This window comes from Dermacentor variabilis, unplaced genomic scaffold (assembly GCF_050947875.1).
Source record: "Dermacentor variabilis isolate Ectoservices unplaced genomic scaffold, ASM5094787v1 scaffold_38, whole genome shotgun sequence".
NCBI classification, from domain to species: domain Eukaryota; kingdom Metazoa; phylum Arthropoda; class Arachnida; order Ixodida; family Ixodidae; genus Dermacentor; species Dermacentor variabilis.
The window spans coordinates 203,998-465,308 of NW_027460566.1; the positions used below are offsets into that span (position 1 = coordinate 203,998).

At 46.1% G+C, this 261,311-nt stretch overlaps 2 protein-coding genes and 1 long non-coding RNA gene across 4 annotated transcripts; all 3 read left to right on the plus strand.

The window, feature by feature from the left end:
* The first annotated feature begins 30,478 nt into the window (after positions 1-30,478).
* LOC142569034 (enolase-phosphatase E1-like) lies at positions 30,479-240,615 on the plus strand. 2 transcript variants are annotated; one of them, XM_075678560.1, is made up of 6 exons: positions 30,480-30,692; positions 56,701-56,802; positions 100,530-100,726; positions 183,386-183,521; positions 192,807-192,933; positions 239,203-240,615. In XM_075678560.1, the coding sequence occupies exons 1-6, from the start codon at positions 30,627-30,629 to the stop codon at positions 239,328-239,330; spliced, it is 756 nt and encodes a 251-aa protein (XP_075534675.1). In that variant the 5' UTR covers positions 30,480-30,626; the 3' UTR covers positions 239,331-240,615. The 2 variants fall into 2 exon arrangements, with proteins under 2 accessions (XP_075534676.1, XP_075534675.1); XM_075678561.1 differs by lacking the exon at positions 56,701-56,802 and having other exon boundaries at positions 30,479-30,692.
* On the plus strand, positions 152,671-154,823 carry LOC142569037 (uncharacterized). Its single transcript, XM_075678563.1, has one exon. It carries the CDS (start codon positions 153,732-153,734, stop codon positions 154,821-154,823), a length of 1,092 nt encoding a protein of 363 aa, XP_075534678.1. The 5' UTR covers positions 152,671-153,731.
* Positions 240,616-250,369: 9,754 nt separating the features above from the next.
* On the plus strand, positions 250,370-256,665 carry LOC142569038 (uncharacterized). Its single transcript, XR_012825621.1, has 2 exons — positions 250,370-254,980; positions 255,060-256,665. It is a non-coding gene; the product is annotated as an uncharacterized LOC142569038 (long non-coding RNA).
* Positions 256,666-261,311: the final 4,646 nt, after the last annotated feature.

A 261,311-nucleotide genomic window follows, 5' to 3' on the forward strand; every position in this document is an offset into this window, starting at 1 on the left:
AGTCATCCGAGAGATTGTGCGAGAGGAGATACGGCAGCTCGGTATCTCTCCCATGGCACCAGTGGTGGCTTCTGTCGCTGATATCGTTCGGGAGGAAGTTTGAGAGGCCTTTTCGTCGCCCGACTGGCGGGCTGTGCCGCGATGATTGACCTACGCGGAAGCTGTGTGCCGTCCAACTCCCGCCACTTCGATGCTGCTGATACCGTCGACCACTACGACGCAGCCATCACCGCCACCCCCGACGCCCTATTTTCGACAGTCACAGCCGCCGCCAACTATGCCGTATCGCCGCCAGTCGATCGCTGAGCCTCGTTTCTACAGTGAATCCCCTGCCGGCTACCCACTACGAAAGACCGATTTGTGGCGCACCGCTGACCGCCGGCCGCTATGCTTTCATTGCGGCGAAGCAGGGCATGTTTACCGCGCGTGCCACTACTGCGGGTATCCAAGATTTCCCAGCTGCAATTACCCTGTGTCTGATGCTGCACGTAGCTGCGACGGAAATTCTACAAACTTTCGGCCAGAAGGTTCAACGACGCCTCGATCGCGTTCCCCCTCTCCGGCTCGTTACACCCCACCGATCCGTCGCGATTTTTCTGACGCCTCTCGGGGCAGGTCCCCTAGCCCGCGCCCGGGAAACTAGACGCAGCGACCTCCGGGGGTGAGGTTGCAAACCGGCTAGCCACCCAAGAGCCCCCATCTCCGACGATCAACGACTCTACAACTCCGACGACTCCAACCACACCTCCTGTAACCGACGCCGTCAGCGCCAATCTTGTCGTTTGCATTGACGGCCATCAAGTGGCCGCTCTCGTCAATACTGGTTCGCATTTTTTGATAATCAGTCAAAACCTGGCCGACAGGCTGCGAAAAGTGAAGACGCCATGGACTGGGCCCAACATCAGAACTACCGGTGGCCAGTTGATGACGCCGATTGGAAAATGCACAGAGAGAATAGTAATCGACGGTGCAACCTTTGTCGCTACCCTCGCCATTCTCTTTGAGTGTTGTAAGGAACTTATATTGGGGATGGATTTCTTGAGAGTATGGTGCAGTGATTAATGTCCGTGACCTCGTCGTCACATTTTCTACGAGATCAGGCGGCGTCGACCCCGCGGTACACCGGCGACCCCGCTTACGTATCGCCGACGACGACGTCCCGCTTCCGCCGCGAAGCTGTTCCCTCGTGCCTGTAATCTGCGGCAACTTGAACACTGGGACTGGCGTCGCTGAACACATCGACGCACTGGTACTGAGTCAAGGCGTTTCCATCGCCAGGGCCGTAATTAACGTAGACGATGGACGTGCTGAACTCCTGCTGACGAATTTTACCAGGGAACGTCGACACATTGTTAAAGGCACGGCTGTTGCTTACTTCGACGAATTTACCTCATTACAGGACTGCGTCTCAGTGGAGCACGCGACGTTCACCGGGGCTATGCCTGCCTCTGTGGTTGATATCAGTCCCACCTTATCGCCCGTCGAACGCAGCAGCCTTCTTGAGCTCATCGATGAGTTTAAGAGCTGCTTCTCATCCACGTCACGAGTTAGCCAGACACCGCTCACTAAGCACCGTATTGTCACCGAAGCCGACGCCAGACTATTTCGGCAGAATCCTTATCGTGTAGCACCGAAAGAGCGCGAGGCAATCCAAACAGAAGTGAAGACAATGCTTGAGAACGGCGTTATTCGGCCATCTAAGAGTCCTTGGGCATCGCCTGTCGTATTGGTGAAAAAGAAGGATGGTAGCCTGCGCTTCTGCGTAAACTACCGAAAACTCAACCTGATCACAAAGAAAGACGTTTATCCGCTACCGCGTATCGACGATTCACTGGACAGGTTACGAAACGCACGTTACTTTTCGTCGATGGACTTGAAAAGCGGCTACTGGCAAATAGAAGTTGATGAGAGAGACCGTGAGAAGACCGCTTTTGTGACGCCCGACGGACTTTATGAATTTCAGGTGCTCCCCTTCGGTTTGTGTTCTGCGCCGGCAACGTTTCAACGACTAATGGACACTGTACTCTCAGGCCTCAAACGGCAAGCTTGTGTGGTCTACCTCGACGATGTGATTGTTTTCTCCGTAACGTTCGAGGAACACTTACGGAGTCTAAAGACGGTCTTTGAAGCAATACGCTCGGCTGGTCTAACTTTAAAACCTGAAAAGTGCCATTTTGGCTTTGAAGAACTCCAATTTCTCGGTCACGTTGTTAGTCGTGAAGGTGTCCGACCTGACCCTGGTAAAATCCCTACCGTTGCTAATTTCCCAACGCCATCAGATAAAAAGGCCATGCGACGTTTTCTGGGCCTTTGCGCCTACTAACGACGGTGTATTGCGGAATTTTCGCGCATCGCATGGAAGTTAACACATCTCACCAGAGATGTCCCCTTCGTGTGGGGTGAAGACCAGCAACGGGCATTTCACGACCTACGGGAACGGCTGCAGGCGCCTGCCGTCCTCGCACACTTTGATGAAGACGCTCCTACGATTCTTCATACCAACGCTAGTAATGTCGGCTTTGGTGCAGTGCTTGTACAGCGGCAGGACGGCACTGAAAGAGTGATTGCTTACACCACCAGGACGCTATCAAGGATGGAGGCTAACTATTTCACTACGGAAAAAAATGTCTCGCACTGGTGTGGGCCGTCCTGAAATTTCGGCCATATTTGTATGGTCGGAGTTTCACCGTTGTCAGTGATCATGATGCACTTTGCTGGTTGACTAATTTAAAAGATCTAGCTGGTCGGCTTGCGCGCTGGAGTCTTCGGCTCCAAGAGTTCGACTTCACGGTTGTGTACAAATCGGGGAAACGACACACCGACGCCGACTGCCTCTCTCGGTCTCCTGTGGAGACTGCAGTCCACGACGCTGATGACGCGGGTTTTCTAGGCGTGCTAGATACTGTCGACGTTTCACGCCACCAACGCGAGGAAGCAGAACTGGTTCCTCTTTTCGATTACTTAGAGGGAAAAACAAGCAGCGTGCCGAGGTTATTCGCGAGAGGGCTGCCTTCGTTTTCCTTACGCCACGATGTTCTCTAAAAAAAAAGAAATTTTCACCTAATGGCAGCAGCTACCTACTCGTCATTCCCGCATCTCTTCGCGACGAAGTCCTACATGCCTGTCACAACAAGCCGACCGCTGGTCACTTTGGATACGCCCACACATTGGCAAGAATTAGGCTAAAGTACTATTGGCCAAGACTTGCGTCGATCGTGAAACGTTACACACAGACATGCCTGGATTGCCAGCGCCGCAAAGCCCTACCCGGCAAGCCAGCTGGACTGCTGCATCCTGTTCAGATACCGCAAGCGCCATTCGAACAAATTGGCATGGGCCTTTTAGGTCCGTTACCACTGTCTACGGCCGGAAATAGATGGATAATCGTCGTCACGGATTTTCTTACTCGATGCGCCGAAACAGGTGCTATCCAACGTGGAACCGCAGCCGAAGCAGCGCGATTTTTCGTCGAAGCTGTCGTCCTAAGGCGTGGTGCACCCGCAGTGGTCATAACAGACAGAGGATCTGCGTTCACGGCTGCGCTTCTGGACACCGTGCTGCGACTCAGTGGTACCACTCACCGAAAGACCATGGCTTATCATCCCCAAACCAATGGGCTGACAGAACGTATGAATAAGACTCTGGCAGACATGATGAGTATGTACATCGACGTCGGCCACAAGAACTGGGACGAGATTTTACCATATCTTACATTTGCGTATAACACGGCTCGCTAAGAGACAACACGCGTGACGCCTTTCAACCTCGTTTACGGACGCGAAGTGACAACTATGTTGGAAGCAATGCTGCCACACGAGTGCGGTGACGACGAGACTGGTGCCGAGGAGTTTACGCAACGCGCAGAGGAAGCCAGGCAGCTTGCGCGTTTGCGAATACAAGAACAACAGGAATACGATGCCCGACACTGCAATCTTCGGCACAGACCCGTCACATACAACATCGGTGACCAGGTGTGGGTCTGGACTCCGATTCGTCGGCGGGGGCTGTCTGAGAAGCTCCTGCGAAGATACTTCTGCCCGTACACAGCTCTGCGCCGCATCAGCGATGTGAATTATGAAGTTGTCCCCGACAGCCATAACTGCTCCAAAGGCCGGCGGCATCTGCCCGAGGTTGTGCACGTGCTTCGTATGAAGCCATACATTTCCTCATGACCTCAACTTTGCACCGTCTGTGTACAGCCGTGGGCGGTCGGTGCATCGGGACGATGCCTTTTTCTTTCAAAGGGGGGCAAATTCCACATCCTATATGGTCGCCGCGGGTATGTGCCAGGCGATGAGAACGACGCTGAAGTAGCGCGCGAGTGGAGAAACAGACGACAACGACGTCGCGTTGACTGCTCTCATAAAAGTGCTTTTACACGTCCTCTACGCCAGCTTTCCCGTCTCCTACTAGGCTGCGACAATATATGAATGTGGTCATGCTACGTCTGGTGCAGTAATAGGAACGTAAGTTGCTTCAGAGCCGGAAATGGATGATTGGACTTTTTTGTAATTCCAGGAATAGTAAAATTCACTTGAGGCTGTCGTAGGCGCCACAGGGGACATGAAGGCTTCGCCGCCGGTGTAAAAGATGTCGGTATGCACTCTTGATGAGCGCTAATCACTTGTGAAAGGCCGCTTGAGGTCTCTCGGTTGGTAGGGAGGCCAAGTGATGGTCGGGGATCCTTGACAGATGGCGAATGTGCGCTCTGAGAGAGTTGACAGCTACATGTGTCGGGACTATACAGTCTCAGTGGTAATTGTTGCTGCTGTTGAGGTGAACCGAGGCAGCCCTAAACACGTGCGTAGGGCTTGACCTCGTATGCTCTCCAAAGCGCGAAAGGTCGTCTGCATGCATTTGAGGACACTGGTAGACTGTAAGGTAGGAATCAGAGGAACAATACCCTGTACAGCTGCATCATAGAATGGTCTGGTGTACCCCAGTTCTTCCCGCAGGGAAATTTGAAAACCTGAGCAATGGCAACTAACTTCTTCAGATAGACGCAGTGAGGGCTCCACGAGAGGTTGCGGTCAATTATGACGCCCAGAAAGCGATGCGTCTTAACATAGGATAGAGCTTCACCATTGATTGAAACAGGATACAATGACATTTGCTTGCACGTAAAACCAACCAATGCGCAATTTCAAAGACGCACTGAGGCCTTGTTCTCGGAGATAAGACGCCGTCATATTTGCCGCCCGCTGAAGTCTGGCTCTTACCTGAGGGCGAGCCACCGCAGAGGCCCAGATGCAAATGTCTTCGGCGTATATTGAGACACGAACTGTCTGCGGTAGGTACTCCGCTAGTCCTACCAGGACGAGGTTGAACAATGTAGGTCTCAACACTCCACCTTGTGGTACACCACGGTAGATGTATTGGTCTGAAGTTCGGCCCTCTTCGGTCTGTAAGAAAAAGCGCCTCTCAGTCAAATAGTCCCGAATCCAAAGATACATCCCGTCACCAACTTCAAGAGCCTCAAGTGAGTTCAGTATGGTACAGTGTGCCACAGATAGACGCTTGAAGCTTTTTTGATTTTGGATCCAGGTTGCGATGTCAATGACGTTGTCAATGGACGAGCGACCTCGACGAAAGACTGTCATGGCGTCCGGATAGATGTTGAATTGTTGAAATAGATGTGAAATATTTATACTAGTAAAAGTGCAGGACCAGATAACATTCCAAACACGTTTTTTAAAGAGATATTCAGAATACTGTGCGCGGTATCTGACTATCAACTTTCAAAAATCTGTCGAATCTCAAGCTTTCCCAGTGTCTGGAAGATTGATCAAGCTGTACCAATACGCAAATCTGGCATTAGGAAAACAATTTCCAATTATAGACCAATCTCGTTATTATCTACTTGTTGTAAACTACTAGAACACATAATTCATAAGCATATTATAGAGTACTTCAACGATAACATTATTTCACATCATCAGCATGGTTTTAGATGGGGTGTCTCCACGGTTACGCAACTAATTGAATTCACTCACGACGTTGCTACTACACTTAACAATCGTGGCCAGATTGACGCCATTTATGTTGACTACTCTACAGCGTTTGACAAGGTATGTCAGGCTGAGTTGTTTATGAAGCTTGACATTTTATTCAAAGGCATACACGGCAATCACTTGCTTGGCTGGATAAGAGACTACTTGCATCTGCGGTCCCAGTTTGTATCATTTAATCAGGCGCACTCATCTTCAGTCGGTATTTCTTCCGGCGTCCCACAGGGCTCCGTATTGGGACCAGTTTTATTCATTATTTACGTTAATGATGTCGGGAGCGTTGTTACTAGCATTGCTGTTAAGCTCCGTTTGTATGCAGACGACTGGGTCTTGTACTCTAACATCGGCAGCGTCAATGCCCAGGAAATGCTGAATAACACGTTCAATGCCTTGTGCAACTGGAGCAAGACCTGGCAAATGGAAATGAACTTCGATAAAACGGTATCAATGACCTTTTCGAACAAAAAGGAACCCCTGAAATTCACCTACAGTAATGATCAGAAGATTTTGACTTATGTCACCGAGTTCAAATATCTTGGTGTAATTTTTCTTCCAACTTAAAATGGCACAAACACGTCTTCATTTGTTCCAGAGCTCTAAAACGACTTGGATATTTAAAAAGACACTAAAACCAGCAAACAAGGAATGCAAACTAGCAGCTTACAAATCCCTCGTGAGGCCCACTCTATAATATGCATCTGTTGTCTGGTCACCTCACTGCATATCTGATGTATCAAAGCTTGAGGCTGTGCAGAATAAAGCTATTAGATTTATTTATAATCGATAGGATCACAATTTCTCCCCTTCTCTGCATGCTGGCCTGCTATCGCTTGAGCCGTTGGCACATAGGCGCACGTGTGAAAGGATTATAATGTTGCACAAAATTGTACATGCTTCTGTCATTGTCGACGTACCTGTGACATGTTGATTGTATGTTATCTTGACGTACTTACCCACTCCTGCTATGTCTCAAATTTGAGACAGCAGTATTTGTAAATAAATAAATAAATAAATAAATAAATAAATAAATAAATAAATAAATAAATAAATAAGTGTACCATTCCAAGCGAGCAAGACTCATTCTTTCCATCACTTTGCCGACGCAGCTCGAAAGCGCAATCAGACGATATGATGAGTGCTCAAGCGGATACTTTCCAGGTTTCAGAATGGGGATTAAGCGGCTCGATTTACCATTGTTTCGGAACGGCGCCGTTCTGCCAAAACTCATTGTAGTAGTTGAGCAGCTCATCACGCGCATCATGTCCAAGGAGGCATAAGGCAGCATACGTGATGCGATCAGGTCCTGGTGACAAAGAACGCTTGCAGGTCGCGAACGCAGCATCGAGTTCTTCGAGTGAAAAATAGCACGTTTAATTCTGGTATACGTGCCCCAGGGATTTCATTCAGTGCTGCGTCAGTAAGGATGGTCCCGCAACCAACAACCCGTGCACAGAACTGTTCAGCCACTTGAAGTTCCGAGCGGAGTTGGTAGAGGGCCAGAGCAGCAAAGGGCTTCCTTTGATGCGGAGATGAGCGAATATCCTTAACCGTTCTCTATATGTGCGAGAGCGATTTTCGGGGATCAAGCGACTGACAGAAAGTTTTCCATCGCTTGTCTTCCAATTTATACATGCGACGTTAGACTTTCTTTTGTATACGTCGTGAAACCCTCAGATCCAAGATGGACTTCGTGCGCCGATACCTCCTCTCCGCCTGTCGGCGTGCCGCGTGCAGCCTCTCCAGTTCCATGTCCAAGTCTGTTCGCCTTGCTGACCGCGTAAGTGAGCAGATGGATGTTTTCAATGCCTCTGCGATTGCTTCATCAATAGTGTGTGAAAGGCGTTCCCGACATGTGTCATCCATTTCCTTCTTAAACTTTGACCGATAAACTGTACGCAAGAATGTAGAGGAGCGTTGCTCAACTCCTCTAATCTTTATGTATGTTCGAATATTGTCGCTTCCATGTGTTTCTATGTCCGTAAACCATTGGACGCTCGAGGCAAAGCACCGTGACACCAAAGTTAAGTCCAAGCAGCTAATATAGGTCGTGCCTCGCAGAAATGTAGGGCTGCCGTCATTCACGCAGCACAAATCATGGTCGGCAGCAAAGGAGGCAAGACTCCCGCCTTTGGAGCCAAGTTTAGTGCTTCACCATAGCTGGCGATCCGCGTTGAAGTCACCTGTGATAACCCAGGGGCCATTGTTCATTAGTAATATTTTCTTAAGTCGTTCGCCGTCAAAGTGACCCGCTGGGGATATGTGGGCTCCAATTAGTGTAAATGACACATCCTTCTTTTGGACATTAGGCCAGACATATTGGTTGTCGTCAAGAGGCTCTGCCGCGTTAGCGACATATTTTAAGTCCATGCGCATGTAGATGATTACTTTCATGCTCGCACCGCACGTAGACGAGAAGAAACATTCGTAACCGGACAGTCTGAGTGGAGTTGATGTATTTCGTTCGCAAATGAGCAGTATGGGGAAGCGATTTGCAAAAATTAATTGGCGGAAGTCTGCTGTGGTCCTTAGACCCTTGGCATTCCACTGAAAGATCGACGAATTTTCAACTTCAGTGCGGATGGGACTATTTGTCGGGCCATGATAATTAAACGGTGCTAGCAAGCACTGGATTTAGTGCATCCAGTATTTGCAGAGCACTGCGAGCTGCTTGTGTTTACAGCTTGTTCAGTATAATGCGCATTGTATTAATTAGCGGTTGTGGTATATCAGCCACCTTCCAGTCTTGGTCGCACAAATCGCCGACGGTAGACGTCGGGGGTTGTCCAGCGAAAGTTTGCGGTGAGTCTGTTGGTGAATGCTGTCGTTTCGGTAGAGCCAGCCAAGATTCGGCAGAAGTGGTCTTCTCAGTGGATTTGCTCTTCGCGGTCCTTTCCACAGTGTCTGACCTGGGCACTAGAGGAGGAGGTGGTATTGTAGGAAGTGGCACGCTCGTCGAATAGGCAACAGCCTTCCTTGAGGAGCGCCGGCGACGTGAACATCGCTTTCTGGTTTTCACAGAGGCTTCGCGATGAGATGAATGATCTCTCACGATCTCTTTCAAGATGGCCATGTCCTTCTTAATATGTGGGAATTTCTTCGATGAAGCTTCATGTGATCCTCCGCAGTTTGAACACTTCATTACAGTCGCGCCACATTTATCTGCAGCATATGGGGCTCGCCTCAGCGGAGGCATGCTGCATGATTTTCGCAGATGCTGCTCACGTGTCCCATTTTCTTGCATTTGCGGCACTGAAGAGGTTTTGCAATGAAAGGCCGCACTGCACGTCTGAAATGTCCCACCTTAACATGCGAGGGTATATATTTACCCTTGAACGCTATCGTTACGCAGCGTGAACTGCCTAGCCGCTTAACATCAACAATGACCTCATCATTGACTGGCTTGATAAGAATCGGCAAGTCGTTATTAAGGATGGCGACGTCTACGTCGTAGATAACGCCAGCGACTACGTCAGATCCCAGAGGGATGTAAGAGCACACCTGAATGCCATCGAGGTCCGTTACGCTGCGTAGAGTGGTCATAGCAGCCGCATGCTGGACATCAACCGCCGGTAGACTTTTTCGGGTGTTCACACGAATGTCCGATATTTTGTTTGGTAGCAGGGCTTCCAGTGATATCGACACAGATTGTCTGTTAAGTAGCTTCATGTTGACCGTGGGAAGCAGCGGCAAAAATATGATGGTACTGGCGTCCGGCCTCTGCCTGTGTCTTACTGTTTCCGTGCTTGACGAAGAGGAGGTCCTGGTGTTCCTTCTCTTCCCTCTGTGGCTTCGCACAAGCTGGAAATCGTCATCGGAAGTGTCCTTACTGCTGAGAGAGTATACATGGGTGTCCATGCTGTCGCTGTCGCTCTGCTCACCAATCCGCTTCCTGGAGGCGGCCGTCGCTAACGCCGCCGTCGCCGGAAGACGTGCGGGGTCGTCCACTTCCATCATGACCGAGCAGGGAGCGAGGACCAGCGGATGAACTTATGCCCCAACCACTGACACGCGTCGGCAAGCTTCGGCGCGCGCCGACAAGTTCGCTTCGCGTTGGTGGGAGGAAGAGGGCATGCAACCACTGGACAGAAGCTCTGACGCGCGCCGAAGCTCGCTCTTCGGTTGCGGCGCACTGTTGCTGGACTATTTTGTCTTCATCCGCCAAAGTGCGGCCTAAAACAGCCTGCTGTAAACTAAGCTTGAAACAATAAGTTAGTGATCTGGATGCGCTTTTGGATATAAAAAACACGTTTGAATAATTAATATGCGCCTGCTGCAACAGTTCGTTTTCATTTCTGATGCAACAATAGTGCACAAAATATTGAAGACAGCGCTCACGCATGTCTGTCTGCAAGAAGGCTTTGCAAACACCTGCACGACGATGCCATATCATATCAAAAAACTGTTGTACCATTTCATTTTTTGGTAGCTCATTGCACAGCCATCTATGTAAGCATTAGGCGTGCAAGGTATCACTGAAAAAATCTGTGTTGGAAATATTGTCACGTAGTAGTGAGGGTAAAAAATAGTGCAGACTCAATCGCAACGATAGCCGCGAGCAATGTCGGCAATCGTCGAAAATCTCATCTGCGGGTCAAGCGCGGTCGGTTGGCATGCATCAGTCGCCGAAAGTTACAGCGTATTCGCTGGCGCCCGCGCGCGTTCCAGAAACTACTACACAATTCATGTCGCGTATGCAATCAGATTAACAAGGTTCGTCGACAATAGACAGAACCATTGATAACATTCGCGAAACTTCCCATACAGTCGCGCATCCTGCACCGAGCGATGACGTTTAACATTTTTTAGCCGGTGAAATACGGTCACCGGATGCAGATAAAGCATCCTTGTCAATACAATTATGCTTGTTGGTGCATGAAAGAAACGTGAAAAAGTGGGTTCTGAGAAAATCAGCAAAAAAAAAAAAGAAAAAGAGTTGAAACACCTGTAGCACTCACAAAACAAACAAACAAACTAGAATAGCTAAAATTTATGTAATTCGTAGCTTGTCTCCCCCCGATTCTTGATTCTGTCAAATCTAGCCCATGGATAAAGAAGAGAATTGCGCTAAAAAAGACATGGACGAGTAAGGACATGGACAGGCGCAATGTCCTTACTCGTCCGTGCCTTCTTTAGCGCAATTCCCTTCTTTAAGTATGTACGACCGACTCGCCCAACAACGTGCTAGCCCATGGAGCACCTGTATTATTATAGGTTGTTTTGCTGCATCAACACCGCATCTGGAGGCCTTCACATTGAGTGCATTGCTACAAAATATTTTCAGAGTGTAAGGGCCATGTTCTATTGTAAGTGGTTTCCACATGTCAAGTTTGTCTTTCTTTACATTAATGATATGACATACCGTCAGATAATACAAGCTTGAGAATTGGAGGGTTTTAATAGGGGTATTTAGTTGCCCTTTGCCAAGTCGTGCTATAGAAGTGCTTAATCGAATGCATGGGAGCAGCTAATTTTCATAATAGAAGAAATATATAAACGGGTTATTTTCACAATTTATACACTTCATCAAAACAAAAAATGCAGTTTATTGTTTTCAGCCTGCTATGATGTTTCGACAGAGAAAGATATATTCAATTTGTTCTGCGAGGCACGCAATAATTGCTGCGGCATATTATTTTATTGCACAACAGTGGATACGGTAGCCAGCCATTATTAAAACTCAGAAGAAATTAATAGCACAATGCATATGATCCGGCACATAGCATATTATTATTGCCCTTTCTTTAATTGCACAAAAGCTACTGAACTCAAATAGTATACTAGTACATACTTAAAAAGCACGATTTTATACTATTATAATAATCAATAATTCTAATGTTTATTGTAATGCCCAGGAACAGCTAGAGAGCCTTTGTACTGGTGCACTTTACGAGCGCTGTGTGAGACAAAATGTACAGAAAACATGAATGTGGTAGACGAAAAAATGCAACATAGAAAAACAAATAGGGAAAAAAACGAAACGAAAAGTACAAGGGAGTTAATCCTACGTGATTATCTACAGATACACAAAACACAGGAAATGAACTCTGAAGTATGTTTTGGAGTCGAGTCTTATATAGCACAATCTTGCAACAAGGCCAGGCAACGAATGTGGAATGCTACCTGGTATACTGTTGCGGCACGAACAAATGCATATGATCAAGAAGCTCTAGGGAATGTATAATGTCATGGACCACCTTATACAGGAACAAAAAGTGTGATTATAATTAAGTCTTGAATCTAGATGTGCGAGTTCAAGTATACTTGAGAAGGCTCAACTGTGGTCGCCATAATGGTAAAAGTGGTGCTTTAAGTAGATATCAATTTATTCTGGCTGCGTTCAGTGAGGTCAGAATTAGATTTGCTCATTGCACCACCTCTTACAGCGGCATACTCTAGTAGTTGGAGGCACACAGCGGAATTTCAGAAAGAAACGCAACAGGTGAGTGGAAATCATGCAATATATGGCATGCAATTCCAAGAGCGTGAAGGGCATGTTGTGTAATTATCTATGTGAAGAGAAGCTTAGCATTTTGTCGAAGTACACACCAAGATCTTTCATTTCATCGACCCTAAGGAGTGGAGCATCACGTGGGGTGTACCAAATTTAAGATGGTGCGTTTTCTGCTTATTACTTAATGCCATAGTATTGGAAGCATTTAAGCGTACTTATTGTTTCTGCACAAGTTTGAGAGTGAAAAAAATGTCTTTTTGGAAGTCGATGCAGTGGTGACACTGTTGACAGTCTCAAATAGTTTTAAGTCGTCGGCACACAAAGTCATGCTGTTCATTTATTAAAATGCTCTTAGCACTATCAGAAAGCAAGGAATCCAGTATCGATTCAAACGCTTTTGACACACTGCAGAGGATAGATATAGGTCGGCAGTTAGTAACTACACATGTAGCACCTGATTTGTGCATGGGCAATGTCTATGCTACCTTCCGAGTGCTAGGAAACGTACTAGACTTTAGGGAACTATTGCAGATGCTTGTGCGAACAGGGAACAAGTATGCTTCCATACGTCTTAAGCTCTGCGGAAGAAATACCATCAACACCACAAAAAAGGGATGGTTTAAGGCACTTCATACACTTGAAAACAGTCTTCATTGACTGATAGCGTACACACTGTGTCAGACTGAGAAGGAAGGTTACTTGAAGCATATTTCACACAATATAGCAAACAAATGTTCTACAAAAGCATCAGCAGTGTTCGAGACAACACCACTATTTTCATGAAGACGACGTACATCTTTGGCACTCTTTTTAGAAGAGTGAGAGCGCACAAAGCTCCAAAAATATTTTGAATCATGTGTCACGCTGGCTTCAACACAATCAATGTGGTCGTACTGATGATGATGATGATGATGATGATGACGACGACGACGACAACAACAACAACAACAACAACAACAACAACAACAACAACAACAACAATAATAATAATAATAATAATAATAATAATAATAATAATAATAATAATAATAATCTTAGTGATAACTCTGGCACTCTAGAATAAAAAAAGAGGCTGATGCCTGTATGTTAGAGCATCTGATAGCCAGCCATCTAGAGCAGGAATTTGCAGGATGCAGAAGACACCTCCTTCCCCTCCACGTGCACACACACACACTTGCTCAATAACACAGTACGGCACACACGCACACATTCGACGGGTGCACAACACACCGGAGTGCCGATTCAATCTGGTTCCAAGGAAGGAGAATCCGAATGGCCTATGGGGGTGGAGAGAAAGCTCTGTATGCCAGATATAATCATGGAGTTATGGTGTCGAGCCATAGAGGCGCCATGAGGGCTCAGGCTGTGCTGACCATGTTGAGACGAACTGAAGAAAGATTAGTGCTGTTTAGAGAGCTGTCAAGCCCCCTGCCATATAGACTAGTGCAATGTTGCGCTGGTATTGCAGGGTGTGCAACTTGAGGGGTTTGAGGCAATCCTCGTAGGCTGGCATGAGCTTGCGACAACCGAAAAGACGGGAGTAGAGGGTGCGTGTTGTCCGGCGCTGAACAAGCTTAGCTTTGTTAGCGTCGCGAGTTTGGTACGGGAACTATATTGATGAGCAGTACTCAAGTCGTGACAGAATGATAGAAGCATAGAGTGCTCGGAAAACCTCACGTCATCAGGGAAGGGAGACACGGGACACAAACACAAGAATGGGCTGATGCTTAGATACAGTGCTGGTGACATACGCGGAAAAGTTGAGAGAAGAGCTAAATGTTACACCCAGAATGGGAAGGGCCCGAACCGTCTTTATAGAGGTGCCTCCAAGGAAGTAGGTTGGACGTGCAGCAGTTTTGTTGTGGCTGATGCGGATGGCAGCACTTTTTGCAGTGCTACTACAAAGTTTGTTATTGTAGACCCAGTCGTTCACCTTTACAGAATGTATTCATTGCAAGCACATATGCTGTGCATCGGCATATTGTTGTTGTGGAAGTGTTAACTTACTAATGAAACACATTCTGCGCAGATGCATTAGCAACTTGGTTTTAAGTAGATCTTTGTCCTGATTATGATTTATAGTGTCGCAGCAGGAAACATTTTAGTAGAAGCTGAAGGGATTCCAGCAGTTTAAGCATACCGACTGCAGAAAACACTGATGACACCTTTTCACCTTCCCCACAATGCACTCACACCATCTACACTTTCCATAAACAAAAAGTGAGACAAGAAGTCAATTACAGTTTCATTGACTCAGTGCTTGCTGCTTCTGAAGCAGCCATCGAAGCAATCATGGCATGCGCTGCTACATGCAAGGTCTTGCATGAGGCAAGTCCTGCTATGCACTGCACACGGGGCACACGTTGCAAACAGATAATTTCTTTTTGCAGTGCTCAAGTATAAGGACACACTGACTCGAACATGACTGCGTTGTCACGTATGCTTCAGTGCGTCAGTGTTCTTGATTGCTACACGAGCGATTTATCCCAAACTAGACCAAAAGACGGATGCACCTAAAAGAAGTGAGTGAAGGAGTACAGTGAACTTGTACTGAACTGGATTCACATGCCGAATAAAAGAGCGCAGCGTCAGCTGAAACGGGCGACACGGCTGATTATGTAAGTACTTCCCATAGTTCGGCTACCAGTGCCTATCGCTTTCGGAAGTTATCTTTGCCACTGGAAACAGCGCAGAGCTTGCCCGTTAAACCTGAGTCACCCGACACCACACGAAACACGCCGCGGTTGACCACCCTAAGTTCCACACGGTTCATTCACCACATCACACATCACACGAAGTCAGGAGTGCCATATTTTAAATCACTGCAGCGCCAAACGGACCTGAAAATTCATTTCCTTCGACAGAGTTTCTCAGCTGGGTTCGTTCACTCGCCAGTTACGAACTCGATGAACGCGCTAGGCCTACGCGTAACGTAAACAACATCGACGATAGGCGAGTGCTGATTATCCAGACTTCGGAGCTCGTAAACATGTTTCCATTCGTTTTGAGCACAACAAAATACACATACAACAAGATCAGACGTTGGGGCAATCGTGATTCGGTTGGCTGTTTTAGCAGACGATCGCACTGAGCCCGGCGGAGCCCAGTGGGCAGGTTCGATTAGCGGCGTCGTTCGAAGTCGCTTCGGATCCACGTCGCACTGCCACAACCCACGGTCGTCGGTCGGTCGTGTCGGCCTACTATTACAACACTGTCTTTCAGGAACACTGTCGCGCGCGCCGTGCGTCCAAAGGACTCGGACGATCGTTAGTGCCGGCGCCTTCGCATGGGCGGCCATTATAAGGCGCGTTTACATGAATGCAACAGTGTCGCATGACATTTTTAGCGCATCACATTCATGTAAACAGCAGTAATGTGCTAGGAAGGCGCATCGCATTAATGCGCCAGGCGAGGGTAGATTTACGGGCGCGAGTCGACTCTCGCGGAGCATGTAAACACAGGATCGTCGCATTAGGGATTATGGGAAGGAATTCGCCACCAACATGGCGGCGGTCCCGGCTGCCCGCTTCGAATTGAATTTGGCGTTGCTTTTGTAATATGCACTTCGTTCACAGCAAATGATTGTGTAAACGGCTTTCGCTTAGTCTCAGGCCACTTCGACGACAGAATATTATGGATAACCTTGTGGTGTTTTCGAGATCGTTTCTCCTTTCGGACAAGTCGAAGCCTGACGAAAGAAATGGATGGATAGATCTTATGAGCGTCCCCTTTGGAACGGGGCAGTGGGTTGCGCCATCAAGCTCTTGCTAATATACTGCCTAATATCCTACCTATTTTAAACAATGAAAAAAGAAGAAGAAAAAACCCATGAACTACCACGCCTAAATTTTCGTATCCCCTATTGCGAACTGTGCTTTTGTACGTCTCCGTCTTTCGTCGTTTCCCTACTTTTCTTCCACCAATCCTTCCATCGCCTCTTACTAATGTCTATTGCGGATATGTTTGCTTTACCGCTGCTCCCGCTGAACCCAAGGGCTTCAAAGAGGCCAGTGGTGCCTAATACGACCGCTGGGCCGAAATGGATGGATGTTATGAGCGTCGCCTTTGGAACGGGGTGGTGGGTTGCGCCACCAAGTTGCCTTGATTGGCTAGGCAAAAAGAAAACTTACCCGTTTATTTCACATTTTCTCAATTGAAACATGTTTTTATTACCTCCTTGTAGCTCATTGATATATATGTGTGTGTGCGCGCGTGTGTGTGTGCGTTCCGAGGCCGCCTTTGACAGGAATAGTAAGCATTGGTTTGGCAAGTTGGCACCTGTACCTTGAGGTTGTGGTTCATTCTCAATGAGATACAAGGAGGTAATAACATGTGTTTCAATTGAGAATTTGTGAAATAAATGGGTAAGTTTTTTTGTTGACAAGCCTGGCCAATCAAGGCAAGCTTTAATTGTTCATATGCTTGCGGTATGGGAATAAACAGCTACAATAAAATTTACAGGTTGGTTTTGCATGGCTTTAACTAAATATGAGAGTTGTGTTTTTTGTAGGCGTATCCCGGATTGATGAAGCCTACTCCAGTTTTGATCTTGCAAGCATATTATACAGTATAAGTTTAAGGGAAGCAGGAGTCCAAGAAAACTTGCAGCACAAGAAGCCATGTGTTCAGTTATTAGCATTAGTCAAAAGTTTGATACGCATTTGCACTGAAAGATCCCTAGCAAAAAATCTAATAGGGCAACCTAATAAAAATTCTATCAGTTTTTTTCTATTGCATTATGAAACATACAACTGATACACTGATAAAATTCTTTTTAGTTCTATTCTGGACGTATCTGTGCTATTCTGCTTGTACATGTCTACTAGTATATTCTTTTTATTAGTGTAATAGTGTATTCATATTAGTTTGCCAGATCTATAGTCTATCAGTATCTATGTGTGTTGTATAGGTGTAATGTGCTTCCAGGAGAAGCAAGCTTCCTCATTTGCCCAAAAAATTAGCCAGAAATAATGCATTTATATTATCGCAAAAGACAATATATATAAATCAAATATGAAGCCCAGGATTCGGAAAGGAAAGATTGCTGGAACAAATATACACCATAGAACAATAAACAGTTTAAAAAGAATAAAAATGTGATCCCATTTAAAAGAGAAAAGATGTTTACATTGGTTCACAACAAAGTTTAGCCTCTTTAAACAGGAGGTTATTGGCAATCAAGCCACCAAATTCGTTCACACGTACACCACGAGGATTATCAGACCTCACAATCTGGAAAGCTAGTGAATGGAAGTGGTGGGTTCTTCATTATTCATTACGATGCCTTCATGGCTTTTTGCCGGATAAGTATGTCAGACATTCCAGTTTGCTTGTGGAGGGTGTTAGATACTTCTACTGGACACCGTCACTTCAGATGACCATAATGAGATCATTCGTTCTTCTCTCGCAGTTTGTTGTGAGAACACAGTCTTTGTATGGATTGGGTGCAATGACATACAATGTACACCAAATTCTGCATCTTCCTAAAAGTGCGGCTAAACTAGGACCTCCTTGGTCGCATTCTTCATTTGTATTTGAAGGCGGAAATGGACTTCTTGTGAAATTGGTCAGCGGTGCTAATGATGTTCCTTTACAAATATTGGAACGTTATGTACTTGCTCGAAAGTTAAGGCAGCTAAAGCTAGTTTAAATCTTTCACCAGAAGCAGTGAGTTTTTTTGGTGTACAGGAGAGGAAACCTGGTCAGCAGACAGTTTTGTTAGGCACTGGAAATCTGTGCCTGAACTTGGATGAAAGTGAAAAACAGGCTGTAGTCCACAACCGTGACTGTGACTTAGCAAGTGTCACTGAATATTACGGAATGGTCATCAACCAACGAACATTCCACTCTCTCGAGTACACTTGAACTATAAAGACTATAAACAGTGCATTTGTCAGCTTCTCAGGTGCCTTTTTTCTCATTTGTAGAATTCTTACTGGAGCGAATTCTTGTATAATTCTGCAATGCCAGAAAATATTTCCTGTTGAACTTCTCCATGCAAAGCACCTTTCAGTCTGCGTCAGAAGAGAGGAGCCACTAGTTTATGTAACACCCAGTGAAGTTATGAACCTTTGTGTGTTTATGGAAATATACCACAATATTTTTGTAGCGACAATACCAAACCTTTATGAAAGAGACTAATTCCCGTGCTCAAGACATGGCAATGATGAACAGTATGTCTTCAGCCATGGTTAAGCCATCATAAGTTAAAGACCGCGCACAGAGTAACTTTATGAGACAGAAAGAGAGCAGTTTGGATAAGAGAGCAAACGGGTATAGATGATATTATAATAGACATTAAGAGAAAAAAATGGCGCTGGGCAGGTCATGTATGGCACAGATTAGATAACCGTTGGACCATTAGGGTGACAGAATGGGTACCAAGAGAAGGGAAGTGCAGTAGAGGATGGCAGAAGACTAGGTGGTGCGCCAAAATTAGGAAATTTGCGGGTGCTAGTTGGAATCGGTTGGCGCAGGACAGGGCTAAATAGAGATCGCAGGGAGAGGCCTTCGTCCTGCAGTGGACGTAAATATAATGATGATGATGATGACGACAGTAATCATGTTTTGGATATGCATTAAGTGCTGCACATCCGTCTCGCAAAATTTGTAAATGTAATTTTGTATTAAAAGAACTAGAGCACACCTGCTACAAAAATGGCCTGATACTTTTCTCAGGCAACTTCCTCACTATAGTTTCACAGACTAAGTAACGCTGCAGTGCTTTGAAAACGTGTGGTTTAATTTATGTTGAAACATGTTAAGGATAATATATCTGCATACAAGCTGTAAAAAGTTTTGATGATTGCACAGTTTACACACTTCATTTTAATTTGATACTCTAATATCCCAACTGTGTTTGTTAATCTGTTCACGTGGCAGGCAATGCATTCAGGGTTGTATATTCAGTTCATTTTAAAAACGTCTCTGCAGGAGTGTGGGCACCAGCGTGTGTGCTATTTCTAACATGCTTGATCAGTGCCTCAATTAGATTTCTGTATGTCGTATGATGATTTCTGTCTGGGTTTAAAAGACTGATACATCATGCTATTTGGTCTCGTAGGCGGCACAGTGAGATCTGTCTGCTGCCTACCAGTCTGGTAAAGAGTGTTATGGGTTAGTTAGGAATATATATCACTCTTAGAAGGACCCGTACAACGTATACATATTCCTAAGAGACTTAATTGTAGAAATTTCTATCAGTTTTTTTTGTTAGGGTACTGATGTTAGGTTTTTAAATAGTGATGGCACTCCGAAGAGACATTAGTGGAGACATTGCCCCACTGGGCACGTGCAGCAGCTAATCCCAGTGAGGGGGGGGGCAGATATGGACTGGGCGCCGGCTTGGTAAAGCAAGGATGACGTTGCATTGCGGCGGCGCCCTCTCCCCTCACGCAACACCTGGCGCGCTACAGCGACGGCAGATGTACCCTTTCACCCGCTCTGCTCCGTAGAGGCACGCTCGCAACGTGGTCACAACCAATGGGATTTGAGGTTCCATTTCGCTGAGGCGAAAGACGCTGGCTTTTTTGCTCAGTGGGCGATTTGTTTAGTCTCTTTGAACAGAAATGGACCTGTCAGGGTTTGGTTGTTTCACGACAAGACACACAGTAATCAACAGAAAGTTTAGTTTTGTAAAATCTAAAATGAGAAAAATCAAGAGCCTAAACATTCAGCATTGTGGCATGCCAGAAGTGACAAAAGAGAAATTTGTGAATTGGAGTTGTTAACATAAAATTATGTTTGGTCATGAAGGAGATCCCCAGGGGGCGCCGAGAAGTGCGGACGCGCAAACATCGGCTCCCGTTTCTTCAAATGTTTTCGGTGGTACAGTCCGCGAAAACGCTTGAACACTGTACATCATTCGACGCAGTTTGTTGCGGGGATCAAGCCGATACCGGATTTATATCGGTAGGTGCTTTTGTGGAACCTTTATACGACCTTGAACTTTTCGCCACGCCGGGCGGAGCTAACCCTAACTGGTCAACGCCGGTGAGGAGTACGGGCTAGGCCTTGGCCTAACTCCGGAGTGGTGGGGTATCATGCCCGAAGTCGAGATGGTGGAGGGGGTGGAAATCACCCCCGAAGAAGCAAGGTGCCCCGGCTGGACCACGGCAACGGGCAAGACTAAGAAGGCAAGGCAAGAAACTTCCAAGTCGACGCCGAGCCCGGTAAAGCAGGGAGGCCGCAGGAGCGGCCGCCGCACGGCAGCCCAGCGGAACGCGCTGAAGAAGCTAGCCGCAGCCTCAAGGCTCCCGAGACTGCCACGGGACCATATTCGAGTCATCGTTAGGCCAAGGGGTGGCCTCGACGTGAAAAAGATCAGCACTATTAGAGTGGCACAGGCGCTGGCTATGGCGGCGGCGCTTTCACTCGACGAGGTTGGCGAAGACATCGTCTGCCCAAATAACGTGCAAAACATCTACGTCGTCTCAACACCAGAAGAAAGGAACGCGCGTGCTTACGCGATGGTTCAACAGATACACCTGCGCGAAGGGGTCTTTGAAGTGGCCGCGTACATGGCCGCCTCGGACAATACATGCAAGGGTGTTGTGAGGGGCGTCGACGTCGAGTTCAACGACGCTCAGCTCCGCGCAATGATCGTACACCGGCGGAACCCCACCGCGTTGGAGGTGCGTCCCATCAAGACCACCACTACGGTTATCGTCCTGTTCGACGGACTGAGGGTGTCGAATTTTGTCATGTGTGGAGCAGGCATGCTTCCCTGCTCTCTATACAGAAGGCAAGTTGATGTGTGCTACGGTTGTGGGGAACTGGGCCACAGGGCCGATGTATGTCCGACCCCGAGTGTGAAGAAGTGTAGGGGATGCGGAGCCGTGTCCCCCACTGAAGGCCACCAGTGTGAGGTGAAATGCGGCATATGCGGAGGCCCTCACCCAACAGCTGATCGTAAGTGCGAGCAACGCTTCCAAACGCCGTATGTCGTCAGGCAGAGACGCCGAAGGCGCCGGCGGAAGAAAACTGGCGACGCCAAGAAGGGCGGCAACGCGGCAAGCGAGATGAGCCAGGCACTGACGTCAGCGCTACGGAAGAGGAGCTCTTCGAGGGGACGCTCCCGCTCGCGCAGTCTTTCTCGCTCTAGAACGCGCTCCCGCTCACATGAGCGCTCCGTGCAACGAGGGCGCTCTCAATCTAGGGGCCGCTCCAAGTCCAACGTGCGCATCGCAGGAGGTCCCACCTGGGCCGACAAAGTGAAACAGACGAAGCAGACGGGCCGGACGCAACACGCCGCCGCACAGGAGAGCGAGCGGGCGCATGATCCCAGGATCGCGCAGTTGATGAATGAAAACGCCAGCCTCAAGGAGGAAATCCGGAGAATGAAGGCCGACTTTGAGGCCTTCCGAAACGCCAGCGCCGTTCAAGCGGCCGCGCCAAGGCAAACGTCTACGGAAGAAGGGGCCACAGCAAGAGCGGTCAAGCGCAGAGCCACCTCCTCCCAGGGTACTGTTGAGGACGTGAACACGGCGGAGGCTGCCATGCAGAGGTCCTTGGACCGCATGCAAAAATCCTTTGCCGAGCTGGTACAGAGTAACCAGGCTCTTCTACTCAGAGTGCAACTGCTTGAGAACGAGCTTGCCAAGCGATGTGACGTACACTACGGCGACGCCGCCAGGCCGGAGGCGGTGTCCAGTGAAATGCTACAAGACAACCAGCAGTCGTGGTCTGACGAGCAAGATGGCATCTCAGCCCAGCTCCGGTCCAACATGCCCAACCATGGCCAGACCGGATAGCAAGCTCATCGTGTGGCAGTGGAACTGCGCCAGCTTTCGGAGGCGCAGGCCTCAATTGGTGCAGTTCATCAAGGCCCGGGAGCCGCAAGAGAGGCCCCACGTCATTTTGCTACAGGAAACGGGAATGGAAACGATTTCTCTCAAGGGGTACCGAGCTGTCTCCTCGTTGGCGGAGAACGGGCTCGGCATCGCGATACTTAATGCAAATAAGTGCGCCTTCCAGGAGCACGATCTCCGTCTTGGCAACACCAAGCTGGAAGCGTTGCTCGTCGAGATCATACCAAACAGTTGGCTCAAGAACAGCGTCTTCGTTATCAATGTGTACTGCTCGCCTAGGGACAACCGGCAGACCTTCTACAGCCTAACAACCAAGGCATCGTCCAAGGCGCGGGAGACGCCGCTCGTTATGGCTGGAGATTTCAACGCGCCGCACGAAGCCTGGGGCTACGTGAGGCTGCAGACTCCTGCAGGCAGCGACTGACAGCTCCCTAGAACTGATAACCGACCCCCATTACCCCACACGCATGGGAAACTCGGTCTCGAGGGACACCACCCCGGATCTGGCCTTCGTCAAGAACGCGCCGGGAGCGGAGTGGCACAACTTGCAAGAGAACCTGGGAAGTGACCACTACATCGTGGAAATCTCCCTACCGGTCAGCGCGGCCCCGCAGAGGGCGTTCGAAATAGTCGACTGGGACGCCTTCCGAAAGAGAAGGAAGGACGACCACGAAAAATACGAGTCGTTTGCGGACCTCGCAGCGCAGCTCAAGAAGGATGTAGCTGCGGTCACCAGGACCGTCGAAACGGACCTCAAGCTCGATCGCATGGACGCTCGATTGGCGCACCTGCTCGAAGCCAAGAATTCCCTCACGGCCAGATGGAAGACGCAGAAGCTGAATCGCAACCTCCGGAGGAGGATTGCGGCCCTCAACCACGAGATCGAATCGCACTGCAAGGAGCTCAGCCAGCAGCAATGGAACGAAGTATGCGCGTCCGTCGACGGCCAGATGCGTGCGGGAGGCAAGTGGAACCTCCTCAAGCAGTTATTGGACGACACCCAGTCTATGAGAAACCACACTCTGGCTATCGATAGGCTGGTCCACAAGCTTAATAGCGAAGGCGCATCTATGAACGAAGTGATGGACGAAGTCGCGCGTCGCTACCTCCCCATCGGGCAGACCGGGCCAGAAGATTACCCGGCCTATGGCGGCAAGGCGGACGAGGAGCTCGACGCCCCCTTCTCCGTCTCGGAAGTCAGAGCGGCCCTTCAAGGCCTCAACGGAAGATCGGCGCCCGGGCCGGATGGAATCTCGAACAGACTCCTTCGAAATTTAGACGAAGGCTCGATCGAACTGCTCACCAAAGAAATAAACGATGTCTGGGAGGCCGGCATCGTACCGGATGCCTGGAAGGAAGCCGCGGTGATCCTAATTCCGAAGGCGGGCAAGACACCAGCCATAGACAGCCTGCGACCCATTTCGCTCACGTCTTGCGTGGGCAAGGTGGCGGAGCATGTCATCCACAACAGAATATCGAGGCATGTCGAGGAACGACACCTGCTCCCGCCGAATATGGTCGGCTTCAGACCCTCGCTGTCCACTCAAGAGGTCATGCTGCTGATCAAGAGGCAGATAGTCGACGTGGTCACGAGAGACGTCCGAGGCAACATGTGTACAAACCTTACTCTTGTTGTAAATGAATTTAACACTACTTTTCATCAAGCGTTTACAAGACCAAATGTTCAATATTTACGAACGCAATACTCTGACCCACCGCCCATTGCAGACTCAATGCCTGACCTAGTTCTTGGTCGCGAAGGAATCCTTTCTCTTCTTTTAAATATAAAAGTGAAAAAGTCAAGTGGTGCTGACGGCATACCGAATGCCTTCCTTGTACGGTACTCAGAGATTGTGTCCCATTACCTTTTTGTTCTGTTTAACGCATCACTCAACCAATGCTCCTTACCCGCAGATTGGCTCACGGCAAGAGTAGTTCCCATATTTAAATCGGGAGACAGGCTAGAAGCTCGTAACTAAAGACCAATTTCTCTAATAAGCACATGCTGTAAATTGCTGGAGCATGTAATAGCTCACCATATATCTCAGTACCTTGAATCAAAAAGATTCTTCGTTGAGTATCAGCATGGTTTCCGGAGGACTGTCTCAACAACTACACAATTAATTTCGGTTATACATGATTTTGCTTCAGCTCTAGATAATTGTTGGCAGATAGATGCGGTTTTTCTTGACATGTCAAAAGCTTTTGATCGTGTGCCACACACTTTACTCATTGACAGATTAAGGGATGCCGGGCTTCCTGAGAGATTGATATTATGGTTGCAGGCTTATCTGAGTAATCGCTCACAGTTTGTGGAGTGTGCGGGTGTTAGGTCTGCTGATCTGCCGGTATTGTCTGGAGTTCCACAAGGTTCAGTGCTTGGTCCTCTGTTGTTTTTAATTTATATAAACGGCATTGCTTCTAACATCGATAACTCTGTTACAATAAAATTGTTCGCTGATGACTGCGTGATGTATAGTGTTGTCAAGAGCTCCTCTTGCCAAACACTACTGAACAATAGCCTCTGTACACTCGCGGACTGGTGCGAACGAAACGGTATGCAAATAAATTTTGATAAAACAGTTGCCATGACAATAACCACAAGGAAAAAGCCACTGTCTCATACGTACCACATTGCTAATAAAGCTATTCAATCAGTAACGTCTGCGAAATATTTAGGACTAACTATCACAAGCAACTTAAAATGGGACAAACATTTGAAGAACGTTTGTACAACAGCGTTCAATAAACTTTGCTTTTTGCGCAGGAAACTAAAAGACTCGCCGTCAAGCGTTAAACTCGAGGCATACCGCACTTTGGTTCGACCAGTCCTTGAGTACGCTTCCGCAGTATGGGACCCATACTACGTTAAAGATATCGCACAAGTAGAACGAATTCAGCGCCTGGCTGCCCGATTTATTGTGTCTGACTATCGGTCTACATCATCTGTTACTGACATGTTGCAGCGACTGAATCTGGAACCCCTCTGTGTACGCCGAAAGATTGCGAGACTAAAAATGCTTTATTTGATATATCAGAACAAAATCGGTCTCCCGCGCGAAACTTATCTTTCCCGCTCACAACACAGGTTTTCTAGAATTAATCACTCGAATGTTATCCGCCCGTACTTTGCGAGGACGAAAATGTTCCAGAAGTCTTTTTTTCCGCTCACAATTGAAGAGTGGAATTGTCTGCCAGCGTCTGTTGTTGATTGTGCAAATGTAGATTACTTTGTGAAATCTTTGTCACTGCACTTGATGTAACCCTCTCCTGCTAGGGCAGCATTGCTGCCTGCAGTATTTTGAAATAATAATAATAATAATAATAACACGTGTTGTCCACTTCTCTACTCTTGTGTCCTGTCTGCATGCCTCACTTCTTTTACTGCGTAACTACCACACAGCGTCCAGGCGGCAGCATCCGACGGCGTGATATTACAACTAATTTGAAATGACAATGCAATGATGACAACAGATTAAAGACTGTGAATGGTGAACAATGATGCGTCCACTTGGCAACTAAAGAAGAACATATGAGGACAGCTAAGCATGTCTTATCTGAGTTGTGATTGCGAAAGCATTAATGCCCAATTGAACGCCGCTGAGCAGTCCTTCGAGTTTTGCGCTGCGAGTGATGTACCCTAGAGCTACATTGGACCCAAGCTAGCAAGCAGCAGCAGCCTACGGTGCCAACACCGCATGCCACCGACGTGCTGCACGACCAGAGACCAGGAAGCAGCAGTGGCCACCAAGGCCGGCAGGCACGCGCAGCAGCTAAGCCCAGTGGAGGGGGGAGATACGGACCGGGCGGCGGCTTACGAGAGCAAGGATGACGTGGCGTCGCGGTGACATCCTCTCCCCTCACGCAACACCTGGTGCACTATAGCGAAAGCAGGTGTACCCTTTTACCCGCTCTGTTCCGTCGAGGCGCGCTCGTGACGTGGTCGCAGCCAATGGGATTCGAGGTGCTGTTTCGCTGAGATGACAGTCGCGGGCTTTCTTGCTCAATAGGCCATTTGACGCTTTCGCATAAATAATCGCTACAGAATAATAAACACGTGGTTATGTTGAGCTCGCGTTCACTCTTCGTCTGCACGGAACCCCCTACCTGTGTAATTTTGGTACTGGGGCCAATGATGTACTATGCAATACACTCAGCCATGGAGCACCCGCAGCGATCACGCGATAGGCAAAAAACGCTGTGCTTTAAACATGCCCCCATAGAGTGCCTCAATATTGCAACCAGCCGATCCGCGCTTACTGAAGCGTCCGCACGGCCTCGTTTGCCACGTGGCCGTGCTATGCGTGTGTGTGGCTGATATATTAATTCAGTAATCGAAAGACTGGTTCCGAATGCATTTATAACCAATTTGAGTCCGCGGCACTTTTATGTGCTACTTTGAATAACTGCGTGTGGTACCGCGGTTCCCGTAGATTTTTTCTTGCCCATTGCATGTGGCGAGTACTTTAGCAGCAGCGCTCGGCGTGTTTCGACTAAAGCAATTTCATTTCAATTCTGCTCGCCACTCATGGCGGCTGTAGCTGCTTATAGCTATACAGTACTGTGGTTATAAAGTACAGTAAGTCTAGCTAATAAATTTTATTGGGATGTGAGGTTTTATTTTGTTAAATCGATAACTTCGTCACATTGAAACCACTTGATTAGATCACGCAACATGCCATAAAATTGGTGCAAGAGCCAAAAATGTCGTTTTTGCTTACGTTCACACTTATTGTAGCCCTTGAGCATGTACTCTGCCTTAACGGAAGAAACGATTAAACATTCTTAAAAGCTATATGTCAGTGATACTCAAATCACCAGAACTCAATTAGACCTACTATAACCACATTTTTCTTTTTAATTATGGCAAATCAGGCAAGATATTAGTTGATTCTAGGTTTTCAGTGCTCATGAATGTGACAGTGAACGTATTGAATGGCATGTAGTGTAATGCAACGAAAACAAGGACACAAGAAGAAACAAAACACTGATATAATTAGGCGCTTGTGTCTGTGTTTCATTTCTTCTTGTGTTCTTGTTTTTGCTCTGCTACACTACATACCGTTCCATGATGATCAACGAACAAGCCCACATTGCCACCCCCGTGTAGAGAACAGGAAATTTCGTTATACACTTGAACCTTCATATAACAAAGTAGGTAAAATCGGCAAGTCGCTTCGTTACATAGAAATTTCGTTGTATTGAAATTCGATCTGTTATGCAAATGAGAACAGTCGCCGATCGATTTTTGTGGCACGGAAAGGGCCATGCAATTTTCGAAATTATTGGGCAATAAAAAAAACAACTTTGAATGAGAAAACATTGTATTTTGACGAATATAGGAGTCAGCGATGAATAATATGGTTTCATGCCGCGTTGATATATCTTCACATCAGTGGTACGAATTAAGTGACGCTATCGCTATTGGACTTAATTTATACGGAACATGATGCGGCTCCAAGCTGTTGTTCTTGTCGCGCTGCACGCAGTTTGAGAGGTGCGTTCGCAAGCAGCCGCTTGCTATTCAATCATTTGACTATCTGCGTCCGGGGAAGTTGCCATTGATTGTCTTGGTACTCCTCTGCGGCAGAAGCGAAATTTCGTTATGTTGAAATTGCACACAAACACTTCGTTATATTGAAGCTCTAAATGCATTGTGTTGTATGGAGAAGAGGTTATGAAAAGTTAATTACTTTGTTATATCCAGAATTTCGTTATACTGAGGTTTAACTGTATAGATATTTGAAATTATATACATTATTGTGCAGTTCCTTGTGTCATGGTTTGTATGACTATGATTCATATTACTATGACTCGTATGACTCTGTATCTGTTGCGTAGAAAATCTATGTCACCTCATTTCCCTCCCGTTCTCCTATTGGAGGAGGCACCCTCTTGGTGCTATCCTTGTTCCACTCTTGGCCCACATCATTTCATAATTGAGGCATATAAGGCCATAGTTCCTTATGCGATGCAGCTCCGACATCATGCGTACCATACAGAATTGTATATGAGCCTGAGCCCAAGCTTAACCATTCTACTGATCAAATGTTAATTTTTAGACTGACGTCCTTTCCTCTTGCATGACAGTTATCTCTGCTGTATTGTTGCTGCTCTCTCATGTACGTAAACCAATAAATTATCTTAGTCAATTTCTTCTTGAACATTGAGTCCAATATTTTCCAACCTGAGTGTGTGTTGAATGTTAATTTTTTAAGACCTGTCTTCACAATCTGCCTCCACCTCATCCGTTTTAGCATCCTCAATTCAGTCACTTTTCCATCCTCACTTCTAGGTGAATTTATTAAAGTTGTTTAGGTTCCATACAGTATTGCTGGTCATGTATTGTCTTATAAGTTTATTAGACAGTGAAAATCTTCAACTTGACTGGAACCTGTGTAACATAAATATCATAATGCATCTTTTCAGTTTTGCCAAACTATGTCAATTCTGCTGATTCTGTGGGCTGTCCAATTTTTCCATGTTTGCGTTTTCAGTTATCGTTGAACCAAGGTATCTGTCTTCTCTATGGTTTACCCTCAAGGCTTGCCTTTCATCTACTCTGAGAAATTGGCATGTGGCTACCAGATGTGGGCAGCTTGCCTCACAACACATGCACATGCTCAACTACTTTTGCCAACCTTTGTGCTAGATGTCAATCAGCATGAGCAAAGCAGCGAGAATGGGGAATTATGAAATTATGGCAGAGGTTCGCGCATTAAGGGAAGCCATACTTATGAGGTGAGTGCATGTGAAGAAAAGTATGAAGAAATTTTGGGAATTTCCAGTTTCCTGTTTATTTGTCTATTAAACTCCTCCTAGCTATTTCAGTTATTTCATCATGTGTTGCAATTTTTAGTTGCAATATGTTTTTCTTAAGTGCTGCCACACTTACTACTAGAAGTTTGAGAACCTATATTTCTTATTCACTTGGTTCATTCATACCTACAAGCAGCAGTCTTTTCACTTTACATCAGCTATTGAATGCAATGCCCAGATATGTTCTCAGTCTACTTCAGTGGGAGTCACTAACACAGTGAATGATCATGAAGCATGTGTGTTCTTAGAAAGTGCCTTCATGTGATGCAGCTGTAAGTTAAGGTAGGGGATGCTTTGGAAAGCATGTTACGTGGCTTACATGAGAATTATTTTATGCCAGAAAGCACGCAAATATTTGCGTTTATTTCTGGTGTTCTTCTTCCTTAATTACTTTATTGATTCAGTGCATATATAAGAAGCAAGAGATCCTGGCTTGTTCTTTCTTTACATTAGCAAATTACATTAATCATATAATAGCGAACTTTACATAATTGAGCACACTAAAAGTCACTTTGTGAGTAAAACATGTACTTGTCTTTTTTAATATCCAAGCTTAATGTTTTAGTGCGTGCAGTTTGGACGTGATTCTTGAGAAGCACTACATCTGCTACAGGTATATGAGGTACAATTACTTTTGTTTAAAAATAATCCTAATCTTCCTTGATAGCTGTCTTTTTTACTAGACAATACAAGCATGGTGCTTAATTCCAAGATAAATATGCCTGCTGTAACTGTATGCATTAGTGTTTGACTATTATTTCCTACTATTCCTATTAGAAAAATGTATTTGCCAACCTCCAATTATTTGCATTGAAGTAGTGAAGAGTTTGACGGCAGCCTGTCTGGTTTGGTCAAAAGAGGCACAGTAAGTAGTTTAAAATTAGGTGCCAACCATAAAAATGAAAAATAAGAGCTGGTTCAACTGGAGCTTCGTTCACAATCTTTGTGAGCAAGGCTTTCATGTGGGAGCCGAAACATCTATCTTTTATGCCCGATCTTCAATTGCTTATTATTATTATTTGAGTTCATCTAGCCCTAAAGAGGTGGCAATATATTTCGAGTACTACTCTTTGCATTTTGTTTCCATTGCTGAGTTTTTTTTAAAAGTAACTTCATGCACATAGTACTCGTAATGGCAAGCATACGAACACAGCAGCGACGCACTCACTCTTTGACAACACCAAGAACAAACACGCAACGCTGTAATAACACTGAAAACGCCAACATAGAAAGCGACGCAACAGCTGCGAAACTGATATGCGAAGCAGACGACACGCGCAGTCTGCACCCACCCGTGTGGCAGCGACCTCTGTCGGCCACCGTGGGCATTCATTGCAGGCGGCGCCACGCTCCTCCATTGAAAAGAGCGGGTGCACGGCACACTAGCCAGTATATTCTAGGCACTATCGTGTTATCCACTGTAGTTGCAATGTGGAAGCTACAGTATCCCTTATTTGTATAGGTGTTCTGTGGTGGAACATTTTCAGCTGTTTTTCAGTGATTGTGAAATCAAAGCGAAGCTGGCGGCAGTGCGCAAATATGCTCGGCATCGAGGCGGTTGTGCTCGACATCGAGGGTACTGTAATATCTATAAGCTTCGTGAAGGTGAGAAAGCATATAAAGCGCGGGATGACAGAATGCCATTTTTGATTGACGTCTTAGGTTGAAACAGAAGCCTGCTGGCAGACGCCTGCACAATCGTGGCGACGTTCGCTCGTGTGCGGCCCTTTGTCGCTGGTAACACCCGCCTTCGTGTACTGCCTGCCTACTTGGATTATTCACAGACGCTGCTAGAAATTCAAGACCGCTAGTAGAAGTGCGCGTCTGTGAACGAAATTTTTCGTGGCTGAAGATCGACTTGGACAACTTATGCGATCTAAAAAAAAAAAACAAGCTTTATCGTTTGTGAAAGCTAACTTGCAGATATCTTACGCTTTGGCAGGCGGTACATTTGGTGAAGGAAGCGAAGTGTCGTCACTGTTTCTGCTTCACTTGGCAACCATTCCTTGGTTCACGTACACTGGGCTTCAAGCTCGTGCATGACAATAGAAACAAGTCACGGGGAATCTTATGCAAAGCGAGACAGTGCGTGGTTGATCGCTTTGGAAAGCACCCCCACCCCTTAAAAAAACGCATATAAATACAACGTGTTAACGTGCACCGGATCCTCCCTTTGACAGAATCACTACTAAGCGCAAGAGCCTGTCGGGCCTGACACTAGAACCTTATGGGATGAAGAAAAGGTACCTGTTTTAATGTTAAAATAGCACTCCGACATTTAAAAGTGTAACACCTACTGCAGGTCTAGTACAGCCACCTATCATAGCTTTGACCTCTTCTCCGGAGTTTTTGCATTTTTCTCTCCTCTACCCCTCTATTGCAAGTGTGTGTCCTTTCGTCCTTTGCGCATAAACAGCTCCTCTCTTTCCTTTTCACCATTCCAGCAGTACTGTTAACTGATTAGGACATTCATCACATTCTGTTTGGATGTGGACAAGTGAAAAGGAAGGATTAGGACAGGTTGAGGATAAGATGCATGGTTTGCTTTACATAGAGCAATGGCACACTGGGAAAATGGCACAAAATGGACAATACTCGAATACAACTTGGTGACAGCCAAAGAGCAAGCGAAACAAGAGTCCTATGGCTTAATAACAATGTCCCTGTGCATCTGAGGCCTTCTCACATGATTGATGCTGTAGCTGTCACAAAACGAAAGGTGAACGAGTTTCTCACAGTTCATCGACAGACGGAGTTCATCGATGCGGAGGTGGATTATAATGGAAGTGAGGTCCTGTTGAAGGACGAATTGGGTGCGAGCCGAGCACTTGTCACGAGTTGCCTCCAGTAAGCGGTGGCTTTGACACCGCAGTCGCCACAGTTTGGCAACAGGAGCTGGATCACAAGCCTGCAAGGCTCCCAAGTGGCCTTCTACCTTTGGGTGGTCCCAGTAGTGGAAGTCGGGCAAGAAGGGAGAGTGGGTGAATTGTGGCAGACACCCTGGTTGCAGGCATTGTGTCAGTGACTGCACGGCCAGTGTGCACTGGTAGTGTGTCTTTCGAGCCTGCCTGCCTGGTCACAGCCTGCTGACAACACGACCTGTAGCCGACCTTGCTCGTCTGCATTGCTGTTCTTCTGTGCATGCGCCACCTGAGCTTGGCCCACACCTCGGGCACTCTACTGTTGCCGTCATCTTTCATTTGTGGCAGAGTCACCACACGACTGCGAAATTTGCACTTCAATGTTTGTGTCAAAGTACGCTAACTACAGCATGTCTTTTTCTTTTGTTTATGATGTACTCTTGTTCCAAACAGAGGCCCATTAACATCAAGTAGAGCAGAAGCATCTTCAATACGCGATGAAATAACGTTTAGAATGCGAGCACATGCTTTCTCATGGACGTGAAGTAGAGGGAGCCAGAATAGAATATGTTGCTGAGCTAGTTGGTTCATTCTTGCATGGAATGAGCGCAAACTTTAGACACATTGTGAGACACATAGTGCCTGTCTCTCCCATCTAAAGTTTGTGCTGATTATTCCATGCAAGCAAGCCATAGTTTTGTACCAAAATTGCTACAGGGAGACACTAGTGTGGCGCTAGTGTCTACGGGAGCTGCAAACATGGCGATTTAGCAAACGGGAGAGTGATGGTTTGCCTGAACTTCCTTATTTCTGGCTTCAAAGGGCCTTGTGGCTTAGCAAATTGATAATTTCATATGAAATATTGCATGCAATGATTCACAGTGGTGGTGCATATATGTAGAGTCCATTTGCCTTCTGCATTTAGAAAAGTAGGATTGCTTTGAAATTTGTGTCAATAAAGGCAGATAAATCATAGTAAACAGTCGCAACAACATCTGAAGCAACAAGCGCAAAGACCAGACAAATCCATGTGTGGTAACCACCATGATGGCTGAATGATTGCAGCATCGGAGTTGTTTCCAGTAATTCTTGTAGTAGACTTTACGGACGCAGCAACATTCAATGGCAGTGATAAGCACCAGGTAGCACGCATATTTTTCTTAAGAATGCAAAGTGGAGTAACATTGAAGTGAATGGATTGGAACTAGGGCTGTGCGAATAGCCATTTTCGAGATCGAATCGAAGAGTTTTCAAATAATGAACAGCCATTATCACTATTAATATACATTGATGTTCAAACCATAGTATTCTTAATGTTAGCAAGTTTCTATCATTACATAGGCTGTTATGAAGCGTTCTTTATTAAAAGCACAAATCAGGAGCAAACAAGTAGTGTCTTTACATACTCAGGACTCTCCAGAGAATGAGAATGATCACTGTATAAACCTGTAAAGTATGGCTACCTGAGCGATGTAGCCAGCTTTACTGCACAAGTTCTCATGTTTTCTGTCTATGCTATGCCCGTTGGGGTGAAGGTTTAGTGTAATTTTGCTTCAACTTTATGTTGAGTGCAGCTGATTTGAAATATTAGAAAAATATTCGCATTTACAAGTACCGACTATTTGATTCGAAGACCGAATCAAACAGGACAATACTCGATTCATTATGCAAAGGTTTTGAATATTAGCACATCCCTACTTGAAACATATGTGCACAGTTGCTTGTAAGCACGAGCTGGGCACCATTTAGTATATACAGCGATGAGGTGGCAGCAGAATTGGACTGTATTGCTAAATAAAACAAGCAGTGCTTCAGGACCATTTCAAACGAGTGTATTAAATTGTCTTGAACTGTATCCCAACCCAAGGAAGCATATTCTAGTCTTGCCTCAAGTAAGTTTACATATTAGCTTTACGGATTAAGGCCACCTGGAAAAGTTGCAGCAAATGTATCCTAGCATGCAGTTAACATTCTTAATAACGTATTTAATGGGAGTAGTCCAAGATGGGTTAGACGTTATCACAACACCAAGATTTCATTTCATTTCATTTTTATTTCCTTAAAGGGGGTTTTACATAAGCGGTGGGGTTAAAATGAGAAAGTAAAACATTTTTTTTCATGATGACAGGTGGCATGTAACTTTTTCTAGGAAGGTTGATGGACAGGTGATGGCTGCAATTTCATGGGGAAGGTCGTTCCAGTCGCTTGCTGTTCGGAGGAAAAATGACTTGCAAAATGTAGTTGTACGGGCACGTTGGCGTGAAACTTTCAGCGGATGACCAATTCGGCGAGACGTGCGTGATGGCAGTGCGCAGATGTATGGTTGCTGTTTGAGCTAGGAATAATAAAATTTGTGAAATAGGCACAGGCTAGAAATACGGCGACGGAGGGAAAGACTGCATAATGGAGACTGTAGCTTGAGAGATGAAACACTAATATAAGATGAGTATGAGCCATGAATGAAACGTGCGGCTCTGTTTTGCACAGCTTCTAATGAGTCAATGAGGTAAGCTTGCTGTGGATTCCAGATGGCGGATGCATACTCAAGTTTTGGCCTGATTAATGATTTATAAGGAAGTAGCTTTACATTTTGAGGGGCGTCGTGAAGATGACGTTTAAGAAAGCCTAGTTTTTTATTCGCAGATACTATTAGCTTTGTTACGTGCTCGCGCCATGATAAGTCATTGCTGATAGTGATGCCGAGGTAAGTATAGGACAGGACAAGTTCGACAGGAGAATCAGAAATCTTATAAATAAATGCGGGTTGTGACGATGATGAAAAGACATGAGCTTGCACTTATTAGGATTAAGTGTCATCAACCAGTGATTGCATCATGATTGAATGCGGTTAAGATTGTCCAGAAGGTATTCTTGATCAGCGGTATTAGTAATTGGGGCATAAATAATGCAATCGTCGGCAAACAGACTGACATGATATGATAAATTTTGTGGTAGATCATTAATATAAATTAAGCATAGGAGGGGGCCAAGGACAGTTCCCTGAGGAACACCCGATGTTACCGGTAGGCGGTTAGAGGAGTAGTTGTTAATAGTAACGGACTGCGAACAATGTGTGAGGAATTCTTTTAACCATGCAATAATTTCTCGATGCAAGTTTAGTCTGGAAAGTTTGAAGCGTAGACGTTGATGAGGTACCTTATAGAATGCTTTGGCAAAGTCTAAAAAGATGGCGTCAGTTTGTAAGTTAGCATCAAGGTTGGAATGAAGATAGTGAAGAAAGATGGCAAGCTGTGTCTCACATGATAAGCCTTTCCTATATCCATGTTGGGATGGAGTGAAAAAATTTATAGTCTAGATGCTGCATTATCTGGGAGTAGATGACTTGTTCCATTAGTTTATAGGGGATGCTAGTCAGGGAAATGGGGCAATAGTTGAGTGGAGAGTCTCTTACCTGATTTGAAAACAGGAACGACCTTCCTCATCTTCCAGTCTTCTGGGATGATACCTGTGGCGAGTGACTGAGAAAACAAGCTTAAAAGCTTGGATGAAATGTCCTCAGTGTTTTTGAGAAACTTTGTGTTGCTTTTATGCTTTTTTTAGATGCTTTTATGAGAACACATGGTCTAATGAAACATTAAGTGGCAAACAGGAACAGTAAGCAGGCTGCTTGCTTTGAAAACTTGCATAAATTTGAATTTATATACTCTTACACAAACTGAGAGTGGTTGATAAGGAAGCACTCAGTGCACATCAAAGGTTTCTAGTCTAGGTTAAGATCAAGCGTTTACGGCTGCAGTTTGTGGCACACTTTTTCAAAAGCTTTCAAAAAGTCTCAAAAGAAGGCAGTCATCTAGTGAAGATTGATCAAGGATTATGTTTGTAAGTGATCAATATTAGCTGCATTTCACATAAGTATGACATGTGGAAGAAGCTAATGAGATGCAGAAATATGTGCTCAAGGATTTTATACGAGATGCTAGGAAGTGATGTTGATCGGTAATTAAAGGAGAACGCTTGTCGCCCAATTTATGAAGTTGGATCACCTTCCCAATATACCATTTAAATGGTGGTGAACCTGCATGAAGTGACTATTAAAATAATAATGGTTAGAATGACAGAAGAATGGGAAGCGGTTCTTTTGAGAATTCGACTGATAAAGTCATATCCTGAAGCAGATGGAAGGATAATTAGAAGCACCTAAGGAGGGGGTGATGCATCTAACGCACTAAACGAATTTTGCACAATTGCTTCATTAAAGGGAAGCTGAAACATTTTTCGAAAAAAATTAGTTCCCTGCAGCATTCTACAGTTTTTAGTCCATTGAACACGAAAATCTAGTTTAAAAAAGGCGGAAACAAACGCAAGCGGCTGTTTTTTTTTTGCAAGAAAACGCGCACCAGCGCCTCAGGGCATCGCGCGAACGCCGCTCTTGCCCGTGATTCGTCGGGACCGCTGTGACGTCATTCACGGGGAACACCGATCGGTGCCGCCGTTTCAGACCGTAGCACGCTGTTCTCGTCTGGCTTCACGGATGAGTTGTAAGCATTATGGAACGTCCTTGCTGTCTGGGACAGCTTGTTCGAACAAGCTGTCCATGTTCGAACCGACAGCCGATACAGAAAACAATGGCGGCAACGACGATGTTGAGTGTGCCAACAGCGAGAACTATGTGTGCAGATTCTCGCGCATTGGAAATATTAGCTGGTACGTATGTTTTTTTCATGTAGCTGCACGTTGTAATGACAGGAGAAAAAACGCGCTAAAGTGTCACTGGGAACTTGCTGCTGGAAGAATGTCGAAGCACTAACTTCTCATTAGATTGTAAACACGAGTGCAATTCCGCGATGTCGAGCACCTTGCCGCTGCTTGTCTGAAGTTCGGTGGTTTTTTGCGTGTTGGTACACGACCGCGAACATAAGTACCGGGTTTCAATGCGCATATACAGTGCTGCGAGGTACAGTCATGGAAGTTGCTTATCATACGCATCCAGATCGAGATGGCCAAGATGATTATATGTGCAATATTCAGACTATGGTTGGACGAGTTTGCAATGGTGGCTCGATCAAGAATCGGTATGCGTGCTGCATGCTAGTGTTGACATACATATATTAGGCAGTTTTAGCACCGCCGTGTGGTAAACACGGTAACTTTACGGTAACTGCAACTGTACGTCGAATGTCGCTAGGCAAGCCTAGCAACGCTAGCCACAACGCGTTTCCGCATTGGTCGTAAGGCTATCCGGCTACGCTAAAGCTGTGTTAGCAGACGTTCATGACTGCAAATGTTCGCATTTCTCGAGTGCATCAATGTGGGCACCGGAATTGGAATACCGATTGCCCGCATCGTTGTCAAGCTCCGATGATAATCACTGTCACGGAAATGGTCCGAGCACAGCAAAGTTGATTTCGTCTGCACGAAATTCTCTCTCCTCAAGGCACGGACCCACTGCGCTACTGCGCTGCAAGCTTGTCCTTCGGGAACATGTGAAACACCACATCGTCTTGCCCGCCTGTGTTCGCACAGCTGAATGCTGCACAGAAAGAGGGCATGTTGGGCGCCCTTGGCTCTAGGCACTCACGCAGCACAACAAGGAAGTGTAGTATAGTGTCGCCCCCTGTCAGATCTCTGTGTCATCGTACATGTGTGTTTTGTAGTTGTTTAGCTAGATGGCGCACCCCCCCTTCTGTCATGTGACGAGCTTGGGCCAATCTGGAGGTGTCATCTAGCGTGTGCAGCCTTTATAAGATATAAACGGCCGTGGGTCGGCCGAGTCTTCGTCCAGTTTTCATCGGGAGCAGTTTGCTCCGTGTCGCCTTCCTGCGCCGGCGCTTGCCGCGCGTTCGCCCGGTCGGGGCCCCCCGCTTGCCTGCCGCTGCCGACACAACAGGAAGCACAGTTCACGAAAATCGCAAAAGAAAGCAAACGTCAGCGGCGGTAGATCTCTCGTAGCGTCGTTTAGTAAAGCGCAGGACGGAAAGAAACACGGCAGCGCATGTCAGCACGCCGGTCTGCCGGCACGCTCCCCGGGAATGACGTTACTCTAGCCGGTTCTCTCCTCCGGCTGCCTCCTCACCCGGCACTCCGGGAAGCGACGGGGGCGCGTCCGCGGGGGGGGGGGGGGCGAGGGGGGGATTTAGAAAGCGATTTCCGCCCTTTATATTAACAAAACGAAGAAAAAAATTTCAGAACCATAAATTAATAGGTCTGTTCTTCCCAACCCCAGCAATTCATGGAATTTGAAAACCGTTTCAGCTTCCCTTTAAGGACAGGGCAAAACTTGTTTTTTGGGATGGCATTACAAGCACTATCAGTAAGTTGCTATTAATTGCAGTGCGCCAGGTCAGAGGCCAACGGTGTGCAATGTAGCATGGAACGCCAGCTAGCCCAGCTTCAAACCTTGTTGCAGACTAGCAGTGTCAGGGCAGCATTGTTTAGAATATACAGCCTACCAGAGTGTTTTAGGATTTGTCATGAGAATAATTACTAATTGGTAAGCAGGCAGTTGTCTAGCTGTTTTGAGAGTGTAGATCATTGTTGGCACGGTTGTGAGAAATCCCACAATAATTTTTAGAATGTTTAGCAGGTCCACATAATTGCTTCTTTCTTTTGGAAAGTCTTTAAAGGTTATGGTCATACCATAGTGCATTTGGATTACGGATAGTGGTATGAGCAAGGATAGATTTGCCATTAAAGGGCCCCGAAATGGTTTGGACAAATTGGGCAGACGCGTAGGGTACAGCTAAAGTTTATAATTCGCACAAAATCATTCGCACCACAATTTGTGTGAAGCATTTCATATTAATATAGCTACGGACAATTACAAGTTACCCTCCTCCATAGTGATGCATTTTCTCCTCAACTCGTTCGCCGAGTGATTGGGGCTAAGCTCCGCCTTCACTGGCTCTGCGTCATGATGGCACGTCGTGTCGTCTACTTCCAGTTCTCTAGGAGCGAGTGCGCGGGGCCTCTCCAACCTCTCCGGCAGCTGCTTAGCAGTCGACCCCAAGCGAGAGCTATCGAAGCAGCGTGCATTGTGAGCATTTTGTTGCAGCGCCGAACGTGTCTCGTATTCCTGTAACCACAGGCGGGCTGGACCTTATACGGATGGGTGGAGGCATAAACTCAAGCTGATGAAGCAACTTTAGCGTAGATGTACGTGAGCGACCTGATCGGTCTGCACGGTCCATCCACCTGTTCACGCAGAGCTTAACGAACCAAGCAAAGAGTTAATATTGCTCTAATAAGGGCAAAACATTTTAAACATTTAAAAAAGCAGCATGTTAACAACTACGCTCCTGCGAAAAATTGACACCAGCAGCAAAGAAGAACACATTTTGTTATTGCTACTATGTTTGGTTGAGCACTGTGCCACCAGGTGGCTGCACCATGCAGACCATTCACATTTGCACTCCTGCTCATCCCGTGAAACGACACGGTCAAATGGCCATGCCCTGTCCCCTTGTTTACCCTAATACCGGACTTGCAAAACACTTTTGCGTTAGTAATCTTCCGGTGTAAAGCGACTGCCGCAAACACGCAAATCCTGGTGCCGATCGGATAGCGACAGTCCAATGCACTGCAGCCAGTCCGCTCGTCTGCTACCTTGCAGAGGGACACAATGTCCCAGCTTGACATTGCTAGTCACTACGTTTGCCGTCCACAATGCAACAAAGGTGATTCATGGTGCTCACGAAGAACACACCGACACTGACCGCGGAGCTCTCATCAAGACGGAGCACGTTGTAACACAAGCAGCCGACGCTTGCTGTGTGTCGGAAATGCTTGAGTGTAGTGAGAAATTGTTCTTGCGCATTCTCTATTTGTTACTTTCTTTTTATAGAAACAAATTAAAGGGACACTAAAGGTTACCAGAAAGTCAAGTTAAAGTGGTAGAGCAATGTTCTAGAACGTCTAAGGCGTCAGTATAATCGCGAACAGAGATTTAGTAACCGAGAAATTGAGGTAAATGCATGACACGATTTGAGACTACCCAGCGACATTCCGGTACTAGCCCGATGACGAAAGCACTCCTCATAATTTGTGTTACTAATACTCAACTACTCGTATTGAAAATATCATTTCATTCAATTATAAGACGGAAGAAAATACTACTTGTCTACGTCTATTCGATTCTAAGAAAGAATAACATTTTGACGTTACCCTTCTGTAGTATGGGTGGTCGAAAGGTTTCGTTTTCGCTTGACTCTGCACCGTGCACGCTTTGGAGTTTCAGTAGTTTCGTTATCGCATCGTGCTGTGCGGGTTCTGCTGGCTCACGAAACTTTCATTTCGAACAAGCAGTGAGAATGCCACGTCCTTGTGATGTCGTGGGAAGCCCTCGTTGCTTTCCTGCTCCGGAGAGCCGGTGTCGAGGCCGCCGTCGTAGTACGCAACGACGCCGGCAGCGCGAGCCGTTCAGCAGCAGGACGCGCTCGTCAGTGCTCAAATCGCTGAAGTTGAGCCCAGCATCGCGAGCCAATCTGTTGTTGTCAGGGTCCATTGCGACGAGCGTCGAAGTTTGCATCATAAAATAAAGTACCAGCTTATGGTCGCGCGTTTCTCCTTCCGCTAGCCACCATACTCCCGCTTTCGCTCTGCTGTCAGCTCTGTCTTGGCTCTGTTTCTGGCCGCGCGTTTGCGTTTTGCGCAGAAAAGCCGTAGCGCCGTCTGCGGATGCTGTTCTACTCACCGATGGCGCAACGTCACTATGAGACGATGATGTCAGTACCCCTCGATCGGAGGGCGGGCGATTTGAACTGCGCTAGAGGTACGCAGACGCTTCAGAACGCATTTTCTCTTAAAATAAGTCTCTCCTTGGCACGAAACAAGCGTTTCTAGGTTTCTGGGATGGTATTTCAACAGTCCACGTTCACTTAATAGTAACCTTTAGTGTCCCTTTAACTAACATTCCAACTCTTATGAACATGATTTGTTCACCATAAAGGTGGCAAAATTATCGAGGACGTGCCCTGGGCAGCCAATCGGATAGCTCGCACTACTGGTGTCAATTGGGTGATTTACGTTGTGTGGGTAGGGGCGGCTGAAAATTCCGCCGAGCAGTGTGCTGTGATCGACAGTGATGTACATTTTTAAAACCTTCTTATAAATTACACGCTTTACGCCAACCACTAAGATGCGTCAATTAATGATCAGAAGGACCTACTCTAACGACTCAGTACGTTTGTACAATATCATCGAAATCGTTGCAGGGTCCCTTTAAATTACCGGCCATGGTGTCTTAGCGGCTATGGCTTTAAGTCATGGGATCAAATCCTGGCCACGGTGGCTGCATTTCGATGGGGGAGAAATGCAAAAATGCCTGTGTCTTGTGCATTGGGGGAACATTAAAGATTCCCTGGTGGTCAAATTTAATCCAGGGTCCACCGCTACAGCATGCCTCATAATCAAATCGTGGTTTTGTCATGCGAAATCTTAGAATTCGTTAATTCATTTACCATTAAATTCAGTTACCTTGCTGATAAATATTGTCACGGTAATATTGCTCATAAGGAGCATCGATGAAGAAGACGCTTTTGATCTGGCACCATGTGGTTCAGTGCTTGCTCTCTTTGTAAATATATTGTAAATACGTTTCCCTGTTGTGTCTGCCTCCACGTAACATCTTGGTGGAGCTGCTGGGGGTCTGACACAAGACGGAGCTCCACAGCGGTTGCCAAGTGGCCACTATAGGCATGTCATCCGGCGGTGAAACTGCGTCAGCGGTGACCACCATGCCAGCCATCACCCTGGCTCCACCCCGTGATTCTGGGGCAATTTCCTGCGCTGATGGCAACACCTTTGACTACTGGATTCGACTCTGTGAGTGCATAAGTGCACATTACAGGTGGGACCTGACCTTGATGCTGGCGCACATAATATTTTATCTAAAGGGAACTGTGAAGGCCTGTTTCGATAACGGTGAAGAGGATCTCAAAAGCTAGAGTATATGTAAGATAAAACCTCGCAAGTTGTTTGGCCAACCTGCAGGCTGCCAGCGTGCGGCCAAAAAGGAACTTGCCTCGCGTGTGCAGACATTTACCGAGTCTTACCTGATGCACATTCAGGATGTGCTGGCCCTTGACGAGAAATTGATGCTGACAGAAGCCAATAAGTTTCACACGTACTGAAAGGAATCGGGGACGGTGCATTTAACCTGATCGTGTTTAAGGGTCTCTGACAGTCAGTTATATTATTGCTGAATTGCTTTGAAGATGCTAAAAGCTGACACATTGCCCACAACTTCATCCGCCTTCCAAACGTGGCAGCGACATCAATGTGTCAGGACATTTCTATAGCGACTCAGCCCTCAACGTCAGAGGCTATCACCCGAATCATTTGACTCGAAATTGAAGCCGCATTGCCCGTACATTTCATGCGATGGAAGCCCAGTGTTTGCCAACCGACCATATGACACAATCCGTGGTTCCTCAAGAACGGGCAAACTTGGGCATTCAAACCATGTGTTCGGTGAACCGTCCGGACATTTACCTTACGGCCACCTTCAGACCTCTCCAACGCCATTGTCCTACTCTATCGTGATCCGAATGGGTGGAGGACGCCTGATGACAAGCCAATTTGCTTCCGATATGGATGTGCTGGACACTTTTGATGGTATTGCCAAAGTCCTTGGCCCGTGCCTTCTTAAACAAGCTTCTCCAGCTGCTGCTATTCACCCCGAAGCCAGCACCAGGTACCAATCCAAGTTTAACGAGAAACATCTGCTAAAACACTACGACCGCTGCTCAGTACAACCGCGCAGCCTCACCATGATGCCGACCTTGTCGTTCATCTCCCCACACCGTTCCCCATCCTACTCCTGGCGTTTTCCTTCGGGAAACTTATGGCTGCAGCTAGTGGAAGTGGTGCTGCTATTTCGACCTGCCCTCGAACCCGTTCGTTAACGCTCCCTACCAATCAGAACCTGATTGATGTTGAAGTAGATGGCCTACTTGTTACAGCTTTGATCAACACCGGTGCCCATATTTCTGTTATGAGCTCTTGTCACCGCCAAGAGTTGAAAGTTATGACCCCTGCCCCCATCATGTGTGGCCGACGGTGATAGGTCTCCCTTATCCGGCCTCTGTACTGCACGTGTAAGTGTTGCCTGTCGCCAAACTTCTGTTTTGTTCACTGTCGTCATCCGCAGTTCCAATGACATCATCCTCGGCCTTGACTTTGTATCTGCCCACTCTGCCCCACTTGTTCCACTGGTACTGTAGACAGGGTGTCTACCAACTGGGAAAACCGGGAATTCTAAGGGATTTTGAATAGTCTGGAAATACTCAGGGAATTTGTGCTTCTATCAGGGAAAATTGGCTGTAATTTTACTGAAAGGGAACGAAATTCGTGGTAATGCTGGCTCGAGTAACAAAGAGGAATCGTAATGAATCTACTTTGACGCCGTGTCGTCGGCTGGAGGAGGTGTCGGTGTAGTCATCGACCGACTTTCCGAAAGGCCTGATGATTCTGACAGCTTCCCGGCACCAGCATGTGCCCCGTAGAGACGTCTGACATTTTGGATGCAAGAACCCTTCGCCGTCCGATTTTCTGGACATTTTGCCGTTACCAAGGTCCGAAATGGCATTAATCAAACAAAGCCACCACCGCCGCCATTTTTATTACCTCGCCGCCTCGAACGGCGCTCTCGCATGTAGATCCGCTTGCAGCTGTAGCCACCACCGTGGCAGCGCTAGGCCCAGTTGCTTCAACGTTCGCTGTTAAGCGTCTTGCGGTGCGGTGCCGTGTTTTTCATTGAATGAATTCGCCACTCTCAGCAATGCGACTCTGCGTCCGTGGTCCTCGCTATTAGCTTCGAAGCTCGGAAAGCACAAAGCGTTGCATAAGGCAGGTTTCTGAAATTGATCTTCGCCTTAGTACAGTAGTGTTACGTAGTGAAGCATACGCAAAAGTAGTGCAGTGAAGCATAAGCGTCGGAAGGGGCAATTGTCACGGGACGCTGCATGTATTCCTTACTTATACACTTGTACACTCGCCATCTCCTGTCACAGTACGAGCACCGATATGCCTAATAAATGTACTAGCACATATTCAGAGGTTTTTCGTATGTGCTTGTGGCGATTTGAGCCCTCAAAGGAATTCTGAGACGATTTTGACGATTTTGTACAAACTTATGGAGTCAATACAGTAGGTCCTTCTTATCATTAATTGACGCATCTAAGTGCTCCGCGTAAAGCATGTACTTTATTATAAGGTTTCAAAAATGCACGTTGCTGCCGATCGCAGCACACTGCTCAGTGGAATTTTCAGCCGCCCCTACCCATGTGACGTAAATCACCCACTTGACGTCAGTAAAGCGAGCTATTCGATTGGCTGCCCAGGGCGCGTTATTGATAATTTTTTCATCTTTATGGTGAACAAATGATGTTTGAAATAGTTGAAATCTAAGTTGTTTCTCTAAAAAGAAAGTAACAGAAAGAGAATGCACAAGAACAATTTCTCACTACACTTAAGCACTTCCGACACACAGCAAGCGTCGTCTGCTTGTTACAACGTGCTCCATTTTGACGAGAGCTCCGTGGTCAGAGTCAATCTGTCTTTTCGCGAGCGCTATGATTTGACTTCGTTGCGTTGTGGACGGCAAACGTAGTGACTGGCAATATGTCAAGCTGGGACATGGTGTCCCTGTGCAAGGCAGCAGACGAGCGGACTGGCTGCAGCGCATTGGACTGCCGCTATCTGATCGGCACCATGATTTGCTTGTTTGCGGTCATCACATTACACCGGAAGATTACTAACACAATAGCGTTTTGCGAGTCTGGTATTAGGGTAAACACAAGCGCAAGGGGACAGGGCCTGGCCGTTTGACCATGTCGTTTCACGGGATGAGCAGGAGTGCAAATGTGAATGGTCTGCATGGTGTTTATGCTTCCATCCATCCGTCGAAACATCCAGCTCTCCTGTGGTTACCGGAATACCAGACACGTTTGGCGCTGCGACAGAATGCTTGCAACGCATGCTGCTTCGATAGCTCTTGCTTGGGGTCGACTGCCAAGCAGCTGGCGGGGAGTTTGGAGAGGCTTCGTGCGCTCGCTCCTAGAGAACCGCGAGTCAATGACACGACGTGCCATCACGACGCAGAGCCAGTGAAGGTGGAGCTTAGCCCCGATCACTTGGCGAACGAGTTGAGGAGAAAATGCATGACTATGGAGGAGGGTAACTTGTAATCTTCTGTAGCGCTCTTAATATGAGACGTTTCGCACATATTGTGGTGCAAATGATTAACTTTAGCTGTACCCTACGCGTCTACAAAATTTGTCTGAACCATTTCAGAGGCCCTTTAAGGGCAGTAAAAGACATGCATTTATTTTGTCGAACCGCCCGATCTTTCGGATGTTTTTGTAGCCCCTAGGGTGTACTGAAAATTGTACGTTCACTGTACAACTGACCGAGAGGATGGTTCAAATGGTTCGTGAAGCAAACGTGAGTCGGAAGGAGGACGAGAACAGAAAGCACTGACGCATTGACGAATGAACGGGAAAAGAGGCGTGCCGTTGCTTCTTTGAAGAAACTTGAGATCCAAAAACAAAGTGTATTGGCTGACGCTGAGATGTAGGTGTCCCTCATTCAAGCCAAAATAAACTCTTTCAAGCAACGAAATGCAACACTGAGGCATTGTGCGCTGGCTGAGAGTATGTCTGGACAGCTGAGGGTGTCTTAACAGTTGTTGAGAATCTCACTTGTGACAAAGTTCGGACATCATACCAATAGCTTGTAATCAATAGGTAGAAATAGCTCATATTTGAAAATATTTGCTTCTGTATGCATCTCCTTTTTATTCGTATTTGAGAATGGTCAACTCGATTCGCAATTGGTTTTACTATTTTTTCCAAAGGTATTTTATTTGCGGAGCATTTCACTGCTTTTGTTACCCTTGACGGCCTTTATCAGGTTAAAGTCATGCTCTTCGCCATATACAACACAACGCCCCAGTCACCTTCAAATGCATGATGGACACCCTCTTGCACAGTTTTAAATGGTCCATTTGCCTGTGTTATCATGATGATGTTATTGTATTTTCACCAAAATTTGAAATGCATTTCGACGAACTTTGCTCTATTCTTGCTGTGTTTCACAACACTGGCCTGCAACTTAATTCATCAAAGTGCCACTTTGGCCATCACCAACTTACAATGCTCGGTCATCTTGTCTACTCGACCGGTGTTTGCCCGACCCTGACAAAGTTTGAGCCGTGCAGAAGTTCCCTGTTCCGACTTGCACAAAGGAAGTTCGCAGTTTTCTGAGACTGTGCTCCTGCTTGCATCGTTTTATCAACAGTTTCGCGGAAATTGCATGTCCTCTCAAAAACTTACTGCAGAAAGGTGTCTCGTCTTTTTGGGGTGCCGCAAAGGTTGCCACTTTCTCTACCCTTGTAATGTTATCGGTTATCTCTGATCTGACCAAGCACTCATGTGCACAGCCTCTGTGACGTCATGAGGAAAAGAGATAAAAAGCGGCTGTCTAATAAACACTGGCCTTTTTGGGTACGTGGCTACATCAGAGTGGCGTCAGTCTTTTGCTCGCATCACCGCTCCTGCAGCTGGCTCGACAACCCTCATCACATAGCTCACTACACTACGTGCCTTGGCTCATTCCGATGGCTTCGCTCCAACAGAACTCTGCACCGATGCCAGCCGCTATGGATTCGGCGTTGTTTTGGCCAGCATCAGAATGGGCATGCCTATGTTATCGCCTATGCCAGCCATCTCCTTTCCCCAGCCAAACAGAACTACACCACGGAACGGGAATGTCTCTCTTATGTGGGTGGTGGGCAAATTCCGTGCCTTCTTTCATGGCCTGCATTTCACCGTCACTACTGATCACCATGCACTTTGATGGCTTTCGTCCCTTAAGGACCCCACTGACTGGGCATCTTGGTTGCTGGGCACTGCGGCTTTGAAAATACACCTGCTTTGTTTCTCTCAAGTCGGGCTGACTGCACCGGGACATTGACTGTTTGTCTCATAATCCCATGGATCTGCCTGATGCCTCTGACAATGTGCCTTCATGTGTACTCTCGCTCTCCACTTAGGCCACATCTGTGATGAGCAGTGCCGGGATCCCATCTTACGTGCGCTTATTCAGAAGCTGGATTCCGCAGTACCCAGTCTGTCCCTTTGCCTCTTCATGCTTAATAATGGCACATTATATCGCCACAACGTCCACCCGGACAGACGCGAACTGCTGCTTGTTGTTCCTACACATCTGCGTTTCAGGGTTCTCGGCCAGCTCCATGATGCCCCCTACCGCTGGTCGACGCCCCCGACCGCTGGTTTCCTGGATTTACGATCGCGTTCAACGTCGCTTCTTTTGGCCCAGTTTTTACTGCTCTGTTTGTTGCTACGTCGCTGCATGCGAACCGTGCTAGCGCCGGAAGAAGCCACCTATGCTGGCCTCCTTCAGCCCCTTGACATCCCATCTGACCCCCCCTTCTTAGTTGGTCTGGACCTCCTTGGTTTTTTCTCTGCCTCTGTTGCTGGCAACAAATGGGTTGCCATAGCTACAGACCACACCACCCAATACACAATTACATGCGCTCTATCAGTTGTGCTACCGACGTTGCTGATTTTCTGAGGCGCTATAACGTAAAACTATTCCAATTCTGCAATCAGCCCTCCGTGATTGGTCAAAAACTTTTTTGGACCACTCCCACTTCACCTGTCTGTCACGTGACGTCATGAAAACTGCGATAGCTCCCCATCTGATATGACGTATACGCACTGATGAATGATTTGACCGAACAAAAGGAAAATTATTTCTGATTCGACGCCTTTTCGTGATCAGCCCACGGCTATTGGTCAAAAGATTTCGTGCTGCACCCACTTCACCTGCCTCTCACGCGACGTCACAAAACCGCAAGAACTCACCGTGTCAAAGTGATGTGTATGCATTAAAGATGCATTAATATGCCAAACAAAACTGGATTTTTTCCTGAATAGCCACAGGCTGCCCCGTTCTGAAAGGAATAAAAGATAGCTGCCGCTGATCGCTCAGGCATCGGCTCTTGCACCTGCCGGAGAGCATGGGTTTACTTGCGTCTAATAAAACTTTTTGCGTGGCTGTGTAATGTTTTCGAACACTTTCGGCACTTTTACGACCTTGTTCTGCCAACTCTCCTTTGCTGAGGATTCATTTTAGCGTCATTCTTAAGGTTCCGTTGCATGTCACTGCAATTGTGGACAAGCCACTGCAAGCTAAGTAAGGGAAAGCGGACCAATCGCAGGCTCCGGCACCACCCTCTTCATCGGGCTATCGATTTTCACTGCAGCGGCTCGGCCCCATCTAATCCCTCTCCACTTGAGTGTGCTCCTTGCCTCTTGTGAGCCAATTAGATAAAACAAGCCACTCACTGTAGGCAATGTTATTCGTTTTTCAAGCAAACAAAAGTGACCTCCTATGAACGAGGACAGCGTTTGATTGGTCTGTTCAGGCAACCCTGCGGTTGACCGCCCGATCCTTGCGGCAGTGGTTACGCAAATTTGACGTCAGTACATTGGAATAAAAACCTATTGGAATAGTTTTATATTATACGGCCCCTGGTCACTGATCATGGAGCCCCTTGTCAGCTCCTCACCAACTGTGGCCGCTACTTTCTCTACAGTGTTACTGATGACCTGCTTCGCTCCTGCACCACGAAACACAAATTTACAACGGCTTACCACCCGCAAACCAAAGGCTTGACTGAACGCTTCAACCAGACACTAACTTGCCATTTCCAAAGCTGACGAGGCACACCACTTCACTCGCCATTGCCTTACAATATCGCCAGACCACCAGAGGCACCATTATGACTCCTGTCGTCACGACATTATCTATATCCTGGGTGCCCTTGTGCTTACATGGTCTCTAATTCGGTGTGTTGGACTCCTCGAAAAATTGCTTTTCCGGTGCCCCGGACCCTACTATGTCTTAAAACATGTAATAGGCGTTACTTACAAGATTTGCGTGCTCGAATCTTCCTCTCCTTCCATTTCACCGCCTACAGACGTTGTTCACATACCTCGCCTTAAACTTCACCACTCCCCTATACCATAGCAAGCACCGTGACGGTGCTTCAGCAGTCAAGGGGTCGTGTTTGGTAACATTCCTCTAGAGGAGAGTCGAGGAAGAACACACTTTTTATGTGACACGTGCATCGGTTCATATGGTTCACTGCCTGCTCTCCTTGCAAATATTGTGACGGAGGCGAGATGTAGACGAAGGATATATTTACAAAATATAAAGAAAGCTAGGGCAAGAGAAGATGTCTGATCTGGCCCACATGCAAGCGACCTCGTGGTCTTCATCGTTCTGCCAAACCTCACGTTCATCCGTGTATCACTCGCTTTAACATTACCCTCCGGTAGCGCAAGTGCCATCCTGGCACTTGCTACGAAGGGGAGGATCTAGAAGGACAATAAGGCTTCAGCTCGTAAGTGTGAACATCAGGTGGTAGCGAGGAGGTCGGAAAAGCAGGGCCCAGGGTATAATCTCAAAATTGACATTGAGTTGGCGCAGCACCTTGTAGGGCCCAGTGTAACGTGGAAGGAGCTTCTTTGTTAAGCCATTCGGTGGCATGGTGACCATAGGAGGACCAGAGAACCAGGCATGAAGGGCACACTTCTGTGTTGGCTGTCGTAGTGGGACTTTTGGGAGTCCTGTGAAGCACAGAGGCAGTTGTGGGCAAGTTGACGACCTGCACGGGCTTGACCAACGGTGTCACTGGCGCATTGAGTAGGCAAGTGAGGAACCGACGGAAGGAGAGTCTTAAATGGCAAAGCAGAATGCCAGCCAAACAGTAAATAAAACAGGGAATATCCAGTGGTGTCATGCCGTGATGAATTGTATGCGAAGGTAATGAATGGTAACATGTTGTTCCAGTCATGGTGATCAGGTGAGACATACATGGCCAGCATCTCAGTTAGTATTTGGCTCAGGTGCTTGGTCAGTCCATTCGTCTGTGGATGATAAGCGGTGGTGAGCTTATGTTCATTGGAGCAGGCACGAAGGAGGTTATCTACCACTTGTGAAAGGAAGTACCTCCCATGATCGGTGAGGAGCTGCCGAGGGGCGCCATGACGTAGAATTATGTCGTGGAGGAGAAAGTCAGCGACGTTTGTGGAACAGCTTGTCAGCAGTGCCTGGGTGATTGTGAAGCATGTGGCAATATCTGTCGCGACCGCAACCCATTTTTTTCTTGAGATGAACATAAGGAAAGGGCCAAGAAGGTCAAGGCCGATGCGGAAGAATGGCTCTGCAGGCAGCGCTGAAGGACACTTGCGACATTGGCAGCATTCATAAGCAGCAACGTAGCGGCACACAGAATGGCACATACCAGGCTAAAAAAACTGACGCAGGATGCAGGCGTATGTATGTGAGACACCTAAGTGACCGGCAGTTGGTACGTTGTGAAGCAGGTGAAGAATGCTGGAGCATAGATAGAGAAGTAGGACAAGCAGAAGCTCTGGACCATCTGAGCTGAGATTACGATGATATAGAATGTTGTGTAGTTCAAACAGGCGAACAGAATGGTCTGGTGATGGAGCAGTTAGACGGTCATTGATTAGCCGTAAAGATGCGTCTCGTCACTGTTTGGTGGGGATATCATCATCCGAAGCAAGGATGGACAGTACGCAGATGTCTGAGTCGGGGTTAGTGAGGTCGGGAGCATCGGCGGTGTTGTGGACGAGCAATCTGCATCATGGTGCAATCGTCCAGATTTGTAGTGCACAACAAACAAGTATTCTTGAAGCCATAGGGCCCAATGGCCAAGACGTCCAGACGGATCCTTGAGCGACGAGGGCTAGTGGAGGGCATAATGGTCTGTAATCACAGAAAAAGTTTGGCCAAACAAGTAAAGTCTAAATTTGGTGACAGCCCACACTAAAGCCAGGCACTCACATTCAGGGAAGGAAAAATTCCATTTGGACAATGAAAGAAGGCGACTGGCATAGGCGATGACATGTTCCTTGCCATGCTGTTTTTGGCCAAGGACAGCCACAATTTTTATTGGTGCGAAGTTCTGTAGGCAATGAGGGGTCGAAATGGGCCAGTATTGGTGGTGTAGTCAGTAGACAGATAAGGGCATAAAACGAAGCAGCTTATTCGGGTCCCCACACTCAAGGAACGTCCTTTTTCAAGAGTTCAATGAGAGGGTGGGCGATGTCCGCAAAATTCTGGGCAAAGTGACGAAAGTAGGAACATAATCTTTTGAAACTCTGGACGTCTTTTGCTTAGCATGGCATGGGAAATTGTTGCACTGCTCGCACCTTGTCAGGGTCTGGTTGAACACTGGCAGCACTGACAAGGTAAAGCTTAGAACGACAAAAAGCTGAGCTATTTGGTAAGGATTCATTATGCAAAAAAGAGGTGAGGCGTGCAGACAGGACTCAAGAGTAGAGAAGTGGACACCACGAACGCCGACTATCAACTGAAGGGAGCACTGAGGTGAAAAAAGGAAGAAGACACAAAACTCATCTGCGCAAGCTCAGGAATGGTATCACCATGTGTCAGTCAGGTACATGTGCCGGTCTACGTGAGAGATAACTGTTAAGGCACTTAATCTCTTCCTTATGTAAAGTAATCAAAGGCTGACTCACGCACGCGCTTCCACCATTATAGATATGCCATGCCTCTACCATAAGACGCATATCTTCATTCTTATGCCTGTACAATATCGTGCATTCATCTAACTCTGGCGTGCAGTTACAATCTTGGCAATATAGGGAAAGATTAGAAGGTGATCCACCGGTTATTGTCCTTTTATGTTCCATTAGCCTCTGATTGATAGACCATCCTGTTTGCCCTACGTCCCACCATCCTGTTTGCCCTACGTCCCACCATCCCGTTTGCCCAACTGAAGGGGCAGCACATGTAGCCGACTGACATGTGGTGATATCAATCCTCAGCTTGTACAGATGAGTCTTGTGCCTTCTTTCTTTTTTCACCTCAGTGCTCCCTTCAGTTGATAGTCGGCATTCGTGGTGTTCACTTCTCTACTCTTGTGTCCTGTCTGCACGCCTCACCTCTTTTTTGCTTACTGACAAGGTGACCGAGCATAGCTATTTGGCATCGCCTGAAACGGCACTTGGCAGAGTTCAGCTGAAGATTGGCCCAGTGAAAGATGGCAAGAACGGCCAATAAATGGGTGAGGTGGCTGCCAAACCTAGGCGAGTAGACAATGACATCGTCTAATTAGCATAGACAGATAGACCACTTATATCCCCGCAGCACAGAGTCCGTCGTAAGTTCGAAAGTTACTGTGGCATTACACAGTCCGAACGGCATAACATTGAATTGGTACACGCCATTTGGCATAATAAATGCAGTGTTTTTGCTGTTCATAGGGTCCACTGAAATCGGCAAATAGCCAGACTGAATGATGATTGACGAAAAATATTGGGCTCCATGAAGGCAGTCAAGGGTGTCATCGATGCGAGGCAAAGGGTAGAGTCTTTATGGATTACGTTGTTCGAACTCCGATAATCAATGCAGAAACGCCAGCTGCCGTCCTTCTTTTTCACTAGAATGACAGGGGAGGCCCATGAGCTAAACGAAAGTTTGATGATGCCTTTTGTAATTATTTTGTGAACCTTGTTCTGGATGACTTGACGTTCATGATGGGATATGCGATATGGGTGCTGGCATATAGGGTTGGCGTCACTAGTGTTGATTCGATGAGTCACAACAAACGTTTGGCCTAGAGGGCAACTGTCAAAATCAAAGATGTCACGATAGGATGCCAGAACGTGGTAGAGATCTTGAGCTTGCACCTGGGTCAGATCAAGAGCGATCATCTTGTTAATGTCGCCGAGAGACGAAGGAGTGAAGTTCGCGGAGCAAGAAGGCAGCAAAACATCTGCATCCAAAGTGGCAATCTTGCAGGGATCAAGCACGGGAATGGTGGCCAGCGACATGCCTTGTGGAATAACCTTAGTATACAGGCTGACGTTGAGAAGGGGAACGACCACTGTATTGTCAGCAATGGAAACAATTGTGTGAGCTAGGGCTAACAGTCTAACAGGACACCAATAATTGGAGACAAGACAAAGTCGCCATCGGGAATATCATTTGAAGACTTCAAGGTAACATATGTAACAGCTTGAGGTGGCAAGCAAATGTGATGGCGAGAGCATAAGCGTGGTGGTATGTCGGCTGGAATATCGGGAAAATGGGGAAGCTAAAGCTGAAGAGCACCGGTTGCACAGTCAATTCGGGCAGAATGACTGTACAAAAAAATCTAAGCCGAGGATTACGTCATGGGGGCACTTCTCAATGACTGCAAATTGTACTGAAGTGGGACGACCAGCAATGCACACATGGGTGGTGCACACCCCAAGAATGGCAGGAGTCTCTCCATCAGCGACACGAAGGATGCGGGAGGCAGCTAGTGTGAGCACTTTATGAAGTCGACTACGAAGATCTGCCCTCATCATGGAGATGTACGCCCCAGTGTCGAGGAGCACAGAAAACAGTGACGTCATCAACGTCTAACAAGCTTCGTTTCGCCGGCAGCGTCAGAAGAAGATTTGTGGTGGGAGTCGTCAATGCAGCTTCATCTCCAGGCGCTGCACTGCTTAGTTTTACTGATAGGCACTTGCAGGGCTAAAGGGGAATGACAGGTGACGAGTCTGCAGTGAGCGAGATGACAGGCGACTGTTTGGAGGCGAGCATGACTTGTGACCATGCAGCGATGGGGAGTGACTATTTATCCTTGCGGGAGCATCTGTGTTGGGCAAATACGACGGGGTTGAAGGTGGGAAGTGGTTGCTGTTCAAACGGTGGTAAGGGGCTGATGCCGTTTGAGGTGGCAAAGACCAGTGGGTGGCGCAGTAATGGGCGGCGTGACTGATACAGTGACAAGTAACGCATATCAATAGATTGTCAGGGGTTCTCCACACAGCAGGGTCGGGAGATCACGTAGTGAATAGCCGCTCTTGATAGTATGAGAGCGGATGCCATGAAGTTTGTATTGGGCTGGCCATGGTGCACATAGAGTGAATGTTGATGTTGGCGAGCTCCTGCCAGACAATTGCTTAGACGAATGTCGTAATCTAGCCTGAGTCACTAGCATAAATTGAGGCAGAGGTCATGGCCTCAAGTTCGCGGCGTGCCATTCATGTCACCTGATCTGGTGGAACTGACTGATGTGCTGTAGTGTAGTCGTCACAAAAGGATGTTGCCGCCATTTGGGAAGATGGGCAAATGCATGGCCAAAGCATCGGCTTTTAGCCTCCTCAAAGCGCCGGCACTTCTTTGTAATAGCGTCGACTGTACAGAAATGTTTGCACACTAAAAAGTTGAAGCCGTCGTTGGTGATCCCTTTCAAGATATGCCCAACCTTGTCATTCTCCGGCATCTTGGCTTTGGCCTTTTGACGTAGCAATAACACATATTCAATGTATGAGATGCAAGATTCTGTAGACGTCTGTGCATGTGACTCGAGCATCTTTATCACGGCGATCTTCTGGCCAACGGGCTTCCCAAACAAGTCTCATAGTTTTTCATTGCAGGTGTCCCAGCTCCAGATCTCAGCTTCGTGGTTATCGAACCATAGTTTTGCAGTGCCTTTGAGGTAGAAAATTATATTTGCCAACATCAGGGTAGGGCTCAGTTGCTAGCACTCGTGCATTCGTACTCTGCCACCCACTCTTCCAGAATCGCAGAATGTGCCAGGATCCCGAGGTTGCACCAGCACAACTGTAAAGTGGCAGGTGCTGATGTGGGCACTGCATCTTCCACCATTGCAGACAGATATCCAACATGATGGCCGCTGCGAAGTTTCATTGCGAGGCGAAACGTACCCAGCACTTCCACCAAAGTGTGACAGAGGCGAAATGTAGGCAAAGGATATATTTACAAAATGTTTACAAAAAAGCTAGGGCAAGAGAAGATGTCTTATCTGGCCCACGTGCAAGCGACCTCATCGTCATTTTCATCACTCTGCCAAACCTCGCGTTCATCCATGTATCAATCGTTCCGTAACAGTATATTGTAAATACGTTTCTCTGTTGTGTCTGCCTCCTCATTACAATATGTTCCAGTTTGTACACTACAGGTGATAAACCCATCTAGAAAAACAAAGAAAACACTATGTTCAGAGTTAATATAATTGAACTCTGCTTTTATAATGTTCTTCTTGTCTTTGTTTTTAGTACGTTTAGCCCATGTAATGTCAATGTAGAATGTAAATAATAAATGATTGCGTAAACTGAATGAATGTTATTTCCAAAAATAGGTCAGGATGATTTGTGAACGTGATGTCAAGGGTGTTGGAAACAAATGCATGATTCTCGTTGCCGGCTTTACAAGATGTGTCATTGAAAAAAGTGCGCACACATTCAAGAAATCTGAAGCAAGCGAGAATGCAGAGTGATGTGGCTCTTCATTCTCTGAAGTCAGGAAAATTAAAGTCGCCAAGCAAAAAGTTGGTTATGATGTAACAGCTCATCATTAAAATCATTTACAAATTTTGATGAATTTAGAGGGTAGTAAAAAGAACTCTAGACTAATTTTTGATGACCGATTTGAACAGTGGTCCACACACTTGTTATGCTGTTGTTAGTATAAATGCTCTGCAATTGCAAATCTTTGCATATGGCTGGCATTACACCGCATCCTGTCTTGATACGTGATCACATTAACGAATATCAAAACACAAACTTTGTCGCCTGAAAGATGTCCTGATTGTGTATTTTGGGGTGCAATCACATTTCTGTTGGAACAATGATGTCTGCATTACAACTATCAAAGGCTGGCACTTTTAAGAATATTTATTTAGAAGACTATCAATGTTACAGAAAATTAATTAAGAAAGACGTGCTGGTCCTCGCACATTCCCATGTTCTGCCATGTGCATAGGCAACGGCTGGCAGGTGCTCTGTGTGCCTTGTTTGCATTGGCACTATTAGACATGGGACTTGCTTTCTCTTTTATGTTTTCATTTCGCTGAATTGTAGAAATAATATTTTTTGTTGTCTTTTAGTTTCTTATAGTGCAGCCAGAAAGGTTTTGTTCCTGGCACACATAACATAGCTGGTTAATTTTTTAGCATTAAATGCTATTAGCTCCCATTATCGGTGACCTTCAAGTGACCTTGAGCCAAAAGCCAGAGCCGTTATCGGGGCACCAAAACAAGATCATCTGGGCAACTTGCGAGAATGAATGGAGATCCTTCTCGCCCTTTGTACAGAACCTCATTACATACGCTACTTACTCCCAAAGCAGTTACAAAAAATATTGCTTCCGAGTTCTCCCTAATGTTTGCTCTAAATATCACTCAAGCTGTGACTTCTAGTACACTGAAGTTTTATTTGTCATTTCCAATAGCGATGTTCAAAAGGCAGATACAGGGCAACGTACACTTCAGTTCTGGGAAATGGAATTTCCTTCGGATCTACTGCGCTCCCTGAGCTGCAGCGTGGTGTAACGCTGGAAGCGTCTAATGTGCTGCTTTGCCCAAGGAGGCTTAAAAACATTTCTTCTCACAGACAAAACATTGTACTTCAACTTGGAGCTGAAAACTTAATAATTATTTGGCAGCATCTGTTAGGTGAAAACGAGCTTAGCTGATGAGTACATTTAATTGCTTAGTCAGGAAGTGGGTGACAGCGTCTAATCAGCATCTTGGACAGTTTTTGGGAAAAACACAGTGAAACATCTAACCAATCACCATATTTTTTTCCTGAAAAATGTACCAGCCCACCCAGCTCTTGATTTTTCTGCTATAAACTTAATGAACCACATGTTTGGATGGCGATTTGTGACTAACTACTAAAATATCTCATTAAAAACAGGATGTGCTGTTCCCATTTGCACGGAAAAACATCCGGGCCTACCTGGATTCTCACTGGGATGAACCCGAGCTGAAAGCCATTGTTGCTGAACTCCACATACAGGTTTGCCCCAGCATTGCTACATATAAGTGCAGTAGCCGAAAAGTATTATGAGGTCATGGCATGAACGCCGTTAAAGGCAATAAAGTGTGGTAGGATAATTGCATATCTAGCGGAAGGAGGCACAAATGCAGTAGCTGACCACCAACTGAATTGTATGGGTCCATGAACATATATATAAACATAGAAAGTGAGAGGGTTATCGAACACACTGCTCTGTACTAAACTGAACTTAGACCAACTCACTCAAATCACTCTGGTGAGGTAATATTAAAGTGTATCACTTTGATGGTGTCGTATCTTAAAAGGAAGCTTAAACTCGGGAGCTCTATGCAAGTACGCGGTAATGCTGAAATAATTTTTCTTGACAGTCACTGCACTGAATTTGGTGAAGTTTGTTGCACTTAATAGAAAAAGTTATATTTAGTGACTACTAGAAACAGATCTTTTATTTTTGCTGTTGATTGTTTATTAAACACTATTGAGAATTGGGAAAGTAAAAAAAGAAAGTCACAAGGTACAAATATACAGCTCTTTAACGTGGTAATAAAGAATGCTATCATAATGTATAAACTATAACAATGTTGATAAATCTGGAGTGGTCAAAATTTATGTATTATGCATGCCTCAGAAATGTGCCACTAATCTGTGAGTAGGCCTTTTGCACCTAAACATTGTAACAATTCCTTGTAAGCTATAAAACCTGCTTTGGTGGCTTAGCAGCTGGAATGTTGCACTGCTAAGTATGAGGTTGCTGGATCAAATCTCAGCCACAGCGGTGGTATTACAATGGGGGCAAAATGCAGAAATGCCTACAAACAGTGCATTTTGTGCACGTTAAAAATGCCAGGCTGTCAAAATTAATCCAGAGTACTCCACTACGGTGTGCCTCATAATCAGATTGAAGTTTCGGCATGTAAAACCCCAGAATTCAGTTTAATGTGAGCTATAACTTGAAACACCAAATTTGTGCACTTTAAGTGCTCTAAGGGATGCTGTTTACAGAACTGTAATATCTGTTATCTATTTATTGTACCGTACAGGTCCGGCGTAGGGGGTGTACAATATAAAAGGTTACAAAGAGAGGAAATTTAACAATTTGTGTTACATTATCAGACCTGCCATGCTTGCTTAGTGGCCATGGTGTTGTGCAGCTGAGCACGAGGTCGCGGGATCAAATCCCATCCACTGTAGCTGCATTTCGTTTACTTAGATTTAAGTGCATGTTAAAGAACCCCAGGTTGTCCATATTATTCTGCAATCCCTCACTGTGGTGTGTTCCGCAATCAAAGCTTGGTTTTGGCATGTAAAACCCAATAACTTAATTTTAAGTTTAACATTATCAGACAAAGCAGACATATATTCAGGAGAGGAACGATTCCGGTGCTTACATGTAAAAGTAAAAAATGCAAGAATTCAGCACAACAGATGAACATAGAAAATAACTTGCGGATGTCATACCGCGTCACGATTAAATAAAAAGACAAGGTTAACAGGAGGACTATCCCAGATTTTTTGGGGCTGAGGCAATGCTGAGGAGTTAAATGTCTGTTACCGAAGATAAGCAAGACACTATGGGTATTGCCAAGGTGACTTGACATGTGCATGGGAGCTTTGAAGGGTCATAAATTGGGCTGATTTTCATGGACATATTTATGCAGGAGGTAAAGAAGATTTATTGTGCTTCTAATTTCTAACAGCTGTAGGGAAATTTGCTGTTTTATCTGTGTTACACTAAAAGCTCTATCATAATTCTGGGCTATAAAACATGCTGCTCTAATTTGGATGGATTCCAGGATAGGAATTAAGTCATTTTGATGTGGAGACCAAATAGAAGATACTAATGCTGATTGTGGGAGAACAAATGTTTGGTTTGCCAATTTGCGAAATGTAACCAGGGCATTTTGCAAGTTTCGTCGCAAATAGCCTAAAGATTTTGGTGTTGAGATATGAATTTGTAGACTTAGTGCTTTTATTTATCTTAAACTTGCCAATTTTCAGGAATTTTCGTGAGAACTTCCATGCCATAAATAAATATTTTACTTTCTAGGTCCACTATAATTTAGCTTAAGAGCTATCACATACAAGTTTCATTTAAGTTGGTCTGGGGTGGTTTAATAAAAGCATTTCTTTGTTTTACATGTGGTATTTGAATAGGCGGCATTAGCGTTGGCCCCAAGTTAAAGCTTCCTTATAGTATGACCTCCCCTTTGGAATAGCAGTGGTCCAACCAGGGATGTTGCTAAAGCCATTGTTCCAACAAGTCTTCATCAGCACAGAGTTGACCAATACTCATCTCTTGTTAAAATATTTCCAGGGACATTCTTTGTTCAACTACTGTTAATTATGTCAATTAAGCCTTCATCATCCGGTGAAATTATGTCCAGTTTAGCAGCCTTAGAAAATGTATCTTTCTTTGTTTTCTTTCTTTATTTTTCAAAATATTTATTTGTGTTTATTAGCATCTTAAGCACTCATAGACATCTGAAAATGTGCTGTAAAAAATTACGTCTATAGGTTGTCTTATTCGAAAGTTGCCGGCAATCATCATCAGTAATCAGTCAATTTTTTGTTTTGTCTAAAACCGAATTCTCTGCATTTTTTTTTTGTTGTGTTAACACTGCTGACTTTTTTCAATTGATTAAATTTTTGCTGTGAAAGCTGTATATGACTAAACTTCCGTAGTTTTTTTTTTTTTTTTGCCGTCCGGTAACAGAAATGGACATAGCGATTTCTAACAAACCTGTATGGGTGCAGTGCAGTAGTGCAGATGTCAAAATGCAGAACAGGTTGATTGCTTGCCATGAAAAATAGCGTGATGTCAAGGTTATCCACAGTATACAAGCAGGAGAGGTATCGGCGCTAAAAACAGCTGCATTATCGATGGGGCAGACATGTATAGTTCGTACACCTGAAGAACAACATGCCTGCGAGGAGCGCCGGAAGGAACAGTAATGAGAATATAAATGGTGCCAGCATGAAACGACTACCGACAAAGAACGTTCCTATGATGCTGAAAAAAAAAAATGACAATCACGAGTCCGGGCAGCTCCGAGCGAGCAACGACGCCAGACTTGCAACACAGAAAATGACAACCATTTCATTCTGTGAAGATGGAATGGCAGTGAAAGCACTTTGCTTTTCAGTTGAGAGCGTTGACTGTCAGCTTTTGCTGCCGTTCCATCTTCACATAGTGGAATAGTAATTTTTTCTAACTGAAGCATTGCATGCGCTTTTATGTAGTCATTTAAGTAGTGAGGATGTAGTCATTTACTGGAAGCATGCAGGGGACTGTGATAGATGAGTACGACTCAGATTCAACTGTATTGTTTCATTATTGATACATATATACAGCAGATAATATGAAAGAGGTTCATTATGCAAAAAAGAAGTGAGGCGTGCAGACAGGCCATAAGAGTAGAGAAGTGGACAACACGAATGCCGTGTGTTCGTGTTGTCCTCTTCTCTACTCTTGTGTCTTGTGTCTCTACTCTTGTGTCTTGTGTCTCTACTCTTGTGCACAGGGACACAACAATGTAATATGACGCAATTCGTTTTGGGTATAATATACTTACAAGGGATGTACGAGGGTATGACAAAACTTCTACAGAATAAACATGCCGCACTGCAAGTGCGCTTGGTTTCAGAAGCATAGACATGTGACATGTTTTCAAACATAACCATTTCTGAGCAAGTGACACCTTTTGCTTTAGATACTAACTGATGACGCAGTGAGCCTCGCAATGACCTCTCTGCATGCAATTGTCGGTAATATGAGCGTTATAAGGAACCAATGTACTGATATGGACAGCATTATTTTGGTTGTGCTGTAGTGGAGCTATATGACAGCAATATGTAATATCCCAAGAACTGATACAATAATGTAAACGAATAAAAGGAACATGAGACATCCACCCAATCGTAGCAATTGCTACAATGGAAACCCACATGGGTTCCTCGAAAGAAAAGCCTCGAAGTTGAAGAAAAATTCATCCTGGTCCGGGACTCAAACCCGGGACCAAGGCCTTTCCGGGGCAGCCGCTCTAACATCCGAGCTAACCAGGTGGCTAGCAGATGGCAGGGCGAAGTCGAATTTATCGACAACTCGAAGCAAAGGCAAGACTTTGACGTAATAGTTCTGCAGAAACCTGCAAGGTGGAGGAAGTAATTAATAAAGGAAACGTGAGACATCCGCCCAATTGTAGCAATTGCTACAAAGGAAACCCATATGGCTTCCTCGAAAGAAAAGCTTTGAAGTTGAAGGTTGCTCTTTCGAGGAACCCGTATGGGTTTCCTTTGTAGCAATTGCTACGATTGGGCGGATGTCTCACGTTTCCTTTATTAATTACTTCCTCCACCTTGCAGGTTTCTGCAGAACTATAACGTCAAAGTCTTGCCTTTGCTTCGAGTTGTCAATAAATTCGACTTCGCCCTGCCATCTCCTAGCTACCTGGTTAGCTCGGATGGTAGAGCGGCTGCCCTGGAAAGGCGGTGGTTCCGGGTTCGAGTCCCGGACCAGGACGAATTTTTCTTCAACTTGGAGGCTTTTCTTTCGAGGAACCCATATAGGTCTCCTTTGTAGCAATTGCTACGATTGGGTATGGATGTCTCATGCTCCCTTTATTAATTAGTTCCCTCCGCCTTGCAGGTTTCCGCAAAACTATTACGTCAATAATGTAAATGGCTATAAATAAAGGCATAATGTCAGAAGAGTGTGCTTTTGAACGTAGTGTCTGGCTTTTAAAAGAACCCTGATACCATAAGTGGTTTCCTTCTTTAAGAAGCTGACTGCAAATTAATTTTAGAAAGAAGTCTAATTGAATACCTAAAAATGAACCGACACTGTTTATATGCCGACACTGGTGGGAGGCACACGACATGTGCGGTCGTAGCTTGTTGGTCAAGGCAATGTTCCTGTGATTCATTTTTTCCCAAAGTGTTAAACCATCTCTACAATAATAGCTACATGCTTTTGTGGTTTTCTGTCCAGCTGCTTTTGCCATAAAAGGTCGAGGGTTTTTTTTAGTCAAGCCAAGTTAAGTTCTTCAATGTGAAATGGCGCCTTTACATGTCATATGCAGTTCAGCATGTTGCCGTAGCCATGCATAAGCTTTTGGTTTCTGAAGCATGTCTCTCGAAGACCTGACCGAGCTAGAAGAAAAAATTTTAGCTCGCGTGCACGCTTGGAATTTCATGTGCGTACAACAGCAATCATGTGCGTCACCATGCATTGAGTGTTGCGAGCGAGTGCCACTTGTTAGTATAGACTTATTCTACTTTGTAACATGCATAGAATACAGTGCACAAGCCTACGCACTGCAATTTCAAGCAATAAGTCCGCAGTACTTAATAGAGCCGTCCTGTGTACATTGATCTCGTATACTACATCCACAGTACCACTGCCCGATTGCGTCACTTGCTGGTTTTTGTGCCACTTACTGGCAACTCAAGCAGGCTGGGTGACCATTTGTCACCGCCCAGGTTCAAAGAGGATGCCAATAAATAATCATCATCATTGTGAGACTTACATTGCCAATTTAAAGTTATCATTCTTCTTTAAATCGCAAACAGCATGCTGGATTCTATCACTACAAATCATAGTTGTTTCATTGGCATGCACATCTTACACTTCTTATATCTTACTTGTGCTGCACAAAAGATAAAAATTTTGACTTCTTTATTGTTTAGCCCACTTTGAAGGCCTTTAAGACTACCCTTAGAAGTCGGGCATAAAATAGCAATAGACCAAGATATATTAGGGAATTCTGAAAGGCGGCGACATGGTCTGAACTTGCTTCTCTAGTGCATTCTCTAGCTGATGTTCATGTGTTGTCCATGCGATGTCCTTGAAGAACAAATAGGAGACATGCATAAAGCTGACAACACTGTGCTGTAACCATGCAATGCTGGTTTTTGGCTGTCATTGTAAGGGCAAGCAAGAACAAGATCTTGCAAGGAGTGGCCCATCGCACCACACGTGATTGTATGTTTTGTGCCGTTTTATGAGCAGAAATGCTCACTGAAATTCGGCATGCGAATCTACTGCTTTGTTCTGCTATGTGAGAAGTGTGTCTATGTGGGCAGTTGCGGCTGTAGGGTACATAAGTTCGCATTATGCAATACAGCAGTTGTTGCATCAATTTTACATGTGAACTGTGGTGATGCTTGGCACTGATCACCGTTTGTTTGTATTTAATGCTATAATTGTAACAGTGCAACAGCTTTGAGAGCAAAACAAGCTTTAATGATATGCTCGAGACGTTAGCCTGGTTGTTTGCCTGACATGTTACTGCACGTGCTGATTATGATATATACAGTTTGACATATAGTTCTGTGGAAACCCGCGAGGTGGAGAGAAGTAATTAATAAATTAATTTATTAATAATGATATATACAGTGATAAACACTTTACAGTCACACACACACGCATAGATACACTATAGAGATATTTACAAAGTTTTGTTAAGGATCGTGGGTTGCAAGAACATCAGCAGCACCTTCATGGTGCATGACGCACTGGTGGTGCTTTGCCATGGGCCAAGAATGTGCTGTAGTGCCAAGCTCGAGTCATGTTGAAGGTACAGCGACACCTTCAGAGACTCTCTTTCTGACGCGTAGCGATAGCAGTTGCACAGAACATGTTGCAGGTCTTCAGGGACAATACATTCAGAGCACATTGGTGAGTCCGGGAGTTGAATCTTACACCTGAAGTAGTTTGCGTATGTTACAAATACGGGCGGCTAGGCCACACTGCAATGAACGGACAGGCGTCGACGAGCAAAGGATGTCTGTTTATTCCAAATACGTTAACTTATCTACAAACGGGGGGGGGGGGGGGCGAAGTAACGAAGCATGTGAACCGCAACTGCTGCCTTGCAGATTCCCACATTTCTCTTCCCTTAGAATCTGTAACGCTCCACGGGCTTTCTTTCATGGGTGGAGCGATGCAAGTGGGTTTGAACATCTATTACGCCTGCTGGCGCTTCCTGAAGGGGTGCGTTTTCCGTCACTCGACTGCATACCGGTCTCCTCCATGTCATTGCTTGGGACTGCAGCGGATGTTACGTCAGGCATTCATTTACAAACCTGGTCTGCGTCAGGGTGAACAACACTGCTGACCATTTCTACAGACCCCTCTGCAGAACCTGCTGTTGACTTGACCTTGCCGGGTCCACTTGTCTCTGGTTCCGTAATTTCACACATACACAGCATCACCTGGTGAGAACGTCCACTGCGCACCATCCATCAAATTTGTTGGGGGGCTGACAGGTTCCTAGAGGGAAAACACATATCAAGTCTTTTCCGTAGTTTGTAACCCAGAAGCATTTCAGAGGATCAAAACCCATACTCTTGGAGCGCGTTGTGATAATGGCATAGAAGTCTCGCTGATGATGCGTGCAGCACCATTGTGCCTGCCTTCTTAAGCTGTCCTTTACAGTGTGTACAGCATGTTCTGTCCTTCTGTTACTTTAAAGGTGATAGGGTGGGCTAAGAATATGACCGATGCCATTTTTCTGCATAAACTGAACAAATTCCCAGCCGATGAATTGCTGCGAGATTATCTGAGACAACAGTGCGAGGTAATCCGAAACAGCTGAACAGAGTATGCAGGGCTCCCGACTTTACTCCGGGATGTTGCCTGGGACATGGGAATGGCTTGTATCCATTTACTCCGCAAGTTGACGACTATCAGCAACATTTTGCTTTGAATTGGTCCAGTGAAGTCGATGTGTAGCCTAGACCACCTGTCATGCGTTTCAGGCCAGCTGGTTCTTGCGCGGGTGGCATTGGCAGCGCTTGGACGCAGTTTATACAACTCGATATGATGCAACGAATATCTTCATCTCACCTAGGCCACTGAAACTTCGACGGAAAATAAGCGCACTAGAAGACAATCACAACAGCTGAGAACGACAAAGGACAGGCGCTAACTCGCATCTATTTTATTTGCAGCCATGCCGGCTAATATATGCTGAAAGGATGACATGCACAGTGCATAACAGTGGAATAAATGTAACGATGTAACAACAACACACGTTCAAGAAACACGATTTCTTCCCTGAAGAGCTTCATAGACGTATCGCTCACACATTTATCTCCCCTTTTCCTGATATAAAAGGCTTCCAATAATTCACGCACAGTCTTATCGCAACCTTTGCCCAGGATTCTTATGTCACTCAATCGCAGTTCACACGCTGTGCAGTTGGTGCATTGATAGGCCAAATTTGTCCTACCTCTCCTAATAGCCCTCAAATGATCCCGTTGATTAATGCAGCGCCCAGTCTGACCTGTGTAAGCCATCCCACAGGTCAATGGGATCTCATACACGACCCCCGTGCAGCAGTTAACAAACTGCTTGCCATGCTTTTTCCTCCATCCACTTGGATTTCCCTCTCGCGAAATGCGTGAGCACAGCTGGGCGAGCTTCTTCGGAGCAGAGAACAGCACAGGCACACCATGTCGGTTCGCCACTTTCTTCCCGTGGTGGGCCACCTTGTGAAAATATGGAACCACAACAGGTTTAACCGGGTTCTTCACCCATACGGTCTCCTTCCCAAACATGGCTTGCTTGGTTTTTCGCAAAAGGGCTTCCGTCACAGACACAATGACCGTGCAGAGGTAACCAGCAGACACTAGCCGGAATATTTGCTTATTAAATCTATACTGCACTGCATGCGGGCACGACTTCGTCAGGGCAGAGCCTAGGCATTGGTATGCGATGGCTCTCTTCACTGTTTTCGAATGTGCCGACAGGTTTTGAATGAGTTTTTATTATTAATAGACAAGATATTGTACAAGGCAGTATTATACAGGAGGAGGTCCCGAGGTCAAAGACTGTAATGGGACCTCCTGCACAGCGTATATGTAAAAATATAAATAACAACAGTTGCAACAAATAGCTTAAAATATTCAAGATAACAAATTTAGTATTGTTTTAGGTTTGGCAGTACTAAACAAATCAGCAGCAGACATGCTAGTAAAAAGTATAATAATTATTATTACATTCGACTAATTACAGAACTATAACACCATTTTGAAAGTAAATGGATAATGAGACCTAACCAAATAAACTTTAAATTGTGTTGTGGAGCCAAATGTACATTTGGAGTGGAAAATATACTTATCTAAGTGGTTGCAGATGATAAAATGTGGTATTTTAGTTGTCGTTTAAATTGAAATGATTTGCATGACTTGATAGTAGGAGGTAGTGTGTTCCAGAAGGAAACGGACGAAAAATGGACACTCTGCTTACCATAATTTGTGCGAACCATGGGAAGAATAAAGTTATTGTTTAGTGCAAATCGCATAAGATTAGTATTCATTAGACAAGACTGAGGTATCAGACTGTTGCGGTAAGCGTTATTTAGTTGTCGATATAAAAACGTACCAAAACTAAAGTTAATAAGCTCATCCACAGTAAGAATATTATAGTTATGTAATAAGTATTTGGAATTGAAATGGTTAGGACTAAATGTAATTATTCTAACAGCCTGGTTTTGTAGTACTTGTAATGATTGTAAGTGGGTACGATACATATTGCCCCAGCATGCAATGCAATATTTTATATGTGAATGGATAAATGAGTAGTATAAAGAGAGTAGTGTTTCCTGGTTAAACACATACCGAGCTTTTAAAAGTGTCCTTATTCCATATGTTGCCCTCCGCCTAACGTTGGCTATGTGTTGATAAAATTTAAGGTTAGAATCAAGTTCTACACCCAAGTAGTTACAGGAAGTACTATGCGGGATAAGATTAATACCAAGGTAGAGTGAAGAAATGAATGCGGATGAGCGTTGGTGGGACGTGAATAAAAAAATTTAGTTTTAGACGAGTTTATATTGAGCTGGTTAATATTGCACCAATTTAACACATTGTTTAAGTCGGTATTCAGTTTAGAAACTACGTTCCGTACACAAATGTCAGAGTTAATGGTAGTTGTGTCGCCTGCATAAAGAATGCAGTTAGAAGAAAGCAGACAATTAGGCAGGTCGTTAACATATATTAAAAACAAGAGTGGGCCAAGTATGGATCCCTGAGGTACACCCATGTTTGTTGTCATTGATTTAGAAAGAACACCATTAACTCTAACTTTTTGTGTTCTATCTTTTAAGTAATCTTGTATCAAAGTTAATGCAGGACCTGTTATTCCGATAGATTCAAGTTTAAAGGATAAAATGTGGTGGTTAATTTTATCAAATGCTTTAGTTAGATCCACGAACACTGATCCAGCATACATGCCCTTGTCGAATGCCATCTTTAATTGTTCAGTTAGGGCGATCAGAGCAAGTTCGGTTGAATACCCCTTGCGGAAGCCGAATTGGAGTGGTGAAACAATACTAAATTTAGATATGTAATTAGTTAGGCGCCTTTCTACCAGCCGTTCGATAACTTTGCTAAAGAAGGGTAGAATGGAAGTGGGTCTATAATTAGTAATCAAGGCACGGTCACCCTTTTTAAATACAGGAGTAATTCTACCTTGTTTTAGTTCTCGTGGGAAGGTTCCAGTCTTAAATAATAGGTTAATAATACTTGCGAGAACATCTGAGATTAGGTGGGCAATTAGCTTGATGTGATTTGAATGCATATTATCAAGACCTGCACTTGTTGTTTTTAGATTTCTTGTAGTGTTTTCTATTTCCTGTGGTGTGGTTGGAAAAAGAAAGAACGAGTGAGGTAGGCGTCGCAATAAATTGTTATATTGCGTTGGTGTATGCGAATCGCTGCTAAAGAAAAATTCTGCAAAAGCATCAGCAATATCTTGTGAGGAGGTGTAAGCTGTGTCGTTATGAATAATTTCCTTGAAATTATCGCGATTGTTTCGCCTATTTAAAAAATCATTTACTATCTTCTATTTCTTACTCCTGTCGCTTCCGCATTCTAATAATTTTTTCTGGTAATAAAGTTTTTTAGCTTTTTTTAGTTCGATAGCAAGAAAGTTGGAAAATTTTTTGTACCTCTTGGTGAAATTGCTGTTAAATGGCTGTAATTTTGTTTTCTTGTACAGATTGTCTTTTTTCCGCATCAAGGCTAGAAGCTTATCTGACAGCCAAGGATTCTGTGGTGACACAAACTTCTTTTTGCATTTCACTTTGTGGGTGTGGCAGTCAAAATAGGATTTTAGTACCGATATAAAGAATGAGAAGGCCGTTTGTGGATCTTTCATATCTGTTATAGAAGACCAATCAGCTTGGTTTAGTGAATCAATGAAATCTTCTTTGTTAAGTATCATCTTTGTGTAAGTGGCTTTGACAGAGTCTTCATTATTCTGAAAGCGTAAAAATATCGCATAGTGATCAGTTAGATTTTGTAACAGGACGCCTGCATTTGGTGGAGACAGCAAATTGGAAAGCGCATGATAGATTATTTACCATCTGTATAGTTAGTGCACTGCGTAGGTACTTTTATTAAGCATTCGTAACTGAAGCTATTGAAACAATTTGAATATTGTAAGGCGTATGCAGACGAACTGTCTGCGAGGTTAATGTTAATATCGCCTATAATTATAACGTTTTTATTCTCGTCTGTAAGGATATTTAGCACGTCATGAAGCACGGCGCAGAAATCATTCATAGACGATGAAGGCGAGCGATATACACAACCTATTATTAGATTCTTGTTGTCCGCATTAATAAAGTCACTTTTAAGTTCGACCCACACTGATTCACAGTCACGTACGCGGAGAAAAAGGTCGTGCCTTCTTTTGTACGTAACAGTACTTAAAATATAGAGAGCGGCACAGCCATAACAGCTATACGGACGATTTGAGTATTCTGCTTCATAGTTGGGAAAGCAAAACAGGTTCTTGTCGTGGTCACTTAGCCAAGTTTCCGAGATTCCAATTATTGAGCATGAGAATTGAAGTGTCGCAATCAGATTTGAAAAGTCATCATAGTGTCTGCGTATGCTTCGTGCGTTAAAATGAATTATGGATTTTTGATTATTGGACGTATAATTATTTAGCTCGTTAGTTGTAAAATATGATGACATTGTGAATTTGTGTGGTGATGCGATTTGTCAAAGGCGAAGGTAGATAAGTGATCACAGAAAGGTCTGCCTCCATGACGATCCGAAAAACGTGGCTGCCAGTTGTTTTGCGAGCCTTTATTTGGCTGTTGTCAGTCCATAAGAATTGCCATTTCTTAGATCTCTTTAGGGTTAAGGCCTTAGAAAAGAGGGCCTTATTTTCAGGTGTTAGGTGGTCATTTACATACAGCGGCGTTTCTTTGCTTTTGTCACAAAGTCTGACTTTTTCATTCGCGAGATAAAACGGGCAATGATGTTTTTGTTGTTGTTAGATTTGATAGGCACACGGTGAACCATGTCGAGATCATCTGGTGATACTGGGCAACCAATTTTGTCGCCAGTGCTTTGCATTACCACAAGGCAGTCTTCTCCTGGTCTACAAGGAACACCTTTCACCTCGAAGTTGTTTAGTCTCAAGTGCTGTTCTAGATCGCTTACTCTTTTGTGAGCATACTGTTGCTAGCTTTTAGAGCGTTATTTTCAGCTACCAGAGTAGCCTTTTCATCCTTCATTTCCTCTACCAGATTGTTGAGGAATTCCACACTGCCACCAAATTATCCATTTGTTTTTTCATTTTAACAACGTCCAATCCCGAAGTGCTCATATTTAGTAAGAATTTTCCATACACGTCATCAAGAAACTCGGAACTCAAATTTTCAAGCTTGGATTCAAGTTGCTCCACTCGTTTTGCGAGTTCTGCGTTTGAGGGCATTGCGTTTGGGACAACAGACCAAGGTTTAGGCGGCACAAGGAAAAAGTTGCAGTAAATAATAAAACTAAACTGAATGGGTTCTTGCGCAGATAAATACGCTCCGCAGAATTCTGGCAGCAGCCGCGGTTACAGAGGCAATAGTACAAAGAGATAATGAGCTTATGACAAACCTGCAGATGCAAAGTAGCTTGGTTATTGCGCGTGCTTGCTGTCGCAACCGCTGCCAGAATGAGCACCCGCTGTTGCGTGGTTCCTTATGTACTCCTGGTGTATGCTAGGCGCAGGCGCAGCAGTATCTCCGGCGGGCCAGGTAAGATGACTTGGCCTAAGTGCAGGCCCGGGTATGCTGACTTGTGTCTTAGTACGTCCTCCAGGAAAGGGTCAAGACACGTGGTACTTGATTGCACGAAACCGGGAGTGCAGGAAACCAGAGGGGTGGCCGATGCTGCTATCCTGCAGATGCAAAGTAGCTTGGTTATTGCGCGTGCTTGCTGTCGCAACCACTGCCAGAAATGGGTAAAAGTTCCTTCTGTGTGCACGGAGTGTACTCCCAACACACATACGCATTCTCTAATGTAATAATAATATCTAAAAACTGTAATGAATGCTGAGAAGGCAGTTCATGCATAAATACTAAACCTCTCCCATTCTTTTAGAAGGTGTCTATAATGCTACCCACCGAGTTAGTGTACGTCAAAACTTGTAATTTCTTAAGAATAATCAGGTAATCGTCCACATACCTGAACACCTTTAACACACCCATCCCACAAAAACTGTGTTCAAGGGTGCGGTCTAAAGAATATAAAAGAACACTTCACAAAGAATCGGCGCTACGCAGGATCCAATACAGATCTATTGTCTCTGACGATAAGTATGTGACGATGAAGTAGAAGGTGCACATATAAAAGAGCCCTCAAAAGGTCTTGTGCCGCCGAATGTGAGGGCCGTTTTGGGGGTTTTTAAGCCGCTTTCTGGTTTTTTGAAGCGCTTCTGCAAGCTGTTGAGGGCTGAGCTGTGGCATCAAGTACCAAGATGTGAAGACCATTTGTAGATGCCGTGTTATGCGCTGGATCCCGGATGGCTGGCTGAGATCAAGCTACGGGGCATTAATCGCCTTGCGGCTAATTTGACAGAATCCCTCTGGGCCCATACTCTAAGCCAGGCTTTTGCACTCAGCTGAGATAAGGCAAAGCAAGTTTCAACATAACAAAGATTTGACTCTGATTGGAGATGTGGTTCTGCCGGGGGATGTCTCCAGTATTTTGAACAAGGGTCCACAGTGCTGTCAAGAACCAAGGGTTGCGGGACATGAGATGCTGCACTGAACCGTCAAATTGCTAGAAAGGCATCAGGAGCAAACCAAGAAAGATGAGAGCAGCATTCAGGGCAAGTTGGTTTTGCATTCGTTTGAACTGTGTGGGAACTGTGCACTTCTGCACAGTTCAGAAAAAAAAAAGAACACCGCACTATTTTTATTCTTTATTCATAAATTACCCCGCAGCTCCCAAAGGCGTTACACCAAGGGTGTTACAACATGGAATAAAATACATCTTCATTCACACAATGCACTTGCTTTTCAGTCAGCCTATTCCACTGTTTAATTGTTTGAACAAAAAATGAGTTGGCATACATGTTCATCTTGGCAGGGTACTCGAGGATTTTGCAGCTACGATCAGTTTGTTCTGAATTGTAATGAGGTTTCCTTAGGTAAATTTCCCTATTAATTCCAGTTTTATTATAGTAAATCGAATATAAGAATTTAAATCTCTGTTTATTGCGGCGGGTGGAAAGAGATTCCCATCTTAGCTCAGCCTTCATTGCAGTGCAGCTCTCCCTCCTTCCGTACCGCCCCAAGACGAACCTGGCAGCACAGTTTTGTATTTGTTCTGGAGCGGCAATGAAGGTTACCTTGGGGGGGGGGGGGGCAGTACTTATATGTACTGCCTCGATTAGTACATTGTTCAGGTGATACCATGACTGAATTGGTTTCTTCTTTTTAGTAAATGAGGGATGTACACACTTTGATATGTTCAAATTTATTTTCCATTTAGTACACCAATCATGAATCAGTGATAAGTTGTTCTGAAGTTCAATTGTAGCACTGTGATGGGCAATATATTTGTACACAACACAGTCATCTGCAAACAACTGTATAGATGATGAAATTCCTACAGAAATAATAGTATAGATTAAAAATAATGGTGGACCCAGAATGGAGCCCTGTGGGACTCCTGACGTAACATCAGCATATTCAGAGCATTTTCCATTCAGTATTACACATTGCGTTCTTTGGAAAAGGCAACATTCAATCCATTTAAAAACAGTTGCATCAATGCTTAGGGTACTAAGGTTAAACAATAAGAGTGAATGTGATACTGTGTCAAAGGCTTTCCGAAAATCCAGGAACACACCGTCTACTTGCCCTCCTGCATCTATGCTCAATATTATGTCATGATAAAACTCAACTAGTTGTGTTGTGCAAGATAGTCTCCTGCAAAGTCCATGCTGCTTGTTAATTAGTACCTTATGCTCATTTAAATTATATATTATTTCTTTATATAAGTTCAAGTATTTTACACGGGATAGACGTAAGTGATGTTGGCCTATAGTTACCTGCATCTTTTTTTTGGACCCACCTTTATGTATCGGAACAACATGCGCAATTTTCCAGTCATGTGGTAAAATATCCATCGATAAAGATTTTTCACAAATTAAATAAAGGTACATAGAAATTAATTGTTGTGTTCATATAGGTCAGGCCGCCATTCAAATATGAACCTGGCAATGTTTAACGCTAGAATGTTATCTAGTGAGGCGAGTCTAGCAGTGCTATTGGAGGAATTAGAGGGCAGTAAACGGGATATAATAGGGCTCAGTGAAGTTAGGAGGCCAAAATAAGCATATACAGTGCTAAAAAGCGGGCACCTCCTGTGCTACCGGGGCTTAGCGGAGAGACGAGAACTAGGAGTCGGATTCCTGATTAATAAGAATATAGCTGGTAACATACAGGAATTCTATAGTATTAACGAGAGGGTGGCAGGTCTTGTTGTGAAACTTAATAAGAGCTACAAAATGAAGGTTGTACAGGTCTGCGCCCCTACATCCAGTCATGATGACCAGGAGGTCGAAAGCTTCTATGAAGACGTGGAATCTCGGCAATGGGTAGAGTGAAAACAAAATACACTATACTGATGAGCGACTTCAATGCCAAGGTAGGCAAGAAGCAGGCTAGAGACAAGGCAGTGGGGGAATATGGCATAGGCATTAGGAATAGCCGGGGAGAGTTATTAGTAGAGTTTGTGGAACAGAATAATATGCGGATAATGAATACCTTCTTCCGCAAGCGGGATAGCCGAAAGTGGACGTGGAGGAGCCCGAACGGGGAGACTAGAAATGAAATAGACCTCATACTCTGCGCTAACCTTGGCATCATACAAGATGTGGACGTGCTCAGCAAGGTACGCTGGAGTGACCATAGGGTGGTAAGAACTCGAATTAGCCTTGACCTGAGGAGGGAACGGAAGAAACTGGTACATAAGAAGCCGATCAATGAGTTAGCGGTAAGAGGCAAACTAGAGGAATTCCGGATCAAGCTACAGAACAGTTATTCGGCTTTAACTCAGGAAGAGGACCTTAGTGTTGAAGCAATGAACGACAATCTTGTAGGCATCATTAAGGAGCGTGCAATAGAAGTTGGTGGTAACTCCGTTAGGCAGGATACCAGCAAACTATCGCAGGAGACGAAAGATCTGATCAAGAAACGCCAATGTATGAAAGCAGCTAACCCTACAGCTAGAATAGAACTGGCAGAACTTTCGAAGTTAATCAACAAGCGTAAGACAGCTGACATAAGGAAGTATAATATGGATAGAATTGAACATGCTCTCAGGAACAGAGAAAGCCTAAAAACAGTGAAGAAGAAACTAGGAATTGGCAAGAATAAGATGTATGCCTTAAGAGACAAAGCTGGCAATATCATTACTAATATGGATGAGATAGTTCAAGTGGCTGAGGAATTCTATAGTGATTTATACAGTACCAGTGGCACCCATGACGATAATGGAAGAGAGAATTGTCTAGAGGAATTTGAAATCCCACAGGTAACGCCCGAAGAAGTAAACAAAGCCTTGGGATCTACGCAAAGGGGGAGGGCAGCTGGGGAGGATCAGGTAACAGCAGATTTGTTGAAGGATGGTGGGCAGATTGTTCTAGAGAAACTGGCCACCCTGTATACGCAATGCCTCATGACCTCGAGCGTACCGGAATCTTGGAAGAACGCTAACATAATCCTAATCCATAAGAAAGGGGGCGCCAAAGACTCGAAAAATTATAGACCAATCAGCTTACTGTCCGTTGCCTACAAACTATTTACTAAGGTAATCGCAAATAGAATCAGGAACACCTTAGACTTCTGTCAAGCAAAGGACCAGGCAGGATTCCATAAAGGCTACTCAACAATAGACCATATTCACACTATCAATCAGGTGATAGAGAAATGTGCCGAATATAACCAGCCCTTATATATAGCTTTCATTGATTATGAGAAAGCGTTTGATTCTGTCGAAACCTCAGCAGTCATAGAGGCATTACGGAATCAGGGTGTAGAAGAGCCATATGTAAAAATACTGAAAGATGTCTGTTGCGGCTCCGCAGCCACCGTAGTCCTCCATAAAGAAAGCAACAAAATCCCAATAAAGAAAGGTGTCAGGCAGGGAGATACGATCTCTCCAATGCTATTCACAGCGTGTTTACAGGAGGTATTCAGAGACCTGGATTGGGAAGAATTGGGGATAAAAGTTAATGGACAATACCTTTGTAACTTACGATTCGCTGATCATATTGCCTTGCTTAGTAACTCAGGGGACCAATTGCAATCCATGCTCACTGACCTGGAGAGGCAAAGGAGAAGAGTGGGTCTAAAAATTAATCTGCAGGAAACTAAAGTAATCTTTAACTGTCTCGGAAGAGAACAGCAATTTACAATAGGTAGCGAGGCACTGGAAGTGGTAAGGGAATACATCTACTTTGGGCAGGTAGTGACGGCGGATCCGGATCATGAGACGGAAATAATCAGAAGAGTAAGAATGGGCTGGGGTGCGTTTGGCAGGCATTCTCAGATCATGAACAGCAGGTTGCCATTATCCCTAAAGGGAAAAGTGTATAACAGCTGTGTCTTACCAGTGCTCACCTACGGGCCAGAAACCTGGAGGCTTAAGAAGAGGGTTCTACTTAAATTGAGGACGACGCAACAAGCTATGGAAAGAAGAATGATGAATGTAATGTTAAGGGTTAAAAAAAGAGCAGATTGGGTGAGGGAACAAGTGCGAGTTAATGACATCTTAGTTGAAATCAAGAAAAAGAAATGGGGGCATGGGCAGGACATGTAATGAGGAGGGAAGATAACCGATGGTCATTAAGGGTTACGGACTGGATTCCAAGGGAATGGAAGTGTAGCAGGGGGCGGCAGAAAGTTAGGTGGGCGGATGAGATTAAGAAGTTGGTCGGGACGACATGGCCACAATTAGTGCATGACCGGGGTTGTTGGAGAAGTATGGGAGAGGCCTTTGCCCTGCAGTGGGCGTAACCAGGCTGATGATGATGATGATGATGACATAGGAATTGGCCCCGCGGAACGTTTGAGCACACATGGGGAAATTCCATCCGGACCACTAGATTTACTCTCATCAACATCTTTCAATAGTTTTTCAATTCCATTAACACTAAGCTCAACAGGAAGCACAGGCAAAATATTCATTGTAGGTGGATGAATATGACAGGTGTGTTTAAGTAAGAATACCGAATGAAAAAAGTTGTTTAGGCATGCACCTTTATCCCTTTCTTCTGTAATTATCTTACCATTATAACTTAACTCCTGTATTCCGAAGGAATCTGAACCACACTGTTTTAAGTACTTCCAAAACATTTTGAGGTTTCATTCCATTTTGTTGCTCAGCTCGGTGAAGTAGTTATCTTTAGCTTTTCCTGTCTTTAGCTTATATTCGCATGTAATCGTATGTAGTTTTGCAAAATGAGCAGCTGATTTGCTTTGCTTGAATGCGTTAAGTGCCCTCATCCTTTATTATATGTGTTGTTACCCATGGCTGTTTGTGCTTTTTAAGCCGTGAAAATCAAAATTGGGGATATGTGCACTTACCAGCTCGAGTAACGTATAAGATTGTCCCACATATCATGCACATTATGCTCCCCAGATAAGCACTCGAAAACAGAAAAGAAATTACAAACATAACATAATTTCGAAATTAACATAGATAACTTCGCACGGTTTTTTTCTTTTCGGATACTGGCAACAACAGCAAGATGGTCGCTAATTCCCGGAATGACAGTCACATTTCTTACGAAATCTGGTGAGTTAGAAAACAGTAAGTCTAACACAGCATCATTGCGAGTAGGGTCGGTAACGTATTGCATCAGACCAAACATGTCCACAATATTTTTCATTGCAAGGTTCATGTGCCCGCCAGGACTTATAAACATATCATTGCACCAAGATAACCTAGGCAGATTAAAATCGTCCCCAAGAAGCATCATCTGAGCCGACACCTCGGTGAGAATTTGATATTATGTTTGCACTGTGCTAATATCTGAGCCAGGCGAGCGATAAACCACTCCAACAGTGAAAGTGAAATTATCAGATAGGACTACTATCTTGCACCATACAGACTCCAGTGCATTGCACTCGTTATCAATTGCTGAAGACTGTAATGATGAATGAACAAGCAAGAAGTCCCCCACCTGCAGTGGGCCTATCTTAGCGATAGACGACATAGTTTTCTGGAAACACCTGACTATCAGCAATTGAAGGCTTTAACCAAGATTCGGTGCCAAGGACTATGTCAGCGTCAACACTTTCTATCAACCCAGAAAGCTCGGCTGTTTTGTTAACTATGTTTCGGCAGTTCACGATGACAGCAATGAGTTCTCGACATTGCTACTTCTGCTTTTTTTTCTAGTCTGTCACAGCCTACGTAATGGGACGACCTCTTCTTTGTCTTAATTCCACCTGAAAGCCCTGCCATTGATAATCAGTTTGTCAAAATTCAGATTCAGTTTATTGTTCTTATCCTCTTATTGCCTTGGCATATTCGCATAACTTCTTCCTACTACTTCTTGTTTTAGGTGAGTAATCTTCGCCTACACTGTACTGCGAATCCTTAAATTTTTTAGCATTAAGAAGCACTGCCTGGAACTCTTTGTACAAGAAAAATTAAACAATAATCGGTCTTTTTCTATTTTTGTTATAGCGTCCGAAGTGGTGTGCCCTTTCCAGAGACCCGAGTTCGATTCCAAGGCTCGTTTTGAAAATATTCTTTACCATAGCTTTCAATTCATCCCATAATTTTGAGAGTTTATTTTCAACACCATGGAAAACAAGATTTCTTTCTAGACAACAAACTTCTGTTGTCTAGGTCATTTGTTTTCTTCTGCAAATCTTTTACCTGTTCAGCACAATGCGTTGGCGGGCTAGTTGGTGCGGATTCATAAATACTTTGTTTAGCGCAATACAACGGACACAAGAAAGGCGACAGACTGTTTATAAAGGAGTGACACAATAAAATGATGTCAGTTGAGAGTAGTGCCTTGTCCTGGTCACCTTTCTTGTGTCCGTTGTATTGCGCTAAACAAAGTATTTATTTTGTCTGTTGCATGAGATGCCGTATTGTAGCTGCCTGTTCTGTAACAATCATACTGATATCCTTTATCTGGTTCTGAGTTCAGCTAAGATTATTTTTCACTTTCATCAGCATGTTCTCATTCCTTTCGAACCTTGCTTCGATGCCGTTTAACTTTGAAATTAAAGTTTCCTGCCTACTCTGCAAACATTGCAGCAGTTCAATCTCCAGTGTGTTAGTAGGCCCGGGATTTAGTTCAACGTCCCCCGCGAGTATTAACAACAAAATCAAGTAGAGCACTCTGTTGGAAAATAACCTGAACCCCTTCAGACGCAATCTGTGCATGCTGCATCCGCGATTCTTGTTACAAACACTTGGCATCATGGGAGCAGCTGGCAACACACACACTAGCTTCTGCAATTCAGATGGATAGTAATGACTAACCTGCACCAGCAACAGTGGCATTAGCGTCATATCGGCAAGTGTGCCTGCTCCAAATCCCATGAAGCCATCATGCCGAGTGTCTATATAGGCTTGATTGGCATCATGTGGGTCCTGTTGGTCGAAGTTCATTGGTTGGTCCTCGCTGATCCATCTGCCGTTCGCACAACGCATGCTGCCAATGTTGTGGCTCCAGAAATTTTCATTTGTTGTCAACTATAAGTCTGGACTCCTGCACAAGGACGCTGCCTCTCACATCACCCTGTACATCTTCCCGATCCTGTTGTGCATGATCCGGTGACCTGTATGATGGCTTTGACTGACATGAGCGACATAGGAGCTGAACAACAGCGTGATGCATCCTTACAGTCCATCATCGCCGGAGTGGAATCTGGCAGCACCGACGGAACGTGCCGCATGTTCGTGCTGCATGATGGCATCCTCTACCTCCGCAATATCAACCCTGATGGCCCTGAGTTGCACCTTGTCCTTCCTCGTCATCTGCGATCCGTCATTCTTGAACAACTTCACGATGCACCGACGGCGGGACACCTTGGAGTTTTGCGTACATACGACCATGTACAATGCCACTTCTTCTGACCGGGTCTCTACCGCTCTGTGCGTCGTTATGTCGCAACTTGTGAATTGTGTCAGCGCCTGACGAAATCTCCCCTGCCACCTGTCGGCTGACTCCATCCAATTGAAGTTCCTGCTGAACCAATCTTTCGCGTAGGCCTCGACCTGCTTGGCTTTTTTCCAATGACGAATAGAGGGAATAAGTGGGTCACTGTCACTACTGATTATGCCACACGCTACGCGATAACAAAGGCATTGCCGACTAGTTGCGCAACTGACGTCGCTGATTTTTTTCTTCACGTCATTCTCCAGCACGGTGCACCTCGACAGTTACTTACAGACCGTGGCCGCTCGTTCTTGCCTCGAGTTGTGGACGACCTCCTCCGCTCTTGTGCCACTGAGCACAAGCTGTCCACTGCCTACCACCCACAAACGAACGGTCTTACAGAACGTCGGAATTGAACACTCGCAGAGATGCTCTCACGGTAGGTTTCCAATGGTCACCGCGACTGGGACGCCATGCTGGCCTACGTGACATTCGCGTATAACTCGTCCCGATGTGACATCGTAGGATATTCATCCTTTCATCTTTTGTATGGTTGCGACCCCACTTTGCCCTTTGACACCATCCTACCTTCTGTGCCCCGTGTTGCCACTGAGTACGCTTTGAAGTCATTGATCGCACTCACATGGCGTGTCAAGTTGCCTGATCTCGCTTATTAGCCTTGCAGCATCTGCAAAAAGAGCGCTACAACCGGTGCCATCGCAATGTTCAGTTCGCCCCAGATGCTTGGGTGCTGCTTTGGTCACCATGTCGTCGGGTCACCCTCTCCCAGAAGCTCCTCTCTCGCTATACAGGGCCTTATGAAGTCCTACGTCAAGTTAACGACGTCAATTATAAGATCACGCGGTTACAGTTTCATCCATCCTCAAGTCCACCACCCGTTGATGTCATGCACATTTTGTGGCTGAAGCCATACTTTGCTCGCAGTTCTTCGCCTACCATGCACCGAGACGGCGCTTCACCACCTGGGAGTCCTGTTACAGAAGGATGAAAGAAGAGAGAGAGGAAGATTGCGAGGTGCTGGCTGCTGCGCGTTGTTACTGGTCAGCCATCTTGACCACATTGACTTTGCTTGTATATATACTGTATATATATTCAGTCTGTATCCCAACATCCCCAAAACAATGTGAATATTTCATGTTTTGTAATTTGCCATATTGTGTTTGTATTTATATTTATATACTATCATTTTTGTCAATGAAAAATTTTCCTTACATTTATGGTGACATTGATGCCTTGTAAAGCTGATCCAGTTATGCTATTTCTTTGTTACTGTTATGTACTACGCACATGTCTTGCACGCTATCGCAATGTCCTGTACTGTGTGCATGTCTTCATTATCTACTTGCATCATCATCATCATCATCAGCCTGGTTACGCCCACTGCAGGGCAAAGGCCTCTCCCATACTTCTCCAACTACCCCTGTCATGTACTAATTGTGGCCATGTTGTCCCTGCAAACTTCTTAATCTCATCAGCCCACCTAACTTTCTGCCGCCCCCTGCTACGGTTCCCTTCCCTTGGAATCAGTCCGTAACCCTTAATGACCACCGGTTATCTTCCCTCCTCATTACATGTCCTGCCCATGCCCATTTCTTTTTCTTGATTTCAACTAAGATGTCATTAACTAGCGTTTGTTCCCTCACCCAATCTGCTATTTTCTTATCCCTTAATGTTACACCCATCATTCTTCTTTCCATAGATCATTGCATCGTCCTCAATTTAAGTAGAACCCTTTTCGTAAGCCTCCAGGTTTCTGCACCTGGAGGCTTATGAAAAGGGTTCTACTTACCATGTTATACCATGTCATACCATGTTAACTTTTGAATAGTTATCATCGAATTCCATTTCTGTACATCCTCCCCCCTACAGTAAGGCTCGAGAAGAGGGATGTAAGTATTCGAATGACTAAATAGATAAATGGCAGCCAGTGGGCAGCAGCACGGGACACGTGCTGACACTGCGACTGTGTCAAGACTGTGCGTGAATTATTGGAAGCCTTTTATATCAGGAAAAGGGGAGATAAATGTGTGAGCGATACGTCTGTGAAGTTCTTCAGGGATGAAATCGTGTTTCTTGAACGTGTGTTGTTGTTACATCGTTACGTTTTTTCCATTGTTATGCACTGTGCATGTCATGCTTTCCGCATATATTAGCCGGCATGGCTGCAAATAAAATAGATGTGAGTTGGCGCCCGTCCTTTGTCTTTCTCAGCTGTTGAGATTGTCTTCCAGTGCGCTTAGTTTCCATCGATCTGCAATGCAGCATCTAGCCCGTATACAGGTATTTTTAAACACCAGAGCTTCGACCTCGCAACTGCCTTCATGGTAGAAACCCCCTGATGAGCAGTATGCAACAACTTCAAGAGCCTCGTATGGACCACTGCTGGCACTGCAACCCGATGTCCCCTGTACAGCAACCCCCGACGAACCAAGAGCTCATGCCACTTTTTGTGGTATTCTGCGAGGTCTGGTTCATAGCTGCTTGATTCTCTTGGCCAGCCATCGACGACATACCTGTACACCGCAGAAAGCGTGGTGTCAGTTGATGTTAATGCTTGTAGTTTCCTTGACAGGCATAGCTGGCTCGTTCCACTGGTGCAGCATGAGCACGCGCTTCATCGAATCTTCCTCAGTGCCACCTTTGTCCTGCAAAGGTTGAAGCAAACAACTCAAGTGCGTCAGCAGTTACTAGCTGTGTGCCGGGCTTGTAATGTAGATGATACTTGTAAGCACCAAGCAGAAGCACCCATCTTTGAGTTCTTACAGCAGCCATCACAGGTGTTTGATGGTCTGGTCTTAGCAAGTCCAGCAGAGTCCAGCAGGGTGATCTGTAACCAGACTAAATTGTTGCCCAAGTAGGCAATCTCGAAACCTTGTGACACCAAATACAAGTGCGAGTGCCTCTTGCTCATTTTGAGAATAGTTTCTTTTGGCAACTGTCAACCTTCAAGATGTGATTCTGATAGGTCGCTGCTCACCGTCGATGCAATGGAAGAACCACCCCAATGCCATATGGTGACGCATCCTATTCCAACAGGAATTCACGGTCCGGATTGAAATGGGCGAACACAGGTGCTGAACAAAGCGAGTCTTTAGCACTCTTAAAAGCAGTTTGTTCTTTCGTGCCCCACGCCCATCTGACGTGTTGAGATAAATTAAGCAGGAACTTATAAGACATAATCATGCCTAGGAATGAACGCAATTTACTGACTTTCCACAGCTCCTGGGCTAGTCGGATAGCCTCAACGTTTCTCGCGGTCGAATGCAAATCCTTGCCATCGATGCAATGTCCAAGATATGCTACTGATGGCTCCTGGAAATGGCACTTGTCTGAATGAAGCTTTATACAATTTTCGTGGAAGCATTGCAAGACCGCTTTCAAGTTCTTGTGCTCCCCCTTTTTTTCTGATACCAGAACATCATCCAGGTATGCCTGCACTCCCGATAGCCCTTGCAATATTGTTTCAATTTTTTTCTGAAATATTGCCGCCACTGAAGAGATACCAAAAGGCAGCATGTTGTATTGGAAAATTCCCTTGTGTGTGTTCATAACTGTCAATTTCTGTGCATCTTCTTCTAAAGGGATTTGACTATAAGCATCAAATCTTAAGTCTTAAGCATCTCTTAAGTCTAGGATGCTGAACTGCTCGCCACCGCGCAAATTAGCAAACATATCGTCGATCACAGGCAGGGTGACGTTGTTCTACATCACATACTGGGTTGAATGTGACCTTGAAGTCACCACAAATTTGTGGGATGTCGTGTCTGCCGAAGGGCAAATCCCAACATAACAACGTAACGACCCTTTATTCGAATAACGATGGCAGCGGACGGGCATACCAACGCTACGTTCGCTCCAGTAGCAGAAGGTAGAAAGCGCTCCTTTTCAGCCAGGCAGCCTGTTCTTATAGCCACCGTCGGTGACGCATACCTCCGGTGACGTGGCGGTGGCACTATGTGTTATTGGCCACGCAGTCCAGCGTGCTGCTGTGTTCTGCTGGGCTGGATGATAAGAAGACGGAGGGTGCGCAGAAATATGCGCGGACTGTGTCGCCACATCACCCCCCCCATGGAGTGGTGAGCCCTCAGGGCTTGTAAAAATCTGGGCAGCGTACCCGACGCCCACTGCATGTAGTGACAGAAGTAGGCTGCGATGTCGGCGGTTGTGGATGGACGTCTGTGGGTGCACTCGTATTTCCTGGTTCGACGGTATCGGTGTAGGCCGGCTTCAGCCGGTCGATAGAGACGCGGACAACGTTCCTGTTAATGCGCAGGGTGAAGGTTTTGTCGTCGCAACAAAGAACTGGGTAGGGTCCGCTGTAAGGTGGCTGTAAAGGCCGGCGGACGGTGTCGTCGCGGAGAAAAGTGTGCGAGCACGTTGCCAGATCCTTGAAGACGAAGGGGGCGGTCTTACAGTGGTGAGCTGCAGGTGACGGGCGGAGGGCAGCGATGATGCGTCGGAGCCGGGCGATGAAATCGGTGGGATCTGACGTCGCGGTGGTGGATGGCGGTGCAGCAAGAAATTCGCCTGGGAGACGGAGGGGTTCCCCGTAGATGAGCTCTGCGGGTGTAGCCTGAATGTCGGGCTTGAAGGTGGCGCGAAGACCTAGGGGGACGGCTGGGATGGCTTCAGGTCAGGTTGAGTCCGGGTGGCACATGATGGCTGCTTTGAACTGTCGGTGGAAACGCTCGATCATCCCGTTGGCGCATGGGTGGTAGCTGGTGGTCCGTGAGCGTTCGAACCCGATGGTCAGCCCGAGCAGCCGGAAAAGGTGCGATTCGAACTGTCGACCTTGGTCGGTGGTGACGCGGCGAGGGGGCCCGAAGCGGGCAATCCAGCCGGCGAAGAAGGCCGAGGCGACGTCTTCCGCAGTGATTCCCTCGAGGGGCCATGCCTCAGGCCATTGAGTGTACCGATCGATGGCGGTGAGGCAGTAGCGATAGCGTCCAGCTGGAGGCAAGGATCCTATGATATCAACGTGGACGTGTTGAAACCGACCAGAGGTCTGGGGGAATGCGCCGAGTGGTGAAGTGACATGCTTGTTGACTTTAGCGCGCTGGCATTGAATGCAGGAGTGCGCCCAGGTGCGGCAATCCCGCTGCATGGAGGACCAGGCATAGCGGTCGGCCACAAGGCGTGTAGAGGCGCGTATGCCGGGATGGCTGAGATTATGTAGCTGGTTGAAGAGGCCACGGCGATGGGAAAGGGGCACGTAAGGCCTGCTTCGTGCTGTTGATATGTCGCAGTAGATAGTCGTTGTCGATTCAGGTATGGGGACTTGCTGCAGCTGTAGTGAGGACCTGCCCTTAAGAAGCTCCTGCAGTTCGGCGTCCGTAGTCTGAGCCTCAGCGAGGACATCAGCTGTTATCTGCGAAGGGCTAATAGCTGCCACACGTGAAAGCGCGTCGGCGACCATGTTGTCCTTCCCGCTGACATGTTGGATGTCGGTGGTAAACTGGGCAATGAACGAGAGCTGGTTCTGCTGGACCGGCGGGAGTTTGTCGCGACGTTGAGAGAAGGCATAGGTCAGAGGTTTATGGTCGGTGTAGATGGTGCAGTGCTGTGCTTCGAGAATGTGGCGAAAGTGCTGAACTGCTTCGTATATCGCCAGAAGTTCTCTGTAGTAAGCTCGCGAACTCGACGGGATGGGGGTCGTGGTTTCGTCGGTGGGACTGGCCGCAGAAGGGGTCGTTTTGCGAGCTGAGAGTTTCTTGGAGAAGAACGCCAAGGGATGCCAGGTGTTGTCTGCACGCTGCATAAGGGCCGTGCCAACGGCGATGCTAGAGGCGTTCGTGAGGAGCCCCAAGGGAGCATCTGGCACAGGATGGGAGAGAAGTGTGGCGGTGCAGAGAGCAGCTTTGCATTTTTTTAAAGGTTGCGTTAAAGCCAGTGTCCACGTGACGGGTTGGTTTCCTCTTAGACCAGCCAAGGCATCATGGAGGGGAGCCTGGTAGTCGGCTGCGTGTTGCAAGAAAAGTTCAGCATGCCGAGGAAACGATGAAGGTCTTTAGCGGTGGTTGGTTGAGTGTAATTTTGCATGTCTGAGATGCGTTGAGGTAAGGGTCGAGTTCCCTCTGATGAAACTTCATGGCCGTGGAATTTGACAAGTGAAGCGCCGAGCGTGCTCTTTGGTACATTGACGAGTAGGCCATTGTCATCGAGGCGTTGGAAAAGCAGACGAAGGTGCCTGTTGTGTTCGTCGGTGTTGCGGGAAAAGACCAATATGTCGTCAAGATTAGACGAAGCAGAAGTCGAGGCCGCGGACGACTTCGTCGATGAAGTGTTGAAAGGTTTGTCCAGCGTTCCTCAGGCCAAAGCTCAGGAAGAGAAATTCGAACAAGCCGAAAGGAGTAATGATTGCAGTTTTCGGGACGTCATCCGAATTGACGGGTATCTGCGTGTAGGCCTTGACCAAGTCTAGCACGGAGAAAACTTGGCAGCCAGAAATGCAATGGGCGAAGTCCTGTATATGATGAACGGGGTACCTGTCCGGAATTGTGCGGGCGTTGAGGGCACGGTAGTCCCCACAGGGCCGCCAGCCTTCGGTCTTCTTAGGGACGAGGTGAAGTGGCGAGGCCCATGGGCCATCGGAGGGGCGGGCGATTCCCTCCCGGAGCATGGCTTCGAACTCTGCTTTGGCTGTACGCATGCTGTCCGGGGCAAGGCGACGGGCACGACAGAAAACAGGGGGCGTGGGGTGGTCCGGATGTAGTGCACAGTGGTGTTCTGCACATCACGTGGCAACCCGCTGGGGCGCGTCAAACCGGGAAATTCGGAGAGTATGGCGTGGTACGGTGAATTATGTTTGACGCTGAGTACTTTGATGCTTGGCTGGTGGGTAGCCGTTCGCTGTCCTGGCGCAGAATGTCCTGTTGTCGCGCCGATGAGACGGTCGTGGCGGCAGTCCGGAAGGAGGTTGTAATATGCCAAAAAGTCTGAGCCGATTATTGGCTCGGTGACGTCGGCGATGACAAAATTCCAATGAAGGTCACGGCGTAGGTTTTTAAGCTGGACGTGCAGGTGGAGCGAGCCGTAAGTTTTGATTGTGGACCGGTTTGCCGCGCTGAGCTCGAAAGACGTAGAAGGACGGGGACCTTGAAGATGGGCTCACAGGTAGCAGCAAATGTTGGAACCGCTGTCGACAAGGAACCGCTGCTTTGCAATTTGGTCGGTGACGAAGATGCGACGGCCTCCAGGTTGGCAGCTCGCAGCCGTGGCCACGAGCTGCCATTGGCATTTCCCTGATTTCTAGCGGCGCAGGGTGGTCGACATTGTTGTGCTCTGTCCCTAAAGTGTCGATGGTAGTAGCAACGGTCGACGTCACCAGGCTGCTGCGACAGGGTAGTGTTCTGGCCACGGCTTTGCGAGTGGCGCGTCGGCAAGTGTTGATCCAATCGTCGTTGAATGGAGCTGAGCTGTTGGTTGATATCGTTGATACGGAGCCCAAGCTCCATGGTGTTCAGCGGTGCAGCGACAGCCTGGACGGTGGGTGACAACGGCGGCACGGAGACCTCGTTGACACTCATTAAAACTTCTTTCTGGGCGAGTTGGTGCATACTTGACATGAAAACTGTTTACAGCGCAAACACATGCAACCACAAAGATATAAGGGACAGGACACAGCGCTTGTGTCCTGTCCCTTATATCTTTGTGGTTGCATGTGTTTGCGCTGTAAACAGTTTTCATGTCTCGATGACACGATCAGCGATCCCGGCAAGTTGGTCGAGAGGTAGCGTAAGCTGGGCCTGCAGAATTCCCTGGACATGCAGTGGAAGTCATTGAAGCCAAAGAGTTCGCAGTAACGAATCCTGGACTTCCATGTTGCCCGCGAGAGCACGCATGTGGCGGAGGAGCTGCGAAGGCTTGCGCTCGGCAAGTTCTGCGGACTGAAGTTGTCGCACCTTTTGGTCTTCCGAGAGTGACAGGCAGCGAATGAGTTTGGTCTTTAGGTGTTCGTAAAGGTTGGCCGTTGGTGGCTTGGCAAGGATATCCCGGACCTCGTTGGCGTAGCAGGCATCGAGGTGGGCGACGCCACAGTCGTAGCGGGTCCGGTCTTGCGTGATGTGCGCGAGGGAGAACTGAGCCTCGACTTGGGCAAACCATACCTCAGATGAGTCGGCCCAAAACGGTGGAAGCTTTACAGCAAAAGGATAGACAGTTGGGCGAGTTGGTACGGTAACATGGTCTTGGCTTGTAGCGCGAAGTGAACACGGACACAGAAAGGAGCAGACAGGACGAGCGCTAACTCTCAACTAAATTTTTATTAAAACGAAGAACATATATATAGGTGATTGCAAAAACCGCAGCATAAGAACATGACAAGGTAAAAAACATCAGTTACACATATCAGGAGGTATGGAAGTCAAAGAAGGAAACAAAAAAAGATTACTTCAGATTAGTACACGTATTGCGAAGGTACTGAAATTCGCAATCTAACAAAGACAACGATGCATGGCTAACGCAAGTGTCTCCTAATCTTTTGATGTGGAATGCCTGGATAATTTCCTGTGTGGTTTGGCATTTGTGTCTGGAAAGAATTTTTGTGTCTTCAAAGAAAGGTTTACAACTACAATTGAAACTGTGACGCTAAATGTGATGCATTAGGGTTGTTTAGTGAATGTTTGTGTTCTTTTAGTCTAATGTTAATGCACCTGCCGCTCCTTTTCGGGCCATTATTTCTGAAAAAGGAACGTGGCAGTACACTGTCTCAATTTTTTTGCATAACGTACTGTCTTCAGTTCGTGTTAATGACCCCTTCCTGATAAGACATTCGCAATAAATTGTAGCCTTCCTAACAGAAAATAATCCAGGTAAATGCTCGGCTATCAGTGTTGATGTACAAGATCTTTTTTATTTGCTTCCGCAAGCGGAACTGCTGTGTAGTGTTAAAGAAGCAGTTACGCTCAACAATGATGAGTTCCGGTTTACTCAGGACTGTGGGATGCCCGTAGAATCTTTTCTAGAACTTTTGTTGTTTTACATAGGGAATACCGTTGTAAAATAGAGTTGTTCTATGCATGTACAAAAATCGGGAGGTTGCATTGGTTCAAAAGTTGCGCCAGTTTTGAGTGATATTTATCTAAGTCGCGTCAGTAGAAAACTACAAAACAATCTTAAGGAATAGGCGGTGCATGCGCTCAGACACGTAGATGACTACCTGGTGTTTTGTTCTCATGATAACTACACCAAGAAAGCTATGGATATTTTAAAAGTTTTTAGGGAATGTGGTGGGGGCCTAGGTTTCATGCTCGAGCTTATCCAGGGCAACAAATTACAGTTTTTAGATCTGTGCTTAACGTTCCGGGATGGGCATGTCTGTTGGCATTATTCGCCTAGGGCTAAGAAGCCACTGCTTGAATTTTCTTCTTGTCATTCTAAACTTGTTAAACAGGGGATAGCTTATTCAACTCTTAGGTCTGCCATTACTAAATCATGTCCGCACAATATGCAACAAAGTTTTTCACAACAGATAGAAAGGCTTGGAAAGGCTAGCTACCCCGTGCATTTATTATCACTAACCTGCGAAAAACTTTTAAAATGAGTAAAAAGCCCCGGTAAGAAACAAGAAAAACAGAAAAAAGAAACTAAGTTTGCTGTGGTACCCTATATACATAGATTATCCCATGGTTTAAGGAATGTGGCCAATAGGTATGACGTCAATACAGTTTTCTTGGCCCCTCGCAAGTTGTCTAACATGTGCCCTATGATAAATAGGAAACTTGAACAGGGTGGCAAAAAAAGAAAAGATGACTGCGGCGTTAAACATGTGTCCCCTTTAGTGCCTTGCAACACCGGTATAGTTTATCAGATTCCACTCGAGTGCGGGAAAGCTTACATTGGACAGAGCGGCAGGTGCATTAACGTTAGACTAAAAGAACACAAACATTCACTAAACAACCCTAATGCATCACATTTAGCGTCACACAGTTTCAATTTTGGTTGTAAACCTTTCTTTGAAGACACAAAAATTATTTCCAGACACAAATGCCAAACCACACAGGAAATTATCGAGGCATTCCACTTCAAAAGATTAGGAGACACTTGCATTAGCCATGCATCGTTGTCTTTGTTAGATTGCGAATTTCAGTACCTTCGCAATACGTGTATTAATCTGAAGTAATCTTTTTTTGTTTCCTTCTTTGACTTCCATACCTCCTGATATGTGTAACTGATGTTTTTTACCTTGTCGTGTTCTTATGCTGCGGTTTTTGCAATCACCTATAGATATGTTCTTGGTCTTAATAAAAATTTAGTTGAGAGTTAGTGCTCGTCCTGTCTGCTCCTTTCTGTGTCCGTGTTCACTTCGCGCTACAAGCCAAGACCAAGCTTTACAGCGACACGCCAGACGCCGTGCGGGGCAGCGTGCGGGATGCCATCTGCCGGGGTTCTGATGTCCTCGGCGGAGCCGGCAGGATGCTGCTGCACGGAACCATAGAGCTGGTCGTTCCGTGCCTGAAGCTGTTGCTCTTGCTTCTGGATCACCTCTTGCTGCGTGTGAAGCTGTCTGTTGAGAAGTTCCAGCTGTCGTTGAAGGGCGTCTTGTTCGTTCATGGCGATGCGTTCTTGTTTGTTGCCCGGGTCACCAGATGTGGGATGTTGTGTCTGCCGAAGGACGAATCCCAACATAAAAACGGGACGACTGGTGGACAAATGGGTGGTACGTAACGACATACCACCCATTCTTTCTTTAGCACCAGAACTATTGGTGGGGCCCATTTGGAGTGTGTGACTGGTGACAAGATTCCCGTGGCCACCAGCCTGTCTAGCTCATTAGCAACTTTATCTTGCAATGCAAATGTAACTTTTCTTGCCTTGTAAAATTTGGGCTTTGCTCCATCCCGGATCAGCAGGCGCACTGGCGGCCCCTTGACGAGTCCATGCTCTTCTGTGAACGAGTCCGCGAACTCTTCTGCGAGGGTAGTGTCCGTACTCTTCAGACCGGTCAATGAGAGGGGTGTCCTTCAGCATCCAGCTTCTGCAGCAGTTCACGACCGGAGAGGCTAGGGCCATTGCAGCCTACCACCACCAAACTGCATGGAACTGTTGCTGACTTGTACAAAACGTACAATGGTAGTATGCTGAGAACTGGAAATTTCCAAAGACAACAAGATAGTGTGATATGTGATACCTGTAGTGGCGGCCACTGCCAACGGTGGGCTTCACAGACGTCCTTCGGTGTAACACAAACTGGAGAGCCAGTGTCAATGTCCATATTTACTTTCACGCTATTCCACTTGAAATTTTCTCGTAAAGGTGGAACCAGTGTGCGAGTGGTGATTATGGACCAAATTTGTGACGCCTCACTGTCGTTTTCGGCACTCGCGCCCTGTACCATCATGGCCATCGTTCTGTTCACAGTTTTGTGCTGCCGCACATCCGGGCTAAATGTCCTTGTTGGCCGCACTTGAAACACCTACACTTGCGTACCGGGCAAGCCGTGCCGCGGTGACTCGGAATTACCACAGCACTTGCACTGCTTTTTGTTGCCACGTTGTTCAACCTTTTCATAGGTAGACTGGTCCTGTTGCTTCATCCTTAGAACATTTCCTTGCTCTGACGACGTTGTGCCCGTACATTTTGCATCTATTTCTGCATTTTCTGCTGCTAATGCAAGTAGCTCCGCATCTTTCAGAGTCAATTCTTTCTTCACAAGTAGCTGCATTTGTAGATTCTTTAATTTCACTCTGCATACAATCCGATCCCTTAGCATCCTATCCCTCATAGAACCAAAGCTACAGTTTTGGGCAAGCCTCCGAATTTCTACCAGGAACGTGTGCACTGATTCACCTTCCTGCTGACATTGGCTGAAAAAGTTAAAGCTCTCTGCATTTTCATTTGGTTCAGGATCATAGTATTTGTTAAATACCTTCACAACTTCATCATACTTTGCGGAGCTTGGCTTGTCTGGTGCAAGTCTTCCACGTAAGGTATCGTTGTCTTCGATCCAAGTGCGGCTACCAACAATGCTCGCTTCTTAGCATCATTACCGATTTCGTTTGCTTCATAATAGGCTTCAGCTTTGATAAGGTAAGACGATCACTTATCTCTGTCTTCGTCGAACTCTGGCAGTGCATGGCTCATGGTGGTGCGTGAGTGAAGTCTTAGTCGCCACTGTTACAAATACAGGCGGCTAGGCCGCACCGCAGTGAATGGGCAGGCGTCGACCAGCAAAAGATATGTGTTTATTCCAAACATGTTAACTCATGGAAAACGTGGTGGGGGAGAATGAAGGAACAAAGTAACGAAGCATGCGCAGTGTTCCACTGCGCAACCACAACTGCTGCCTTGCAGATTGCCACAGTGTATGCCACATTAAGACTTATGCAGTGAAAGCATGCTTGGTCTTGTCTGTTGAGGCCTCGCGGCATGTTGCTCGTATACCTCAAGAAATATGTGCAGTGCAGAGCTGGCTGTTTATCTCTCACTCTTGAGCCGCAGCGCCATCGTAATGAGCTGTGTTAGTCCTCTGAAGCCATGCGGGGGTGACAGCAGTCACATTTCTTTCAGCCAAGGTGTCGGGCACTGGTAGCTCTGACCAGGTGACACAATTGTGTGCCCAAATACTTTTTGAAAGGCTGCACTTCAGTCATTCTAGATAAACGCTCAGCACTGTTACTACAGTGCATAAGATACCGCAGCATGCAGTGCTTCTTGGTTTGCTTGCCTCTTTTTGTCAAGTTTGCTCAGATAGAATCTGGAATGACATAAGGCACGACTAAGGAGTTGTAGCTCCTGCAATTAAAGCCTTTACTCGTTGCCGCTATCGCTTTGTGGTAGTCAACGAGGTGTTCATGGTGCAGCTGCAGAGACGATGTCAAGATATTCTGCCCATTTCGTTTCCAACACCGAGCGTGCATTTGCAGGGCTGTGCTGTCAGTGAACATGCTGTCTACATCAGAGCACCATAATGAGACTGATAGTGAGACTGAACACTTGATGAGGCTGATAGAAAAGCACACGCAGCCCCCAAACTATGTCTTTGTGCGTCATGCACTCATATGCCTGTCTGTACTTTATGCCAGTGGCGGGAACACAGTGTTACCTTGTGTGCATACATTTCTCTTTTTACTTGTGGCTTTATTTTATGCTGTATGCTCTTCGATTTGCCTGTTTGTATATATATATATATATGCATATTCACATGCTAAATGACCTCATAGGACGATATCGCATGATCAAGGTATATGCATGTGCACTAGCGGGAAAATAACACTAAGTATGGACAGATGGGCTAGTTACTGTGTACATAAGCCCTGTTTTTCATGAATAAACCAGCGTTCATGTTGTCTTTCTCTTCTCGTCCATGTTCAATTGTGCGCTGGAACGATGTTTCATAAGGAAAATAACAGCACAGGCAATGCGCGAGATCACTGATGTTCCCATGGGAAAAACAGAGATTTCGGCCTTTATTTGCTTATACACTGCAGCTGATAGACCCTGAGTAGGTAAGGCTGAAACTTACAGTACAGTCTGCAAGTAAAAAAAGATATATCTGCCCAGGCTGTGCCCAGGCTTGGTATCGGGGGCTCGGGCTGGGCCTGTGCCAAAAAATCTGGCCTGTGCAGTGCTCTGCTGTAGATGCAGGACTGTGTAGGTGCCACTGTTCGAAGAAACTCTTTGACGCCAACTTGGAGCACGGGGTAGGTGCCACTCAGTCTGTGCTGGTCTTCAGTGGATCTCTTTGATGCCAGCTTTAGTCACTGTGTGCCACTCTTCAATCAACGTCTTTGATGCCAACTTGGGTAGCTAGGTATGTGCTTTAAAGTTGGAATAACAGCGCAAGGACAGCGGAGGGGACAGAATATAGAAAAGAGCGCCTAGTTCAAACAGTTTATTTTCTTTTCAGAAAGCATAACAAGTTTTTCTTTTTTCCCAAAAGCATAGCAAATTTTATATCCACATATTAGCACACCAACCACGCGCAGAACACTGCGACAAAGCCATGCAAAATTCAATGTGGCATTGACATCCAGAGGTATCTGACCTCCTTGTCAGTTAGCGTGACAGAGGGAGTGCTGACACACCCATCTTTTAAACATGAAATTTTTCCTGCTTCGATTATTTCATCCATGACACGATCACTGTGTTTTGCAATGATGCTACATTTTTGTATCTTGGCTTACATCCACACATGCAGCAGTGGGCAGAAAGCCAACCCTGTTTAGCGCGATCAACATTGTACATCTGCTCTTTCAGTCTTTCATTAACACATCGGCCCATCTGTCCGATGTAATATTTACCACAGGAAATAGAGATCCGATACACCACGTTGTTTGTGCAATCAATCAATTTATTCTTCTGTGTGATAAGGCAACCTCATTTGGTATGAGATGCTGGGACGGTTATGTTGCACAGGTTGCCTAATTTTTCAGGGGCATGAAGACAACTTTGACGTTAACACGTTGAATGAACTTTTTTAGATTGTGCGCGATTCTATGCATGTATGGGATTATTGCAATTTTTTGTCTATTCCAAGTTGCTCCATCTTGATTTCCATTCACCACGGATAAATAGTTGTGCAGCAGGCCTTCAGCAACAGAGACTTGTACAAGAGATGAATAGCCTGCCAAAGTTAATATGATTGACAGCTTTTGTGAGATGTCTGTACGGTTATGTTCTCTGTCGTGCTAACTGACAAGGAGGTCAGATACCTTGGGCTATCGATGCCACATTGAATTTTGTATGGCTTTGTCATGGTGTTCTGCGCATGGTTGGTGTGCTAATGTGTGGCTATAAAACTTGCTATGCTGTCTGAAAAGAAAGTAAACTGTTGAAAGTAAGCGCTCTGTTCTCTCTTCTGTCCTTGAGCTGTTATTCAAACTTTAAAGCATGTTTTACCAACAAGCGCAGTACACCCTTCTTAGGTATGTGCCACTTGGAATGTGCCGTTCTACAATGAACAAAAAGATCACTTAAATTTATCTGGTACTGAGTGGAATCAAATGCACGTCACAAGGGTTCCTCAAGAACAACAAGCCAACCCTTTAGCAGGCTGCGCCACAAATGCACTCGGCATATACCGCCTTGCAATGAACGTCTCTATAACTTGGGTCACTGTGTCTTTGCCGCTGAGTGTGCAGCAAGCAAGACAATTCCTAGCATTCGCAGGTACCGGTGCACTATGCTAGTGACACTAGATAGTGCAGCATGTTCATAAAGAAGTCCAAGAGCCTGCTTGCCTCATGACACGTTTCTCGCCATTCACATGCAGGATCGCTCCATGCGATCGTGCGTGGCCATGTGCAGGCTCTGCAGTGGCAGTGCTAGATGGCGCCGAGTGTTCTTAGGGAAGCACGAAAGAGGAATCCCACTGCATTGAATGCCTCATACATACAGTTGAACCCACTTATAACGATACCAGTTTTAACAATACATTGGTTATAACTATGAGAACCTGCTGTGCCATCAACTTTTGTATGTTTTGCATGGTGAAATAACCAGTTTACTACAATGCCCTGATGCCGCATTATGGTTTATAACAATGAAGTCTGGCTGCTGGATGTCCGAGCCAAAAGGTAGTGAAATGCGAAATCCTTGAAAATAAAAAAGAAAACGAGAAATTCGAGCTGCTGCATGATGGGTTGCTGCTTCAACAGCCGCCGTGCGCTCATTTTCCAGCCATCTCCATGTGCCTCTCTCCCATCGTTCTTCCACCCCTCCGAACACAAATGGGCTGCAGTCATAGCTCTAAGCCGCCCCACCCTCTGAAACACGAATGGACCGCACTAACTGTGCTGCTCGCAGATTGCTCGCATGTTGTTCGCAGGCTCCTCATTCAGCGCAGTTCTGCAAACAGCTTAATCACTTGTGTTCATCTTTGTTGGTTGCATCGAAATTGTTTCTGGCCACGCGGTTTCTCAGCCTCGTTTGACCAACAGTTGGTTTTACTCGCCGCCGAAACGGAAGATGGCTGACGCGCCCGCTGATCATCGGCAATGCACAACTTGCCCGGTGAAAAGAAAGCACATGGCTATAGGCTTGGAAACTAAGTGTTTCTAACTAATGAGGCTATCATTGCGAACATGCTTGCATCAGATAGGCACGGTGACGATGCCAGCGATGTCGTGGTAGGGCAGGCTGCTTTAACGTTGCCCTCACAGGAGGCCTGGTAGATGATTCAGTCCCACCGGGGCTTTGGTTTTGCGAGGAACCCTCCGCTGCACTACGTGGAGCACCTGGATGCCTTGGAGAAGGATGTCGGCAAGCTTCGCGTAAAGTAGGCAAGGCTGACGGACATAGGGTTTTTTTGTGCAAGCCAGTGAAAAGTGGCGAGATGCTTGGGGTGATCTCACCTAAGCATTTCTTCTGGAATTCTCAAGCTCACAGGCTGCCATGGCAGCCTTCTTGAATTTTTTAAAAGGCACCTTTTTGGGCCACAAAAGCAATGCCTTGGCTCTGCTCGCATGTCGCTTGCCACCCTCTTCGCAGTTGCTGTGTCGTGCCATCTCTTAACCCTTTGAGGGTCGATTTTGTTCGCCATATGCGACCGCCCAGGGTCGATTTTTTTTATTGTAGATTCCAATTCTTCTTATGGACTTATTTCGAAAAAAATTTACCGTAATTTTTCTAGGGTGACCGTAAAGTAAGAAAAAAATCTTTTGCGTTGGTATATATGCACTCTTCATTCATGAAAAACAACAATAAAAAAGAAAATAAGCTTATCAGAATTAAAAATTTTATGCATTTTTATGCACATAGTTAGGCTTTGAAAATCCGCACAAGAGAATATTTCGCAAGTCTCAAATGTTCCTGATCTCACACTAATATGTAGGTCCATAGCGTAATAGAACTGCGTAGGTGTGCACACTCAACAAAACTGTTTGGTGCCCATCGACAAAAGAAAAAGCAACACATGTGACAAACTTCCGCTAATCTTCATCTTATCGCCAACCAGCTAGGGCAATTAGTTTTCGCGAGTCTTAAAAAAAAAATAGAAAGGAAACGGAAATGCATGCATGGCGACATCCTTCCTCCTTGTGAGCACTAAATGAGTGAGAAACAGGCGGTCGTCCTTTGAACGATTAGTAACGAGATAGCCATCACCTTTGGAAGCGCAAAAAGCCAAAACCGCCCGCGAAACAAGATCCAAACGGCCGCCCCCCCCGCGTGTGCGCCAATGCGCGATCGGTAGTATATAGACGCGTGGGAGCAAAGTAGTGCTAAAACAAACCATGCAACGAAAACCGAGAGAGGGAGACGTGCGCAAAAAATTCCCTGTATCCCCGCATAGTGGCAGCACATGACTGAAAACAAAAAGTTAGAAAATTGGCGCGCTTTTTAAACGTGCAGACAGCGCCGTAAATATACAGCGTCGACCATTTTCAGACTGGTTCGTGGCGCTGTATATTTACGTCATTGACTGTCAAAGGATTAATGCCAACAGCCGTGGCTTGTTGCACGCGATCAGAGCACCGAGAAAGCAGTTAAATGAGTGAATACAGTCAGCAGCCAGATGGAGGAAGGAGGTGGCGAGGGGCACTGGCCTCCCCACCATTTAGTTTTCTCACATCAGCTCTGCCAACCCCCTATTTTGATTTTTTTTCATGCAACCCGGTTATAACAATTATCGGTTATAGCAATGGAATTTTCGTGGCACTTGAATATTGTTATAAGTGGGCTCGACTGTACCTTGTTTTGACGGTGGCAATACATTGTGTCACTATAATGATTCGATACTTAACGCATTACCATCCATAGTCTTTGCGAGATGTGTTCCACCGCTTTTTGTTGTTCGTTTATTTTTTTAATAGCACTAGGCTTGCATGGCACTGGTCATGGCATTAGGTTATATGAATAAATTCTGCAGTTGTGAGTCGGCAATCATCCTGTTTTCTTGTCTCCATCTATGACTATTTGACTATGACTATGACCATCTACAACTTACCCTGTAACCTTTCTTCTCTTGTACATCTTTTTCCCGATGACTGCATTCTTTTTCGGGAAATAACAAATGATGGTGACAAGCACATGATTCAGTCTGACCTTAACGCTATCTCAATATGGTGCAAAACTTGGAATATGACTTTAAATGCTGAAAAGTGCAAACTTATACACATTTCTTGTGTTAATAGTGAATTGCCCGTATATACTCTCAATGGCGTGTTACGTGATCCCCTTACAAGATATAAGTACCTTGGAATTCATATTACGTCTAACCTCAGCTGGCATGTGCACACTGAGCACATCACTAACAAAGCTAATCGCATGCTCAGATACCCGAGACGTAACTTTCACGCAGCCCCAACTAGCATAAAACTTCTACTCTATATCACACTTGTATGTTCGCTACTAGAATATTCTTCATCAATCTGGGACCATGGTGTTAAGAGTTTGATCGACCTACTGGAGATCGTACAACACAAATCAGCGCTGTTTATTCTCTGATTTTCGGCGTACATCAAGCGTAACCACTATGAAGACTACCCTGGGTCTAACTTCACTTGCATCACAACGCAAAATTGGACGCCTGTGCCTTTTTCACAAAATATTTCATCGTGAGTCTATTTGCCACGAGTTACTTCTTCCCCCTTCATATATTTCATGCCGCACAGATCACATACATAAGGTAGGCATTTGTACATGCAAAACTAAAACATTCTTGGATTCTTTTATTCCTCGCAGGTCATATGACTGGAACCACCTTCCTTCCTCAATTGCCACAATTCCTGATCCTGTACTGTTTTGCACTGCTGTTACCGCTTCTATTGAATGATACATTGTGTTGATCACTTATTCTAACTTATCTATGTTTCGGTAATTTATTGTTCTCTGCTGTTGTTTGTATTTTCAGCATTATTATGTATTACCCACTCCCCTCTGTAATGCTTTGCCCTGAGGGTAAAATAAATAAATAAAAATAAATAAATAAATAAATATTTGAGCTGCAACTAGGTATGTTATCATACCAACTTGCCTTGGTACGCGTCCTGCTGTGATGATGATGATGATGAAGTGAACTTGTACTCGCAAGTTGTGTCATCTCTGGCTGACTGCAGTACTGTCCTGCTCTCACTTGGAGCATGGGCATTAGGAAACAGCCACAAGAACGTTTCTCCAGCCATTTAATGACGACCTCTTAACCCTTTGTGGAACACTACTTTTTAGTCTAAATTTAGTTCATAAATACTGCAGAAGACCATTCTGGACGACATAAAAATATTGTTTACACTACTTTTGGGAGATTCGGTACAGCAGTATTGGGCAAAAAAGTGCTACATTTATGTACCATTTACTTTATAAGAAGAAATGAAATGTGGTACACATATTTACTGCTGTCCACTGAAAGTGTCAAACGAAAATATGTCTTAACATAAACGCTATTTGTAGAGCCATTGGTGCTGTTTACTTGTTGAATCGCTTGAAACAGTGAACACACAGCAGAAGTTGTCATTTGCTGCACGGAGAGCTCATTCAGATCTGCCGTAGAGAAGTGCCTACACCTCCTTTGACTGGCCGATTGCTCTGATGTGGTCAGGCACTCCTACCATCTGTCCACCACTTGCGGTCCCCGTTCTGTTCTTATGTGCTATAATTCCTTGCAGTGCCCTGTACGTTTGACAGTTTATCAGCTTGCGCCCAAGAAAAAGTCGAAAGAACAAGTGCGTAGTCTCGTGGTACGCGGAGAACTCCTCGTCACTTGTACTGTCATCTTTACCAAAATCTGGGGTGTAAGGCAATTAAAGCAAGCGGGCAACAGCCTCCCCCTTTGTGAGGCTGCAACCTGTAAGTTGTTTAGTCCAGAGCTGTTGGATAGCGTTACTCTGTGTTTGCATGAGTAACGCCGCACAGATGCGACGAGGGACCTGCAATAACACCGGACAGCGCGACATCGTGACTACCGTTGCTAAGCAAGTAAATGAGTCTGAGAATGCCTTCCAAGCGATGTAGCTTTCATTTATTTATTTATTTTATTTACAATACCCCTAAAGGCTCTCAAAGGAGGGTACTACATAGGGGGGGGGGGGGGTGCTACAAGAAAAGCAAGTGTACATTCAGGTACAGCATACATAAAAAGAAAAACATTTACAAGACATTTTTTTTTTCTTTTCTTTCCGCTCAACAAGGCAGTGTAGGTATCATAATGAACCAAGAAACCAAAAAAACAAAAAAAGAAGAAAAGAAAGAGAAAGCAACATACATAAAAACATCAGGAGCGAGCAACAACTCACACAGCATCAAAAATATCAGGGAAACACACTTAATAAGAAAACACAATATTTCTAACAGCGCGTCACAGTAGTGCAAATTGTTTCCTTAAATTTGGCTATGTCAGTTTCCATGGCTATGTATGAGGGTAAATCGTTCCAATCGATGATAGTGTGTGGTACGAAGGATTGAGCGAAAGTTGATGACTGACACAAAATGCATTTCACTTTGTTAGGGTGATCGCGGCGAGAAAAGATAATCGGCTGTGACTGAAAAAAATCATCACGAAGTGAAGTATGGTGGAAAATTTTATGAAATACTGATAAGCGAGAATGTTTTTGACGAAGGCTCAAGGATTGCAAACCGGCACGTTTCATTAAAGATGTAACGCTGGTGAATGTTGAATAATCTGAAAAAATAAATCGAACAGCGCGGTTCTGCAGGGCTTCAAGGTTAGAGGCTAGATATACCTGATGGGGATCCCAAATTGCCGCAGCATATTCAATTTTCGGACGAATGATTGTGATATATGCCTGTTTTCGTACGAGTGGTGGCGCTTGCTTGAGGGTTCGTTTAAGTATTCCAAGAGTACGGTTAGCAGCTGCCAGGGTTAAATTTATGTGGTGATGCCACGTTAGGTCAGACTGGAAATGAAGGCCAAGATATTTGTAGGAAGTGGAAGACTCAATCGTGCTGTTATTAATGAAGTAAGTGTTGTCAATTCGAGACCTTCGGCCGTTAAATGTCATTAAATTGGTTTTAGAGATATTAAGCGACATTAGCCATTTGGAACACCATAAGGTAATTGCATTGAGGTCGGATTGCAAGCATTGACGATCTATATCAGAGGAAATTGTGCGGTAAACTACATCATCGGCAAAGAGACGAACCCGGGACGTTACGCAAGAAGGAAGATCGTTAATATATATTAAGAAAAGTAAAGGGGGACACCCTGGGGGACACCGGAAGTAACGTGGGCAAAATAAGAATTGTAGTTGTTAGCGGAGGTAAACTGGGAGCCTGGAGGAAAGAAAAGCTTTAACCCATGCGAGGATGTTAGAATGAATGTTTAGGCATGCAAGTTTGAGAAGTAATCTATGGTGCGGAACGCGATCAAAAGCTTTGGAGAAATCAAGGAAAACTGCATCTACTCATAAACCAGTGTCAACAGATGAGTGTAAGTCATGAGCAAACCCTGCAAGTTGTGTTTCACAAGAGTAGCCCTTGCGGAAACCGTGCTGATATTGGTATATTATGCTGTGGCTATATTATGTTCATGAAAGAAACCTATGCTTTGCGATGGAAGGCAAATGTGCGACCTGTGCAGCATCATCTGTGTGACTGCTGTACACTAAGCCCTAGAACTGCCGACCTAAAGCAAGCCCGAGAGCAGTTCATTGAAAACACTGCACGATTGGGGCGCCAAACATATGTGGCTATAACTTGAAATGAATCACTAGGTTCCCAAACTGATAAAAGAAGGCACCTATCAGTCATGTTGAAGTAGCACTTTTGCAATGTGTTTTTATGCCACATCAGCAGATCGCAAACTGTGCATAAGGTGTTTGCAAAAACGAATTGTGCTGTTTGTGCTAAATATTGGAGTAACATAAAACACAATGTATACGCCTCTTGAAGACTTGGGTTGATGGCAGCACCAGTAAAAGTGATACAAATATGAACCGTTGTCTCGTCGCAGCTGTTTTAAACACAGCCATGAAGTGGTTCATATTTGTACCAACCTTCTACAAAGGGCTTTAATATTTCCCGTTTTCTGTTATTGACTAAGTTCTTCAATAAATTATAAAATTGAAATAGCAAAAAAGTACAAATTCGCAATAACAATAATACTACTCAAAATTTAAGTTATTCATCACGTCGACCATTTCTTTTAGTTTTAAGTATAATTATTATTTTAAAGCGTTTTTACTTCCACCTGTTTGTGCAAGGCTGGCTACATCATTGTGCACTATTTTACTTGGTTTATCGTGTATTTCTTTCTCATATCTTCGTTTACACCCGTTTCGTCCATTTATCATATTACCACTCTGCTTGTGGCTCATCTCCCACATTGGGTGTGTGCCATTGTGCAGGGCAACGTCATCATCAGCTTCTTTGTGTGCACTCCGTGCAGGCCAAGCAGGATGCAGACAGAAAGGCCTCGGCACCCCCCGTGGGGGAACCGGCGGAGATGTCCAAGGAGTCGCTCATAGCTCAGCTGGAGGCCAACGTACTGTGGCAGATGGATGCCGACCGCAAGGCGGCACCCCTCAAGGCACTGCAGGGTCTTGTCTGGAAGGAAGGCTATGCCACCGGTCAGCTGCGTGCACCGTGGGTGGCTTCACTCTTACCACGTTATTGTAGAGATTGTGTACATATATTGGGCTAGTTGCATACTATAGCCATACTAGGATTTTAGCTGTGTTATTGTATAAACTGAAATGTGAGTTGGCCTGGAATATAGATTGACCCTTAACATTTGGCCAGACAACTCACAATGTGCTGAAGACCGATACGATGAGGGGCAACTACAGCTGTTTTTTCTTGGGAAAAAATCTTGACCTGTATTGCAGTTTATATAGTAGTAGCCATACAGTAAACTCTCAGTTGTACAAACGTTGGTCTAACAAATATTTCAGAGTAATGAACTTATAGAAAATTCCCGGCAGTTTTCACATGCATTTAATGCAAAAATCTTTCAGTTAAACGAATTTCTGAATAGCGAATATTTCACATGAGCAAACCTGATTAGTGGACCCAAGCTCATTTTCGAAATCAGTTCAACGAAGTTTTGCGCTCCGCAGCGCAGGCGTAGCCGATGCCCGCCGCCCCCAAATCCAGCAGCGGCTGTGCGACAGTGAGCTGCTTGCCTGTGCTGAACTACTAGATGTGGAAATTGTTTCCAGTGTTCGTCCCAAGGAATAAAAGTGCGACGAGGAAGATGCAAAGACAGAGGCATTCTCAAATTCAGTAATTCTAGCTGAGGCTGTAGGATACCTTGAAAAGTTGTGAGACTTTGTGTCTCGGCAGCAAGCTGTGCCAGAGGAAGTGCACAAAAACATAGACTGTCTGGACAGCTTTGTTACTTCTTGTGCTTTAAGAGCACCAGTGCAAATGAAAATTAATTTTTTTTTTCAGAATGAGGCTAGGGAGCAACGTGTTATGCACTTCGTATATATTGATATACGTAATTCTATAAATTGCATTTCACACTTTTGACTCCATGTCTGCTGTGCTTTATGCTATTCCATATTCTAGTGAATATTCAGTTTAGTGAACTTACAGTTAAGTGAACTATTTCCTTGGGTCCCTTGAAGTTTATTCAAGTAAGAGTTCACTGTATTAAGAATTTTAGGTTGGTTGTACTTTGCAGACTTCTCAGTTACCTGATTAAAGACATGGATGTGATCCATTGTCACTACCCTTTGTGAAGCCGGCCTGTTCTCTGGGTTGACTGAAGTCAAGAGTTGCCCTGATTCTATGGAAAATTACTTTGGTGAATATTTTATACAACACTAAAAGCAAGCTAATGGGCCTATGATTTTTCAATTCTTTCAAGTCTACCTTCTTATTCGTTGGTATAATATTGGCGTTACTCCAACTCTTTGGTGCACTTAGTCATTTGGTACACTTGAAGTCTGCTACACTTGAAGTAGGTTTTAGGGCAGGATTTCAGGATAACAGTTAAATTGTCAAAACAACAGGCACAAATGCTAACTTCCAAATAAGGTATATGCCAAACACTTTGAATAATAACAAAAGAATACAAGTAAAAAAAAGAAAGAAAAGCTCAGTATTTGTCAAAAATGTGTACGTGCTAGTTCTACCCTGCGATTGACTGGTTTCTTTTCATTTTTTTGTTTGCTTATGCTTTTCTCCGTATTTATTAGAGTGTTCTGGCATTAAACTTTGGTTGCAAGTTAGCCCTTGTGCCTCTCATTTTGTGCGTGTCGTCCATTTAATGCTACACCATAAAATAAGGAGTTACGAATTGCCATCTAGCCCCAATCAACCCTGTTACATTGTGTAGCCACAGTGTGGCATGTTGGAGAAAGTATGTAGCACTAATGCTGCAAACTGGAAAGATAATTCAGTGCGTCTGGACTGCTCTGTTCAACCACAGCCTGATCACTACCGAGATTGAAGAGCACATTTAGTGAGTGGTGTTTAGTTAGCTGTGACAAACTGTCAGATTAGTACCAGATTTGAAAAGTCTCGGAACACAAATTGGAGAATGCTATGCACACAAACAGCACTACCAACCTTTTTTGATAGAGAAAAAGCCTTAGACTCGACATGATGACACAGTATTTGTTTGCTGTCCCACGATTGCCGTAGCTGCCACAATTGAGCGCAGCCTGAAGGAATGCATGCAGCCCTGTAGTTAATTTTTGTTACGAGAAACACCATCACACCAAGACTTATTTGCTACATGACATCAACAAATATTGCTTTCCGTCTTAACATCACAATAATGTTGATTCCAGGTCTTGCGTCGTGATTAAACTGTAGTTAGTATCAAAGGTATCTTACTGGGGTTCTGCTTTTTGGGAACTGAATATGGGGCACAATCATAGAGTGCTTTTCAGAGCTTATTCCTTCTGCAGAGTTTATTGAAACTTCCTTTTACTGAAATATGTGGGAGCTTTCTTTCGTGTCCTGGCCTTTTTAATGTTATCCATCTGTTAGTTCCACTCATGCTCCAAAAACAGCCTCTATTTTTGGCAGCAGCAGCATAGTATTACTTACATAGTACCCCTTACTTGGCATGCTATTACCCGAATTCTTACCAAAAATCCCAATTATTCTTTAAAGATTGCAGCAGTGGCAAACATGTTTTATTTACTCTGCCAGAATAAACTGATGATTGATCACGTATTGGCATCCCCTTTGAAACAGGGTGGTGACAAATAGTCACCTAGCCTGCTTGAGTTACTCAGGTACGGTATACATGCTTTTGATACTAGCATTTTTGTAGACGTCTCTTTAATATTTTTTCTCTTCCTCAATACTTTTATATCTACCTTGTACCGCTACCTATGCTTGATCCAGTCGTACCAAACTCTTCCCTACTTTCTTAGAGCGCAGCTCGCAGGCGCCCATTCCTGTATTGAGCGTCGGCGTAACCGAGCAAATATGGAGCGGGGAATGAAAGAAGGTGATGGCAAAAAGAGCGTGAGGAGAAAAGCAGGCGACTGCAGTGGAGAGGAGGAAGCCACCTTGAAGCACCACCAGGTGGCGCTCATGTCCGCACAGAGTCCACAGCAGGGGTTCAGATTCAAGGGTAAAACGGACGCCAAGTGGGGGCCAAACAACGCCCCCGTATGGGAGCCGAAACATCTTGGTTTCTTTTCTTTTCATGTTTTTGGTCGGCGTCCGTTCTACGCTTGACTCTGAGCAATCCGGACCAGCTGAGTTCTCGTCAAACTCTTCATTGCAGGGGTTCAGAAACTTCGGTTATGGGAATTCATTGCGTCTTTTCCCTTTTTTTTTCTTTTTAACATAGGCAAGACATTAGGCAATAAAAGAGCTTGGTGGCATAAGCCACCGCCTCATTTCAAAGGGGACGCTCATAACATCCATCCACCCATCCGCGGCGCCGGCTGTGCCTGCCATCCGGGGGAAAGTAAAAAAAAAAGAACGAGAAAGCTCGCCTTCGCACACAGCATTCACTGCAATCGTTTTCCAGTAAAGGTTACAGTTCGATAAGCTGCAGTTGCCAGGAAGTGGCAACTGTGTGGCCAATCTATATATAGCGCTGCACACAGCGGCTTTTCAAACAGTGCCCAAACCATGTCACCCTGTACTGCGTCATTTGTGGTCTTGTCGTGGGCTCCCAAAACCAACCAGCCTAGCAGTCTTTGGTTAACTTACAGCCCCGACAAGATATCCAATTTGATGAACAGAATAGCATTTGCGAATGTTAATGCTGGCACCATTACTACTTTCCAGATTCCACGCACCACCTCATATTTATTGTGGGCCCAAAGTGCTCTATGTTTCATTATTGCTTAATTTCGCTTCCCCTTTATTCTCAGGTTATCTTGGTGGGTGCTTGAGTATGTCTTTCCTTCGTTTATGTATACGCCGAAGTATATATATTGGTTGAGTATGGGTATGACTTGATGTTGAATTGACACCACGTAAAATTACTCGTCTCTTCATTGAAGATCATAATTCCAAATTTCTCTATGCTAAACTTAAGGCCTAGATGTGTTGCTGCATTGCCACATATATTCGCAAGTGTCTGTAAATTTCTTTCATTGTCCGCTAATAGCACTATGTCGTCTGCATGCATCAGTGCCAGAATCTTCTGTTCCACCATTTGCCCATTACACGCATGTAGGATAAATAAGATCTTAATTGATTGTTTTCCAGTCATCTTTCTAGGCCATTAACATGAGGTGTGAATAAAAATATAGGCAGATGACATATTTGCTTCAGTCCTTGGTGAATTTCCACAACTTCATTGCATTTTCTGCCTTACAATACAATTTTCATCCTGTTGTCTCTATATATCTCCCTCAGTAGCCCCACGAAATATTCATTGATGCCTTTGTGCTTGAGAATGGTATGATATGGTATGTGAGTCTTCATGATTGTGAGTCTTCACGAAGCGGGTCACTCCCACGTGGGAACCGGAAGGCCGAACCTCTTGACCGCATCATGGGCCTGCTGGACAGCGCAGAGTTGGTCAGCCAGAAGAGGGCTGCGGAGAACCGCCTCCCATCTGGCCAAGCTGTTATCGATGATAGAGCATGACCGAGCACATGTGCTTGAGAATATCCCATAACAATTCCCTGTCTATGTTGTCATAGATGCCCGTAATATCCAGAAATCCTATTCATAGAGGTCTGTTCTGAGCTACTGAGGTCTCTGTGCACTGAGTTAGCACAAAAATATTACCCTCTTAGCATCTGTAGGGTGTGAACCCGTTCTGTAGTTCCCCCAGTAAATCATCTTTTTCCACCCACTTGAACAGTTCTAATTTTATGGCTTGCATTGCCAGTCTATGTATCACCGTCGTTACTGTAACTGGCCTGTAGGAGCTCGTCCTGTTGTTATCGCTTTTGCCTTTGTAGATGAGGTTCATCTTGCTTTCATGCCATCCAATCGGAATTTCCTTCGTTCTAATCACTTGCTCCATGGCATTAGTCAGCAGTGCCTTGCTGTTTGAACTGAGGTTTTTGAATAGCTGTAATGGGATTTCACTTCCTGCTGCGGCAGTGTTATTAGAGACATTTTCTTCTGCCTTTTTCGAGTAAAAATTTGCTATACTAAAATTTGATCTCTCAGGCTTCTCTGTTGTTTCTGGATCTGTTTGGGTGTGAGCTACACTTTATCTTGTGCCGAAGTTATCCCAGATAACATCTCTCATGCACTGCAGTGCACCATCTCCTTCAAAGATGTTACCATCTTCATCCCTTATAGCTGTCTGTGAATTTTCAGTAGGAGATCCAAGTGCTCTTCCACGGTTCCAGATTCTTTTTGGGGCACCTCTGTCTCTTTTGTGAATGTTATGCATCCAACATTCACTTGTGCATTTAATTTTCTCTTACACGAGCTCACTCGCCACCTGTTGCTTTTCTCGATATTTATTCCATCTAAGGAGCACCTCTTCTTTGTGTAATCCTAACTTTTTGGCTTTTCAATGATCCTTAAACGCTTGCTTATGCTCTTCTATTGCTTGCTTTGTTTCCTTGTTCCACCACTTACATGGTTTTCTCTTTCCAATCCACCAATTATTTTGCCATGTATGTTTTATCTCTTGCTGCATAACAGCTACCAGTTCTTTCTATTCCCAGACTGTTGTAGGAAACCCCTCTATTTTCTTCACTATGTTTTTTGCTATCTGTTATTTGCTTTTCATTCATTTTTAGAAATTCTGATGCTCTTGGTCTGTGTTTTGCATTAGTATCTCTCCCAAATTTTTAAGGGAAAATGTTTATGATTGCTTCACAGGCTATCTTTTCCATGTTCATGTGTTATAATTTGGCCTTGTAGCTTGTAGACCGTTTCTGAAACTAAGATGCAGTCGACACATGACTTCCCATTTCCGCATTGCCACGTTACCTGGCCACGACACTTATTCTCCCTGTTAACTACTATAAGGTTCTGTTCATCGCACAGATCCAGCACTAGAGAACCATTGTAATCAGTATATCCATCTAAATCTTCCATGTGCGCATTCATATCTCCCGCTAATATCACCTGGCCCAATTTCGTTATCTCTGATATCACGTCTAATGCACTCAATCGTTTATTTTTAGTGTTGCTATTGCTACTTGTCCATAGGTAAGCTACTCCCAGCCAGGTCTTTTTGCCTTCCCATGTACCACTAATCCATAAATGCTCCTTACATGCCTCTTTTAATCGTTGCCACATTATACCGTGCCTTTCTTTGACCCAGTCATCCTGTTGCACCCCTCCAATGCAAAATTGTAAATAACAGGCGGCTGCTGCAAATCTCGTAGATGTGTTTCGGTCAAGGCATGTGCGCTCATCGCTTCGTCATTCACTTGTCCACTCACTCGCTGCTTGCGCTGCCACGTATCAGAAGTATGACAAACTACCGAGACAAAACCAGCTATTCCATTGCTTTGCTAAAATGTTAAAAGCACCGTAATCAGGCTGAGCTCATCCTAGGCCATTTTTACCCGAAACATATGCACAAACTCAGTATGTCCGTGGCACGGAAGGGCTTAATGTCTTCATAGCACTTTTCATCTAAGATACCATGCAGACAGTCCATGCTCGTGCCTAAGGTTATTGCAGAATTGATGAAGCCATTGCAGCAGAAATAAAATGAACACAAAGAGCACAAGACTGGACCTCACTGATGCTACACCTGCAACTAATTTATTGGTCCCCTAGGACACCAGAAGAAACATACAATAAAATGTCCATGCACACAGGTCTGTTACAGCAATGAAAAAGAATGAAAAAGAAAAACATAGACACAAAAATATGGCTGATGCAATCCATGTCTCTTTTCCTAATATGAAAGGCTTCCAAAAGTTTGCGTGCAGTGGTTTCCTTGCTTGCAATTGTGAACCTCGTGTTTTGCAAGATTCAGATTTGGAGCAGCGATAATTGTGCACTAAAGGGAAGTGCAATTTTTTAAAATTCTTTTTTAATTTTTAATTTTAACTTGTGCACATGCGCATTTTAGTGCATACTTCTTTTCGTCTTCTAGAGGCCAGTTGTGTGGTTGTGCTAGTTTTTATTTGTGCTGGGATGGGGCTTCATCGAGTATCAACCAAGAACAAGTTATCTTAAGTTGTCGCAGAAGTCCTGTTCCTGACTTAGCTGTGCCTGCAGCAAAGAATGTGCCACACATCATACAAAAGGCTTGACTGTTCTAGTTCCTTAATTATTGAGAGCAGTTCATCGAGTGTGCTGTGCAATGAGTTTGTTGTCATGACGAACGCCTTCTGCTTCTCAGATTTTTTTTGTTGATGTACCGTGTTCAGCAACAGTGGGGACGAGTTAGAACAAATGATTGAGGACCTTAACGGAAAGGGTATAAGAGTGGGGTTGAAGATTAATATGTGGAAGACAAAGATAATGATCTGTTAGCCAGGCAAGGGAACATGAGTTCAGAATCTCCAGTGAGCCTCTAGGGTCTGTGAAGGAGTACGTCTACCTAGGTCAATTACTCAAAGGGGGCTGGTCATGAGAAGGAAATTTACAGTGACTGTCAATGCAAACAGGTGAGACACTGTCTAATCTGCTTGCGTTGCTGGTTTTCACTCATTACTAGGCCACCATGTGCGACGAAGGCAAGCACTGTACGTGAAGTCGGATAGCTGAATGTGCTGTAAGCAACCCGTAGTGCGTGAATGCTCACTGTAGTCATGTGGATCTTAGCCAGTGTACAGTGTATTGTCTGAACCTTATGCAATGATTGAATGCCGAGTCTCATTTGATCATGGTCACCGTGTTGTTTCTTGGATGTGGCGACCTAGTCAGCTGCATTGGGCAACAGTCTCACAAGGTAACCATCTGCTCCTGCAGTCCACACAGTGACAATGACTCCCAATTTACACACACCGTAATTGGTGCTCCCTGTTCCAACCTTTCCTGCTGCAGCCGTGGGCAAATTATGCTTGTGGGCCTTTATCGGCCTTGAACAGAGACCAGCATATGGGATTACATGAACCGAAATGTATGAAGTTGATAGCCGCATTGGTGGGCAGGCCTGCAAAAGTGGCTGCAAAATGGTGACGCCCACAAAACTGACCATGCCCATATTGAGAATGTGGGGCACCAAGTGTGAGTTACACATTAGCGGCACGCGAAAGAACAAAAAGAAACATGCAGCTTTGAAACGAGGTAAAGCTAAAATGCTGGGTAGTCCATGTCACTCTGTTGGCTGTGGCAGCGGATGCCTTCATCACCCGATTGCTTCGCAAGGCAAGTTACGGCGACTGTCGATGCAAACAGGCGAGGCACTGTCCAATTTGCTTGCGCTGCGGATTGTTGCTTGTTACCAGACAGCCATGTGCGACGACGAAAGTGGGCTTCTCAGCGCATCTCAAAATGCAAATTTTATTTCTGCTCTTGCACGAGTAGGTGCACTGCTTTTCTTCTGCCAATAAAGTCGCACATCCTGTTCACTCGCTTGTGGCTTGTTTGTATGGGCATCAGTAGAGGCTCTTTGTTCTCCTGGCAATTAGAACGCACCAGCTACATGGCAGCCTAGGCAATGAGGCATGCCGCATAGCCAGCAGGGCGAGCACGGCGCGTACCAGCACACACTACTGGCAAAACGTGGCCATATTGTATTTTGCTCTTAAAAAAACACTTTTTGCTGGATGGATGCATAGAGTTTCATACAACAATTACTAGAGGGAACTCTGGCACTAGCGTCTATGGGAGCTGCGATGAAAGCGGTTGTACCAGCATGGGAATTATGGATGTACATGGATTTGCCTAAACTACGTCCTTTTGGCTTCAAATAGCTTTGTGACTTTGTAAACTCGTCATTTTCAACAATGTACTATGTTATAAATAATTAAATAAACATCATTAAAACTGCCCGACGGCAGGATTCGAACACGGAAACTCTAGCACAGAAGCCTGATATTGAAACCATTAAGCCACGGACACATGTATCGACAAACGAAAAAAACGCCCTTGTGAATTTATTGTGGGTATGCCAGTGCCATGAGACGCTTGGCCCGTTTCGATTTGGCCACCTGGACAAGCTCAATCGTTGCAATTAAATGCAGTTGTGCATGTTTGCGGTGCCTTCTGCACTTCGAAGAGTATAGATTGTGCTGAAATTTACGACAATAAGATTTATATAGCGTAATTACAAAGTCACAAGAACATCTGAATCCACACGCACGAAGATCGGACAAATCCGTGTACTTCTCATCATTCCCACGGTGGTGCAATCAAAAAACCTTCAAACCTTCAAAAAAACATAACTGATTTTTCCAGGGGAGCAGTGGGCCATAGTAGAGGCCCAGCGGTCGCCAAATCAGGTGTCTGTGCCCACTGCTTCACCTATTTTACTGCACCGGCAGCGAGCGCCCAAGCATAAAAAAACTCGACCCCACTCCGCGATGCTGGCATGCCTAGGGACAAACGCTTATAACATGAGCTAAGAAACCTCCTTCGAAGTGCCTAGGCAGTGCCTCGAGGAGCAAAAGCCCCCAGATTTTCTCTCTTGCACCCGCTCTTGCTTGTGCATGTGCACAAACGGCTGGCGATCGCTCAAATGAACGTCTCGTTCTGCTTCTACGCATAGAGTTTCTCACTGTAACACCTAGAGGGAAATCTTGCACCACCGTCGATGGGAGTGTCCTAAGGCGCGCTGTGCCGTCATGGGAATGACGGTATATGTGTCTGCGAGGCTTGTGTTTGCTAGTGTTGTAAGAGTCTTCGTCTAAAATGTGGATATGGCTACACAGATAAAGCGCTCTTAAAGCAAAATCTTCATAAAATGTTTCCATTCACACATATTGCATCTTTACTCACCTTCAATGCATGACCAAGTGAAGAAAAGCAAGAACAGACGACAACCTATTTCAAAGCGAGCGCGAATCTTCTCATCTGTCCTCCAACTTTAGCGGCCCACTGATACTTTTTATGTAATATATAATTGTACATGCAATAACAAGTTATCAGTTAAATGAAACATGTCTTTGTGTAATAATAAAGCTAAAACAGCTTTTTACGTGCTGTTTTAATAGAAAATGAATCATTGTGACAGACAGAACAGTGCTTGCCACGCACGTCTTCAAGGCATCCTTGCTCTTTAAGAACGATGCCAATCCAAAGTCACAATATACCGGCATTCCCATGCATACCACAACGCAGCAGCGCAAGATTTCCCTCTAGGTAATATTGTGAGAAACTCTATGCTTCTGCGATCTGTTCAGCACTCGTGTTGCCATTTTGGCAGGCGCAAAGTGCTTGTATTGGTGGTAGATGAATAAATTCACAAATATAAAAAGAAAAAAATTTGCCAGGGATAGGGGTAACTTTAATAAAGTGCCGGCAAATGACGGTTTAACGCGTCGTGATACTGGCCAAGCGTCCACCCGGGGTTATACTCTACTCTGCACTAGCCCCGTAGGGCCCGCTTGTAGTGGGTCATGAGGCTTGTGCTTTTCCAGCGCACCCTGGGCCTGCTGGACGGCCCATAGTTGTGAGTCCTTGTCTGCAGACTGCCGTGCACTTTGAAGTTCTGGCGGGTAAGATCTGGAGGTAGCTGCCATCGGGAACCTGGCACAGTCCCACATGATGTGCCATTGGTCTGCTGGACCCGCTGCACAAACACCGCACAGCCCACTCAGATAGAGCTCTGGGTGAAGCACGTGCAGCATTGCGGGGGCGAGGAGTGACGTGGTCTGTATTTGCCTTAGGATTACGGCCTCCTCCTGACTGAGTGCCGGGTGGGGAGGCAGCATTGTCCGTCAAGCTAAGTGGTAACACTTGGTTACTTCGGCATAACTAGTCAATCTGTCCTTGGTTTCGAACCACCACACGGAACGGTCACTCTCGGGCGCGGAAAGTAAGCGCTTGCACCGCCGAATGGGCCGTCACTTTGTGGTTCGGGGAGGATGCACACTTGCCGGCGTGTGCCAGGAAGCACTTTATACGGACGGTGCTGCCGCGGTCTTGAAGTTGGAGCTTGCTTATGATGGCAGCCGCCGGCGCGCATGTTCACCCGTTGGCAAAGTTGCGCACGGGATTCCTCGAGTCGCTGAGCACGGTGCGACACTCGGCCTCGGTGATTGCCAGAGCGATGGCAACCTCTTCAGCGTCTGTGGCGTTTGTGCACCGCACGCTCGCTGCCGTTGTCTTGGTGCCGGTAGCCGCCGCAACGACCACTGCCGCAAAGCCTTCCCGCTTGTATTCCGCGGCGTCCACGTACCGGGCGTGCGGGTCTTGGGCATGTTGTTCGGTGAGGGCCTTGGCCCGCGCCTGCCGCCGCTCTTAGTTGTACTCTGGGTGCATGTTCTTCGGGATGGGGTCCACGTAAATGTGGGCCCGCGCCTCATCTGTGATCTCGCATGGTTGCCGGCTGGGAGCTTGGGGGTTGTAACTCAGGGACGTCAGTATACTGCAGCCCATCTTATGCTTCGTGTTTGATAGTGAGGTTAGAGGAGGGTAAGGAGGAGCGGTGCAAGAAAGGCAAACAACGAATATAGGTGGCGGCTGCAATGCTAGATGGCATAAATTTCCCTTTTCAAGTCTCTGTAAGAGACTAGAAAAAGTGTTTTAAAAGATTCATAGGATAATCTAGCTTTTTTGAGTTGATTACAGATAGCATAATGTCATAGATGACATCAGGATTTACTGCTGTGTGCAGTAGTGAAAGGCTGATAATCTGGTAAACGTATTCACAAGTAAGACCTGTGCCCGACATGTGCTCGATATGTGGTTGGTCGAGTCTCTTTCAAGGAAAGGTGAGCGTAGCTTGTTTTTAATGTAGTTGGATGTCCAGCTCAGTAGAAAGCTTGCAAAAGATTCATCCCAGTACTTTAAAACCTGCTGCACCGCAGGCGTTGTGTCACGAAACTCTTTTTCCATTTTAACTGCTAAGCCATCTTTTCTGCTTGGTACGGCCGGTGGTGCGAAAGATACATATGTAGTGGAGCTATATGCGCTATTCTCTTTTTGAACTCGCGACGCATTCACGGACAACTTTTAAGAGGTAAAATGAGTGTAATAGTTATGTCGCCGAACGCTACGGTGGTTTCCACTTTCAAAAGAATGCAGAAGTGAACTTTACAACGTACACAATGAAATTTTGTGTACTTTACGAACTCTATAAACAATGTGACTTATTATAATCTGCAAGATCTGTGATGTTTGCTACTGCCTGAAAAAGGCAACAGGAGCGGCTATTTAACGTTATTTTAGGATGCAGCCGACATCACGCACCAACATTTTTCAAGCTCGTGTAGTCAACTTTTGGAGCCAAGGGACCTATCAAAGCTTTGTGAGGTCACTGTCACTGTGGTCACATTAATCGTCAAATAGACAAGCAATTCGCCATAACACAGCAGTTTCCGTACTAATTACAACGCCGCACCACTAAACCGCAGAGTAGCAGACAAACAGGTTATAAAAGCGACCCCAACAGTTGAACAAGAGTGGGCTCAAGTGGTGCCCATCAAGACCTGGTGCCTGTCAAGACGTCTGAATGGGCCGCTCCCATCGTACCAGTACTCAAGCAAGACGGCAGTGTCAGGATCTGCGGGGATTTCAAGGCTACCATAAACCCCGTCGCTACTGTCAAGAAGTATCCGTTGCCCCGGATTGAAGATCGCTGGTCAGCGTTGTCCCGTGGACAGAAGTTTACCAAGCTCGACCTCAGAGATGCTTACCAGCAGCTGGTGCTCTAGGATGCTTCCTGGAAGTATGTCACAATATCGACAACTTTGGGGCTTTTTCAATACACACGCTTACCGTTTGGTGTGGCCTCAGCCCCAGCCATATTTCAGAGGGAGATGGACAACCTCTTCAGGGGCATGCGGCACGTGGCGGTGTACTTGGATGACATCCTGGTTACTGGCAGCAATGATGGGGACCACCTGCAAAACCTGCACAACGTACCGGCACGAATGCACAATGCCAGCCTCAAGCTCATGGAATACCAACTAGCCAGTACCCAAACCTTGCTCAAGCTCAAGCTGGAAAAGTGCATTTTCCTGGCCCCCAGTGTTGAGTACTCAGGATATGTCATTTCCTAGGCTGGCTTAGCCCCGGCTCCCCGCAAAGTTGATGCTGTGCTCAAGGCACCCAAGTTACAGAACAAGAAGGAGCTTCAGAGCTACCTCGGCCTCATTAACTTCTACATAAGTTTCCTGACGAACCTGTCGGAGCATCTACAGCTGCTCCATCTTCTGCTTCAAGATGGTCAGAAATGGGTCTGAAAGAAGGAGCAGGACCGGGCCTTCCAGCGCAGCAAGGAGCTAACCACCAAGTCTCCAGTGCTAGTACACTTCGATCCTGCGAAGCCTGTCGTACTTACCGTATGTGCGTCTCCGTACGACGTGGGAGCCGTCCTGGCACACGGCAGGAATGCCCTGTGTCGTTAACTTTTTGTTGGCTTCATGCTGCAGAGCAATGCTACAGCCAGCTGGACAACGAAAGCCTGGCCCTCATGTTCAGTGTCGAACGCTTCCACCAGTATCTGTGGGGCCAGAAGTTCGAGGCGGTCACGGACCACAAGCCACTGTTCGGGCTGCTGGGGCCTGACAAGGCAGTTCCTATGCAGGAGTCACCTCGAGTGGTACACTGGGCACTGAGGCTGGCAGCTTACAGTTACCAACTGGTTTCATCATCATCATCAGCCTGGTTACACCCACTGCAGGGCAAAGGCCTCTCCCATACTTCTCCAACTACCCCAGTCATGTACTAATTGTGGCCATGTTGTCCCTGCAAACTTCCTAATCTCATCCGCCCACCTAACTTTCTGCTGCCTCGTGCTACGCTTCCCTTGGAATCCAGTCCGTAACCGTTAATGACCATCGGTTATCTTCCCTCCTCATTACATATCCTGCCCATGCCCCATTCCTTTTTCTTGATTTCAACTAAAATGTCATTAACTCTCGTTTGTTCCCTTACCTAATCTGCTCTTTTCTTATCCCTTAACGCTACACCCATCATTCTTCTTTCCATAGCTCGTTGTGTCGTCCTCAATTTAAGTAGAACCCTTTTCGTAAGCCTCCATGTTTCTGCCCCATATGTGAGTACTGGTAAGACACAGCTGTTATACACTTTTCTTGAGGGATAATGGCAACCTGCTGTTCATGATCTGAGAATGCCTGACAAACACACCCCAGCCCATTCTTATTCTGATTATTTGAGTCTCATGATCTGGATCTGTGGTCACTACCTGTCCTAAGTAGACCTATTCCCTTACCAGTTCCAGTCCCTCGCTACTTATCGTAAACTGCTGTTCTCTTCCGAGACTGTTAAACATTACTTTAGTTTCCTGCAGATTAATTTTTAGACCCACCCTTCTGCTTTTCCTATCCAGATCAGTGAGCATGCATTGCTGTTGGTCCCCTGAGTTACTAAGCAAGGCAATATCATCGGTGAATCGCAAGTTACTAAGGTATCCTTCATTAACTCTTATCCCTAAATCTTCCCAATCCAGGTCTCTGAATACCCCCTGTGAACACGCTGTGAATACCATTGGAGAGATCGTGTCTCCCTGCCTGACGCCTTTCTTTATTGGGATTTTGTTGCTTTCTTTACGGAGGACTATGGTGGCTGTGGATCCGCTATAGGTACCTTTCAGTATTTTTACATATGGCTATTTATAAAGCATAATTTTAAAAGCCACAAGAACGTCTGAATCCACAAGCATGAAGATTAGGCAAATACATGTACTTCCCATCATTCCTATGGTGGTACAACGACTGCAGCGCCAAAGTTCCCTCTAGTAATTATTGTATTGAACTCTATGGTGGCATTTCAACAAGACGTTCATTTGAGGGATTGCCAGCCATTTCTGCTCAGGCGCGAGTAAGGGCTGGCATGAGAGAAAAATCTGGGGCTTTTGCTCCTGAAATATACGACTCTGGCTAGGCACTACGGAGGAGGTTTCTTGGCGTTCCGGCATAGCAGAGTGGGGTCGAGTTTATACTCGAATGCTGGCTGCCGGTGCGGTAAAATAGGTGAAGCAGCGGGCACTAGAGAGATTTAGCAGTGCCAAGTTACCGTAAGTGCGGTAATACCGTACAGGTTGAGGACTGTGCATGCGAGCAGTTTACTGTATGGAATTACTTTCCATATGGCATACTAGACGGCAAGGAGTCGGTAAGGCTCGGCTGGCACCGTGTTTCACCAGCCGAGCAGCACCAAGCCAAAACAGTGAGGAGCTGCTGTTAGCCACAGAGTCCACACCATGCATGTATAAGTCTCACATGCGTTTTCACCATGATGGGACCAAGGCACGAGCTAACATTAATTCATCTGCTGCGACACGACGAAGTAGCAGCCAGTAAAACAGCCCTTCTAGCCGGGAGGAAACTTCAGCTGAACTGAACTTGTGGCCGTACCCTTCTGACAGGCGATGAATATACTCTGACGGGATTGGAAAAAAAGAATACTAATAAAAGTGAAAATCATCTAAAAGAAAAACAGAAAGTAAAAAGTGGCATAAAAAAGAGCACTTCAGGTTGGTGGCGTCATCTAGTGACGCAGAGTTTTTATTGCAGTAACTAACTATATTCTGCTTGTCTGTTGGTGTAAAGTGCTGGCAGCGGTACAACTGACAACGAGCACTCATATTTTTATATTCTGCATAGACAAAAACACCTATGTAACAAAAATATCTTTTACCTGTTGCAGGAATAAGCGTCACAAGAGGTCGCTACCGACCTGTGAATGGCGTCTAAGTTTGCCATAACCTGGCACTTCCGTAAAGAATAATGTGTATGTGGACAAGCTAAACCTTTCTGGTATTCACCAAAATGAATATTTCGCTCTCAGTACGTCGTTATTGTATTCTGCATTTCCCCCATGTTAGCCACTATCATCATTATCACATTACGGTATGTATAGAGTGGCACATGCAGCTAAAACGTCTTCGGTCATCGCGGTAGGTTAGTACAGAACGGTAATACCGTACCACATACTTCACTTACCGTACCGCAATACGGCGCTGCTAAAGCTGACGATCTAATACTGACGACCGATTTGGCGACCTCTATGTTGGACAGGCCCTCTCACACCTGCGGTGCTCGTTCTAAGTCAGTCGAGGTGGATCATAGCTTGCAACCGTAGTAGAGCCCGGGCCGCATATATTGAAAATCTAGAAGGCAGAGCGCCTTAGCAAGTCTGTCCAACGTGCCTTCAGAGGCAGGGCTCTGACTGGTGTTGCAGAAGTCGTGGGGCACGGTAGTGCTGAATTTAGTGTCACAAGTTGGCGGCTGCATGGATGTACAGTGCTCACGGAATGAAATGGGACACGGAGGATTTAGTAGAATCCTACATATGTGCAAAGTACGCGAGAGCACCATGTCATGTCACTGGGAATATGGTTACCAAAGGTGACAAGGACTCCGATGTAAGTGTACGCACTAGAATTACGTCGATGTTACACAAACTGCAGCCGGTTGAAACAAAAGTATGCGCATTACTTAGCCCTAAATTGACGCGTTTCATTCCGTGGGCACTGTACACATATTTATTCAATCGTGTTTTTTCTACCGCGCTCGGGCTCACTGAGACCCCAACCCCCAGGCCACCCTACTTCTAGCTTTGATCCCTCCGCGACCCCTTGGGTGCTCTGGATATCCTGCGCCGCCTGCTTTATTATAACCTCAGGTACTCTCCTAAGGTCTCCGTTCGGCGGTTACATGCACCCTCATGGATCAGTGCTTGTAAAAAATCCAATCTTTCGTCGCAATGAAAAAAGCGACCCGCGACTTATGCAACACCAGTCAGAACCTTGTCCCTTCAGACACAGAGATCACCAAGTGGTGTCCGCGCCCACTGCCTCGCCTTACGGGCAGCCAGCGGTGGAGCATAAACAAACTCGACCGCACTCCGCAATGCCGGCATGTCTAGGGGACAAACGCATACAACACACGCTAAGAAACCTCCTACGTAGTGCCTAGCCAGAGTCATATATTCAAGGAGCAAAAGCCCCCAGATTTTCTCTCACACCTGCTCTTATTCGCGTCTGCGCACAAATGGCTGGCGATCCCTCAAATGAATGTCTCATTTGCATTTCATGCATACCTTCCTCCATAGTGCATCTTGTTGCTGCTGCTTGTGTGTATGATTAGTGTTGGCAAGGCCGTGTGTATTTGTGTGTGGTGCACTGTGTAAAGTTACAATCCTCGTGTGCTTGATGCCATCGCGCAATCAAAGCCCAAGGAAAGGTATTTGCAGAAGTTTTTTAATCTTATACTTCTGAATTTTCATACTTTTTGACATCAAGAAAAGGAGAACATTTTGCATTTTGTACAATGAGTGGATGCGACGTCAGTGTGTCTCATGGTGGCAAAGATGACTTGAAACGGCACGTTTCCATGGTGAACCATCAAAACTATGTTCGCACCACTGAGCAGCAAGACAACATAGTGAACTTTCTTCGGCACAACTGCAACAACAGTGTCATACGTGTGTAGTGCCTCTTTACGGGATTCCTTGTAGTACACATTTACCCCTTAGTGTCAGCAACCATGTTGGGCCTCTTCTATGGAAAATGTTTCCGAAATGAGACGAGGCAAAGCGTTTTGGATGTGGACGCAACTCTGAAACGCAACTCTGAGGAATGCGGAGATGGCCAACCTGGAATTTATTTCACAGGCATCGCTCTCGGGTCTTTGTTTCTTTATTCAGTGTTTCCCTCAGCTGCTGCCATGAGATTCCAAGGAATCTGCTGAAGACGGTTTAGATGCTCTCGAAGCTGAGTTTGCCACACTACAAGCATACGGTATTCAAGAGGACATTCTGAATGAAGAAAGGTGGGACGTGCAGTGGTGTAGAGTTGGAAAAATGAAAAACACTGATGGAAAACGTGTTTCACCGAGTTGCTAAGGTGATGCTCAATTTACTCGTGATATCGCATAGCAAGGCAGAGTGTGAGAGGGTTTTCAGCAGGTGCGAAAAACTAGGTCTTAATTCCACTCATCAATGTGCAACACAACCCTCCAACACCTGCTGCTAGTGAAGCGGCGTCACTCTGAACCATGCTTTGAGCAAAACTACTCCGACAAATTTTTGAAGTGAGCAAAGTCTGCTACTGCAAGGTCCCGGCAAAAAGACTCATCGAACACTGTCTGAAAGTTTGAATGAAACATCCCCTCTCCCCCCCCGTTGGTGCAAATAAAAAGTATCCTGATTTTTAGCTCGCCAAGTTGGCAGTGAATGACAGTTAATGGCAATTGGCAGGTATGCAGCCACGTGAGATGTGACTCCAGCAGTGGCGCAGTTATCCTGTAGATGGCGGAGAGGAGGTGGCGCTTCACTTTCTGCAAATAAATTTCAATTTTTTGTGTGTGAATGCCCATGATCGGGCCCACAAAGTTCACGCTGTGGTTTTCTGTTTCCCATTTTACATTGAGGCTCACTTCGTTAGCATCCACTAAGTTTGGGATGCAGTTGTATGCGGCCCATTCATCACTGTGGGTGGTAGTCCCCGGTTGAACATTGGCTGCAATAATGGAGCCTAGCATTGCTGTGTCTTGTCGGTCGACCTTGAAAAGTCGGAGCTCCCCGGTGGTCACGCAGATCATGCCGAATACCCGTGGTTCACGATCTGCAATGCCGCTGTAATTTTGGTGGCTCGGCGGAACGTTGTTGCTCATCATCAGGCGGCCTCGATTGTACTTTCGCTTGCCACGAAGGACACATTCATCAATTTACACAATCTTTCCGAGGCTACAGAGTCGGGGTCGCGCCAGCAGCTCGTCCTGCACGACCTCATGAGCGTAGTTCCTCCAGTCGGCGATGACGTGGTCCGACAGATTAAGCAAGTCGCCGATCATCTTCTTCAAAAGCCTATGTTCTTGCTCACGCAGTACGTGAGCCAAATCGCCGCCTGGAGGCGTCGACATCCGGACGGCCATGGAGCGAGCCTCACCGTGCTTACATACACGGTATGCCTGTTGTTCAGCACTTGCGCGCTAACCGACGTTCACTTTGTCTTTATATATAAACACGTACAGTGAGCGATCTGTTGAAAGCCCAGTGCGAAAAGCAGGCGCACACCTAGGCAGCTGCGCCGATTCAATCCAGAGGAAATGGAAGGAGCGACAAGCGATGTTATAAAAGCCCAGTGTCAAAACCAGGCGCACACCTATCTTAACTCAGAAAAGCATGCGCAAGCACGTAGCGAGCTGCGCCAATCCAATCCAGAAGGCAGAGGAGGAGTAATAGGCACGACCTACTTGAACTCCAGACTTGCACAGATATCTGCTTCTATGGGAGCCACTTGTACCCACTCTTGTTCAACTGTTGGGGTCGCTTTTATAACCTGTTTGTCTGCTACTCTGCGGTTCAGTGGTGCGGCGTTGTAATTAGTACGGAAACTGCTGTGTTATGACGAACTGCTTGTCTATTTGATGATTAATGTGACCACAGTGACAGTGACCTCACAAAGCTTTGATAGGTACCTTGGCTCCAAAAGTTGACCACACGAGCTTGAAAAATGTTGGTGCGTGATGTCAGCTGCATCCTAAAATAACGTTAAATAGCCGCTCCTGTTGCCTTTTTCAGGCAGTAGCAAACATCACAGATCTTGCAGATTATAATAAGTCACATTGTTTATAGAGTTCGTAAAGTACACAACAGTTTCATTGTGTACGTTGTAAAGTTCACTTCTGCACTCTTTTGAAAGTGGAAACCACCCCAGCATTCGGCGACATTACTATTACACTCATTTTACCTCTTAAAAGTTGTCCGTGAATGCGTCGCGAGTTCAAAAAGAGAATAGCGCATATAGCTCCAATGCGTACGTATCTTTAGCACCACCGTTATGCTGCCACCGTACCACACAGAAAAGCTAGCTTAGCGGTTAATTGGAATGTAGTCGTGACACAAGGCCTGCAGTGCAGCAGGTTTTAAAGCACTGGGATGAATCTTGTGCAAGCTTTCTACTGAGCTGGACGTCCAACAACATTAAAAACAAGCTATGCTCACCTCTCCTTGAAACAGACTCGATCAACCGCGTATCGGGCGCAGGTCTTACTTGCGAATACGTTTACCAGATCATCTACCTTTCACTACAGCACACAGCAGTAAATCCTAATGTCATCTACAACATTACGCTGTCTGTAATCAACTGAAAAAAGCTAGATTATCCTATGAATATTTCAACACTTTTTCTAGTCTCTTACGGAGACTAGGAAAGGGAAATTTATGCCATCTAGCATTGCAGCCGGCACCTATGTTCGTTGTTTACCTTTCTTGCACTGCTTCTCCTTCCCCCCTCTAATTTCACTATTCAGATTGAAAGCATTGGCAAATTTTTGTTTTCTTTTTATATTTGTGAATTTATTCATTTACCACCGATGCAAGCGCGTTGCGCACACAAGCATTCTTCCATCGTGGTTGCGCCTGCCGAAATGGCAGCAGGAGCGCTGAACAGATAGCATACTCTAAGTGCCCCTTCTGCCACACAACGATAATCGTCATCTGCCTTGATGCGTTTCCTTTCTTTAACGCTGTGAGCCCGATACTGTCCAGTAACGAACGGCACGCACATTATCAGCATTACATCATTAAAGAAAGGAAACACATCAAGGCAGATGACGATTATGCTATCACGCTGATAATGCGCGTGCCGTTCGTTAGTGGAAAGTACCGGGCTCGCAGTGTTAAAGAAAGGAAATGCATCAAGGCAGATGACGATTATCACTGTGTGGCAGAAGGGGCACTTAGAGTGCAGAAGCAGACTACAGCGAACAGGTTATAACTAGCGCCACTCCTGCTCGAACACTCAGTCCCTAGCGGCAAAAGAGGCGAACTAGACCAGGCGTGCTGGAGAAGGGAGATCTGTGCAGGTCTGGAGTTCAGTGGGTCGTGGTAATAGGTGACACTGTTACGGTCGGCCTGCAGGGCTACTGAACCGCAAACCTTTCACCACCCACTGCAGTTGTTTCAATCGACCTGTGGGAGTAGCGATCTTTAGAGAAGCGACCTTCGAACCCTTCCTGGCCCGCTGTGACGATTTGCTTTGTAAAGACAACAATGCGCCTCCTCGACAGCTAAATCGCGCCGGCATGTCTAGCCACGTTCGGCGGACCGAGTATTGTTAGTTGATTCGCTGTCGCCTTCATGGTTTGCTTGGAGCAAGGGAACTCCTGGAAAAGGATGTTTTGTGGTGCTTTGTCACGGACCCCAGAAATCGTCAGAGTCAATGGAGAGATGCGGCGTCTAACTGCGTGGTCTGCTCTGAAATCAAGAGGTGCCTGTTTGGGTCAAGCGTATCGGCCCGTCTACGAGAACCCTCTCACCTCAGTGTGTTCAGTGAAACCAAAGTGCGGAAATGAGCGTGTGAACGCTCCCCCTCATAGGCGGGTCGACTACGATGACTTTGGACACTCCCATTGGTCGAAGGTTAAAGGCAGTTTTCCCTCACCTAGGGATCTAGGGAGGACAGAGGGCTTTTAAGCAACATTTTCTGGCTGTTCGGTGTGCTTTCTTTTTCAGTCATGCTAGACTGATAAAATTTAACATTCTCCACCCTTCATGTAGATATAGTAAATGAATCCCATACTCCTCGTTCTCTCTGAGCACAAGTCCCTCCCTTCAACAACGTCCTTAGCGTGAATGAGTCGGACGACGGCATGGGCCAGCTACCACTTATTTCATGCCTGACCGCAACTCTTACAACTGGCTGGCAGCGGTGAGACAGATTTTGCGACATGGTACTGTGTCTGCGGTCAGTGCTTGGTTCTTGCTTTGACTCTCTAGGCTTCATTTTGTGGTTGTTCTGTTTAGAACAGTAGGGAAGCTGGATTGTTGATTGTTAGCTAGGTTGTGTATACCTCGGTATGTGTAGCGAGCAGGACCAAGGCAGTAAAGCAGCAATCATGGAGTTAAGGACACTGCTGAGAGACGAATTGTTGATTGTTGATGAGGAACTGGGCCTAGAGGTACGCAAGGAAATGCTAAAATTAGAAACATTGGAGCTGATTTCCGAACAAGCCAGTGAGGAGGACATTGAAACTGGGTTAGAACTTTTTAGGAAAGAGAGAAAGGAGACAGAGAGAGAGAAGAATTGGACAGAGAGGAACGCGAGAAAAATCGTGAGTTAAGAAAAATTCAACTTGAGCTGGAAAGAAAACGTTTGGAGGAAGGAAGTGAGGCGGCTCTGGGACGATCAAGTGAGGCAGAATCATACCGCATGGACAGACAGTTAAAGCCATTTGAGGTCGGGAACGACATAGGATTGTTCCTAGGAAATTTTGAAAGAACTTGCGAGAAGATGAATTTTGGTCCGAGTACATTGCCACAGCGATTGCTGCCTATGTGGCTGTGTGAGGCTGCGGAAGTAATCGCCAGACTCTGTGCACAAGATGCATATGATTATGCCATGGTCAAAGCTAGCCTTTCGGATAAGTACCGCCTTTCAGCCGAAGCTTTCCTCCAAAGGTTTAGAAGCAGAGGCAAGAAGAATAGCGAGGGATATCCAGAGTTTGCATATAGCTTAAAGGCCAACCTAGACGAATGGTTGAAAAGCGCGGAAGCGTACGAGGGCAGAGACACGATTATTGAATGCATGTGTCTAGAGCTTGGAGCGTAGATGTGGAGGAAAAAAACCTCAGAAAATAGTGAGGAGAAGTCAAACGGGGAAACCGTACAAAAAGAGCAGAAAAGAAAATTCGAATCTTTTAGACAGATCTGCTGCTATAAGTGCCACAAACTCGGACATATCGCTGTAAACTGCGGGAAGCCTAGTGTTGTTCTCTCCTACGTGGATGAAAAAGACGAGAATATGGAACTTTTATGCCCATATCTTCACGACGTGCAAGTTAATGGCAAACCATGCCAGGTGCTGCGAGACAGTGTCGCCATTATGGACATTGTCCATCTGTGTTACGTGGCGGTAAATGACTTTACGGGAGAAGTAGCATGGATCAAACAGGTTGTAGAGGAACGCAGCGTGTGTCTGCCCATGGCCAAAGTCAAAATCAGTGGACCGTTCACGGAGCTCGTGACCGAGGCTGCGGTTTCCAAATTCTTGTCGCTGCAGTGCCCTTACATTTTTTTTAATCCGTCAGATTAGTTACTGCGGGACAAGGGGCTTAAACTGGGAGAGTGCGTAGTACAGGCGTTGATGCGAGGCCAAGCTCGTAAAATCGCGTCACTTTCGGCTGAAAATGCAAAAGCTGCTCCAGCGAAAGTAGCAAAAGAGGAAACTTCAGTAACTGAATCCGAGCTAGGCCCAAGGGATGACAAAACAGTTGAGGAAACCCTGCCAGCTGACCAGCCTAATGAGAGCGTATCACTAAGTTGTCAAAGTTCACGCCTGCAGGAAGAGCCAGCTGGCGCACTCGCAAGTGAGACAGGGTCGTTACTTGTGTTAATCACTGCCCTCAAAGAACTTTGATCAGCTCTTACGTGTGGACTGACAACCGAGTCACTGGCAGCTGAGCAAAATAATGATGACAGCTTACAAAGTTGCATCACACAGCTAAATAAGGCATTGCTAGGTGCAACATGACGATACAAGAGAGAGGAGGATTGTTGTATCGGCACTACACAGACCGAAAGGGCAGGATTCTAGATCAGTTAGTCATGCCTACTAAGAACAGGGAGGACTTTTTGAGTCTCTGTCTTGGAAATGGTTGGTCTGGCCACCTAGGTATAAACAAATAGAAGGAATTTCCTAGGTATACCTTATCGCGCAAAATACATTTCTTGAAAAGGGACAGAAGTAAAGAAGACAGTGAAGTGCCAAGCGCCAGTGAAGTGCCTTCTTCTGTCCCTTTTCAAGAAATGTATTTTGCGCCACGAGGTATACCTAGGAAATCTAAGCGCCAACTTGCCCAAGAAGAAGTCCTTTTGGAAATTGAAGGAAAGCTTGCTTGTGGAATACTACTGGCCTGGCTATTTCAAAGACGTAGAAAACTTTGTAAGATCATGCGACGCCTGCCAGGGCTCGGGTAAACTAGGAGAAACCTGCAAAGTTCCTCTAAAGGTAGTGCACTTAATTTCAGAACCTTTCAGACGACTTGTGATAGACATGGTAGGGCCTCTACCAAAGACGAAGTCGGGTTACAGGTACTTGTTTACCATGCTGTGTCCGGCAACAAAGTTTTCCGAAGCAATCTCTGAAAGAGCTCAGCTCAACCGAAGTAGTAGACGCGCTTTTCTCGGTATTCGCACAAGTTGGGTTTCCAGCCGAAATTCAGGCCGATCAAGGGTCACTATTCACCAGCTCACTGACTTCCACATTCCTACAAAAGTGCAGGGTAAAGTTGATACACAGTTCCGTCTATCACCCGCAGTCAAATAGTGTAGAGAGGTGGCATTCAGTGCTTAAGCGAGTTTTGCGGGCGCTCTGTGATGAGCACAAGGAGGACTGGGAGAATTGTCTTCCGGCCACTTTGTTTGCTTTGCGAATGGTTCCTCAGGAGGCTACAGGGTTCTCGTCCGCAAACTAGTGTATAAGAGGACACTCCATTCTCCTCCGAGAATGTTAAGAGAGATGTGGGAGGAAAGAGGAGTCCAACAGTGGTAGAATACGTGTTAAATATGCTGGAACGGCTAAGTGCAACCCAAGAACTAGTCGAAAAGAATGTGGGAGTAGCTCAAAAGAACGCCAAGTTATGCTATGACAAAAATGCAAGGCTTCGTACGTTTAATGCCGGAGATGAGGTAATGATCCTCAAACCTTCAAGAAAGAACAAGCTTGACGTTCACTGGGACGGACCCGTTAAAGTGTTGCACAAACTTTCAGATACTAACTATGCTCTGAAAATGCCCGGTCACAGGAAGGAGGTGAGGATATACCACTGAAATTTGATGAAGCCGTACGTAGAGCGGAGCGGAGTTGTTAACTTTACCATCAAGGAGCAGGATGACACTAGTACAGAGTTTAATGAGTATAAGTATATATGAAATCAGCCGGGAAGAAGTGGTAAACCATTCGGTAAGCTTGCATGCTCTTAGACCTGAGCAGCTAGATGAGCTAAGAGGGCTGTTAAGAGAATATTTCTATAGATTCAGCGATTGGCCAGGTAGAAACGAACTAATAACGCATGAAACAGAACTGACATCAACCGAACACGTAAGATCAAAGCCTTACAGGGTGTCTTCATGGCAGGGAGAAATTATGGAGGCAGAGATACAGCGCATGCTAGAGTTGGGAGTTATTGAGCCCGCTGAGAGTGATACACGTCACCACTAATACTTGTAGAAACCCTTGATAAGGACCCTCGTCCGTGTGTTGATTACAGGAAATTGAATGCCATCACTAGGAATCAGCTGTACCCGATACCCAACATTGTGGAACGAATCAAAAGAGTTAGCACTGCTAAATACATTTCAACTATATTTCTCGTGCGGGGATACTGGCAAGTTCCCCTTTCAGAAAGTGCCAGCTGCTATGCCGCATTTATCTCACTTGTCGGCACTTTTTCCCCTCAGCCTCGGGCTGAAGAACGCGCTGTTAAGCTTCTCTAAGTTAATGGATATTGTCCTAAAAGACTTGCAGGAGTTTGCCTTGCCATATCTTGATGATGTAGCAATTTTTTCTGACAGCTGGAAACAGCACGTATCACCTCAAACAGGTGTTCTCACATTTGAGGGAAGAGTGTAGGTTTGGCTGCTCGCAGGTTACTTATCTGGGCCATGTTGTCGACCAGGGCACGAGACAGCCGGCCGAGCTGACAATAGCTACGATTGGAGATTTTTCACAGCCGCGCACGAAAGCAGACATTCGTTCATTTTTGGGACTTGTGGGGTACTATAACTGGTACATTCCGAATTACTCGTAAATAGCAAGTCATTTAACGGACGCCCTCCAAAAGGGAGCACCGAGTAACGTGCACTGGGATAAGGACAAAGAGAATGCTTTCCAAAGTTTGAAAACGCTATTGGTTTCTCGTCCTGTGCTTCGTGCACCAGACTACACAAAGAAATTCATAGTTCAATGCGACACAAGCGACAGGGGTATGGGCGTGGTACGTAGTCAGGTCGGCGACTATAATGAGGAACATCCTATCCTCTATGCCAGCCGTAAACTAACTGTAAGAGAGGAAGCCTACAGTGCTTCAGAGAATTATTGTGCTTGTTTAGTTTGGGCAGCCCCTCCCCCCCCCAAAAAAAAAATTAAATTATGGGGTTTAATGTGCCAAAACCACTTTCTGATTATGAGGCACGCCGTAGTGGAGGACTCTGGAAATTTCGACCACCTGGGGTTCTTTAACGTGCACCTAAATCTAAGTACACAGGTGTTTTCGCATTTCGCCCCCATCGAAATGCGGCCGCCGCGGCCGGGATTCGATCCCGCGACCTCGTGCTCAGCAGCCCAACACCATAGCCATTGGGCAGCCCAGAAGTTCTGTTACTTGTACAGAGTGAGGTTCATCTTCGAGACCATCCACTGTCCTCTGACGTGGCTCAATCAAATGTCACACAAAAATGGCTGCTTGCTCCGATGGAGCCTCACTCTCCAAGAGTACATCTCCAGTAGATATAAGAAGGGAAAGTTGCATAGCAATGCGGATGGTTTGAGCAGGCTAATTTGAATGCTGCGTTTAGGGATCCCGCCTAAATTTTGGGGTTGTTATCGTTAATATTGTTAAGCCAAAAAGATCCCCTCTCATTTAGCAGGACTCCATCCATGATTGCTGAATTTGTCAGCACGTAATTTCTTCGAAAATTGGTGTAGCCAAATGCAACGTGTGCTGTTTCTGCACTTTTTTTTAAAGTGCAGCGGGTCTAAAGTAAGATCCAAGATACGTCATTTCGGCGCAGAGCCATGTTGTGGGGTTCGCTTTGCAGTTGCCTGTCCTTGTTCGATGTTTTGGGGCGGTGTCATCATTTCACAGCTGGTCGCTGCAAGCCAAGGCATCCCACCCTTGCCACCAGCCATTCTCTTCCTGCCCAGGCCAGTGACGACTTTCCGGGCCATGGAGGAGCTGTTACGATCGGCCTGCAGGGCTACTGAACTGCAAACTTTTTACCGCCCGCTGCAGTTGTTTCGATCGAACTGTGGGAGTAGCGATCTTCAGAGAAGATCGAACCTCTTTGAACCTTTCCCGGCCTGGCGCGCCGACTCGCTTTGTAACACAACAATGCGCCTCCTCGACAGCCCAACGGCGCCGGCATGTCTAGCCACGTTCGGCGGACTGAGTATTGTTAGTTAATCCGCCGTCGCCTTCACGGTTTGCTTGGAGCAAGGGAACTCCTGGAAAAGGGCGTTTTGTGGTGCTTTCTCACGGGCCCCAGAAATCGTCACAGTCAATGGACAGACACGGTGTCTAACTGCGGGGTCCGCTCTGAAATCAAGAGGCACCTGCCTGGGTCAAGCGTATCAACCCCTGTCTACGAGAACCCTCTCACCTCGGTGTGTTCAGGAAAACCAAAGTGCAGAAGTGAGTGTGTGAACCCTCTCCCTGAAAGGCGGGTCGACTATGATGACTCTCCCATTTGGACGAAGGTTGAACGGCAGTTTTCCCGCACCTAGGGATCTAGGGAGGACAGAGGGTTTTTAAGCAGCCGTTTCCGGCTGCTCGATGTGCTTCCCTTTTCACTCATGCTAGACTGATGAGATGTAACGTTCTCCGCCCTTAATGTAGGTCTTGTAAATAAATCCCATAATCCTCGTTCTCAATGAGAACAAGTCCCTACCTTTAACAACGTGCTTAGCGTGGATGAGTCGGACGGCGGCATGGGCCAGCTACCACTTATTTCATGCCTGACCTCAACCCTTGCAACACTAAGCTCAGCGTTACGTGCGATGTGGGGGGAGCCGACTTACAATCGTGTAAATATGGTAGGTGTGTGCAGGGAGTAACTAAAGATATCTAACAAGTTGTAATCGAGGGAAAACAAGTGCTGTGATGACAATCAACAGTCTTTACAATGTGGCAACACTTCCGTTAGTAAAGTCGCGATGTTGACTTAGACTTTGGCACATTTTACATAGAACTGTCAAAAAGAACTTTCTTCTCACATCTTAGGTATCCAGTTCCTTGCTTTATTAACTAAACCTCTACTACAATAAACGCCCGCCGTGGTTGCTCAGTGGCTATGGTGCTGGGCTGCTGAGCACGAGGTCGTGGAATCGAATCCGGGCCAAAGCGGCCGCATTTCTATGGGGGCGAAATGCGAAAGCACCTGTGTACTTAGATTTAGGTGCACGTTAAAGAACCCCAGGTGGTCGAAATTTCCGTAGTCCACTACGGCGTGCCTCATAATCAGAAAGTGGTTTTGGCACGTAAAACCCTATAATTAAAGTACTACAATAAACGTTTACTCTCACTCTCTCTCAAGAAACAATCTGTAATACATCATATGATTTTTTATGTTATTAGGACTTCCTTCATTATCTAGAAGCTGCAGGATTGACAGACATACCGAGCCACATTGCTCGATGAGATCTGTCTTTTGAGAAGAGGCAGCTCAAGTGTGTAGTCTGGTTGCAACCTTTGATCCCTTAGAGGATTTCTCATCTGGACACTTGTCCTTGTTTGCCCAATTTTTGAAATTTTGTTGGACTGTATGGCATGTGTTCATTTCCTTTGTTTTTTTTTCTTTTTGTATGTCTAAATCTAATATAAATAATGTTTGCATGACATTACTCATATTTCAGTGCAATAAAGGAAGAAAGACTGGCATAGTGGTGCCGTCTTTTCCTTCTACGCAGAAAGTGTGGGTTTGATTCCTGATGTTTATGTACTTTCTTTTTTCTCATGTAATTTTTTTCGGAGGTTTTAGAGCAGCGAAAACTATAAGTAGCTCATTTCACCACATTTGCTAGTTAGCGGCAGTGCTTCCTTCTTCTGCTGATGGTTACAAAGAAATCTTACAAATAGAATAAATAGAAAATCATAAATGTACATGTTAGTATTTCTGTTTTATCAAGTGCTTGCAAAAACCCCAAATAATGCCGAAACAGCTACCTTGTAGCTTCTACATTGCGTATGCCCTCATAACAATGCGGCGAACGCCAGTGGCGGCATTCATCTTTTTTTGCTTCATGTAGCATTAAAAAGAAAAAGAAGGCAGCAAATATTGTGCATAGCGCTACCATGTCTCCATTGGCCGCGTGCTGTTCAGTGTTAAATTTGTAGGCAGGAAACGCGAGAATACAATAGGTCAAGAATCGGGCTGATATAGACAACACTTGCGTCACTGCTTAAATGAGGCGGGACATAGCGATGGCCGCACAATTTATAAGTTAAGGGGGAACGCCGCAGCTTGAGGGGAGGGTAACATGTAAAGGGCCCCTCACCAGGTCCCATAGCAAGCTTGGTTATACGCTGGATGTTGTTACGTGTCCTCTAGCGAGCGTTCCGCCGCAAAAATTTGGAAATCGGCTCATGAATAGCCAAGATAGAAATTTTCACTGCCGCGAACCTATGCCTTCAGGAGGCGAGCTTCACCGCAAATGTACACACTCTCTCGACTTGCCCCGTCTGGTCTCCGCAAGCAAAATTCCTTCTCTGTGTTCTCCCATACCGGAGCTCGAGGATTGCGTGATGCATACGTCATGGGCCCCGCCTTCATTTTTTTTTTCCTCGCTGTTTTGCAGCATGGCGTACTTCCGCTGACAACATCATGCTGAAGCTGTTGCGATTGTCTCGTTTCGCACAGCGCATGGTTTTGCGCACTGTGCACGAGGACACCTTACTAGCGATATATGTCAGTGCTACATGAATACTGAGGCAGACACAAGCAGACCACAGAGCATGATTGCGCGCTGGAACACGGTAGAAAATGACACAGTTTCAGTGTCTGCGTGCGTGACTGCACGATGGTCTGGACAAGCAGACAAAATAGAAGTACATCTCTCTTATTTTATTATAGCGCAAGCTTGATACGGACAACAGAAGGCACATCTGACACACACAGTGCTACTTTCAACAACAGATTTATTTCTCGTTCTCGTCGCTATATATACACCCTCGACCCATCGTACAGCACGTGTAAAATATTTGGAAAAAAAAATTTTAACTGGGAACCACACGTAGGCAGTTTCTTGACTCACATATTCACAGACATGTACACGTTCAACGCGAACAAAGATAATTCAGCTCTTTTGAAGATAATGAAATGGAAGGTTTACTGATGCATGCGTCGCCGAATGTTGATATGTGTCTGGCTTATATTATCAAGCGCTTCATTTCACATCTGCTTCTACTCATGATGACTGTTTCTTTAAATCTTGGTTTGCACTTGCGTCTCTGGCAATGGATGGCAAGAAAGCCGTCAGCGGCCACGTTGTTAACTTTGTTACTGTGTTCTCGTAGCCTGTCATTTATGCATCTGCCTGTTTGACCGACGTAGGCTGTATGTGTTACTATAGCATGCTGACATGAAATTCTTGCAAGAAAGCATTCCTTGAGAGGTACCCTCTGTGTCTAGATATACGACAAAGACTGTTTCAGGCACTCTTTAAAGAGTGATGCAGTAAGGCTGGGTGAGTTGGCACATGGGGAACAGGAATTAAATCAGCAAACTAACTGCACACACAGAGACAAGGTCCAGACAAGACAGGAACCAGCATCGTCCTGTGCGCTTGTCTCTGTGTATGCATCTAGTTCACTGGTTGAATTCCTTGTTCACCCTTTAAAGAACCCCAAGTGGTCAAACTGAACCTGGAGCCCATCACTACAGCGTGCTTCATAATCAGATCGTGGTTTTGGTTCACGAAACCCCAGAATTTAATTTTTTTAATCTACTACGTGTCTTGCAAGTCAGACTGCGAACCAAGTAGTTGATGTAAATGCTAGAGCCCGTCATAGGTTCACTGTCTCAGAAGTAGCCCATTTCTGAAACAAATAATCGTTGCAGTAATGTATACTCTTTTACTATGAAATATGTCGGTGTATGTTAGAAATTAACATGAATAAGATCAACTGTATGGGGACAAATGTTAAAAAAACACATGTTGAATGCATAAAGGCTCAAGTCTTGCACCTACAGTCGAACTCACTTGTAATTATACCGCTTTTAACAATATATTTGCTATAACAGTGAACAGCCGATGCACCGTCAATATTTCTATGTGTTCTGTAGTAAAATAAACCATGTACTACTATGCTTCCATGCTACGTTATTGGTTATAGCTAGAAGTGTGCGAATACTGAATAGTAGGTTTCAAATCGAATTGAGAAAAGAATAGCCAAATATCGAATGAAATATTAGAGAGAGAGAGAGTAAAACATCTTTATTAATAATATTTGAATGGCGAGAGCAGTGTGGGAGGAACCCTCAGTCCAAGGTCCCTAAGATGATTCTGGCGATGTTTCGAGCCCGTTGTATCGCAGCTTGGAGGACCTTGGGAGGTCCATCCCGGAGGGCATCGTCCCACAGCTCTTTGTTGCATAGGGGGTAAAGGAGAGTTGGCAAGGAAGGAAAGAGGTTTACAGTGCACTCAATCGTGACGTGGAAGATTGTGGGCGAGCTGCCACAGCCAGAGAAATGATCTGCATAACAGTGTGGGTAGAATTTATTGAGAGAGGTAAGATTTGGAAAAGTTGCAGTTTGTAACTAGCGTAATGCCACTGCTTCCTCCCATGAGAAAGACGGCAGTGGTGCGGCGTGGGTGCGACGAATGCGTGTATAATGACGGAGTATGTCTTTGTAATGGAGCAAGGGATCCCCCCACTCTGAATTAGTCGCCTCACCACGCCGAGTCGCCCGGAGGGAAATTTCTCGGGCAACCGCATGTGCGCGTTTGTTACCCGGCAGCGAGGTATGACCAGGGGTCCAGAGTAAGTGGATGCGGGGAGATGTGGTTGGTGTATTTTGCGGGATCTGTTTGAGAATTTGGTGCGCCGCTCTCGGGATGCCATGTCCTGATAGGAACGCCCGACATGCCTGTTGCGAGTCCGTCAATATATACACTTCCTCAGGAACATGGATGGCGTATTGAATTGCAAGAGCAACACCAAGAATTTCTCCGTAAGCGGCATTTGTTTCGCGCATTGCAGCAGAGTCTCTCAGGGATTCGGTGCCATCCAAAACTACCGAGGTATAGCCCTCTTGAGTGCGTGATGTGTCCGTGTATAAAGTATGTGTTTTCGGGATGTTTGCAAGCATGCGGCCAATGTATCGTACACTGGCTTTGCGCCGCCCTTTGTCATGCTCGGGGTGCATATTACGTGGCAATGGATGAATACTTAGTGCTTGGCGTATCGCTGATGACAAGATCGTTGGACGGGTTTCAGGCTCAAGGGGTGGGACAGAATATCCTAGCCGTGTGAAAAGATGGCGGCCAGTAGGAGTGAGTAGGAGGCGATGGCTGACCCAATGTGCCTCTAGCAGCTCGCCTAGTGTGTTATGTGTCCCTAAGTTAAGGAGACGGCGTGTGGAAGTATAATTTGGGAGTCCATGGGCCAGCTTCGTCGCTTTGCGAATCATTGCGTCTATGCCAAGTTGTTGCGCTTGGGTCAACCGCTGAAATGGGAGATGGTATGTAAGGCGGCTGATCACGCATGCCTCCACCAAGCGCAGCAGGTCCTCTTCTCGAAGGCCCGAGCGCCTGTTGGAGACCCTCCGGATCATGGTCAGAATTTGCTCAATCTGTCTGGATAGTAGGGAAACAGTGTAGTTTGACCTGCCATCTGCTTGGACATGTAGGCAGACGATACGAGCACAATTAACCTATGGTATCGGTGTGCCATCCATGCGCGCAGTAATAGGGGGAGTAGAGGAACGGCTCTGGGGGTGAATGATTATAAGCTTCGACGTATCCGGAGCACATCTTAAGGCGCATTTGCGTACTCAGAAACTGTATCGACTGCTTCCTGCAGTCGGTCCTGGATGGCTCCGTCGGAACCCCGTGTTGACCAGATAGTAATGTCGTCCGTATAAATAGCGTGGGCGACATCAGGGATCTGGTCGAGTAGCCGGGGAGCCCTGCGAGTGCGATATTGAGTAGAGTAGGGAATAGAACTGGGCCCTGGGGTGTCCCACATCCTACAAGGCGAATCGTACCGGATCGATGCGGACCCATTCCTGTGCTGTGCGATCTCGAAGAAATGCGCGGATATAGTTGTACATATGAATTCCACAGTGTGAATGTGCAACATTGCGAAGGATGAGGTCATGTTCAACATTATCGAATGCCCCTTTTAGGTCTAAGGCGATGAGTGCTCTTGGCTGGGTGGACGACGGAGGTCCTATGACCTCCTCCTGCAATTGTAAAAGCACATCTTTGGCAGACAGATGAGCCCGATATCCGAAATGAGAGTTAGAAAAGAATAATTTTTCTTCGAGGAAGGGCTGCAGACGCCGCAAGAGTACATGCTCCATGAGCTTACCAATGCAGGATGTTAGGGAGATGGGTCGTAAGTTTTCAACCTTAACAGGCTTGCCCAGTTTGGGGATCAGTGTGATGTCGGCGTGTTGCCATGCTTGGGGAAGCATGCCCTTGCACCAGCAATCATTGAAGGTATGGGTGAGGTGGTTAATATCTGCGTCACTGAGGTTACGAAGGGTGGCGAAGCGGATGTGGTCGGCTCCCGGTGCCGTGTTGTGGCGTAGGTCTTGTAGGACCACCCGCACCTCGTCAGATGTGATGTCTGCATCGAGCAATTCGTTCGCCTCGCCTACATAAGGGTAGGGTACTGCGGCGGCGAGCCTGTGGGTATGAAATGCTTCTCTAGCTCTCTGAGGAGTGTCGAGACATCGTCCCTGTACTCGTGCATTAGGACGTGCAGCTGTTGAAATGTTTTTCCCTTTGTTGTGGTGGGATCTGTGAGTGAGCGAAGAATTGACCACATTTTTGCTGTGCTCAATGTGCCTGAGAGGCAATCGCAAAATCCTCGCCAGTTATTCCTTGTAAGGATCTCTGCATACTCCTGAGGTTTTCGTGTAATTTGATCTATACATTTCCTAAGTTTGCGGTTGAGGCGTTGTCATTTCAATCGTCGCGGCAACCCTCTGCGGGCGTTCCAAAGATGAATTAAATGCGGGTCTATGTCTGGTGTCTCCGTTGTGGTGCGCAGTGTGCTCGTGGTGGCCTCTAGATCTTGTGCGAGAGAGTCAAGCCAGCATTCATACCCTTGGCGCTCAGGTAGGTCCTGGCGACGTTCCCTGAATTTCGCCCAATCCGTTATACGCACATTTCGCTCGGGCCTGCACGCACCCCATAATGACAAGGTGGTTGCCACAATGTAGTGGTCACTACCAAGGTGCTCCTCTAAAGGCCCGTGCACAACGACTGGGCCAGTATTGCGCACGAAGGTAAGGTCAGGGCAGGTGTCACAAGATATGCTTTTGCCTATCCAAGTGGGGTGCTCTGGGTCGGTAAGCAGCGTGTATCTCATGTTACAGATGGCATTCCATAAGCGGGTCCCTTTAGCCTGCGATTTAACATAGCCCCATGCAGTATGCGAAGCGTTAAAGTCGCCAACCACCACACAAACCCGTCCAAACCTACCAAATTCTGTTATTAGATGCTGAAAACAGTGCGTTCGCGAACGGGGGGAACTGTATGCATTGAGTATAAAGAGACTCTCGCTGGGTTTACCTTGCGTAATTATTTCCAATATTTGGTGAGGAATGTCAATGTTAGTGGTATGCATGCGACATGTAACATGTTTCGAAACTAAGGCTCCTACAAGAGGAGAGACACCCGAGAGCGTGCTGTAGCCGGATAAAGAAGGGGTGCAATTGACTTCCTGTAAGAGGATGACATCGGGAGGGTTCGTGGGTGTGGCGATATACTGCTGTAGGGAACCTCGTTTTCAGCGGAATCCCCTACAATTCCACTGCCACACCACTAGTTGCTCTGCGTTATGCGGCACCATCATCATCGCGAGAGGAAGCAGGCGGTCATCCATAGGAATGCGGGCGCTGGGTGCCCACATTTGAAGGTTGTGCCCGAGAGCCTTGGTCGGAAAGTGCGCTTTCGTTGTTAGCGCTATGCTCAGGAACTTGCTTGCGTGCGAAAGTGCACTCTATACATGATTTCACTTGCTCCTTAATCCCTATTTGAAGGGCCTCCATTTGGCGTTCTATCCTGTCCAGAGCTGCCTTCATACTAGTGCTCATGTCTGCCACCAGCACGTCTATTTGTTTTTGCAGGCGCTCACAGCGCGCCTCCATGTCACGACGTAGATGGGCTATTTCTATTAAAGGATCGGGATTTGATAACGAATTGGTAATAGGGAAAGGGGTAGGGAGATATTTACGGGGCGCAGTGAGCTGTGGGGGACCCTCCGCTCGACCGACCTCCCGAGGCGCCTCCATTGCTGTTTTCTTCTCCGGGGTCCACTGCACCCTTGAAGGGACCAGGGTCTCCTTGGCTGGGGCGTTGGTCTGCAGGGCCTTCTTGTAGGGTTGTTGGGAAGATGGGGAAGGAGGGCGCTTCTCTGGGAGGCGCACCGATGCCTCGCGGGAACGGGACCGAGACTTGGAGCGGGTCCGGAACTTGCGATGGGATCTCGAACGGGTCTCCGACCGGTCTTGTCTGGTCTCCTTCGTTGGGGCGCGCGACGTTCGGGTCTCCGCCGTATCTGTGGTAGTGGTCGGGTCGCTGGAGGGTTGGAGTTCACGCTGCTCTTTCTCGAGAGCTCTCCACACCCAAGCTTTGTTCAATGTCTGCCTAGCACGCCGCGGGCAGTTTGGATCCGCTATAGGGTGGGTCCCGTCACAGGATCTGCAGTGTGGGGTGCACGGATGTGACGGGGTGGGGTTGTCAGTCCCACATGTCGCGCAAATGACCACGTGCGGCTTAGGACAGTAATCAGCCCAATGGCCGAGCTTGTGACATATCTTGCAGACCAGTTGGCGGGGTCGATGCGGGTAGCAGCGGAGTTCTGCACCATAGAAACGCACATAGCGAGGCACTTTAAGTCCTTCAAATGTTACCAACGCAACGTTGGTTTCACCCATCATCCGTGCTTGAAGTATTTGAGTTCCAGGAGCCAAAAGCTCATCCACTAGCTTTGAAGATGGTGTACCGGGCAAAAGACCAGGAACAATTCCCTTGCATGAGTTGTCTGGGGCCGCAAAATATGTTGTGATGGGATAGGCCCGCTGACCAAGGTTCAGCTCCCTCACCTTGTACAGTGCGTCGGCTACGTGTGACTGGGGTGTGCTGATGATTGCCAAGTTCTGATGAGGTCGCAGTCGGGATATGATGTCCTGACGATCGTCGGTGGTCAAGCCGGCTGCACTCCATAGAGTACTGGCGAGTTCTGGGCGCGTCCACTTTTCGAGGCAAAGTCCTCCGTGAGGCCGCAGAATTATCTTTTCGTCGTGCAAAGGAAGTTGAGGCAGGTTCTGATTCTGACTGCGCTTGCGTATGATAGGCTGGGAGGTGTCCGGAATGCCCAAGATGTTCTCAGAGGGTTGCATCTTAGCGTGCGTTTGACAGATGCCTTGCTTATGTATGACTGTCTTCCAACAGTCAGTTTTGTCGTCGTAAATGTTCGGGGTAGCATCCTCCTCCATCCTTTCCCCAGTTGGGGTGTCTACCTCTCATTGTTGGGAGGGAAAATTGGCGACGATGGGGTCGACGGCCACTCACGCGGTATCCACCTCGGGCATCTTCGTTGTTGTCGAGGAACGCGTGGCGGCGTTCTCCATCGCCGATTGCGTCTTCTGTTCGTTGGAAAATGACGTTGCGGTAGATAAATGCTCCATCGAAACATAGCGGTGCATTGGCCGAAGGCCCTTTGCACGCCCGTTTAGAACATGGGCCCCGGAAGAGCTGGTCGCTTGGCGCTCTTGGTTCATCGTGTAGAAAACACGGCAAGGCAGCTATGGCCCCAGCAGGGGCAGCCGCGTTGGAATTGCTTCAGAGCTGTAGAGGCGCGGGGAGCGGCAAAAAATCCCGAGAAGAAAAGGCGGTCGGTGGGAAACGGCGAGAAGGCCGCTTCCCATATGACTCCCGGCGAAAGTGGCCCGGGCAACGGGGGTCAAGGGCGGTCGGTGAAGGTCGCGTAGTCTCCGTGCTTGTGGAGCGCGCCGACGACATGTCCGTTCACTTCGGCCGACTCCGCGAACTCCTGAAATATTAGAGAATTTTGTGCAAGAAACACAGTACTGCACGTGTTCAGGAGGCTAATCATATTACTGAACGAGAACCTTGCTAGCTATTAGTGATTTGGGTACCTATGAATAGAGATGCATAGTATGCTCTACTCTTATTACAGCAAACACGAAATTTAAAAAATTGTGGTGGTTTTACTTGCCAAATCATCACGCCGCAGGTGGGAACAGAACCCACAAACCCGCGAAATGCGAAAGTTGTGGGTTCGGTTCCCAACTGCGGCAAGTGTTTTTTCATCCACTTTAATTTCCATTAATTTATCATTTTTTTTCATATATTAAGCACAAGTAATTTCCCTTATATTGTCCTTGGTGTCAGTGTTTGTTGGCTTCTCATGATACGACTAATAAAACACCTTCGATTTCTTTCTTCTCGTTCCTTTCTTCTCGTTCTTTCTTCTCGTTCCTTCCTTTCTTCTCGTTGATTACATAACAAGGGTCTCGAATCCGGCAGCATTGATGCCTTCAGGTAGCATATGTGGGTTTATTGACCAGTTGCCTTCGCTCAAGAACATCATGTTCTCGTGACGCCTGTGGCAAAAGGGACGTCCCACGTCCGCCGCCAAGGTCTCTGAGTGGTGGCGCTGGCTAACAATCCTAGGGTTCTACCAGAACACGTAAATACCCAAGGAAGTGGATGGGGAAACGACGCCGTGGTAGCTCAATTGGTAGAGCATCGCATGCGAAATGCGAAGGTTGTGGGTTCGGTTCCCACCTGCGGCAAGTTGTTTTTTCATCCACTTTAAATTCCTATTATTTATAATTTCTTTATTTCATTTAATAAGCACAAGTAATTTCCCCTATGTTGTCCTTGGTGTCAGTGTTTGTTGGCTTCTCATGATACGAGTATATATATATATATATATATTGTCACAAGCTGTCATGAACCACGCCTGCCGCGCAGACAACCAGATGAAAGAAGGAAGAGAACGACGTTAGCCAAGCTGCCGCGAGACCGCTCTTCAACAACCGCGCCTATCAACCAGATTCATCTGGTTCTGAATTTAAACACCTCGTGTGTAACATTTGGTGGAGCTGTGAGGGGTAACTCCCACGACCTACAACGGAGCCACCAGCACAAGAGCTACGCCGAAGCCGTCGCCTCGCCGGACTTTCGCCGTCGCGCTCAGTCATGGCCACAGCAAAATAGCCTCACCAGCAGTGCCTCGGTGAGCCCAGTCCCTATCCAGCACTACCGAGAGCCACGCACATTCTCGGCGAAGGCAGAGGAAGATGTGGATGAGTGGCTAACCCACTTCAGGAAGCCACTTTCGAGAGGACCGATGCACCGCCCAGGAGACCTACTTTGGAGAAGAAAGAACCCGGAACCGCTACCACTCCCCTGCCTCCGACCATACTCTGACGCCACCACCAGCCTTCCGAGCCTCCCGATCACCATCCCCTCTGCCGCGATTCACGTCACCATCGCCTTGGCGCCGTTTCGTGTCGCCCCCGCCGGGAAACTAGCCAGCGCGGCCGATGGAGGTGAGGTCGCTGGAAAATGTGTGCTGCCGACTCAACTGCCTCCAACTATTTTCATGCTAAAGAATAAGGTTCATGTACTGATTGATGGGGTCTCTACAATGGCTTTAGTCGACACGGGAGCAACTGTCTCGGTCATGAGTGTGGGGTTTAAAGGCCTCCTGGGATGCAAGGTTATGTTTCGTTGGGACCAGTGCACAAGTTTCCGTGGAGTCAATGGTGAAGCATTATACCCGGTTGGTGTGTGTAACGTGGATGTGTCTTTGGGTGGGAAAGTTTTTAATGCAGAGTTTACTGTTCTTCCTCGCTCCTCGCATGACGTGATTCTGGGGATTGACTTTTTGCAATTGTGTGGTGCGAATGTTGACTGCCGGACGGGAGAACTCAGTGTCGACACCAGTGTTTTACCTGTGCTCTTTGAAGGTGAAGCTTGCCCGGAGAGTGTGTTGTGCGTGTCTGAGGATACAGTTGTGCCCGCCTTATCCGCGATGCGTGTTGCCGTCGCCTGTTCATCTCCGACTCCTATCTCGTTCGATGCTGCAGTGGAACCTGTACATCGGAACTGCCTCAAGAAAAACGTCTTAGTTCCGCACTGCGTGGTCTCAGTGACCAATGGATGCGCGGGGCTGTGGGCGCTAAATTGTTCCACTGAAGTGGCAGTGCTACCTCAAGGCCTAAAGATTGCCACGTTTCAGGAAGACTCGCCCGTATCGGTAGCAGTACTTGCAGAGCTCCCCGATGGAGGAGCAACCAGTGTCTCGAGCCCCGGGAGCTCGAAGATACTTTCCATGATTGATAAGTCACTCAGCGATAACGAGTGTCAAGTTTTGATGGCCCTGCTTACGAAACATACCTCGGTATTCGACTTTGCGCAGCACGATGGACCGCCATCAATTCCTGCGTCCAGAACTCGTCACCGCATCAATACAGGAGCCGCCCAGCCAATCTGACAAAAGCCCTATTGTGTATCCCCATCAGAACGCAAGATAATCAGCGATCAGGTCCAAGAAATGCTATGCAAAGGCGTCATTCGAGAATCATCTAGTCCTTGGGCAGCCCCCGTGATATTGGTGAAGAAGAAAGACGGTACGTGGCGGTTCTGTGTTGATTACCGTCGCCTAAACGCCGTTACTAGGAAAGATGTATATCCGCTCCCACGAATTGACGACGCCATCGACTGTCTCTTTGCGGCATCTTACTTTTCCTCAATCGATTTACGGTCAGGTTACTGGCAAATTCCTATACACAAGGACGACATAGAAAAGACAGCATTTGTAACACCTGACGGACTATTCGAGTTTAACGTGATGCCTTTCGGGTTGTGTAATGCGCCCGCAACGTTCGAAAGGTTCATGGACACAATATTACGCATTAATATGGGAAGTTTGCATGTGCTACTTAGACGACGTTGTGATCTTCGGGCGAACGTTTAGTGAGCACAACAAACGTTTGGATTTGGTTTTGAACTGTTCGGAGAAAGCGGGTCTTGTGCTCAATTAAAAAAATGCCGTTTTGGGGAACGACAAACTCTTGTGCTAGGCCATCTGGTCGCTAAAGAAGGCATCCAACCAGATCCACAAAAGACTGCGGCCGTGGAAGCATTTAGAGTACCCAACTCTGTCAAGCAGCTAAGTTTCTTGGGCTTGTGCTCCTATTTTCGCCGATTCATTCCCCGGTTTGCTGACATGGCTCATCCCCTTACACGCCTTCTCCAAAAAGGCGTTCCCTTTGAGTGGACTGCAGATTGCGACTCATCGTTTTGCCAGCTCAAGTTCCTGTTGACATCCCAACCAATTCTTCGCCACTTTGATCCTTCATCACCAACTGAGATTCACACCGATGCCAGCGGCGTAGGCATTGGTGCTGTGCTAGTTTAGCGTGTTGGCGACAGTGAGCACGTGATCTCTTATGCTAGCCGGTCCTTGAGCCGCTCCGAGCGCAACTACACAGTCACCGAACAAGAGTGTCTGGCGGTCATCTTCGCCGTGCAAGGGTTTCGTTCATATCTCTATGGGCACCCCTTCACTGTGACAACAGATCATCATTCGCTATGCTGGCTTGTGAATCTGCGGGATCCCTCAGGACGACTAGCGCACTGGGCCCTCCGTCTACAGGAATACGATCTCGTTATTTGCTACAAAAGTGGCCGGCGGCATGCTGATGCTGATTGTCTCTCTCGGATGCCACTTCAAACAACTGAATGTGATGCGGACAATTTTGATGACTACATCGCTTTTGTGTCCCCGGAATTTCCGGATATGGGTACCGTCATATTCGAGCAGCACAAGGACGAGAGCTTACAACTGCTCTTCGCGGCAGCACAGGAGTCACCTGCAGGCAGTCGCTTTCGTCTACGGGATGGTGGCACGCTGTATAAGAAGAGCTACTCGACCACCGGTGCATGCTACCTTTTAGTTATCCCCAAGAACCTTCGCCACCAAGTATTACACGCCATGCACGATGACCCAACTTCCGGTCATCTTGGTTCCACACGTACACTCTGCCGGGCTCAAGAACGTTTTTACTGGCCTAAGATGCGGAAAGACATCGAACGGTACGTCACCAGCTGCTCTCAGTGCCAGCGCTACAAGCGTGCGCCACAAGCACCACATGGCCTGCTTCAACCAGTTCCCCCTTCTAGCGTCCCCTTTGAGCAAGTTGGTATAGATCTTCTGGGCCCTTTCCCACGATCCTCCAAGGTAATTGTTGGGTTATCGTTTGCGTAGATCACCTTACCCGCTATTGTGAGACCGCCGCATTGCCATCGGCCACAGCTACAGAAGTTTCTATCTTCTTGCTGGCTAACGTTATACTCCGACATGGACCTCCTCGCATAGTAATCAGCGATCGTGGGCGACAGTTTACCGCGGACGTGGTTGGTGAAACCCTTCATCTGTGTTCATGTAGCTCCCGCCATTCTACGCCCTACCATCCACAAACAGCGCACAAACAGAACGCTTGCCAACATGCTGTCCATGTACGTTGATTCAGCACACAAGAATTGGGACAGTATCTTGCCTTTCATTACCTATGCCTTCAATACCGCGAGACACGAGACCACTGGTTACTCACCATATTTCCTTCTGTATGCTCGTCCGCCGCGCTACACCCTCGACACCATATTTCCCTACTTCGCTCATGACAACGAATCAATTGATGAGATCCTATGTCGAGCAGAAGAAGCGCGACGCCTCGCTAGGCTACGCACCATAGCATCGCAGGACCAGTCCAAGATACGCTATGACGGGCGTCACCGCCACGTTTACTTCGATCCTGGTGACCTTGTGTGGCTCTGGACACCGTTGCGGAAGCGTGGCTTGTGCCAGAAGTTTCTCGCCCACTACATCGGCCCTAACGTTATTCTGGAGCACCTCAGTGAAGTAAACTACCGCATTTCGCGTCTCACAAGCAGTGGACGACGCTCGGCCAAGGCTGAAGTGACACACGTCGCGCGTCTGAGGCGTTACAACCCACGAGATGACTGACTCGCCCGGCGGGCTTCGTCTGCTAGTGGGGAAATGTCACAAGCTGTCATGAACCATGCCTGCCGCGCAGACAACCAGATGAAAGAAAAAAGAGAACGATGTAAGCCAAGCTGCCGCGAGACCGCTCTTCAACAACCGCGCCTATCAACCAGATTCATCTGGTTCTGCATTTAAACACCTCGTGTGTAACAATATATATATATTGTAGTGAAGAAGACAGGTGCGTGCTTCAGGCACATCATCAGTGCCTCGCTCAAGAATAGAGCTCACGCGCTCGGTGCCCAATGCTTGATCAACAGACCTGCCTGTGTATCATGCAACGTTCTGGCTTGTTAATTTTAAAAGCCTTACATATTTGGTGGAGGTTGGTAGGTTTTCCCCAACCCTGGAGCTCCGCAGTTGAAAGTTGCCGCCCGTCATGCCTGAAGATGCAAGCCAAACACCACCACCAGTCTTGCCCACCCTTCTCTGTTCTGGCTAGCTCCATCAATGGTATCCAGCCATCTTCAGTGGCTCTGATGAAAGCGATGTCGGAAGACTGGCTCTCATCCTGTGAACGTGTGAGTGCCCACAACAAATCGAACAATGCTCACAATTGAATAACGCGGTCTTCTACCTCACGGGCGTCGCGACCAGGTCCCCTGTTATGTGAGATCAAAGAGTTAATTTGTGCCGAAGTTGCTCCGCAGCTGTCTCTGCTCACTGCCATTCCAAGGTCTATGCCATCTTTGACTCCAAGCCTGCGACAAATGATACAGGAGCAAGTATCTGAGGCTATTCTGGCCCCGCATGCACCGACGCCGGCGCCTGCACCTCATACGCTGAAGTTGTAGCGCAGACTGTGCCACCGACATTCTCGCCACCACAGCCTGCTGTACTATCATGTCTGCCCACGTTTCTCACCAGGACACCAGCCAACACTGGACCATGGCGCACGCCCGACATCCACCCAATATGCTTCTATTGCGGCATCCCTGGTCATGTTGCACCGTTCTGTCGCCATCGCTCATGGCTTCCTCGAGCTGACTAACCTGCGCCATCATATGCCCCTCCAATTCCGTTCTTCTCGTCACCTTGTGAATCACATCCGACTTCTCTACGCACACCCAACCCTGCCCATGAGCGCCGTTCGCCATCTCCCTGATGCCATTCGCTTTCGCCAATGTGTCGTCGTCCGACTCCTGCTGAATGGGAAAACTAGTCGCCGCAGTTCCAGAGGCAAGAACTGCGTCTATGTTGAACAGCACAAGGCCTCACTATTCTCCGACGAATGTTATTGAAGTATCTGTAGATGGGATTGTTGCACTTGCACTAGTTGACACTGGAGCCACCGTTTCTGTATTTACCAAAGAACTTTGTCACTTGCTCAGAAAAGTAAGGGCACCCTTTTCTGCCATGTTCTCCGTACAGCAAGTCCACAGCATGTTACCCCTGTTGCTGCATGCACTACCCGCATCACCATTCAAGGACTTGGGTACATAGTCGGATTTGTTGTTCTGTCTTCATGCTCATACGACATCATCTTGGGGTGGGACTTCCTTTCTGATCACAAGGCCATCATTGACTGTTCTCGTACCAAAGTTGAATTTTAGCCACTTCCCGACGCTCAACTTAATGATGCTGATGATTCTGGCACCAAGCTGCTCGTTGCTGACAACACTACAACACCTCCGCAATCATCTGTGATTGCAACTGCCTGCTCCAATGGTGGGACAGATACCACTGCTCTTCTTACACTGTCACATATTTTTCTTCATCGACAACGTTCTTTTCCCTTCGCTGTCCTCTCTGTCAACGGGAGCTTCACTCATATGCTTGTCTGCAACAATTTGCCTCGCCCCTCACTTCACGTCGCGGTGAGTGCCTTGGATGTCTTGAGTGCTTCGACTCTACGACCACCTGCGATGCCCCTCTTGACGGCTCCTGCTCCGAGATCAGTACATTGGCTTGTTGCCCTGCTTGTACAATGTTCACAATGTTCCCAGCTTCTCAACCTGCCTCGCAAGTGCTTCTCTATGTTCTATTGTCAACAAGCGACTTTGGGCTGCACATCTACGGTGTATCACGACATCGATACAAGCACCCATGCTCTGCTGCGCCAGTGACCTTATCACGTATCACCCACAGAGCATGGTGCTATTGAAGACCAAGTCAGTGATCTGCTGCAGCGGGGAGTTGTTCAACCTTCTAACAGTACCTCGGCGTCCCCTGTAGTCCTTGTGAAGAAAAAGGATGGTCCATCCGGCTTTGCGTGGATTATTGCTGTGTTAACAGGATAACGCGCAGAGACATATATTCTTTGCTGCGCATTGACGATGCCTTCGATTCTTTGCACGGCGTGGAGTACTTTTCCTCACTCAACTTACATTTCGGTTATTGGCAAGTGCCCATGGCACCAGCTGATCACCCAAAGACAGCTTTTGTAACACCAGACAGCCTGTATGAATTTAAAGTTATACCATTTGGTCCTTGCAATACTCCCGCTACTTTTGAACGTATGATGGACAATCTCCTCTGGGATCTAAAATGGAAGACTTGCTTATGTTACCTTGGTGATGTGGTCGTCGTCTTTTCTGACTTTGCCTCTCATCTATGCCATCATGAGCAGGCCTTGCAGTGCTTAACACAGGCCTCTAACTCAATATGGAGAAATGTTGCTTTGGAGCCAAGCAACTAACGATACTTGGACATGTGGTTTCCAAAGATGGCATTTTACCCGATGATTCGTGCAGTCACCGATTTCCACAAACCAGCAACCCTCTTAAAACTTCGAAGCTTCATCAGGCTCTGCTCATACTTTCGTCATTCTATCAGGAATTTAGCTTCTATCATTGGTCCATTAACCCAACTTCTGCGAGGCGACACCGGCCTTTCTACCTGGTCCCCAGCTTGTGACGACACGATTCTAACATTGCGCCGTTTGCTCACATTGCCGCCTGTACTGCGCCATTTCGACCTCATGGCTCCCACAGAAGTTAACACAAATGCCAGCGGCATAGGACTTGGTGCTCTCCTTGCTCAGCGTAAAAGTGGCTACGGCAAATACATGGTAGCCTGTGCCAGCAGGACACTAACCAAGTCTGAATCTAATTACTCAGTAACTGAAAAGGAGCACATAGCTATCATTTTGGCCCTTGGAAAAGTTCATCCATACCTGCACAGTTGTCCCTTTGATGTCGTTACCGACCATCACGCCCTATGTTGGCTGTCGACATTAAAAGACCCATTAAACCGCCTCGCCCGCTGGGCCCTCCGGTTACAGAACTTCGACATGCGCATTGTCTATTTGTCTGGCCGCAAACACGCCGACGTGGACACCCGCTCTCTCTCCCTTATGTCAAGTAACACGACTTGCCTTTCTGTCATTGACTCGGTGTTTTTGTCACCAGCGCTCATCAATATGGCTGCGAAGATTCCCACAGGTCCACGCTTTGCGGCTCTTTTGAACTGCCTAACTCCCCGGCGACTTGCCCTTCCCATGCTCTCCTCCATCAAGCTTCTCACTTTACGGTACGGGATGGACTGCTCTATCACCGCAACTATGCTTCAAATGGTCACAAGCGGTTGTTCGTCGTCCCTCGCGACCTCCGCGCATATATGTGCTCCGTTTTCCATGCAAACCCACAATGCGCCCACGCTGGCCTCTTCAAAATGTACACCAGGCTCTGCTTGTGCTTTTATTAGCGTGGGATGTAGTTTTCTGCAGAAGTACATCCACTCATGTTCAGAGTGCTAACACCGCAAGTCTCCTGCTTGCCGTCCTTGTGGCCCCTTGCAGCCAATCCCATGCCTCTCTAGACCATTAGAACACATCGGCATCGATCTCTACAGCCCTCTACCCTTCACACCTGCTGGGAATCGCTGGATTGTTGTTGCCGAAGACCACCTTATGTGTTATGCAGAAACAGCTGCCTTCCCAACCGCCACAGCCCGCGACGTTGCGTCCTTCCTCTTGCAACACTTCATACTTTGCCATGGTGCGTCCCGGGAATTTCTCAGTGACAGAGGACGTGTCTTCCTTTCCGAGGTAGTTAACGCTCTCCTTCCTAAATGCCGTACCGTCATGCAGTACCGTCATGCAGTACCGTCATGCTGGTCATCCCGCCGCTTCCCAAGAATATGCACCCGATGCACCACGCTGGGAGATACGACAGAAATGCAACAACAAGAATCACAATGGGCCTGGGGCGATCGCCTGACCACGTTCAGGGACCTCGCCCATCACTACAGATTTGAGAGACACACATTCCCACTACTGCACACCTACCCTAGCCCCGCCGTCTTACATCACTGCTACCCGGATTTATACCCGACTAATGCGTGCAAAGTGTGCGGACAGGGAGCACTGCTGCGACACATGCTCTAGGAATGTGCGGGCAACAACGGTACTGAAATCACCTCCGTTCCCGACGCGTCCATAACCGCGGCTGTTACCAGAGTACAGGAAGCCTCGAGCTCACATCTTCCCAATGCCTCCCAGCTGCGGGGGCCGCCGGGGACCTTCTCCATTGGCATTGCCGCTGCTGGGAGGCTGCTTTCAAAAGTTCGGAGTTGGAAGACCAGCTCTGGGCCGTCCGTCAAGCCAAAGATGCTGCCCGAATCCAACGACTTCGAGCTGCCACCTGAGGCCACCACAACAAAAACTGCCTGATCATTCTTTTTAATAAAGTTTCTTCTTCTTGGGCGGTATGCTATCCATGTACCTTGCGTCTGACCACACCAACTGGGACCTCGTTTTACCATATGTGACCAACGCATACAACACCGCCTCACAGACTGCGACAGGCTTTACCCCATTCTTCCTCGTATATGGCCGTGAACCTTCCTACACTTTGGACACGATTCTCCCCTACCGACCTGACCCATCGGAGTGCATGCCACTGTCTGAAGCTTCCAGATATGCTGAGGAATGCTGCCAGATAGCCCGCCCTTTCATGACTGAAGACCAATGGCAGCAAAAGTTCTATCGCGATGATGACTCACCCATTAGCCCATATCAGCTGGGCTCTTTAGTCTGGCTCTGGATACCTTCCACCACCCCCAGTCTTTCCTCTATTAAACTCCTAAGTACCACGGTTCCTACTGTGCTGTGCAACAGACGTCTCCTGTCAATTACCTTGTCGGGCATCTCACACTGTCTGCTTGCTTAAGGCGCCGTGGAAGTGAGACGGTGCACATGCAGGGACACAAACCGTATTACGAACCGGTCGTCCTCTCCTCCCCTTGAGTCGCCAGGATGGCGCCCCCTTCTCCGGGGGGAAGTTGTAGCGAAGAAGACAAGCGTATGCTTCAGGCGCATTGTCAGCGTCTCGCTCGAGAACGGAGCTTGTGCGCGGTACCCAACGCTTGATCAACAGACCTGCCTTTGTATCATCTAATGTTCTGGCTTGTTAATTAAACCGCCTTACAATTTATATATTTTGTCACGTGGTAGTGACGGTGAAGAAATTCAGCCCAACTGGCAAAGACGAAACTAGCATATTATTGGGCGAACTTGTGCCCTCAAGAACAGGCTACACTCAAAGAATGGCGACAGCGGTGAACACAGTCGGCGATCAATGAAAATCTGATCTGCGGGTCAAGCGTGTTGGCTTGTATACATCCGTCATCGAATGTTCCAGAGTAATCACTGGGACCCGCGTGCCTTCCACAAAGTTCTACATTATTTGTGTCACGCACACATGCGATCAGATTACACAAGGGTCGGTCACAGACAGCGGATGGAAGCATCGATAACATTCCAGAAACTTCCTATACATGCAGGCGCGTCCTACGCTGTGCGATAACATTTGCTAGGCGGTAAAACGTGTCGCCCAATAAAAAGAAACAAGTACACGTACGTGGCAATACCCCCTCTTAAAAAGCATCGACCCGATGCTGCAAACGAAATAAAGAAAAACACCCGTAGCAAAGAGAACAACAAAATAAGGAAGTTCATCAGCGTCCATAAAACGGTTTAAGACGCACCACATGGACCACTTCAGATCGTGCTTGGCGCCGCTGTCAATGCGAAAAGCCGTTTGGCACGACCTCGTAGTCCAGTGCACCAATACGTCGACTGACCTTGTAGGGTCCGAAATAGCATCGCAATAGTTTCTCACTCAGTCCTCGTCAGCGTATCGGGGTCCGAACCCAAACATGGTCGCCAGGCTGGTACTCGACGAAACGTCGTCGGAGGTTGTAGCGTCGGCTGTCAGTACGCTGCTGGTTCTTGATCCGTAGGCGGGCGAGCTGTCGGGCTTCTTCGGCGCACTGGAGATAGGTAGCGACGTCAAGATTCTCTTCTTCAGTGACGTTTCTCTTCTTCAGTGACGTGCGGCAGCATGGCGTCGAGCGTCATCGTCGGGTTTCTGCCGTAAACCAGCTTAAACGGCGTGATCTGTGTTGTTTCTTGCACCGCCGTGTTGTAAGCGAAGGTTACATATGGTTGGACCGCGTCCCACGTCTTGTGCTCGACGTCGACGTATATTGCTAGCACGTCGGCGAGGGTCTTGTTCAGGCGCTCCGTGAGACCATTCGTCTGCGGATGGTAGGCAGTTGTCATCCTGTGGCTTGTCTGGCTGTATTGCAGAATGGCTTGGGTGAGCTCTGCTGTAAACGCCGTTCCTCTGTTGGTGATGAAGACTTCTGGGGCACCATGTCGCAGCAAGATGTTCTCGACAAAAAATTTCGCCACTTCGGCTGCACTGCCCTTTGGTAAAGCTTTAGTTTCAGCGAAGCGGGTGAGATAGTCCGTTGCCACGACGATCCACTTATTCCCGGATGTTGACATCGGAAACGGCCCCAACAAATCCATCCCAGTCTGCTGGAATGGTCGGGGAGGAGGTTCGATCGGCTGTATTAATCCTGCTGGCCTTGTCGGTGGTGTCTTGCGTCGCTGACAGTCTCGGCATGTCTTGACGTAACGGGCGACGTCGGCGGTAAGACGTGGCCAGTAATACCTTTCCTGTGTCCTCTACAGCGTCCGGGAGATTCCGAGGTGCCCAGCGGTTGGATCGTTGTGTAGGGCGTGCAGTACTTCTGGATGCAGCGTGACGGTACAACAAGAAGGTAGCTGGCGCGGACTGGTGAGAAGTTCTTCACGAGCAGGTTGTTTTGTAGCGAGAACGAAGACAACCCGCGCTTAAATGCTCTAGGGACAACGTCGGTGTTCCCTTCCAAATACTTGACGACGCCTTTTAGCTCCGGGTCTGTTCGTTGCTGTTTAGTGAAGTCTCTGCGCTTACTATTTCAAGGAAGGCGTCGTCGTGTTCGTCTCCTTGCCATGGAGGATCGATGGGGGTGCGTGTAGGCAGTCGGCGTTAGAGTGTTTACTTCCGGACTTGTATATTACCGTGACGTCATATTATTGCAGTCTGAGGCTCCACTGCGCCAGCCGTCCTGAAGGGTCCTTTAAGTTGGCTAGCCAACACAATGCGTGATGATCGCTGACGACTTTGAATGGCCTGCCATAGAGGTAAGGGCGGAATTTTGCTGTATCCCAAATGATGGCAAGGCATTCCTTTTCAGTCGTAGAATAATTGCCTTCCGCTTTTGACAGCGACCGGCTAGCATAAGATATCACCCGTTCAAGTCCGTCTTTCCTCTGGACTTGGACGGCACCAAGGCCTAGGCTACTGGCGTCAGTGTGGATTTCGGTATCGGTGTCCTCATCGAAGTGTGCAAGTACCGGCGCAGACTGCATGCGTCGTTTGAGTTCTTGAAATGCTTCGGCCTGCGACGTTTCCCACTTGAACTCGACATCACATTTGGTTAGATGTGTTAGCGGCTCCGCGATTCATGAAGAGTCCTTGACAAAGCGCCTATAGTAGGCACACATGCCAAGGAATCTGCGCACTGCCTTCTTGTCGATTGGCTGCGGGAACTTTGTGATGGCAGCTGTCTTCTGCGGGTCTGGGCGTACTCCAGATTTGCTGATGACGTGGCCTAGGAACAGAAGCTCATCGGAAGGGAAGCAGCACTTTTCCGGCTTCAGAGTGAGCCCTGATGACTTGATGGCCTCTAATACTGTTGCAAGCCGCTGAAGGTGATCGTCGAAATTTCCGGCGAAGACAACGACGTCATCCAAGTAAACAAGACACGTCTGCCACTTCAATCCTGCTGACACCATGTCCATGACGCGTTGAAATGGTGCAGGTGCCAAGCACAGTCCGAATGGCATGACCTCGAACTCGTAGAGGCCGTCTGGCATGATGAAGGGGGTCTTTTCGCGATCTCTCTCGTCGACTTCTATTTGCCAGTAGCAAGACTTGAGGTCCATCGACGAGAAGTATTTAGCATTGCAGAGCCGATCCAATGCGTCGTCTATCCATGGAAGGGGGTATACGTCCTTCTTCGTGATCTTGTTCAGTCGACGATAATCGACGCAGAAGCATAGGGTTCCGTCCTTTTTTTTCACCAGGACTGCAGGAGATGCCCACGGGCTTTTCGACGGCTGGATGATGTTGTCGGCTGGACGGATGATGTCGTCGCGCAGCATTTCATCGACTTGTTGCCTAATAGCTTCACGTTCTTGCGTCGAAACTCGGTAAGGGCTCTGGCGAAGTGGTCGAGCGCACTCTTCGGTTATTATGCGATGCTTTGCAACTGGTGCTTGTCGAATCCTCGATGACGTTGAAAAGCAGTCTTTGTATCGCCGGAGAGGACTTCTGATCTGTTGCTGCTTACTCATAGGAAGACGGATTGACGTCGAAGTCTGGTTCGGGTACTATGCTCATCGGGGTAGATGCGGCAAAATCCGAGAGGACAAAGGCATTGCTGGTTTCCACAATTTTCTCGATGTACCCGATTGCCGTGCCCTTGTTGATGTGCTTGAACTCTTGGCTGAAGTTGGTTAGCATAACTCCCGCTTTCCCTCCGTGGAGTCGAGCGATCCCTCTTGCGACGCAAATTTCACGGTCGAGCAGTGGATGTTTGTCGCCCTCGATGACGCCTTCTACGTCAGCGGTTGTTTCGGTGCCGACGGAAATAATAATGCTGGAGCGTGGCGGGATGCTCACTTGATCATCGAGCACACTCAAGGCGTGGTGACTACGAGAGCTCTCCGGTGGTATCGCTCGATCTTCCGACAGCTTTATCGACTTCGACTTCAGGTCGATGATTGCGTCGTGTTGGTTCAGGAAGTCCATACCGAGAATGACGTCTTGTGAACACTGATGGAGGATGATGAAGGTGGCAGGGCAAGTCCGGTCATGAATGGTTATTCTTGCCGTGCAGATTCCAGTCGGCATGATGAGGTGTCCTCCAGTGGTCCAAATTTGAGGGCCTTCCCATGCAGTCTTGACTTTCCTGAACTGGGCGGCGATGTGTCCACTCATTACGGAGTAATCAGCCCTTGTGTCCACTAAGGCGGTTACTGCGTGGCCGTCGAGAAGCACGTTGAGGTCGGTGGTTTTTTGTCTTGCGTTACAGTTAGGTCTTGGCGTCGGATCACGGCTGTGTCGCGTTGACTTGTGGCTGGTATGTGGCGCCGTCAGGTCGTTTTTCGTCGGCGTAGTCTCCGTTTCCTGACTTCGTTGGGACAGCGGCGTGTCGCTATTGTGTCGTCGAGATGGTCTCTTCGTCGTCTTGTCGGCGGCGGAGGATCTTCGTCAGTTCGATGATCAGCAACCGCACCTCCATCGCTTGCTGCTTTTAGTTTTCCGGATATGGGCTCGCAGAGCAGCCCCGGGCTGGGCTGGTGTATGGTCGGCACTGCAGCGACAGGTTGCGGCCTGGGCACGGCGAACAGGACGGTCGTCGAGGGCTCCACTGAGTGGCGGCGAGGTAGTCGGCGATATCGCGAGGTCGCTCGCCAATCTGTGGTCGCGGCGTGTTAACGGCGAACCCTCGGAGTTCCATCTCCCGGTATGGGCATCGGCGGTAGATGTGCCCAGCTTCTCCGCAGTGATAGCAAAGCGGACGGTGGTCAGGGGCGTGCCAAACGTTTGTCTTCCTTCAGTCTTCATTTTGGCAGCAGAGGCAGCAGCAGGAGCCGACACTTACGTTTCATCTATTCTGCAGATTTCTGCAGATGCTAAACAAGCTTCAAGAAGATGGTGGGCGGTTGCATCGTAACCTTGAGTGCAACTGCACCCAGCGGCTGCATCGCTGGCTGCCTGGACTGCCTACGACTGATTGCGGGAGCCACGTGGATCTACGTCACGTCGGTTGCACTGCAAGCCCTTTAGAAGGAGTATTGCTGGCTTTTCACCGTCATTTGGCAGCAGAGGCAGCAGCAGGAACCAACACTTACGTTTTATCTATTCTGCAGGTTTGAAATCATTTTTTTGTATTGCTTATAGTCTGCTTTACTACTCTGCTGCCCTGCTGCCAACTTTTGTCTGAGGTGCTGTCACTTTTGCGTGTTTGCAGTGTGTTTCTGCTGTTGCTCAAAATGGGGAATGACGAACTTAAACGGGAAATTTCGGATCTCAAACGTGAGTTCCGTAAGGAACTTCGAGAGCTCAGGCAAAGTGTAGAATTCACTTGTGAACAGTATGAATCTCTGAAAGTAGAATGTGAAGCACTTAGAAAGGAAAATGCCGACCTAAAAGCAGCACAAGGGCCTCTTCTGCAAGAAGTTGAGAAGCTGAGAAAGCAAGTGTGTCAGAACTCACTAAAGATAGTGACACAGGATCAATATGCTTCGAAGTGGATGCGTCCGTTGACCCTGCGCTGCATTTGAAGCTACAGCCTGTGCCCACGTATGATGGTCTACCTCCGAACTGCCCTGTCACCTCCCCGTGTGACAGCTTCAGCAGGTGCGATAGTGGTCCTATCGTCGCGCCATATGGTTCCAACTTACATTTGACGTCATCGGACGGCCCAATAGGAGCATGCTGTTTGTCAATGACGTCATCGACACAACGCTTAAAAGTCCTGGACCCGGCTTTCCTCGTCAGTGGGCAAGACTGCAGCAGCACCAACAGGATGCTTAATCGCGTCTTGTTTTTCGTGCAGTTTCTTTGCTGTTCACCCGGAATCTTCAATGCTGGCCTTTCCTCGAGGTGCTTCGAAGTGGATGCGTCCGTTGACCCTGCGCTGCATTTGAAGCTACAGCCTGTGCCCACGTATGATGGTCTACCTCCGAACTGCCCTGTCACCTCCCCGTGTGACAGCTTCAGCAGGTGCGATGTGGTCCTATCGTCGCGCCATATGGTTCCAACTTACATTTGACGTCATCGGACGGCCCCATAGGAGCATGCTGTTTGTCAATGACGTCATCGACACAACGCTTAAAAGTCCTGGACCCGGCTTTCCTCGTCAGTGGGCAAGACTGCAGCAGCACCAACAGGATGCTTAATCGCGTCTTGTTTTTCGTGCAGGTACGTTACTTTAAAAACGCTCATTGTTTGAGATCAGATGATCGTTGTTTGCTGCTGCTCTCTTACCCACAGAGCTTTTTGTCTTGTTTTATGCATGCACTGTTCTGCGCAAATCGACTTGTCCTTAGCGGTGATATAGAATTAAATCCCGGTCCCACGAGAAAGACGATTCGTAACACTGGTAATTCAGACGAAACTTCGTGTTCATCTGCTGAACCTGATAATGACTTGAACAATATTTCTGGAATGCTGACAGAACTATTGGCTGGGCAAAAAACGATCGCTCGAGACATCGCTGACATCAAGGTTTTTCAGCAAACTGTTAACAAGCGTTTTGACGCTCTGGAATCCCGTGTGGCCGCTCTCGAAAAAACTAGCGCTGATCCTAGCGTCTCACTTGACCATTCTGGTTCTGACGTACGCTCTTTATCTCAGGCTGTTTCGGAACTAATTAAAAAGAATGATGACCTTGAAAATCGCTCGAGACGCAACAATATAATTTTGCATGGACTTGGTGAACACAATGCTGAAAACACAGATATGCTTTTGTCTAATGTACACCAATTTTTCACAGAGAAACTTCAAATTGAATGCCCGCCCATCGAACGTTGTCACAGAATTGGCACCAAACGTGAAGGTAGATCGCGCCCAGTTATATTACGAGTACTAGACTTTCGGAACAAAGTAGAAATAATGAAAATTGTCTCAAAGCTGAAAGGAACAAAATTTTACATAACTGAAGATTACTCGGCTAATGTACGTACCATTCACAAAAAGCTATGGGCAGCAACTTCTTCTTTTCGTGACCATGGTTCTGTGGTGAGGTTGCGTTATGACCGTGTTTTTATAAACGGTGTCCGCTACAGGTGGAATGATGCAGCTAATGCCCTAGTTGACGATTCAGGTCTCGCTGTAAACACCGTAGTGAATAATTCGAGCCTTTCTGAGAACACTCTCCCGGCCACGTCATCTTCACCTTGACAAATTCACGACTCTTACAAGCTTACTTTCTTGAATTTGAATGCAAGAAGTCTAGTAAATAAGTTCCCGCTGTTTCTTTCCTTGGTAGCCTCCTATTCCCCTCATTTCATTGGTGTTACTGAAACATGGCTTCACGATCACGTATATGACTCTGAAATCCCTCCACCTGGCTATGTAGCTGTCCGATCAGACCGCAAAACTGGCAGGGGAGGCGGTGTCGCCCTTTTCTTTAAATCGGATTTAAAGTTTTCAGTTATCTGTCCTCCAGCAGATCTTGAGTCTGTTTGGTGTAAATTATACTTAGGCAAAAAAACAATCATAGTCTCTGTTTTCTACCATCCACCTGCCTCCTCACCTGATAACATTTTTCTTCTCGCTGATTACATCAACACGCACAGTTTTCATGCATCTAGCTTAATTCTAATGGGAGACTTTAACACACCAGATATTCACTGGCCCTCACTATCGCATCACAGTTGTTTAGGTAGCGAACTAATTAACTTTTCTTTATCTTTTGGGCTTACACAAGTAGTCACTGGCGCCACAAGACAAAGCACACTTCTTGACCTAGTGTTCATTAGTTCAGACCTTGTTTATAAGCTGTCTGACTGTGAAATTACAGACGGAATTTCAGATCACAGGGCAGTGTTTATATCGCTAAACTGCACAGTTTGTAAACCGCGTGCCGAAATTCAAACTTTTTTCGACTTTAATCGCTCTGACGACACGTCTATTCTTGATGTCTTATCAGAACGTTTTGAATCGTTTTGCACACTTAGTAAAGATTGTGACGTGAATACATTAGTTCGCCAATTTGAAAACATTATAAATCTGTGTATTCGACGCTTTGTTCCGTTAAAAATTAAGAAAAAAAATCGTACCCTCCCTTGGATGACTAGAGAAATCTTGCAGTTATCACGCCGCGTTAGAAGACTGAGACGCTCAAAACGCCGTAATGACCCTGATGCAATTGCTAGATTCACCTCTGCCAAAGAGGAACTAAATTTGAAAATGAATACGGCCAAAGATTTTTTCTTTCATATCGAGCTGCCAGGATTACTAAGAAATAATCCTCGGAAGTTCTGGCGTTGTCATGCCTACTACTGAATCTTCATCTTCATTGACTATCAATGATGAAACTATAAATGATCCTGCACATATCTCCAATGCATTCAATGAATATTTCCATTCGGTGTACGCAAATGATTCTCATGTCTGCCCTGCTTTCGATAATGATTCAGATTTTTCTATTTCCGACATTTCCGTTGATGTTAATGGCGTTCTTAATTTGATTTTAAATTTAGACACAAAAAAGTCTAGTGGCTCCGACGGTATTCCTAATTCCTTTTTACTTCGCTATTCACAATGGACATCACGCTATCTTGAAATTATATTCAAAAAGTCTCTAGATACAGGAATCGTTCCTTCATCGTGGAAACTTGCAAGAGTAATACCCTTGTATAAAACAGGCAGGAAGACAGACATAACGAATTACAGACCAATTTCTTTAACTTCCCAATCGTGCAAAATGCTGGAACATATTATTTACAAACACATAATAGATTTTCTGGAGTCCAACACCATTCTAACTAATGTTCAGCACGGCTTTAGACGTGGTTTCAGTACTATCACGCAGTTAACAGACTTCACCCATGACATCGCTTATCAGTTGGATCTCGGTAAACAGATTGATGCTATCTTCATTGATTTTTCTAAAGCTTTCGATTCATTACTTCATTCTCACCTCTTGCAAAAATTAAATGCAATACTAAAAAATTCCCATCTGGTCAATTGGATCGCTAGTTTCCTTTCTAACCGGTCCCAATACGTCGATTTTAGTTCTGCAAGGTCATCCATACTTGAAGTAGGCTCCGGGGTTCCTCAAGGATCCGTCCTGGGTCCCCTATTGTTTTTAATTTATGTCAATGACCTCCCAAAACATGTTTCCTCTAATATTCGTCTTTATGCTGACGATTGCGTCTTATACGACGTGATTGATTCTCCGAATAGTTTTCAGCGATTAAACGATTCCTTTGTCTCTTTCAGTGCTTGGTGTGAAAAATGGAAAATGAACATGAATATTAAAAAAACGGTTGTTTTGTCCTTCACGAAAAGAGCAGCACCTGTAATTGAGACATATTCACTGAATGGGTCACCTTTAACCAGAGTTCGACAATACAGATACCTTGGCGTAACATTTACTCTCAATCTCTCATGGACTACACACATTGACCAAACATGTTCAAAGGCCCTAAAACAGCTTGGATACCTACGTCGTACTATGCAAAAGGCTCCGAAGGCAACAAAACTTTTAATGTATAAAACTCTTGTTCGCCCCATTATCGATTATGCCGCAACAGTCTGGTCACTACATAACCAAAACAACATAATCAAACTAGAAGCAGTGCAGAAAAAAGCCGTCCGTTTCATTTTACATCGGTATGACCGCTATTTTTCACCCTCGTCTGCCCTCCCTACACTGAATCTAACATTACTTTCAGTGCGTCATGATGTGGAATCATTAAAATTTTTGCACAACACAATTAACAAGTCATACCACACTTCAAACAGAGCTTGCATATCTTTCACCAAGCCTTCTTGCACGCGTAATTTCCACGAGCTTAATCTTAACCCTCTCTATGCCCGTACAAATACCTTCAAGTACAGCTTCTTTCCCCGCACAATAGAAGGATGGAATTCCTTGCCTGGCTGCCTTTGTTCACTCCCGATAAGCGAATTCGAAAGTGCTGTCTATGAAAACCAGTATAGGTAACTACTTAAATCAGGTTTAGTTTATACTTTATGTGTGCGTGTTGCTGTGTCGTTGCTTTTTATGAATCGATGAAAACCATTTGTAAGATTTTGTAAACGATTGTAACGATGTTGTAAGAGTCATTGTTGATTTTACTTTATTTTTGTTCAACACTGTTTTTACCCACTCCTGCAATAGCCCTCCTATGGGGCTGCAGTATGTACAAATAAATAAATAAATAAATAAATATTCGAGAAATAGGAACATTGAGGTGAAAGGTGTTCCTTGCTTGCAGAATGAGAACCTTGGAAACATTCTGCAGAAGGTCAGGGAAGTGCTCGGCGTGCCAATAACTGAGCAAGATATTGATGCTTACCATCGCGTTCCTGTGCGGAATTCTGATACTGATAAGAACGTAGTAGTGTCTTTCAATTAAGACGGCAAGCTGGGCTAGTTGGTGATTGATCATGTTCCTATGGGTGGGCAGCGCAACCCAGATGAAGGACGAGAGGAAGTACGATCAAGTGCTTCAGGTTTATTGACGACTACCTGGTAGTATGAGGCTTGGAGCAGGAGCTTTGGCGCTTGAAAGTAACCGTTGGCTTGACGAACCAACCGACTGAGCTACCTTTCCGGGCAACATTGAAGGATCACGAGTTCAAATCACATGTTATGTTACATTTTTTTTCCTTTTTTTCTTTCTTTTAATGTATTTTCCTTCCTTTTATCACTGTACGGAAACCCTCCTAAAAAAAAAAAATTATATATCCTCAATTATGTGTGGCCACACATGTGCAGGTCATAAATACCAGGTTCTCTACCCGAGTGCCATCCATGCGGTATAACCGAGCTCAGATTGGTCCACCTTGACTGATCAAATAGGGCACCACTGTAGGTTAAATGAGGCGTACAACTCCAGCGGGACCCGCCGTAGTTGCTCAGTGGTCATGGTGTTAGACTGCTGAGCACGAGGTCGCGGGATCGGACCCCGGCCACGGCGGCCGCATTTCGATGGGGGCGAAATGCGAAAACACCCGTGTACTTAGAATTAGGTGCACGTTAAAGAACCCCAGGTGGTCGAAATTTTCGGAGTCCTCCACTACGGCGTGCATAATCAGAAAGTGGTTTTTGTCACGCAAAACACCATAATTCAATTTTTAATTTAACTCCTGCGGGGACGGTAGAGTATCCGTCTCCAGTGCAAGAGGACCGTGATTCAAATCCCGGTGCCGCGCAATTCTCCATCGGGAAATACAAAAAAAAAAAACCGTGTGTTGAGAAAATCGCACAAACAGGCCTGGAGTGCGGCCTGATCCCGGTGACCAGAACCGGTAACGCACTCTCTCACCAGAGCAGGATTGGCCACCCTGGTGCAGTACTTGGCCACAACCTCCTATATGAATACAACAATCAAACCCCGGCCCTCAGTCCCCAGCAGCCGCGAAGCAACTGACCACGGCGGCGGTCAGATCTGTAACGCTGCAGAGGGTGCTAAGAATACCTGGCTCCGGACAGGCCGCCATTGGAATCTGAACCTGGCAACGTTTAACGTTAGAACGCTATCTAGTGAGGCGAGTCTAGCAGTGTTATTGGAGGAATTAGAGGGTAGTAAAGGGGATATAATAGGGCTCAGTGAGGTTAGGAGGACAAAAGAAGCATATACAGTGCTAAAAAGCGGGCATGTACTGTGTTACCGGGGCTTAGCGGAGAGACGAGAACTAGGAGTCGGATTCCTGATTAATAAGGAAATAGCTGGTAACATACAGGAATTCTATAGCATTAACGAGAGGGTGGCAGGTCTTGTTGTGAAACTTAATAAGAGGTACAAATTGAAGGTGGTACAAGTCTATGCCCCTACATGCAGTCATGATGACCAGGAAGTCGAAAGCTTTTATGAAGACGTGGAATCGGCGATGGGTAAAGTCAAAACAAAATACACTATACTGATGGGCGACTTCAATGCCAGGGTAGGCAAGAAGCGGGCTGGAGACAAGTCAGTGGGGGAATATGGCATAGGCTCTAGGAATAGCAGAGGAGAACTATTAGTAGAGTTTGCAGAACAGAATAATATGCGGATAATGAACACCTTTTTCTGCAAGCGGGTTAGTCGAAAGTGGACGTGGAGGAGCCCGAATGGTGAGACTAGAAATGAAATCGACTTCATACTCTGCGCGAACCCTGGCATCATACAAGATGTAGACGTACTCTGCAAGGTACGCTGCAGTGACCATAGGATGGTAAGAACTCGAATTAGCCTAGACTTGAGGAGGGAACGGAAGAAACTGGTACACAAGAAGCCAATCAATGAGTTAGCGGTAAGAGGGAAACTAGAGGAATTCCGGATCAAGCTACAGAACAGGTATTCGGCTTTAACTCAGGAAGAGGACCTTAGTGTTGAAGCAATGAACGACTATCTCATGGGAACCATTAAGGAGTGCGCAATAGAAGTCGGTGGTAACTCCGTTAGACAGGAAACCAGTAAGCTATCGCAGGAGACGAAAGATCTGATCAAGAAACGCCAATGTATGAAAGCCTCTAACCCTACAGCTAGAATAGAACTGGCAGAACTTTCTAAGTTAATCAACAAGCGTAAGACAGCGGACATCAGGAACTATAATATGGATAGAATTGAACAGGCTCTCAGGAACGGAGGAAGCCTAAAAACAGTGAAGAAGAAACTAGGAATAGGCAAGAATCAGATGTGTGCGTTAAGAGACAAAGGCGGCAATATCGTTACTAATATGGATGAGATAGTTCAAGTGGCTGAGGAGTTCTATAGAGATTTATACAGTACCAGTGGCACCCACGACGATAGTGGAAGAGAGAATAGCCTAGAGGAATTCGAAATCCCACAGGTAACGCGCGAAGAAGTAAAGAAAGCCTTAGGAGCTATGCAAAGGGGGAAGGCAGCTGGGGAGGATCAGGTAACAGCAGATTTGTTGAAGGATGGTGGTCAGATTGTTCTAGAGAAACTGGCCACCCTGTATACGCAATGCCTCATAACCTCGAGCGTACCGGAATCTTGGAAGAACGCTAACATAATCCTAATCCATAAGAAAGGGGACGCCAAAGACTTGAAAAATTATAGACCGATCAGCTTACTGTCCGTTGCCTACAAAGTATTTACTAAGGTAATCGCAAATAGAATCAGGAACACCTTAGACTTCTGTCAACCAAAGGACCAGGCAGGATTCCGTAAAGGCTACTCAACAATCAACTCAACACTATCAATCAAGTGATAGAGAAATGTGCAGAATATAACCAACCGTTATATATAGCTTTCATTGATTACGAGAAAGCGTTTGATTCAGTCGAAACCTCAGCAGTCATGGAGGCATTACGGAATCAGGGTGTAGATGAGCCATATGTAAAGATACTGGAAGATATCTATAGTGGCTCCACAGCCACCATAGTCCTCCACAAAGAAAGCAAGAAAATCCCTATAAAGAAAGGCGTCAGACAGGGAGATACGATATCTCCAATGCTATTCACAGCATGTTTACAGGAGGTATTCAGAGGCCTAGAGTGGGAAGAATTGGGGATAAAAGTTGATGGAGAATACCTTAGCAACTTGCGATTCGCTGATGATATTGCCTTGCTTAGTAACTCAGGAGACCAATTGCAATGCATGCTCACTGACCTGGAGAGGCAAAGCAGAAGGGTGGGTCTGAAAATTAATCTGCAGAAAACTAAAGTAATGTTTAACAGGCTCGGAAGAGAACAGCAGTTTACGATAGGTAGCGAAGCACTGGAAGGGGTAAGGGACTACATCTACTTAGGGCAGGTAGTGACCACGGATCCGGATCATGAGACTGAAATAACCAGAAGAATAAGAATGGGCTGGGGTGCGTTTGGCAGGCATTCTCAAATCATGAACAGCAGGTTGCCACTATCCCTCAAAAGGAAAGTGTATAACAGCTGTGTGTTACCAGTACTCACATATGGGGCAGAAACCTGGAGACTTACGAAAAGGGTTCTGCTGAAATTGAGGACGACGCAACGAGCTATGGAAAGAAGAATGATGGGTGTGACGTTAAGGGATAAGAAAAGAGCAGATTGGGTGGGGCAACAAACGCGGGTAAACGACATCTTAGTTGAAATCAAGAAAAAGAAATGGGCATGGGCCGGACATGTAATGAGGAGGGAAGATAACCGATGGTCACTAAGGGTTACGGACTGGATTCCAAGGGAAGGGATGCGTAGCAGGGGGCGGCAGAAAGTTAGGTGGGCGGATGACATTAAGACGTTTGCAGGGACAACATGGCCACAATTAGTACATGACCGGGGTAGTTGGAGAAGTATGGGAGAGGCCTTTGCCCTGCAGTGGGCGTAACTAGGCTGATGATGATGATGATGATGATGATGATGATGACCTGGTAGTTATCCGCTCCCAAAACAGTTCCAAAATTATTGGAGATATTCTCGCCGCTTTTGATAAAGAAGGAGTGGGTCTCAGATTTACTCATGAACTGCCCAGTAATAATGAAATTCAGTTTTTGGATTTGCAGTTAAGATAAACAGCGCAACATATTTGTTGGAATTATAACCCCAGGACTAGCAAACCAATTCTAAACTATGCCTCGGCACACTCAAAACTTTTGAAAAGAGGAATTGCTATGACGTGTTTGGGTTCCGCACTTAGAAAGTCATGCCACCGCCACGCCAATCTGAGCTTTTCGCAACAACTCAATCGTCTAGAGAAGGCCGGTTTTCCTAAATCCATTATTGTGTCAATATGTGAAGGGCTAGTGAAGAAAATAAAGAAAGGGGAAGCACCCCAAAGACAGATAGAAAAAGTTAAAAAGTACGCAGTCATCCCTTATGTACATCAGATGGGGCATGGGTTAAAAAAGACAGCCATGAAATATGGTGTTCAAGTAATCTTTTCAGCAAAGAACTTCTTAAAAAAGTTTTGCAATCTTGTCAATAGACCTAAACAGGCGTCCAAAGCTACATGCCGCGTCAAACACTCGGGGCAGCTTGTGGCATGCTCGGCGGGAGTGGTCTACATCATTCCACTTTCGTGCGGCAAAATGTACTTTGGGCAGACAGGACGCTGCCTTAACATCCGCCTTAGGGAGCACCAAGGTGCGATCAGGAATGAAACAGGTTCGAATCTGGCCGCGCATTGTAGAGTTTGCTCATGCAAACCCATGTTTGAACAAACGGAAATACTGTATAAAAATATGCATCAAATTAACCGCGAGATTGTAGAGGCCTACTTCATGCATGTGAACTCAGGCGCATGCGTCAGCCAGCCTTCTATCACTCTGCAGGATAAAGAAGCTGATTTTTTGAATGGCAAGATAGGCTAACACCCTTGTAAACGTCACTTTACACGTGTTTACATTTTCTGTATATTATAGTCCGTTGCTTGAAATAATAAACCAGTTGTTAGTACTACGCTCGTGTTGTGTACTTCCTCTCGTCCTTCGTCCGGGTTGCGCTGCCCACCCATAGGAAAGTGTCTTTCAATCGTCGGCCAAAACGTGATGCTGTGATCCAAAAAGCACGAAAAGCAAGGATCACCGCAGAAGACATTGGTTTTTCTTCCAAGCAGTCTGTCTTCGTGAACGAGCATTAGTGCCCTCAACTAAAGCAACTGCTTGGCGTGACTGTGGCAAAGAAAAAGGAAATGAAATGGCGCTTTGTATGGGTGAGAGACGGAAAAGTATTCGCGCGAAAAACGGGAGTCTAGTGTTGTTAAAGTTACATGCAAGGCAGACCTAGCTAAAATCTGCTAGTGGCGATTGGCAACGAACACTTTTTGTATCTTATTTTGCTATGATTGTGCCACGCAACCTTGTTCGTCCTGTTTACGCCGACTCTCTTACCTTTTTGCACTTTAATGTTCAGTCTGTCCGTAATAAACACGATCAGATAGAAGCATTTCTTAACGAATTCACGTTCAGGTTTGATATAATAATCATAAGTGAGACATGGTACTACTCAGAAGATGATGTCATTACCAAAGCTTCTTTCTAAATAGACCAAACCGCCGTGGCGGAGGTGTGATGCAGATGGTGTCAGAAAGGCTTTCATGTGACTTGATTGCAGATCTCTCAAAAGTCACACCAGACTACGAAGCGCTTATGGTACAATGTGGATCCTATGTTTTCGCTGTTTTGTATCGACCACCTGAGGGTAATAGCGAAAGATTGCTTGTCTTTTTAGAACAATTACTGTGTTATGCTTACCAGAATAGACTGTGCATAAACTAGGCGGTGACGGTAACATAAACTTACTGCAATCGAATACAGTTTGCCGCAATCTGATCTTACTCCTTGATTCTTTTGGTTGTGCGCATGTGATAAAAACACCCACTCGAGTCACATACCTGTCTGAATCCCTTATAGACTTATTTATTACGAACAGCCCAATGCCAGATATCAATGCTGGTATCATTGCCGCCGACCTAGGTGATCACTTGCCGATATACATGTTTTCTAAACGAAATAACACACTTAAAGCGAGCCGAAACCAATGTAAATCTTTCGTCATGCAAGAAATAAATCGAAGAACAATGAATGACTTTCGAAACCAACTTCGAAGTGTAAACTGGACACCCGTATTTGAGTGTAACGATGCTGATACGGCCTACGATATGCTCATGCATATTATTACGATATCATCGAGCGATGCTCAAGGAACGAGCCGCCGCGAGAACGACAACGAAGTGTGTCTGTGCCCTTGGCGCGAGTGAATGTCGGCCTGGCGCTCTGGCTCCAGTCCAGTGTAAATAGCCTGTAAATAGCCTCTTTCATCTGTGTCTTTCTACACGTAACATTCTGGTGGAGGTCAGCGATCCCCGTCCTCGCCACGGAACTCCGGAGTGGTCGGTACATCGAGCTTGTCACCATGCCTCCCGGTGATGAGCCTGCCTCTCCAACAGCGTCGGCTGGCCGGACTGCTCCAAACATCACGGTTGCCCAACATCGCGACCCTGGTGTGTTCTCTGGCCTGGAGGGACAGGATGTTGACAAATGGATCAAGCTATATGAACATGCCAGCGCTAATAACAGGTGGGACCCAACCATTATGCTCGCCATTGTAATCTTTTATCTTGGCGGCACCCCACGCATGTGGTACCAGACGCATGACGACGAGATAAGCAGTTGGGACACTTTCAAAGAAAAGCTACGGTAACTGTTCGGCGACCCCATTGGCCGCAAGGTTGCCGCGAGAAAGGCTCTTGCATCTCGTGTTCAGACATTTACAGAGCCGTACATTTCATACATCTTCGACATCTTGGCTCTATGCCCCAAAGCTGACGATGCTATGTCTGAATCAGATAATGTGTCACATGTTCTACAAGGCATCGCCGATGACGCTTTCAGTTTGCTTGTTTTCGGCAATGTCTCAACAATCGATGCCATCATTAAAGAATGTCGTCGCCTTGAACAAGCCAAGAGCCGCCGTATCACACACCACATCACGTGGCTACCCAACACCGCTGCTACGTCGCTGTTAAATATGCTTTGCTGTTAAATATGCTACGTCGACATGTTAGGATCGACCGCGTCAGGCCACCACCTGTGACGATGTCACCCGTATTGTTCGCCGCGAGCTTGAGGCCACCTGTTCGCCAGCTTTCCCCACGACGCCTCCCGATCCGCCAGAAACCACGATTGCCACAATTCAGGCCGTAGTCAGACAGCAATTTGAGAACATGGGTCTGAACTCCGTGTGTTCAGCATCTCAACCCAGCTTTCCCCAGTTCTCTACCGGCCCTCCTCGTCCCTGACAGTCCTTTTTACCCCATCTCGACGCAACCTGTCCGAATGGCGTACCCCTAATGACAGACCAATCTGCTTCCACTGCTGTCACATCGGCCACGTTGCTCGTCACTGCCGCAACCGAGGGCCACCGCCTCCTCGAACATACGCCGCCACTTATTCCCGCACCTTTGGACATTCTGTTCCCTATGCCACCCGCCATGAACACACTGCCGCCGATGCCCCTGCTCTGAACCTCCGCTACAGCCGCTCGCCCTCATCTCAACGCCGTCAGTCTTGTTCGCCCCAACCCCGTTGCTTCTCTTCACCGCCTATCGCCTCCCGGGCCCAGCCAGAAAACTAGGCACTGCAGCTTCTGGAGGTGAAGCTGCGTTATCGACTGCCCTCAAATCCTCTGCTCACGTTAAACACGAACCAAAACCTTCTTGACGTTGACGTTAATGGCTATCCTGTCACGGCACTCATCGATACAGGGGCACATCTTCCTATTATGAGTGCTGCCTTCCAACGACGACTGAACAAGCTCCTCACCCCAACGTCGGCATGCGTCGTCCGCGTTGCGGATGGCGGTACTGGGCCTATCATCGGCATGTGCATGGCACGCGTCAGCATCGCCGGCCGCCACACTCCTTTCCTCTTCACCGTGATTGCTCATTGCCCCCACGACCTCATTCTCAGCCTCGATTATCTCTCTGCGCATTCTGCTCTTATTGACTGCTCTGCCAGTACCCTTCGCCTTGAGTTGCCGATTCTCGTAAAACCTTCTGACGCACCCCAGTGCCGCCTACGCCCCACCGGCTTTATTCGCCTGCCGCCAAAAACAATAACCTATTACAGCGGTGGCGTAGAGGTAGAACACCCGCCTCGCGTGCAAGAGGTCTGTGGTGCGAATCCCGGTGCCGGCAATTTTCCACCGGATTTTAAAAAAAAAGGAATCCGCATATTGATAAAATTGCATAAACAGGCCTGGAGTGTGGCCTGATCCCGGTGACCAGAACCGGTAACGCACTCCCTCACCAGAGCAGGATTGGCCACCCTAGTGCAGTACTTGGCCTCAACCTCCTATATGAACACAACAATCAAACCCCGGCCCTCAGTCCCCAGCAGCTGCGAAGCAACTGACCACGGCGGCAGTCAGACCTGCGATGCAGCAGAGGGTGCTAAGAATCTCTGGCTCCAGACATGCCGCCATTGGAATATGAACCTGGCAATGTTTAACGCTGCTAGAACATTATCTAGTGACGCGAGTCTATTAGTGCTATTGGAGGAATTGGATGGCAGTAAATTGGATATAATAGGGCTCAGTGAAGTTGGGAGGCCAAAAGAAGCATATGCAGTGCTAAAAAGCGGGGACATCCTGTGCTACCGGGGCTTAGCGGAGAGACGAGAACTAGGAGTCGGATTCCTGATTAATAAGAATATAGCTGGTGAGAAGAGGTTTATTGGCGGCTCCTAAGGCAAAAGCGTGGTGACCGGGAATGGCGAGACAGCCCGAAGCACTGTCCAAAAAAGGCGACAGTAATCAACAGCGCGAGCGGGGCCGAGCCGCGCGTTGGCGATGTGTCTGTGCCGCGAGGCGCGTCTTCTTCTTCACACTGGTAACATATAGGAATTCTCTAGCATTAACGAGAGGGTGGCAGGTCTTGTTGTGAAACTTAATAAGAGGTACAAAATGAAGGTTGTACAGCTACGCCCCTACATCCAGTCATGATGACCAGGAAGTCGAAAGCTTCTGAGAAGACGTGGAATCGGCGATGGGTAGAGTGAAGACTGATGCGTGACTTCAATGCCAAGGTAGGCAAGAAGCAGGCTGGAGACAAGGCGGTGGGGGAATATGGCATAGGCACTAGGAATAGCAGGGGAGAGTTATTAGTAGAGTTTGCGTAACAGAATAGTATGCGGATCATGAATACTTTCTTCAGCAAGTGGGATAGCTGAAAGTGGACGTGGAGGAGCCCAAACAGCAAAACTAGAAATGAAATAGACTTCATACTCTACGCTAACACTGGCATCATACAAGATGTGGACAGGCTCGGCAAGGTGCGCTGCAGTGACCATAGGATGGTATGATCTTAAATTAGCCTGGACCTGCAGAGGGAACGGAAGAAACTGGTACATAAGAAGCCGATCAATGAGTTAGCGGTAAGAGGGAAAATAGAGGAATTCCAGATCAAGCTACAGAACAGGTATTCGGCTTTAACGCAGTAAGAGGACCTCAGTGTTGAAGCAATGAACGACAATCTTATGGTCATCATTATGGTCATCATCAGGAGTGTGCAATAGAAGTCAGTGGTAACTCCGTTAGACAGGGTACCAGTAAGCTATCGCAGGAGACAAAAGATCTCATCAAGAAACGCCAATGTATGCATGCCTCTAACCCTACAACTACGATAGAACTGGCAGAACTTTCCAAGTTAACCAACAAGCGTAAGACAGTTGACATAAGGAAGTACAATATAGATAGAATTGAACATGCTCTCAGGAACGGAGGAAGCCTAAAAGCAGTGAAGAAACTAGGAATTGGCAAGAATGAGATGTATGTGTTAAGAGACAAAGCCGGCAATATCATTACTAATATGGATGAGATAGTTCAAGTGGCTGAGGAGTTCTATAGAGATTTATACAGTACCAGTGGCACGCACGACGATAACGGAAGAGAAAATAGTCTAGAGGAATTCCCAAATTCCACAGGTAACGCCGGAAGAAGTAAAGAAAGCCTTGGGAGCTATGCAAAGGGGGAAGGCAGCTGGGGAGGATCAGGTAACAGCAGATTTGTTGAAGGATGGTAGGCAGATTGTTCTAGAGAAGCTGGCCACCCTGTATACGCAATGCCTCATGACCTCGAGCGTACCGGAATCTTGGAAGAACGCGAACATAATCCTAATCCATAAGAAAAGGGATGCCAAAGACTTGAAAAATTATAGACCTATCAGCTTACTGTCCGTTGCCTACAAACTATGTACTAAGGTAATCGCAAATAGAATCAGGAACACTCTAGACTGCTGTCAGGCAAAGTACCAGGCAGGATTCCGTAAAGGCTACTCAAGAATAGACCATATTCACACTATCAATCAGGTGATAGAGAAATGTGCGGAATATAACCAACCCTTATATATAGCTTTCATTGATTACGAGAAAGCGTTTGATTCTGTCGAAACCTCAGCAGTCATGGAGGCATTACAGAATCAGGCTGTAGACGAGCCGTATGTAAAAATAGTGAAAGATACCTATAGCGGCTCCACAGAGAGCCGCTATAGGTATCTCCATATAGGTACCTCCATAAAGAAAGCAACAATATCCCAATAAAGAAAGGCGTCAGGCAGGGAGATACGATATCTCCAATGCTATTCACAGCGTGTTTACAGGAGGTATTCAGAGACCTGGATTGGGAAGAAATGGGGATAAAAGTTATTGGAGAATACCTCAGTAACTTGCGATTCGCTGATGATATTGCCTTGCTTAGTAACTCAGGGGACCAACTGCAATGCATGCTCACTGACCTGGAGAGGCAAAGCAGAAGAGTGGGTCTAAAAATTAATCTGCAGAAAACTAAAGTAATGTTTAACAGTCTCGGAAGAGAACAGAAATTTACAATAGGCAACGAGGCACTGGAAGTCGTAAGGGAATACATCTACTTAGGGCAGGTAGTGACTGCGGATCCGGATCATGAGACGGAAATAATCAGAAGAATAAGAATGGGCTGGGGTGCGTTTGGCAGGCATTCTCAGATCATGAACAGCAGGTTGCCATTATCCCTCAAGAGAAAAGTGTATAATAGCTGTGTCTTACCAGTACTCACCTATGGGGCAGAAACCTGGAGGCTTACGAAAAGGGTTCTACTTAAATTGAGGACGACGCAACGAGTTATAGAAAGAAGAATGATGGGTGTAACGTTAAGGGATAAGAAAAGAGCAGGTTGGGTGAGAGAACAAATGCAAGGTAATGACATCTTAGTTTAAATCAAGAAAAGAAATGGGGCATGGGCAGGACATGTAATGAGGAGGGAAGATAACCGATGGTCATTAAGGGTTACGGACTGGATCCCAAGGGAAGGGAAGCATAGCAGGGGGCGGCAGAAAGTTAGGTGGGCGGATGAGATGAAGAAGTTTGCAATGACGACATGGCCACAATTAGTACATGACCGGGGTTTTTGGAGAAGTATCGGAGAGGCTTTTGAACTGAAGTGGGTGTAACCAGGCTGATGTTGATGATGATGACTAACAGTGTGCAATTTTTTCACACTGGCAAAGAAATCATATGAAATATGAAAAATACCATGTGACTGCGCTCCCACCTGCATCATAAAGCAGCGCCCTCAAATAAGCTGACTAAAAGCATCTGCATTGCCTGTTGCAAACCGGTAGAGACAGCGCATCACCTTGATAGGAGCACCAACAGCAAGTTTCATGTCTTCACAGCTGTTCCTTCCTCTAATTTCTACATCAAACTTATTATGCATCTCTCTAGGGGACTGATCACATTGATAAGAAAAGCCCTTGATAACATGGCGGAAGCACCGCTCCTACCATGCAAGAAAGGTGAAAAGCAATGGAATAAGCATAGAAGGCATCAAAATCCCGGCTATGCTCGTACGGCATAGAAAGAGTGTGCGTGCAGCTATCTCGCGCAGCAGAAGCTTGCTTTGGACCAAAGCAAATTTAAGGTGAAAGTATTTTTTTCATTAGAGTGTATGCATGCTGCAAAAACAGGTTCGTGCAAAAAAATAAAAGCAAAATAAACAGACCGGGAAACAAGCCACGTGTAGTGCAAAACTGATGCGTTCAAGAAAAAAAATATACCACTTCTAAATGAGCGGAATTGGCAATCCGGATGCCTGAAAAAAAAAAAGGAATACGAAAAAAAAACACACATTTCAGTGTGCCTTTATTATTTATAAATTCGTAAGCCCCGTTGAACACCAACTGCTGCCTAGAGGACATGTTCAAATAGGTCTCCTTCTGCAGCTATGAAGTACCGAGTCCGCTTTGTCATGTCTTCAGTGACTTTTTTGATGACCGACGCTGGAATTCTACAGCAGACATTCGTTATCCTTGCCTTGAGCTCATCTGACGCTATCGTCTCGATCATGTAAACATGATCTTTCTCATAATCCCAAACAAAGAAATCGAATGTAAAGAGGTCAGGTGACCTAGCCAGCCAATTTCCAGGCCCGTGCCTTCCAATCTCTTGCACATGAAAAGTCGCATCCAGCCAGTTTCGTGTTTATCTGCTGCTGTGTGCTGGTGTCCCATCTTGCTGATACCACAAAAGTGGAAGATGTGAGAGCGGGACTTCACTGAGAAACTCTTCCACCACTCCTTCAAGGGTTTCATCCATGTAATGCTGTCAAGTCAATGTGTGATTGAAGAAGGTGAGACCGATTATGGCACCGGGGTAAATTCCGCAAAACACATTGAACGACCACTGGTACTGGTACCAATTGCACTTTACCCAGTGTGAACGGGAGTCACTCCAATAGTGTCCATTATGCAAATTTACCTGGGCGTTTCTTGGAAAGTTGGCTTCATCTGTGCATGTGATGTTACTCAAAAAGTCTGGTTCCTTATCGGCTTTTGTCAGGACCCAATTCTAGAAATCTAGGCGATTCTACAGGTCCCTATCTTCCAAACATTGGTGCTGTTTAAGGTGGTACGGATGAAAGACTGTCATTTAGGATCCTCCAAACTGATGACTTGAAAATTGGTACCTAGGTGGCCACATCCCACATGCTAACACGAGGGTTTGAGGCCATAAATGCTAGAACATCTGTGCGTAGGCTAGGACTCAAAGATGATGTCCTCTGCTGCTGTTTCTTGAAGATGGTGGTTTGTCCGAGGTTTCATAATTTCTGATGATAGTCGATGCATTTCGCCTACCACCACACTTCCATGACTGATATATATTTGTGTCCATCCTCTTGTTCCAATTTGCAGCTCCCAAGGCAAGAATCATGTTTACCTGCTGCTCATTAGAGAAAGACTTGGCGACTGGACGAAACAAAATGCACCTTTAGATCTCTGCACTGATGTTGTTAATTCACTTTTGTGGTGATAGGTTTCATGGCAAAGAAAAAAGAAAGGAACCAACCATGCACTTTATTTATGCAAAGACAACAGCTATCACAGCTTGTTTCCAGCTAACACCATACGCAACGTGTTACTTCGGCTGGGATGCGGCAGATAAAGCACTAGCTTGATCATGAAGTTTTTCTTTATTTCCTTTATTTAGTTCTGGATAACTCGGAGGGAGCCTGTTCGAGGGCACTGCTTTATGATGCAGGTGGGAGCACAGTCACATGGTATTTTTCATATTTTGTGAGGTTAATTTATCAGTCGGAAAATATTAGTGCACAATTAGTACGTTGCTGAAAATACTGCAGTTAGATGTCCCTTAGCTGTGCCTACAAAAGCCTCATTGACACATTGATAATTAAGATAGTACATCTCGAGTTAGTTATTTACCATTACCTCATTTTTTTTTCTATTCAATCCAGTCTTCAGTTTCCTCTTGGACAGAGAAGGAGACAGGACTAAAAGCTCGTAAGCTTGACAGAGGTCCTGCCTCCTTTATCAACTTGGCAGTACAGTACACAAGCAGAGATTTTCAATTTTCCAAATATTCACTGAAACAAAATAACAAAACACTTTGTAAAAAGCAGCGCTATGCATTGCAGCACAAACATAGGTATTAGAAAAACAAATAACTGGTCATGGAGAAATGAAAAAAAATAATAACAGGTATAGGTTTAAACTGAGTGCAATATTACGCAATCTTGCTAAGAAAAAATTGCTTAATAACATCACTTGAATGCTGAAAGGGGTCAAACAATTCTTTGTTTAATTTATTTATTAATACTGGAAGAGTATATGAAAGCGACTGCTCGGTATAATATGCTCTAGGCGTTGGCACTAACCAAATTTCTTTATGTCCAGTCTCAGGATATGCGTGTTTTTCTCAAGTTTTGCCAGATAACAAATATAACATTTATCACTTTGTGAAGAGCGCTTATAGATCATTAAAAGTATATAATTAAACCTAATTACAATTATAAGATATATATAAACTATAATTAAACCTAATTAAATCTTAGTAACTAAAAAATTACTGGCAGTTACTTCGCTGCACTAGAAACAATATGCACTAGGTTTTCTTTGAGCAACGCATTGCTCTTTCTTAAAATCTTGGTGCACGATAGTTAATTGGGGCACCCTGATATATTTATAACATCTGCATGCAAGTGACGATGTTTCCATCTAACAAATGTTTAAAATGAATAAAAATGTTTTTTTTTCCTGAGTTAACATTGCTCATTGGAAAGAGAAGCCATACTGAGACGCATATCATTCACGTGCATTTTACACGCCGTTGATAAAAGACTTTGCCAAAGGAGTCACTGAAGTCTGTAGGTCTTTTGCTGGGTCAAAAAAGCATCAAAAGCAATTTGAAACAAGGTGAATATACAGCGACATATTCATTCTCTAAGAATAGGCTATCCATACCCTTAGAAATAATTAGTAATTGGTTACCTCTATTAAAATATAAAATTTGTCCTCTACATGTATTTAAATAGATTGTGTATGTGCATGGTATTTGCAGTGGGAATTTAAAACAATATTGAAGTGAAGAAATACAGATGAGGCAGTCACCACTGGTGCTTCTAATGTGCTTGTCTTCCTATTGTCAGGATTTGCAAAAATAAAGCGAAACTATATACATGTGTATAAATTAAAAGCCATGAATGTCCACACTAACAGTGATGCAGTAAGCTATTAGCCACAATAAAATTTAGTGAAAAAGTAGAAGCAAGTCAAAAGAAACATCAAATGATGTGGGTGAGAAAAATCTGGTAACGACACTTTAGGTGTGTGTTTGGGCGAGGGGCTGCGACCCCCCTCCCCCCTGGACACTCTGGAGGGGGCTCGGGCACCAGAGCACCCCTCACCCCCCGCCTCCTTCGTAGTAGGCGCCTATAGTGGCCTATATTTGCTCCCATCGGAGAGCAGCGGTGGCGTAGAGGTAGAGCATCCGCCTCGCGTGCAACAGGTCCGTGGTTTGAATCCCGGTGCCGGCAATTTTCCACCGGATTAAAAAATAAATAAAAATCCGCATGTTGATAAAATTGCACAAACAGGCCTGGAGTGTGGCCTGATCCCGGTGACCAGAACCGGTAACGCACTCCCTCACCAGAGCAGGATTGGCCACCCTAGTGCAGTACTTGGCCTCAACCTCCTATATGAACACAACAATCAAACCCCGGCCCTCAGTCCCCAGCAGCTGCGAAGCAACTGACCATGGTGGCGGTCAGACCTGCGGTTCAGCAGAGGGTGCTAAGAATCCCTGGCTCCGGACAGGCCGCCATTGGAATATGAACCTGGCAACGTTTAACGCTAGAACGTTATCTAGTGAGGCGAGTCTAGCAGTGCTATTGGAGGAATTAGAGGGCAGCAAATGGGATATAATAGGGCTCAGTGAATAGCGGGCACGTCCTGTGCTACCGGGGCTTAGCGGAGAGACGAGAACTAGGAGTCGGATTCCTGATTAATAAGAATATAGCTGGTAACATACAGGAATTCTATAGCATTAACGAGAGGGTGGCAGGTCTTGTTGTGAAACTTAACAAGAGGTACAAAATGAAGATTGTACAGGTCTACGCCCCTCCATCCAGTCATGATGACCAGGAAGTCGAAAGCTTCTATGAAGACGTGGAATCGGCGATGGGTAGAGTGAAAGCTGAATACACTATACTAATGGGCGACTTTAATGCCAAGGTAGGCAAGAAGCAGGCTGGAGACAAGGCAGTGGGGGAATATGGCATAGGCACTAGGAATAGCAGGGGAGAGTTATTAGTAGAGTTTGCGTAACAGAATAATATGAGGATAATGAATACCTTCTTCCGCAAGCGGGCTAGCCGAAAGTGGACGTGGAGTAGCCCGAACGGCGAGACTAGAAATGAAATAGACTTCACACTCTGCGCTAACCCTGGCATCATACAAGATGTGGACGTGCTCGGCAAGGTGCGCTGCAGTGCCCGCAGGAAGGTAAGAACTCGAATTAGCCTAGACCTGAGGAGGGAACGGAAGAAACTGGCACATAAGAAGCCGATTAATGAGTTAGCGGTAAGAGGGAAAATAGAGGAATTCCAGATCAAGCTACAGAACAGGTATTCGGCTTTAACTCAGGAAGAGGACCTTAGTGTTGAAGCAATGAACGACAATCTTGTGGGCATCATTAAGGAGTGTGCAATGGAAGTCGGTGGTAACTCCGTTAGACAGGATACCAGTAAGCTATCGCAGGAGACGAAAGATCTGATCAAGAAACACCAATTTATGAAAGCCTCTAACCCTACAGCTAGCGCAGAACTGCCAGAACTTTCGAAGTTAATCAACAAGCGTAAGACAGCTGACATAAGGAAGTATAATATGGATAGAATTGAACATGCTCTCAGGAACGGAGGAAGCCTAAAAGCAGTAAAGAAAAAACTAGGAATTGGCAAAAATCAGATGTATGCCTTGAGAGAAAAAGCCGGCAACATCATTACTAATATGGATGAGATAGTTCAAGCGGCTGAGGAGTTCTATAGAGATTTATACAGTACCAGTGGCACCCACAACGATAACGGAAGAGAAAATAGTCTAGAGGAATTCGAAATCCCACAGGTAACGCCGGAAGACGTAAAGAAAGCCTTGGGAGATATGCAAAGGGGGAAGGCAGCTGGGGAGGATCAGGTAACAACAGATTTGTTGAAGGATGGTGGGCAGATTGTTCTAGAGAAACTGGCCACCCTGTATACGCAATGCCTCATGACCTCGAGCGTACCGCAATCTTGGAAGAACGCTAACATAATCCTAATCCATAAGAAAGGGGACACCAAAGACTTGAAAAATTATAGACCGATCAGCTTACTGTCCGTTGCCTACAAACTATTTACTAAGGTAATCGCAAATAGAATCAGGAACACCTTAGATTTCTGTCAAGCAAAGGACCAGGCAGGATTCCGTAAAGGCTATTCAACAATAGATCATATTCACACTATCAATCAGGTGATAGAGAAATGTGCGGAATATAACCAACCCTTATATATAGGTTTCATTGATTAGGAGAAAGCGTTTGATTCTGTCGAAACCTCAGCAGTCATGGAGGCATTACGGAATCAGGGTGTAGACGAGCCGTATGTAAAAATACTGAAAGATATCTATAGCGGCTCCACAGCCACCGTAGTCCTCCATAAAAAAAGCAACGAAATCCCAATAAAGAAAGGCAGGGAGATACGATCTCTCGAATGCTATTCACAGCGTGTTTACAGGAGGTATTCAGAGACCTGGATTGGGAAGAATTCGGGATAAGAGTTAATGGAGAATACCTTAGTAACTTGCGATTCGCTGATGATATTGCCTTGCTTAGTAACTCAGGGAACCAGCTGCAATGCATGCTCACTGACCTGTTGAGGCAAAGCAGAAGAGTGGGTCTAAAAATTAATCTGTAGAAAACTAAAGTAATGCTTAACAACAGTCTCGGAAGAGAACAGCAATTTACAATAGGCAGCGAGGCACTGGAAGTCGTAAGGGAATACATCTACTTAGGGCAGGTACTGACGGCGGATCCGGATCATGAGATTGAAATAATCAGAAGAATAAGAATGGGCTGGGGTGCGTTTGGCAGGCATTCTCAGATCATGAACAGCAGGTTGCCATTATCCCTCAAGAGAAAAGTATATAATAGCTGTGTCTTACCAGTACTCACCTACGGGGCAGAAACCTGGAGGCTTACGAAAAGGGTTCTACTCAAATTGAGGACAACGCAACGAGCTATGGAAAGAAGAATGATAGGTGTAACGTTAAGGGATAAGAAAAGAGCAGATTGGGTGAGGGAACAAATGCGAGTTAATGACATCTTAGTTGAAATCAAGAAAAAGAAATGGGCATGGGCAGGACATGTAATGAGGAGGGAAGATAACCGAAGGTCATTAAGGGTTACGGAGTGGATCCCAAGGGAAGGGAAGCGTAGCAGGGGGGCAGAAAGTTAGGTGGGCGGATGAGATTAAGTTTGCAGGCACGGCATGGCCACAATTAGTACATGACCGGCGTTGTTGGAGAAGTATGGGAGAGGTCTTTGCCCTGCAGTGGGCGTAACCAGGCTGATGATGATGTCATAAGAGGCTGCAAACAGTTGTGGAGAGTTTGTCACTAATATGTTCCTAAAGGTGGCTCAATGATCAGTCGTGAAATACTGTGTACGGGTTAAATGGACAGGCACTGAAGCGATGTTCAAGTCAGCAGTTGGCTAGGTTCCATGAGCATGCGTACCAAATTTTTGTGTGTGCTCGCGTGTGATTAGAGAGCTCCCAACTGTGCAATTATGCATACGTGAACGCCGAACTTGTGTATTCAGTGCGATCAACATGCCTTACGGTGGCTAATCTGGACCTATCGCACTTGCTCTTGTGCTTTCCTTACACGCGTCGCATTGTTCATTTTGATCGGTACTGTCAATGTGGGAAGGCTGTGTCCGTCAAGGCACCGACCCCACCCGGGTAATTCACAGAAGGTACCGGTATCTGAAAAATTGATTGTTTGAGAAATCGAATATTAGATATTTGACCTGTGAATAGAATTGTTCAAAAGTTTGCTATTGGATCTGAAATATAATGCTCGAGTATTCGCACACCCTTAGTCATAATGATTAGAAAGTGGCTAACGGGTATATGTGCCGAAAAGGTTAAGAATGCCAAATTTTTGAAAAAGCAAAAGCGCAAGCTGCTTTGCCACACGCCTTTGAGCCACGCAGCCAGCATCGCCAGCCTCCTTTCGAGCCTCTCATCGGAGGGGTGGAAGGGAAGAGAGGCGACATCGTGGGCCTTGTTCTTTTCCCAAGTGTTGTGCCTCTTCTTTTTGGAGCAGGAGCTAGATTAACCCTTACAGTGTCTCCATATGCGACCGCCCAGGGTAAATTTCTTTTATTGCAGATTACAATTCTTCTGAGGGAGTTGTTTAGAAAAAAAATTAACGGTAATTTTCTAATGTGACCGTAAAGTGAGAAAAAAATTTGCATTGGTAATATGTATTGTTTATTTATGAATAACAGCAATATAAAAAGGAAATAAACTTATAGGAATTAAAAATTTGCTGCACTGTTATACACACCAGTTCAAGGCTTAGAAAATGCGCACTTGAGAATATTTCGCAAGTCTCAAATGTTCCTGCTCTTACACTAATATTTACATCCATAGCATAATCGAACTGCATAGGTGAGTGCACCCAAGAAAACTGTGGTTTTGGGCCTGTTAAAAAATCAAAATGTGCGACAAACTTCCGCTGATCTTTCGTTAACCAGCGGCAATTAGTTTTTGCGAGTCTCAAAAAAGGAAACTCATGCACGGCGGCATCCTTCCTTTGCGCACCCCTGTGATCACTAAACTAGCGAGAAACAGGCGGTCCTCCTTTGAGCGATTAGTGACCAGATAGCCATCCGTTTTGCAAGGAGCCGAAACCACCCGCGGAACCCAAACCGCCGGCTGCGCGCGCGCCAATATATGGATGTGCCGAAGCAAACTAGCTCTAAAACAAACCATGCAACGAAAACTGAGAGGGAGGCGCACGAAAAACAAAAAAAATTTCCCTCTATTCTCATACGGTGGCAGCACATGCCAGGAAAGAAAAAGTTCGGAAATTTGCGCGCTCTTTAAACGTACCGACGGCACCGTACGTATACTGCATCGACCATTTTGGACTTGTTCACGGCGCTGTTATTTACGTCATTGACCCTGAAAGGGTTAAATTGTTATGTTCAATAATGCCACCTGGGAACATTGTAGTAAGCGGTTTATTTTACCTTAGAACATTCACAAAAGTTCACTGTTCAGCAGCTGCTCGTTTTGTTGCCTACAGGCAACATACCGTATTTACTCAAATTTAGGCTGACTGACCCCGATTCTAAGCCGACCCCCTAAAGTCCGAAGCCAACAAAACAGAATATATTACCTCGAATGTAGGCCGAACAAAAAAAGCAAGGACAGCGTTCACAAAATGCAAACAGCATTTATTGAATCTGAATGTGCAGAGCTCATTCAACGTCGTCGCTGCTAGACTCGTCACTGCCTCCTTCAAACAGTGCACTATCTTCGGTACCGTCAAGTGCATTAGATATGCTGTACTTTCTAAAGGCGCGCACGATCAAAGTACCTGAGATGTCGTCCCACGCTGCAGCTTCCCAGCCCGCCAGCTGCGATAGCGATGTACGTTTGATGCGCCCGTTGCCGTTAACATATGGTCTTCGTCAGCCAACCAGTCCGTGTAATATTTCCGCAGACAATCCTTGAAAGGTTTGTTGATGCAGACATCAAGTGGCTGCAACTGGCCCGTCATGCCAGCGAGGTCCGTGTTCACTTGGGCGAGCGCACCCTTCACGTTGTGGTCAAGTGCCCACGGTAAGAGTCGACGACAAGGAGCATGTTCCTTGTCAAAAGGGCTCCTGGACGCCGTCACCACACAATCTTAACCCACTCTTCTACCATCACACCCGTCACCCACCCGTTCTCATTTCCCTGCACAATGACATTTCTTGGGAAAGTTTCTCGAGCAGGCAGTGTCTTCCTTTTAAATATCATATAAGGAGGGAGTTTGTCCATCAGCTGTGCAGCACAGCATCACAGTTGCGCGCTGCTTCTCGTAGCCCGCAGAGCACACCTTCACCTCCTTGGCACCCTTTTCATTCATGATGTACGCCACTGGCATATCAAAATACACAGCCGTCTGGTCGGCGTTGCCGATTTGTCTAAGGTTGTAGCCTGCCGCTTCTCTCTTTCGCAGCACGTAGCGCTGAAAAGCTATCAGCTTTTCTTCAAAATCGCGCAGCTTCTGGGTGATTAAAGTACGACGTCGGAGCCTCGGAGGCTGAAGCCGAAGCGCTTCATGAATTTCTGAAGCCAGCCCCAGCTGGCTTTGAAATCCTTTGGCGTTAGGCCTCGCTCTGAAAGTTCCCTAGCTTTCGCTTGGAGCACTTCTGTTGTCACTGGAAGGGCAGTTGCTCTCTGCGTCCGGATAAAGTCCGCCAAAAGGCCCAAAACTCTCTCCTCTTTGTGGTGACGACCTTTCTTTGGTCCGCTAAATGCCATCCTCGTTGCGGCGCACGCAAAAAGCTGCTGTCGTCCCCTCCATCGACGGACGTTTTTCTTGTTGACGCCGAAGTCCCGCCCGGCTTGAAGGTTCGACGATGCCTCTGCGGCTATCACAACTTTTCGCTTGAAAGCGGCACTGTAGTGGCCTCTCCTGCTTGGTGCCATCGCGATAACACCATGGGCCGATAACACCGATACGGCCGACACGACACAGGTCGAAATGGCGACCTCGCGTGTGTACGGTTGGCTACTGGCACAGCGGCTGCGATACTGACTTTTCTAGATGGCGCTAGCTATGCACCATATTTAGCAGTTTCAATGAAAAAACTGGCGCGTTTCTTTATAATCCTCGAATCTAAGCCGATCCTAGAGTTTGGAATATGATTATTTGAAAAAAAAAACTATCGGCCTAGATTCGAATAGATACGGTACTATAAAATATATTTTTTTCTTGCCGCTAAACGTCTTCAGCCAACACAAGCAGCAAGCGTCAAGGCGGAACCGCATGGCGCGATTTCAGGCGCGATTGACGCGCGGGTGGTGGGACGCGCGCGTCAGTTTGACGCGTGCCCAGCATGATCCGTCACGAAATCGCGCCGCCGCGTGCTGCTGCTCGGAGTAGTAAAAAACGAGACGCGCGGCGTGTCCACCGATCAGAGTTCAGGTAAGTCACGTGGAATTTGGTCACGTGGCATTTTTGGTTCTTTTTTTTGCCACCACATGGCACTGCTCTCTGCGCATCTCTAGTGTTCCTGTATAGGATATACAGGAACACTAGGCATCTCGACGGAACCTCCTTGGCGGATTTTTTTTTTTCTCGGCAGAACTGGCGCGCGCGCGTCAAGGAAAAACGTGCTACCATGATTTCGTTCGCGCATCGTGTTCACCTAAAATGAACAAAGCAACCTTCAACGAGGCCCTAATAACTAAAGATGGAGAAGCGTCGCGGCTCGTCGCTAATACTGGCAAGACAATTTGCTAATAATATTACCAGTGTATGGTGCTCGCTCTCTTCTCAACCAAGCAGGCCGCACCCACATGTACCTCCTGACCCGCATTTTTTCTTGCTTCAGTATCAGCATCCCCCTTAATAGTAGCAATCGCCTCTTCTGCTCGGTAGTAAGCGGCCGACCATCCTTTTTATATGTGAAGTTGTAAACAAGCAGCGGCTTCTCAGCATGCGGGAGGGACATAGTCGCAGTTTCGCACACAATATTGCTGCTTGAAATTAAGCTTGATAAATACACTTCGGAAAGAAATGTCGCTGTCTAATTACACTCAGATTATTTTTATTGTAGTGTCCTGTCGTCTTTCCTGTGTCTGTCTTTTTGCGCTAAACAAAGTATTCATGGATTCGCACCAACTAGCCCGCCAACGCATTGCGCCGCTCCTTTTTTTCGTACGGGTGCTCGCACGTCGGCAGCAACGCGGGCGTTTGCCGCCCGTCACGTTTTTCGCTCGCGAAAAACACGCCATGTGGTTCCAGCTTCATTTGTTGGTTTAGAGCAGGAACATTGGACGAGGATGAAGAAGTTTGACACACAACTCGCTTTCTTTTGAAAACAGTCTGAGGAGACAGACCAATGCAAGGTCTCTCTGGCTGCACTATTATCACACGTGTGATATAAAGCAAATTAAATGAACACCTATGGTTCACACATAGCTCGAAAGCTGTCTGTACGAATTCCAAACAAAGCTTTTAGTCGCTTGGAATGAAGCCCACTTCCAGTTTTCTGCCTGCGGTTTCCCCCCTATTGCTGAAAAAGCTCTCGCAACATTTTAATTTTTTTCATTGATTATGCTTATTTTTGACGTGCCTGGTACATGTAGATCGACAATAAACATTATTTTTCATATTTATATGTGTTGTCATTAATGAAAAGGTTCAAACCAGTAATGCTGTAATTGGTATCGGCAGTACTTCTCTTTCTCTAAGTAAAATGTTTAGATGTTTGTACCCTCTGCTTTTTTTGTGCAACCCAGTTATAACAGTGAAGTTTTCTTAGCACTTAAATATTTGTTATAAGTGTGCTGAACTTCATATACACACCTAATGGGCCTACGAGGAAATGAACAAGAAGAAAAGGGATTAACCGAGGGGCCCGATTTTTATTAGTCGTATCATAAATGTGCTAATCATTTCCTCGTATCATAAGAAGCCAACAAGCACTGACACCAAGGACAACATAGGGGAAATTACTTGTGCTTAATAAATGAAATAAAGAAACGATAAATTAATCGAAATGAAAGTGGATGAAAAAACAACTTGCCACAGGTGGGGAACAATACCACGACCTTCGCATATCACGTGCGATGCTCTACCAATTGAGCTACCGTGGCGCCGTTTCCTCGTCCACTTTCTTGGGTATTTATGTTTTCTGGGAGAACCCTGGGAGTGTTAACCATCGCCACCACTCACAGACCTTACGTCCTCTCCGCCGCAAGCATCATGAGAACATGATCTTTTTGGGTAAAGGCGACTGGTCAATAAACCCACACATGGTACCTGAAGGTATCAGTGTTTGCCGGATTTCATTCCACTTTCATTTCGATTAATTTATCGTTTCTTTATTTCATTTATTAAGCACAAGTAATTTCCCCTATGTTGTCCTTGGTGTCTGCTTTTGTTGGCTTGTTATGATATGAGGAAATGATTAGCACATTTCATGGCGCGCTGCAAAAATAACACTCTGGTCACGTGGGCAAATTCATTGAGCATTGAGGGTACTCAACTGCAGCAAATATCACTTTGTTGGTGCACTGCTGCATGGGGAAGGAAGGTGTCATGTGGAATTGATGGCAGTGTTGATGAATAAATTAGAAGGGTCAACATATATTTAGTGTAAATTTCAGTTTATGTACTGTAATTAATTACAAATGCACTTGCATGCTCAATCACCTCAAGCCAACACGAGACTGCATTTCAACAAAGGCAAGCAATGTAAGAGTGGCAATTTCCATCCACTGCGGATGGCATAGGAATGCTCACACATCTTAAATCGCAAAACAGTAGTTTCACATTTAGTGCTGATCTCATATCAAATATTTCTCAACTTTGAAGTTCTGCTGTGGAAGCTGCACACTTTGACACAGTAAAGTAAGTTCGAGAAATGCACTTGCTCCTGAGTACAGTCTACAGCGAATGCCATCTCCTTTTGTCAGCTCATGAATGACACAAATGGCAAAGTGCACTTGTGTAAGGTGACATTGAATGTGCCTGCCTGACAGGGGTATGAGATGTGTACATGTGCCATTAACGTTTGTTTCCCACACACTACAGTACAGCGGAATCTTGTTAATTCAAATCCACTTGATTCCAACTTTCGGTTTATTTGAACTGATGCTGTGGTCCTGCCAGAATTGTGGGTATTTCAATGTGCGAAAACACCTGGTAATTTGAATGCATAAGCTTTTAACGACATTTAATTTGAATATGCCACACCACCGACCTTGCTCTCAGCAGTGTGCTAACTTGTGTGGTGGTGCTTCTGACTGGGCATTGTGGCCACGCAGCGGTCGCTGCTCCCGTCTGCCATTGCAAGTAATGCATTAAAAAAAAAATTAACAGTAACGTTGGGGCACAGGCCACATGCAAATTTTGCCATGAAGTGCAGCTACACAGCAGCGATAATGCTCCTAGAAGTGTGGCTTCACAACAGCACGTGCCGCGTTGCCTCGAAGCCACACTTCCGGAACTCAACACTCGTGCAATAGCTCAATGCACATGCGCTGCCTAATGGAGCGGTGCATGTGAGTCCTCTATTCAATGAGCTTCCATCGTATTTTCTGTCATATTTAAGTCCATTTAATTTGAATAAATTTTTGGGCCTCTTCAAATTCAAATTATTCAGATTTGACTGTGTTTTTGAAAGCTCTCTGCCCATCAAACCTTCCTGCATACACAGTGTAAGTCAGGACAATGCCCAAGTTATTTTCCTTATCATTGTTACTTTGCTTTTAGGCTCTACCCGGACGTGGTGCCCACATTGAGTACATGGAAGTCTAGGCAGGGTCTGATACTTGCCATCTACTCATCAGGCAGCGTGCAGGCTCAACGGCTGCTGTTCAGCCACACCACCGAGGGCGATGTCACGACGGTCAGTGCCTGTACAGGGGCTGCAGTGGTAGACGCTAGTGACTGTGTACAAAAAGGAACTTGCCGAACAGTTTAGTGTCAACAACGGTTTGCTGGGTGTACCTGGAAATGGGGCAACTCGTTCCCAGGTTATTTTCCCCCTGGCAGCTTGTTTGCTCACCTACGTGACAACAATAACGACAAGCATAGTTGGTGGTCGGATGCCACCAACTATGCTTGAATGCCACGGCTCAAGTCCATGATACATTTAGACGTATGTTGTACGCCCTTCAGATCATGAGTTAAGATACTGTCCATAATTTGTCCAAGTACTGTCCATAAATGTGTCAGAAGTAACAATTTTATTGCAAGACTCTGCGGGCTCCGTTGAAAGAAAATTGAGATGGCAGAACGATTCTTTATGCAAGTTTTAGTGACTTTGCAGAATTACAGAGTAATTAAATGTAGGCTTATTTTTAGTCAGATGTGTTTCTTTTTCCACGAAACTTACTGCACGGTCACAGAACGTGCAAAATTAATTTATTGGATGCATGCGTTACGAGAAAGGAAAAACTGTTGCCATTTTTTATTTTTCTACATTTTCACCATGGGTAGACAGAACACACTATGTTGAACACCCCATGAAAAATAATGGTGGTGTTGATTCTACTTCGCTCTTTTTGTTGTTTTGCGCTGCCTTTACTTTATGATAGCACCTTCAGGCAGAATGGATGTGTGTAGTGATAGCTGGCACATTGAAGTCAAATGGACGCACATTGAGCATGAAGAGGGTTCAATTTACCCAATGTCTGCAGCTTTTTTTCTTGCTGCTACTGGCTAAAACAGGCAAAAACAAGTTGCAATGCAACTGCAAACACTGTTACTGAATGGGATGCTACACTCCCAAGCACTTGGATAAGCGGTCGCAGCCACAGCCCGAGAACTGGGCCACCACAATAGCCTAGTGGCTATGGTGTGGCACTGCCAAGCTTGGGGTCGATTCAAGCTGTGGTGGCCACATTTCAATCGTGTGGAATGCTGAAACATTTATGCACTTAGGTTTAGGTGCACGTTAAAGAACACCAGGTGGTAAGAAAAAATTTGTGGGGCCACAACATCGATATGGGGACGGATTACCAGCAAAGCTGTTTAGGTTGCATACATTGGCTGCATACATTATGAAATAATACATTTATTTCATATTGCACCACACTACGCCAACACAAGTGCCGTCATGTTCAGCACACCTCCCATGCATCTGCCATAGCTGCACCGGCACCTTCGACGTGCGCGTGACGTTATAACCACAGATGCGCAGGCAACATGCACGGAGCCGTCATCGCACTCTTTCCCCCTTTGATTATTCATCATATAGGGTTTAAAACAAATAAAGCGCGGGAGGACCAACTTGCTACACTAATCGCACTTTCTTATATATAAGTAGAACCTCGTTGATACATTCCTGTTACGTATGTTTTTCCAGCACCAACGTTTGCAATGGGGAACACAAAAAATGACCCAATAAAGTTGCGCTTATCTTTTACCGGGTCACACGTTCCTGGAAAGCACGATTTTTCGGCACCAACACTCAGTACGTTGCCAAACTGCGATCGTGTGATACGTTTTCCAGCCGCTAGATCCCGTGTGAACAAGAAAATGTGCGAGGTGTGCGCAATCGTGAACAGTATATAGCTGCCCACCACGGCAGTTTCACTGCAATACTCACCTGCCTGTTTCACGTGAAAACGCCGGCATGCACTCACATTTCTCATTTCAGTACCAGCAAATCTTCTCCGGGGTTGTCACACGTGGTATTCACAGCTATCACCGCCATTCCTATTGCGATAAGCATCTTCGCCTATCTGTTTCACAGTGCGAGGAGCCATCGGAAGCGTAGTACACGCTTTTAACAGGTGATAAGCAAAATGCGCTGCCGTTCCCTGCTGCAGACTGCGATTGTATACGTTTTCCAGCTGTAGAGCCCATGTGAACAAGAAGAAGCGCAAGGCGCACGCAATTGGGAACAGTATATAGCCATTCATCTCTCGTGCGAACGACGCCGTGCACAGTTTCTTATTCCAGAAAATGTCCGTCCGGGTCGTCACATGCTGTGTACCCAGCTATCACCACCGAACCCATTGTGATAAGCATGTTCACCTATCTGTTTTACAGCGTGTGGCGCATAGTGCCGTTGGGAGTGTACTGCACGCTTTCAGTAGGCAATAATCCAAACGCGCTACCATTCCGTACTGCAGGCGGAGCGATGTGGGCATCACGTATCGCTTCGGTGGCATCTGGTGGTGCCCACCAGCTCGATTTCATTTCGGTTTCCTGTCACCCTTTTAAAATGCCATGCAATAGGAAAACAAAACACGTCTCGGGCCGCTGGAGCAACAGAAAGCCGCCATGCAACGTTGGTAATGGCAATGCAACATGCTCTTATGGAGGAGCATCCAAGCTCCGAGGAAACGTTTTGGATCATATTCATTAGTGAAATGGTGTGCGTACGAATAACATGCATGCAATAATTTTATTTTTGTAGTATGTCTAATTATTCATCTTCTACAAAACTTCGTAGCCCACCAGGACCTGGATTTTAAGGGGCTGCGCTGCCACGGAGGCAAGCACACTAAGAAGAGAATAACCGTGCTCCTGTGAGCTAATATGGATTGTTCAGACAAGCAGCTGCTTTTTGTCATAAAGAAACTGCCAAACCACGCTGCTTCAAAGGAAACCTGAGCCTTCCCGTGAAGTACGTAGCCAGTACTCGGACGTGGATGACCCGGGCTATGGCTATTTGGGACATAGGCAAGCAAGGCCGAAAGGTTTGTCTACTTTTAGACAATTGTTCAGTCCACATCATAGAGGACGCTGAGCTGGAAAACGTGCAGTTAAAGTTTTTCCCACCGAACTCCACCTCTATCATGCCACACCTCGACCATGCCACACCTCGACCAAGGAGTCATGCAGAGTGTCAAGCGGGCCTATTATTAGCACCTTATTCAAAGGCTGCTTCTGAACACGCAGTTGGGCCGCAAAACAGAAGTGGTCCTCTTTATGGAGCTCCAAATGATTGCCACTTCGTGGTGTGCAACGAGAAGTGCCATAACCTGCAACTGCACAGACTGCTGAGACTTTGGACTCTGCGAACGAAGCTAGTGATGGAGATGGATCATCATCTGATGAAGTCGCAGCCGCGTAGGCAGCCATGCAGGAAAATGGAGATGTGCCTGCCGATGTACATCCCAACGAGTACATCCAAGCTTACTAGAGTGTGGTGGTGCGCGAAGCTTTGACAGACCAAGAAATCCTGAACAGTGTCCGGGAAGACTGTGTTTCCTCCAACAAAGATGAAGCAGCTGCGCTATGTGAGCCCAGACCACTGACATTGCAGGTCATGAACGCATTTGATACAATCAGGCATTGTATCGAGTCCCAGGACGACAGCAAGGCAATCGCTCTGCTGGCAGTATGTGACAGTCGTTTTGTACCATCGCTTGGCAAGAAGTGTAAACAAGCTAAGCTGACTGATCTTTGGAATTAAAGCTTGATTTTTGCGCCAGCGAGTCACGTGTTGCCTATGTATTTGTTAATAACACAACAAATTTCCGTGACAAAAAATTTTTTCTCGTGCCCCATCAATTTCGTCGTTGTGGGATTCAGCTGTGTGTGTGTGTTGATACAAGGCAGAAACCATCTTTAAACAATGCGTGCAGGTTTGTGTGCCTTCCAAGAGGACAATGGCGTATTAGTGAAAAAGACGAAGACATAAGGGCATGGGCATTCGCCGCACACCCTCGCATTGTAGGTGACTGTTGTTGTGAAATGCAAGAAGAAGAGATGAAGCGACGCTCAAGAAAGAAAGAGAACGCATTCTTATCTCCTGTTCGGAACGCGGCAGTTGACTTTTTGTTTACTCCCCGGGCACAAGTTAGCCCACAATAAATAGTTGCATCTGAACTCCTTGAACTGTTCGTTATAATTCTGGTGGAGGTTTCCAGCGCCATTCGAGTTGGAGAAAGCAACCCAGAGACACGCCATTTCAGAACCAAAGAGCTCGCGCCTGTCCACTAGCACACAAGCTGTCGCCTACGTGGTGAGCCACCTGTTTCCTCTTTTGCCGGCGCCAACTAGAGCAGCAGCAGCAGACAATAGCGAAATGACATCCCAGACCCCCTCAACCCGCATCGTCGTTGATCAGCTGCAGACACTTGAGCCTTTCCACGGCAACACCTTTGAAGACACTGAGGGCTGGTTAGAAGTCTTTGAGCGCATCGCGGACTACAGTGGATGGGATGAAAACCAGAAGCTCCACAACGTTTACTTTGCGTTGCAAGACTGTGCACAAACATGGTTTGAAAACCATGAAGCTGCCCTTTGGTCATGGGACAACTTCCAACGGGAGCTGTTGGCCACGTATCCGAGCACAGACCGCAGGGAAAGAGCTGAAGCTGCTTTGCAAGCCAGAAGCCAACGAAACAACGAAAGCGTGGCAATGTATCTCGAAGATATGTCCTGCTTATTCCGTTGGCTGATCCGAGCATGAGCAAGGACAAGAAGCTTCGACATCTGATGCGCGGTGTCAAGTAAGAGCTTTTTGCTGGTTTAGTTTGGAGCCCTCCATGCACCGTCGCCGAATTCCGCCCTGAGACGACAACTATAGAAAGAACACTTCAACAGCGAGCGAGGCTGTACATCCACGATATGAACATCGCATCTGTGGATGCAATGTTGGCAATGTTCAGGAACAGCATCGAGGCCTTATGAGAACTTGTAAGATCTGTGGTTCGGAAAGAGCTCCAGAGGCAACAGCTGAACAATGGCCCTACAGCGGTCTCTTCATTAGCAGAAGTGGTTCGCGAAGAAGTGAGACAAGCAGTCCACGAACAGGACTTGCAAGCACAGCCACAAGCGTCGTCACCAGTACGGCCGACAGTATCGTACGCTGAGGTACTCGGAAGATCCCTAGGAGGTACTTTCATCACGGCAACTACCCATACCTGAACTACCTGAACCTCAGTTCTTGCTGCCTCCTCCTGAGAAGAGATTCCGGAAGGCTTGCATTATGGCGCACTCCTGATAGAATCCCACTGTGCTTGACGTGTGTTCGAATGTCTTTCTGACTAATTTGGGAAATGAAGTCCAGCATGTTGCGAAAGGAACCGTCATTGCCCACCTTAACGATTACATACAGATTACGGATTTGAACCCTTCTGATGCTGCACTACTCAATTCTGACAATGTAAACTCCATACCCACAGCGATATCACTGTACCAGAAGCTGCAAATAGAGAACCTTGTACGAGAATTTGACTTGTGTTTCTCAACGACATCAAAAGTCCAGAGAACATCCATCGCCAAACACCGTATCATTGTCGACGAAGCTGTAAGGCATATTTGCCAGCATCCCTACCGAGTGTCACCGAAGGAGAGAGACATCATCAGCAAACAAGTCGAAGAAATGCTTAGAGACGGCGTAATTCAACCATTGACGAGCCTGTGGGCTTCGCCTGTGGTGCTAGTAAAGAAAAAGGATCAGACTATAGAAGACTTCTGTGTTGATTATCGAAAGCTGAACATCGTCACAAAGCGGGATGTCTATCCACTTCCAAGGATCGATGACACCCTTGATAGACTACGGGATGCAAAATTCTTTTCCTCTCTCGACCTCAAAAGCGAATACTGGCAAATAGAAGTGGACGAAAGAGATCGTGAGAAGACAGCATTCGCCACATTAGACAGGCTATACGAATTCAAGGTACTTTCGCTCGGCCTCTATTCACCATCAGTGTCCATCACCAGCCTTTCAGCGGATGATGGACGTTGTGCTCTCCTGGTTAAAGTGGCAGTCCTGTCTTGTTTATCTTGATGATGTCGTGATTTTTTCTGCCACCTTTGAACAGCATGTGGAATGACTACGGACTGTGCTCAAAGCTATTAGTTCAGCAGGGCTGAAGATAAAGCCACAAAAATGTCACATAGGCTTCCATGGGCTCCTTTTCCTCGGCCATGTGATTAGTCCTGAAGTCACCCGTCCTGACCTTGAGAAGACCGCCGCTCCAGTAGAAAAGTTTCCTAGACCAACCGATCAAAGGGCCGTGAGGCGATTGTTAGGACTTTGTGCCTATCACAGACGTTTCGTCAAGCATTTCTTGAAGATTGCTTAGCCGTTAATGCAATTGACGAAAGAAGATGCACCTTTCGTCTGGCTAAGTGAACAAGAAGATGCATTGAATGAGCTTTGACGGCGACTTCAAAACCACCCGGTTCTTACGCACTTTGATGACGATGTGGAAACGGACATCCACACAGACGCCGGTAATTTAGGACTTGGTGCCGTCCTCATTCAATGGCAAAACAGAGAGAAAAGAGTGATTGCATACCCTAGCCGTATTCTTTTGAGGGCGGAAACTAACTACTCGGCAACAGAAAAAGAATGCGTCACCGTAATATGGGCCATAGGAAAATTCTGACCATATTTGTACGGTAGACTGTTCCGAGCAATCAGCGGCCATCACTCATTGTGCTGGCTTGCATACCTGAAAGATCCTTCTGGGAAACTTGCTAGATGGAGTCTGAGGCTGCAGGAATACGACATAACAGTCATGTACAAGTCGGGTTGCAAGTACAGTGACGCTGATTGCTTATCACATGCACTGGTCGAATCTGCTCCCGTGAAAGATGGGCACGACTTTCCATTTCTTGGAGCCGTGAGCACATCTGAGATGGCCAAACACAAGCAGTCTGATGCTGAGTTGCTTCTACTCATCGGGCACCTGCAGGGAGACTCCGTCCATGTTCTGCAAGTTTTCAGCCGGGAATTGTCATCGTATGTGATGAGAAATGGCGTCCTGTGCAAAAGAAATTTTGAGCGCAGCACAGAGAAATTACTACTCGTTCCTTCAGCCTTGCGGTCCGGAATCTTGAAAGCCTGTCATGATGACCCATCAGCAGGACACCTCGGAATTCATACCAAGTACTACTGGCCAAAGCTATTGGGTTCAGTGCAGCATTATGTACGAACATGTCGGGATTGCCAGACACAAAAAGGCTCCATTAAAACCTGCAGACCTCCTTCATCCAATAGAACCTTTAGAAGCCCCGTTCGAACAAGTTGGAATGGACTTCTTCGGTCCATTTCCGACATAGTCATCAGGGAAATGGTGGATTGTAGTAGTGACGGATTACCTAACCCAGTATGCCGAGGCATCCTCTCTGATCAGTGCAACGGCCATTGAAGTGGCTGAATTCTTTGTCACAACATAGTACTATGACACGGTGCCCCTGCAGTTATTATCACAGACCGAGGAACTGTGTTCACAGCCGATTTGACGCAATTCATTATGAAACTGACTCATACCAGCTACAGGAAAACAACTGCCTATCAGCCTCAAACAAATGGGATAACCGAGCGATTGAATAGGATGCTGACCGATATGTTGTCAACTTACGTAGACCTAGAGCACCGTACATGGGGCAAGATACTACCATGCAACATTCGCTTACAATACCGCATTGCAAGAGACTACTCAAGTAACGCCATTCCAGCTTGTTTTTGGCCAAACTGTTACCACACCCTTGGATGCAACGCTGCCTGTCGGCGACAGTGCAGAACAGAACCCTGACATCAGTGACTACACAGAGGGCCGATGAAGCAAGTCAGCTGGCGCGACATTGTATTCAACAAAGGCAGTGCATCGATGCGGACTGATACAACTTGCGGCCAAGAGAAGTCGAGTATGCACCAGGCGACAGAGCATGGGTGTGGACTCCTGTGCGGATGCGCGGCCTATTCGAAAAGCTTTTGCGCCGTTATTTCAGCCCTTACCGAGTACTTCGCTACATCAACTCCTTAAACTACGAAGTTACGCCAGAAGGACAAGGGAGCTCATCACAATGCCGACGTTGCACGGAAACTGTGCATGTGGTCAGAATGAAGGCCTATTAATACAGGCAGTGAATATCCTACCAAACACATTTATTCTGTACCACATACCGCCTTGGTATAGACAACAGCTCGTAAACAATTTCGTCACTTTACGCATCGGGACGATGCGTTTTTGGAGGGGGGATAATGGTACAAGGCAGAAACCATCTTTAAACAACACGCGCAGGTTCGTGCACCCTCCGAGAAGACAGTGGCGTATTGTGAAAAAGACGAAGACATAATGGCACGTGCATTCACCGCACACACTCGCATCGTATGTGACCATTGTCAGGGAATGCAAGAAGAAGAAGAGGGGAAGTGACGCTCGACAAAGAAAGAGAAGGCGGCATTCTTATCTCCTCTTCGGAACGCGGCAATTGACTTTTTATTTACTCCGTGGCCACAAGTTAGCCCACAATAAATAGTTGAGGACTAACTGTTAGCCAAATTAGGAACTGTTCCTGAACATATTTATTGTGTTAACACAAGTTAGCCCACAATAAATACAACACAAAATTTGTGTGGTTCTATTTGGACCCAAGATATCAAACTTATGTTTGGAAGTTGGCAAAGTGCATGAAGCCTGCTTCCCATCAGCCGCAGGTTAGCCCGGTAGGGTCGGCCTACACATTCTGTCTATGTGCCGTGATACAAACACAAGCTGGCCAGGGTACACCCTGTGGGAAACATGTGGGAAATGCATACGGGGACTAGAGGTAAACAGCTTCGCCGTAAAAAAGCTTCACAGTTGAAAATTCTTTTCTCATCTGCAAAGCCTTCTTTCTGAGAAACCTATACAGGTTACCTTGTAAGCTTCGTGCTACGTTAAGGTGGATGTCAATTTTTCCTTTCAAGTGAATGTTCACTATTTGATTCGATTGAGTCTTTGTACACCCCTGCTTGACTGCTGTCACAATAAAATTGGCAGACTTCAGTGATTCCTACAGCCTGAACTAATTTACTGAGACAGCCAAGGGCCACAACCTTGTGCTAAACACTTTTGCAAATAATTCTTTTGCAGTCTCCCTTGCCTGTATGCAACGATGACATATGACCATTCCAGGGTTTAATGAAACACAAAGGTAGAGCAACCTCAACTGGTGCCGCAGTAACATGGTTGTGTTTGCTACAGTCTTTCTTGTTGAAGCATTCCATTTGTTTGCAATAAAGATCAGTCACTGATATCTTAATGTTTGAACAACAGTAGCTTTTGCTTTGCATGCATGATCGCACTTATACTAAATATAGTGAGCTGGTATGATATAATTGACTCAAAATTCTGTCGTTGGTCGCGTGCTGGAGTTCGTCTATCTTCGCATTTCTTATTGCATGGTGCCTAGTCATCTGTGATGACCTTGGGTTTTGTGATGCGCCATGCAGCTACTGGACGGCTACTTTGACATCAACACAGCTGGGGTAAAGACTGATGCAAAGAGCTACGAGGTCATCAGCCAGGCCATCAGAGTGGATCCCAGCAAGATCCTCTTCCTTACTGACATAGTCGCAGGTAGGCCCAAAGTAATCATCATCATCAGCAGCACTCATTGACCTTCACTGCAGCACAGGCAAACTACAGTCGCCCCTGTCTTGCATCAACTTGTTTCATCCTATGCCTGCAAACTCCTTAATCTTTTCAGCCATCTTAACCCCTGCCATCCTTGGCTGTCTTTCCCTTCCCTTGGCGCCTATTTCATTGCTCTAATAGTAGACCACTGCTTCTCGTGTGTATGCTGCATTATCCAAATTATAAGTTGCACCTTTGTGTCTCGCATCCCTCATATTTTACGAGTTTCACAAAAAAAAATTGGTCACTGATTCGCACTGGTATATAGATGCACCTATAGTAAACCCTCATAACCAATTCGATATAAGCAGAACAGTAAAAGTTTTTTAATTCACAACTTGTTAATTTGAAAGTTTGGATAATTCAAAGTAGCCACCGTGGTCCATCCAACAATATATACAAAGCAATATGTAACGCATCCGGTAATTCACATTGATATCCGCACCGCCAGCGATAATTCGAGTTCCGTGGACAGGAAGAGTGCTGGTGCGGGGGAGCACGACGATCGGCGACAGTCGTCGCCACGCAGCTTTCCATCTGCGGCCGTCTGTTGCAGGTCGGTTCTCTCCCTCTCTCAAGACCTTCAAGATAAAAATGCGAACACGGTAGTGCGTGTTTTTCTTTTTTATTATTATTTATTGCGATAGCAATTATATGAACATTCCAAGCGCATTTTTGCCGTCGGTGTAGGTGTCGGCGTCACCGTGAAGTTCCGTATAAAGTCCAAGGGCGATATAACGCTATCGCTGCGCGCCCTACACTGTATGTCCGAGTAAAAGCGTGAGAGGGACCGACCACCGCGGCTCAGTAATGCCCGTGCAAAAGGGACGAATGCGAAGAGGAACCGTGCCGTCTTCTCTGTGCGCGAGGCACCCAACGTTGCAAGGCCCAGGAAGAGGGGGGGGGGGGGGGGTCATTCCCTCCAGTTGCAACTGTGCACGTGGCCATGTCTTGAACAGAGTCTAGTCGCGTCAGTGGCTCGTAGCTTTGTGCGTGCTGTGTGTTCTCAGCACTCACTTTCCATTGAAGCAATCGACAGCACAACTGTCACTTCGCTCGCTGCTGTTCTGCGTTTCCTCAGGCCAGCATTTTGACAGCGAGTGTCCGTAGTCATCGGGTGTGACGTGTTCATGTTTGCTGTACGCGCTGACACCACGCTTAGCATTTTAGTTAGCAAGAGTACTATCCTTACCTCATACGGCAGTCTGCTAATTTACTATCGCAATCGATCCTTTGCCTTTTAGCAAATCTGTGTCTTCTTTTTCTTTTCTTCTTTCTTTTTTCATGCTACATCTTGGAGGCTATGCTCTTTATCTACGAGGTGTTCTGCCAAGAATTGGCACCAGGTTGTGTCTATAACCAGGGTGTCTACCAACCTGGAAAACCGGGAATTCTCAGGGAATTTGTGCTTTTATCAGGGAAAATTACCTGTAACTTTATAGAAAGGGAACAAAAGCCTTGTTGATGCTGGCTCCAGTAACAGAGGAATCGCAAAGAATCATCATTGACGCCATGTCATCGGCACGATATATTGCCAGAGTAGTTAACGACCAATTTTCCAGACGCCCGATTTTTCGGACATGCCCGATAATTCGCACGGCTTTGCGGCACCACCACATACTCCATATAGTCAATGTATATTTCCCTGACTGCAGGTCTGAAATGGCATTAATCAAAGCTACCACCACCGCCATTTTGATTATCTCGCCGCCCCGAACCGGCACTCTCGCACGCAGGTCCGCTGGTAGCCGTAGCCACCACTGCCGCAACGTTAGGCCTAGCTGCTTCTACGTTCGCTATTAAGCTTTTTGCCGTGCGGTGCCGTATTTTTCATAGAAAGAATTCGCCACTGTCAGCAATGGCACCGACTCCGCCTTTGTAGTCCTCGCGATTAGCTTCAAAGTTCGCAGAGCACAGCACGTTGCATAATGCCAGTTTTTGATAGTTAGCTTCACCTGAGTACAGCAGTGTTATACCTGTGTCACACGGGCACATTTGGAAGGCCTTCCAATCAACGACCTTTGAAACGCCACAACTCTATCGACTCAAAGGAGTTGTCGCGCTGCTACCCGGCACTTTTGAAAGGCCGTTGAGTGGTTCAGGCGTTTCTCGCAAAATTGTGTGGCGCTGCGGATCTTTATTTTCGTTTTCATGTCACGAAAAGTTAAACAACATTAAAACCATTTAAAAGCACTAGGATTTCTTTTATGTTTGTTTATACATTTAAAGAAATGTTTATACTGTCACGTGGTAGTGACGTTAAAGAACACAGTAGCAGTACTGTGAAAGACAAAACTAGCTTTTATTGGGCGAACCTGTTCCCACAAAACAGGCTACACTTAAAGCGCAACGATAGTGGCGAACACAGTCGGCGATCGTCGAAAATCTGATCTGCGGGTCAAGCGCGTCGGCTTTTATACAGCAGTCGTCGAATGTTCCAGTCTAATCGTTCGGACCCGCGTGCCTTCCACAAAGTTCTACACCATTCGCGTCACGCGATGAAATCAGATAATACAAGGTTCGGCGACAACAGACAGCGGATAGAAGCATCGATAACTTTCCAGAAACTTCGGATACATGCAGGCGCGTCCCGCGCTGTGCGATAACATTTGTTCGGCGGCGAAACGTGGTCGCCCGATAGAGATAAGTACACGTGTCAATACCCCCCTCTTAAAAAGCATCGACCCGATGCTACATACAAGAGAAATAAAAACACCCGTAGCAAAGAAAACAACAAAAAATAAAGAATTTCGTCAGCGTCCGTAAAAGGGTTTAAGGCGCACCACGTGGACCACTTCAGATCGTGCGCGGCGCCGCTGTGAATGCGAAATGCCGTCTGGCACGACCTCATAGTCCAGAGCGCCAATACGTCGGATGACCTTGTAGGGTCCGAAATAGCGTCGGAGTAGTTTCTCACTGAGTCCTCGTCGGCGTATCGGGGTCCATACCCAAACACGGTCGCCGGGCTGGTACTCGACGAAGCGTCGTCGGAGGTTGTAGTGTCGGCTGTCGGTCCTCTGCTGGCTCTTGATTCGCAGGCGGGCGAGCTGTCGGGCTTCTTCGGCGCGCTGGAGATAGGTAGCGACGTCAACGTTCTCCTCGTCAGTGACGTGCGGCAGCATGGCGTCGAGCGTCGTCATCGGGTTCCTGCCGTAGACCAGCTTGAACGGCGTGATCTGTGTTGTTTCTTGCACCACCGTGTTGTAAGCGAATGTTACGTACGGCAGGACGGCATCCCAGGTCTTGTGTTCGACGTCGACGTACATCGCTAGCATGTCGGCGAGGGTCTTATTCAGCCGCTCCGTAAGACCATTCGTCTGCGGATGGTAGGCAGTTGTCCTCCTGTGGCTTGTCTGGCTGTACTGCAGAATGGCCTGGGTGAGCTCTGCTGTAAAAGCCGTTCCTCTGTCGGTGATGAGGACTTCTGGAGCACCATGTCGCAGCAGGATGTTCTAGACGAAAAATTTCGCCACTTCGGCTGCGCTGCCTTTTGGTAGAGCTTTAGTTTCAGCAAAGCGGGTGAGATAGTCCGTCGCCACGACGATCCACTTATTCCCGGATGTTGACATCGGAAACGGCCCCAACAAATCCATCCCAATCTGCTGGAATGGTCGGCAAGGAGGCTCGATTGGCTGTAGTAATCCGGCTGGCCTTGTCGACGGTGTCTTGCGTCGCTAACAGTCTCGGCATGTTCTGACATAACGGGCGACGTCGGCGGTCAGGCGCGGCCAATAGTACTTTTCTTGTATCCTCGATAGTGTCCAGGAAAATCCGAGGTGTCCAGCGGTCGTATCGTCATGTAGGGCGTGCAATACTTCCGGACGAAGTCCTGACGGGACAACAAGAAGGTAGTTGGCGCGGACTGGTGAAAAGTTCTTCTTCACGAGTAGATTGTTTTGAAGCGTGAAGGAAGATAATCCGCGCTTAAATGCCCTGGGGACAACGTCGGTGTGCCCTTCCAAATATTCCACGAGGCCTTTTAGCTCCGGGTCTGCCCGTTGCAGTTCAGCGAAGTCTTCCGCGCTTATCATTCCAAGGAAGGCGTCGTCATCTTCGTCATCTTGCGGCGGCGGGTCAATGAGGGTGCGTGATAGGCAATCGGCATCGGAGTGTTTTCGTCCGGACTTGTAGGTTACAGTGATGTCGTATTCTTGTAGTCTGAGGCTCCACCGCGCCAGTCGTCCTGAAGGATCCTTTATACTCGCTAGCCAACACAACGCGTGATGGTCACTGACGACTTTGAATGGCCTGCCATAAAGATAAGGGCGAAATTTAGCTGTAGCCCAAACGATGGCAAGGCATTCCTTTTCGGTCGTAGAATAGTTGCCTTCCGCTTTTGACAGCGACCGGCTAGCGTAAGATATCACCTGTTCGACTCCGCTTTTCCTCTGGACTAGAACGGCACCGAGGCCTAGGCTACTGGCGTCAGTATGGGTTTCTGTATCGGCGTACTCGTCGAAGTGCGCAAGTACCGGCGGCGACTGCATGCGTCGTTTGAGTTCTTCAAATGCGTCAGCCTGCGGCGTTTCCCACTTGAACTCAACATCACATTTAGTTAGACGTGTCAACGGCTCGGCGATGCGTGAAAAGTCCTTGACAAAGCGCCTGTAGTAGGCACACATGCCAAGGAATCTACGTACTGCCTTCTTGTCGGTGGGCTGCGGGAACTTTGCGATGGCAGCTGTTTTCTGGGGGTCGGGGCGTACTCCGGATTTACTGATGACGTGGCCTAGGAACAGAAGCTCATCGTAAGCGAAGCGGCATTTTTCTGGCTTGAGAGTGAACCCTGATGACTTGATGGCCTCTAGTACTGTGGCAAGCCGCCTAAGGTGATCGTCGAAATTTCCGGCGAATACAACGACGTCATCCAAGTAAACGAGACAGGTCTGCCATTTCAATCCCGCTAAAACCGTGTCCATCACGCGCTGGAACGTTGCAGGCGCCAAGCACAGTCCAAATGGCATAACCTTGAACTCGTAGAGGCCATCTGGGGTGATGAAGGCGGTCTTTTCGCGATCTCTTTCGTCGACTTCTATTTGCCAATAGCCAGACTTGAGGTCCATCGAGGAGAAGTACTTAGCGTTGCAGAGCCGATCCAATGCGTCGTCTATCCGTGGAAGGGGGTATACGTCCTTCTTCGTGATCTTGTTCAGACGACGATAATCGACGCAGAAACGTAGGGTTCCGTCCTTTTTCTTCACCAGGACAACAGGGGATGCCCACTGGCTTTTCGACGGCTGGATGATGTCGTCGCGCAGCATTTCGTCGACTTGTTCTCTTATAGCTTCGCGTTCTCGCGGCGAAACTCGGTAAGGGCTTTGGCGGAGTGGTCGAGCGTACTCCTTGGTGATTATGCGATGCTTGGCGACTGGTGTTTGTCGAATCCTCGATGACGTCGAAAAGCAGCCTTTGTATCGTCGGAGCAGACTTCTGAGCTGCTGTTGCTTAATCACTGGGAGACTTGAATTAATGTCGTAGTCTGGTTCGGGAACCATGGTCGTCGGGGTAGATGCGGTGGAATCCGAGAGGACAAACGCATTACTGGTTTCCAGAATTTCCTCGATGTACGCGATCGTCGTGCCATTGTTGATGTGCTTGAACTCCTGGCTGAAGTTTGTCAGCAACACTTCAGTTTTCCCTCCGTGCAGTCGAGCGATCCCTCTTGCGACGCAAATTTCACGGTCTAGCAGTAGACGTTGGTCGCCTTCGATGACACCTTCTACGTCAGCGGGTATTTCGGTGCCGACCGAAATAACAATGCTGGAGCGAGGCGGGAGGCTCACTTGATCTTCGAGCACACTCAAGGCGTGGTGACTACGAGGGCTCTCCGGCGGTATTGCTTTATTTTCCGACAGCGTTATTGACTTCGACTTCAGGTCGATGATTGCGCCGTGTTGGTTCAGGAAGTCCATACCGAGAATGACGTCTCGTGAACACTGTTGGAGGATAACGAAGGTGGCAGGGTAAGTCCGGTCATGAATGGTTATTCTTGCCGTGCAGATTCCAGTCGGCGTAATCAGGTGTCCTCCAGTGGTGCGAATTTGAGGGCCTTCCCATGCAGTCTTAACCTTCTTCAACTGGGCGGCGATGTGTCCACTCATGACGGAGTAATCAGCCCCTGTGTCCACTAAGGCAGTAACAGCGTGGCCGTCGAGAAACACGTCGAGGTCGGTGGTTCTTTGTCTGGCGTTACAGTTAGGTCTCGGCGTCAGATCACAGCTGCGTCGTGTTGAACTGAAGCTGGAACGTCGCGTCGTCAAGCCGTCTTTCGTCGGTGTAGTTTTGGCTTCCTGACTTCGTCGGAACGGCGGCGTGTCGTCATTAGGTCGTCGAGATGGTTTCTTCTTCGTCTTCGGCGGCGGCGGAGGATCTTCGTGAGTTCGACGAACAGCAACCGCACCTCCATCGGTTGCTGCTTTTAGTTTTCCGGATATGGGCTCGCAGAGCGGCCCCGGGCTGGGCCGGTGTATGGTCGGCGCTGCGGCGACAGGTAGCGGCCTGGTGACGGCGAACGGGACGGTCGTCGAGAGCTCCATTGAGTAGCGGCGAGGTAGTCGGCGATGTCACGTGGGCGCTCGCCAAGCTGTGGACGCGGCGCATTCACGGCGAACCCTCTCAGTCCCAACTCGCAGTATGGGCATCGGCGGTACACATGGCCGGCTTCTCCGCAGTGATAGCAGAGCGGGCGGTGGTCGGGGGCTCGCCAAATGTCCGTCTTCCTCGCGTAGGTGCGCTGGGCGCGCCGGGTGGGCGTGCTGGTGGCGGCGGCGGCGGACGACGGAATCGCGGCGTCACCGGGCCCTGGCGCGGTCGCGGAGGGGGGCCTTGACGGCGTGCGACGGCGGCGTAGGTCATCGCTTCCGGCTGGGGCTGTGGTGATTCTGGTTGCACCTGAGAGACTCCAAGCGATCGGTGCACCTCTTCTTTCACGATGTCGGCGATCGAGGCCACTTGAGGCTGCGACGAAGGCAAGACCTTGCGCAGTTCTTCGCGCACTATGGCCCTGATGGTCTCACGCAGATCGTCCGTGGCCAGTGATTGAATTCCTGCATAGTGGGTAGAACTTGTACGGCGGTTGAATTGCCGGTTCCGCATTTCGAGTGTCTTCTCGATGCTGGTGGCCTCGCGGAGGAACTCTTTTACGGTCTTCGGTGGGCTTCGTATCATTGCGCCGAAAAGTTCTTCCTTCACACCACGCATGAGAACGCGGACTTTCTTCTCCTCGGGCATATCCGGGCCTGCATGGCGGAACAGACGGTTCATTTCTTCCGTGAAGATGGCAACGTTCTCATTAGGTAGCTGCACTCGGGTGTCCAGCATGGCTTCGGCCCTTTCCTTGCGCACGACGCTCGTAAAGGTGCGCAGAAAGCCGGTACGGAAGAGGTCCCATGTCGTCAAGGTCGACTCCCGGTTCTCAAACCATGTTCTGGCGGCATCTTCTAAGGCAAAGTATACATGCCGCAGCTTGTCGTCAGAGTCCCAGTTGTTAAATGTCGCGATTCGTTCGTAGGTCTCCAGCCAGGATTCAGGGTCTTCAGTCGCTGCTCCATGGAAGGTCGGTGGGTCCCGAGGTTGTTGTAGGATAACGGGGGACGCTGGGGCAGCCATTGGGGTTGCTTTGACAACGATCTTCTTTGTCGACTCAGGTAGAAGTCCTTGCTCAGGCAGTCCTTGCAGTCTGCGGCTAGCATGCTGGTCTTGGGCGATGTTAGTTTTGTCCTCGGGCTTCGGGCTTGGATCGCGGCTTTGCGGGTGCGTTCGGTACATGTACGCACTAGCACCTCCATATAGATGTCACGTGGTAGTGACGTTAAAGAACACAGTAGCAGTACTGTGAAAGACAAAACTAGCTTTTATTGGGCGAACCTGTGCCCACAAAACAGGCTACACTTAAAGCGCAACGATAGCGGCGAACACAGTCGGCGATCGGCGAAAATCTGATCTGCGGGTCAAGCGCGTCGGCTTTTATACAGCAGTCGTCGAATGTTCCAGTCTAATCGTTCGGACCCGCGTGCCTTCCACAAAGTTCTACACCATTCGCGTCACGCGATGAAATCAGGTAATACAAGGTTCAGTGACAACAGACAGCGGATAGAAGCATCGATAACTTTCCAGAAACTTCGGATACATGCAGGCGCATCCCGCACTGTGCGATAACATTTGTTCGGCGGCGAAACGTGGTCGCCCTATAGAGATAAGTACACGTGTCAATACAGTGCCATACATATATGTTTAGTTTTTAAGTTGTTGAGTAGCGAAACTGCGGCAACGTTTGCGTCGCTGCATGTCGCTGTTGTCGAAAGTATGTGCAGTTCGCACATATCAACTGGCAAAAATACTTTATTAAATAATTAACACTCATATATAGTATTTTTAGAGTATTTTGGTTTGATTTGTTTTTTCTAACCAATAGTACGAGCACACTGTGAACGAGAGGGCATGTTCGCACTGTTTCCGTTTTCGTTGCTCAAAGGCCATGGAGATTTCGATAGAGTTGTGAGGTGCTCCGTCGACTCGATAGACTATTGACTCGGCGGCCTTCGAAACCGCCTGTGTAGCAGGTCGAACTTGACCTTTGAGTCAACTGAATATCGGTTGGAAGGCCTTCCAAACGCCCGTGTGACACGGGTATTAGGCGGTGAAGCATAACAAGCGTGGGAAGGGGCAATTGTCACGGGACACAGTATATATTCCTTAATTATACACGCGTGCACCCCATCTCCTGTCACAGTACGAGCACCGATATGCCTAATAAGTGTACTGGCAGGCCTTAAGGAAGTATGGTAGGGTAAAGCCCCCCAAAAAATCGAATTTGCAATTTTGGCACAGAAAAATCAACTGCACTATGAGGAACAAACCTGCGGAAGCGCGACCTCGAGCGCCCGCTCAAAGCGGTTCAAGTGTCGCGGCGACGTGTGCCGCGCGTCCTGGCATTTAAGAATGGCGGACAGTCTGGTTTGTTTATCGTTGTCGTTCACGGTTTTCTTCGTTATGGCGTGGTTATATTTTTGTTTGTTTGTGTGTGTGTGTGTGTGTGGTAAGTAAATGATTTGTACTAAAAAATAATAGATTAAGTAAAAGAAAATGAAACATCCACCCAGTCATAGCAACTGCTGCAAAGGAATCCCATACGGGTTCCTCGAATGAAAAGCATCGCAGTTGATGAAAATTTCGTGCTGGTCCAGGGCTCGAACCCGGGACCACCGCCTTTCTGGGGCAGCCACTCTACCATCCGAGCTAACCAGGCAGCTAACAGATGGCAGGGCGAAGTCGAATTTGTTAACAACTCGAACCAAGAGTTTGACGCAATAGCCCTTTGTAGAAAATAACTATTACGTCAAACTCTTGCTTTTGCTTACATGGTCATGGTCACCTCTGTTTTGAGTTTCAAACATATTACTTGTCCAGAAGATAGCAGGGTCATCAAGCAAATGGAGCAGAGTGAGGACTTTCAACGGTAATCGGTCTTCTGAGCCAATGTATTCATGGATGAACACAGAACACCGAGTCGCTCAACCAACTCATATGATACCGCTGCCCTAAGAAAACTTTGTCAGTGCTTACACGTTGAAGACAGCAACTAACAATGCTGTAGCCTACTACAATGACGGTAATTCTGCACGAAAAGCTGTTCTGGAGGCCCTTGGAATTGTTCCAGGTCTGTTTTGTAATATTGCCCTTGACAGGACGGACAAAGAGCGTGTTGACAGGGCAGAATTCTATGACTCTGCTGAGAGCAAGGAAGGATGACTGATAAAAAGGAACACTAAGAAGGCTTTTGGAGACACCTGCAAGAAAGTCAGCAGTGAAATGTGTTCTCCTGGGGCATTTTGAGCATCCACAAGCAGTATTCGAACAGAAGACTTCATTTTTCTCAAATTGCATTTTTTTATTATTTTTTCAACTTCAATGCACCTTTTCTCAGAAAGTATTCATCCCATTCTAGTGAAACATTGTACTCATGTACTACAACCAGTCATAAATATTCTGAACTAAAGAAATCTCTGATAATATGAATGACAACACTGGAAAAATTTACACTGCAAGAAACCTCCCTTCTGGCTTTGCGCAAGCAGAGATATTATTTTTTTGGGGATCGAACTCCAAAGTGGTTGTGATATCTCTTTAGTTCAGATATAACCTACTGGTATCTAGAATAACACTGTAATATCATCACATTCCTCTGCGTTTTTGCAGAGAAAAGGTACATCAAATAATCAAAAACACCTAAAATTTTGGGAGTGGGCTACAGTAAAGGAAAACCATCTAGAATCAAACAAAGTGTCTCATGTTGTACCCAAGAGCAACTTTTGTAAACACATGAAGTTTGATGCGAATATCTGCAGGTGCTTCTAAAATAATACATTAAAACTAACATGTACCATTTACCCTACCATACATACCTTCTTAAGAGCTTTTTCGGACGTGCCTGTTGCAATTTTAGCCCTTAAAGCCAGTTAAAGACGTGCATTTAATTATTTTTTCGGAATGCCAGATCTTTGGGATGTTTTTGCGGCCCCTAGGGAGTCCGAAAAATGGGACGTTCACTGTACAACTGACCAAGAGGATGCTTCAAATGATCCATGGGGTGAAAGCGTGGCAGAAGGAGGATGAGAGCAGAAAGGACCGACGCACTAAAGAATTAATGGGAATGGAAGCGTGCCGCCGCCTCTTTGAAGGAGGTTGAGCTCAAAAAACAGTGTTGGCTGACGACGAGATGCAGGTGTCCCTCATCCAAACCAAAATAAACTCTTTAAAGCAGTGAAACCCAACACTGAGATGTTGTGTACTGGCTGAGAGTATGTCAGGACAGTTGAGGTTGACTTCCCAGCTGCTGAGAGAGAATCTTACTTGTGACAAAGTTCAGGCCTCATACCAATGAGCTTGCTATCAGTTGATAGAAATAGCTCACATTCAAAAATATTTCCTTATATATGCATCTTCTTTTCATTCGTATTTCAAAATGTGCGACTCAATTTCAATGGGTTTGACCATTTCTGTCGCTGTGCATTTTACTAACACCTTCCTTCTGCTTTCTTTTTAAATAAAATAGATGTTACTCCTTATTATTCAAATTAAATTAAGTCATTTTTTTGTTTCAACATGCTTACAAGAGAGTGACAGCATTGGGCAACATGGTGTCAGCCTGTCTTGACATAAAACAACTTTCTAGCTCATTCAGGGAATTTTGCAAAGGTGCTCAGGGAAAACCTGGAAAAATCAGGGAATTTGGAAATGTCAACTTTGTAGACACCCTGATAACACAGGGGCCGTGATAGTTATCAGCGCTCGCGGTACCAAAAAGCATAGCCTTTGAGATTCGTGGCTATTACTCAAAGGAAAGCATCGCTGGGATACGTGTTTGGACGCCATCTATGTGTACAGTGGAACTCAGCAGCGTGCAACCGGTGCATCTACGAAAGTATAACGGAGACCAATGTCGCAGCAGGTTGTGATGCGTTTCGAGAGTGCATTTTAGAGCGCAGCTCTTGTTCCTGAGAAGAGCATTGGTGCGCGTTGCGTGTGGACAGTCATGCTGCGGCACTTGTGCTGCGCCCGCCAAAATGCCATCCTCTCTAGACTTCGATGCGCGTGCCGTTGGCTGTTCTCTTCGGAGCATGCGCAGAACGATCCCCAGCCCCTGCGCCACTTTAAATGGCTCCCTGCGACCGTCGGCGAAGCAGCGGGGGCACCTTTTTTTTTTTCCGTGCCATGCATTGTGGGTCGGCGCAGTCGGTGCGACGAACGCACGGATGGAGCAAGAGCCATCTCGATATCAAGCATGTCAGGCTGTGTTCGCCACGTCCTGTTACGTTGGCTTCGCCAGTGCTTCTAGACGTTGTTTTCGCCAACATGACATAATGTGTGCCTATGCACGCTACGTCGGACTATATACGCACCTTAACCAAGCGATGTTATTGCGATAGCAATTATATGGACACTCCAGGCTCATTTCTACCATCGGTGTCGCCGTGAGGTTCCGTATGAGTGAAAGTGGGTGAGGGTGAGTGGGTGAACGTGGTTCAATCTCACGTGCGTGATCCAGGAACGTGGCCCGGATGCGTGCCCTCTCCTGTGGCGTGCGTAACAGGGGGTGAGGCGAGGGAAGAGGGGCGTTCTTCTCGGCGGCTGCTACGGTGCCTCGATGTCCTCCTCGCCCGCCACACCGTACAGAGTGAACACAGCCGCGGCGTCTGCTATGGCATTATCCACGTGAAGTGCGAACGCCGTAGGAACGTGTTGCCGGCGCTCATGTGTCTTGAAAGCGGTCTGCGACATGGCTAAAGTGCGCACCTGCGCGGACCTCAACTTCAAGATGTTATCATACCTTGCCGGTGAAGCAGCGCACTGACACGGACACAGTGAAGACACACAAGACGACACTCGCTGCACTCGCAACTATTTTATTTCCGAACACATACTTCATATTTATATACCTGCACACCCTCAGGCGTCAAAGAAAATCAAGGCAAGATTAAAGGCATTTTTAAAAATAATTTACCTGCGCATACTCGGGCGTCAAAGATATGGCACCTATCTATCATCAGGTGCAATCTTATCGTATTTGTTGCACCCCTAACAAACATTTTTTATTACACAATTTTTTCTTCCTTCAGTGTTCTTTCAAAAAGGCAACTTCACCATGGCTTAGATGTACAGATGGCTGACTAATACAACCGTCTCCCCTCTTGTGAATGTGAAAGGCTTCGATTATTTCCCTGGTCAGCTGATCCTTATGGCGCGATAAAACTGAAGTATCATTGTAAAGCAGCCAGCACCCACATGTGAGCAGTGCCCTTTAATGTGGGAATGAGTGTTTCGCCCTAGTGACCTTTTGTGCTCCAAAAGTCTTGTGTTAACACACCAACCCGTTTGGCCGATGCATACCTTTCCACGCGATATGGGCAAACAGTAGACAACGGACGACCTGCACTTGACAAGTTTTTCCTTATGCTTGACCGTGCACTTACGACCATTTACGTAAATGGTCATAAGCTATCTAATAATTTGCTATCGCACTCGGTGCTTCACCTTTGGAGCGGAACTGCAAATTATTTTTCTCTGACTTTCATTAGTTTGAATTTTGTGTAATTCAAATTTTCATGCCATCCCAATGAAATTCGAATTAATGAGCTTTTACTGTAATTCAATAAAAGCAGCTACCCCTTTAAACCTAAGAAAGTAGAGCTGAAATGGCACATCTCTGCAGAAGTATAATGCGAATGTCCCGCTGTGCATTTTTAATCACGATCGATCCAGATAGGGATCGACTTTCTCACTTGTGATTGGTTTCCTTGCGCAAGCTGCAGGGGGGAGCCAATCACAGTCTCAAGACTTTCGATAGCGATCAGAAGTGGCCATGTGACACTGGTACACCATATTTACTTGATTCTAACGCCCTCTCGATTGTAATGCGCACCCGTTTTCCACGACCAAAAAAAGCGGGAAAAAAAAACTCGATTGTAACGTGCACCTGTTCGCCGTGACCTAAAAAAAAAAAGGAGTCCTTTACAGCATCACACACCTCATTCTTTCATATAGAAATACAACTTTCTCTCATTTGGAAAAAACAAGGATTTACTCCCAATGCACTGAAGTTGCGACAAAAAAAAAAAAAAATGAGTTGCAGTTTCACCCAAAAGGCGAAGCATCGATTACGATAGCAAATTAGTAGACAGCTATACGAAAAGTTATATGAATAAATACCTCCTTTCGCAAGCAAGATAGCCGAAAGTGGACATGGAGGAGCCCGAATGGCGAGACTAGAAATGAAATAGACTTTATACTCTGCGCTAACCCTGGCATCATACAAAATGTGGACGTGCTCGGCAAGGTGCGCTGCAGTGACCATAGGATGGTAAGAACTCGAATTAGCCTAGACCTGAGGAGGGAACGGAAGAAACTGGTACATAAGAAGTCGATCAATGAGTTAGCGGTAAGAGGGAAAATAGAGGAATTCAGGATCAAGCTACAGAACAGGTATTCAGCTTTAACTCAGAAAGAGGACCTTAGTGTTGAAGCAATGAACGACAATCTTATGGGCATCATTAAGGAGTGTGCAATAGAAGTCGGTGGTAGCTCCGTTAGACAGGATACCAGTAAGCTATACCAGGAGATGAAAGACCTGATCAATGTTACAAGAAGGCTCAAGAGATGGCGCCACCATCCTGCACGTGCTGGCCACGCGCCCCTTCTGAAACCTCCGCTCCCACCGTCGCGGCAGCCCTCCTCCTCTATGAACTCTGAGCAGACGACATATCAAGTTGCGTCTGGCTCTCCTGGTCCTCTCCTGCTGGTCGGCCGCTGCCCCGTCTCAAGACACTCTACTCTCTGTACCTCCATGTAACCACACCCATTCCTGTGTACTCCATGCTTAATAAATCCAGTTAACCTCCGTTAACGAAAGTCCAGTGTTCTATCGTCCACTATACGAGACATAACAAAACATGGTGTCAGAAGTGAACTAGTTCTAACATCAGCGCATCAGCAATGGAGAAGATTCCTGCACCTGCGAAATTCGACTCCAGAGGAAACGCTGCGGAACAATGGCGAGCCTTCAAGCAGAGCTTCACGTTGTACCTCAAAGCAACTAGTACTGCGAGAGCACCATCTGACCGGCAAGTAGCACTTCTTTTGACATTCGGTGGTTCTTCACTGCTTGATATCTACAACACTTTGGACTTCGGGGGATCGACTGAGGAAAGACCAAACGCAGAATTTAACTATGCATATGTCATGAGCCTCCTCGATGCGCATTTCTTACCGAAGCACAACGAGCTGTACTCACGATACGTCTTGTGAACTCGCATGCAATGGGAGGAAGAGTGGTTCGACAGCTTCGTAACAGATTTGAAGCTCAAGGCACGCGATTATGGATTCGAAAACGAAAGAGAAAAAATGATCTGCGACCAGATCGTCTGTGATATCTATGACGAAAAAATCCGTGCAGACGTTCTCAAGTTAGAAGATCCGACCCTAGAGAAGGTTGAAAAGGTGTGTCGAGCACACGAAGCAACGAAAATTCAAATGAATGCATTTAAAGAGGGTACTCCATCAAGCAGCGAGACAGTGCACGCAGTGAAGAAATTCGTCCATCGCACCAATGCCAACTCGAAAAGCGTGAAAGGAAAACCACGAAAAGCTAACGTACCAAAATGCAGGTATTGCGGTGGTAGCCACGAGCGCAAAAGAGAAACATGCCCAGCTTGGAGGCAAACATGCAGCAAGTGCAAAAAACAAAATCACTTCATGGCAGTTTGTAAAAGCAGCAATGTAATTGCTGGCCTGGAAGTAGATAGCGAGGATGAAAACATCCTGCCAGTTCAAAGCCACAAACCAAGCTCAGTTCACATGTTTCTGAGAGTGAACGGAACACAAGCAAACTTTCAGTCCCGAATCTCAATCCCCTAATTTATAATTGGTTGCGCAGCTTTCTGACCGGCCGGCAACAGTTCGCTTTTGCAAATAACTTTTCATCCCTTCTGTCTCCTGTGCTTTCTGGGGTTCCTCAAGGTTCTGCTTTTGGCCCCCTCCTCTTTTTAATCTACATTAATGACCTTCCTAATGACCTATCTTCTAACATACGCCTATTTGCGGACGACTGGGTTATTTACCGACCCATTAACAATAGCTCAGATATCCCTGTCCTGCAGCATGACTTAGAAACAGTTGAAAAATGGTGTAAGACATGGTTAATGTCATTACATGTAAATAAAACCTCATTAATCTCTTTCAATTGTCGGCATTCTTATGTAGCACCCTCATATCTCTTAGGTGATTCAATAATATCATCTGTGACCTGTTATGTTATGGGGCTTATCTTAACGCAAGAGAGAGAGAGAAGGGAAGACGGAAAGGCAGGGAGGTTAACCAGACTGAGTCCAGTTTGCTACCCTACATGTGGGGAGGGGAATGCAAGATCTTTCATGGTCCTCTCACATCGCTAAAGTAACTAATGAGGCTAACCGCACCTTAGGCTTTCTCCGGCGACATCTGAAATTTGCCCCTCCTCCGGTAAAAACTCTTGCCTACAAATCTGTGGTGAGGCCTAAACTTGAATACGCATGCTCAATTTTGGACCCACATCATACTAATCTTTCTAACATGCTTGAATCTGTCCAAAACCACGCAGCCCGATTTATCTTCCATGACTATTCTTCATGTACAAGTGTCACAGCACTAAAATCTAATGCGAATCTTCCTGGACTAGAAGCGAGACGTCAAGTGTCCAGGCTCATTCTATATCACAAATTTTATCATGCCCCAATTAGTAACAGCGTCATAACGCCAGCTCACCACCATTCATCCCGGACCAATCATTCAAAGTCAGTGTACCCCCCTCATTCACGCACATCATCCCATCTTCATTCGTTTTTTCCACGTGCAGCGAGAGACTGGAATGATCTGCCTGAAGAAGCGGCGGACCACTCCAGTGCGACTGCATTCAGGACTGCCATCGAACACATTTTCCTTTGAAGCAGCTCACCCCTCATGTAAAACCCCTCTCCACGGGCATTTGAGGAATAAATAAATAAATAAATAAAGTTTCAAGTGGACACCGGTGCAGCTGTTGACATCATCCCGGCTAGACACGTCAAGCAACAGCAAATACAACCATGCACAACAACACTGCGGACATGGATTAGAAGCAAAGTTCACTGTTCAGGCAAGGCGCAACTAGATGTTACAACCGCAAACGGACAGAGACATTCTGTGGAATTCATAGTGGTTAAAGATGACTTCACTCCTCTCATCGGAAAATCGACAGCTGAGAGAATGGGTCTGATAACCATAGACTATAACCTTGTGGCTGGAAATGACGAAATTCCAGAAGAAAATTTCACTCATCACATAGTGGAAAAATACCCAGATGTTTTTGATGACACTCTAGGAACACTCCCGGGGAAAGTACACTTGGTGACCAAGCCAGATACGCTTCCGAAAGCGATAACAAGTTGCAGAGTGCCTGTCAGCATTAAACCACAATTAGAACAAACATTGGCAAGCCTGGAAAAAAGAGGTGTCATTAAAAGTGTAGCAGAGCCAACGCAGTGGGTGAGCAGATTGTTGTGGCAACCAAGAAAAATGGTGAAATGTGAATATGCATTCATCCACAAGCACTGAACGAGGCTCTCGAACGAGAACGTCACACATTGCCCATCCTCGATGATTTGCTACCCGATCTTGCCAAAGCAAAAATCTTCTCAAAACTAGATTTGCGAGAAGGCTACTGGCAATGTTCTCTCGATAATGAGTCAAGCTTTATGACCACATTTCAAGCACCAAAAGGTCGTTATCGATGGCTCCACCTGCCGTTTGGACTTGCGGTAAGCAGTGAAATTTTTCAGAAAAGACTTCAAGTGGCACCTGAAGGACTTAACGGAGTTCTCTGCGTTGCAGACGACATTCTTCTCTATGGAGTGGGCGAAAATGAAAAAGATGCTGTCGAAGATCATGACAAGAAATTAGAGAGTCTACTCCAGAGATGCCGACAAATTGGAATTCGTCTCAACAACAACAAAAAAAAGAACTCAGCTCAGAGCCTCATCAACTGTCTTCCTGTGTCACCTGCTCACAAAAGAAGGACTAAAAGTTGATCCAAATAAAGTCAAGGCAATTGAACAAATGCCAAAGCCAGTCGACATCCAACGAATACAACACTTCTGCGGAATGATCAACTATCTCTCCAGATTCTTGCCGAAAATTTTGCATGTATTAGAGCCATTGAGAAAACTCACTGTAAAGGATACACCATGGCACTGGGGAAAACCGCAAGAAGAAGCATTTCGAAAGGCAAAAGACGCTGTGACAAGAGCTCCAATTCTGGCCTACTTCGACTCACGAAAGCAGTTAGAAATTCAGTGTGACGCAAGCGATTTTGGACTCAGTGCAGCTCTTCTTCAAGACGGACAGCCAATCTCGTTCGCCAGCAGAGCACTTACACCGACAGAAATCTGATATGCACAAATTGAAAAGGAAATGTTAGCTATCGTCTTCGCACTAAACAAGTTCCACCAGTATACATTTGGAAGAGAAACAAAGATCAGCGATCACAAGCCATTGCAAGTGATCCTGAAGAAACGATTGGATCAAATTCCAAGACGACTACAAGGCATGATCCTGCAGACGCAAAGATACAACATTGTCATCGAGCACAGACCAGGCAAAGAATTACTTTTGGCTGATACGATGTCACGTGCGTTCCTTCCCAACGAAAGCAATGAACAAGAACATGAAAACATCAACGTCTTGCACTACCTTCCTTTGAGAAAAGAAACCCTGGAAAAGATTCGGTCTGCGACTGAGGGAGATGAATCACTGCAAAGGTTGAAAGCCATCATCTTGTCAGGTTGGCCACAAGATAAGCGTCAACTACCCCAAGACACGCGCATGTACTTCACATACAGAGATGAGCTTACAGTTGAAGACAACCTCATTTTCAAGGGATTACGTCTACTCGTACCAATTTCTCTGAGAGGTGAGATCAAAGCAACGCTTCACTCATCACATCTTGGGATTGAGAGCTGTCTAAGACGCGCTCGTGAATGTGTCTTTTGGCCAGAAATGAATGCAGAATTAAAAGACCTCATCGCAGGGTGCGAAGTGTGTCAAAAGCACGCACACTCCCAGTGAGGAGAAACTCTCTCTCCTCACCCAGAACGAAGCTATCCATGGGAGCAAGTTGGATGCAACATTTTCAAATTGAACAGAAATAACTTCTTGATCACAGTGGATCACTACAGTAACTTTTGGGAAGTGGACCAACTGAAATCAATGATCTCCAATCAAGTAATACTCAAACTGAAGTCTCACTTTGCAAGACACGATATACCAAGAATCCTGATAAGCGACAACGGACCACAATTCACCAGCGAGGAATGACAACTTTTCGAAAAGCTGGAACTTCAAACATAAAATATCAAGCCCAGGATACCCGCGTTCCAATGGAATGGCTGAATCAGCCGTAAAGACGGTAATAATGCGGCTCAAGAAAGCAGAAGACAGCCACTCAGATCCACAAATGGCGTTTCTTGATTACACAAACACTCCCCTGCCAGGACTCAGTGCTAGTCCAGTGCAATTACTCATGAGTCGCCGCACTAGAACGACTTTGCCAACAACATCGGAGCTACTGCAACCAAAAGCAGTCAACGTGAGCGAGAAAAGAAAGGCGAGAAGGCAAAAAGCAACATTGTACTACAACAGACAAGCCAAAGATTTGCCGAACCTAAGCAAAGGTCAAAGTGTCACAGTTCGACCACTGAAAGGCAGGACATGGGTCAAAGGGACAATAACTAGAAGAATTGACGAAAGGTCGTATGAAGTTCAAGTTGCTGAAAGCGTGCTGCGAAGGAACCGAGTATTTATCAGACCAAGACCTTCCGCGACTGCCGAAAAAAGCCAACACGAACAGCCCAACACTACAACGCAACCAGAAGAGGATACCAGCGCGACAAATCAGGCAAACCGCCCCACCATCAGACCTCAAAGAAACACAAGACTTCCCAAGAGGTTCGAGGATTTTGTCGTCGGTTGAAAGGTTATCATCAAAAAAAGGAAGGATGTTACAAGAAGGCTCAAGAGATGGTGCCACCGTCCTGCACGTGCTGGCCATGCGCCCCTTCTGAAACCTCCGCTCCCACCGTCGCAGTAGCCCTCCTCTATGAACTCTGAGCAGACGACATATCAAGTTGCATCTGGCTCTCCTGCTCCTCTCCTGCTGGTCGGCCGCCGCCCTGTCTAAAGACACTCTACTCTCTGTAACTCCATGTAACCACACCCATTCCTGTGTACTCCATGCTTAACAAACCCAGTTAACCTCTGTTAACAAAAGTCTAGTGTTCTATCATCCACTATACAAGACATAACGAAACAATTAAGAAACGCCAATGCATCAAAACCTCTAACCCTACAGCTAGAATAAAAATGGCAGAACTTTCCAAGTTAATCAACAAGCGTAAGAAAGCTGACATAAGGAAGTACAATATGGAAAGAATTGAACGTGCTCTCAGGAACGGAGGAAGCCTAAAAGCAGTAAAGAAGAAACTAGGAATTGGCAAGAATCAGATGTATGCGTTAAGCAACAAAGCCGGCAAAATCATTACTAATATGGATGAGATAGATCAAGTGGCTGAGGAGTTCTATAGAGATTTATACAGTACCAGTGGCACCCATGACGATAATAGAAGAGAGCATAGTCTAGAGGAATTTGAAGACCCACAAGTAACTCCGGAAGAAGCAAGGAAAGCCTTGGGAGATATGCAAAGGGGGAAGGAAACTGGGGATGATCAGGTAACAGCACATTTGTTGAAGGATGGTGGGCAGATTGTTGTGGAGAAACTGGCCACCCTGTATACGCAATGCCTCATGACCTTGAGCGTACCGGAATCTTGGTAGAACGCTAGCATAATCCTAATCCATAAGAAAGGAGACGCCAAAGACTTGAAAAATTATAGACTGATCAGCTTACTGTCCGTTGCCTACAAACTATGTACTAAGATAATCGCAAATAGAATCAGGAACCCCTTAGACTTCTGTCAAGCGAAGCACCAGGCAGGCTTCCGTAAAGGCTACTGAACAATAGATCATATTCACACTATCAATCAGGTGATAGAGAAATGTGCGGGATTTAACCAGCCCTTATATATAGCTTTCATTGATTACGAGAAAGCGTTTGGTTCTGTCGAAACCTCAGCAGTCATGGAGGCATCACGGAATCGGGGTGTAGACGAGCCGTATGTAAAAATACTGAAAGGTATCTATAGCGGCTCTACAGCCACCGTAGTGCTCCATAAGGAAAGCAACAAAATCCCAATAAAGAAAGGCGTCAGGCAGGGAGATACGATCTCTCCAATGCTACTCACAGCGTGTTTGCAGGAGATATTCAGAGACCTAGATTGGGAAGAATTGGGGATAAAAGTTAATGGAGAATACCTTAGTAACTTGCAATTCGCTGGTCATATTGCCTTGCTTAGTAACTCAGGGGACCAATTGCAATGCATCCTCACTGACCTGGAGAGGCAAAGCAGAAGAGTGGGTCTAAAAATTAATCTGCAGAAAACTAAAGTAATGTTCAACAGTCTCGGAAGAGAACAGCAGTTTACGATAGGTAGCGAGGCACTGGAAGTGGTAAGGGAATACATCTACTTAGGGCAGGTAGTAACGGCGGATCCAGATCATGAGACGGAAATAATCAGAAGAATAAGAATGGGCTGGGGTGCGTTTGGCAGGCATTCTCAGATCATGAACAGCAGGTTGCCATTATCCCTCGAGAGAAAAGTGTATAACAGCTGTGTCTTACCAGTACTCCCGTACAGGGCAGAAACCTGGAGGCTCACGAAAAGGGTTCTACTTAAATTGAGGATGACGCAACAAGCTATGGAAAGAAGAATGATGGTTTTAACGTTAAGAGATAAGAAAAAGGCAGATTGGATGAGGTAACAAACGCGAGTTAATGACATCTTAGTTGAAATCAAGAAAAAGAAATGGGGGGGCATGGGCAGGACATATAATGAGGAGGGAAGATAACCAATGGTCATTAAAGGTAACGGACTGGATTCCAAGGGAAGGGAAGCGTAGCAGGAAGCGGCAGAAAGTTAGGTGGGCGAATGAGATTAAGAAGTTTGCAGGGACGACATGGCCACAATTAGTACATGACCGGGGTAGTTGGAGAATTATGGGAGAGGCCTTTGCCCTGCAGTGGGCGTAACCAACTTTCAGTCAACTTCTGTGCACTGTGCTGTTCGCAGCAGACGGAGGCTCTCCTGCGCCTGCACTGCTGTTGGTATATCATGAGGTTGTTCGTCCATTGGCTGTTCGTCCTCATGAGGACCATCAAAAATGAAGTCTACTCTTTCGTCATTCGTAGCTGGGGCAAAAATGGGGACATCAGCGTCGGCAAAGGTGGATGAGTCGAAGTTGCCTTCCACCTCTTCGCCAACGATTCTGTTCATAGATTTGCAGAGATCATTCCAAGCCTGGCGACCATGGTCAGGCTCGCTTAAGTGCGGCAGGGAGTAGCCTGCATGCCCAAAACAGTTTGCGACCTTTGCAGGTGGTATCTTTTTCCATGAATGGTTTAACAAATATACGGTGGAACCTCATTAAACCATATCTGATGGGGACGTGCAGAAAGTACATGCTCAGTGGCACTGTGGCTTGCCCAAAAGTAAGAAATACGCACTTTCTGCCCTGTGAGATGAAACATGTTTTGAAAGAAAACAAAGAAACCTCCTTATTTTGTGGAAATATGTCACAAGAAATCTGTCACTTCCGTTTTCCGCTTCGGTGGCCACATGACAATTGACAATTGCAGTTTCCAAGCCCTCCAAGGGGAAGGCCAATGTGTCCGTTAACCCTCTCTTTTCAGCAAACAGCCACACCACATCTAATGTTTGGGCTGTTTTTACAACTGGTGGACATGTACATCTTCCAGCTCACTGTTGTCATCGTCCTCACCATCACTTGCGCTTAGTAACTTGGCACTGAGAGAGTTAACAATGTCACTGTCGAACAAGTCTTCGCAAGTTTCACATCATTGTCGACATTGCAATAGGCAGAAGGCGGTACTCTGTCACCGCTACCTTGTCACCTCAAAACTTCTGCAAGCAGTGGTTCGCAGTCGCTGCCGTCAGTGGTTTCTTTATCCACATCCACTTTGCTCGGGAAATTCTTAAGCGGGCACAATGAACTGTGCATGCGTGAAACAGTTCTTCACAGTTATGGTTTTTACTTGCTGCCAGGAGTGTGCCTGCAAGTGGATGGCACCCAGCATGTCAACACTGTAAATTTTGTCACTTTACATTGCAAGAAGCATTCTGTGCGGCATGTTTTTAAGGTACAGGCGTGTGACAGACCGAATGATTCCTTAGTTCAAGAGCTGTGACAGTGCCATTGTCTTCACTGCCAGGAACCCCAGCTTTTCCATAATTAGGAACACCACAGCTCCACTGTTGCGAAGTTAAGGTGGTCCTGTCATGATCACTGTTGCCAAGGTGAGCATACGTGCAATGCAGCCAGCGAACAGAACAACTGCACACATGCACCCACTTCCATGCAGGGTTGCCAGGTACTCGCTGAACAACCTGCCAAATTTTGGGACAATAGCCCAAAAATAGCCTAAAACAATAAATCCTGGAATATATGTTTTTTTATTACTTATACAAACAGAGATTATACATGAATGAAATGAATATCCGATGCATTAACAAAGAAATCAAGCAAGATTAAAACAAGTACAAGCAAAATAAATCACTTAGATATGTGGTTACATGTACAAACTTGTCGGGCGGCAGAAAAAGACTATCGCTGCATGAAGAGACATGAACAACAAAATACATGTACAAACAAATCAAGTAAGCTTAAAACAAGCACAGAGTTAATTTCCTTTCTCTTTATCCTCTGGCAGCTTCAACAGTGGTTATGGAAGGAAGGTGTTTAAGGTCTGAAGTCGGCGTCCCTTGATGATTCGAGTGCACGGTGGCAGCGCAAAGGATGAGTCGTTGTCCGGTAGAGACGCTTTATTCAAATACCAAGGTGTCTATCCAAGCCCGAAACTCCGCTCTCCCCCACACAACCGAAACATGACTTTTTAAACCCTCAGCTGCACAAAAGAGTCGCAAACCAGCCAATCACACGTGCGAGTTCACATCACTGCAATCTATAGCACAACAACCTTATTGCCGCACACGGCATTGGTGGAAACAGTGGCACACTTTACAACACGCCAGGGAATAGGTTTGCTTAAAGACATGTCTCGTCTCTCTCTCCCCTACGTAAGGCTCTGAGTATCGGCCTTGATGTCCTCCTCTTTTCTCCTGCAAGTGACCGGCTCGCAAGCTGCAAGAATGTTTCCACGAAATCGGCTTATTGATGGCATGTCTGCCAGACAGTGGGCTGCCCTGCCAGTACTAAGAAAACTCGTTCCTCCATGCAGCTGTGGGCTGGCTCGCTTGAAATCCAAACACCATAATTGGGACCCGATGGCAGTCACACCCAAACGCATCCATTGGTCGTAGCCGGCTAACTGGTCGTAAAGATGCCGCCAATTTCACAAGGAGTTCTCAGAAGGCACGCGCGGATGCCAAACATTGGCGCTCAAACTGGATGGGCAATGTCGTGTCACCAATTTCCGTGACAGAGACGGTTGACGGGACATGTGGGAAGCGCATGGGCATTAGTGGTGGCGGTGACCTCGAGCACCCCCTACCTTTTGTCTTCATGCCTGTCTCCCCGAACGCTCCCCTTCAGCTTGGACCATCTTCGCTTTTGTTCCGAGCGAGGGCGCAGATCTGGTGGCTTTTCTACGGTGCCGCCACTAATCCGATTTCTTTCCACGCGTCGGTGTCTCTCGCGTCCCCTCTACGCGGAACCCACCCAAATCCTTCATTTCTGGTTATTGGCCGATACAGCAACATGTGAAATCATCCTGTGCTTTGCTGTAGTCGCATAAGCTGGGTCCCACAACCGCAGCAAGACCAACCCCCTGACTTCAAACTGACTCACAGCAAGAAAGTCGTTTGTGCCACTTACGTACAGAACTAGAAAATTACCATGATGTTACCATAATGTAATGAAGGTGAATGGCGCAAGGTATTGCGCAATTTCCTAATGAAATGTGTGGCCGGTGAATATGAAGGATATCAGAATCATCACCCCCCATAAAATTGTTGCATTTTCTGTTGCGCTTTACACAGAAGAAACTAACATTGTGTTTTACACAGAATAAAAGAACAGCAAATAAAAAGAAAAGTGAGTCATCAGTGATTGAAATTGAAAAATACGGTTTTCTGTGGGCAAATTAGGGTACCATGTGGTTTATGTGCTGTTTAGACTGTACTGTCTCAGGGATCGGCCGATATTTTTCGTTGAGTAAGCTACACTTTCGGTTTCAGATTCAAGCGCGCGCAGTTTGAGTGAGCACGTCGGGATTCATTTAGCCTTTTTGCCCTAATTGTGCATTATTAGCTCTCTGTACATAACTCTACGCAAACCTGGTGCGTCTTTCTCACTTGAAGCTATATGTTTTGGCGGCTTTTTTTGTTGTTGTTGTCTCACGTGCATTATAAGGCCTCAGTTTACCTTATTTTGATTAAAGTGGTCAGAAAGCGGCATACCGATCTGTTGTTCATGAATGCAAGTTTGTTTGTATGCAAGATTAGAAAATGTTTGTAAGGTGGGGGGGGGGAGATAATTAAAAATAAAGTTGCACTTTTATAAAACTCAAAGCTAATGACTAAACATCCCTAGGTTTCTGAAACAGTGGCTGAATTGGAGTACATCACTGCAGTAATAAAATATTCCGCAAGAATGTCTGACGGTACAAATTCCTTGCAGCACTGCATCTTGATCCACAGACTAAATTTCACGCACAAGATGTTTTCAAGCATTCCACAAGAATGTCTGATGGTACAAATTCCTTGCAGCACTGCATCTTGATCCACAGACTAAATTTCATGCACAACATGTTTTCAAGCATTCCAAATTCATTCTATTTCTTAGGTTCATTTTCATGAGCGTAACATGACTAAATACTCGCTCTACAGAGGCATTGGATAATGGCAGTGTAAGAAGAGACAACACCAGTTGTGAGAACAACTGGTGTCATACACACCAGTTAGGTGTGGCACTACACCACTGGACGCTGTTTTTTGCGCTCTGAACATTGTTCCAGAACTCCGTCACAAGGTCTTGGTGGAACTCACCCAGCCTCACTGAAGAAGGCCATACTCACACTAAATTGCAGCTACATTAGACAGCTTGATGTATGAGACAAAAGCCTTGTACAAAAGCTCAAATGCGAACTTAATGCTGCTGCAGTGCAACAGGTGCAGATCGCTTAGCAACTGGATACTTGACGGCAAGCACTTCATGACGCTACTTATGCAAACAACCAAGAATGCTCAACACCGTTCGAGGCGAGCACTTTTCTCGTCATCACTAAGATGCGACTTCCCCAGTGAGTCACGAAAAGCGGTTCTCATCTGGCAAGCTCGAATGTGCAGCAAATGGTGTTCCCACTTGCATCGGGCGACCTATAATCGTGAAGTATGACTCGCTGAAGAAAGCACTTGGCAAAGGTGTGGCACTTAGATCCACAGAAGGTTTTGTAGGGTTAGTATCCTCGCTCTGGAATATTCCTTTAGCCTGTCAAACTCATTCACAATCGAACTCAAGAACTAAAATTTTAGAAATGTTCATCATCGTTGAACATTTTGCAGAGCATTCTGACCAGGTAGCAGCACTTGGTCCTTTTTACGACATCGAAGTGAGTTATTAGTTCTAGCCGCTGGTCCAGAACAGCTTGGAGAGCTATGATGGTGCGCACACACGCATTGCACACACACGAACAAAATTTCTTAGGACCATTCCTTAATTAATAGCCATATAAATACACTTATATAGCTGTTGCATCTTTGGGGAATGAGAGAACCAGTTAAATGTTTCCGGCACGAGGTAGTCTATTTGTGCAGGCAATATGTCCGCAGCCTCATTGCATGCAAGCTGCAGAGAGTGGCAGACAGATTTCACTAAGACCAAGTTTTTGTTAACTTCCCTCATTCTTGAGGCTGTTGTACAGCCTGCACATCACAGTAGCTCCACGAGTTCCGATACCAACACAGTCAGAAATGGGCAGATGGCATTGATCGATAAATTCTTTCAAATGAGTGAAAAGCCCACTAGCCGAGCAGTCAAGAACCAGTCCAAGAAATGCTGTGACAAGGGCACTTTTTTGTGGGAGTGGTACCTTATTGAACAGCAAATTCTCTTTCACACGACATGTCTGTACTTTCGTCTAAAATAAAAAAAACCTGCTTCATCTAATGTCGTCTAATAGCATCTACTTGAATGTTGGCCAAGAACCTTATTTATGAGTGCTGTGCACTTCATTCTTCCCATTGAAAGTGAGAAAGCTACACTTGAATATTTAAAGCAATCACGAATAAGTGGTATCGAGGGGTCAGCTGTGACGAAAAAGTTGTGGACGATGATATGCACAGCCAAATGCAGCTTGGCATTCTTGGCTTCCTTGCTGTTGCTAGCGGCCCTTGGTTGCGATGTGGTAAACTTCGCTAAATGCATCATTGTAGCTATGTGTGCCTTTAACACTTGCACGTGTGCACGTAGATCAACATTGCAAGCGGTGCAGTGGGCCATTTCGCCTGACTGAGATGGTGCAAGCCAGTCTGTAACAGAAAAAAGGAAGAACTTGCCTGTGATGCAAGAGATTGAGCTATACTGCGAGACGAACCACAAGAATGAAGCAACATTACCTGAATAATTATACAGAACGCTTGAACTTGTTCTTACCTTTAAATAAGAGGTTGTTCTTGAATTCTTTACGTCCAAGTGTACTTTGCCCACTTGCCCATCGGAAAGCCTGGAATCGGGATCCGGGGATTCCTTGACCCGCGAAGCACGAGCTGCTGTGCCGTCTTCAACGCATCTGTGCTCTCCGGAGCGATCCCACCTTGTGCGTGGTCTCAATGACGGTCTCCGATATTTCTCCCTATCTAGCCGGAAGCCTGCTGTAAGCATGCTGCTGGAAAAGTGTGATTTGTTAAGATTAATTTTAGCTCGGGAAGCTTGATATCGGTGGAACGGCTGCAAAAAGAGGGTGAAGAGAGAGCAGTGTGTGGCCGATGGTCCTGACGGGCGAAAGACAATAGAAGTGCTGCTTGCTGGGCCAGTTGGTTTGTACTGATATTTGAGAAAACCAACGAAAAAAAATGAGACGCAGACACAAAAGAAGGAAAGAAGAGTAAACACAAATCTGCTGCTGACCACATTATGCAAGAAAAGGTGAGGCGTGCAGACAGGACACAAGACAAGAGAAGTGCACAACATGAATGCCGACTATCAACTGAAGGGAGCACTGAGGTGAAAGAAGGAAAGAAGACGCAAAACTCATCTGCGCAAGCTCTGGAATGGTATCACCACCTGTCAATCGGGTGCATGTGCCAGTCTACGTGACAGATAACTGTTAAGGCACTTAATCTCTTCCTTATGTAAAGTAATCAAAGGCTGACTCACACACGCACTTCCACCATTATAGATATGCCGTGCCTCTACCATAAAACGCGTATCCTCATTCTTGTGCCCGTACAGTATCGCGCATTCATCTAACTTAGGTGTGCAGTTACAATCTTGGCAATGTAGGGAAAGATTAGAAGGCGATCCACCGGTTAACAACCTTTTACGTTCCATTAGTCTCTGATTGATACACCGCTCCGTTTGCTCTACGTAGAACTGGCCACAGCTAAAGGGAACATTATAAACCACACCCATACGACAATCAGTAAAACTGTTGTTCTTATTGTGCTTCACTGGACAAATATCTGTTCTTTTTTTGCCTTTTACCTGCTCCTTTTCCTTCTGCACGGCAGCGCATATCTTACCTAGCTTATTGGGAGCATTGAGAGCAACATTAACATCATGTATACTTGCAACTTTTTTAAGCCTATGCGATACTGAATGAATGTACGGAATAGCCAATGCGTCGGCCGGTGGCGTTTCACACTTGACATTACATTTGGTTAGATGTGTTAGCGGCTCCACGATGCGTGAAAACTCCTTGACAAAGGGCCTATGGTTGGCACACATGCCAAGAAATCTACGCACTGCCTTCTTGTTGATGTGCTGCTGGAACTTTGCGATTGCAGCTGTCCTCTGCAGGTCGGGGCAGACTCCAGATTTGCTGATGACGTGGCCTAGGAACAGAAGCTCATCGTAAGCGAAGTGGCACTTTTCCGGCTTCAGAGTGGGCACTAATGACTTGATGGCCTCTAATACTGTTGCAAGCCGCCTAAGGTGATCGTCGAAAATCCTGGCGAAGACGACGACGTCATCCAAGTAAACAAGACTTGTCTGCCACTTCAGTCCTGCTAACACCGCGTCCATGATGCGCTGAAACATTGCAGGCACTGAGCACAGTCCTAATGGCATGACCTTGAACTCGTAGAGACCGCTTGGCGTGATGAAGGCAGTCTTTTCGCGATCTCTCTCATGGACTTCTATTTGCCAGTAGCCAGACTTGAGGTCCATCGAGGAGAAGTATTTACCATTGCAGAACTGATACAATGCATTGTCTATCCGTGGAAGGGGGTATACGTCCTTCTTCATGATCTTGTTCAGTTGATGATAGTCAATGCAAAAACGTAGGGTTCCGTCCTTTTTCTTCACCAAGACTACAGGAGATGCCCACGGGCTTTTCGATGGCTGGATGATGTCATCACGCAGCATTTCGACAGCCTGTTGCATAATCAATCAATCAATCAATCAATCAATTTATTTCCTTAAAGAAGGAGGAGTACAGGACTAAAAGCTTGGACAGCTTGACGAGGTCCCGACCCCTTGTAAGTTGTCATAACAGCAAGATGACAGCCAGTCATACACAAGAAATAAAAAAAGCATCACAAAGCAATGGGTAATACAGAGTGAAACAAGACGGCAAGAAATAATCAACACACATAAACAACAGTGGGGAACAAAATTAGGAGAAGAAGAAGGCATGGTCTAGTCTTGCAAATAAATAAGTTGACGAAAACGTTTAATGCGAGAGTTTCGGTTTCTGGAGGGATCAAAATTTTGTCGGTCTAGTAAGTTAAATAGCGAAGGTAATGTATAAGATAAAGATGGCTCATCATAGGAGGTTCTCGGGGTGGGTATGAACCACATTTCTTTATGTCGGGCCTGACGAATATTTGTATTCTCTCGAAGTTTTGCCAGATGAATTGTATCATCAATAGCGTCACATTCTCGCGTCTAAACTCGGTAAGGGCTCTGGCGGAGTGGTCGAGCGCACTCTTCAGTTATTATGCGATGCTTTGTGACTGGTGTTTGTAGAATCCTCGATGACGTCGAAAAACAATCTTTGTATCGTGTGAGAAGACTTCTGAGCTGTTGCTGCTTACTCATGGGGAGACTTAAATTTATATCGAAGTCTGGTTCAGGAACTATGGCCGTCAGGATAGATACGGCAGAATTCGAGAGGACAAACGCATTGCTGATTTCCACAATGTCCTCGATGTACACGATTGTCATGCCTTTGTTGACGTGCTTGAACTCCTGGCCGAAGTTGGTTAGCATCACTTCCGTTTTCCCTCCGTGCAATCGAGCGATACCTCTTGCGACACAAATTTCACGGTCGAACAGTAGACATTAATCGCCCTCGATGACGCCTTCTACAGCTGCGGGTGCTTCAGTTCCGACGTAAATAAAAATGCTGGAGCGCAGCGGGATGCTCCTTTTATCTTTGAGCACACTCAAGGCGGGGTGATGATGAGAGCTCCCTGGCGGTATCGTTTGATCTACCGACAGTGTTATCGATTTTGACTTCTGAAGATCGATGATTGCGCCGTGTTTGTTCAGGAAGTTCACGCCGAGAATGACATCTCGTGATCACTGTTGGAGGGTAACGAAGGTGGCAGGGTACATCCGGTCATGAATGGTAATTCTTGCCGTGCAGATTCCAGTTGGTGTAATGAGGTTTCCTCCAGCAGTCCGAATTTGAGGGCCTTCCCATGCAGTCTTAACTTTCTTCAACTGGGCGGCGATATGTCCACTTTTGTGTCCACTAAGGCGGTGACTGCGTGGCCGTTGAGAAGCACTTCGAGGTTGCTGGTTCTTTGTCTTGCTTTGCAGTTAAGCCTTGCCGTCGGGTCACGACGGTGTTGCGCTGGCCGTGGCCGGTGCGTGGCGTCGTCATGTTGTATTTCGTCAGCGTACTCTTTGCTTCCAGACTTCGTCGGGACGGCGGCGTGTCGTTACGTCATCGAGATAGTCTCTTCAGCGTCTTCGGCGGCGGTGGAGGATCTTCTTCAGTTTGACGTACCGCAACCGCAGCTCCATCAATTGCTGCTTTTAGTTTTCCAGATATGGGCTCGCACAGTGGCCCCCACTGGGCCAGTGTATGGTCAGCGCTGCGGCGACAGGTAGCGGCCTGGTGATTACGAAAGCGACAGTCTTCGAGAGTTCCACTGAGTAGCGGCGAGGTAGGCGGCGATATCGCAAGGTCATTCACCAAGCTGTGGTCGCGACGTGTCAACAGCGAACCCTCGCAGTCCCATCTCCTGGTGTGGGCATCAACAGTAGACGTGACCCGCTTCTCCGCAGCGGGCGGTCGTCAGGAGCGTACCAGACGTCTGTCTTCCTCGGGTAGCTGCGCTGGGCGACGGGTGGGTGTGCTGGCAACGGCGGCGGTGGATGACGGAATTGCGGTGTTACAGGGCTCTGGCGCGGTCGTGGAGGGGGACCTTGCTGGCGTGCGACGGCAGCGTAGGTCATCGCTTCCGGCTGGGGCTGCAGTAATTGTGGTTGCACCTCAGGAACTCCAAGTGATCGCTGAACCTCTTTCACGATGTTGGCGATCGAGGCCACTTGAGGTTGCGACGAAGGCAAGACCTTGCACAGTTCTTCACGCACAACGGCCCTGATGGTCTGTTGAAGGTCGTCAGAACTCAGTCTTTGGATGGCGCACTGCGGCGAGAGCACCTGGCGGTTATTTTGCTGAGTGCGCATTTCCAGAGTTTTCTCTATCGTCGATGCCTCTGCAGAAAACTCAGCTACGGTCTTTGGCGGGTTGCGAATCAGTCCAGCGAAAAGTTGTTGCTTGACACCCTGCATCAGGAAGCAGACTTTTTTCTCCTCCAACATTTCCGGTCGGCGTGCCGGAAAAGACGGCCCATTTCCTCCCCGATGATCGCTATGGTCTCATTGGGAAGCTGTACTTGGGTTTCTAGTAGCGCTTAAGCGCACTCTTTACGCACGACGCTTGTGAATGTTTTCAGGAAGCCACTTCGGAACAGGTCCCACGTCATTAAGGTGGCTTCTCGATTCTCAAACCACGTTCAGGTCGCATCTTTCATTGCGAAAGAGACATGTCGCAGCTTGTCGTCGCTGTTCCAGCTGTTAAATGTAGCGACCCTCTCATACATCTCCAGCCAGCTTTCCGGGTCCTCGAATGTAGAACCACGGAACGTCGGTGGCTCCCTGGGCTACTGCAGAACTATTGGGGACGCTGTGGCTGCCATTTGGGCTGTCTTCTTGGTCGTCTCTGGACGATCTTCTTTGACGATCTTCTTGATCGTTTCTGGTAGAAGTCCGTGTTCCGGGGGCAGCGGCTGTAGTCAGCGGCTTGCTTGATGTTCCGGGACAACGTTGGTGTTGTCTTTGCGGTCCGGGCTTGGATTACGGCTTGTCGGGGGCGTCCGGTACATCAACGTAAAGCACGTCCACCATATGTCACGTAGCAGTGACGGTAAAGAAGCCAGCAAAACTGTGATGAACGAAACTAGCGTTTTATTGGGTGAACTTGTGCCCTTAAAAGCAGGCTACACTCAAAGAGCAACAATAGTGGCGAACACACTCGGCGATCATGAAAATTTGATCAGCAGGTCAAGCGCGTCAGTGTTTATACATCCGTCGTCGAATGCTTCAGAGTAATCGCTGGGACCTGCATGTCTCCCACAAAGTTCTACACTATTCATGTCACGCATACATGCAACCAGATTACACAAGGTTTGGTGACAGACAGCGAATGGAACCATTGATAACATTCCAGAAACTTCCTATATATGCAGCTGCGTCCTGCGCTGTGCGATAACATTTGTTAGGCGGTGACAAATGTTAGGCGGTAACATTTGTTAGGCGGTCACCCGGAAAAGATAAACAAGTACACGTGTCAATATGCATCTATGAGCTGGAAACACTTCGTGATGTTCGCACAGCACATTACATTAAAAATTAAAATGCGACGCACATGCTAGCTGCCGTGCACCGCCCCCTTCAAAAGCTGCAGAAGCTGCATGGATAGATAAAACAGTGCAGTGGGTTGCGCCACCAAGCTCTTGTTATTATACTGCCTAATGTCCTACCTAGGTTAAACAAGAAAAGAAAAAAAAAAACTGAACTCCCACAACCAAACTTTCTGATCCCCTATTACGAATTGCACTTTTGTACGTCTCCGTTTTTTTTTATCGTTTTCCTACTTTTCTTCCACCAATACTCCAATCGCCTCTTACTAATCCCTATGCGGACATGTTTACTTTTCCACTGCTCTCGCTGAGCCCAAGGGCTTAAGGAGGCCAGTGGTGCCTAAATCGACTGTTGGGCAGATGTCTACACATTCTAATAAAACATGCTCCATAGTTTCCCTAGCTTTACCACGGCAAGCACATGCTTCTTATATCTCGCTTTATAGGTACATGTTTTAAGGCATCCCGATCTCACTCCGAAAAGTAATGAGCTTCCCTTTGAGTTATCATAAATTGTTTTTTTGTTTTTTTTCTTTTTTTCCTCTTAAGTGGTTACTCATGGCAAGTTTCTTTTCCATTGCCGCCACCCCTGAGATTATTCCAGCCTCTGACTTTTCGCTTAACGTTCTTTGGTGCTGTGTTGCCCACCCTACATGCCGCATACTTGCTGGTAAGCTTCCTAGTTATCAATCATTTTCCTGTACAAATACCTCAACACTCTCTCAGCCCATTTAATTTCTTCCATATTCCTTAGTCGTTCTTCATACTCAATTTTACTGCAAGCTTCCCTCACTTCAAAACCAGTCCAGCCCATATCCCCCTGCACAGCTTCATTTGTAGTCTTCCTGTGAGTGCCCAATGCGAGGCGTCCCACTGATCTTTGGTTCCCGTCGAGTCCTGATTGTCCCGATTTAAAGTCCTGAGTCCTGATTTAAAGCAAACCGCATTTCCAAAAGTAAGTCCTGGAACCATTACACCTTTCCACATACCTCGAAGCACCTCGTACCTATTGTATCCCCATAGCGCTCTGTGCTTCATTATGGCTGCATTTCTCTTCCCCTTGACTGTTATGGTTTTTTCCTGTGTTTCCATATATCCATTGCCTTTGTTTATCCATATACGAAGGTATTTATATTCTGTTACCCGAAGTATTTCTTGGCCCTGTATCTCCACTGTCTGTTCACTGTTTTCATCGAATACCATAAGACCTGATTTTCTAACACTAAATTTTAAACCTAAATTGTTGCCTTCCTGTCCACAGATATTAGCAAGATGTTGCAAATCACTTTGCTTGTTAGCTAGCAAGACAATGTCGTCCGCATAAAATAAACGTGGAAACTGCTGCTCAACTACAGTACCTGCCTGTTTGTATGAGAGATTAAACCCGATATTACTTCCTTCTAGCGCCCTCTCCATCCTCACCATGTACATCATAAACAGCAGTGGGGATAATGTGCACCCCTGCCTGAGTCCCTTGTTGATATGAACTTTCTCCTAGCTTCTCATCCCTTTCCATTCAACGCAAATGGTATTTTCTAGGTAAACCTCTCTCAAAAGCTGTAGACAATCGTCACCTAAGCCTTCCCCTTGCAGAATATCTCACAAAATGTTGCGGTCTACATTGTCATAGGCTCCTGTGATGTCTAAGAAGGCTACATATAATGGTCTGCTTTCTATTTTTGACATTTCAATACACTGAGTATGAACAAATAAGCTATCACCTTAGTGTTGAAACAATGAACGACAATCTTGTGGGCATCATTAAGGAGTGTGCAATAGAAGTCGGTGGTAACTCCTTTAGACAGGATACCAGTAAGCTATCGCAGGAGACAAAATATCTGATCAAGAAGTAAGTATGAAATGTATGAAATGTATCAATGTATGAAAGCCTCTAGCCCTACAGCTAGAATAGAAATGGCAGAACTTTCGAAGTTAATCAACAAGCGTAAGACAGCTGACATAAGGAAGCAAATATGGATAGAATTGAACCTGCTCTCAGGAACGGAGGAAGCCTAAAAGCAGTGAAGAAGAAACTAGGAATTGGCAAGAATCAAGAATCAAATGTATGCCTTAAGAGATAAAGCCGGCAATATCATTACTAATATGGATGAAATAGTTCAAGTGGCTGAGGAGTTCTATAGAGATTTATACAGTACCAGTGGCACCCACGACGATAATAGAAGAGAGAATAGTCTAGAGGAACTTGAAATCCCACAAGTATTGCCGGAAGAAGCAAAGAAAGGCTTGGGAGCTATGCAAAGGGGGAAGGCAGCTGGGGAGGATCAGGTAACAGCAGATTTGTTGAAGGATGGTGGGCAGATTGTTCTAGAAAAACTCCCCGCAGGGGCGTCTGCGTCAGCAGGCGTTTGGTGTGCTGCAACACCACGTACCCGAGCACACGAGGGTTGGACCCTCCTGCGTGCTGCCGTGCGCGGCTTAGCCGTGTCTGGGGAAAGGGGGATCCTGGAGGTTGAGCTGATGCTGGGTGTTTGGACCTTTATGGCCCCCCGGCGGAGGCAACACACCTCTTCAGCCTCTGCTTCACATAGACGGGACCCCCGGACTGACCCACCCGTGGGAAATCGGCAGTCGCCTCTTCCTGTCTCTCTCTTCTCAAACCTTCGTCTTTATCTCTCACTTTATATCTTTCCTGTCTTCTTCTCTCTTCCGTTTACTTCCTTTCTCCACGGCGGCAAGGGTTAACCTTGTGTGGATATCCTACCTTGGGTACACCATATTGAGTTATAGTGATGGCGTACGGCTCGAGTCATGCAGGCTTATACACAAGCTCTGCCGCGTCCCCTCGTTGGGCTCCGTGGTGGGCGGTCGGCGCTGTTGCCGAACACACACACTTTCCTATGGCAGCTCAAATCTCTGTTGTCCATGATCGGCGTCTGAAAAGATGCCGCACCGAAGTACCATTTCAATTCTCCTTTCGAAGCAATGCTCCATCGTTCCCGAAATACTATGTAGTCCGCAGTGAAAGCAACACGCCTGTTCGAAAACACTCTCCATTCCTGGTAGCCAAATGCCTGAAAGATAAAATCGGACAGACATACAAAGCCTCCAAAATGTCTAGCGGGGTCCTCCTCCTAGAACTAAATAACAAAGATCAAGCAGATAAGCTGTCTGAACTTACCAGTATTGGCGAGGCGACAGTGACTGTTTCAGCCCACAGAACACTTAATACAAGCAGGGGAGTAATATCTGAAGAAGACTTTATTGGTTTAAGCGACGAGGAACTGCTGGAAGGTTTCCAGGAACAAAATGTCACCAAAGTACAAAGAATAGTAATCCGCAGAAACGACCATGAAATCCCCACCAAACATGTTATACTCACCTTCGGAACAAGCGTAATGCCTACTTCACTCGATGCAGGTTATGTTAGAGTCAATGTAAGACCATATATCCCGAACCCCAGACGATGTTTTAAGTGTCAAAGGTTCGGACATGCTTCACATGCATGCCGAGGCCAAGCAACTTGTGCTAAATGCAGCTCAAATGATCACCAATCTGACAACTGCACCTCTTCGCCAGATTGTGTTTACTGCAAGGGAGATCACCCAGCTTATTCGCGGTCCTGCCCTTGCTGGAAAAATGAAAAAGAAGTCATTGCACTAACTGTTAAAGAAAAAATCTCGTTCTTCGAAGCCAGAGAAAGACTGTCGTACCTTCCCCGAAGAAGTTATGCCGATGTGACGCAGGCGGGGGCAGCGTCGCAGAGGCCTCCGGAGTCCTCCGAGCCCAAGCGCAGTGGTGCCGCAGTGACTCCTCCCGCCCCCGTGGTGGAAGCAGTCAGTACTGCTCCACCCTCTTCGACGGCCCTGCAGACACCAGTCCTGCAGGGCCCTGAAATCAAACGAACCCCAAGGCCCGAGGCACGTGTCTCGGCGCCTAACTCTCGGTCCTCCAACGCCTCAGAGAGAGCGATGGAGGTCGACACAAAAACCCCAGTGTCATTGACACTGAAGGACAAGCACTCTCTCGAGTGCGCTAAGAAGGACAAAATCCCCATAACAACTCAAAATAAGAAAGCATTAACCTAAAGGTTATCGCTCATTGGTATTAGCCTTTTTAAATACCATGTCACCTATACCTCACCTCTTAATTTTTCCGTAGTGCCATTTCTTATCTTTCCATTTTAAGATGACTTTTATTATCCACTGGAATTGTAGAGGGCTTTTACGCAACTTAGGTGACATTAAAGACATGTTAATAAACTTCTCTCCTGTGGCCCTGTGCTTACAGGAAACAAACCTGGGCGAAAAACACAAAAACATTTTGAAAGGTTTCACTGTTGTACGGCGCGATCGTACTCAGGCGAACCGGCTGTCAGGTGGTGTAGCCATTGTCCTGCCAGGTGGTATAGCAGCCAGAGAAGTTCCTATTAACACTCACATAGAAGCCGTTGCTGTCACCGTTTTAGCTCACAAAACCATCACCATTTGTTCAGCATACATTCCCCTGCATTCACATTTTACCGTAAGAGACCTAGAGTTAATTTTAAACCAGCTACCTGAACCATTTTTAATAGGCGGTGATTTTAATTCACATAACACATTATGGGGTAGTAAAACTACTGACAACAGGGGTCAAACGCTTGAAGATTTTATCCTAACAAATGACATATGCCTTTTAAACACCGGTGCAGCGACTTACTGCTCCCCAAGCACAGGAGCTACGAGTTGCTTAGACCTGGCGTTGTGCTCTCCGTCTCTCTTTGGCGATTTTCAATAGAGTGTTATTGACAACCCCTATGGTAGTGACCATATGCCTGCTATTATTAAAAGAACATCTCCTTCTCCTACCATACCATTAAGACCACCCCGTTAGAAACTCGATCTAGCAGACTGGCCTCTTTTTACAGAGAAGGCCACTCTGGATAACATATCAGATGAGCTAACAATAGACGAAATGAATGAGAAAATCACCGCCTGTATACTTGCTGCAGCAGCAGAAACAATCCCACAATCGTCTGGCTTCCTAAGAAAAAACCTAAAACCCTGGTGGACGAAAGAATGTACGCAAACAAAAAAACTACAAAACAAAGCGTGGGGTATCTTTCGGCGATACCCAACACAAGATAATCTACTCTCTTTCAAAAAAGCAAAAGCCAGGTACACACGCAGACAAGCGGAAAGACAGTCCTGGAAAAATTATGTCTCGTCTATAAATAGCTCAATAACATCCAAACGAATGTGGGATCAGGTTCGTAAGTTTAGAGGCGACTACGCTTCTTACACTATCCCCGTCCAGGCATCCTCCAGGCACGCAAACAAATATAGAAGAACAAGCAGACATTTTAGAGCAACATTTCCGTGATATATCAAGCTCAGAGAACTACTCTGCTGCATTTCTAAAACATAAGCAATTAGCAGAAAAACTAAAGCTTCCGACCACAGGAAGTTCAGAAAGACTGTATAATGCCGCTTTAACACTTCCAGAAATCAACAGAGTCCTTACTAGTGGCAAAAAAACAGCACCCGGTCCGGATAGGGTACACTATGCATTGCTAGCTCACCTATCCCCTAAAGCAGTTGAGACCTGGGAAATGGGAAATCTGAATGGGAAAAATGCCCAAAGAGTGGAAGAAAGCTATCATCATCCCATTCTTGAAAGCTGGAAAACCTCCCACAACAGCAACCAGTTATAGACCCATAGCACTCACAAGTTGTCTTGCAAAGTCCTATGAAGCCATTATCAACATAAGATTGACATACGTCCTTGAAACAGAGAACATGCTAGATAACCATCAGTGTGGATACAAGAAAGGTTGCTCCACAATAGACCACCTAGTCCGGCTAGAAGACGAGATACGTGCGGCCTTTCTACACAAGCAATATTGTCTGACAGTTTTCTTTGATCTTGAAAAGGCATACGACACAACATGGAGGTTTGGTATCTTAAGGGACTTAGCAGATTTAGGAATCCGAGGTAGAATGCTGAAATGTCTAGCCGATTTCATGTCGGACCGAACATTCCAGGTGCGTTTAGGAACGGCGCTGTCACGTGTATTCATTCAGGAAAATGGTGTGCCACAAGGATGCGTACTAAACACAACACTCTTTATAGTAAAGATGAACTCTGTTAACAAAGTCATTCCCCCCTCTGTTATGCACTCCATATATGTCGATGATCTGCAAATAGCTTGCCGCGCCTCAAACTTACGAACATGTGAAAGGCAGCTCCAGATAATTAATAAACTAACCGAATGGGCTGAGAAAAATGGCATCCGCTTCTCTACCCAAAAAACCATTACAGTGCTATTCTCGCAAAAACGAGGATTGTACTTAGAGCCGGTTCTAAAATTGTATGATGTCACGCTGCCGGTAAAACAAGAATATAAATTCTTGGGAGTAATCTTTGACAAAAAACTAAACTTCCTAGCCCACATTAAAACCCTAAAGATTAAGGCAAATAAAGCATTGAATATTCTGAAAGTTTTATCTCATAAGCACTGGGGTTCCGACCGAACCTGTCTTTTACGTATTTGCCGGTCTCTTGTGCATAGCCTTTTAGAATATGGCTCCGTGGTTTACGGGTCAGCCAGGCAGTCCTACATCCAACTACTTGATCCAGTACATAACCTTGGATTGCGACTGGCAAGTGGTGCCTACAGAACGTCACCCATTCAAAGTTTATATGTTGAGTGTAACCAACCCTCATTACAGCAGTGCAGAGCATTACTAACATTCTCTTACCTACTCAGAATTCAGTCATCACCGCAACACATATGCTACAACATCCTCACACAGTGCAACTCACGCTTACACTACACAAATAAACCGAACATGATTAGGCCACTTGTCCTGCGGTATGAGCAATACTGTCGGGACTATGACATCCCCCACGAAGTCCTCCAGGTTGCCAAGAAACCACAACAGTTGGCCCCGTGCTACAATTTCACGCAGTTGTGCGACTGGACATTAACACATTTAAAGAAAAGAAACACTCCACACGAACACATCATACGAGAATTCCGTGCTCTTCAGGACAAGTATCAAAATCACATGGAATTCTACACGGATGGCTCCAAAACAAAAGAACACGTGGGTGTAGGGGCCGTTACAGAAAACTGGGAAACAAGTATCCGTCTACCAATACATGCTTCTGTTTTCACTGCTGAAGTTTATGCTGTATGGGTTGTATGTAGTTAAAAAGATTATCACTGGCAAGCACAAAAACACAGTAATATACACTGATTCCTTAAGTACACTGAAGGCTCTAAATCTAAAATCTGCGTGTGAACCCCTGTTAGGGGACATACTAAACGTGGTTGCGCTCAACAAATATGGGAGATCAATCCGCTTCTGCTGGCTACCAAGTCATGTTGGGATACCTGGTAACGAATCAGCTGATAGATGTGCATCGATGGCAGTTTTAAAAGACATAATAAACACAACACTTCCATATAAAGATAGTATCCGTGCCATTAGGAAGGCCTTAAGGTCAAAGTGGCAACACGAATGGGACCATTGTAGAGAAAACAAACTATATCTCACTAAACCGGGTGGAAGTCGTGCAACCATCAGGAGCGCTTCTTTGAAGTAGTTCTATGCCGACTATGCATTGGGCACACGCATCTCACACACAATTATCTACTTAAAAAAGAAGACGTGCCAACATGTGAAAAATGCCAAGAACAACTAACAGTCATGCATACACTACTCACATGCACACACATTGAAGTACAAAGACGAAACTTTTTGCACAACCTATATCAAATGCACATACCTTTACATCCTGCTTTAATGTTAGGAGATGATTCGATAATCCCATTACCAGACCTGCATAAATTCCTAGACGACACTGGCTTTTTAAACAAAATATAGATTAACACGGCCTTTCTCCTTTTAAATAGTATTATAAAACACCTCGTGTTTGGCGCAGCCTAGCCTTAGCCACTTTTGCACCACTAAACCACATTTAACTAACTGTTCTAGAAAAACTGGCCATCCTGTATACACAATGCCTCATGGCCTCGAGCGTACCGGAATCTTGGAAGAACGCTAACATAATCCTAATCCATAAGAAAGGGGATGCCAAAGACTTGAAAAATTATAGACCGATCAGCTTACTGTCCGTTGCCTACAAAGTATTTACTAAGGTAATTGCAAATAGAATCAGGAACACCTTAGACTTCTGTCAACCAAAGGACCAGGCAGGATTCCGTAAAGGCTACTCAACAATCAACTCAACACTATCAATCAAGTGATAGAGAAATGTGCAGAATATAACCAACCGTTATATATAGCTTTCATTGATTACGAGAAAGCGTTTGATTCTGTCGAAACCTCAGCAGTGATGGAGGCATTACGGAATCAGTGTGTAGACGAGCCGTATGTAAAAATACTGAAAGATATCTATAGCGGCTCCACAGCCACTGTAGTCCTCCATAAAGAAAGCAACAAAATCCCAATAAAGAAAGGCGTCAGACAGGGAGATACGATCTCTCCAATGCTATTCACAGGGTGTTTACAATAGGTATTCAGAGACATGGATTGGGAAGAATTGGGGATAAAAGTTAATGGAGAATACCTTAGTAACTTGTGATTTGCTGATGATATTGCCTTGCTTAGTAACTCAGGCGACCAAATGCAATGCATGCTTGCTGACCTGGAGAGGCAAAGCAGAAGAGTGGGCCTAAAAATTAATCTGCAGAAAACTAAAGTAATGTTTAACAGGCTCGGAAGAGAACAGCAATATACAATAGGTAGCAAGGCGCTGGAAGTGGTAAGGGAATACATCTACTTAGGACAGGTAGTGACGGCGGATCCGGATCATGAGACGGAAATAATCAGAAGAATAATAATGGGCTGGGGGTGCGTTTGGCAGGCATTCTCAGATCATGAACAGCAGGTTGCCATTATCCCTCAAGAGAAAAGTGTATAATAGCTGTGTCTTACCAGTACTCACCTACGGGGCAGAAACCTGATGGCTTACAAAAAGGGTTCTACTTAAATTGAGGACGACGCAACAAGCTATGGAAAGAAGAATGATGGGTGTAGCATTAAGGGATAAGAAAAGAGCAGATTGGGCAAGGGAACAAACGCGAGTTAATGACATCTTAGTTGAAATCAAGAAAAAGAAGTGGGGGCATGGGCAGGACACGTAATGAGGAGGGAAGATAACCGATGGTCATTAAGGGTTACGGACTGGATCCCGAGGGAAGGGAAGCGTAGCAGGGGGGCAGAAAGTTAGGTGGGCGGATGAGATTAAGAAGTTTGCAGGGACGACATGGCCACAATTAGTACATGACCGGGGTTGTTGGAGAAGTATGGGAGAGGTCTTTGCCCTGCAGTGGGCGTAACCAGGCTGATAATCATGATCATCATCATCTAAGTGCCTACCTATTCTGAAGCCATTCTGAAGTTCCCCAAAATGCCATCATTCTCTGCCCATGCTTGAAGCTTTCATTTGATTGCCTGCATTACTAGCTTGTATATTGCTGGTGTAATGGTCAGCAGTCTATACGACTGAATTCTATCTTTCTCCCCCTTATCTTTATAAATTAAATTCATTCTACTTTTTCGCCAACTGTATGGTATTTGTCTATCTTTTAAATTTCTTTACTCTGCTTTCACCAGAGCTTCTTTACTTTTTTTTCCTAGTTCAATAATCAGCCTAATGGGAACCTCGTCTAGCCCTGTGGCTGTGCGCTTAGGAATTTTCTTTTCAGCTTTCTTTTAGGTGAAATTTGTCAGCACCAGCTCCTTTTCCCGCTGGGTCTCTTTCATGCTTTTTTTTCTTCAAATACAACCTCATCATTTCCTTGGAAAGATTCAGCTGTTATTTTTTGGATGTAATTTATTGGCGCTTCTCCTTCCAGTCTGTTTTCATCTTCGTCTAAGATGTGTTGTTGTATTGTTGTTGACTTCCTGCCTGATAATTTTATGTGGTTTCAAAATATTCTAGGTGCGGCCTTCTTTCTATTGCATATTTCTGATAACCAACGTTCGCTTTCACCTTTCGTCTTTGCTTGCACCAGTATTTGAACCATAGACTGCCTGCTTTCCCGGCTTTCTTGTAATGTATTGCCGGCTTTTTCTAATGCAAATACTATAATACCATAATAATGCAGAGCACGTGCCTCAGGATCAAATCCTGAAAATGTCGCAAAGTAACTCTCACCAGTTTCAAAAGCAATCAATGCCGCGGAGACCTAAGGTATGACATGCTCTCGCATGCGCTCAACCACACGGCCATGCTCTCACTTTCATAGCAAACCACACCGAGTAAAACCACTAATAGCTATTAGTCTTGCGACCTCCAAGCTACCACTTAACATCCCATTCAACATCGCACCCGACATTCAACATCCCACCCGGCTGCAGGTGTTGAAGCACGTGGCGCGAAAGGACGCTCTAACCATCCTGCAAAACAAACGTATGCGAAACACACCTGCGCACACAAAATACGAGACAGAAGAAAAAAAAAGAAAATGACCCAATTACTATATAAAGGCTAAAAAAATCAGCAAATCAAAAACAAGCAAGCTCAAAGCATGCATGAAAACTTATGATTTCGTCGCCGCCACGAAGTCTCGAAATGCACGTCTATTCGCCACAAAATCTCAGCGCCCCCCCAAAAATGACGCTACTTGCAGCACATCAGCTGCAAGTAGCGCCATCTACAACTTTCATCGCTACTCTGTGCAGCCAGCCAGCTCCCTCCCATAGCACTACTCCCTTCTAGCCACCATAGTATTGGCGTGCGGCATGGCGTTACCGTAATGGCACTAAACACGCTATGCCACAAACAAAATGTTGTCTAGCCGCAGAGGCATCGTGAAATGTTCATGCCAGGCGGGACTTCAGCATCGATGAGAAAAACGTCTGTTGTTGGAGGGGGCAATGGGAGACGCCTTTTGCGTGCGGCGCAACGAGGAGATGACAGCAATAAGGAAGATAAGTTTGCGATAACAGAGAGGAGCTGTTCACCGAGGTTGTGGCACATTTTGACACGTATGAGCCATGCTGCACTGTCTGTGCATGCGTGGACCCGCGGACGAGTGGAAGCACGCGGACGCGTGCTTCCACTCGTCCACAAGCATATGAGGCTTGCAGCGATGATGATATAGAGTGAGCTCGGCATGTTCATAATAAATAAATGCTGTTTTCATTTTGTGAACACTGTCCTCACTTTTTTGTTCGGCTTACATTCAAGCTAAGTTTTTTCATTTTTTCTGGCTTCTGACATTTGGGGCTCGGCTTAAAATCGGGGCTGGCCTAGATTAGAGTAAATATCGCAATTGCTCCTCAACAAGCTCGATTCTATTTGTTAGGACAGAAATTTTTTGTTCCATGTTTATTTGAGATGTCTTGCTCTCAATAGTGGAGTGCATTTCGCCCTGGCCATCCAATAATTTATGCAGCATTTCGTTATCACTTGGCCCGAGGTTTCCTCGATATTGCCGTAGAGTGAAAGATAGCTAGGCAAACAAGGCACACAATTTGAATTACACTTGATACTCAGTGGGCAGATCAGCATTGCAATCATTTTCTCAAAGAACGCAGCGTGAGTAACTTGCAACACACGGCTGCAAAACAGGAAGCAAACTTTTGTGCGTTCGACGTGGCCTTAGAGAAAAAAGTTGATAAATTACTGCTATTCACCATCTGTGGAGACTTCGAAGTGCGCGGAGTTTTCAGATAAGCTTTAAATAGGCAGATCTTAAATAAAGAATTATCAATATATCAAACTATTTCGCGATCACTTTTGAGTTCGCTATAACTGGGATCGACGGTATGTACTTTGATGCTTTTCCTACAAAATTAAATTGAAGTAGGCTTGGCATTGAGATATTGTTGATCGACCCTTCATTGTGCCACTCAGTATCAAAAGCAAAGTATTGGCACAGTGGTATTGTAGTCTGCAGTGATGAAATTTCTGCACTTTTGCTTCCACAGAAATTATTGCTTAGTTGTTGTGGCTTATTTATAAATGAAAGGAACGACAGGCCTAAGGAAAGAGAACTTTGGTTCACTTTCTACTTAGTTGACATTTAAAGAGATCTACTCACCAGCCATTGCATTTACTCCTGTATAATGGTAAGGAAAGTAACACTCAGCGTCTCGAAAGAGTTGAAAGAAAGGACAGGTACCCTTTTGATTGAAACTGTGATCCCATTGACATACACCACTATGACATTCAACACAGATGTTCAGGGCAGTATTGTCATGCAGGTAAGTAAGCTTATCTTCAAAATAAAAAAAAAATTGGCAGAGACATTTAAGACTGCTTACATGTGGGAATGGGAAACATCATAGTCACTTTGGTGAACTTTTTTTTTCTGCGCATTCCTTGCCCGTGCAAGCTCTTGCCTGAATTTAAGCTGTGCCTTGGTAAGGCCAAATGAAAATGTACTGAGCGTCTCAATGTGCTTGCTTGTCTGCAAGGAGTTAATAACCCGAAGGGCCGCTTAGTGGCGTTCAATTTTACATTAGTGCTTTTTATTTTATACACTCATCAAGTGCATGCACTAGGCCAGACCTTTAATCAGTGAACGAGATTTGACGTGTGCAGTGACACATGCAGTAGGCACACCTTTAGCCAACCAGAGCCATGGAGCTGCCGTGGTGTTGGGGAAGCGTGCTGATCTCGCAGCCTGGAGGCATGTGTTCGATTCCCACCAAGACCAAGATTTGCCAAATTTACTTTTCAAAGCCATTAATTACTTTGTTTACAGGAACCTCCCTTTTATATGTGGCCATTTTTATGACCGTCTTTTGGTAACGCCGATGCATTTTCGTATAATGGGGCACTAATGCTTTTGCATAAATGGAAAAGTGTTGCAGGGCCCCTTTATGTATTTCATTGACATGTTCCTTATGTTAGGCTGTTAAATACATATACGCAATGAATAGGCTTGTGTGTATATTGGTTATAGTTTAATATTCCATTGGATATCATGCTTTTTGGTATTCAGTTCATATCATGAGTGACATTGGGCTGCGCATCAAGCGAATGCGAAACTGCCCGTGACCTCAACCATCACGAAACATTAAGTAGACTGAAGCAAGACTGAGTAAAGTTCATGAATTCTTTTGTTCTGCTTGCATTTTTTTAAAAATGTCAGCATCTTGCGTTTTTGCATGAAAGGATCTGATTAATGGCAATTTGAAAATAAAGTTCTTTTCTTTTCTCTTTCCTTTTAATTAATGACCTTCTGGCTGTTGTGCTAAGGTTCCTTGTTTTAATAGGTAACTTTTTGAAAAATAAAAAGAAATATAATGCTATTTGGCACAATATCTAAACAGATCATAGCTGGTTCAACTTCAAATATGCATTCAGGTTATCTGTAATGAAAAAAAAAAGCAAGCACAAAGCATCATTCAGGTGCATACATATTTTCACATGGCAACATAACGTGGTATGTTATGTTTCATGGTTCCCGCACATTCAATAACCATTACAAAAACGGTCAGCAGACTGCCGCTGTTTTGTTCCCCCTTTCCAGAGGCCCAGGCTGCGTGCCGAGCTGGGTTTCAAGTGCGGCTTCTGGTGCGTCCAGGCAACAAGCCGCTCAGTGAAGATGAAAAGGCAGCCTATGGCCACATCACCTCCCTGGAACAGATTGAGCTGTGACACACCTGATATCATGATGGTGACTGGCGAGCGTGACCATCGCGACTGTGGCCAAAAATGTTTTGCATCTTTACACAGCTCAGCAGATAGCTGATAGCATTTTTGCCTTAGGCCAGCACGCACAACTTGATTTTCTTAAAGGGACGTTGAAGAGGTACTGATATAATATTTTCGACTATCCTTTCTTTCTGTGTGTGGGTTAGGTAAGGTACTTCTAAGCACCAGAAAAAATATAGTCAATTGCCTCTGAGCACCATTAATCATTTAATATTTTCAACTTGTATGTTGCTGCTCGTTACGAGAGTGAGTATTAGCCCCGAGATAGAGTTACTGTATATGCTACCAAAGGTAGTACCTTTGTTAGCATATACAGTAACTCTACCCCGAGAGCATTAAGGGCGCCCTCTCGCGTGTGACGTCAGTGGGGAGACTCCACTACCCACTACTGTGCCGTGCACTCGCTACGTGAAGACAACTTGAAGCTGTCAGCTGACCTGCTCTGCATGAGTTTTTGAAATGCGAGTCTGCAGACTTTTCTACCAGTATGTACGGAATGTTCTGCGACACTGTTCCCTGCGAAATAGATTGAAGTAGTCCATCACCATGCCCAGTGTAGATTGCTCCTGGTGTCGTCTGCTACTTATCGGTGTGCATACATGCGTGTATGGTCTTGGCTTCTCGCCATTGCTGTTCTGCTTTTGTGGCACACTCGTAATGATTTGTTGGCCTTTTTTTTTTGACAATGAACTGTGGTATTTGGCCTACAGAGCTTAGAGAGCTTGCACGGGGCTGGTCCCCATGCAAGCTCTCTAAGCTCTGTAGAATGACCAACCCTTATTCCTGCAAGGCACCGGCCTGTGCTACAAAACACGATGACAAATACGTAGAATGTCAGGCAGGAGTTGTTTATGAGATTCCTTTAGATTGTGGTAGAAAGTACGTGGGCCAAACAGAGCAGTGCGTGAATGACAGGCTGAGGCAACACAATAACAAAGTGAGCAATGGGAGGGAGGGCCACCTGGCAATTCATTGTAGAAATTGCAAATGTAAGCCAGACTTCCACGCCTGCGCTGTGGTTGCCAGAAGCCATGACAAATGGGTTAGATTAATAACTTAGGCCAAAAGAATCATTGAAGCAGCTGATAACTACGTAAGTGTTGCATGCATATCACTGTCACGCAAAGAACTGCTTTACCTGAACGCGAATGCACCCTGAGAAACTGTGATAGCGCTCCTAGTATAAATCAGTGGCGTTTTTTCCTGATTAAACATTGTTGGAAGTGGCGCCCTGTGTGTATGGGTGTTTCTTTGTCCTCCGTCATTTTAGCGCCTTCACTTCAGATCATGCTTAACCAACACGCCCAACTATCCATCCTAACTTTGAAGCTAGGTCAGGATGTCTTAGAACGCGGAGCTATAAAAAGAAATTTAACGAAGAAGACACATGTACTGTGCGTGGTAAATCTGTAGAAACAATAGAACACCTTATACTAAAATGTGATGTTATCCATCCCGATGTCGATGCAGGCACAGTCATGCGCCTGAGGCCGTAGGGTTTAGAGAAAACAATAGTCGTGTAAATAAATATGCGGTGGAAATTAGCAAAAAGTGATTGGAAGATTGGTGGCTCAAAAGCAGAGAGGTGACATAAGGTTAAAAGCGTAGGAAGACGTATTTAAAGAAAATGACTCAATTTATTAACTTACAACAGAGTTAAACAAAAATAAGAAGGTGAGCATGGTGGCAACTGCCATTACCCCGTTTCCTACCTACCTTCCATCCATCCATCCATGGGAAGCTGGTGCTGACCATCCGTGCGCAGTACAAAGCTCACAAATTCGTGTTTTCATCCGTGTTTGATTGCATTCGTGTTTTTCTCAGGCTTTTACAGGTATGCACCCCCATGCCTATCCATACCCCATGCAGTCTGTCCGGCCGTGCTGCCGGTGCGAAACTTGCGTTCGTATTTGATAGTACAAATGCAACTACGCATTGAGTGTTGCTGATTGTTGCGGTGTAGTTAAACATTTCACAAAATAGTCGCTTTCACGAAAGTGCCTGAAACTGTGAGAGTGACTTACGCTTCTATGCCATGTGGAACTTTGCCCCTGCAGTAAAGCCTTTTATTTCCACTGTTGAAACGGTCCAATGAATATAAGCCATGACTCGCAACACATTGATATTGAAAATATTAACCTCTTTATTTGCGCAGTGATAGGTGCATGCAGGTTGTGCAGAGCTTCACATTGCATACAGTTATACTTATATATAACCATTTATAATGGTCCCAGATGTAACGATCTATCGGTTATAATGGCCACATTTCAGTGCATTTACAGTTTTCTAACCCTCCCTGTGGAAACTGCTCCCAGATATAACGAACGCATTTTAAATCCCTGTACTGCTACAATGAATGCTTGGAACCTGGTCACGATAAAAAGAGGTCACAGCAAAATGCCAAAGCACGGAAGCGTGACCAAACTTGGCGCCGTGCGCCTCGCTCCAGCCTAACCGCGACGATACCACGGCCTTCACGATGAGCGACCACATCGCACAAATTTCAGATGCCGCAAAAAAGGTCGTGCGTTTTCGAGGCATGCCTTAACGCTCCGCATACTGCATGGGGTTACGTTAAATCGCAGGCTAAAGGGACCCGCTTATGGTATGCCATCTGTAACATAAGGTACTCACTGCTTACCGACCCAGAGCACCCCACTCGCATGGTCAACAGCGTATCTCGTGACACCTGCCCTGACCTTACCTTCGTGCGCAATACTGGCCCAGTCGTTGCGCACGGGCCTTTAGAGGAGCACCTTGGTAGTGACCACTACATTGTGGCTACCACCTTGTCATTACGGGGTGCGCGCAGGCCCGAGCGAAATGTGCGTATAACGGATTGGGCGAAATTCAGGGAACGTCGCCAGGACCTACCTGAGCGCCAAGGCTACGAACGCTGGCTTGACTCTCTCGCACAAGATCTAGAGGCCACCACGAGCACACTGCGCACCATAACCGAGACACCAGACATAGACCCGCATTTACTTCATCTTTGGAACGCCCGCAGAGGGTTGACACGACGATGGAAACGACAACGTCTCAACCGCAAACTTGGGAAACGTATAGATCAAATTACACGGGAATCTCAGGAGTATGCAGAGATCCTTACGAGGAATAGCTGGCGAGGATTTTGCGATCGCCTCTCGGGCACATTGAGCACAGCAAAAACGTGGTTGATTCTTCGCTCACTCACAGATTCCACCACAACAAAGGGAAGAACATTTCAACAGCTGCACATCCTAATGCATGAGTACAGGGACGATGTCTCGACACTCCTCAGAGAGCTAGAGAAGCATTTCATACCCACAGGCTCGCCGCCGCAGTACCCTGACTATCCTTATGTAGGCGAGGCGAACGAATTGCTCGATGCAGACATCACATGTGACGAGGTGTGGGTGGTCCTACAAGACCTACGCCGCAACATGTCACCGGGAGCCGACCACATCCGATTCGCCACCCTTCGTAACCTCAGTGACGCGGATATTAACCACCTCACCCATATCTTCAATGATTGTTGGCGCAAGGGCATGCTTCCCCAAGCATGGCGACACGCCGACATCACACTGATCCCCAAAGCGGGCAAGCCTGTTAAAGTTGAAAACTTACGACCTACCTCCCTAACATCCTGCATTGGTAAGCTCATGGAGCATGTACTCTTGCGGCGTCTGCAGCCTTTCCTCGAAGAAAAATCATTATTTTCTAACTCTCAATTCGGATATCGGGCTCATCTATCTGCGAAAGATGTGCTTTTACAATTGCGGGAGGAGGTCATAGGACCTCCGTCGTCCGCCCAAACGAGAGCACTCATCGCCTTAGACCTAAAAAGGGCATACACCCCTTATCACTGGCATTTAGCCTGACTCAATGCAAGCGGCGTAGTGTGACCATAGAATAAAGAACCAACTTTAGAGAAGAGAAGCTGTACGTTCCACAGTGGTTCGAAAATAGGAAGCTGCAGCACATGAAACTTAGCGGGGCGCCCGACAGATGGCGCTACTACAAAAGGAAGCGGAAATGCCTTTCATTTTTTTTTTCAGTGCGATATCTCATATGGCTGCTTTTTACCGGGGGCGTACGCTGGTTATGGGCCGTGCTCGCCTTGCTGGCTTTGCGGCATGCCTCAGCTGCCTCGTTTTAATCGCCACTGACGTACTGACGCCTGTACAAAAAGCCACAAGTGAGTGAACAGGGCGTGCGACTTTATTGGCAGAAGGAAAACAGTGCACCTTCTCGTACAAGAGCAGAAATAAAATTTGCATGTCGAGATGCGCTGAAACCATTAACGCGAGCTCGTAAACTGCTCACTTTCGTCGTCGCACATGGCGGTCTAATAACGGGCGACAATCAGCAGCGCAAGCAACCTGTTTGCATCGAAAGTCGCCGTAACTTGCATTGCGAAGCAAACGGGTGACGCAAGGCATCTGCTACCGCATCCAACACAGCGACATGGGCTACCCGGCATTTTAGTGTTAGTACCTCCTTTCCAACCTGCACGTTTCTTTTCGTTCTTTTGGAGGCCACTAATGTGTAACTCGTACTTGGTGCCCCACATTCTCAATGTGGGCATCACCATTTTGCAGCCACTTTTGCAGCCCTTTCTGTGGTTTCCTGTGTTGACTTCTGGTTTCGGTTTTGGGTCGTTTACGTCAGGGCCCAACCCTTATATATAGCTTTCATTGATTACGAGAAAGCGTTTGATTCAGTCGAAACCTCAGCAGTCATGGAGGCATTACGGAATCAGGGTGTAGATGAGCCATATGTAAAGATACTGGAAGATATCTATAGCGGCTCCACAGCCACCGTAGTCCTCCACAAAGAAAGCAACAAAATCCCTATAAAGAAAGGCGTCAGACAGGGAGATACGATATCTCCAATGCTATTCACAGCATGTTTACAGGAGGTATTCAGAGGTCTGGAGTGGGAAGAATTGGGGATAAAAGTTGATGGAGAATACCTTAGCAACTTGCGATTCGCTGATGATATTGCCTTGCTTAGTAACTCAGGAGACCAATTGCAATGCATGCTCACTGACCTGGAGAGGCAAAGCAGAAGGGTGGGTCTGAAAATTGATCTGCAGAAAACTAAAGTAATGTTTAACAGGCTCGGAAGAGAACAGCAGTTTACGATAGGTAGCGAAGCACTGGAAGGGGTAAGGGAATACATCTACTTAGGGCAGGTAGTGACCACGGATCCGGATCATGAGACTGAAATAACCAGAAGAATAAGAATGGGCTGGGGTGCGTTTGGCAGGCATTCTCAAATCATGAACAGCAGGTTGCCACTATCCCTAAAAAGGAAAGTATAACAGCTGTGTGTTACCAGTACTCACATATGGGGCAGAAACCTGGAGGCTTACGAAAAGGGTTCTGCTGAAATTGAGGACGACGCAACGAGCTATGGAAAGAAGAATGATGGGTGTGACGTTAAGGGATAAGAAAAGAGCAGATTGGGTGAGGCAACAAACGCGGGTAAACGACATCTTAGTTGAAATCAAGAAAAAGAAATGGGCATGGGCCGGACATGTAATGAGGAGGGAAGATAACCGATGGTCACTAAGGGTTACGGACTGGATTCCAAGGGAAGGGATGCGTAGCAGGGGGCGGCAGAAAGTTAGGTGGGCGGATGACATTAAGACGTTTGCAGGGACAACATGGCCACAATTGGTACATGACCGGGGTAGTTGGAGAAGTATGGGAGAGGCCTTTGCCCTGCAGTGGGCGTAACTAGGCTGATGGATGGATGGATGGATGTTATTACCAAGCTCTTGCTACTATGCTGCCTAATATCCTACCTAGGTTAACCAATGAGAAAAAAAAAACACTATGAACTACCACGTCCAAATTTTCTGATACCCTATTGCGAACTGTGCTTTTGTACGTCTCGGTCTTTTGTCGTTTCCCTACTTTTCTTCCACCAATCCTCCAATCGCCTCTTACTGATGTCTATTGCGGACCTGTTCGCTTTACCACTGCTCCCGCTGAACCCAAGGGCTTCAAGGAGGCCAGTGGTGCCTAAATCGACCGCTGGATAGACGTCTTCACATTCTAATAAAATATGCTCCGTCGTTTCCCTAGCTTTACCGCAGCAAGCACATGCTTCTTCTTCCTTCTTATATCTCGCTTTATAGGTGCGTGTTCTAAGGCATCCCGATCTCGCTTCGAAAAGTAATAAGCTTCCCTTTGAGTTATCATAAATGGTTTCTTTCCTAATTTCGTTTTTTCCCCTTAAGTAGTTACTCATGGCAGGTTTCTTTTCCATTGCCGCCACCCATGAGATTAATTCAGCCTCTCTGACTTTCCGCTTGACCTTCTTTGTTGCTGTGTTGCCCACCCCACAGGCCGCATACTTGCTGGTAAGCTTCCTAGTTCTTTTCCTCCACTGTGAATCAATGTTTTGCCTGTACAGATACCTGAACACTCTCCCAGCCCATTTACTTTCCTCCATATTCCTCAGCCGTTCTTCATACTCAATTTTACTGCGAGCTTCCCTCACTTCAAAACTAGTCCAGCCCATATCCCCCTGCACAGCTTCATTTGTAGTCTTCCCGTGAGCGCCCAATGCGAGGCGACCCACTGACCTTTGGTTATCGTCGAGTCCTGATTGTACCCCTGATTTAAAGCAAACAACCGCATTTCCAAAAGTAAGTCCTGGAACCATTACCCCTTTCCACATACCTCGGAGGACCTCGTACCTATTGTATCCCCATAGCGCTCTGTTCTTCATTATGGCTGCATTTCTCTTCCCCTTCACTGTTATGGTTTTTTCCTGTGTTTCCATATATCCGTTGCCTTCGTTTATCCATATACCAAGGTATTTATATTCTGTTACCCGAGGTATTTCTTGGCCCTGTATCTCCACTGTCTGTTCACTGTTTTCATTGAATACAATAACACCTGATTTTCTAACACTAAATTTCAAACCTAAATTGTTGGCTTCCTGTCCACAGATATTAGCCAGACGTTGCAAATCACTTTGCTTGTTTGCGAGCAACACAATGTCGTCCGCATAAAATAAACCTGGGAGTTGCTGCTCTATTACTGTAGCTGCCTGTTTGTATGAGAGATTAAACCCGATATTACTTCCTTCTAGCGCCCTCTCCATCCTTACCATGTACATCATAAACAGCAGCGGGGATAAAGGGCACCCCTGCCTCAGTCCCTTGTTGATATGAACTTTATCCGCGCTCCTCATCCCTTCCCATTCAACGCAAACAATATTTTCTAGGTAAATCTCTCTCAAAAGCTGTATACAATCGTTACCTAAGCCTTCCCCTTCCAGAATATCCCACAAAATGCTCCGGTCTACGTTGTCGTATGCTCCTGTAATGTCCAAAAAGGCCACATACAACGGTCTGCTTTCTGCTTTTGATATTTCAATACACTGAGTAAGAACAAACAAGTTATCATCCAAACGCCTACCTATTCTAAAGCCATTCTGAAGCTCTCCCAAAATGCCATTATTTTCTGCCCATGCCTGAAGCTTTAATTTGATTGCCTGCATTGCTAGCCTGTATATTACCGATGTAATGGTCAACGGTCTATACGAGTGAATTCTGTCTTTCTCCCCCTTACCTTTATAAATTAAATTCATTCTACTTTGTCGCCAACTGTCTGGTATTCGTCTATCTTTTAAAGTTTTTTCAACTGCTTTCACGAGAGCTTCCTTACTTTTTGGTCCCAGTTCATTTATCAGCCTAACGGGAACCTCGTCTAGCCCTGTGGCTGTGCGCTTAGGAATTTTCTCCTCCGCTTTCTTCCAGTTTAAATTTGTAAGCACTAGCTCCTTTCCCCCTTGGGTCTCTTTCATGCTCTTTTTTTCTTCAAATACAACCTCGTCCTTGCCTTTGAAAGATTCGGCTGTTACTTTTTGGATGTAATTTATTGCTGCTTCTCCTTCCAGTCTGTTTTCATCTTCGTCTAGGATATGTTGTTGTGTTGTTGTTGACTTCCGGCCTAATAATTTTATGTGATTCCAAAATATTCTAGGTGCGGCCTTCTTTTTCTCACGTATTTCTGACAACCAACTTTCACTTACACCTTTTAATTTTGCTTGCACCAGTATTTGAACCATAGACTTTTTCTCCCGGTATATTTCCCATTTACTGGTTACTTCATCCTGTGGCAACTGCGCCTTCTTTGCCTGCCTGTGCTCTCGAGATGCAATCTGTCGTTCGGCGATCGCTTCTCGTATCTCCTTGTTCCACCAGCTTTTCGGTTTCCTTTTTCCTTTCCAATGAACATGTTGTTTCTCTTTCCGTATTTCTGTCGTTACTACACTTAGAAGCTCACCATATTCCCACCCCTTACTTGGCAACTTGCCAATTTCTTCCTCCACTCTAGTGACTATATTTGCTATTTGTTCAGCGTTCAAATTTCGACTGGCCATTTTGCTTTCGCTGCTCTCTTTCCCAACTACATATCCCATTTTCAAAATGATGCGTTTATGGTCACTCCCTATGCTGCTAAACCCTTCCTCATCGATGACCATTTCTCTCAACTTATCATGAATTCCTTCTGTCATCAGACAGTAATCAATGGTCGATTGCCGGTTTACCACTTCCCACGTGATCTGTCCTTCACACTTAGGCCCTGTATTCACGATCACGAGGTTATGTTGCTCGCAAAGGTCTAGCATTGACTTCCCGTTATTGTCGGTACAGCCATCTAAATCCTGTATGTGTGCATTCATGTCACCTAATAGGATTATGTCAGCACCATTCCCGAAACCCTAATATCAGTGCTTATGCATTCCACTAACTCATTATTCTTCCCTGTGCAATTATTGTCGGTCCACAAATACGTAACACCCAGCTAAGTTTCTTTCCCACTCATTGTACCTGATAACCAAAGATGCTCTTGACATTGTGAATTTACTCTTTTCCATTTGGCTCCCTGATGGATGAGCATTCCGACTCCCCCTCCCTTTCTTTCCGACTTAGTTCTGTTGCACCCTTCCCATACATAATCCTCAATAACTGGCGACTCTTCTGAGTCTCTAAGGTGCGTTTCTGTAACCGCATACACCCCTATTTGTTCTCTATGTAACTGCTCCTCAATCTCTGCCCACTTTTCCTTTCTTCTACCGCCCTGCATGTTTATGTAGCCTATTGCATGGCGAGCTCTTGTTCTTGCTTTCCTCCTTTTTCTGTTATCGACGGCGATGCTCTTCTGATGTTCCTCTAGGGTACCTTCTTTATTACTACTTACTCTGACCTCCTGAGCGCCCGCGGGCCCCCTAAAAAAGCAACAGCGCGACCCCCAAGTCGCCAGCCCACTTCTCGTGCTAGCCTGTAATTGAAGTGGATCCCATCTCGTTTAAAACCACAACTTCTCACTTCCCTGTTTACTTCGACAACCTCGAAGCCTTTCTCTCGGCTCATTTTCCATATTGCCTCATTGGCAGCCATTACGGCTCTTTGTACGTGACTGTCACGCACAGGCACCTCCGGCACCGTGCACACCACGATCTGCACCTGAGGGGATAGCTCGCGCAAGTCGTCCACCCCCTTCGCCAAGCGCTGGGCTAGTCCTGGCCCTTTCCTGTTCAGGACGTCATTTAGCCCACCTGCTACTACGACAAGGTTGCGCACGTGGGCATTTTCCGTGAGCTTTTCTTTTGCTCGCTCCATGACAGAACCCAGTGTCTGTCCTGGAAATGTCCCTACCGCCACTCTTTTGTCGCCTTTCACCCTCTCCACAATTGCTTTTGAGCACCCAGCCATGTTTGAGTCGCCAGCGATAATCACCCTTTCACTCTCTCCTACCTCTCCCTGCTTCCCGGCTTCCTGTGGCTGCAGCGTCGCCTCACTCGGGGCGTGCTGCGCTGCTTCGCTATAGCTACGCCGATTCACCGGCGCCGAGCTGGCGACCGCTTGCTTTGGCTCCCTGCCTCCCACTTCGCCCTCGCTTTGGTGTCCTGACCCGACATTATCCGCTGCCCGAGTCTCAAGAGCGTCGAGCCGCCTTTGCAGTTCGGCGCTCCTTTCTTTCGCCTCCCCAAGCTCGGCCACAGTCCTCACCAACTGCGCGGCCTGGGCCGCCTCCACCTTGACGAAATTTTCAACCTTCGCCTGCAGTGCTACCCGCTTCTCCTGCTCCTCGTTCAGGTTTGCCTTAAGCTCTTCAAACTTAGCCGCCCGATTCTCTTCCAGTTTTTGGACGGCTTCCCTGACACCCTCGCACGACCTGCACGTGAAGCTAGACCCCACCGCGTCTGCTAAATTCTGAAATTTAGTCTCGTCGAGGAAGCACCAGCGCAGGCACTCGTCGCACTGCACTTGCTCCCCGTCCCCCGCGGCCTTCACGTTTTTCGATTTCATCGCTAGGCCTACGTCCCTAGGCCCAACGAGCAAGTTCGCCAAATCACTCACGCAAACCCGACCTCGACCGCTATCCCAAACAAAAACAAAGAATTATCACTCCCTACTCCATGTGAGAATCCGAAGAGCTAGCTGAAAGAACTACCCCCTAGGCCTAACGGGGGAGCCGCCAGACCTAGACAAAGCCGGTACGTTTCCTACTCCTACCAAAAATTCAAAATTTGCGCCCCTACTCCATGCAAAAGAAAACACTTCAAAACACTAGCTAATAAAGATAAAAGAGTACTTAGCTACGAACGAAGTCGCTGAAGCAGGCCCCGCACACTCTCAAGTTCAACAAATGGCCACAGAGGGCGAAAAATCAATCGAGGCGCGTTTCAGCGTAAGCGCGCAAGTGGAGCTACTGTGATTTGGTCGAATACTTTAATTGGTGCTTTCTCTGCTAGGGGCGCTGAATATGCTGATTTTTTAAATTTACACAAACCATTGACATGAACCATCGAGGTGCCTAAGGATGTTTTTTTACCTCAGGCAAATAGGCAGTTGATTTTTTTTAAAATTTGATTGTTGAAGCTGCTTTTTGGTCATAGCGTCAAGGTTTTTGTACTGGCCGCCGTTCCTGCGACCCGGTCGTAGGAGTGGAAAGGGGGGGGTAAGCGTTATCGTGCCCTGGTCGTACGAACGGTTAGGGCCCGAAAGCGTTAGGTTCACCCAAATAGACGCTAAATAATGATTTGGCTTGGCTCTGTATATTATTTTTAAATAGGCGGCGCTCGGTGCTTCCGTTCTGCCTGTGCGGTCTTCACCTGTGTCAGTGGCTGTGGAGAAGTGATTGTAGCTGTTTGATGTCGTTAAATGTGAGAGCTTGTGGCGAAGTGATTGAGTATGGCCGTAGTAGTTCTGCCCATGTAGTGTTTTGCGGACTTCACCTGTGCCTGTGACTGATCGTGTTGCCCAATGGCTTTGTGGAAAGCGACGTGGTTTGTGTGGATGTCATCGCAGCGTTTCCCAGCTCCTGGGTGGCCCGTGTGCCAGTTATTGATGGCGTTGCCCAGTAGCTTTGCGGAAGTTGATGTACCTTGTGTGGATTTCGTTGCTGCTTATGACTGCCTTAATTATAGGTGGTCACGCTGCCTTTTGAAGCGCGTCCGAGCGCGAGAAACTTCACCGATGTTTTTGTAAACAACGTGGACGTCTCGAAATGTTAGCTAGAATTCAACCAGCAGCAAGCCAAGTCTTTATTTTGTGGTTTTTCGAGCTTATGCTCATGCTAGCAGCAGAAGAACAAAAAGTCCGTTACATAATGTCAGTTGCATAAAATCAGCTTTGCCGCAATAGTCATGTTATGCGGTGAAGCATACGTAATGTATTGCGGTAAAGTATATAAAAAAGTAGGCAGGGACCACTGCATTACTGGGGCGATTTTCTTGTATCATGGTCATGGCCGTGCGCGAACAAGGAAAAATCACGGTCGAAGCGCATGGCACAAACCTTGCCAATGCTTCAATTGGAAAAAGAAAGAAAACGAATTGGAGTGGGTGATGCCAAAAACAAAGCCTTGACTTTTGTATTATCAAAGCAGTTCCGAGAATAGCCAATCATATTCCAAGCTCCTGCATTATTTATGATTGTTTAAAGTATATGCATATATTGCGCACCAGCCTTAGCACCAATTCTAATGTACTCTAATGATGTAAGTTTAATAACATGTGGCATATATATAATTTGTGCTGTATGGTGTTGTACTGTTTATATAAGCTGCTGCTTTCATGTGGTAATGTGTACATTGGCTGGAAGAGTTGATGCATCCTCCTTATAGAGCTCATTGAAAGGTAAACCACCTGTCAAGCCATCATTGTTCTTGCAGTTGTACACCAGATTTCACAAACATGGGGACAGTTATGATATAGAAAGAGTAGCTGAGGCTTAACATATCCACATGCATGCACAGGAGTGCGGGAGTTGACCATCTATCTCTCTAACTCAGGTTGAATGTGCATACTTGAGTAACATGTAACACTTGTTGGGTGTCAGGTTTTTTTTATTGTTAGCCTAGTTTGTGTTTTTTCTCCCATTTGTAGGTTTTAGTGTGTGTTGCTGTGTATGTATATAATTGCTTCCAGAGTGGCTTTCTTGTTGCTAATAAATTTAGAGAAGGCAGCGTTCTTCATTTTGTGCATCAGACAGCAAGTAAGCATGTTTTAAAGGATGTTGGATTTTGTTGCCATAAGCAACAAAAAGGCATAAGCATATAGACTGCTTGCTGGAGGTACTCTTTATAGCATTAAGGATATTATCATGCTGATAACTCTGTGCACAATAATTAGAAAGATCACATCAGGTCCAACATGTCCTCTTGCCACCATGAAATCTTGTCAGATGCATAACACGGGACATACACCACAGATCTTGGCCAGCCATTCTCATTTGTGGTCTCGACCTCCTACCACTGAGCAGACTGGTCCAAGAGACAAAACATGCAACTTTTATCTGATTAAATGTAGTGCATGTTGCACAAAATTAGATGTCAGGTGTTATTGTTGACACAGATACATATCTGTAAGCCTCATAAACTAATGTCACAAGAAAGAGAGTAATACCCATGAAATGCACTCTTGGTAGGATGGCAGGATCATTCTCTTGCAGAGTTAAATAACAACCATGCAGCAATATCATGATATCAAGCTGAACAATAATTCACTCCAAGAATAGGTTTCTTCATGCAACATTGCACTGATAGTCTTGAAATACAATACCCATTGCTAACAGAAGGCCTTCCAGATTATGCATGACAGGAGGGCATATTTTAGGAAGCAAGAATGAAAACGGAGCCGGTTAACTATGAAAGTTGTGAATGCAACTCTGCAGAAGTTAGAAAAATGAACCAAACGGAATAGTTTAAAAGTAAGTGGTTTAGGGACAAAAGGTCGTTTTATTCCATGCCAGAAAAGCAAGCAGAGGTTGAAATGCTTTCCACATACATACCTTCAAAGTGCATGTACAGGGTCTGTCCTGAGAGTAATATCAGTAAGGCGATTAAAAATCATTTATTGAATTTGTTGTTACAAAAAATTTAAAAATCTTCAAAATACTCTTCTTTTGCGTCAATACATCGGCTCCAGCGAGACTTCCAGCTCTCGAATGCGTTGCGGTAGTCCTCCTCCGGAATGGCCTTTAATGCTGTGGTGCTAGCTGCTTTAATCACGTCTGCTGTCCCAAAATGATTGCCTTTCAGGGGTGTTTTGAGGCATGGAAACAGAAAAAAGTCAGGGGGGAGCCAAGCCCGGGCTGTACGGGGGCTGGGGGATCGTTGGCCCCACTGCATTAACCAGGTAGTCGGTGACGATGAAGGCACTGTGGGCCAGCACATTATCGTGGTGCAACTTCCAGTTGTGTGCAATGTCCGGCCGGATATGTTGAACCCTGCGTTTCAGTCTTTCAAGGACATCCACATAAAATTTGGAGTTCACAGTGGTTCCAGGTTCTTCAAACTCATGATGAACCAGTCCGTCGATGTCAAAAAAAAACAATGAGCATGATCTTGATCTTTGATTTGCTCACCCTGGCTTTCTTCTGGGGAGGGGACAAGTGTGTGTGCCACTCAGATGATTGCCTTTTGGTCGCCGGGTCATATTCAAATACCCAAGTCTCGTCTTCTGTAATGACGTTGTTCAAAAATTTTCGCTCACGTTTGCACATGTTGAGATTTTCTTGGCATGTTTCAACGCGGCGTGACTTTTCGTTGTCAGTGAGCACTTTTTGAACCATTTTTGTGCACGCCTTCCGTATGCCGATATTGTTTGTAACAATTTCATGAACTTGAGTCGCCCATTAAACGAACACTTAATCGTTGGTCTGAGTTCAACAGTTCTCTCGCTCGTGTCACATTGTCAGTCGTAGTGGTCGTGGATGGCCATCCAGCGCAGTCCTTGTCGTCGCCCTCTTTCCGCCCTTCCAAAAGGCCTTGTGCCACCGAAACACTTGCCGATCTGACCAGGCATGTTCTTTATAAGCAGTCTTGAGCATAGTAACAGTTTCTGCAGCAGTATTGCCAAGTTTCACACAAAACTTGATCGCAAATCTTTGTTCTAATGAGTGCTGCATTTTCACTTGCACAAGAATAAAAAACAGCTCACGGACGGGCCCATCCGACACTCTCCGATGTTCGGAGCACACTGACTGACGGATCGCTGCTTAGCTGGATTCCGTCACTACTAGTTTCGACGAGTTAGACCGCTCTGACATACAGTCACATCACAATAAATTTACTGACATTACTTTCAGGACAGACCCTGTATGTGGTGATAGACAAGCTTTTTAGATATAAATGTTGGGAACCTGGATGGAGGTGAGGGACATGTACAGTAAAAACAAGATGTATAAGGTCAAAAATTAATTCTTTTAGTCAAAAATTGGTCAGTGCTGTCTAGCTTCTCTTGTTCCCTGGCCCTGGATGGTGAATACAAAGCTATATATATATATATATATATATATATATATATATATATATATATATATATGATTTTGTACAATCAAGCATAGAATCATTGCCTTCTACCTGAGCTAACGAAGGGGGAGAAACTTGGAGGTTTCTTGGAGACAAAAAAGGGCATTGTGTTGTCATGTTGGAAAGCACTTTTCCGGAGGAGGGTGTGTCAGCCACTGACATCAATTTTAATGAAATTTATACCAATATAGCTGACATAAAATGTTGAGCTGTCACGAAGTTGAATCAGTTTGGTTTGACAACAGTCTCAAATGATGTTAAGGTGGAAAAAGGTTTTCTTTTATGCGCCTTCTTCAGTGCAAAACACACAAGCTTAGGGCATCCATTTCAGAACCATTGTGTCGGAATATAAATCATCATCATCATCAGCCTGGTTACACCCACTGCAGGGCAAAGGCCTCTCCCATATTTCTCCAACAACCCCGGTCATGTACTAATTGTGGCCACGCCGTGCCTGCAAACTTCTTAATCTCATCCGCCCACCTAACTTTCTGCCGCCCCCGGCTACGCTTCCCTTCCCTTGGGATCCAGTCCGTAACCCTTATTCACCTTCGGTTATCTTCCCTCCTCATTACATGTCCTGCCCATGCCCATTTCTTTTTCTTGATTTCAACTAAGATGTCATTAACTCGCGTTTGTTCCCTCACCCAATCTGCTCTTTTCTTATCCCTTAATGTTACACCTATCATTCTTCTTTCCATAGCTCGTTGCGTCGTCCTCAATCTGAGTAGAACCCTTTTCGTAAGCCTCCAGGTTTCTGCCCCGTAGGTGAGTACTGGTAAGACACAGCTATTATATACTTTTCTAGCTTTATATACTTTATATAAATCATAGCTTCATGTTTCAGAATTTCTGCAGACACACCTTGACAGGCTGGGAATCAACGACCAATTCCTTGCTGCCAGCTCTCAGACTGTTGTACACTTCCTGCAGGAGCATAATCTGGGAAAATGGGCAGGCTTTAGTATAGATGCAGAAGATTTATACAATTCTTTGCCGCAGGTGCGTCTCTTGCAGTTTGTTAAGGACTGCATACACAAGCAAACAGGTTAGCTGGAATTTGCTGAAAGGTGCAAAATTCTTGTTGCAAACTTTCTGGAGCTTCTTGATTTCTATTTAAGGTCAATTTTGGTCTGGTGGGAAAGTAAAATATGTGTCCAGAATGCTGGCATCTGCATAGGTTCCGGTGTTGCACCAGTGCTCAGTAATATTTTAAGTTATATTGACCAGAAGATAATCAAAACCTGAGTGGGCTTGCTCTTAAAATTTTCAGATACGTGGATGATTATTTGTTTTTCATGAGCAAATGATAACTTTCACAGAGCTTTCATCGAAGTACTGAAACTATATAGAGAACAATAGCAAGGTTTCAACTTCACTTTAGAAGTTCCAGAAAAAAAATGTGCTGCAACTTCTTATGTCAGGCTTACTTTTATGTGGGATCACGTATGCTGGGGATATCAGTTGAGAACTTCTAAGCTCCTTCTTGATTATAGGTCTAGCCATTCAAAACTTATTAAGTACAGTATTGCCACTCACGCAATTAGAGATGCCCCAACCAAGAGCTATCCTCACCTTATCCTTGAAAGTGTAAGGAATCTGGTGACAAGGCTTAATGAGGCAGGTTATTCAGTTTCAGTGGTTTTTTTATCTTGAAGCACGTTAATTAAGGAACTTAAGGTGCGACCAGGGTGGAAGAAGCTTAAGGAGCAAGAGCGGAACAAAGTTGCCATTATCCCCTCTATTAATTGTCGCACAGGCAGACAAAGGTGGCTTCTAAGTTCCAGGAGAGGATTGGGTTTTCATTTAAAGATAAGCTGAAGGGAATATGTGAAGCAATAAACAAGCACATTCTTCACAACGGGTGTCTGAGCAGGGAGGACTGCAAAGTGAAATATAGCATACAGTTTGTCTCTTGCACACGAAATAATGTTTATTCGATTCCTGTTTCTTGAAGCCTACGAAATATATATCAGTCAGACTGGAAGGTGCTTAAACATTCGACTATAGGGAAGTACCATAGTTTTTTGAAGGGTTTTTGCGCATCCACACCTTTCTGTGCATTGTTGCAGCATTGGGCGTCATCCAGTTTTTGAAAGTACTATTCTGCTGTTCACACACTGTGAAAAGCTCTCACATGAATTAATGGAGGCTTATCACATTAGAAAGAAAGGCTCACTATGTGTTAGCCAGCCATCCATCTCGCTGCAAGATAGCGAGGTTGCTGTGTTAGATCTTAAGTAAAGCCACTGAGCTGCATTGTGCCTTAGTAATTGTTTTTTTACATTGATTAATCAGCCGTGACATGTGTGTTGCCGTCAAAACATGTGCATTCGGTGATGTGAAGGTTGTTTTGGTATGTATCTGCATATGCTAGGGGGCCGGGTGTTGGTCACGTGATGTGTGTTATATATTGGTTGTTTTCTTTCAATAAACTTCATTTGATAGTGCTGTGTCCTGTCCCATTCTATTACTTTTGTCGGCATCTGTCATGCAGTAGCTGCCATGAAGCTTCAACAACTTGCCCAATTTTCAATCGTATTTTCTATCGTATGGAGCATTAGAGTTACGAAATGGGCACCATGGTATATATATATATATATATATGTGTGTGTGTGTGTGTGTGTGTGTGTGTGTGTGTGTGTGTGTGTGTGTGTGTGTGTGTGTGTGTGTGTGTGTGTGTGTGTGTGTGTGTGTGTGTGTGTGTGTGTGTGTGTGTGTGTGTGTGTGTGTGTGTGTGTGTGTGTGTGTGTGTGTGTGTGTGTGTGTGTGTGTGTAAAGGTAACATGGTGGTAAGGTGGGGTGGTAAAAGTAAAATGAAGAGATTTTCACATCATGACTGGTCCTTTTACCACATTTACCTACAAAATTAAACACTCTGTTCTTATTAAGCACCTTGTACATAGGTAATCATATTACTAATAATCTTTCACTGCAAATGCAAACTTTCTAAGTAATGCTAATAACTGAACACATGGCTTTTTGTGCTGCGAGTTTTCTTGGGACTCCTCCTTCCCTTAAACTTATACTGTATAATATGCTTCTAAGATCAAAACTGGAGTATGCTTCATCAATCCGGGATATACCTACAAAAAATACAACTCTCATATTTAGTTGAAGCCGTACAAAACCAACCTGTACATTTTATTGTAGCTGCTTATTCCCATGCCGTAAGCATATCAACAATTAAAAGTTGCCTTGATTGGCTAGGCAACAAGAAAACTTGCCTGATTATTTCACAAATTCTCAATTGAAACATGTTTTTATTACCTCCTTGTAGCTCATTGATATATATGTGTGTGTGTGTGTGTGTGTGTGTGTGCGTGTGTGTGTTCTGAGGCTGCCTTTTACAGGAATAGTAAAGATTGGTTTGGCAAGTTGGCACCTGTACCTTGAGGTTGTAGTTCATTCTCAATGAGATACAAGGAGGTAATAACATATGTTTCAATTGAGAATTTGTGAAATAAATGGGTAGGTTTTTTTGTTGACAAGCCTGGCCAATCAAGGCAAGTTGTAATTGTTGATATGCTTGCGGTATGGGAATAAGCAGCTACAATAAAATGTACAGGTTGGTTTTGTATGGCTTCAACTAAATATGAGAGTTGTGTTTTTTGTCGGTGTATCCCGGATTGATGAAGCATACTCCAGTTTTGATCTTGCAAGCATATTATACAGTATAAGTTTAAGGGAAGCAGGAGTCCAAGAAAACTTGCAGCAAAAAAAGCCATGTGTTCAGTTATTAGCATTAGTCAAAAAGTTGATATGCATTTACACTGAAAGATCACTAGCGAAAAATCTGATAGGGCAACCTAATAAAAATTATATCAGTTTGTTTCTATTGCATCATGAAACGATACAACTGATACACTGATAAAATTACTTTTAGTTCTATTCTGGACGCATCTGTGCTATTCTGCTTGTACAAGTCTACTAGTGTATTCTTTTTATTAGTGTAATAGTGTATTCATATTAGTTTGCCAGATCTATAGTCTATCAGTATCTATGTGTGTTGTATAGGTGTAATGTGCCTCAAGGAGAAGCAAGCTTCCTCATTTGCCCGAAAAATGAGTCAGAAATAATGCATTTATATTATCAGAAAAGACAATACATATAAATCAAATATGAAGCCCAGGATTCAGAAAGGAAAGATTGTTGGAACAAATATACACCATACAACAGCTTAAAAAGAATAAAAATGTGATCACATTTAAAAGAGAAAAGATGTTTAGATTGGTTCACAACAAAGTTTAGCCTCTTTAAACAGGAGGTTATTGGCAATCAAGCCACCGAAATGGTTCATACGTACGCCACAAAGATTATTAGACTTCACAATCTAGAAAGCTAGTGAATGGAAGTGGTGGGTTCTTCATTATTCATTACCATGCCTTCATGGCTTTTTGCCAGATAAGTAAGTCAGACATTCCAGTTTGCTTGTAGAGGGTGTCTATATACTTCTACTAGACACCGTCACTTCAGATGACCATAATGAGATCATCTGATCTTCTCTCGGAGTTTGTTGTGAGAGCACAGTCTTTGTTTGGATTGGGTGCAATGACATACAATGTACACCAAATCCTGCATCTTCCTAAAAGTGCGGCTAAACTAGGACCTCATTGGTCGCATTCTTCATTTGTATTTGAAGGCGGAAATGAACTTCTTGTGAAATTTGTCAGCAGAGCTAATGATGTTCCTTTACAAATATTGGAATGTTATGTACTTGCTCGAAAGTTACAGGCAGCTAAAGCTAGTTTAAATCTTTCACCAGAAGCAGTGAGTTTTTTTGGTGTACAGAAGAGGAGAGCTGGTCAGCAGACAGTTTTGTTAGGCACTGGAAAGCTGTGCCTGAACCTGGATGAAAGTGAAAAACAGGCTGTAGTCCACAACCGTGGCTGTGACTCAACAAGTGTCACTGAATATTAGTGAATGATCATCAACCAACAAACATTCCACTCTCTCCAGTACACTTGAACTATAAAGACTAAATACAGTGCATTTGTCAGCTTCTCAGGTGCGTTTTCTCTCATTTGTAGAATTCTTACTGGAGCGAATTCTTGTAGAATTCTGAAATGCAAGAAACTATTTCCTGTTGAAATTCTCCATGCAAAGCACCTTTCAGTCTGCGTCAGAAGAGAGGAGCCACAAGTTTACGTAACACCCAGCGAAGTTATGCGCCTTTATGTGTTTATAGAAATAGACAACAATATTTTTGAATGGACAATACGAAACCTTTATGAAAGAGACTAATTCCCATGCTCAAGACATGGCAATGATGAACAGTATGTCTTCAGCCATGGTACATGAATGTCTGGTAATAACAGGTTATAGCTTTAAAAAAAAACAGTTGGTAACAGTGCACCACACTTTATGGAATTCTGTAATAATCAGCTTTTTGATGTTTGAATATATTAACCTAGCCAGAGCCATCAAAATTCTAGAGTGTTTATTTTTTCTTGCGTTAGCTTCTTGTTTTCCTAATGAACCAGCTAGCCCAATTTGCCACTCTTCATTATTGTACTCTTGTTGATTAAGTGCTTGGGGAATTGCATGGTCTGCATGTTGGCAGTGGTGATGCAGCTGCTGATGAACAGCTGCAGTAGCCAAAAATGACAATATTTTACAGGACTTATGCACAGTTTCGGGTCGGTGTCCTTACATGTAGCGAAGGGCCCTACTTAACCACGTGACTGCCTTGAGTGGATGATCACAGTGAACAAACAGTGCTTCACTAGCAGACGGTGAAGAGGTAAAGCTTCTCAGTCTGTATGCAGAGGCATGGAAAGCAGCTGAATGTCAAGTGAGCAGTTATGCTACTTGATACAACAGCATCATTTTCACACGATGCATCTGTCTGCCTCACTTTATTTACTCCTTTGACTCAATGTATCTGGTGCAAGTTTATCCGTTAACTGTGGCAGCATGACAAAGACACTATCTTTTTTCTGAATGAAACAAGCAAACTCTGAAATTTCATTTGAACAGTGTATTACGGTTTGAATCAAAGACTCCAAACACTATATATGAAGCCTGTTCTGATAGTCTTCTTTGCTTTCGCATGCTGAAGGCTACACAGGTTAAACCACTTTTACACATTTCGACGTGCGGTGGTTGAACTAGCACCCAGTGAAGAATTGTGTCTTCTGATTTTGCAATATGTGCATTGATGTTTAGCTGTTTTTGTTCATGATTATGTGGTTTTAAAAATGGTAAATCCATGTTCTTACTTGAATAAGTTCCCAGATCTGTACTCACTTTTGCTTAAATAATATTGCTGTATTGTCATGTTCTGATATATTGCTGTAGATCTTGTACCAATAGCGATGCTTGTCCTGTTTTCTTGCTTCCTGTCAGTGTGCCATACCAGTTTGTTCTTTTTGCACAAGCTCACTTGTGTTCTGTCACATATCACGACACTTTTGGGATGAATGCAAAAATGCATAGTCTAGAGAAAATAGTTTCATATGAAGTTGTAATATTATAAAAGCATATGCCAATTAGACCTGGTGTTCTATACAGCATCTGTGAGCACAAATGGGCATAGTGAAGTTGGTACTTCAGTCTGTGTTTTTGCTCTTATGTGTTTGTTTAAATGTGGTTAAAGTTGCTAGCTTATTCTTTAGATAGCGGAGTGTAAAATAAACCCTAGTCATGTTGCTTGTGTCTTGTCCTTGTTCCTTTGTGGATGGATGCATTATTGTTGTTATAATTTTCAAATCAAGTACGCACAAACTAACCCAGAAAGTAGCTTTAATGAAATCACGTTGGTAGTGTCTAATTTATGGCATTCACAAACTCAGCCGGACATGTTAGAGCTACAGTTACTATCCACAGTCTTGAAAGTGCTTTGTTTTGCTTTTGTAAATAAACTTTATTACAACAGTAGGAAGATACCTATGAAGAAAGGAGTCAGACAAGTAGACACAATCTCTGCAGTGCTATTCACTGCATGCTTGGAAGAAGTATTCAAGCTATTAAACTGGGAAGGTTTAGGAGTAGGGATCGACGGCGGACGCCTCAGGAACATTCGGTTTTGCCGATGACATTGTTCTATTCAGGAACACTGCGGACGAGTTACAACAAATGATGGAGGACCTTAACAGGG

Bases quoted from the DNA above. Each gene is read 5' to 3' on its own strand.
- LOC142569034 (XM_075678560.1), top strand. From the start codon at position 30,627: ATGCTCGGCATCGAGGCGGTTGTGCTCGACATCGAGGGTACTGTAATA. The intron at 30,693-56,700 runs GTGAGAAAGCAT...CATTAAAAACAG, and splicing joins TATCTATAAGCTTCGTGAAG to GATGTGCTGTTCCCATTTGC. The intron at 183,522-192,806 runs GTCAGTGCCTGT...TGCGCCATGCAG, and splicing joins CCGAGGGCGATGTCACGACG to CTACTGGACGGCTACTTTGA.
- LOC142569037 (XM_075678563.1), top strand. From the start codon at position 153,732: ATGACGTCATCGACACAACGCTTAAAAGTCCTGGACCCGGCTTTCCTC.